General features: G+C 48.0%; 5 protein-coding genes and 2 long non-coding RNA genes across 8 annotated transcripts; 4 read left to right on the top strand and 3 right to left on the bottom strand.

The window, feature by feature from the left end:
- Positions 1-27,078: 27,078 nt before the first annotated feature.
- Positions 27,079-35,981, top strand: MMP7 (matrix metallopeptidase 7). The gene is made up of 6 exons (XM_043579178.1): positions 27,079-27,208; positions 29,901-30,127; positions 30,214-30,362; positions 32,024-32,152; positions 33,923-34,084; positions 35,639-35,981. Exons 1-6 carry the CDS (start codon positions 27,101-27,103, stop codon positions 35,665-35,667), a joined length of 804 nt encoding a protein of 267 aa, XP_043435113.1. The 5' UTR covers positions 27,079-27,100; the 3' UTR covers positions 35,668-35,981.
- Positions 35,982-44,634: 8,653 nt separating this feature from the next.
- LOC122482468 lies at positions 44,635-45,979 on the bottom strand. The gene is made up of 3 exons (XR_006297187.1): positions 45,643-45,979; positions 45,103-45,183; positions 44,635-44,818 (listed from the first exon to the last, which is right to left on the bottom strand). It is a non-coding gene; the product is annotated as an uncharacterized LOC122482468 (long non-coding RNA).
- Positions 45,980-67,062: 21,083 nt separating this feature from the next.
- Positions 67,063-124,715, top strand: TMEM123 (transmembrane protein 123). Of its 2 annotated transcripts, XM_043579176.1 has the most exons (6): positions 67,063-67,310; positions 72,346-72,402; positions 119,989-120,249; positions 121,121-121,274; positions 122,789-122,885; positions 122,922-124,715. In XM_043579176.1, exons 1-5 carry the CDS (start codon positions 67,211-67,213, stop codon positions 122,811-122,813), a joined length of 597 nt encoding a protein of 198 aa, XP_043435111.1. In that variant the 5' UTR covers positions 67,063-67,210; the 3' UTR covers positions 122,814-122,885; positions 122,922-124,715. The 2 variants fall into 2 exon arrangements, with proteins under 2 accessions (XP_043435111.1, XP_043435112.1); XM_043579177.1 differs by lacking the exons at positions 67,063-67,310; positions 72,346-72,402 and adding an exon at positions 102,880-102,994.
- A 5,580-nt stretch (positions 124,716-130,295) lies between these two features.
- Positions 130,296-157,112, bottom strand: BIRC2 (baculoviral IAP repeat containing 2). The gene is made up of 9 exons (XM_043579175.1): positions 156,962-157,112; positions 153,331-155,473; positions 153,141-153,240; positions 149,502-149,580; positions 148,857-148,905; positions 133,613-133,855; positions 131,556-131,810; positions 131,241-131,282; positions 130,296-131,131 (listed from the first exon to the last, which is right to left on the bottom strand). The coding sequence occupies exons 2-9, from the start codon at positions 154,226-154,228 to the stop codon at positions 130,938-130,940; spliced, it is 1,860 nt and encodes a 619-aa protein (XP_043435110.1). The 5' UTR covers positions 154,229-155,473; positions 156,962-157,112; the 3' UTR covers positions 130,296-130,937.
- On the top strand, positions 156,115-157,076 carry LOC122482876 (basic proline-rich protein-like). Its single transcript, XM_043579153.1, has 2 exons — positions 156,115-156,121; positions 156,205-157,076. The coding sequence occupies exons 1-2, from the start codon at positions 156,115-156,117 to the stop codon at positions 157,074-157,076; spliced, it is 879 nt and encodes a 292-aa protein (XP_043435088.1).
- Positions 157,113-169,184: 12,072 nt separating the features above from the next.
- Positions 169,185-187,770, bottom strand: LOC122482885 (baculoviral IAP repeat-containing protein 3-like). The gene is made up of 9 exons (XM_043579174.1): positions 187,660-187,770; positions 181,063-184,131; positions 180,854-180,953; positions 179,403-179,481; positions 176,532-176,580; positions 174,272-174,514; positions 170,266-170,520; positions 169,804-169,845; positions 169,185-169,449 (listed from the first exon to the last, which is right to left on the bottom strand). The coding sequence occupies exons 2-9, from the start codon at positions 181,973-181,975 to the stop codon at positions 169,256-169,258; spliced, it is 1,875 nt and encodes a 624-aa protein (XP_043435109.1). The 5' UTR covers positions 181,976-184,131; positions 187,660-187,770; the 3' UTR covers positions 169,185-169,255.
- A 107-nt stretch (positions 187,771-187,877) lies between these two features.
- Positions 187,878-191,828, top strand: LOC122482887. Its single transcript, XR_006297237.1, has 2 exons — positions 187,878-188,134; positions 190,313-191,828. It is a non-coding gene; the product is annotated as an uncharacterized LOC122482887 (long non-coding RNA).
- Positions 191,829-246,470: the final 54,642 nt, after the last annotated feature.

Here is a 246,470-nt window from a genome sequence, read left to right as displayed (position 1 = left end):
GGGTCGTAGACATGTTTACAGCTGCCTTTGCAGAGGATGGAACAGAAGTCCTGCTAGGGCCCGGCCTCCAGAACCCTGGGTGCCCAGTGCTTGCAGGGTGCCCCTTCTCCAAACTCCAGACTTACATCCATGATGTGCTGGAAGTTTCCGCAAGTTGGTAATTTTATCAGCAGTTGCTCTTGAAACATTTCATCTCTTCGCTACACTATTGTGTCATCCCCATAAATACTCACTTCGGCCTGTTCGAGGGACCCAGCTACCCTGCCATCGCCCACCCACCCTCTGTGTTCATGGAGTCCACGCACAAATATTCATGAAGCACGGACCGTACGTTGACATGACCTAGGCTCAGCGGCTTTGCAGTGAAACTCTTGCGCCCGAGGCACACACATTCTGATGGGAGAGACATTCCACACTCAAATGAACAAACAGATGCCGACGTAGTGAAAGACACTGAACATGCTTTGAAGACGGTCAGTAAGGTGGGGGAGAGGCTAATGTGTGTGCCGTGCCGTTTTACAAAAGCATGTTGGGGGAGAGGACTTTCTGAGGTGGGGCCGTTGATGCACAGATGTGAGTAAAGGGAGGGCCAAGGAAGCAGTAAGTGTGAGGCCTTGAGGCGGGAAGATCAGGTGGCTGGAGGCAGGGAGGGAGAGACGAGGAGAAAGACTGAGATGGGAAAGGAAGGATCCCTTAACTGCGGGAGCCTTGCTGGCCACCAAGGAAGGGCAGCTTGGCACTGACGAGACAACAAGGTTCTGAGCAGGTGCATAAGGTGTTCTCAGTTATGTTCTGGAGAAGCACTGTGGCTGCTGGGTGGCCAACGTGTGTAAGAGCAAGGGGAGGGGGGGACACCAGATGGTGGGTTTCTTCCAGGGTAGAGACGGTGACACGCCAACCAAGGAAGCGGCAGTGAAGGCACGAAGGTTGGTCCAATGCAGGGAAATTCTCCAGCAGGAGCCGACGGGAATTGCTCCTACCGTGTGTGTGTGCTGGGATTAAGAAAAGGAGGAGAGTAGAGAATGAGTCCAGGTTTGGGGCGACGCGAGCCAGAGAACGGCGGGAAATCGGGAAGATCCGGTGTTGAACCGCAGCTGCGATAGTAAATTAGTCGGGTTTGTCTGCCCCCTGGACGTGCCAGGGTCGAGGCCCAGCTGGGCAGACGTAGACGCCCGAGTCAAGAAGGAGGTGGGAGCCCCCACACCCACCGACCACCATGGAACTTGGGGCAGAAGTGCCTTCTACAGGAGTAGGAAGGCAGATGAAAATAGTCTCAAGTGTTTTTTAATCACATCCAGTGCCCAGTCTACAAAGCCACGCTCCCTCCCTTCTTCGGGAACATGGTTTAATTCTCAACCAGAGGCTTGGGTTTTCTTTTTTCTTCGTTTTTATGTTTCCTGGTATAAATATCCAAGCACAAATCACAAAAAGAAAACACAAAACCTTGAGGATTGCTCTCCCGGGAGCAAGCTGTTGGTCGCCTAAGAACCTGAACTGAACAGAGTAAAAGAACGTTCAAGATTTTTTTTTTTTTAATCCATCTTGTTCTTACAGTGAAAACACCTGTGTAATCTCACCGAGCCTTAGAAGGGGACGGGCAAGGTCTCCACCACATGCTCCCGTGTTTGCCTGAAAACCACAGTCTCTGTGTCTTTACCACATTTCCCGGTCCCGAAATCACTGTTTGATTCCATTTTTCCCCGAACTTTGGTCCAGCCATCCAGGGGGCGTGTACGGAAAGGGCCAGTCTGGCTCGCAAGTGGGCCAGTGCACTGAGGTCCAGGGCAAATCCCAGACTCGAATCCCTTTCACCCCTTGGCTGGTGCCAGAATTACATTCAACACTATAGTTTTTCAAGCATCTCTGCATACCTAATCTGCTTTGAGACCCACAGTAACCCTGACAGTTGTGACTTCGTGGTCACACAGGTAAGACTAGAAATGGCCGTGAGCAGGTACAGAGAGGAAAATCCATGCCAACTGCCGGGTGAGTGGCACGGACCAAACGCGCTACAGGAACCGTAATAAATGAAAGGTGGCAAGAGGGAAGGAAAGAGAAAAGGTGGCTTGCATTTTCCTCCCTCCAAAGGAACTGGAAGGTCAATTCTGTTGTTTTCAGAACAATACTCCAGTGGTTAGGCTTTGCTGACAGGACTTTGACCTTTTCAGAAGAGCTACAGCCACGTTATCAAGCTCTCTCCATCTCTCTGTCTCTCTCCTCCTTTTTCTTTCTTCGTTAATCGCAAGTTAGTCACAGAAATATCTGGGTAAGTCGCCACCAGCTCAGATTTGTTTCGAGAGCTTAAAACCCACGTAGGTTATGTGCGTACTAAGGAATGGAAGTTTCACCCACTGAGAGCAGGTTGAGGACTTGTCGTCCATCATCAGGAGCAGGTGTGGAATTTTGTTGAATGACTGTCTACATATTGAAATGGCGAAATAGGTTTCTTTGGTTTTCGTTTTTTATCGTAAGTAAAGTGATTTTTCAAATCTTCAACTGACCTTGCTCTATTTCTGGAATAAGCCCCCCTTAGTCATGACGTGTTATCCTCTTTCTATACTGAGGGATTGGATTTGCTGACACTTGTTTAAAATCCTTGCATCTGCGGACGTGAAGGATATCAGCCTCAGATTTTCTTCTCTTGTGTTTGTTTGGTTTTGATATTTGGTTTACGCCGTCTCACGAAATGAGTTGGCAAGTATATCTTCTCCACTGTTACACGAAAGAGTTTGTCTGTGGTAAGTATTTTTTTTTCTTCAATGTTTACTAGAATTTATTGGTGAAGCCGCCAAGGCCTGGAGTTTTCTTTGTGGGAGGGTTTTAATTACAAATTCAATTTCTTTAATATATCTAAGGCTATTCAAATTTTCCAGTTTCCCTGTGTCCATTTTAGAAAGTACGTGTTTCAAAGAAACTGTCCAAACAAGCTGCCGTCTGACTTCATACGTGGTCAAATGTGCGTAAACGCTCCCCGTGTGCTCAGATACAGGTTTTCAGGGTGTGAACTGTTCTCGGACACCCTGCTCTCCTCAGATGTGTCACTCGCTTCCTCTGTGAGCTCGCATTTCCGTGGGATTATCAGCTTCCCTGGCTAGGGGAAGGGGGCAGGCCCCCATCTGGGTTTTGGGCTCCTTGTTGGGTTTAGAACCTGGGAAGCAATTGAGGCACCTCGGGGCAGGTGCTCCGTGATGGGAGTCTGGGCTCAACTACACTCGTGTCTCATCCTCGTCAGCCCAGGGTCCCTGAGCGTCATCTCAGAAATCCAGCCTCAGGCTCTGCGGATCTCTCGGGTCTGCTGATCTGCCTGTACTGTGCGTAGGGTCCATTCCAGAGTGGAGGGACAGAGGAGATTTGTCAGGACCTGGCCAGGCCGACCATACATCCTGTCAGTGACTTCTCATCTCTGCCGCCATCCAGCATCAACGACATTTGTCGAGTATCTACGTGACGCAGGATTATGTCCACAAACCAAACGAAAACCGCTATCCTTCGGGAGCCTCCGCCGGACCCGAGGAAGACAGGTGCCCAGTAGACGTAACGAGTGGTTAAACTATGCGGTAGTTAGAAGGTGATGGGAAAAATAATTGAGGAGCGGGGTTAGTCGATTGTGACTGTGGGCTGGGGGCATAGTTCGCAATTTTGAGTCTGGGAAGCAGGAGAGCCCCCCTGAGAAGGTACAAATTAACTAGTATTTTCATGAGAAAACAAACGAATGTCTTATTTAAAAAATGCATAAAGTCTATTATACTTAACGGTGAAAAATCAGAGAAAAAACAGCTTTTTTCTTAAAACCAACATGATTAAGCCATTCTGACTGGTCCAAGACTTACAGTTATGATTTGAACATAAATTCTTAAGACGTTTCTGAGTAAACAGCCTCTGTTAAAAAAGGGTTTTTTACAAATTAGTGCATTTACCACATTAAAACTTCACTTTTCTTATTTTCTGTGAATTACAGGAATCTGACAATTACATAAGGGCGTATCTACCGCTACAAAAAAGAAAAAAATCCAAACAGAGCCTCTTTAATTTAAAAGACATTATAATCCGACTCCTTAATGCCCTCCAGTGTTAACAGCTTCCAGAAGTTGTGCAGAACTTCCCACTCGCACAACTGAAGGTGCAGCCCCTTTTAGTTCAGACACGAACACGCACAGATCAGAACACACAGGGCTTGTGGCTTCCCTCTCACACTTCAGCCAGGGGTCAAGGAGGAACACAGAGACACAAAAACGCCTGGTTTAGATCTCAGGCTCTGCTCCTTCCCCACGGGCACAACATTCTGAACTGATTCAAGCTCACAAGCTGATGAACGGACAGCCGAAAAAGACTCATCCACCGGAGTCTATGTTGTTTCTCACCCAACGGAGAATTTGCCTCCACCGTCCCGTTCACCACGTGGTTATGCTATAACCCAAATTCCCGGTCACCGGTGCAACCAACTGAAAATAAATTCTTGACCTGGGGCAAATCAGAAAGAAAAACAAAACACAAGACCAGGAGGGAGGGAGAGAGAGGAAAAAACCAGAGAATAAGAGAGTAAGCAAAGCTAAGAGCTCTATTGTCACTAGAACTCTCGCTGGAAGCCAGACAGGGTGTGGCCAGTTCAGCCACCGGGACCCAAGGACTCAGGACAGCATCCTTCCCCTTCTCGGTGGAGCCGCCAATATTGCTAAAGTAGGATTTCCTGAAATTAGGTTAAAAACCATGGCTCTCAAACAGACATGAAATGAAGATGTGTCAAAGAATTTGGAGATTTGGGAGAATGTGTGTATATACGCAATTAGTGCTGATGGGATTGTGCTAATAAATGCCAAACTGGTTAATATCCTATAGCTCAGTAAAATATGAATGTTGCATCTTAGCGTTTTTTCTCTGTGGTACAATATGCCTCTGCCTTCCTGTGGACAGGATTGTTTGTGTTACCGGGGTGCCTTGTGGCTCAGTCAGTTAAGCGTCCGACTTCGGCTCAGGTCATGATCTCGCGGTCGATGGGTTCAAGCCCCACGTCGGGCTCTGTGCTGACAGCTCAGAGCCTGGAGCCTGCTTCGGATTCTGTGTCTCCCTCTGTCTCTGCCCCTCCCCTGCTTATTCACTCCCTGTCTCTCTCTCTCAAAAATAAGCATTAAAATTTTTTTTCAAAGGGTAAGTGTTTAAAAAAAGATTGTTTGTGTTACCGTGAACAGGAAAAGCTTGCATGGTTACTAGCATTCTGCAAGTGAGTGTTCATCCCTGCTGAGCTGTAAAGCAGCCTGGTTGGTCGGAGACAGTGAAATAATGAAACAGAACCGAATCGTCCTGGAGAATCAGCAAGACCACACTCAGGACAACTTCGCTGGAAGAACTCTCAGTACTCTCTCTTTTTCACCCACTTCAAAGTCTGATAACGGTTCCTAAAACGTACAATAAATAACAAAAATGAGATTTCCCACATTAGTTTACTCAGTCCTGTGTAATTAGTTCTTTGTCCGGCAGGATCTTGGGCCAGCGGTCTGCTTCCCTAGGCCCATCTGGGCTGAGAAAAATCAGCACTAGTCTGTTATAAGCAAAGTTAATTCTAATATTCATTCTTAATATTATGGTGGACCTTTGTATTTTATTTTTATTTCTTTTTCTTTTAGTTTCTTAAATGTTTATTCTTGAGAGAGCGAGAGCATGAGCAGGGGAGGGGCAGAGAGAGAGGGAGAGACAGAATCTGAAGCCGGCTCCAGGCTCTGAGCTGTCAGCACAGAGCCTGACGTGGGGCTTGAACCCAGGAACTACAAGATCACGATCTGAGCTGAAGTCGGACTCTCAACCAGCTGAACCACCCAGGCGCCCCATTTTTATTTCTTTCTGAAGTTATTTTTCCAAGTAAAACCAACATATTTAAAGTGAAAATTAATTAAACAGCAGTTTCTTCTCCCATTGTTCCAGGCACAGTTCTTCGGAGGGTTGATCGGAGGGCAAGCTGCTGGAAGGTAGGACCCTGTCTGCCCCGGGGTCACAGAGGACGGCGGACGAGGTCACGAGGGCCATCTGAACACCTGACCCGGGGAAACGCAACAGGCCCACAGCCTCCAGGGAAGGACCAGCATTGACCCAGCTTTCAACCCCACACCTTACAGGTGAATGGAGAGAAGTCTGCACTGAGGCAGCTCGGTACCAAATAACAGGGTAAGTGAAAACTTTTCCATCAAGTATTTTTAGGTACAGCCAGTTTTGTCAAAAGGATAAGAAGCCCCACCGCGCCCCCACCTCCCCACCCCCGCATTTGAGGTTTTCACCGTCAAGGTTTCAGTTCTTTACAAGCACAGAATGTCCCAGGACTCGGGGTTGCCGTTTTGTTAAAGCACTTGCCTCCCAGGGGTGGTGGGTGCAAAGGAACCCATGGGCCGCGGGTCCTGCTGGCCCCCGGACACCTGCACTGCAGCACGGCTGGCCAACACCTGTCACCGCTATTCAAACCACCTACCACGTGCCCCATGCTGCCGGGAGCAGAAAACACAAACATCATGGGGGAAATCTTCCTCGCCGTCAAAGAACATTCATTTTCGTTAGAGAGAGAGCTCGCACAAATCAGATGACCGACAACAGCAGAGACACCATAGCCTGGAGCAGGAGGAAAAGCTAAGGGCCCATGAATAATTATGGAAGAGGGGTCGTTTGAATCCCATCCTGAAAGAAATACAGGATTGGGGCGAGGGGAAAGCCCACAATGGTTGAAACTATGTTACCATTATGTTACCAAAAAAAGGAAGAAAAATAACACCAGAACTAGAGTAGACAAGGAAGGAAAGAAAAGGACTCGTGCAGAATGTGCACAACGTGGAACGTGGCAAGGAACATCCCTTTGGTGGCCGGACCGGATTGAATGAAAAGCAAAAGCTTTCATAGGAGAAAACAGCAGAGTAACACTGAGTGTGTTGTACGTCATGCCGGGCGTTTTTGCCCCATTATGCCACACAATCTTTGAAGAAAAACAAGCCTTTGTGAGGAAAAGGTCACTATCATCCCATTTCACAGACAAGGACACAGTGAGACTCCAGAAGTAAAGCGAGATTTGCACCCAAATCTTCCGACTCTGCCGACAGCAGTTGTGCAGGGGACATGGGGACAGAGATGGACTACCAGGAACACGGAGGCAGGGACAGACCGCGGAGGACACAGGGACAGGGACGGACCACAGGGGACACGGGGACAGGGACAAGCCAGAAGGGACATGGGGGCAGGGAGAGACCACTGGGGACATGGGGACAGGGATGGACCACAGGGGACACAGGGACAGGGACAGGCCACAGGGGATATGGGGGCAGGGACAGGCCACCGGGGACACGGGGACAGGGACAAGCCACAGGGGATATAGGGGCAGGGACAGACCACCGGGGACACGGGGACAGGGATGGACCATAGGGGACACGGAGACAGGGACAGGCCACAGGGGATATGGGGACAGGGACAGACCACAGGGGACACGGGGACAGGGACAAGCCACAGGGGACATGGGGACAGGGACAGGCCACAGGGGACATGGGGGCAGGGATGGACCACTGGGGACACGGGGACAGGGATGGACCACAGGGGACATGGGGGCAGGGACAGACCACCAGGGACACGGGGACAGGGATGGACCACAGGGGACACGGGGACAGGGATAGGCCACAGGGGATATGGGGGCAAGGACATACCACTGGGGACACGGGGACAGGGACAAACCATAGGGGACATGGGGGCAGGGACAGACCACAGGGGAGACGGGTACAGGGATGGACCACAGGGGACACGGGGGCAGGGACAGACCACAGGCAGAGGCAGCCGCCCCAGACCTGCAGGCTGCGGTTCACAAGGACACTCACTGACAGGCTTGTCCTGGGTGCTGCACGGCCGGCCTGTGCGCACCTGCTGGCAGGATCTTGGGCTCAGTCCTGTGTCCTATACAGGTGGTCTCAGCTCCACGCGCTCAAGGCTCTGGGCTTGCACATGGCTCAGCAGGGGGGATGGCGGGATGGACCCCTCCGGGTGGGGCAGGGGTGAGGAGCCTCAGAGTGCCCGGGAAGAGCCTGGGGGTCACTGGGGGTCACGTCCTCTCCATGACCCTTCCCACAATGGTTTAAACTATGTTACCATTGCCTTAACAGAGAGCAACAATAATGCCAGCTTCTGGTGTGGAAACAGCTGGCTTCTGCATCTAGAGGAGGAGGGAGGGGGGAGGAGGGGAGGGGGAGGAGGGGAGGAGGAGGGGGAGAAGGAGCAGAAGGATGGGGGAGGAGGACAGGGAGGAGGAGGAGAAGAGAAGAGAAGAAGAGGGAGAAGGAGCGGGGAGGAGGAGAAGAAGGAGAGGGAGGAGGAGGGGGGAGGGGGAAGGGGGAGGAAACATGGCAAATCCCTTGCTTCTCTTCAGAAGACATTGTTGCAGATTCAACCGAGCAAACTTACTCTGAGAAGTTGCTTCTGAAAGAGTGTAAACGCCCACCCTCGAGTTCTATAACCGGCGCCAACACGGCCGAGGAGCCCGCAGGGTCCAGCTGGTGCTCCGTGGACCAGAGTTTGGGTAGCCCTGGCCCACGGGACACAGCCGTTCATGCGCACGATGTGCCTCGGGTTCAAACCTGTTACCTGTGAACAGAATCATTCGCCAGGTTTCCGAACTAAAGATTGCGTGACTAATATATAATAGATACACTGTAACGTGTGTGTATATTATACTCACATCTGTGCATTCAGCCCACATACATTTATGTGCATATTTGCACCTATCTTGTTTACCTTCATGTGTTACATACTCATATACAGTGTCTAAAAACAGATGATGGACAAGATCATCTTACACGCACGTGACATATCTAAAAACAGGGGTGATATGAAGAAAGAAGGGGAGGAAGAAGTGACACTGGCCGACAACTTCATAATTACACCAAAAACTATTTCAACAAGGCCTTACTCCTTCAACACTGAAATCACCAGTAAAAAGTCTACCAAGGGGAGAATAAAAGACCGTTGAGTTCAATTTCACCGAAGAGCGGGTTAATTGTGACACAGGTGAAGAATGTCCTTGACGATGCAAAGTGGTAAAGAATTTTAGAGTCGTCCCTGTCATACCCAGAAACCGTGCCTGGTGGCTGGTGCCATGGGACCCGCCCTCGGCCACTCGGGGATCTCAGCCAACTCCCCCCCAAGATTTAATAACCCCTCTAATGGCACAGCCCCCGATTTCAAAACAGGACTGCATGACTAAGCTGACCGCGCTGTGGCAAGGACCATACAGCAGCAAAGCTCTAGAATGTGAGCACCAGACCACAGAATTCTTAAAGTGTGGTACCGACAGCCCCAAGTTACAAGCGGGGTGCGTTGCCAAGCTTGGTCAGCTGGCGCTTCAGAACTCAGAACCTACTTCCCACGGTGGGGACCTCACCAGGTAGCAGCGCCTGGGGTGCTGTGCCCCCACGAGTACAGCTGTGGGGTCAGCGACCGCGCACGCATCCGGCTCGGACCCACCACACGCCGGACCCCGACGGCCGCTGGGCCCCGAGGAGCGTGGGAGGCCGTGAGGGGGTTTGCAAGGAGGGCAGGATGGCACGGCGGGGCAGGTGGGCGGCTCGCCCCTGAGGGCCGGAGCTGGGATTTGGTGGGGGCGAGTTGGCTGGGGTCCTGGCGCCCTGCCCGGGGTGCCGTGGCCCCGGGGCCGCGAGTGCAGGCGCAGATCCACGCAGCCCGGCCTTTCCCTGGGGAGACGACTGGACTCCGCCCGTGGCTCCGTGGCTCCGTGACTCCATCTGTGGTTTCTTCCTCATCCCCTCGCCGCCGGGTGGGGCTCGCTCTCTGCTGCCCAGCCTGCGGCGTGAACCCGGGCAGGGCGCCCCGAGCCTCCCCCAGCCTGCAGGTGGAGGTGTCTGCGGACCTCATCCAGTGCCTCCCGCGGCTCCTGCGTCCCCGGAGGGGCACAGCCTGGGACGCTGCCTGCCTCCTGGAGACCCTGCCCGGCCCCGCTCTCCGTGTGGGCGATCCCCAAGCTGTGACCTAGCCCAGGTGTCTCCAAACTCCCAACCGTGAGGTAACACTGATTTCTAACTCCGAATACAAAAATGCCAGCCCCGTTCTGCATCCCCGTCCCCCCGCACCTGCCCAAACGTGCCACCACTCAGGGCCCTCTCCTACTTGTCCCGGTGTCTCTCCTCCACGCTCCTTCTCCAGCTCCCCAGGGGTGTCCCTGCCCTGTCACCCTCCAGGCCGCCGTCCCATCCAGCAGGGACGCAGCTCTGGGGAATCACGGCCGCAGGGCTGGTGTGAGGGGCACAGGCCCATATGGCAAGGTTAGAGGGAGGATAGGAGCTTGGCCTCACCAAGCCCTTCCACCCCCTCCCATGCCAACATCCTCTCCCGCTGCCTCTCTTCTTGGGCCCCAGCCTCCTGGCTGCCGTGACCTCTCCTGCCCCTTTGTCCACTTCCCCAAGTCCACAGGCCCTTGAACACGTTTGGGGAACCCCCGGGAAAACCAGGAATCTCGGATCACTTCATCACACAGAGCAGTTTAGCCTCCTTTTCCTCTCTTCCCGTTTCCTGGACCTTGACTTGCACCATCAAAATGTCACACATGATATTCTCCCAGGAAAACCATCCACACCAGGCGTCTGTCCTCAGCAGTAGCTCTGATCTCCTAAGTCTCCCGTTCAGGTTTTATTAGTTCCGGGGGAGTCTAGAAGGAGTCTGCGGGCCTGAGGGCGCAATCTGGTCCCCACTCACCCGGTCACCTGTAAGAGCTGCGGGGGGCGGGGTGGGGGGGAGTTCATCCTCTTTCACGGGTCAACATACTCCTCACAGATGCCGTGTCCTGGACAGGAATCATGTCTCCTGCATCAGGCAAGAGCTGGGTTTAAGGACTGGACGTAGCAGAGAATGCAGAAGCTTCCTCTCCCTTCTTCCCCCCAGGAAAAAAAAAGACACCCCTGGTTGATGATGGGGTCAACACAACAGGCAGCAAACACACCGAGTTAAACACAAAAGAATATTCCAGATCTCACACATTTCTAACTTCACGGTGCATGATGTTTACACAAGAGATGTTGGGGTCCTGCCTCCTGTGGTGAAAGAAGAAAGAAGCTGTTTCTTCTCCTCCTCCAGGACTTTACTTCCCCAAATATCAGTCCTAAATACTTTGTTTCCGTGTGTTCTAAACAGACTCCTAGGTTGCAGTTGAATAATGTACCTGCAGGCTTCCAGTTAGCAGGTTGTCATTATCTACCTTTAACGAATACGGTGTCCCGCATCAGAGTGAATTTGGAGATGTTCTAGCTGAACAGTGAGCCCTGGACGAGGGCTCAGCTGCCGTCGAAACTCTTGCCTCGTGCGCACATGGGCGAAACTCGTTTCTCCCATGTCCGTGGTCCTACCCCTGCCTGCGTTTGAACGCAAGATTCAGAGTAAGTAATGGGAAGATGGGATTCTAAAGACAGGAAAACAGGACCTGAGCTCCGTCGTTAGGGTCATGCCCTGTGACCACACGGAGGTTTGATTTGTACATAAATGTTTTTCAACTGTAGACATGTAGGAAAGATGCTCAAATTGATCCCAAAGAAACAGACATAGATAATTTCTGGAATTGTTGTGAAATTGGGATTTTTTTATGGCTCTGACAGATGTATTCGTAAGCTCAAGACTTTTCCTAAGCACGTGTATATTGCTTGTTCCGTGTGAAAGAAATTTCTCAACATTATAATTGGCAAAAAGTGTTCTTCAGTTAACTGAGTGGAGACAGGTTGACAGATGTTCACACGGGTCAAAAACAAAACCTGTAACATTATTCATCACTGATAGGTTATTACAGGGGTTTTTTTTTTCCTTTTTTCAACATTAATATAATTTTCCCTTTTGAACTTGAATTTTTGTTTTTTTAAGATATCTAGAAAATCCCCAAATACTTTATAAAGATTTTATTGTTTTTAAGCAATCTCTACACCCAACGTGGGACCCAAACCCATGACAGGCTCTACTGACTGCCGGACAGGCACTCCCGTGTTTTATTTTTGTATTTGTTTTCCTGGCACGGTTATATATAAACTGTTCAGGAACTGAAACTTTCACTTTCTGCCTTTCTTTTCCAGTCAGTATTCTTACTCGTTTCATTTCCTGATTGGGACTGAAAATGACTTGGTCATATCGAGAAAGACGGTGTTAAAACATGAATCACTCGGTGGACCGAACACGCAAGACTGGCTCCTATCACCGGCCACTAGAGGTGAGGGCCGGGCTGGTTTCTCAGCTGGAAATGGGGGTTCCGGGGCTGAAATCAGACCCCAGGAGGTGTTCTGTCTGAACTGCGTGGTGTTGGGCCACATGACATCGCCGTTCATTCATTCATTCATTCATTCAAGTTAGGTGAGACTTTAAAAATCAGGACTTTCAGTGTAGTGTTAAGTAAACATTTCTGGGATCTCTGGGAAAACCTGAAAATCTGGGAACCGTTGGCGACGGCTGCCCAGAACACGGGTTGGCCTGTGATTCTCCACTGCGGCTGCCAGTTCTTCCTGTCACCGCCCTGGCCCTGAGGCTGGGCTGTGGCTGCAAATTGGCGCTGGTTTGCAATGACCTGCATGTTGAAAGTGCCCTCAACCAGTATAATCTGCAATATATGCTGCCTCTTCACTTGAGGATCAGAGACACCAAGTGACCCCCCGGTTACGGAACAAGGGCATCCGTGTGCTTCTCCTGATCACATTCTGGGCCATATGCCCCGTCTCCTTTCCTCAGCCACGCTTTACGTCTGTAGCTGCACTCACTGAGCACCTGTGATTTACCAGGCACTGCCCGCTCACTATTATTCATCCCCCCAGATCTCTGCACTCAAACTGTCTCAACCCCATGGTGCCCAAACTTCACGCCGACACACCTCAAGGCGCACAAGTGAACTCACGAGATGGAAATACAATTCTAGACACTTGTTGGACACTGCACAAGTCGGCAGCTCAAGGTTGTCCATGTTTTCAATACCAGATTCCTTTAAATGTCGTCAAACTGCAAAACTGGATTTTCCACTGTTGCTATAATGAAAAGCAAATACTGTATGGAAACCAATGTAGGTTGATCTTATTCCAAGAATCAGATCCCGTTAGTAAGAAATTGTGGTTGAGAATGAAATACAAATAATTTTTCCTTCATTTACATATATTCTTTGTTCGAATAGTTTCTAAGTTTTTAGAACAAAAATAATTTTTTAATGTTTATTTATTTTTGGGACAGAGAGAGACAGAGCATGAACGGGGGAGGGGCAGAGAGAGAGGGAGACACAGAATCGGAAACAGGCTCCAGGCTCTGAGCCATCAGCCCAGAGCCTGACGCGGGGCTCGAACTCACGAACCGTGAGATCGTGACCTGAGCTGAAGTCGGACGCTCAACCAACTGAGCCACCCAGGCGCCCCCAAAAATAATTTTTAAGTTGATTTGGACCTACTTCATAAACAGGACTCTTGGACATTTCTTTTGGCCTAAAGGCACTTCAAAAAAAAAAAAAAATCGCTAAGATCCAGGAAACCAGAAACAAGAAAGTTTTAAAACTTTTATATTAACCCATTTTAGAGATGAGAAAACAGGCCCAGAGAAGTTGAGTAACCTAAGAGGATAAAACTGAGATTTGAATCAATGAGTGTCTGACTCCAAAGTCCATGTTCCTTTTACAGACCAGCTCTGTCCACCCAAATGAACCCAGGATCAGACGTGGCCTCTGCCTCAGTGGACTCAGAACCGTAACCATTCTGTGGTGAGTGCTTTACCAACCCTTCCAGCATTGCGTTACGCACCCCCGGTATTTATAACTTTCCAGGAACTTCCATTCTGTTTCCCAGCTGATAGTCTCTGTCTGGCTCACAGCATACACCAAACTCAGGTCCCTAGGGGAAGGGATGATTTCCCCTTGTATCCAGTAACCCTGCTCGTAACATATGGAGACATGATGTCAACTAGGGCCGGTCTGTGACCACACGTGGGATGTGGGAAATGCAGAACGAGAGGGCCCCGTGAATCTGAATTTGAAGCCCACGGTCGGGTTACCCAGTAACCGAGGGAATCTTTCTGGTTTGGGAGATTCTCAGACTGGAACGACCAGCATAAAGCACGACGTTAGAAGTACTTCCAAGGAAGATGGTAAACATCAGACAAGTCTTTCCTTCACCACAAATGAATGCAACATCTTCAAAACAAACACAGAGCCAGAAGAAAATCCTGACAACAAAAACAGTGAACATATTACCAAATGCCACACACACACACACAAGTAGTGCTATGGTGTATGATTTAATCAAGATGTACATGGCCAAAAATAATGAAATGCAAATTATCAAAAAACACCAGCTTTTCACCTTGAGGGAAGATTGGGGACTTTCACACGCCTTGCTGTATTGCCCAAGGCTTTCTCGTCTGTAGGTGCTTAACAACTGTGAGTGGGTTGCATTGAATCAAATTATTGGACACTAAGAGTGAATCTGAGAAATCTGAGAATTCTACCATGAGGTAAAACAAAACTCTCTAAAACTCTTCTTTAAAAAAAAAAGGGGGGGATGCCTGGGTGGTTCAGTCGGTTAAGCGTCCAACTTCAGCTCAGGTCGTGATCTCACGGTTTGTGAGTTTGAGCCCTACGTCAGGCTCTATGCTAACAGCTCAGAGCCTGGAGCCTGCTTCAGATTCTGTGTCTCCATCTCTCTCTGCCCCTCCCCTGTTCGTGCTCTGTCTCTCTCTGTCTCAAAAATAAATAAACATTAAAAAAAATTAAAAAAAAAAAAAAGACCACAATTGACCGGTAAATTTTATGGTATGGAAATTATAGCTCAATAAAGCTGTTTAAAAAACAACAATACTCTATCTACAAGGCTTTCTTAAGAATCACACAGATGATAGTTAAAATTTCTCCATCATGTAGAAAATAACTTACTTTCCATTCACATTTCTTATGACAGTTTTAAGTTTCTCCAAGACTTGTGAGTGACGTGTTCATTCGAAAGCAGGCTCGCAAAACCCTCAATAATGCAGGAGAAGTGAGAAGACACAGCTCTGGTGTCAGGCTGGGTCTAAAACTTGGCCCTATCACTTACTCACGACTCACATACAACCTTTGGGCCTCACTTTCCTCATCTGTAAAATGGAATGGTGAGGACCCTAACAATAAGAGCGGTTCCATCAGGGTCAAGGGCTGTTCTAATGAGCCATGTGAGGGCAGGGGAGGCGTTGTCCCTTGTCCGCAGGGGAGGCGTTCTGAGACCCCCAGTGCCTGCCTGAGACCACAGACGGTACCGAACCCTACGTGTACCGAGTTTCTCTGTGCATACTTGCCCTCAATAACATTTACTCTGTAAGTTAGGCGCATGAGATTAACAACAATAAGTAATAATAAAATAGGGTGACGATAACACTGACTGAGGCCACTGTTGACTCTCTGCCCACATGGCGGGGGAAGGTCACCCACTTCTGGACTGCGGTTGACCACACATGACAAGCCACGGAGAGCTTAGCCACAGTTAAGGGGACCACTGTGTATCTCATTTAACTCTTGCAAAAACCCCACTACTTAGGACCGCTTTTATTTACATTTCGCAGATGAGGAAACTGAGGCACAGAGGATTTAAGTAACGAGTTTTACAGTGACAGTCACACAGCCGGCCCGTTTGTCAGCTGAGGTACATGGTTTGAACTCTGGAATCTCAAAGCTTTAGAACAGGGCTTGAAACAGGCAATCAGTGTGAGCTTTTATTAATTATTATGAGGCAAAGGGTGAAAATCTCCCTTTATCTGTATCCCACTGCCCTCCCCTCCCTGAAAGAAACCACCATTACACACATATTTTATATTTGAACATGTATTTGTTTGTGTAAATGGAACGTCTGTAAATACCAACCATACTGTTCAGCCACTTGCTTTTAACTTGCATATTTGGAGACATTTATATGACAGGGCATAAAGACGATTTAATTTAGGGTAAGATGATGGTCTGATTCAGTGGGAGAGGGGAGTTACTTAATTAAAGGTGTTAGTACAACAGATTATCTTTTCTACCCTATGGTTCTGTTCACTGTAGGTTGGGTGCGGTGTCCTGGGCCACACAAAATACCCTCTCGGGTGATGGACAAGCTGCTGAGTCTTCTGCCCCCGATACTAAGACGTAAGAACAACAATCTTTACGTTTTTGAGATAGCAGGTACCGTTCTGACCTATTTATTGGAAGGATAACAATGTTACCAGATTTAAATAGGGCCAGATTTAAATAGAGGGATGATTTCATTACAGGTTCGAGCTGTGAGACCCAACAAGCCCCCAGAAAGACAGTCACAGTGCAGAGCCCGGGATCTGGGGGCAAGAGTAGCAGATACCTGTTCCCTGCGGGGAAAACGCGTTGTGACGGCCCAGCCTGGCCTGGGACACGGACAGACGGCCAGAACTCCCACAGCCCGTGCAGCCTTTAAACCAACGCCTTTCCCCAGCTCGTACTCCTAACCTTGTGGGCTTCTCTGTGAGAACCGCAGAGGCAGAAAGAAATCTTCCTGTGTCCTCTGGGTTCTGCCGCCGGGGGCCTGTAAATTAGACTAACAAAAGACAGATTAATGAGAAAAAAACAGAAGTTTATTGACATGTGCATGAAGCATACACATGGACACCCCGACTGATGAGTCAGGAGTGGTTAGAACTTGGGCTAACCTGACACCCTAACAAAAACATACCTTTTCAGAGAAGGAACAGGAGAAGGAAAAGAAATCTGAGTGTGCGGGGGCAGCACATTGTGGGGAAGTAAGGATACACAGGAACCCGTGGAGGACAGGATCTAGTTAGTAGAGTTTAGTCCTCTGGTGCCGCTCTGGGTAGGCGAGGGTCTAGATTTGTCCCGGTGTCTCCCTCTCCCTTTGCCCCTCTCCCACTCGCACTCCGTCTCTGTCTCTCTCTCTCTCTCAAAATAAACGTTAAAAAAAGAAAGAAAAATATATCCACAAAGAAAGAGTTACCACAACGTTTTAGGAAGCAAGCCTAGCTGGTTTGGGAAAAGCCCCCTCCCTGTTGCCCCTTGCCCTCACCTATATTCACCTAGTCTGTGCAACACTCCTTTTGAAAGCAAATCATGGAAGCTGTGGCCCCAGGTCAACGAGAGCAGGTGCATTCCGTTGGCAAAGCAATGGTCTAGACCAGGTGCAGTGACCCGGCAACGCTGGACCATGCTGTAATTCTGGGCGCGGTTCTGCATCCCTGCCAAGTCACCACATCCTGGGAGCAGCAAAACGATAGTTCGACTGAAACAGCATCCAAAATAAGGAAGCAAATAGCAAAACACTGAGGACATGTTTGAGGAGAACTTAATGACTTCAGAAGAAAGAAAAAATGAAGGAAACCTGCTGAGCCAGAAAAGGGGGCGCGTGACCCCACTCCCACGGCGGCGGGGGGGAGGCGTTCATCTTGTGAACGTCTAGAAGAGAAATAGCGGTGGTCAGCGGGACACTTTCACCCTTCCCGTCTTCCACAGAACCTCACGGCTCAGACATGCCCAATTAATTACAAGGAAATCCTTGGTCAGATACGTTGGGGAAATACAAAAAAGGAATCTAAAATCACAGATGCAGATACAGATTTGCATGTTGGAGTCGCCAGGGAACCCTCCAGTAAGCAAAACGCCGATGTCTTCTTTCCCAGAGTGCCTTTGCCACACTGTGTTTCCTGGTCACATCAGTGCGAGTCCTGCACTTTTCTGTTCTTGGAAAAACCGCTAAATACAGTTCCTACGTCTGCGTAGACTATGGAGGCTCGGGGAGCGTGTAACCAAACCATTGGGTATGAAAGGAAACGTAAAGCTTCAGAGAAACGGCCCTTCCTGTGGGCCACTTCAGACTGCCCCCTGAGAGCCCCCCGGGGAACTTGAACAGAGAGGTTTGGGAAGCACAGGTGGAGGCAGTAAGGAGCTAGTTACAAACCTCTTCTCAGGTGACAGAGGCCCAGAAGCAAGGAGGCACCAGTGAAGGAGGCAGGACCGGCGGGCAGGGCCCCTCGCTATCCACTCACGTCCGTGGTTTCTCCAACAGGGAATGACCCTCCTCAGTGAGAGACCAGGACTGAAACGCAAGTAACCCAGGGCACCCGGGGGGCTCAGTCGATTTAGCGTCAGCTCTTGATTTTGGTTCAGGTCACGATCTCGCCCTTCATGAGTTCAAGCCCCATGTCGGGCTCTGTGCTGACAGTGTGGAGCCTGCTTGGGATTCATTCTCTCTCTCTCTCTCTCTCTCTCTCTCTCCCTCTCTCTCTCTCTCTCTCTCTCCCTCTGTCTCTCTGTCCCTCCCCTGCTCTCTTTCCCTCTCCCAAAATAAATAAATAAAAACTTAAAAAAGAATGAAAAGAAAATGCAAGTAACCTGAGGCCATGAATGGAGGTGAAAATGGCACTGATGGCCCCGGGAACCCCCTGAGAGCTAGTGAAGAGGGAGGGGCAGCAGAGGCGGGAAGACCCAAAGGCAGGAACAGTCGGCTGCAGGGAAGGGAGAGACATGGCCGTGGCCCGTCGTGGAAGCGGCTCCAATCTGGATTTTTTTTTTTTAATTTTTTATTTTTTTTATTTTTTATTTTTTTTTCAACGTTTATTTATTTTTGGGACAGAGAGAGACAGAGCATGAACGGGGGAGGGGCAGAGAGAGAGGGAGACACAGAATCCGAAACAGGCTCCAGGCTCTGAGCTGTCAGCACAGAGCCCGACGCGGGGCTCAAACTCAGAAGACCACGAGTCATGACCTGAGCCGAAGTTGGACGCTCAACCAAGTGAGCCACTCAGGTGCCCCTGTTTTTTATTTTTTTATTTTATTTATTTATTTATTTTTTTTTCAACGTTTATTTATTTTTGGGACAGAGAGAGAGCATGAACGGGCGAGAGGCAGAGAGAGAGGGAGACACAGAATCGGAAACAGGCTCCAGGCTCTGAGCCATCAGCCCAGAGCCTGATGCGGGGCTCGAACTCACGGACCGCAAGATCATGACCTGGCTGAAGTCGGACGCTTAACCGACTGCACCACCCAGGCGCCCCTCCAATCTGGATTTAAACCAGCCAGTTCCCTCAGCCGCAACCACAGAAGAGGCCGAGTGAAGACGCCCCTAGCGAACCCAGGCTCAGTGTCCACTCGGGCAGGGGCACAGCCCAGCAGGTGCGGCCCAGCCAGGAGCTACCCTGGGGCCGGCCCCCCAACACAGGCAGGTCAGGGGGCACAGCCCCAGCCGGGACACTCGGCTTCTCCGGAAACTAGTGCTAGTGTTAGTTGTACAGACACGTCAAGGTCCAGACGTGAAATGACCCAGGAGGAAGTCCCAGTTGCCGTTCGGGCTCTAAAACTCCATCTAATGGATTTTCCAGGTCGACCCGAACATGCAGAAGAGGGACGGAGGAGAGCATATACTCCCAGAGGAACTGACTGAAGCCAGAAGGAACCCCCCGCCCCCTGCCCACAACATCCAGGGCCATTCTAGGCACAGCCTGGGGTAAGTCACTTGCTACTATTTCTGAAAGTCACAGAAGCAACAGAAGTGCAGGCAGGGTCTCCCCACGGACACACAGACACTCTCAGGTGGCTCCCATCACCTGCTGAGGCCGGGGGGCAGCTGGACACGAGTAACTGTGCTCAGAGAAACACCGCGACGAGCAAGTCCCTGAGGGGAGAGAGGCCCCAAGCCCTTGATGGACCTAAGACAGCGTGGATGTTACTAGAAGGTGCCTAATTTGGAACACAGAATAAGGTAAAACCCCAGTTCGGGTCGGATGCCAGGAGACTCAGCAGCAGGACAGGAGGCAGAAGGCGTGGCTGGTGAGGGTTTCTGTAAGAACAAGAAGGTCAGCGCTGAGTTCTGCGTGACCTGCAGGGCCACGCTGGGCGCTGCCCGTCCTCCCATCGCTGTGCAGACCCGGGGCCCTCGAGGAGGTCAGGTGCATGGCTCCGTCCTCCCGCAGGGCTGGAATGGATGAGGACAAGTGTCACTTGTGAAGATGGGCCCTGATGGGGACCGCCTTGCACAAGCAGGGAGCCGGGCTTGGTTAGGCCAGGTCCCCATCTCTGCGGGCTCCGGTCTGAGATGAAGGGGTAGAGAGGAAAGGCAGAGGCTGCAGTCACTCAGCACCTCCTGCCTCTCCTGTTTCCCAGTTCTAGAACTTTCTGTCAGCCGATGCGTGGGCTTCCGGGCCCGGTGACCTCACAGAGAGGCGGTGCTCCCACAGCAGCACACATGGCACTCAGAACAGGCTTGCATGTCCCCTTGTGCGGTCACTTGTCACCCAGGCACAGCAGGAGCCCCACGTCCGCAGCTGCACCCACTAAGGTGCCACAGTGCCTTCCTGCTCTGCAGAACCCCACCACGCCCTGCACACGAGTGTTTCCTGAATCTGAAATTAAACTTGTGTCCCTTGTCCTGGCATCTGATTTACTCTCTATCTCTGTGACTGTTTCTTCTGGATGTTTTGTTGTTCAGACCGTGCACCTAGAGATTTCATTGACAAATAACACAAATGCTTTCCTTATTTAAAGTCAATACCATCTATGATAAGACAATGTCTTTTGTTTTGAATGTTTATTTCTGAGAGAGAGAGAGAGACAGAGAGAGACAGAGCAAAAGCAGGGTAAGGGCAGACAGAGAGGGAGACACAGAATCTGAAGCCGGCTCCAGGCTCTGAGCTGTCAGCACAAAGTCCAATGTGGGGCTAGAATTCATGAACTGTGAGATCATGACCTGAGCTGAAATTAGACGCTTAACCTACTGAGCCACCCAGGCGCCCCGAGACAATTTCATTAGTTGGTTATTATAACTCGCCACACTGTAATATTTAAAATAGTTACTTTCTTGTGTCTCAGAAAACATTGGCATTTTCAGCATCAAATTTTTTAACAAAACCACTTAAACCTTCTATTTCTTTTTTAAACCTAATTATCTGATGATCCTGCTGAGTTCATAGAGGTGGAGGAAAAAGGGTGTAACAGGACATAAAAACTCCCCGTAGGTAAGGACGGTGACAATGATCCTACCTAGCAGTTATAAAGCTCTTCCCACGCTCATACACTTAATCCCCTCACTCTGTCCCCACTACAACCACTTGAGGAAGCCACCATCCCTGCTTTTTAGGTAACAAGTCTGAGGCACAGACGGATTACTCCATTGTCACAGACACGAGGAAACTGACCAGGACTGAATGACCACCTGTAATCTGAGAAGTCAGTCTGGTCGGAGCATCAAAGCAGAAAATCACACCACAGCAGGAGGACAGCAGGGGTGTGAAAAGGAAAGCCCACGCACACCGGTCAGGGTCAGAACGGCTAAAATCAACCACTCAGGAAACAATGGATGTTGGCAAGGATGCGGAGAAAGGGGAACCCTCATGCACTGCTGGTGGGAATGCAAACTGGTGCAGCCACTCTGGAAAACAGGATGGAGGCTCCTCAAAAAATTAAAAACAGAACTACCCTACGACCCAGCAATTGCACTACTAGGTATTTACCCAAAGGATACAAAAATACTGATTTAAAGGGGTACCTGCACCCCTCTATTTGTCCAGGATAAATCTGGATCCACAATCCAAGGTCTGGAAGCCGCCCAAATGTCCATCAATAGATAAACAGATAAAGAAGATGTGGGATATATACACAATGGAGTATTACTCAGCCACCCAAAGAATGAGATCTTGGCATTTGCAACAACTTAGATGAAGCTAGATAAGCTAGAAAGTAAGTGAAATGAGTCAGTCAGAGAAAGACAAATACCATAGGCTTTCACTCATAGGTAGAACTTAAGGAACAAAACAGATGAACATAGTGGGGGGAAAAGAAAGAGACAAACCAAGAAACAGACTTTTTTTTAAGTAGGCTCCACCCCCTTCCTGGAGCCTAATGAGGGGCTTGAACTCACAAACCTGAAATCAAGACCCGAGCTGAGATCAGGAGTCCAACACCTAACCGACTGAGCCAACCAGGTGCCTCTTAAATAGACTCTGAACTACAGAGAACACACTGATGGTCACCAGACTGGTGGGTGGGGAGATGGGTGAAACAGATGATGGGGATTAAGGGAGTACTCCCTGTGAGGAACATGGGGTGATGTGTGGAAGGGTTGAATCCCTACATTGAACACCAGAAACAAATATGGTAATTATATGCATGTTAACTAACTAGAATTAAAATAAAAACTTAAAAAAAAATTTTTTTAATTCATTTATTATCGACAGAGAAGCAGACCATGAGCAGGGGAGGGGCAGAGAGAGGGAGACACACAGAATCCGAAGCAGGCTCCAGGCTCCGAGCTGTCAGCACAGAGCCCAATGTGGGGCTCGAACTCACAAACCACAAGATCGTGACCTGAGCCGAAGTCGGACACTTAACCAACTGAGCCACCCAGGCACCCCTAAAATAAAAACTTTAAGAAAAGAAAAAAATTGTAAAGCATGTGGATCAATGACCTACATATTAGAGATAAAACCATAAAACTCTTAAAACATAGGCAAGAGTCTTCACAACTTTGGACGTGGTGGTGGATTTTTGGATACAAGGGCATCAAAGGACAATATGAAGAATGTGAAAAGACAACCTACAGAGAGGAGGAAAATATTTGCAAATCACACATCTAATAATGGCGTAACATCCACAATATATAAAGAACTCCTACAGCTGAACAACAAAAAGACAAACAACCCAATTAAAAATCTGGTCAAAAAGCTTGAATAGATAACCATCTAAGGAAGACTTACAAATGGACCGCAAGCACATAAAAAGATGCTCCACATCATTCATCAGTCATTAGAAGTACAAATCAAAACCATAACGAGATACCAGTTTGTGGCTTTCAAAAAGACAAGTTTGTAAACCCAGAAAATAACAAATGCTGGTGAGGATGTGGAGAGCTTGGAATGCAAAATGTACCGTCTCTGTAGAAAACAGTTCGGTGTTGGCTCCGCGGTCCCTCTCACAGGGACATGCCTGAACTGATTGAAAGCAGGGATTCAAACAGATACGTATATGCTGAAGATCATTGCACAATTGTTTATAACAGCCAAGCAGGAAGCAACCCAAGATGTTGACAGATACATTGATAAATAAAATGTGATACATTCACAGGATGGGATATTATTCAGCCATGAAAAGGAAGCTCTGACACCAGCTACAACGTGGATGAACCTAGAAGACATTGTGCTGAAGGAAATAATGCAAATGCAAGTGGACAACCGCGACTCAGCGGGCAGAGCATCTGACTCTTGATTTCGGCTCAGGCCATGATCCCAGGGTCGTGGGATTGAGCCCTGTGTTGGGCTCCACGCTGAGCATGGAGCCTGATTGGGATTCTCTCTCTCTCTTTCTCCCTCTCTCTCTTGTTCATGCTCTCTTTCTATATATATATAAAATAAAAAATAAATTTAAAAAATAGGACCACCATGAGATGAACACACTTGTACGAGTTGCCTGGAATAGTCATATTCAGAGATCACCAGGGGCTAGGAAGATGGGGAAGCAGAGACTTATCATATGAATGGTATAGAATTTCTGCTTGGGATGACGAAGGGATTCTGGAAGTAGATATTGGTGATGATCGTAAAATATAGTGAATGGACTTAGTGCAGTGAACTGCACCCTTAAAATGGTTAGGATGGCCAATCAGCAAAACTGAAAGGCAACCGACAGAATGGGAGAAGAGATTTGCAAGTGCCATATCAGATAAAGGGTAAGTATCCAAAATCTATAAAGAACTTATCAAAGTCAACACCCAAAAAACAAATAATCCAGTGAAGAAATGGGCCAAAGACATGAATAGACACTTCTCCAAAGAAGACATCCAGATGGCCAACCGACACATGAAAAAATGCTCAACATCACTCATCATCAGGGAAATACAAATCAAAACCACAAGGAGATACCACCTCATACCTGTCAGAATGGCTAACGTTAACAACTCAGGCAACAACAGACATTGGCGAGGATGCAGAGAAAGAGGATCTCTTGTGCATTGTTGTTGGGAATGCAAGCTGCTGCAGCCACTCTGGAAAACAGTATGGAGGTTTCTCAAAAAACTAAAAATAGAATTATCCTACGACCCAGCAATTGCACTAGTAGGCATTTATCCACAGGATACAGGAGTGCTGTTTCGAAGGGACACAGGCACCCCCGTGTTTATAGCAGCACTGTCAACAATAGCCAAAGTATAGAAAAAGCCCAAATGTCCATCGATGGATGAATGGATAAAGAAGATGTGGTATATAAACAATGGAGTATTACCCGGCAATCAAAAAGAATGAAATCTTGCCATTTGCAACTACATGGATGGAACTGGAGGGTATTAATGCAAGCGAAATTAGTCAGAAAAAGACAAATATCATATGACTTCACTCATATGAGGACTTTAAGAGACAAAACAGATGAACATAAGGGAAGGGAAGCAAAAAGAATATAAAAACAGGGAGGGGGGCAAAACACAAGAGACTCAGAAATATGGAGAACAAACTGAGGGTTACTGGAGGGGTTGTGGGAGGGGGGATGGGCTAAATGGGGAAGGGGCATTAAGGAATCTACTCCTGAAATCATTGCTGCACTATATGCTAACTAATTTAGATGTAAATTTTTAAAAATAAAGAATAAAATTTTTAAAAATGGTTAAGATGGCAAATTTTGTATTACGCAAATTTTACTACACTAAAAAGTGCATGGTTTTCCTTTTTTTGAAATAAGTCACTCACAACCTATATCTGCAGACCAGATCACCCCCATGAGCTCCAGATGTGATGTTCCCACTGAAGACACCCAAACTCAATATCCAAAATTGATGTCATTGCTTAACCACAACCAAGTCCCTGCTTCCCTTGAAAAATTTACTTCTTGTTCTTTCTCCCGAAAGCCTTGTCCTGTAATGACAGCACTGCCCTCCACTAAATCCATCAGTCTTTAATTCTCTCTTCCTCACTCCTGCCACCAGTCAGCAACTCGGCTTTTGATTGGCTTTCTCTTCATCGGTCCCACCTTCCAGATGGATCTGGAACCGCCTTTCCTTCTCCTCCCAGCAGTCGGTCCTGGTTCAGGACTTCTTCTTTCCTCTCTCACCTGGATTATTGGATAATTTTTTCTTGACCTTTCCGCCTCTCTAATATCCCTCTACGGAGAATCATCTGTCGTCCCCGGCCCATCCTCAGAACCACCACCAACATTTGCTTGCAACATCACAAATCTGAGAATGCCACTTTCTTCCTCTGAAATGTTCCTTGACACCATTTAGGAAAAAGTCAGAAGCCCCTAGCATGCAAGGCTGGCCCTTCACAACTGGACCCCCCTCCCTTCCCAGCCACTCACCTTCCAGCAACACTGACGGCTTGCTCTTCGTGCTGTCTTCTTCCTTCGATGTGCTCTTCCTATAATGGCTACCCTCCCAAATCCAGCTCAAATGCATGGATTGATCCTCAGTCCCCATGGGAAGGATTAGCTGCTCCCTCTGGCTGGTAGCATTGCCTACTGCAAGCGTTTGTCCCACTGTTTTAAGAGTACTTCCCTCCCTACACCCCTACCCTAGAGCATAAACTCTGGGCAGGGACTGGGACTTGATCCCACTTGTTCATTTTTTCACAAATTATAATTCAAAGGAACAAGAGAAGAAAAGACGTCTTTCTTGCAACCCAAAAGTGAGTATTCAAGGGAGTTACTAAAATTTGTTTAAAATATTTGTAACCTCAAATGCTCTTTGAATTACTAAAAATAAACAGAAATAGAAAATATAATATATAGGGAATGCTTTGAACTTTAATTCCAAGCAAAGATCACAGAAAACCTCATATCCCCATACTAGCTGATCCAAATCCACACGCAAATATTTATCTTTATAACCACATATTATGCACCCATTACATGCCACACACTGACTAAAGACATCAGGTTCTCAAGTATAGTTGAACTGTGATGACACAGAATTAACCCATCTACATAAAGAGAGCGTATTTAATTTATTTTTTTTTTAAGTAGGCTTCGTGCCCAGTGCAGAGCCCAGCATGGGGCTTGAACTCACGACCCTGAGATCAAGACCTGAGCTGAGATCGAGAGTCAGACCCTTAGCCAACTGAGCCACCCAGGTGCCCTGAAAACTTAATTTATTCATCTGGAAAGTTTCCTTTTGCTGACTCACCACACCCAACCTCCAGATGATTTGGGGGATGTTTGAAGAATTAAAATTTTTCAGCTCCAGCATATCTGAGGGGTTTTCCATGATGTATTCTAGTCAAAAGCCATGGGGCTCTCCCAAGAAATGTCGACTATAATGACAAAATGAGCCGATGGGTGGTGTGATAGAAACAGCTCTGGGCTGGCCGTCAGGACCACTAGCAAGTAACCCTGTGACCTTGGGGAAGTAGTTAATCTGTCATTTTGGCTTCCATTTCATCTTTGATAAAAATAAAGAAGTTAGACTCCAACCTTGACTTTGGTGTTTATTAAAGAACGTTTGCGGGGCGCCTGGGTGGCGCAGTCGGTTAAGCGTCCGACTTCAGCCAGGTCACGATCTCGCGGTCCGGGAGTTCGAGCCCCGCTTCGGGCTCTGGGCTGATGGCTTGGAGCCTGGAGCCTGTTTCCTATTCTGTGTCTCCCTCTCTCTCTGCCCCTCCCCCGTTCATGCTCTGTTTCTCTCTGTCCCAAAAATAAATAAACGTTGAAAAAAAAAATTAAAAAAAAAAAAAGAACGTTTGCTTAATAATTAGTTGATTAGTTGTATGTTTTTTGGTAATTTTCCTTGCATTTCACACTCTTAAAAAATTCTTTTAAGATGCATCCTGCTACGGTAAGTCCTAAATGATGCTCCCCAACATTTTAAGTTGAAAAGACGAGTCTAAGTAGCAATTTCCTTTTGGCAAATAAAGTATGTTTTCTCATGGTTAAATTTATACACCAAAGGCGGCGGGGGGGGGGGGGGGGATCCTTTGAAAAAAGGCAAATACATTGTGGGCTTCCTGCCAATAAGGACATAAAACTTCCTTGTGGCCATTAATGAAAACTCACACACGCTTCCAAAGTTCTGTAGACACCGAAAAGAAAGAAAACACTCAAATGAGTCACCAGTTTCCACATGCAGGGCTGACAACTATATAAATCTCTGCGGCGGCCGGCAGAGAATGCGGAGCAACCATGCGGCTGGCGGTGCTGTGTGTCCTGTGTCTGCTGCCCCAAAGCCCAGCCCTGCCGCTCCCCCGGGAGGCGGGCGGCCACAGTGAGTCACAGTGGAAGCAGGCTCAGGTATGTCCCTGCCGCTCGGAAGCGCGTTTTTCAGTTGGGGTAATTTTTCTGATTATGTACAATATGGGTTTCGATCGGGGAGCACTGCCCAAACTGGGCTCCCGCTCCCGCCCCTCCTCCCTCACCACACAGACGACATGAGAAGGTTAGTGCCCTTCTGTGAGCTCTGGTATTCCCCGTGCAAACCGGGGACAACGGTGCAGTCGACCCACAGGGGTGCCCCTCAACAAATTGAAGTTGTTGATATTACTTCTTGTGGCTGGAGATTCTTTCCATAGAGAGCTGAGTGTCACTCTTAAGGACTCCTGGTGGTGGCTTGAAATCAGAAAACAAGGGTAGAGTTGGCAGCTGTCCGCTTACAAGCCCACGGGGCCGGCGGGCGGGCACGCACTGGTGACTTCGCCCAAGGGGGACACAGATACTCGGCTCATGGGATTGTTGTAGTGAAGAAGTGAGTGATAACAATGCCAACTATCGTGCAGGCCATTTCTGATCATACGGGCTGCACTGTGCTGTGTGTCAAGGAACCTGCAGCTCTATCCCAGGACACGGACGGAAAGTCACGCGGATTCCCGTACTTGGTCATGGTAGCGACAGGAGTCAAGGGCAAGTCTTGCTGGTTCAAAAACCATGGTCTTTCCAATATACTACTTCACAAGCAAACTAATAAGTATAAGTAGTTAATTTTCGGTATTGTTTCCTCCCGAGTACTGTTCATAAACTTAAGCCTTAAGCATAAGAAAAGTCTACCTGTGTCTCACGTTAACTCTGACTTTGAGAAACTCCCTGTACCGTGCGAAATTCCTAACATTTGACTGTTTTTTACCTGCAAAGCAGCGATTTCACAAGGTTGATATAACTGGTTCCCCCGAAGCAGTACATTTGTAAGAACACTGAGCCCCTGTACTTAGTGTGCCGGTTGCTAATAAACCAGAGAAAGCAGGAAAATTCCTATCAAGGATGCAAAAGATTTCTTCCAAAAGAGTGTCTTTGTAAAGCCTGTAGTTCAGGAAGGGATAAAAGGACTTCTTTGCGGAGCACCTGGGGGGCTTAGTCAGTTAAGTGTCCGACTTCGGCTCAGGTTATGATCTCAGGGTTTATGGGTTCGAGCCCCATGTCGGGCTGTCTGCTGTCAGCACGGAGCCTGCTTCAGATCCTCTGTCCCCCGCCCCTCCCCTGCTCACTCCCTCTCTCTCTCTCTCTCTCCCCATCAAAATAAATAAATGCACTTTAAAAAAAGAAAAAGAAAAAAGAAAACAAAATGTGCCTCCTTCGGTTCCTCATGGGGTGACCCTGTGCTGATTTCCTTCTCTGAGCCATGACTCATCACGACAAAGCCGTCCCTACTTCCCAGGGTGGCTCGAGTTTAAATGTATGTGAGGACCCTTGTCTTGTCCCTGCCAGTGATAGGTGCTCAGTACAAGCTCTCATGAAGCCGCTGGCACTATTGCATTCACTGTTTACTTTTTCCTACTCAGGCTGCTGGACTGCCATGCTCCTATCCAGACACTCGGGTCCCTTAAGAAAGTGCCAAGGCCCCAACTCTACATGGAATACACCTGGCAGACCTGCCCTGTCCTGCAGCCTCGAGGTGTGGGCTCTGCTGGAGCTTTAGCAATGAAAAGAACCCAGCACAGGCAGTGAGGGGACAGGGCCAGTTCCGGTACTAATGTAATAGGTGACCCCGAGCACATCATTCAGCTGTTAGGAGCTTTGTTATCTTCCCCCAGAGAATATGCACGTTCAACAAAATACTTTCACAATATCCTTCCCAGGACTAAAACTTAAAGACGCTTTAACCTCCGCGAGGGCCAGACCTCTCGAGAATCTCAGGCGTGGCTGCTGACTTCGGACCTCCCCACAGCGTCTCTGCTGTGCCCCGCGGGGACACACGGGGTGCTCTTCCTGATGGGCCAGTACAAGCCAGCCTGTGGTTTCTAAAGGGCACAGTGGGGGGCGCCTGGGTGGCTCAGTCGGTTAAGCGTCCAACTTCGGCTCAGGTCATGATCTCGAGGTCTGTTGAGTTCAAGCCCCTCATCGGGATCTGTGCTGACAGCTCAGAGCCTGGAGCCTGTTTCAGATTCTGTGTTTTCCTCTCTCTCTGCCCCTCCCCTGCTCATGCTCTGTCTCTCTCTGTCTCAAAAATAAATAAACGTTAAAAAAAAAAAATTTTTTAAGGGCACAGTGGGTCTCTCCTCAAAACATCTAATGGGGTGGGGCGCCTGGGTGGCGCAGTCGGTTAAGCGTCCGACTTCAGCCAGGTCACGATCTCGCGGTCCGGGAGTTCGAGCCCCGCGTCGGGCTCTGGGCTGATGGCTCGGAGCCTGGAGCCTGTTTCCGATTCTGTGTCTCCCTCTCTCTCTGCCCCTCCCCCATTCATGCTCGGTCTCTCTCTGTCCCAAAAATAAATAAAGAAAAACGAAGAAAAAAAAAATTAAAAAAAAAAATCTAATGGGGTAAAAGGAAAAGGACGGACTCTTTTGCTCACGAAATGGAATGACTGTGTCATTATCGATACTAAATTTTTATCTCATTAATGCACACTTATTTCACTTAATGACCGTGTAAGGACTCTGTCTTCAAACCACCGTTGGAGTCCACAGGAGCCAGAGGCAAAGATGATGGATAGACCTCGGAGACCTAAGAAAAAGACAGTAAATACGATGAGAGAACAATTTCTTCTTTCCGACAGGAGTATCTCAAGAGATTTTACCCATCCGACGCCAAATCGAGGGATGCCGACAGCTTCGGAGCCCAGCTCAAGGAAATGCAGAAGTTCTTCCGCCTGCCCGTGACTGGAATGCTGGACTCCCGCGTGATAGTGGTAATGCAACAGCCCAGATGCGGACTTCCGGACACCGGAGAAGACTTGCCATCCAGAAACAGGCCAAAGTGGATTTCCAAAGTGGTCACCTACAGGTTAGTTTTCCTTCGGTTCATTCGGGCAGAGACCAGTAAAACCCTCTTCCTAGGAGGTCAAACGTTGTCTTCTTTTTTGCTACCAGGATCATATCATACACTCGAGACTTACCACGTGTCACAGTGGATCATTTAGTGTCAAAGGCCTTGAATATGTGGAGCAAAGAGATCCCACTATCCTTCAGGAGAGTTATGCTGGGAATTCCCGATATCGTGATTGGCTTTGCAAGAGGAGGTAAGGAAGGTTCCCGCAGGCTAGTCCTGGGTGCTGTTTTGCTTGTTATTTATAGCAGCACCTTCCTCTTTTCAGGATTTAAGATCTTTTATATACATAACGATCTTTCAATATGATATACGTATGACATATATAAGAGATAATGATCTATATATAGACATATATAATGATGTATATATGTCACTATACTTTTTCTAGTTTGTTAATGTAGAGCCACTATTTTTTTTTTATTTTATTTTTTATTTTTTTAAAAAAATTTTTTTCAACGTTTATTTATTTTTGGGACAGAGAGAGACAGAGCATGAACGGGGGAGGGGCAGAGAGAGAGGGAGACACAGAATCGGAAACAGGCTCCAGGCTCCGAGCCATCAGCCCAGAGCCCGACGCGGGGCTCGAACTCACGGACCGCGAGATGGTGACCTGGCTGAAGTCGGACGCTTAACCGACTGCGCCACCCAGGCGCCCCGAGCCACTATTTTTTAATAAGTTTAATAAGTTTATTTTGAGAGAGAGAATGAGTGGGGGAGGGGGGGCCAGAGAGAGAAGGAGAGAGAATCCCAAGCAGGCTCAGAACTGTCAGCACAGAGCCCCACACAGAGCTCAATCCCATGAACCCTGAGATCATGACCTGAGATGAAATCACGAGTTGGATGCTTAACAGATTAAACCACCCAGGTGCCTCTAGAGCCACCAGAGGGGTGCCAAAGCATCGCCCATGAGCTGAACCTAGCCTGCCATCCATTTTTGTAAATACATTTTTATCCTTTTTTCTCTGTTGGGCAGTTCCAGGATTTTATAAATAAATATTTATTAGAACACAGTGACGGTCAGGGCACCTGGGTGGCTCAGCTGGTTAAGCGTCTGGCTTGCTCAGGTCATAATCTCACAGTTCACGGGTTCAAGCCCCACATAGGGCTCTGTGCTGACAGCTCAGAGCCTGGAGCCTGCTTCAGATTCTGGGTCTCCCTCTCTCTCTGCCCCTCCCCACTTGCAAGCTCTCTCTCTCTCTCTCTCTCTCAAAAATATACACAAACGGCTGTTAATGGCTACTGTTTTATGATGCCAATTTAGAGAAAAATACTGTTCTTTCCAGTCTGTCCTAATGTTGAGCTGCCCGGGAGCTGTGACTGTGGCTGAAATTTGAATTCCGGCACAGTACTGACAACGTCAAAGAGAACACTGCAGAAAGAAATCATTGCTCATGGTGCTCCCGGGCTTTCAGGAAACGGATAAACTGGATACAGCCTTATACCAATTCAAAAACAAACATCCCTACATCACAAATAAAAGCGCTGGCAAAATTCATTTTGACACTTGGTGCACGGTTCTCCTAGAGACCATCTGTTCTGCCCACAGAGAACTAGCTAGGCTTTCAAGGAAAAGGTACTAAATGGTACACACGTAAGTTCCCAAACATAATACCCCACCCATTCTCCATCCTGCCCAGGACCAAATGTGACACCCACATGCCAAGCTTTCAGTCTCGGATGGTTATCGGGGCTGAGCAGTGGTTTTCTGAAACAGAATGCTCCTGAGACCCATAAACACGCACACCGCCCTGCTGGTGACCCCACGTGGACTTTGTGGACGGGGCCGAGCTTCATAGCTGCTGTCACTGTATCAACCACAGTCACTAAAGGCAACCGCCCTCTTTGTTTCAGCTCACGGGGACTTCTACCCATTTGACGGACCAGGAGGCACACTGGCCCACGCCTACGAACCTGGGCCGGGCCTGGGAGGAGACGCCCACTTCGATGAGGACGAGCGCTGGGCCGACGGCAGGGGTCTAGGTCAGCACCTCATCACTCTTCCCCTGCACGTACTTGCAAACGTCTGAACTTGATCACTGCTCTAAGCAGTAATAAGTATTGACCCATCGTTAGCTGCCGATGACTGTACCCTGTGCTCTAAATGCATTATTTCATTTCACGTGCTTATAATGCTGTGTGGATGGGAGCTGGAAGGGAGTGCAAACCACACCTGGTTCACCCTGCTGGGCCTCTACCAGCCACTCCCTGTGTGTCTCTAGCCAAGTTATTTGACTTCTCTGAGTCTCAGTTTCCACCTATGAAATGGTACTATAAATAATTCCCACCTCACGGGATTGTTGTTTAAATTAAATGAGATAATGTTTATACAGCACTTAGCATAGTGTTTGGGATACCTTAATAATTTGATAAATTAGAGTTCTTTATATTTCCCAAAAGTAAGGTGTTTTTCAGGGTTTTTATTTATTTATTTATTTATTTTGAGAGACAGAGAGAGAGACAGAGTGGGGAGGGGCAGAGAGAGAGACAGAGACAGAGAATCCGAAGCAGGTTCTGTGCAGTCAGTGCAGAGCCTGATGCAGAGGCTCAAACTCATGAACCATGAGATCATGACCTGAGCCAAAGTCAAGAGTCTGACGCCCCACGAAAAGAAAGCATTTAAAAGGACTCTGAGTCCCTCTCTCTTTTTTTCAGTTTTATTTATTTATTTTGAGAGAAAGAGAAGGAGAGAGAGAGAATCTGTAGCAGGCTCCGTGCTGTCAGCACAAAGCCCTATGTGGGGCTTGATCCCACGAACCATGAACCCATGACCTGAGCTAAAATCAAGAGATATACACTCAGCTGCCTGAGCCTCCCAGGCACTGCAGTAAGTTTGTTTTCCTGGAGGAGAAAGGGAAGCAGAGACTATGATACTTGGGAGTTGTAGACCATTCTGAGATCGTTCACTGTTCACTATGATACTTGGGAGTGGTAGACCATTCGAAGATCATTCACTGTCCAAGAGGAGCCCACGCCATGGCCCAGCCCGTCATGGGAGACCACAGACCCCCCCAGGACACTAATGGAGAAAATCTCTGGGGTAAATAATATGAAGTGGAGATGATTCCATAAGTAAATATGTTACACGAAATCATACGGCTGCCAAGCGTCCTGGAGAGGGAGGTCGGGCCTGTGCGAAGGGAGGTCACAGCATGGAGGTGCCTGCTGCGGGGACACTGGCCGCTGCGTCCCCTTTGCGAACGACCCACGGCCGCCCCTCTGTGAATGTGAGGAAGGAAGGACAGACGGGAGGACAAGGAAGTCAATGGAACACAGCTGATGCCGCCTGGATATGCTGCCCTTAGTGTGGGCGTCCTCATAGCAGCCTCCCTCTCCTGACACTCCGCACCCCCGTCTGTGAGCAACTAGCCCCTGTCCCCAGGTACCGGGGGGTTCACACCCGTGATAGCCCCACACAGCAGAAGCAATTGCCTCTGAGCAGCAGGGGAGGAACTGACATGTCTGTCCATCTGTCTGCGTCTCCGGGGGGCTCAAGCCCGCATCCACGTGCCTCTGCGTTCCCTCCAGAAAACTGCCAAGTGACCTAGGGTGGGGGGCCACAGGGACAGAACAACTGTCATTTCTCCAGTGGCAGCAAGGGGGTGACACTGAAGCTCCTGTGACTGTCCTTCTCAGCCATCCCCACCTGCGAGTCCTCCCCAGATGGTGTTTTCTGTTTTCTGTTACAAATCTTTTATGTCTCTATATACATGGCTGCTTCTGTCATTACCATGTGCCGCTCTTCTGTCGTAGGAATTAACTTCCTGGCTGTTGCAACCCATGAACTTGGCCATTCTCTGGGCCTGAGACATTCATCTGATCCCGACTCTGTCATGTACCCCACCTACGGAGCCAGGGACTCTGAGAATTTCAAGCTCTCGCCGGGCGATATCAGAGAAATCCAGGAATTGTATGGTAATATTTATGATCTCCCATAAGGGGGCTTTCACATTGGCTGCTCGGGGAGGACTTGAACAGGAAACCCTGGGAAACAGAAAAACACCCTGCACCTCACATCTCAAGCCTACTGAGGAAAGAAATTGGAGAACTTAGACACTCTGAGGGTAACCAGGCTATTTCATACGATGAGATCATTGATTTCAAGTTTTCAGTAACATGGTATCGTTTAGTAAAATCCTGAAAATGACACTACTAAGGTGTTTCCCCCCCCCAAGCTGCCACTCGCTATTCTTTCTAGCTCAGTTCAGATACTTTCATAGAGTGTCCTCCTGAGGGGACACCCTGAGGAATAGAGCATCTTCCTCCCTAGCTGCCTAAGGGTCTGAAAGATCAGAGAAGCCATAAAAATGCTTCCATCAGATGGGGTGATGTCCTCAGGAGAAAATTATCCCTAGAATAAAGTGCATTTAAGCTCTCAGTGGCACCTACAACGTACTATCAATCGGCATTTCCTAAACTGTGTTCCCAGAACACTGAGTAGTCCTACAAGACAATTCCCTATGGAAAAACCAGTTCAGGAAACACAACCTACTGTATTTCAGGTGCACAGGATATTCAGGAGTCCCTCCCGTGCTTGTTAAACTCAGCACTTCCTAAGGGAGAATCCTTTTAACGCAATGCTCGAGTGAGCCCTCACAGAACAGTGCTGCAGAGAGCACATTTTGGAAAATACCATGTAACTGTACCTTAAAGTCCTGGCTCACATTGCTGCTGCTGTCAGAAAAATTCATAAACCACTGACAACTGTCGATAAAGTTATCACCAACAAAACAGAAAATGGTGCCTCCCCTTATACACCTGTGAGATTCATGGAGCACTCAATGGCATGGGTTATTGTGTTAGAACCTTAAGAAAAGTAGAAAGGGAACAAAAAAGGGACAGATTAGATTTCAGAAGAAGACAGACCAAGGCATTAAGTTCTTACATGTTAGACACTGAGGTGCCCCTGAGTCAAAATTGGAAAGAGGTCACTTTTGGACAAATGAAAGCAAGACTTAATTATACAGGTTTTAAATGGAGTGAGTTCATTAATCCAAGAAGTCATACGCACAGAAAATATACATTCAAAAGAATATGATTAACCTCATGGATGTGAAATTCTCAATGTTCTTTTCAGAATAATAAAAATAAATCTAGCATTTAGCATACCCAGCATTTCACGAGCATTAGTTCATTTGAGGCAACAATCCGATGAGCGGCTAGGGTCCTCCTTGTGCACTTGATCTAGCACTGAGAGAGATTAAGTGGAATCTTATCCAAGACCACATGGTGGTGACACCAGCAGAGACAGGGAGGGGACACATCGGCTCCCAAGGCCTGCCCCTCAGCCCAGCACCACCTTCTTAGCCTTCTGAGATTGTTCTTCAGAACCTTTGTTGCAGACACAGAAAACCAGCCACATGAATGATACGCTATACTTTCTGCAACACATCTTCTGTTCTTAGGGTCCTAGGATGGGTTTTATGTGTTTTATACCAGGTGAGATGTTCCTATTTTCTCTCTGAACAGGAAAGAGAAGTAAATCAAGAAAGAAGTAGGAACTTCGGGGAGAGCACACGTTCATTCATGGGATTCCTTGTAGCTCTTCTCCAACCAGAACTAATGCACACAGTCCTTGAATGTCTCTGAGCACTGACTTGGCTCTTGCCTGTATCATGGTTGGTTTTCACGTGTCTGTATCGTGGTTGGTTTTCACGTGTCTCTCTCTCTCCCTCTCTCTCCTTCTGGGGATAAGCCCCCTCGTGGCCTGAGTGTCTCATTCATTGATGACTTTCCTCGAGCAACTTGCACTTGGTAGGTATTAATAAATGTTAAATACACAGATAAATAAAGTTTGTATTCCATGGTAAAAGATTTCTCCCAGGAAGTACTCTGTACAGCGAGATCAAAGACTGAAACAAGCAAACAGACCAACAGGAATCCCACCACATCACTCTGGGTCTTCAGCTGCACTCACCCCATCACTGTGTGGGCAAGGAGGGAGGTCCAGCCCCTCTCATTCGCTCGTGTGGCCCAGAAGGCACACTGAGTTTCCCTTATTGTCTTGGCCTACTCTCACTCTGAGTCTTCTGGTGAGCCCAGGTCTTCCCGCAAGATGTGTGAATTCCCAAGGATTTCCACTCCCATAGTCACTTGTGGCTGAGTTCCTACCCCCAACCCAATTTCCCTGCATCTCTCCTGATACAACTGCTCCTCAGGGCCCACCCGACATCAGTCCCATCCTCTTCTCTTAACCTGACTCCCAGCAGCACCTCCGTGAGTCTCCAGAGATGCTGAAGATGCATCAACAGTGGGGTTCACTCCCCACCAGGACCGCGACATCAAACACACCCAAAATTGGACATGATCCCCCTCCCTCAATCCTTCACCTGCCCCAGCATCAGTAGCTTCTCACCGGCCGCCCACCTCCCCAGACCCCAACTTCTTATCCGCAGGTCTATACCCCATTCCTTCTGACTTCTCCCAGAAACTCATTTTCCCAATGTCCACACAGCTCACTCTGCAGCACAGAGACCACGAAACAGTCTCACGCAGAAATGTGTTTCTGTGGGAGAAGCACTCTCCGAGAAGAAAGGATCAGTAAACTTGGTAATAGGGCAATGGAAATGATCAAATCTGAGGAAGAAAAGGAAAAAGGGTCAAAGAAAAGTGAGAGTAGCTTAACATATCCATGGGGCACCATTGAGTCCCCACGATGGGGTTGCTGATAACAGGGTTGCTCTCTGCATGTGAGAGAAGGGGGGTGGAGAGAAGGTGTGGAAAATGGCCATACCTTCCACTTGATTTTGGTGTGAACTTAAAACTGTCCTAAAAAATAAATTCTTCAGTTTAGAAAAACAATTATAGATTAAAATTTAATCTTATAGATTAAAAATTAAATTACAATCTGGATTTTTTTTTTAATCAACAAAATTCACAAACTTTTACCTGGATAGACTGAGGAAAAAAAGAGAGAAGGCTCAAATTACTAAACATCGGCTATGAACATGGGGACATTGCTACTGATTTTACAGAAATAAAATTTAAAAATAAGAAAACACTGTAAGCAATTAGATGCCAAGAAATTGGATAACGTAGACTAAATGGACAAATTCTTACAAACACAAAACCTACCAAGATTAAATCATGAAGAAATAGAAAATCTAAATAGACCTATAATTAGTAAGGAGATTAAATCAGTAATCAAAAGTCTCCTGACAAAGGAAAGCCCAGGACTGAAGGCTTCACCAGTGAATCCAACAAACATTTAAAGGAGAACTGAAGTCACCTCTTCTCAAACTTTTCCAAAAGTTTAAAGAGAAAGGAACACTCCTTTACTCATTCTATAAAGCCAACATTACCCTTGTATCAAAGCTAGACAAAAACAGGACAAGAAAACTACAGACCAATAGTCCTTATGAAATGGATGCAGAAATTCTCAACCAAATTCAACCAAATTAGCAAACCAAATTTGGCAGCATAGGAAAAAGATTATACGCCAAGCAGGTAGGACTTATTCCTGGGATGCAAACATGATACAATGATATGCAAATCGATCAGTGTCATACACCACATTAACAGAACAAGGGGGAAAAGCCCATAACCGTCTCAATTGATGTGGACAGGCATTTGACAAAACTCCAACCCTTTTATCTTAAAAACACTCAACACACTAGGAATCGAAGGAAGCGCCTACAACATGATAAAAATATGAAAAACCCACAATAAACATCATACTCGGCGGTGAAAGACTTAAGTCTTTCCCCCTAAGATCAGGAACATGACAGGGATGCCTTCTTTTGCCGCTGCTACCCAACATTGCCCCGGAAGTCCTAAGCACAGCAGGTAGACAGCAGAAAGAAATAGAAGACAACCAGAATGAAAAGAAAGAAGTAAAACTATCTCTGTTCACAGATGATAAGATCTTACACGTAAAAAACCCTAAAGATTACACGTGTGCACGTGCACACACACACACACTCGATAATTAATAATAATAAACTAATAAATCCAGCAAGGTAGCAGGATACAAAGTCAACAAGCAAAAGTCGGTTGCATTTCAGCACATGAACAATAAGCAACCTGAAAAGGAAATTAAGACAACAATTCCGTTAACAATTCGATCAAAAAGAAAAACATACTTGGGAATTAACAAAGGAAGCGAAAGACTTGTACGATAAAAACCATAAAACATTTCTGAAAGACGTCAAAGAAGACAAATTAGTGGGGAGATCCCATGTTCATGGACTGGAGGACTTCAGATTGTCCACCCAAAGTGATCTACAGATTTAATGCAGAAAGAGGAAAGCGTATGCTAAAATTCATATGGAATTTCAAGGGACCCTGAATAGCCAAAACAATCCTGAGAAAGAAGAACAGAGCTGGAAGATTCACACTTCCTGATTTCAAAATCACTACAAAGCTACAGTAATCAAAACCGGATGCTACTGGCATAAGGAGAGACATAGAGACTACTGGAATAGAAGAGAGAGTCCAGAATGAGCCCTCAGATACATAGTCAAAGGATTATGACTACATAATCCTTTCTGTGACTACACCAAAAACATACTTTGATCAGTAGTCTCAGTTAGCCATTCAACAAACATTCACTGAGTCAGGAACTTAGGGATGAAGAAGCCTACAAAGGTGAAAGACACACACACATACCGTCCAGAATCTCCACGTCTGGTGAACACAGCAGACATTCAGGAAATTATTATAACATACCATGTTAAGTGCCATCATAAAGGGCCGTGTGATGTGTAATGTGTTTCTGAGCTACATCTACAAACTCTAGCGTACCACAACTCACATGCAAGTCCAAAACTCCAGTGTGACTGTAAAATAGTCTGGACAAGTAGGACGTCTCTAACAGGCTTGGGAGTCCCCACCAGCCCGGTAAAGACTGTCTCACAATGATGATGTAACCAAGACTTCACAGACTCCAGACCCGCATCCTGGTCTGAAGGCTCCCCACCTCCTCCACCCCCACCACTCTGCTGTGTTCCCTTTATCCCTCCTAGATGCAGGAAGGATACCCAGCGATAAATCTTGCATGTTTAATGTCGTCTTGGCATCTGCTCTTTGGAGGACCTCAACTAACACAAGGGGTGTCTCAGTAACCTATCACTGCACTAAAACACTACCCTAAACAGTCACTTTATTACATTTCATGATCTTGTGGATCAGGAATTTGGGTGAGTCTCCACAGGGTAATTCTTTGGTTTCATGGGGCAGATGGGCTGTTTGTGAGGGTCCGAGAGGCTCACATGTCTGCCACCTTGTTGCAGGTGGCTGGAGATCACGGCTCAGCAGAAATGGTCAGCCCTATTGCATACACGTGGTCTCTCCACCATGAGATGGGAAGGTGACAGGACTTCACACACTGTGGTTCAGGGCTCGAAGGGCAGGTGTTCCCACAAGCAAGGAGCTGGATAGCCTCAGAAGTCACGGGTGCTGGAGTCCGCTGGTCAAAGCAACCACAAGCCCGCCCAGAGTAAAGACAGGGGACACGCATGCCACCTTGATACACCAAGCACCAAAAAAAATTGAGGTTATGCTTTAAAACTGCCACATGGGGTCATCCTTCCTCTTATGAAACCATCTACCACTCACACTGGAGATTTCTTCATTCTAACACAAGTGCGCTTGCTGCAATTAAATGTTGTAAGGATCGGCAAAGGTAAGTCCTAGTTTGTACCCTTTTTGCCACCACAGCCCAGTCATCAATGCCCCAACCAACAAACACCTCTCTTTCAGTGTTGGTGCTTTACTGTTCTGGAGACAGATGAATCTATAGACTGTGGTGACCATGGCTGTGTCTTTGGGGACAGATGTTATATCTTCTTCAGGTATGGAAGGCTGTCGTGCAACATGACCCTGGACACTTATTCACTGATCTTTCTACGTGTGTGAAAGAGTAACTCTGAATACCAGCACGCGGGAAGAGGACGGTGAACCGCACTTTGGCCCGAGCTCCAGCTAAGGGACAGCTGTGATCTGTGGCAATGTCAGTGGGTGAGGAGAAACACGGTGTCATGATTACCAAAGGGTGATAGGTCCAAGTTGAGGGAACAGCACAGGGTTTTATCCCTGCTGTCTTTTGCTGAGGCATTTTCCTGAGGATTCTAGACTTTGGAACCCAGGACCAGAGACTGCCCCTGATTACAAAGTAATGGTGGACTTGCTGTCTCTGACTTGGATGATGATGACTGTTGAGTTTGTTCTGTATGCAGGTGTATGGGTTACACATTCGCCTGGAAGAGACCTTGAGAACAACCTAAGCTTATTCAGATGCATTTGACAGGCTTCTTTCTCTTGCCTCTCAGATTAGCAAACTTGCCTAGCCCCGAATAAAAACAAGCAACTCTATAGAAAAGTTGAGAACCTTACATAATGGGTTGAAGTTCTGTTTGAACTTAACACCTACTCTACTTCCTCAGTTTACCTGTAACTAGATCACACACAGGGAAGAATCCACCTCAAAGTACCTAGACCACAACTTCTTAACCTATGGAATTATTCTAGTACAGACACCATGCTCAATCTAATACTTCTTTAAGCTTCTGTGACATTGGTAGGAACGGTGGAGTTCTGGGCAGAAAAGACAGTGTCTATGTCTGAACTGTTCAGAATTAGGAACTTAGTGATTAGCATTATCACTGGCACATAGAAGTCATCTAATAAATATTTGTCGAATGGTTGAATGCATTAATGAATATTTATTTGAGTTAACTTGCTCAATTAAAATTTTCATTTTAGATATCTTTCAGGAGATGATGATATAAATTGAGAATGATAGGCAGAATACAGAGTACTTTAAATTTGAAATAGCTAAATGGTTTCCATTCAGCTTAAGTATTAACACTTAGAAAGATATTCATTATAATTTACTAGGATAAATTTCCTTTGAACGCCATTTCTTACATATCCAGATCAGACAAATATAGCCTTTTTAGCTAAACCCTATTATTCTGATTATCTAAATAACTGTCACATCGCCAACAAAGACTAAAGGGTATCGTGTTAATTACTTTCAGACAGGGAATTTATCTGTTTTGTTCAGTATCTAAAAGAGCATATGACATAGAGTAGGCACCCATTTATCATTTGTTGAAAGAAGAAATTAATTAACTGATATATAAATGAGTGGTCTGGAAACGCATTGAATAGAAATAGACTTTTTCCTGAATGATACCCCTTTTCCTGGGCTCACTGGCAAAATTGCCACCATGTGAAAGCTTGGAATAATGATTTGGGATATTCCATATTCCAAGCACTCTGGTGCTTAATTTTCCTCTTGGTTGTCCATGGCTATCTAGCGAATAAACCCCAAACCTAATGTCTTGAAACTACTACAACCATTTATTCTCACTCGTAAATCTGTGGATGGACTCGATGGTCCTGGGGGCCTTGATCAGGGTCTCTTCAGGAATTGGCTGGGCTCGAATGTCCAAGATTGCTTCATTCACAGGTCTGGTGCCTTGGCACAGGTGGCTGGAGGGATGGTACCTCTTTCTCTCTCCAAATGGCCTCTTTACACCGTGGCCGATGCCCAAACCTACGGATTCCAAGAAGCAGGGTGCAGAAGCATCACTTCTGCCCTGTCGCATCATGCCAGGCAGCCCGGATTCAATGTGAGGCAAAACAAAGTCCACTTCTCAACAGGAGGGCGTGACAAAGACTGTGTAACCATCTCTGTCCACCTTACCTGCTTAGGTTCCAGGAATCACGGCAACCCTGAAATGAGGGTAGTATTTCACCCATTTCATAGAAGAGGGAACCCTCATAGCTTCTCTGTGATGACACTTGGGGTTGAAGCCATGGCTGTGTGTTTCCAGTCTTTGTTATTGCCTCTCCAGTAAGATAACGGTAAGGATCTACCTTCTGTCTTGCTTGTCCCTTTCTTGGGCCTGAAAGCCATATTATTTATAGAATTATCAGAGCCTTGGATTGCTTTTGGTTCCAAATACTGTCCCTTCAGGGTTGGCCATCATTGTTGTCCACACAAAAAGCACCCATTCCTTATGCAGCCTGGCCTTCCTTTCTTTCCACAGCCCAGTGAATGGTTTACCTCCTGTGTTCTGGTCTTTGAATAAGGCTGTGCTCACCTGAGTTAACCCCACGGATTTCAGCTCAAGGTTAACTTGCCCTAATAAAACAACCACTTTCTCTGCTGATGTGTCCGCTGAGAATGCAAAAAAGTTTAATAGTGGCCTAGCAATCATAATCCTCCTGTACCCCGAAGTCCTGAAGATATTTCATATTTTCTTCTAGCAATTTTATTCTACTGTATTTAGCTTATTTTTATTTATGTACATGTGTATGTATGTATGTATGTACATACTTATTTATTTTATTTTATTTTATTTTATTTTATTTTGAGAGAGAGGGAGCATGAACCGGAGAGGGGCAAAGAGGGAGAAAGAACCCCAAGCAGGCTCTGTGCTGTCAGTGCTGAGGCTGACACAGGGTTCGGTCCCACAAACTGTGAGATCATGACCTGAGCTAAAATCAAGAGTCAGACACAACCGACTGAGCCACCCAGGCGCCCTGCTTTGTACCTACATTTTGAGCTTATTTTTATATTTTTCCTGAAGTAGGGACCTAATTTATCTTTTTCCATATAGTGAACCAATTTTTCCTACAAAATGTTTAAGTAACCCAAACTCTCATAGGCCTGTTTCTGGGTTCTGTTCTGTTCCATGAGCTGTTTGTATGTTTCCATACTGTTACCGCATTATTTTTCCTATGGCTGGGTGATGTGTCTGACTGGTTAGTAGGGTGAGTCTGTCTCCTCTTTTCTTTTTCAGGACTTTTTTATTTTTTTAATTTATTTTTATTAAAAAATTTTTTTAACAATTTATTCATTTTTGAGAGACAGAGCACAAGTGGGAGAGGGCAGAGAGAGAAGGAGACACGGAATCCAAAGCAGGCTCCAGGCTCTGACCTGTCAGCACAGAGCCCAACGTGGGGTTCAAACCCATGAACCTTGAGATCATGACCTGAGTTGAAGTTGGATGCTTAACCAACTGAGCCACCCAGGTACCTCTTTATGACTGTCTTAATCAGATATCAGGGAACTACAGCCCCTGGGCCAAACTCTGCCCACCAACTATTTGTCATTAAAGTTTTATTGGAACACAACCATGCCCATTTGCTTACATACTGCCAATGGCTCCTTTTGAGCCCCGTGACAGTAGAGTTGAGTAGTTGCATCCAGCCACCAAAGCTTGAAATGGTTAGTATTTGTTACAGAAAAAGTTTGCCAACTCCTGGTCTTAGTTATTCACAGACTTGAATTCTTCCACATGAAGATCAGAAATATTTTGGCAAGGTTCCCAGCTCCAGGTTCTTGATTACAAGCAACAGAAGCTGGTTCTATCTGATGTAATGTAGAAATGAATTTACTGCAGAAGACATCGGAGTTAACTGGAGATCTTGGGAAAAAGCCCAGAGAAACAGGCTCAAAATCTGGGCGTGAACCAAGGAAGAGCAGGTGGCAGCAGGACAGACAGACAGAAGGGAGCACCTGCTGGGATGCCAACATGGAGGCTGCCACAGTGAAAAGTCCTCTGAACCCTCCCCGCATCATTGCACCACTCAGGATTCAGAACCCTGAGAAAGAGAATTTCATGTCTGAGCTCGGATCACGTACTCATATGCTAGTTTCCAAAGAGCAAGAAGGGGTGTCTCTGTCCCTTCTTCCACTTCCACAGAGGGGTTCCTGCCTTCTACCAAGACTCACTCAGTGGAGGACTCATTCCAAATATGAGCAGGGCAGGATCTCCCCAAAGGTGACCGTGACTTTGCTTGAAACTGCATTAAATTAGGGAAAAATTGTTACCTTTAAATATTGAAGACGATTCATCTCACTATTAATTCAACTCTTTCTTTATACCCTTTGCTGGAGTTTTAAATTTTCTTCTGTAATGACCCTGTGAATTTTTGTCTCTTAAGTCCTTGATATTTTGCAGTTTGGTTGTTGTTGTTTTGGTATTTTATTGTCTACTATCTTCTTGACTTTATTATGGCTGATATTGAGGGGTGCTACTGATTTTTGTGCATTGGCCTTATAATATTGACCTTTCTTATTATTTCCAAAAGTCTGTTGGTTTTTAGTCTTCGTGTAAATGATCACAATACTTACGATTGTGATGATCTCATCTCTTTCCATCCAATCCTTGTATTTCTTAGTATTCTTTCCTGTCTTATTACATTGGCCTGAACCTCCAGTGTTATGTAGAACATTATGATAGCATGAGTCTTGCATTGTTCCAGATCTTAAAGGGAATGCTTTTCAAGTGTTTCCAGGTAAAAAGATAAATACTTTTCTATCCCATTGAGGAAGTTTCTTTTTGTTTCTAGTTTTCTACTAACTTACATAGTAAATAAGATGCTTTTTGTGCATCTGTTGAAATGTTCCTAAGTATTTCCTTCTTTAGCTTGTTAGTATATGAAATTACATTAATAGTTTTTTTCTAACGTAGTATTTTTCTCCTTACATTCCTAAACGTTAACCATAATTTATCACAATATAGTATATTCTTTTAATCATTGAATTCAGTGAGCTAGTACACATTAGGATGTTTGCATCGGTATTCACCAGTGAGACTGGACTGTAATCTACTTTTAGTGTACTGTTTTCCATCAAGTTTTCATACGAGAGTTAAATTGGCTTCATGAAAGGAAATGGCACTCTTATCCTTCCTAAAGAAAAGAAATAATAAAACTAAGGTTACAAATCAGTAAGATGGAGAATTTTCAAAAGTGAAAACAATTACCCAAATTACAATTTGTTCTTTTAAAAAGAGACAGATAACCAGTTGCCCACACTCCCCAGTCTGCCCCGGAGACCTCCACGTGACACCCGCTCTCCTGGTAGTTAGTAACAGCAGCCCCTGTCGCCCACAATACCTTACCCACGGGGTGAACCTGCCACGACGGACGTGGGTTTGAGGCTGTGCATGAGCCGAATCACAGGGTAAACTCACCTGGTCTGTCTGGGTTGTAGGCTTCTCACTGGCAGTGTAGGAATTGTAACATTCACCTCACTGGGAAGCTGGAAGTGCACCCTAAATAAAGCAAGTAAACTGTCAACATCTACACAAAAGTAAGTTGACTCCAGCACCAGTGACTGCCGTCCCTGCGACCCACCAAGTGGAGCCAGGATCCCAGCGCCCAGACTCAACAGAAGAATCCCAGAGCCATCTTGACCAGAGGCAGGGGACTCCGTGTGAGGCCACACCACCACGAAGTGACAGAAAAGATACGTGTTGGTCTCCTCCCCCAATTCCTGGCACAGGCCTCCTGATACCCTGGTAATGTCCTGGCTGATCGGAGTGTCTTTTACTTGTATGAGGTGACCCCAGGGGGTGTCCTTTCACCACAAAGACCAAGCCAGGATTAGGAGCTTGAAATTTCAGCACCCTCACCCTCCATTCTCTCGGGAAGGGAGAGCGGCTGAAAATGGACTGATCATGCCTAAAGCAAGGGGCTCAGAAGCTCCTGTTCTGGGGCCTCCCAGAACTCACCCCACGCGACTCTTCGTCTGGCTGTTCATCTGCACCTTTGTCGTGTCCTTTAATAAGCGGGTAAACGTGTTTCCCTGAGTTCTGAGAGCTGCCCTAGCAAATGCTTTACTCTGACGAGGGCGAGCGTGCGATCGCGCGATCGCGAGATGTCCAGCCAAGGTGGACAGAAGTCGCGAGGACCCTGGGGACGCACCCCTCACGACCCACAACTGAAATGGGGGTTGAGGAACAGAGTCCCGGGACTGAGCCCTGACCGGGTGGGATCTGAGGCCTCCTCAGGGACACAGCGTGGGGCTGAGCGAAAACGTGGGATACGCAGCTGAACGTTGGGGAGAACCGGTGTCAGAAACGCGTGTGCGCATGCGCACCGGCGGGCGGGAGCTGACGGCGGCAGGCGGGCGGGGAGAGGTGCGCATGCGCACGGGCCGGGCAGGCGGGACCCAGGACGCTGCAGGCCTCCAGACGCAACGCGAGGGGTTCCCCCGGGAGCACCTCCTTCGGCGCCGGGGTTTCAGAGCTTGGGCCAATATTCCAGCGTCCTAAATGTGTCCGGGAAACTTCCAGAAGCGGCGGAGCCAACAGCACGGTGCCGACGAGGACCACAGGCAGGTGAGGCCACGTGGGCCCGAGCGGCCCCAGGGCGTGACTGGAGGGGGTGCGAGCTGCTGGGGCGGCGGACGCTGGCCCTCTTCGGCCCGAGGTGCCGGCAGCTTGGAGGCCACGTGACGCTGCCCCACGGGTGAGGGCCACGAAGAGAGGTCATGATTCTCGCGTCCCCAGGTTTCCGGTCTTAGCTGCAAACCTGCAGCGGATCCCGGCTCGGGGCTCAAGCTTGTATCTGCGGGTCTCTCGGTGGCCCTTCCGCACCGGTGTTCCCCGCCCTTCCACCTGCCGCGGGCCCCGACCCCGCACCGCTCACCGGTGACCGGGCCGGCCGGGAGGTGCCTTCTCTCCCATCTCGTCTTGATGCGCTTTATCTCGGGAAGGAGACCCGTGCGGGACGGAAGGGAGTCCCCTCTTCCGTCTTACTCTCCAGGGGTGCCGGTGGGACAGGGACGGCATTGCTCACGCGTGTGCGAGGACCGCCGGCTCGCTGGGGACAGGTCTGGTATTCCCCGCCCCCCCCCCCGGACAGGCTGACCCCGCCGCCTCCCTCCGGGATTCGCCCTCCTTCAGTCCTTCCTCCACCTCAAGGCTCAACCCCAAGGTCAGCTCCGCTGTGAACTTTGCCTCCGCTCTCCCCTGTCATCTCCCATCTTCCCTCCTCACTTAGTATCTGTGGTTGCCAGTCTCAACGTCCTTATCCAAATGTCTGTCACAACACCCGTGACACTTTATTCTCTCTAGCCGATTGTGGCTGTGTCCCTCCAATGGACTGGAGCCTCCTTGAGGACAAGGACTTGGTCAAAGTTCTTCTGTAACCCAGTCAACATAATAAAGTAGCCAGCGCATAATAGGTCACACTTGGTTCCTTTTATCCCCTCTGCAGCCAAATGTAGAGGAAAGTCAAAACCTTTATTCAGAACAATTAGAGATCCCGCCGTTTCCACCCTATTTACCACTTCCTCTCTTCACCAGATGTCTCAGGAAAGAATAAACAAAGTCAGGCAGAAACTCAATTTTTTGGGTACAGACATGTATATGTTTCAAAAGGATAAGCAATTACATCTTCCTTACAAAAGGAATTGTGTCTTAAGGCCACAGAATAAAATAGGTAAAAAGGGGACTGTGAGAGTTACTTTGCATTTCGTTCAACATCTACTTGTGAATAAGTCAGTTTGCAGATAATCCAGTTGAATTGCTGGTTTTCAAACCCATTTTCCTAAAATGGATCTGCTTCTTTGTAACTGGGATCTTCCTGGAATGTGGACCATAAACACATAACTTATTTTCACGTTAATGACAAACTTATTTGTCAACCATCTGCACCCATTACTTTGGACAGAATCTTCCTTTGTGAACATGCCCCTCAGAGAGTGGTGATTTAAACCAGGAACAGGCGCAGTGCAGCCCAGGGTCAGAACCACACCAGAGTATTTCCAGAAAGCTCTAGACTTTATCCTGGGAACACGGCTAACTACAGTAGGTCTTTCCTTCCTGTAAACATCCCCACCTTTGATAACCTTCACCAGCCTCACCGGTTTTCTGAGTATGGCCTGGCCCTGGCATCATCAGCAATGCCTGGGCCTGGTGACTGGTTAGAAATGCAGACTCTTGAGTTCCAGTCCAGGCCTGCGGGGGCACAAACCCTGCATGTGAGCGACTCCCCACATCCGGTTCCTTTACCTTCAAATGTGTTTAACCTTTTACAGCCCACGTGTCCCCTCACAGCCGTGGGAAAGAGAAAGTCACCCTGCCTCTGGGCCTGGCCCTCACCACACCCTGCCTCTGGCCCGGCCCTCACCACTAGTGAGTGCACAAACAGTTTCGCAGAACATCCTGAGACCGGGCGGCTCCGTGAGCTTGTCTGAACACAGACAAAAACAGGAACACGTCCAAGCCACAAAAATAACCAAAATGTTTTCCATCCTAGCGGAAATGACTGGCCATTGTCTCTGGGCCAGTGAAAGCTTTGGATTCTGTTTATCCCTGTCCTCGTCCTGTACCCACTCATAGAATTGCCCCTGCTTGAGGACAGCATCCAACCATGTCTCAGTATGACCTAACAGAAGCCAAAATCCTCCCCCAAAAAGTCCTTTTCAGTCACTTCTTGCTAACGTGTTGCAGGGTGCGCTGTCTCCCTGGATACACTGAGCAACAACCCTGCTTGCTCAGGAGCAGGTGCGTGCCTGGTGGTCTTTGACGGTGCCGACACGGGCGTTATTGCACAACCTTGCTGCGAGTTCCCCTCCCTGAAAAGGTGATTCCCAGTCCAACCCAAGGCAAGGAAGAAACGGAGATACTCTTTAGAAACATTTACAGTAATGTGAGAGAGTGATTTTACTGAATCTAAAAGTAAGGCATCGGGCTGTGTTTTGTATACCAGTTACTCAAATTTTATTTTCCTGCTCCTCACTTGAAGTCACAACCCCAAGATTAAGAGTCGCATGCTTCACCGATTGAGCCAGCCAGGCGCCCCCCGCCCCTGGCCAGGAAAGAATTTTAAATAAGTATCAGCATCCTTTTCCAAAACCTAGTTCCCAATGTTTTTATGGGTGAATTTTTTTTTTAAACATCAAGGAACATATATGTCGAATGTTATTTAGACAAGAATAAAGCAGGACAGGCTTCCTAATTAATTTTTTAGAGCCTATCTAGTAGAACAAAGCTCATCAATACAGCATTTGAATATTAGAAGATGGTGCCATTAGTATTGTCGTAAAGGTGCTGTGCCAGACCCTTATTGGGATTGCTGCTTCTTTTTTGGCTGATGTCATCAGGTACCTACTGAGTGTTGGCACTGTTCTCAGCATGCAGCGGCCGCATTGGGGCCACCACCCCTTCTTTCCATTATAAGCATTGTCATCCTTGGCTACAGAAGTAGGGGGACACAGGTAGAGGCGATCAGAACTCCTCACCCCTCTGGTGTCAAGGGCGGCTCCAGAGGTGTGCTTATGGTACACGTAGAATAAATCCACTTTCCCCAGAATTGTTCTAACTGTAGGTAGCAGGGAAGTAGCCTTTTTTCCTTTGTCGTGAGTCATTAGGATGCGGGACAGACTGCCGGCAAGCTGCACCCCCCCCCCCCACCTCCCCGTGCCTGGAGAGAATCTGTCTGACATAGTAGGTAACAGGTCAGTCCAGACTATGGGGATGCAAAAGATACAAGAGCAAGGGAGAGACTCTCAACACTGTCCGTAGGATTCCCTGAGGCCGGATCTCCCCTGGCGCCCGCACCCTCCCTTCCCCTTCCTAGGGCTTGGTTTCATTCCTAATTCCCAAATTCCTGTTTTAGTTTAAGGTAGTTCGATTTCCTTTTCTGTCATTTTCCACCCAAAAGCCTTTGCTAACACAGATCCTCAGTGAGCGGCAGGTGTGGTAGAAGGAGCGAGGGCCAGAGAAGGGACAGGTGCAGCCTTAATCCTGTGACCACTCTTCCCTTGGCCTCTCCGAGCTTCACGCGCTTTGTTTGCAAGCTGGGGTTAGGAACAGCCCACTCCTGAGAGTTCCACTCAAGCTCTGGAAGGGCAGGGAATACGTCTCACTCCCCTTCTTATGTCCCCAGCACTTAACCAATTGTCACAGACTGGGCCCTTCATAAATATTTATTGAATGAAACAACAAATGAAAGCTTAAATTGGGAGGTAAATGCCAGAGCGCTAACGCTCCTACAACGGATGGCGAGCGCATGGGAGGCTAACCTTTCTCTTCCATGGGAAGACAGAAAAGAATCTGTCTCTACTCAGATCTGCTTGTCACTCGTCCCTAGTAGAAACTTCTGACTCACCATTTCCCCCCCCAGGCACAGTGCCTGGGAAAGGGCAGCTGGGAGAGTCGAGGCTGCAGAGCCAGCTAGAGGGAGGGAGGCCCCAGGCCTCCAGGAGACTCCTGCGACTACACTTCCTACCCACTGAGGAACAGGCATGGCTGAAGGAGGAGGGCCAGGAATGATGACTGGTATGTGACCAGCTTCCAGAAGGAAAGAGAGAGGAAGAAAACTAAGAGGACACTGGAATCTCCAGGCCTTTGCTCTTTGCTCTCCCAGGCCCTGGCCCCTGTGTCCCTCAAGGGCTCCTGCAGGGGAGGAAAAAAGTTTTCCACCCCTCTCAGGGTCCCTGGTTGGATCCGGAAAGTAAACCAACAAGGACAGATTAATAGGAGCAAATAGTACAAATTCATTTAATAGAAGTTTTACGTGACCTGAGAACTTTCATAGGGAAATGACCAGCGTTTTTACACCAGGTTTGATGGTGAGGAGACAGGATGGACAAGTGGGATAGGACAAAGGGGATGAGGGGGTGAGCTGGAGGAGGCCTAGCCAGGCCTGCCTGTTGGGATTCTTCTCCCTCACCCCAGAGGTGAGGCTGCTCCTTCTCTCCTCGTATAGGGAGGACCCCTCTCACTGGAGGGTCTCATGACCTGCATCGGGGAGAAGGGTCAGGGGAGGCCAGAGAGACCGCCCGCTTCTGCCCTCTTCTAACGCTGTCCCTCATCTTTCAGGGTAGTGTGTCCTGAACCCCGTCACTTGAAAACCAGAGGTTGGTTTAGCAAAGGTCCTCATGGAGAAAGCCAGCTCTTTGGCCTGTTTGTATTTTTGCTTTTCTCACTTCCCGTTTAGCCTTTGAAGATTCCTAACTTCATCAATTTGTTGAAGTCTAGTTTTCTAAATGTCCCTTTATCCTTTATCCAGCATTTGTATGCGTTTTCACTGTGAAAGTCAACTGAGGTGTCTAGGATGTTGTATTGCCAGTGACACTGGTAATTCTACTTGACCATTCTCACAGAGTTTCACTGATTTCATTTCAAAAAGGTTCCCTTTATTTAGTGTTTTCTCTCTTTATTATCACGGAAAATCTTAATATTTTAGTCTACCTGGTCTTTCCTCTCATATTTCATCATTAAGCCTAGGGTTTCCCAGACTTCTTAAAACTTTCTGATGTTTAAAGCAAATACGTGCTCAGGAGTGTATACAGTTTTTATAAAACAGTCAGCAAAGTAGGGGCGCTGGCGTGGCTCAGTCAGTCGAGCACCCAACTTCAGCTCAGGTCACCAAGTCACGGTTAGCGAATTTGAGCCTCACGTCAGGCTCACTGCTGTCAGCACAGAGCCCGCTTCAGATCTTCTGTCCTCCCTCTCTCTCTGCCCCTCCCCGATTCACGTGTGCACTGTTTCTCTTTCTCTCAAAAATAAATAAACATTAAAAAAAATGATAATTTTAAAAATAAAATAATCAGTCAAACAAAGTAGTTAAGAGCGTGAGTTCTGGACGCAAACGTCCTGGCTTTAAATACCCTTTGCCACTTAGCTGTGTGGCCTGTCCCTTGGACTTCCTCGTGTATAAAAAGGGGATGATAATAATAGTGCCCCTCCTTGTTGGGGACTGAGTTAGTTAATGTATGTAACGTTCTTAGAACATGGCCTGCCGCTCATAAGAGCTGTATTGTGTTGATTTCATTCAAATTATAATTCTGACCAAATTATTAAAATTATTACTGCTATCCAGCACCTGTCAGTGACAATATTTATAAATCAGTAACATTTTTGCATAATCCTAGAGGCTTGAGCCTCACTGGCTGGAGAAACCGTATGAAACCATAGGAAAGCATAGGGAAACCTAGGAAGCATAGGGAAGCTAGACCTAAGTATTTTAGACGAAGACAGAAGTAACACTGACCACTTGCTGAGCCAGATGCAACAGTAGGGGTTTTCTATGAATTGTCTCATGTCTTCTTTCTAACATCACTTTGACAGAGGTGCTCTTATTATTCTCATATCCCAGCTGAAGAAATGGAAGTTCTGAGAAACTAAGGGGCTTCCCTGATGCTTGCAGATGAGGCAAGGACGGATGGAGAATCGGGCTTTAGATGCCACAGTGAGTATGTTTAGCGGGGCAGATGCCCAGCCTCACATCTCTGGAGTCAGCACACACTCGTGTCCCCTGAATTCATGGTTACAGTTCCACATTGCTGTTGGATGGGACATAAGACACTCCTTTGTCAAATAAGTCCTCCTGGGGCGCCTGCATGGCTCAGTCGATTAAGTGTCTGACTCTTGATTTTGGCTCAGGTGATGATCTCACGGTTCGTGAGTTTGAGCCCCACGTCAGACCTCGTGCTGACAGTGCAGAGCCTGCTTGGTATTCTCTCTCTCCCTCCCTGTCTGCCCTTCCCCTCCTCGTTCTCTCTCAAAATAAATAACTAAACTTAAAAAAAATAAGCTGTTTCCAAAACGTGTGTGTGTATGTATGTGTGTGTGTGTGTGTGTGTATATACATGTGTATATACATGTGTGTGTATATACATGTGTATATACATACACACACACACACACACACACACACACACACACATATTTATCAGTACTCCTCATTCTCATTTCACCAAAGAGGAAACTAGATCTATACGTCTGTGGCTTGGGCTCCACAATTAGAAGTGGCAGAAATGAGGCCAGAAGTCCGGTCTTCTAACACTTAACGGCAGTGTCATTCACTATGCCTGTCTTAACCCTGAAGTCAGGCTTTTTTCATTGGTGTTTTATAAATACAGTATCTGATTTATTTGATATGGGGAAAATACAAATTGTTTTGTTAATACAGAAACCCAGGGAGTTGAAAATTAGATACTTTATTATTGTTAAACTTATGGTTTACAACAAGCAACAAGACAATTCAAAACCAGACAATCTGAACATAAGTACCTTCAAAGAAGTAACCGGTGTCTAACTATGTTAGATTATAATGCCACTGTCCTTACAGCCATAGCACCTTTCTAATATGCTAGAGGGTCACCTAAACCATCTGGTTAATAAGAAATACTATTTTAGGGGCGCCTGGGTGGCGCAGTCGGTTAAGCGTCCGACTTCAGCCAGGTCACGATCTCGCGGTCCGTGGGTTCGAGTCCTGCGTCAGGCTCTGGGCTGATGGCTCAGAGCCTGGAGCCTGTTTCGGATTCTGTGTCTCCCTCTCTCTCTGCCCCTCCCCCGTTCATGCTCTATCTCTCTCTGTCCCAAAAATAAATAAAAGTTGAAAAAAAAAATTTTTTTTTAAATAAAAAAAAAAAAATACTATTTTAAGCCTCAGTACAACTTCCTTCTTCCACTGAGGCCTACTCACCTGTGAACAGATAGAATACACAATACAGTATAAATTAAGACCAAGGCCACCCTGAATGAGACTGTGGGTCACCACCTCCTCAGGAGCTCACATCACCAGTCCCTGAGCTCCAGGCACCCAGCGAGGCCAGCACTCGGTAACAAGAGTGCACAAGACCCGGAGGCCCTCAAGCAACTCAGATTCCGACGTGTTATCTCTGACACCTGGAGACTGGAGTGTCGCAGCTAGCTGAGCAGCTAAGCCTTCCCTCCCCCCAGCCTGTGGGGGTCCTCGTGTTCCACAAGGAAGGGAACTTGACGTTCTCATCTTCGTGTCCCCAGGACCGGGCACAGAGTCCTAATGCAGAGTGGGCGGGGATACCTGTCTTTGGAATGTTGTAACAGATGAACGGAGGAATCAGTGAGTTCACAGATGTTGCTGTGACCGTGTGACTGTGTCAGGGACGGGATGGTTCAGACGTGGCATCTTCCTCCTGTGGTCACAGACAAGGTCCATGTGCAAACACCAGAAGATTTCTGTTCACCTCAAACTCAATATAAACCAGTCATATGAGTTGTGGCTGATAAAAAATTACGAAATAACTTGCAATTGAGTTAACTGGAGTATGGTGCTCAAAAGGGAGAAAGTTAATAGGGCATTCTTCCCTCTACAGTCACTTCCAAATGTTCCAAATGCCATGCTCAATTCAAAGGGGAGTGATCTTTCTTTCCCAGATAGACACTCTCCCCGTTGTTCTGTCTTCTTTTCTTCCACTGGCTTGAAGTTTTGTTTGGTCCTCTCTTTCTAGCTCCTTTAGGTGTAAGGCTATGGTGTTCATTTGAGACTTTTCTTATTTCTTGAGCAGGCCTGCATTATTATAAACTTCCCTCCTGGAACCACTCTTGCTGCATTTCAGAGATTTTGGACAGTTGTATTTTCATTTTCATTTGTTTACATGTATTTTTTAATTTCTTCTTTGATTTCTTGGTTGACCCATTCATTCTTAGTAGTATGCTGTTTGCTCTGCCTGTATTTGTGTATTTCCAGAGTTTTTCTTGTGGTTGACTTCAAATTTCATAGCGTTGTGGTCAGAAAAGGTGCATGGTATGACTTCAGTCTTTTTGAATTATTGAGACTTCTTTTGTAGCCTAAAATGCAATCTCTTCTGGAGAATGTCCCATGTGCACTTGAAAAAAATGTGCATTCTGTTGTTTGGGGATGGGCATGTTCTGGATATATCTGTTAGGTCCATCTGGCCCAGTGTGTCATTCAAAGCCACTATTTCCACACTGATTTTCTGTCTGGATGATGTATCTATTGATGTAAGTGGGGCATGAAAGGATCCTACTATTACTGTATTACTGTCAATTTCTTCCTTTATGTCTGTTAATATTTGCTTTATGTATTTAGATGCTTTCATGTTGGGTGCATACGTATTTACTATCGCTACATCCTCTTGTTGGATTGTTCCCTTTATCATCATGTAGTGACTTTCTTTGTTTCTTGTTACGGTCTTTGTTTTAAGGTCTATTTTGACCAACATAAGTATTGCTAACCCAATTTTTTTTAAAAAGTATAATATAACCTCAAGATTGAGTTAACGGTAGCATGGTGCTCAAAGGAAGAAACGTTGGTAGAGGATTCTTCACTGTTGTGGCCACTTCCCAGACATTCCAAATGCGATGCTCAATTCAGACGGCAATGATCTTTCTTTCCCAGATAGACCCTCACCCTCTTGTTCTGTCTCTTCTACCCACAAAAATCCTTCTCATCCTATCTTCCATCTCTCCATTGTCCTCAGAATTCTCTCCTGTTCCACAATACCACTCCCCACAGCACCAATTTATTTCTCTTTCCCCTAAAGCCCTGTTATGTTACAGTGCTTATCTTTTTTACCTAATTTTTTCATTATTTATTTACATCTTATTTATCAAAAGAACACAAACTGCAAAGCACTGATCAAAGGCAATTGATTTTTATTATTTTTGTTGTACTTGCTCCCATGTGCATTTCATAGCATTCGATGACGATCTTCTAAAGGCCAGTGAGAGACCTTTGTCATTTCTTTCTTTTTAAATTACACACCACACCAAGCTAGTTGTTCTGGGAGAAGAACAGAAGTTACTTATCTTACCGTTGATTCAGACATCTACAAGCCACGACAAGAGGAAGCTGATACACTGGCCAGGAACAAGAGCAAACATTCTCACCGAGCCAGGAGCTGGGTTTTGCAACATCTCTTAGTTTATAGATCTGTAGATATATTTTCATGTACATAAATAAGAGTTAAGCAACTAAGGATGTAAACACGTTGTTCCCAGAAGAGGAAATACAAATGCCTAATAAAATAACCAAAGGCGTGCTGTCTCAGTTAATAAAAAGAGAAATGCAAATTGAACAAAATGAGACTCCATCACTTGCCTATCACGTTGGCAAAAGACAAAGAGGTAATGTTCAATATCAACAAGAGTGGGAATATAAATTTGAAAGTACATTTCACAATGCTGATCAGAATTTTTAAAACACACATGCTTTGACTGAATAATCTCCTTGCTAAGAATACACTCCTCAAAATCACTTTTTCCGTGTCGCCAGGATATTGGCTGAGGGATGCGTGCAGTGCCGTAAATTTAAATTAGGAGAAATCAGAGATAATCTAAATATCTGTCAAAATAATTAATTTTAAATAAACTATACCCATGCACTGATGCCATGCTGTCATCGCAAAGGAGGAAGCATATCTCTTTGTGTAGCTATGGAAACATGATCACAATACATTGTCCAATTAAAAAAGCAAGTTGTGAAACAATAACTACAGTGTAATTCTTTTTTGTGGAAAAAAAAGACCTGTTGTATGTTTCCATGTTCATATAATTGCACGTACAAATCTCTGCATAACTATATGTGCAAAAACACACATACAAACAAAAACAGAGGTCTGGAGAGAAAAAACCTAACACCTGTGGTTACCCCTAGGGAGGTCAAACAGGAAGGACTTTTTTTCTTACAGACTTCTGTGTATTGTTTAAATTGTCTTTCAACTTTCATGTGATACTTATGACTCCTTTTGAAATAGAAAATAAACCTAGTAAAAGTAGAGGCTTTTAAACGTTGTTATAAAATGTTTGAATACTCAAGGAAGCAGTGATCAAACTTCAGAGACTTCATGCATGAAAAATCTCTTTATTTTTAGCATTCTTTAGAACTCTGTGCTCACAAAATTATTCACATATATTTGTGTCAGTTACAGAAAACTGAAACCCTGTGTGGCAGCCCAGAACAGTCCATTCCGTGTGGTAGATGAGGTGAAAGGAACTAAATTAAGAAAAAGAAATTTCTCTGACACTTTGCTTTTAAAGCATTGACAACCCAAGTGTAGGGCTCTCAGAAACAATTCACCCAATCATTGGTTGATGCAAGGGGCCCCAAATTCAAATGCCACAGGACAGGCAAGTCAGGTAGCAACATCAGTGAGGCCAGCTGGGAGTAAGTAAAGAGGGAGGGATGTTTGGGGCGAGCACTGTCTCTAGCTAGTTGGGACTGCATCTTTCAATATTTTAAGAGGAATTAGACATGAGAATTTTTTATCGCAATACCCCTGGGTTTTACATTTAACAACAAATTATTTAAAATCTTAAGTGCTATGTTGGTAAACTGCAAAAGCCAAACAAAACACCTCTCCCCCCTGGACTTGGCCCGCAGTCTCCCACTTGCCATCCTTGGGCTCCACTGTCCTCGCGGGGTCTAGGGGACTAGTTACAACACATCCGTCATGGCCCACACAGGCTTGCTCTTCTTTCATGAGCCCTTCGGCCATGGTGTTCTAGAACATGAGTTCAAAGATAGTTTAGATATTTCTAAATCACTAACTGGAATCACATAGTATTTGTCTTCTACATCTGGCATATTTCACTTAGCATGTTTCCAGAGCCCATCCACGTTTCAGAACTTTGTTCCCTTTTGCGGCTGAAGAATATTCCATGGTATGGTGTATAGTGGGATTGTTTTTTGAAGCAGGCTCCACGCCCAACCCAAAATCAAGAGCACACGCTCTACGGACTGAGCCAGCCAGGCGCCCCGTCTTTTATAAGAAAAGCATACTGGTGCTCATTTCCCTTTCCAGCAGGACAGCATCTAAAGAAAACTCGTGGAATTTCCGAAGTCTGAGAAAGTTCAAGGTGTCTTTTGTTATGTTAATGAGGTGGTTTTTGGAAAGCCCCTCAGTCACTAGAGCAAGATAACTCGTTGCCAGGGGGACCAGCCAGGTGACTCACAGAACGGGAGACTGCAGTCCCAGCCCCTGACCTCCAGGGAGGGGAGAGGGGCTGTAGGTAAAAACTCGGCCCACAGGTGATGGTTACATCACCGTACCTATGTAATGAAGCCTCCATTAATACTCAGAAAGGACAGGGTTCAGAGAGCATCCCGGTTGGTAAACACTGTGGAGATCTGGGGGCCAGTGGCTCCCTGGAACAGGCAAAGCCCCGTGCCCTATCCCCATTCCTTGCTCTGTCCTTTTATAGTAAGCCTGTCTGGTGGTTCCTGAGTTCTGTCCTTTTATAGTAAGCCAGTATTCCAGTGACTAAAGGGGTTTCCTGAGTTCAGTGAGCCACTCTAGTAAATCGAACCCAAGGACAGGCCCTTGGAACCTCTGATTTATAGCCAGTCGGTCAGAAGCACGACTAACAACCGGGGTGACTGGCAGCTGGCCACCGAAGTGTGTGTGTATTGGGCGTGGGAGAATTGAACCCTTCACCTGTGCCATCTGAAGCTCTCTCCAGGTAGGTAGTGTCAGAGGTGAATTAAACTGTAGCGCATACAGCTGGTGCCTGAGCATTGCTTGTTGGTGTAGGGAACTGAGTGTCGAACATTTTCCATGCGTTTACCGCATTCGGTTTATCTGTTCCTTTGCTGATGGACGCTTGTTTCCCTTTGTCAGTATTGTGAAAAATGCTGTAAATACTGGATTTACAATATCTGAGTCCATTTTTCATTCCTTTGAGTATATACCTGGGAGTAAAATTGTTGGGTAATAGGATGATTCTGTATTGGACTCTGGGGAACTGCCAATCTGTTTTCCACGCCATCTGCAGCATTTTACATTACCACCAGCAACGCATGTAAATCCCTTATTTTTACGATGAAGAAGTCAAGAGTAAAAATGGTTAGATAGCTTGACCTCATACACGGTAAGTCAGCTGCAGGGCTGAGATCAGAAACAAATACTGAGGTCCCAGGACAATCTTCTTTCCGAGGTTAACCTCACCAAGATACGAGTCATATGATCAGGCAAATGGCAGCGATGTCTGCACAAAGACTGGACCATTGGAAAGAGTCTCCTTAATATATCTGGGGGAAAGAATTTGAATAAGTTCTGGATTTTGCTCTCCATCATAGAATTTTGTTTTAGTCTTTTCTTCCTCGGGTCTAAACTCAAGAGAAGATTAAATCATGCTTATCTTTCATCTAGTGCCCAACCAGGTGCCCAACACATTTTTTATCATTATTACACATACAGTTCTAAAATTAAGGCTTAAAAGTATTACGTTATATGTAAAAATTTTAACTTTAGAAAAATGGGAAAATTAACAAAAGTGGGAAGGAGAAAAAAAAAAGATTACCTGGAGAACTATCACCCCTGAGTGCTTTTTCCCCCATGTTTTTTTTTTTTTTTTTTCTAAGAATGGTGTTTTTTGTTTGGTATATATGGTGGAATTGTAGAATCTTCAAGTTTAAGAAAATTATTACAGTTTGGGAGAGGCAAACTTAAAAAATAGAACAGGAAAAATAGCTATTTATACCCAGCAAACCACAGCCAAACCCTCCTACCAACTCAGCAGCCCTCATAGTCTTATGACATCCCTTTTGGTGGTATGTTATTACTTATGTGTCCTATGGAAAACTTTCATTTATCCAAATATAAGAGCCTCAAGAGTTTGGCCACAGCTTATACCATTCTGTTCCTTCCTCCATGATGTCATTACAGTAGGTGCCCCTCAAAGAACTTGTGGATGATTTCTACTGACTTCACATCACCTTCGGGGTTAATACTCTCCTGAGTCTTGGATAAGGGGTGACCCAACCCAGTCCCTGAAGGGCTTCCCGTTCTGTGTAAGAAATTAGTTCAGTAATCACAGGCCGTTTAAACGTCATGCGAATCTTTGCCTAACTTGAAGAATACTGAGTGTAATTCCACATGTGACGTAATAGTGCTTCATCCGCTTGGCCCCATCCATCTCTCTGGGAGTCTTCAGCCCTCAGGTGACTCAAAGCCCTGGTCTCAAAAGCATCACCAAAAACTCCCTCTAAATGTCATCCCTGTGTTTCTTTGTTTTGCTTTTCTTTCCCCTTCCTTGGATTTCTTTTGCTTCTTCCGACCAATAAATTATAGCCCTTTGCATCATCTTGGCGTCCGTTCTTGCTTCTTTGGCTCAGCCCCTCTCTCCTGGGCCACTGATTCTGCTTAACGAAGGTTCAGGATGGGGCTGGCACACTCCCCCCTCTCCTGGAAGGGGACTTAGGAGTTAGGACTGGGGGGGAAGGCCTGGGAGAAATCACAAATGCCTATAATGTATTACCTTGCTTTTATTACATGATGAAATTCTCATATATCATGTATTATTTATTTGGGGTGGGCTACATGAAAGGTCTTGGGAAAAATTACATGGCCACTTGAAAAGGTACAGTGATGAGTTTTCTTTGACGATGGAGGCCACTGCCTCCCTACCGTCCCCTCTTCAGGATGTCACCTTGAGGACACAGCAGACCTGGTAAAAGTGGTCTGAGCTTGTGATCTCACAAAGCAAAGTCTTGGACCTCCTGACCCTGAAAGTGTAAACACTTACTGAGTCAGCTCACAGTCTCCCTCGGGTATGATGAGACCATCAGAGGGTCTATCCTCTCGTCTCTCCTGCCTCTCCCCCACTTTCTCTATAAATTTACGTGAAAATCTCTCCAGACTCTGTAGTCACTTGTAGCTTACACCCATGCTATCGCTGATCATGCTTACCCAGCATTGAAATCATGTTCTCTTTCTCTTCTATGTTGTTACAGAGGGGGCTTTTGTTGGAATCTTTCTGTTCTATTTCCCCAGCATTGCAATGATCCTCCAACAACCAGTTTCGTCTCTTCAGCTATAGTTCTTACTTCCCGTCTGCTGTCACTGCAGGTGATACCCCACGTGCACCTCTCCTGGGTGACCGTGGACTTCAGTAACGCCCAGCGCTGCCCAGACGGAGCACCGCTGACCACGGAGACACCAACACACGATCATCGAAACTTGGTTCTACCGTGGCTCGCTCTGCCCACGTTCTGGAGAGAGGCTGTCTTGTGGGACTCAGAGATGACAGAGGGACATTGAGGCCAAGTTCTGAGAGTGGCCGGTTCCAAGGAATGGGACGTGGAACTATCGTCCACCCAGGTGCTCAAGCCACAAACCGAGGGGTCAGCCTTAATCTCTCTTTCTGTCACCCGCCACGTGCAACCAACTCCACACCCAGTCCACATCCCAAACCCATCTGCGGCTTCCGTTGTCGCCACTTCTATGGTGGTTGGAGACGCCACGCAGTAGGCCTCAGACAAGATTCCCCGTTTCTACTCTTGTTCCTTTAGAGAGCTGGTGTAGTCTTTTTTATTTTTGTATTTTTTAAATTTTTAAACATGTTTATTTATTTTTGCAAGAAAGAGAGCCAGGGAGGGGCAGAGAGAGAGGGAGACACAGAATCTGAAGCAGGCTCCAGGCCCTCAGCTGTCAGCCCAGAGCCTGACACGGGACTCGAACTCCTCGCCGGTGAGATCATGACCTGTGCTGAAGTAGGCAATTAACCAACTGAGCCACCCGGGAGCCCCTGGCATAGTCTGTTTTAAAAATATAAATCATAACATATCACTTTGCCAATTCTCGAATGGCTTTCCATCATATGTAAATTAAAATCCACACTTCTCGCCTGAATAACCCCAACCCTCATCTTGTGCCTCTCTGCCCTTACTCACCAAGCTCCGGCCACAGTGGCTTCCTCTCTGCTCTCCCAACACCCCAGGCTTGGTTGAAATGTACTTCCCCTGGTTTTTTCACAGGCCTCCTTTTAAGGACTCAGCTTGACAGTTACCTTCTTAGAGAAAACTCCCCTGAGTACCTGTCCTGAAGTAACCACCCAGTTCCATCACACTGCTGTTTCCTCAGCACAGCGCTTACTTCTGGCGGGTCCTTGTGTGTATGTGTGTGCCTTCAGTCTCAAACTTTGGTGGAGTGGATGAAAGCTAAGGCCTATTCCTCCATCTCCCCGGTGGGAGACAGGAACTACTGAGCAGGGGTCAAGACTGTCAGAACTTTGTGGGGTGCACGGTGGCTCAGTCGGTGAGGCATCTGACTCCGGATTTTGGCTCAGGTCATGATCTCATGGTTGTGGGCTCTGGCCCCACATTGTGCCCTGTGCTGACAGCTCGGAGTCTGCTTGGGATTCTCTCTCTCCCCGTCTCCCTCTCTCTCGCTCCCTCCCTCTCTCCCTCCCTCTCTCTCTCAAAATAAATAAACATTAAATAAAAAACTGTAATAACTTTATTTCAGATTTTTTTTAACTTCCTCATCATAGCTATTTTATCTTTTGTCAATTTCTTCATCATGATTAGCCCTGAAACTCTGGCCATAGAAAGTGCTTATGATCCGTGCAGCTGGCAGCGGTGGCCTGGGGACTCGTGACCATGTCCATATGCAGGCTCAAGGAAGGAAGGGCACCGAAGAGCCGGGGTGGTCAGCTGTGACTTGAACGAGGAAAGGAAAGTGAGCCGAATCCCTGTGGCATCCTCCAGAGAAGGTCTGACAAACAAGCAGGGACTAACCGTGAAAGAGCTCAGGGGGCTTCCCCGCGTCCACCGCCAGAAACCTCGATCTCGGATCTCCTCTTCCTCCCATCCTCAGGACATGATCCTGCCCAGATCGCACACCGAAAACTCCCACCCCTTCCTCTCCCCCAGACAAGTGCTGTGGTTTCAGACACAGCTCCCCCCTCCCTTTTGGAGAAGTCATTCCTTCTAAACTGTCGTCTGCCCGGAACTTTCTTCTCTGACCTCCTGGTTTGGAGAGCAAAACCCAGTTGTGTAGGAGTGTATGGTCTCTGCCATTGGATCTTCACCTTTACTTGGTTTTTGCTTCTTGTGTTCTTTCTTTTGCTCTTAATGCACGAATCCTGCAGAGCATTGAATACAAAATAGACACCCAGTAGATCCTTTTGAATTAATTGTACTCTGGGGGAAGAAGCATGAAGGAAGAACGAAAAGCAGAGGGAGGAAGAAGGTGTGAGTAGAGCAGGGGCTCCAGAACACAGGGGAAGGCAGCAGAGTACAGGAGAGGGAGGAGGCCCAGAGAATCAGCACGCCCTGTGAAGACTTAATCACAGTGGATGCTCACGTGCTGTCGATCTGCTAACATGGAAGTTGACAGGAAATTGGCAGCGGCAGGGAGATGGCCACAGACAAACCCACACTCTTTTGTTCAGTCCTCCCACTGCCTTGTCTTATTAGCTGCTCCCTCACGGTCTCAAAGTCGGGGAAACTTGGGCTCGTTCCTCATGCAAATACTGATTTATCAACAGATTAGCTTATATGCAGTTAGAAGGTAATTACCTGTGCACACCTAAACGGACGAGCCTTCCTTTATTACCTCTTTTTCTTTGAATGAATAAAAATTGACCGTGGGATGTAAGGAATTGCAGTGATGGAACATGAAATCTCCGTGTCTTTTGTGCAGACTTAACAAGCAGCTTCTGTCATTCCTATCTGGAGACCATTGCCCTTTCCAGCCACTCACTGGGGTCTGTCATTTTAGGAGGCAGGTAGATCTGTGCTATTTGCTGCTGTTTCCCAGCACTCAGCACCGCGCTCGGTATATGACATGAGTTCAGTAAATTTTTGCATATTGACTGATTGAATGAATGAATGAACGAACAATGGTCCCAGTCTCTACTTCATCCTCAGGTGACCTTAAGTCTAAGACACAGATGTATGGGAAATACAGAATGGGTGGGGGAAAACATGACTGAGGGAGAAAAGTACCGTAGTTTGCTCTCTTTATGTCCAGCCCACGTTCGTTGTACAAATACACACACACTGAATGCCTTCTCTATGACGGAAAGTGTGTTACACTCCCAGGCACAAATGCCAAGACACAGACCCTCATTCCAGTGTGTGCTGGTCCAGTATCACATCGTGGCATCCACCACCCTCTGTGTCAGTGACTAGACTCTGCCCATGCGTCTGTCCTCCCACGAGACTGCCAAGTCCATCAGGACAGTGTCCATCATACTGTAAGCACGCAGCATTGACAAAGCATCTAATGGAGATTATAGCCATCTGGGGGTGGGGGGAAAGGCGTGTACAACTGGATAGAGCCAGCGTTCTTAGACGGGAGAAGGAAAGCTGCCCCTTGCTGACCTGGCAGGAAAGGAGGACATTGAAGATGCTGGGTGGCTCTCAGGATTGGTGGATGGTGTAGAGAATCATGACGGAGGCTAAGCCTCCAGGAATAATGCCCCGAACCCTGCAGAACTGGTCCTGTGAGAAACTGTTTCCCCTGCAGCTCCCCACCAGTACCACATCTGCATCAGACACTGGGTCTTATGTCCCCGTCCCCAGGGGAAGGGATGTTGCTGTGAGTGCTGGCCTCACAGCCCCCTGCGTCCGCTGCTGTTGGAATCCGCAGAGCTGGGCGCTCCAGGCCGGCCTGGTGCCTCTGCCTGCTCACACCGGGACTGAAGCTTCACGTGCACGAGTCGGATTGGCACAGCCTCTGACACATTCTGGAGCCCAGCTGCAAAGGAGGCTGAGGATTTGAGATAGAAAAGCAGACAAGCTATTCAAAAGATGATGAGTGGCCATAAGTACGACCAGTGTCCACTGTGTTACAGCAATACGGGATAGGAGCCGAACCAGAAACCTGCATCCAGAGACACTCTTCGGTTCTCATGGGACCTGCGTCCCTGGAGGAGAGACAAACACTGAGCATATACATGAGCGTAACGATGGAAACTGGTAGGTGCCACCAAGACACATAAAACTGTGAGGTGCAGTCTCCAAGAAAAGCTTTTCTGAGCTGAGCAGAGAGCTAAATGACATGAGGGGGTGGTACGCAGAAAGGCTCTGGGGTGGGAACTGATGTGGCATTTCTAAAAAACTAAAAGGAGGCTGGGGCTGAGTAAGTGAAGGGGGAGAGGGCAGGAAATGGGGCTCGAAGAGCAGCCAAGGACCATGTTGCGCAGGGCCACGATTTTGGACTCTGGAAAGTGGCAGGCAGGGGAATAGCATCATCTGACTTACATTCTAGAAGGATCACTCTGGCTGCGGTGGGAAGAGGGTAGAAGTAGGCTGACCAAGCTGGTCAGAGTATGAGCGGGGAGATGTGAGCACCAAAACCTGCCTGGGTGACTGGGGAGAAGAAGAGGTAGGAAGGGAATCTCGAAAGGTGACTGAAAACTGACCAGGAGAGGACGTCAGAAGGCATCCTGGCAAAAGGAAGAGCAAGAGCAAACACGCAAGGGCACAGAAGGCCCCGGAACATTTGGAGAACTTCGAGGAGTCCAGTGAGGTTGCAGAGAGGGATCCAGACATGAGGCTGGGAAGGTGGGGGACAGCTGGATCGCCCAGGGCTCCTGTGCTGTTTGAACTTTTCACATCAGCAGGGTCTAATGGTGCAGTGGTGGAAGCAGAAGCAGATCTCCCCGGGGAGGGCAGACCTTCCCTAGGACTTTGCAGGAGGACAGGAAGGACATGGTCCCTTCATTCCCCAGCCCCCTCACACTGGAGGAAACTGTGGGCCCACCCACAGTTCTGTGCCGTGACTACCAAAGCAAAGCTGGTGGTGCGGAAATCAGACAACAGGATGGAGGTCATTCAGGTCAAGGTCAGTTCCAGAAGAAACTGTCATGTTCACATTTTGTCTTCCAGACTTTCTCATTTCTCTTCTGGGGGCATCTTCCATTCCACCCCAGATTCCCAGGTACATGTACACCAAGCCTGAAAGGAAGACTCACATGTAGGATGGTCGAGAGAACAGAGGGGGGCATTTCAGAAGGAGAAAACAATGTGTCCCAATGCCAAGGAACTGGACACCCCCCGTGTCCGTGGGTGGCCAAACCGAGGCTGGAGAGGCACGTTGAACCTGGGCTGTGAAATGCTTGGTCAGTGGGCTAAGCAGTTGCCAGAACAATTTATTCCTAACCCAGACTCCCCAGTGGAGCTTGCTGCAGGGTGGAGGCCAGGGAGTGCTTGCTGGGATAGATTGCCCTCTTCAGTCTCTATGATCAGTCAAGTCCATATTGATGGACTTTGTGAGATCAGTAAGTATATCCCTCCTAACATAGTTTTGGGAACTTAACATTTCAAGGCAACGATGTGGCCTTTATGACATGAAATCTGGGTCAGAGATCAAAGATCTGCAGCGGGTAGAGAGTGGTAGCTCGGGGATTCATAGGGATTTTAAGTGTCCTGGATCCTGCTGTTTTCCATCTCAGCTGAGGGGTCCCACTCAATCTTTGTCGTTGTCCTGCATCAGCTACCAGTGCCTACAGGTCCCTTCAGGGCTCTTAGCAGGAACAAAAAGCTGACTTTAGAGTCACTGCAAGTCAAGACAAGTGAGTGGAATCGGCTCCGTCAGCTTAAGAGGGACTTGGCCCCAAACTATTCCGAACAGGTTATTCCATGAGAACTGGGCAGCAGCCCCAAGGGAAAGAAGGGAGGAGCAGGGCCTGGGTGGCTCCACTCCCCGGCTATTGCTTGGTTCCCCTCTCCACTGGGCTCTGCAGGCACAGAGCTGGAGGGCAGGGGCGGCCAAGGATGAGGTACAGCGTGGGGTACAGGACCCCCATGGAAAGTGCATCGTTCCTACAAGACCGAAATGCCGAAATGGTGTCAGGGAAGAGCGGCCCAGAACGTAATGGCTTCTGTCCTAAAAGCAAGCTCCTCCTGGGATTTGTTACAACGGGTACTGATGCAGATCCTTCCCGAAAGCCCAGTGGCGTAAAGGGGGGTGCACCTGTCCAGAGATCGTGGCTGTTTTATGTGTGGATTTAAACTAGGAATTTGTAGAGCCCCCACCACAGCTGAGGCTGGGTCCCCCGAAGAGAAAGTCCAGCGGGTCACGACCCCAACAAGAGGCCTCCCCCGGGGCGCGCAGCTCAGCCAGTCTGCAGCTTCCCCGGTGCCGCTGGGCCACGTGGCCCGGGCCCCACCGACCACCACCCGACAACTCCTTCCGGGCCCGGGAGGCCCAGCGCCCGCTCCGGCCCCCGACAACAACACCGCCACTTCCGAGAAGAAAGGAAACCGCTGAAGCTTCTGGGGCTCGCCCGCGAGGCAGGGGGGCCCGGCGCCTCAGCGTCCGGGTGTCCGGGCCGCGCCCCCGACAAGCCCCGCCCCAGCAGAGCTCCACCTCCTATTCGGCCTGGGCCCGCTCCTCCGCCTCCGCCAGGTCCCGCCCCCGCGCTCTGCTTTGCCTCGCAGGCCCCGCCCTCGACCCCGCCCCGCCCCGCCCCTGCGCGCCCGGCTGGGCCCGCTGCCCGAGCCAAGCCCCGCCCCCGCGCCCCGGCCCCTTCCCGCCTCCCCTCCCGGCCCCGCCCCACCTCGAGCCCCAGCCCCTCTCCCGCGCGCCGGCCCTGCCCCGCCCCTCCCCCAAACCCCGCCCTCGCCGACCATCGCCCCGCCTCCCCACCAGGCCCTGCCCCTCCCTCCGCCAAGCCCCGCCCCTGCGCGCCCGTCCCGCCCCCAGCCGGCTCCCGCGCCCTATTTGGGCATCTGGGGGGCCGGCGCCCGTGCGCAGCGGGGCGGCTGTGCGGCTCAGCGGACGCTCGGTCGGGAGCCGCGGGGCCGGCGCGTCCCGCCCTCGGAACAATGGGAGCGGGCGCGCGCGGCGGCTGGGCCGCGCTGGTCCTCTGCGCGCTGCTGGTGCTGGCGCTGCTGAAGGCCGCCGTGGACAGCGCGGGCCTGGACGGTAGGTGGCGGCGCGGGCTCCCCGGGAAGGTTGTGCGCGCGGGGGGCCCCCCCGGACGTGGCCGGGGAAACTGAGGCTCGGGCCGGCCGCCGTAGCAGGCCCGGAGGGGCGCGTAACCTGTTGAGTGAACCAGGCGCGGGCTCGCGGTTTTCTGTCCCCCTCCCGCGCCCCGAAGTTGGTGTGTCCCGGGGGGGGGGATAAGTGCCCCCGGGCCCCCCCCCTGGAAGCTGGGTCGGGTTCCTGCGCACACGTGCCCGGCGGGTGTGGGGAGTCCTTTAGCGCGGGGCTGCGCGGCCGCGGACTGAGGCCCCCAGACGCGAGAGGGGACGTGGCGGGGGGGGCGCGCTGCCCCCCGGGCGCCCCCGCGGATGCGCCCCGCCCGGCGCGGTGGGCACCTGCCCCGGCGCGCACCTGCCGCGCAGCCCTCGTGCCACCGCCAGCTGTGCGCGCCCCCGGCGCAGGGCCCTCGTCGTTCTCGGGGTGGGGGTGGTGAGGGGGTCCTTTTGGGGAAGGGCCGGGAAGCTGGGGTTCGCCGCGTGCTTTCCGTGTTCCCTTTGTCAGCCACTGTCGCGGTCCGGTCACCGGGCAGTGGTCGGGAAGCTAGGGTAAGTTCTTTTCAGTGACCCAAGTCCTCCGTAGTTTTAAATTCTGTCCACCTGCTGTGTGTTTAGCGAGGGATGAAGGCTGCAGTTCAGGCGCAACACCTGCTTTGGCTAGAATTATGTGGGTGAAGTTAAGACAATAATACTTTCTGTTTGTTTGGCTGGTGGTTTTGTTGGTTTGTTGTGCTGAATTGTGCATGTCCCGAGCCGGCTTTGCAGCCCTGAGTTTGATGATCAGTAAATCACGTCCATCCTATTTTCCATATTAATGAGATGTTTCACTGTAAGGTGAACAATCTGGAATGAAACAGTCTGTTTTGGTGCTAATTTTATACCAATATCAGTAAGGGCAGATCTCCATTTTTTTTATTTGTTATTTTGTGAAAGTAAACTTTATTGTTTCTGCGGTGAATTTCTGGTCAGAGAAACTGGTTAGAGTGTCCTTGCTTTCTTTTTTTTTTCTTTTTTCTTTTTTTTTGCCCTAATAACAGATTGCCTTGTTTTATTTTTTTTTTAATTTTTTTGTTTAACGTTTATTTATTTTTGAGACAGAGAGAGAGCATGAACGGGGGAGGGGCAGAGAGAGAGGGAGACACAGAACTGGAAGCAGGCTCCAGGCTCTGAGCCATCAGCCCAGAGCCCGACGCGGAGCTCGAACTCACGGAGTGTGAGATCGTGACCTGAGCTGAAGTCAGACGGTTAACCGACTGAGCCACCCAGGCGCCCCAGATTGCCTTGTTTTAATATTCACTGTTGGACTGTTCTGTTTGTTACTTAACGTCTCACTAGAGGTGAGCGCTGTTTGGAAATCTGGGAATGAATCTCTGCTGCAGGAGAGCCTTCATTTCATGAACCAGTACAGCAAACAGGAGCTGGAATCCACGTCTACAGAGGCTAATGTCACTGTGAAATTAGACTAAAAGACGGTTCTCTAGAGAACTTCTCAAAACAAGGAAATGTTTCCTGGCCTTCCTGTGGAGTGTGTAATGTGTATGAAGTATCCTTGTGAAGTACGGTAATTTTTAACAATCATACTAGGGCACGGGGTGCCTGGGTGGCTTAGTCAGTTAGGTGTCTGACTTTGGCCCGGGTCACACAGTTCGTGAGTTCAAGCCCCACGTCGAGCTCTGTGCTGACAGCTCGGAGCCTGGAGCCTGCTTCGGATTCTGTCTCCCTCTCCCTTTGCCCTCCCCCAGCTCATGCTTGCACTCTGTCTCTGTCAAAAATAAATAAACTTAAAAAAACAAAAAACAATCATACTAGGGCTTTTACAGTGTTTTCAGTAGGCAGTTTCCTGTGTACGTCCTATTATGCTAATAGGATAATCCTCATCCTGATGAATCTTCACAGTATTCTTCCCATTTTATAGATGAAAAAAACGGAGGCTTAGGCCTTAATATATTCAAAGTAAAACAGCTCAAACATGTTTGATTTCAGAGATTAAAATCCAAACTCTTAGCCAACCATTTTGCCATTAGGTCACTTTAGGTGGTGTTGGCTGTGCTGGTAAATAATGCTTCAGTCTCCAATGTGCTATTACCTGGAATATTGCAGGAGAAGATCAAAACATTGAAATTCTTGTTTAAAATCTCCTTCAGTCTGCCGTGTAGTTTCGTAAATATCTTCATTTGGAGGTATGGGGAAGGCTGTGAACATGTTAGTGAAGAGGCAAGCAGGATAGCTGGGGGCGGCGTCCATCAGGACCCTTCGTGGTAAGTCACAGAAACCCATTTTGAACAGCCTTAGTGCAAAGAAGGGACTTTGTTGAGTCTTGGACAGAAAAGTCCAAGAACACAGGTGGCTCCAGAAATGCGGGAGTCAAGAGTTCAAACGGGTTGCCCGGAGATGGCCACTTGCGGCTCTCTTGATGACATGTGTCCACTCTCAGGAAAGCCATAGTTCACTTGTTCTCAGCCCGGGCGAGTCTCAGGGAGGGACTCCTAGTAACTGGGACTTTCTAAAGTGAGTCCCAGGCACCAAACACCACCCTACTGGGCAGCCAGTTAGGGGATTAAATTAATCCCCAGTGAGTCTGAACCACTTGATGAATGTAACTTTCTACCATTCAGCACATTATTGTATGTTAATGTTTGGTTTCCGTCACAGAAAGCATCAGCCTCTTTGTAGTTAGGTGCTCGGTATCTTTGTCTCCTAGGATACAAAACCTGCCTGCCTACCCACGGCACCTGCTTCATAAGTAATTGACTGCAAAAAGGAGGCAGGTCCTCGAGCTGCAAAGATCATCTGCTTTTGTCTCTTTTTCAAGCAAAAAAGGTTGCCAGGAAGTGATGCCTCGTAAGAGTGACAATGGCAGGGACACAGAAACAGTAGCCTAGGAGAAAGACAGTGGCGTGTTGGGAGTGTAGACAGTGCGTGTGTTGCTTATCTGTTTGGGGGTGGAACTGAAACGCCTTGCTAACAGAGGACTGGGTGAGGGAGTGGGGAAGAGGAGTCGTCCAGGCGTGACCTCTTGGTCTGGGTTTGAACAACTGGAAACACAACAGCCGAGAAGCCTGGGAAGGAAGCAGGTTTATAGCAGAAAATCAACCGTTGGTTTTCGGCGCTCCCACGCAGGGGCTTTGCCGTCCAGCAGCCTGGTCCCCGTCCACGCTCTGCCCCTTTCTAGCGGGGTGGCCTTCTCTGGACCTCCCTTCCTGGCCCTGACGACGGTATTCCTGTCTAGGACCTGTCGGCTAGGGCTGGGTGAGCCAGTGCCAGTCACGTGCTCCCCCGCAGTCCTGGCATGCAGAACGTTCTTCCCAATATCGGCCAGCATTCGATACCAGCTGCCGGATACGTGAGGACGGTACAGTGAGGCGAACACGCGCCGCTGGGACACTGCCTCCTTTTCACCAGGAGTCACTCGTCCATGAATGCTAGCGCCCCCCTCAAGGCTGCTCTTAGCAGACACGGTCTGCAGGCCTTGATCATCCGATTTACCTTCACACCAAATGGGATAGTTCATTAAGAGAAAGAAATGTGCGCACACAGTGACAATAGATCCTTCAGACTCATTACTGCGTACCTTGTGCTGTGAGGGGTGTTTGGGTCGGGGAGGGCTATCTTCGTGGGTAATATACTTGCTCTCTTCCTACGTTATGTACGTATTTTATACTCCATGATACCAAGAGCCAGGTTGAATAAACCCCTCTGAAAAGTTGCTTAACTGGGGCATAGAATTCTTCTAAACTTTTTCCAAATCTTAGAGTACTAGTTAGAAATTAAAAGAATCATACTTCTGTGAGAAGGCTTGCAATTAAAAATAAAAATCCTAAGGGGCTAATATCCAAAATAGATGAAGACCTTAAGTTAACTCAACACCAAAACAATACAATTAAAAAACGGGCAGAGGACCTGAATATATATTTCCCCAAAGAAGACATCCAGGTGGCCAGCAGACACACGAAAAGATGCTCAACGTCACTCCTGAGATGCAAATCAAAACCACAAGGAAAAACCACATCACACCTGTCAGCATGGCTAGAAACAGGCAAAAAAGCACAGGTGCTGGTGAGGATGTGGAGAGAAAGGAACCCTCATGCACTGTTGTTGGGAATGCAAACTGGTACAGCCACTGTGGAAAACAGTATGGCGGTTCCTCAAAAAGTTAAAAATAGAACTACCCCATGGCCAGCAATTCCACTTTTGAATGTCTATCAGAAGAAAATGACACTTACTTGAAAAGGTGCATGCACCCCTATGTTTACTGCAGCATTATTTGCAGTAGCCCAAATACGGAAGCAGCCCAAGTGTCCCTCGGCAGGTGACAGAGATGTGCGCACGCGTGTGTGATGGAATGTTCCTCAGCCGTAAAAAAGAGCGAAATCTTGGCTTTGGCAACCACGTGGATGGGGCTAGAGAGTATGACGTTAAGTGAAGTAAGTTAGAAAAGTATATGATTTCACTCACGTGTGGAGTTTAAGAAACCAATGAACAAAGCAAAAAACGACAAAGTCTAAAACACAGAGAACAGACTGCTGTTTGCCAGAGGTGAGATGGGGGGGAAAAAAGGAAAATCCTACCCAGGTCGTCCGCTCTCTGCTGTCCAAAGTCGGGGGTCTTGGTGGTGCAGGACCTCCCGGGCGGTCCACGGCGCTCGGCCGAGCAGAAGGGTCAGTAGCAAAGATTGGTTTCTGTCTCGCGCCTTGCCATGTCCGCGGGCAGGTGGACAGACTTTTCGGTACCGGCTCATAGCAAGTACCGTGTGAGTGTTGGTTACGTAAGCTGCGTGTTTTCTGTCTTGAAGGACTCCAGTCACACAGCCCCGCATTTACTGACACTTACTTGAAAGGTACGCTTCAGAGCAACAGTGGCAAAAGTGGACCCTGCTGTGGACATCCGCCTTCCCGCCCACAGCACCACCACCCGATGCCAGGGGCCTCAGATAAATATCAGATGTTTTTTCATCACAGGACATGTTTTTATTTTTACAGGACCTCCAGACACAAGGAAGTTGGTGTCTCCAGGAAATGACAGTGCTGACTCAACAGGTGAGTTTAGACAGGTTGGAAAGCATTGGTTTTCATCTGTCTCGGCGACGGAAAGTGAGATCGGCAGGGGAGCACGAGGAGCTGGGACGGTGACCTGTTTGGGCCACAAGTCCCTGATTCATAGGTCCCCGCACCCTCCTTCCAGGGCTGTGCTTAGTGGGCAGCAATAACGGAGAGCCTGCCAGGTCATATTCTTTCTTGGGCCGGCAAGGACCTGAATGAATGCTGACACTTTGTGTCTTACTGGGATTTCGTACTGAGCTTCGAAGCCCGTTTTTAGACGTGAAGGTCTGGCATCGTGCTGTGGACGGGAAACCTGAGTACTTGAGTCGCCGGTGCGACGAGCCGCTCCGGTCCCGTCCGCCGTGGGTGACTCCAGGGAGACCCTGCTTACGTTTCCAACGTCGGTCAGGTCGCAGCCCCCCGACTTGCTTCCCGTTGACACACGGGTGTCTTGGTTGGAACTGAGAGCCCACCGGCGTGGAGGGATCTGGGAACCACGCTGATGTCCTGGGCGTCAGCAGTAAACGGTCACAGCACATTGCTTGCACTGAGGTCGAAACCAGAACAGGTACGAAGGTCCCCTCACCAGACCCGTGGTCTCCACTTTTCATCCACCGAGTATTTACAGAGGGTCTGGAATGTGCGGAGGCGTTCTGGGTGCCCAGGACACAAGGCTGTCCAAGCCCTGACTTCTTGGAGTTCTTGTGGTTGTTTTATTTTATCTCGTTGTGGAAAAATACACATCATGTGAAACCCGGAATGTCAACCATTTCTAAGTGAACGGTTGAGCAGCTTTACGTACGTTCGCATTGTTGCGTGGCTTTGTGGAGTGCCGACTGCCGTCAGCGTCTCCGTGCTGTGCGTATGTCGTGTTCTCAGTTACCTCTGTGCTTCTCATCGTGTCTCCTCCCCGATTGGCCTCTGGCTGAATAGAGAGCACTCTTCTATGTTAGCTTTAGTAATTCTGTAGGCAATTCTTCGTCTGGGGAAAAAGACTAGATAGATTACCCCCAGATGTCATAACGATTATTGCCAGACAGTTATATGAGGGTTTTTAAAAAAATATCTGAACTAGATTATTAGGTGACTTTTCCTGTTGGCCTTTACTGAATCTAATTGAGTACCGCTGAGCATCAACTTTGCACAAACCCAGGAGGTAGAGGAAAGGTAGCAGTAACAACCGTGTTAATTGCCAGCATTTACAGGATGCCTGCAATGCCTAAGAAACTTGTCACACGTTTGCTGATGTAAGTGCAGACGAGGGGTGTGGTTCTCTGTCACACAGGAGGAAACTGAGTCCCAGGGTGGTTGAGAAGCTTGCCCGAGGTCCCATGGCACAGCCCAGATTTGAAACTCACTTCCTGGGATTCGAAACCTGGGCGCCCTCGCGGCATTTCCTGAAACCGTGGTGTGGTCTTACCTTTAAAAACCCTGTTCAGTGAAGAAATACCACTGCTGACACTTGTGGACAAGTTGGTAAAGATCAATGCCTCTAGTCAGTGGGATGATTTCACACGCCCTCAACTCTGACACCAGGAAATTTGTGGAGTGAAAAAGAGGCATGGCCTCAAAAGGTTTTTCTTAAGACATCGGATAATACAGCTGCTATAAAAATTTTTTGGTTGTTCAGTGTGTAACGCTTTCCGTAACTGTTAACTTGTTCTTATTACAGCCTCTTTGGATCTTGAAACACATAACGTGTTGCAGTTGTGTGTTTTTATAGGACGTCATGCTTACTATTTTGTCTTCTGTAGTAAGGCAAACCCTTCTATATTGAAAACATTGTTTTTAAACATCACCAATTTACTTGATGCTGTTTGTCCAGCATGGTTTATTTGGCATCGATTCCAAAAGGAAAAGAACACTTTTCTTTAGCACACTGCTGTCTTTTGTGAACTGCAGGATGGTGTTCTTGGGAAAAGTGCAAAGTGCCAGCAGCACTCCTGGAGACATTGGTGCCTGTCCGTTTTTGAGGACTCCACACATTAGATTCAGCAAATCTTTTTTCTCTGTTTGGTTTGTTTTTAGTCTCCATCTAAGTTCGTTGAGAGTGGTGTCTATGACTTAATCATCCCAGCTCTGTGCCCGGTGCGTAGGAGGTAACACGTGGGTTGAACTGAATTGTGGAACCAAATATGTGTTTTGTCACTGCTGGCTGACCTCATCAAAGAACCACTGTATGTGTTTTGCAGACGTGACTGGTCCGTGCTCCAGTGTTCTCCATTATTATAGCTGCTTTGTTGTTGTTCGTAGAATAATGTCAATGCCTGAGGTCAGAGAATCAGAAGTTGAGGTCCCTTTGGGGTTGTGCCACTCAATTATATGTAAGGGTTGTATTTTCATACGCCCCCATTGTCTTCTGATGAGTATTAGCTATATTTTTGACACTCTTTTCTAGAGGGTCTTACTTCGTTTTAGTGATTCTACAGAAATTTTTAATTGGAGGGGGAAAGATACATTACCTAAAATGTAATAATGATTATTGTTGGGCAATTAGCGCTTTTTTTTTTTTTAACGCTTATTTATTTTTGAGACAGAGACAAGAGCATGAATAGGGGAGGGGCAGAGAGTGAGGGAGACACAGAATCTGAAACAGGCTCCAGGCTCTGAGCTGTCAGCACAGAGCCCGACGTGGGGCTCCAACTCATGGACTGTGAGATCATGACCTGAGCTGAAGTCGGATGCTTAACCGACGGAGCCACCCAGGCGCCCCGAGAGCGCTTTTTAAAAAAAAGTATTTTATCAGATCTTGGGACACGTTTTCAGCCTGTAGAGAAAACCGTTCTTCTCATTTTACATACAGTCAGAGGGCTTCTATTTTAGAGTCTGGATGAATTTATTGTTGACGGTGCAAGGATGCCACATGCCCAGGTTACCTGTCAGCAACAGGTTTGGGCAGAGATACAAGGGAGCTGGACATGGTTCAGAAGGGACAGCATTTCTCACTGGTGACCCCTTATCACTGATGCTTCCCCAGGACAGGGGATTACCATCCAGGCTGAAGCTCTTTCCTTGGGCCTCATTTGCTCCGAGTTCGTCTCCCTTCACGTGCGGTGCACACAGACTTGCCTGGGGCCTGGTGACACATCCCGGGTCCGGCCCTTCCCACGTCTGTAGTTGGCGTGGTTTTGTCCACAGATGTGGCAGGACCAGAGCGATTCCGAGCACACGGACCTGGCTCGGGCTCCGATTTCTGCACACGAGGGCGGCAGAGTTTCCCAAACTGCCCCGAGGAGCTCGCTTGCTCTTACAGAACTGCGTCCATTTCTGAGGCTTTTTGTCGTGTTCGACTCCTGTTTTCAAGATTGCATTTCAAAACCGATGGTGATTTTTAACATCATCAGATGCTGTCTTCGGGAATGTAGGGCGGGAACGTCACGTGTACTGTGTCCACTCGTGCTCAGTGAACGGGTGTTCGTCTCGTGTGCCAGCTGCCTGTGGCCGGCTCCGGCATGGGGTTGTCAACAGGACAGCCCTGCCCACACGAAGGATCTCACAGCGGGTGTAGACGCCATGGAGATAAAAGGCTGAGGAAGGTGTTTTCGGGTGGTGATTTAAAGAGTAAACAGGATGGAATGAACATACACAGAAGTGAACCAGGAAATGAGGTGGGGGAGCCCCGGAAGGGCTGCTTCAGATTAGGCGGTCAGGGAGGACTTCCCAGCGGTGGTGTGGTCTGGGAGACCTGCCTGTCGGAGGGGGGCAGCCCCGTAAGTCTGGGGGAGGGGCGCTCTGGCCAGAGGGACTTGTTGGCACAGGGGCCTGGAACGGGACTGAGCCTCTTATGTGGCAGGGGCACAGGCGGGTCCTGGCTGGCACGGTGAGGCAACGACACTGCAATCACATCGTTGCATGTAGGAGATCAGGGCATGGAAATAGTATTTAAGAAGTGAGATTTTAGGGGCGCCTGGGCGGCTCGGTCGGTTAAGCGTCCGACTTCGGCTCAGGTCACGACCTCACGGTCCGTGAGTTCGAGCCCCGCGTCAGGCTCTGTGCTGACCGCTCAGAGCCTGGAGCCTGTTTCCGATTCTGTGTCTCCCTCTCTCTCTGCCCCTCCCCCGTTCATGCTCTGTCTCTCTCTGCCTCAAAAATAAATAAACGTTAAAAAAAATTTAACAAAGAAGTGAGATTTTACTTGGAGACCTCAAAAATACAGTAGAGCAGGCTTGTAAGAAGAGACCAGAAATGTGGATTGAGGCAACTGTGCTGACTTCTCTGGGCCTTTCCTGGGCGGGGGAAGTCAGCCGTCCAGGGGTTTCGAGCCGCGGCGTTTGTGAGCTGCTGTGGGCCCCGCGATGGCAGGCGTCACGGTGGAACTGGTTGGTGTTCTGTTTCCCGAAGCGCCTGCTGGAAGCGTGCATCCGGCTGGAGTCAGGGCCTCAGTTCACGGAGCGAGCTGGTGCCACAGACGTTGTCCTTGAGCCACGGGGAGGTGGCCGCAGCCTCAGGCCTCTGCCACCGTTTCCAGGCTCGCGGCTGCAGGGCTGGGGGACCCACCAGTCCGCAAGGTGGGGGAGAACCCGGGAGCAGTGCCTGTCGGCTGCGGTTCCGGGGGCCGGGCGGGGGGCTCGGCGGGAGAAACCGCGTGAAGGACATGGACGAAGAAGGCGTGCAGGGATCCAGCAGTGCTGACAAGAACTCCACAGGAAAGGAAATGAGAAAAGTCCAAGTGGGGGAGTTGTTACACACTCTTGCCTTTCAGAGGCAGGCAGAACCAAACACGGTGGGGGTGAAATTGGGCACCAGGGGAAGACCCGGGGCAGAAGAGCCAGCACCCAGACCTCTGGGTGGGGTTGGGCGATGCATGCCAAGGGCTGGGGTCCGGCACACACGGGGTGCAGGAGCGTGCGCCCCCCCCCCCCCGAGTCTGAAGGCCAGTGCGAGGAATCGGAGCTGGGACTCAGCTGGGACCAAATCCACAGCACTTCTTGCTTTATCTGTTGTTTGGTAAATACTCCTTTTCCATAGAAAGCTGGCGGGCTTGCTCTGGACTCATGACCCACCCCAGTGTGCAGCAGTGCATGCTACAGTGGCCAGAGTTGCGCACTGATGGGCTTCAGGCGCTCAGGGTTGGGGTCCTCTGTATCTCTTTTTTCTTACTGTGTAACTTATTTACAACTAATTTCAAAACACAAGGCACGTGCACGATAAGAAATTTCAGCAGTGCTTGGAAAGATGCCGAACGTGGCTCCCGTCTTCTTCCTGCACCGAGCCCCGCCACGTCCTTTCCCAAATGGACTGTACCAGCTCAGAGCTAGACTCCTTGCCCACCCAGACATCTTCTCCTGGTGTATCCCAGTTAGGGAGTAGCCGTTCATGTAGGGTCTGGAGCCGGAAAGGTCTACATTTCCGCAGGTATCCTTGCAAAAAATCGCGTACGCGTGATCTGTCTATGGTGTACACGTTTGCCATTAACATGAGTGGGTGACGCCAGGCACACTGTTGGCTGCCCAGCTGGTCTCACTTAAACCTCGTCCTTCCTCATGGGCACGTGCTGGCCCACAGGACAGACGCAGCCCAGCTCACTCATGCACCCCCTGGTGATGCACACGTAGGTCATCTGCAGTTCGGTTTTAAGCAGGGCTGTGGCGAGCACCTCTCCTGGCCTATCTTGGCGCACACCCATGCGAGGGCAGCCGTGGGCTCTTTCCTGCCAGCGGAGCTGCTGAGGCAAATGGTGTATTACTTTAATTGGTGACTTTTGCTAAATTTTCTTCCAAGAAGGTCACATTTGTTTCCTCCCACTGGCAGTAAAAGGGGCCTGTTTCCTACAGACTCCAGGTAATAGACCTTCTACTGTTTGCTAATCTGAGGTGTGATTCATAAAGTCTGTTAGGAGCTAAATTCCTTTAACTGAGTGGGGAGTATTTTCATACTGGTTTTGGGGGCTTTTTATGGTTCTTTTTTATCTTTATTTTTATTTATTTTTTTTTTTTTTAACGTTTATTTACTTTTGAGATGAGAGAGACAGAGCATGAACAGGGGAGGGGCAGAGAGAGAGGGAGACACAGAATCGAAACAGGCTCCAGGCTCTGAGCTGTCAGCACAGAGCCTGATGCGGGGCTCGTACTCACGGACGGAGAGATCGTGACCTGAGCCGAAGTCAGACGCTTAACCGACTGAGCCACCCAGGCGCCCTGATTTATGATTCTTTTTTAAAAACCGCTCTCTTGACGTAAATTTCGCATGCCATACAGTGAAGTGGTTCTCCGTGTACTCACGGGTACGTACAACCATCCCCGCGGTCCGTTTTAGACCATTTTCATCATCTCAGAAAAAAAAACACTTTGCCTTTGAGCTGTTACCCACTGTGTCCATCCTGCCCACCTGCCCCCAGCCCCAGGCAGGCACTGATGTACTTTGTCTCTGTGGATGTCCTTCCAGACTTTGATAGGAGTGGAGTCGTGAAGTACGTGCTCTCTGGAGACTGGCGTCTTGGCGTTAGCAGTGTTTCTAGGTTCATGCAAGTGGTGGTGTGGCCAGCGGTTCGTTCCCTTTTATGGCTGAGAACTGTTCCCCTGGATGCATAGACGACAGTCTGCTCCTCCGTCCATTTGTTGATGGACGCTTAGGCCGTTTCTACCTTTTGGCTGTTGGGAATCACGCGGCTATGAACACTCGCTTACACATTTTTGTGTGGCTCTGTGTGCTTGGCTGTACTACCGAGGAGAATCTCTGGGTCCTGTGGAAACGCCGTGCTCAGTGACCTGCCAGCCTGCTTCCCACATCATCTGCACCCTTTACATTCCGACGGGCGGTACATGAGGATGCTGTCACGTTCGGATTCTACCTGTCCCCAGGGGCACGTGCGGTCCTGAGATTTGTTAAGAAATACATACGGGTCATTCGGATTACCCAAGTATATTCCTCATGTGCTTTCCGTCTTCCTCCATGGTTCGGGCTCACAGCTAAACTCTAGGAATTTCCCGAGTGTTACGAGTGCTAAAGGTGTCTTTTGTTACCGTAATGAGGTGACTCTGAGACCCCACCCAGAGGTGGGGCCAGACCTACCCTGTGGTTGGTTGGTTGGTTAGAGCTTTCAGTCTTCAACTCTGGGAGGGGAGGTTGGGAGCAGGAGGCTCAGTTGGCCTAGGCCAATGACTTAGGCGTGACCAAGTATGAAGCCTCCTGGGAAACCCAGAAGAGGGCGTTTCTAGTAGAGCTTCCTGGTGGTGAACAGGGAGAGATACTGGGAGAGTGTCACCTGGCAAGGGCATCAGAGCTCCGTGCCTCTTGCCAGACCTCGTCCCCTGTCTCTATGCGTCTGGATGCTGCCTTGTGTCCTTTATTCCCCAGGTTCTGTGAGCCGCTCTGGCAAATTAAAAGAGGCTAAGGGGTCATTGGAACCTCCAGACCGTAGCGGGTGGTTAGAAGCACAGCCAGCGGCCTGGGGGTGGTCTTGTGGGACCCAGCCCTCACTTGCAGGATCCCATGCTGTGTCCGGGTGGGTAAGTCAGAACTCAGTTTCCGGATACCCTGCTAGGGTCCCAAGAACTGCGTGGTGGTCCAGGGGGGTGGGGGGAATCCCTCTCACATTGAAATGGGGTTAGGGAGCCCCAGTCTAGCATGAGACAGTGTCTCATTTCTTTGTTGACTCATGAAGGCATGAATCTGTTCTGTGTTTATTGGCCATTGGTTCATGTTGGAGAAATGTCTCAAGTCCTTTGCCCATTTGTTGATTAGGTTGTCATTGTATTAGCTTGTCTCTGCCTTATTTTTTTTTCTACCTATAAAAATAGTATGATTCCTGTGGGAATTTGGGAAAAGTTTTTTTTTTTTTAACCATTATTCAAATAACTTCCACTAAGTATTTTTAGTTCTTTTCAACTTGAACTTAACTACATGGGCACCGATTCTTAAAAAGGGAATTAATCGTCTCCTGCAAAACATTTCACTGTGGTTACAGTCTTACAACATGAAAACACCTAGTTGGAAAGTGATGGTTTTAGTCTCTCAACTGACTGTAGTGAGAACTGGCTTGACTACTTTCACTCCACAGTGAATTTGATTCACAAGTTTTTCATGTCTCCCCCCTCCCCCAGTCAGTATGCATGCCCTTGTTTCAGGGAAGATAAAAAAGAAGAAATAATTTCTTTGCTTTGAAGTGAGCTTGGGTTAGTTAGGTACTGTCCTGGTGCCTCAGTGCTTTCTGTCAAGTTCAGGTGCAGTCATGGGCTAGATGAGGTAACATGTGAATCAGCTGCCTTTAAAATGGCACCTGGCACAAATGAAAAACTAAATGTGTTCCTGCTTGCTATTTGGCCACAGTGACCCTTTTTTGGTCCCTCCTGTGTTCGCCTTCTCTGCCACAGTGCCTTTGCATGTACTGTTCTCACTCCCTGAAGAACTCTTCCCTCCTGCCTTTGCCTGGTTAACACCCATTCAGCTTTCCAATCTCAGCTGAAACTTCCCTTCCTCAGGGAACAGTCTCTGACCGACTGCATCTGGTTGAGGGTTTAAGTCAGCCTCCCCAGCCCACAAGTCCGTTCTGTCACTCACCACCTCCTCCTCAGTGCTCAGCACAACACCTCATGTACGTTTCCGTTGAAACAGGAGAAGCCGGTTTTAATGCTTGCTACCCCAGTCTTACTTGTGAGATGAGCTGGGAGCTCCTTTGTCAACGCGAACCCTTCCCTGCCCAGCATTCCTTGAACTGGATACAGGGCCTTTCACTTTATGGTTGTGAAGAGCGGCCTTAAATGTTAGCGGGAGGGTTGGGGGTCGTGTTGTGGGGGGGGGGGGGGCAGGGCTGTGTGTGTTCTTAGGTTCAGGTGAAGTTTCCAAGGAGGGCGGGGATTCGAGCATCCAGGAGGTCAGTGGGGATGTGCCCCGGCTCACCAGGGTTGTGCCCCAGGCCGTCTTCCTGCTGAGTCAGGTGCCCACATCCCCCCCAACAGCGGTCAGGCCAGTGACCTTGTGGCCTGGCAGGAACATCTGAGCTCTGCCCTGATCTGCAGGAGCTTCCTGCAGGTGAAGGCGGGGCTGGGAGGAGAGGGGCGGGGTCGCCGAAGCCCCTCAGGGAGTTCGGATTTGCCGGCCATGAGGTGGGAGGCATGCAGGATTTTAAACAAATCAGCCCAAACGGATACCCTGCCTGGATGGCCGTGGTGGAGCTGGAGACAGGTGGTGCTGGATCGTGGCGAGGGGACGGCCAGCCGCGGGCTCAGGGTGTGAGCTCAGGGGGCTTATTGGCCCGGTCCGGTCCCCACAGCTGGGCCCACGGATCTCGGGGGTTGTCACCGGTCACGGTGAACAAGTTGTCACGGGTCACGGCTGAGAACAGCTGCGGGCTGGCGGGCGGAGGGGCGGGTCCCAGGAGGGGCTGCCTCGGCCCCCCGCGGGCCGGGAAGGGGTCAGGACCAGGCGCTGCCGGGAGATGCTGTGGGGGGTGAAGCGGCCCCTGGTCTTGGAGAAAGATGGGGGGGGGGGGCTGTGTGGGAAGTACGCAGTGTGAACTGGGTGGGTGACCTCAGATTGAAGCGGTTTCTTGCGGGGTAAACCTCAGAGACGTCCTCTGTGGTTATGTTATCCCCTCGGCATGTCAAAAACCTGCAAGCCTTAGAGCAAGGCTCCTCGCGTGTCAGCACATTAGAATTGCCTGGAACGTTACAAATACTGGTCTGGGGGCACCCGCGAGCCGTGAGACCTGAGTGGCGAGCGGAGCACGTGGCCAGGGCTGCGGCGCGGAGTGAGGGTGACGGTCAGGATGGGACGTGGGCAGGTGGGCGCCAGCCTTTCCAGGGAGCCCCTGCTGATTCGGCGTTGTTAGCCACGGGGGTGCCCTTTTAAAACTGACTGCCTTGGGAAAGAACGATAAGGTCTTATGAGGGGAGAAAGGCAGGCAATCCAGGGGTCCTCCTCTTGGGCTCACCCCCATGAGGTCGGGGAGGGGGACACGGGGGACACGGGGTGCTCTTAGTACTACTGTGATTTTGTTATTTTTTTGTCCAGTTTACTTACTTTGAGAGAGCAAGAGAGCGCGGGGGAGGTGCAGAGAGAATCCCAAGCAGGCTCCTCACCGTCTGCGCAGAGCCCGATGCAGGGCTTGAACTCACGACTGTGAGGTCGTGACCTGAGCTGAAACCAAGAGTCGGACGTTCAACTGACTGAGCCACCCAGGCGCCCCTGATTTCGTTATTTTTATTCCCATTGTTTTTTTTTTTTTTTAATTTTTTTTTTTAACGTTTATTTATTTTTGAGACAGAGAGAGACAGAGCATGAATGGGAGAGGGTCAGAGAGAGGGAGACACAGAATCTGAAACAGGCTCCAGGATCTGAGCTGTCAGCACAGAGCCCGATGCGGGGCTCAAACTCACGGACCGCGAGATCATGACCTGAGCCGAAGTCGGCCGCCCAACCGACTGAGCCACTCAGGTGCCCCTCCCATTGTTTTGATTGCATAGGAGCCCAGTAGTTATCAAGGAAGGGTAGGGACAAATGCCTTGAGAGAAGTCTCATAACCGAAAGACTTATTTACCTGAAAAGCTGCACAGAATAGTTGCAGCCCATTCATAAGACTTTTTTGTTTGTCACCCTTAACACACCTGTTCTTCACAATCGTGCCTGCTGAAAATTCCCGAAGGTGTTAAAGCAAACTGTCCTCCTGAGTTACTTAATCCCGTCAAGTCTGTTTAGTGTGATGAGAAAACAGAAGGAGCAAATAGCAGTTAACTTTACAGATAATGAAAACATGAATCATTTGTGATTTTCTCCACAGGAAACTGGCTGAAAACCCCCTAAGGAGTAGTTTGGCTTTTATCATGAAGGTGTGTGTATTGAGATGGCTTGTTTCTCCTATAAACAAGAGGACACTCTTTTTTTAAACCTTCGTAACGCCACCGTTAGACTTAACATTTTTTACGGTTTCGATGAGAATAGTTGACATACAGCATTGTATAAGTTTAAGGTATAACTAATGATTTGATTTAGATTGTGAAGACCATAGTAAGTTAACATCCATCATCTCATAGGTAGAAAAACCCAGAAAACAAAACAAACAAAAAAAGGGTTTTTTGGTTCTTGTGATGTATGTGGCCTTTGAGGATTTACTCCCAGTTTTCCTGTATATCATACTGCAGTGTTAACCGTGGTGCTGTTACACATCACAGCCCTAGTACTTATCCTAGAGCTGGAAACTTGTTCCTTTTGACCACCTTCATTTGCTTCCCCTCCCCAACCCCTGCCTCCGGTGACCACACCTCTGATTTCTTTTCCTGTGAGCTTGGTTTGTTTCTTTATTTTAAATCCCGGAGGTAAGTGAGATCATGGAGTATTTGCCTGTGTCTGATTTACTTTGCTTAACGCGATGCCCTCGGGGGTCACTCATGGTGTTGAAAGTGGTGGGATTTCGTCCTTTTTTGTAGTTGAATAATATCCGTTGTGTGTGTATCACGTATCAGAACTTCCTAACCCACCCGTCCCCTCATGGACCCATAGGTTTCCATGCTTGTCTGGCTGTTGTAGATAAGCTGCTGTTAACGTGGGGGTGCAGGGATCTCTTCGACACAGTGTTCTTGTTTCCTTTGGGCAAATGCCCAGAAGTAGAGTTGTTGGATCATAGGGTATTGCTGTTGATTTTCGGAGGGACCTCCATGCTGGTGTCTCCAGTGGCTCTGCCACTTGACGGTTCTACCAACGGCCCTCAAGGTTTCCCTTTCATCCACATCCTCGCCAGCATTTATCAGTGGTCTTGATCTTACCCGTGCTAACAAGCATGAGATGATGCGTCAGCACAGCTTTGGTTTGCATTTTACTGGTACCGAGCGATAGTGAGCATCTTTTAATGTACTCGTTGACCACTTGCATATCTTCTCTGGAAAAATGTCTGTTGAGGTCCTTTGCCCATATTAATTGGATTAGTGATGTGTTGCCGTGGAGTTGGAGGAGTCCTTTTCGTTGTCTTTTTGGAACTGTAGTGGACATACAGGCTTAGTTTCGGCTGTACGACGTTGTGATTCAACATGTGCGTACATTACAAATTGCTCAGCACAGTAAGTCTAGCCACCATCTGTCATCAGAGGTATTACAGAACGGACTATACTCCCCATGTTGTACTTTAAATCCCTGTGACTCGTTTCTAACTGGAAATTGGTGTCTTTAATCCCCTTTTCCTGTTTTACCCATCTTCCCATCCTCCGCCCTGCTCACAGCCACGAGTTTGTTCTTGTATTTGAGTCTCTTTGTGTTTGTTCATTTGTTTTCTTTAGATTTCACGTGTGAGCGAGATCATGTGGTACTTCATTTCTCTTTCCTTGCATTTCATTTAGCATAATACCACCAAGTCCGTCTGTGATGTTGCAAATGGCAAGATCTCATTCTTTACGGTGAAGTCATATTCCGTTGTACGATGCACACACATTATGTGTCCTTTATCCATTGATCTATTCATGGGCACTAGGGTTCCTTCCATATCTTGGCTGTTGTAAAACTGTGGTAAAATAGAGATGTGTGTGTTTGTTTGTTTTTTAATTAGTGTTTGCATTTTCTTCAGTTAAGTACCTGTGAGTGGAATTGCCGGATCATATGGTAGTTTAATTTTAATTTTTTTTAATTTTTTAAATGTTTATTTACTTTTTGAGAAAGAGAACGTGGTCCAGTTTGATTTTTCTGCATGGAGCTGTCCATTTTCCCCAGGACCATTTACTGAAGAGATGTCTTTTCTCCATTGTATACTTTTACCTGCTTTATCTTAGATTAATTGACCATTTGAACATGGGTTTTTTTTCTGGGCTCTCTTTTGGGTTCCACTGATCCATATATATGTCTACTTTTGTATAGGGCCATACTATTTTGATTACTATAGCTTTGTAGTATAGATTGATACCTGAATGTGCTACCTCTAGATTTGCTCTTCTTAGGATTGCTTTCACTTTTCTGTGTCTTTTGTGGTTCCCTATGAGTTGTCGGATTGTTCTAGTTCTGTGGAAAATGCTACTGGCATTTGATAGGGATTGCATTGAATCTGCTCCAGGTAGTACGGATGCCCTAACAATGCAGGCACACATCAAAAAAATAACAGGCTTGGTTCCAGACCACTGCAATAAAGTGAGTCAAATGACTCTCATGGGTTCCCAGTGCATGTGAAGTTATGTTTACACTATAGTCTGCTAAGTGTGCAATAGGATTATGTCACTAAAAATGTATATACCTGAACTTAAGAATACTTTATTACAAAAAAATGCTAACCATTATCTGAGCTTTCAGGAATTTTAATCACTGATCGCAGCTCACTGTAACAAATAAAATGAGAGTATTTTAACTACCTTGAGAATAACCAAAATGTGACAGACACGAGGTGAGCAAATGCTGTTGGAAAAATGGCACCAGTGAAATTGCTTAATGTAGTACTGCTACAACCTTGACTCTGTAAAAAAAAAAAAAAAAAAAAAAACCACACACACAAAACAAATACCTCATTATCTGTGAAGCACAGTAAAGCAAAGTACAACAAAACGAGGTCAGCCTGTATAAATTCCATGAACATGGCGTCTCTTTCCATGTATTTGTGTCCTCTTCAGTTTCTTTCATCATTGCCTTACTGTTTTCAGAGTATAGTGACTTGGTTAAAGTGATGTTTTATCCTTTTTTATAAATAAGATTGTTTTATTTGCTTTTGTGTTTGTTACTCATGGATGGAAATGCAACCAGTTGATGAATATAAATTTTGTGTCCTGAAACTTTGTTGAATTCATTTATTCTACTAGTTCTTGGGTAGATTGTTGAGGATTTTGTATATACAGTTGGCTATAGGACCAACTTGTGTTGACTGTACTGTGTTGAATAAATGTGGTGAGAGTGGATGTCTTTATCTTTTTCCAGATCTTCAGCTTTCTACCATTGAGTATGATGTTAACTGTGGATTTGTCATATATGGCCAATATTATGTTGAGGTATGTTCCCACGTGGCACTTCGTTGAGAGTTTTTATCGTGAGTGGATGTTGATTTTTCTCCATTGCTTTTCCTGCGTCTATGGAGATGATATTTTTATTCATCATTTTGTTAACATTGTGTAGCACGTTGATTTGTAGATAGGAAAACACTCTTGTATCCCTGGAATATGTCCCATTTTGTTGTGGTGAATGATCCTTTTAATGTAGTGTTGAATGCAGTCTGCTAATATCTTGTTGAGGATTGTTGCATCCTTGTTCATCAGAGATATCGGTCTATAATTTTCTTTTTAGTGTCTCTGTCTGGTTTTGGTTTCAGGGTAATGCTGGCCTCATGGAATGAATTTACAAACATTCCTTCCTCTTCAGTTTTTGGAATAGTTTGACTAGGATAGGTATTAACTCTTTTTCAAATGTTTGGGGGAATTTATGAATCCATCTGGTCCTGGACTTTTGTTAGGAGTGTTTTCATTACCAGTTCAGCTTCTTTTCTAGTAATTGGTCTGTTCAAATTTTTCATTTTTTTGGAAGGTCGTATGTTTCTAGGAATTCATTTCTTCCAGGTTGTCCAGATTGTTGGTGTAATTATGCATAGCAGTTACTCTTACCCCTTGTGTTTTTGTGCTGTTGGTTGTAATTTGTCCTGAGTTTCTGATTCCGACTTCTCCCTTTTCCTTGATGAATCTGGCTAAGGGTTTATCAATTTTATGTCTTTAAAGAATCAGCTCTTGGTTTTATTGATTTTTTTTTTATTAGTCTGTTTCATTTTTCAGTTTCTTTAGGTATCAGTGTTGATGGGCAATTTTCTTATTTCTTGAGGTAGGCCTGTATCACTATAAGCTTCCCTCTTAGAATGGTTTTTGCTGTGCCACAGATGGGGGGAACTCAGGAATCGTGAGATCATGACCTCAGCCGAAGTGGGACATTTAACAGACTGATCCATCCAGGTGTCCCAAGGCATTTTTTCATTGCCTCTTGGTTGTCTTCCTTGACCCACTGGTTGTAGTAACATATTGCTGAACATCCACCTGTGTCTGTTCCAGTTTGTTTCTTGTAATTGACTTTTGGTTCAATACTTGTGGTTGGAAAAGATGCTTGATATGATTTCAGTCTTAAATTTTTTAGACTCGTTTTATGGCCCATCATGTCCTCTTTTCTGCACAGTGTCCTGTGTACACCCAAAAGAGGATGTGTATCCTGGTTTTGGATGGAATGTTGTATATGTATCTCTTAGGTCCATCTGGTCTAATGTGTCGTTTAAAGCCACTATTTCCTTACGGTGATCTGTCTGGATGATTAATATAAATGAGGTTTGAACGTCCCCTGTTGAAGCATAGATGCTTTCAACTTTCTTACACCATACACAAAAATAAATTCAAAATGGATGAAAGACCTAAGTGGGAGACACGAAACCATCAAAATCCTAGAGGAGAACACAGGCAGTAACCTCTTGGATCTTGGCCAGAGCAACTTCTTACCAGAGACATTGCCGGAGGCAAGGGAAACAGAAGCAAAAATGAACTATTGGGACCTCATCAAGATAAGAAGTTTCTGCACAGAGAAGGAAACAGTCAACAAACCTAAAAGGCAGGGTAGGATGGGAGAAGATATTTGCAAATGACTTAACTGATAAAGAGTTAGTATCCAAAATCTATAAACAACGTATCAAACTCAACACCCAAAAAAATGAACAACCCAGTTAAGAAATTGGCAGAAGACATGAATAGACACTTTTTCAAAGAGGACATCCAGGTAGCCAACAGACACGTGAAAAGATGTTCAACATCACCCATCATCAGGGAACTATCAGTCCAAACCACAATGGGATATAACATCACAGCTGTCAGAATGGCTAAAATTAACAACACAAGAAACACCAGGTGTCAGCGACGATGTAGAGAGTGGGGAACCCTCTTGCACTGTTGGTAGGAATACAAACTGACACAGCCCCTTTGGGTAACAGCATGGAGGTTCCTCAAGAAACTAAAAATAGAACTACCCTACAGTCCAGCAATTGCACTATTAGGTATTTACCCAAAGGATACAAAAATATAGATTCAAAGGGGTACGTGCACCCTGATGTTTATAGCAGCATTATCAACAATAGCCAAACTATGGAGAGAACCCTAGTGTCTATTGACTGATAACATGAATAAAGAAGATATGGTGTATATATACAATGGGTTGTTACTCAGCTGTCAAAAAGAATGAAATCTTGCCATTTGCAGCGACATGGATAGAGCTTGAATGTATTATGCTGATAGAAGTCAGAAAAGACAAATACCAGATGATTTCACTCATATGTAGAATTTAAGAAACACAATACAAGAACATATGGGAAGGTGGAGGCAGGGGGAGAAGAGAGGGAAACAAACCACCGGAGACTGTTAAATACGGAGAACAAACTGAGGGTTGATGGAGGGAGGAGGGTGGGGGGATGAGCTAGATGTGGGATGGGCATTAAGGAACGTCCTTGTTGGGATGAGCGCTGGGTGTTGTATGTACGTGATGAATCACTGGGCTCTACTCCTGAAACCAAGAGTGTACTGTGTGTTAACTAGAATTTAAATTAAAAAAAAAAAAGTCCCTGACTGTTACTACCATTTTCTCCTATATTTGGGTGCTCCTATCTCAGGTACATAGCCATTAGAATTGTGGTGTCCCCTTGTTGAACAGCTGCCTTTATCATTATATAACACCTTTCTCTTGTTACATTTATCTTGCACAGTCTATTTTGTCTGGTGTGAGTATTGCTTCCCCAGGTTTCTTTTGATTTGATTTCCAATGCAGGGAATGTCTGTTTCCGTCTCCTTTGACTCTGTGTGTCTTTAAACCTGAATGAGGCTCTTAAATGCAGCCTGTGGATGGGTCTCTTTAAAAAATTTTTTTTTAATGTTTATTCATTTTTGAGAGACAGAGACAGAGCATGAGCGAGGAAGGGGCAGAGAGAGAGGGAGATGCAGAATCCGAAGCAGGTTCCGAGCTGTCAGCACAGAGCCCGATGCGGGGCTCGAACTCACCAACTGTGAGATCATGACCTGCGCCGAAGTCGGGCGCTCAACTGACTGAGCCACCCAGGTGCCTCTGGGTCTCTTTTAATCCCTTTAATCCCTGTCTTGGAATTACAGCATTTACATTTAACATAATTATTAATACATTTGCACTTATTGCTATTGTGTTGATTCCTGGTTTTGTAGTTCTTTGTTTCTTCTCTTGTTCTTCACTTGTGATGTGATAAAAATTTCTTCAGTGTTTGGATTTCTTTTTCTTTAGTTTTTGTGCACAGGCACACCTTGAAGATACAGTGGTTTCAGTTCCAGACCACCACAGTAAAGAGAGTTAAATGAATGTTTTGGTTTCCCACTGCATTTAAAACTTAGGTTCACACTATAGCCTATTAAATGTGCAATAGCATTCTATCTAAAAAAGTACATATCTTAATTTTAAAAAGTTTATTGCTTACAAAATGCTCGTCGTCACCTCAGCTTGAAGTGAGTCCTAATATTTCTCCTGGTGGAAGGTCTTGCCTCTGTTGTTGGCTGTTGACTGATCAGGGTGTGGTTGCTGAAGGCTGTGGATTTATTAAAATAAGAAGACAAATCTTGCCACATTGTGTGATCTTTTTTTCCCATGAACGATTCCTTCTGTGTCACGCGATGCCATTAGATAACATTTTACCGAGAGTAGAACTTCTTTCAAAACTGGAGTCCATCGTCTGAAACCCTCTGCTGCTTTATGAACTAAGTTCGTGTCCTGTTCTGAATCCTGTGTTGTCATCCCAACAGTCTTCGCAGCATCTCCACCAGGAGTAGATTCAATCTCAAGAAACCCCTTCCTTTGCTCATCCGTAAGAACCAGCTCTTCATCCGTGTACGTTTGATCACGAGATTGTAGATGGATCAGGTCTGTCTTCAGGCTCCACTTCTGACTTGAGCCCTCTGGCTGTTTCCTCCACTTTGCTTTTGAACCCCCCACAGTCCTCCCTGAGGGCTGGAATCAACTGTTGTGAAGCCCTGCCCCCCCCCCTTTTTTTTTTAACATTTATTTATATTTGAGAGAAAGAGAGCATGAGCAGGGCAGGGACAGAGAAAGGGGGAGACAGAGGATTGGAAGCAGGCTCCAGGCTTCTAGCTGTCAGCACAGAGTTGGACGCGAGGCTCGAACTCAGGAACCCCGAGATCGTGACCTGAGCCGAGGTCAGATGCTTAACTGACTGAGTCACTCTGGCACCCCCAGCCCCACCGTGAAACCCTTTTTAATGTTGATGTTTTGACCACTTCCCATGAATTGCTCATGTTCTTAATGGCATCTCAAATGGGGAATCCTTTCCACAAGGTTTTTCATTGACTCTGCTCAGCTACAGCCTTAGGAAATATATTTCTTTCCTTTTTTAATTCCACTGTAGTTACTGCACGGTGTTATATTAGTTTCAGGTGTACAACATAGTGATTCAGCACGTCCATATATGACTCAGTGCGCAACATGAGCGTACTCTTGATCCCCTTGACGTAATGAAAGGTATTGCTTAAATAACAACACTTGAATGTAGAAATTACTCCTTGGTGTGTGGGTTGCAGGGTGGGTATAGTGTTGGCAGACATGAGAACATTGACCTCCTTGGACATGTGCATCACAGCTCTCAGATGACCAGATATCTTGTCAGTGAGCCCTGATGTTTTTATTTTTTTTTTTTTAAGATGCCATTTTTAAGTAGTCTTTATACCCAGCGTGGGGCTTGAACTCACAACCCTAAGTTCAACAACCCCAAGTTTAAGAGTCACACGCCCTACCCACTGAGCCAGTCAGGTGCCCTAGCACTGATATTTTTAAAGGAAACTATTCTTCTGAGCACAAGCTCTCAACCTCGGGCTTAAAATAATACAGCGTGGCCTTTGGGCCAGTAATTCACCAAAATGACCAACACAGAGGGAAAGAAGAGAGGCGCCCACTGCGTGTTCTCTGGCCTCCTAGAAAACGTGGCCGTGTCCCTGTAGCCACATATCTGTGAACCCAGGGGACGCTGTGGACGTGGAGGGAACGGGCTCCGGTGAAAGGAGCGCCCCCTGCAGGTGCCGCGGTGGCCACACCGGAAGTGTCTGCAGAGGCTCCCAGCATGCTCTTGGTACGGTGGCGAGCAGGCCGGTGATGGGCAGGATTCGGCCGAGAACTAGGGCACGTGGCGAGCCGCCGGCTTCCCGAAGCGCGGGAAGGAACGTGACTGGGAAGGAAGGAAGCCACGCGGCGAGGTGCTGGGGCTCAGCGGGGGCGCCGGCCTGGCCGGGGACCCCGTGGGAGGGCCTGAGCTGCTGGGGCCCGGGCCCTGGGAGTCCCCGCGCGGGCGGTGTGAAAAAACCAAAAACCTCTGGACTGTTAAAATATTAAAAATGAAAAGCTCGAGGGCTGCCGTAAATAACAGTGCGGTCATCGGGCTTTGTTGTTCCAACCGGGGCCCGGGTGGGGTAGCCGGGGTGGCACCTGCAGAGTGGCCCCTGGGCCCCGGGCCCCCGCGCGGTCGTCGCCGCCCTGGCCCTAGAGGGAGGGTCAGCCTGTCCTGGGAAGCCGGGCGCTGACCCGTCTCCGGCTAGGACATCCTGGGCGGGCCCTTCAGCGGGGGCCGTCTTGTCCACGCTGAAAATCTGTCGTTTAGTGTAGCTCCCTCAGGTGGGCCATCCAAGTGAGTCGGCGGCCTCTCTACCGGGTGGCTGCGCTGGGGCGTTGTGGAGACGGCCTCTGTCCCGAGGCCTCACGCACCCACCTGGCCAGTCTCGAGCTCTGCGGCTTCCTCACAAGTGCCCTGGGTGACACTTTGGCATAAGGGAGCGTCGTGGCTGGTCTGATCCTGTATTGGGACCTTTAGATCGTTGTCCACACTGGCAGTAAGGCCGCCTCACTCACTCTCTTACTCGTGTGCTCACCGGAGCCGCGCCTTCCACGTCTGTGTGGAACTTCTCTGCTCACAGCTCGCCGTTAGGCCGCAAGTGAGGCTTTCCTCACTAGGCCCAGTCACTTGTAGCGTTCGAGGCGAGTGGAGGCCTGAGACCCTTCTTTGCACTTCACCGCTTAGCGGCTGTCACGAGCAAGAATATCCTGTCCCCTTGAGGTCGTTCCAGCCGGACTGAGACTCAAGTGGACATGAGACGTGAGCAGAAGATCACATTTAATAACGTATGTATGAGGAAGCCACACAAACATACAGACTCCAGCAACACACACAGTGAGGTGTGCCCGTCATCCTGAACCAAGGGGGTGGGGGTCTGAGTCTTGAAGGAATGAGTCCTCGGGAAGAAGGAGGCGTTTGCCGGGCCACTCACACGATGGGCCTTGCTAGGCTCCTCCCTGTCCTCCATCCCTCATTCGTACTGGCGGCTCTCTGTGGTGACCGCTGGCTTCCTGGGGCAGGCCCGGCCCCTCATGGAGGTTGTTTGAGGTAGTTGAGGGCTGGTGGGGGTGGAAGAGCCTCTGCTAAATCTGCTGGTTCCTGATGGCTTTTAGCTCAAAATGGTCTTCATGCCGAAGTGGCCCCCCGTGGTGCAGCCTGCCCTGGGCCTATGCAAGGCTGTCGGTCTGCTTCCCATACCGTTGTGTCTCCGGGAAGAGGGAGAGACCAGAACGGCGGGTCAGGGCGGCAGTCAGAACACACACGCAGGTGTGGTTTGTGGCGCCCCAAAAGAATTAAAATAGGAACACCAAAGATAACTGGTGGCCATAACAAGTGTAATAACGCAAAAGCAGGACACGTTGCCACAATCACCAAAATGTGGCACAGACACGAAGTGAGCAAATGGTGTGGGGGAAACGGTGCTCGTTCGATGCAGGATTGCCATAAACCTTGAATTTGTTCTAAAAAAAATAATAAAGCGGTTGTAAGGTACAATAAAGGGAAGCACAAGAAGAGGTCAGCCTGCATCTCTTACAGGTTTTGGGAGTTCGTATAGAACACCATGTATCTTAACAGTCTCTTCAGTTGGTGGTCCCTGAGGTTAGAACACATCCTAAAAGCACTACGTTTTCACTCTCCCGTCCACGTTTTATATATTTGACATCATATTGTATGTCTTTTTATTTCGTATGCCTTCTAACTATTACAGATACGGTTTATTTTTACCCCTTTTGTTTTTTAACTTTCATGCCAGCTTTATTTTTTTTTTAATATTTATTTATTTTTTAGAGACAGAGCGTGAGTGGGGGAGGGCAGAGAGAGGGGGACACAGACTCCAAGGCAGGCTCCAGGCTCCGAGCTGTCAGCATGGAGCCTGACGCGGGCCTCGAACCCACGGACCGTGAGACCATGACCTGAGCCGAAGTGGGATGCTTAACCGACGGAGCCACCCAGGCGCCCCTCATGCCAGCTGTAGAAGTGGGTCATTCGCTGCCTTTATTATATGTGTGCTTTTGCCAGTGAGGTTTTTTTTCTTAATTTTCCTCTAGTTATGGCCTTTTCATTTCTCCTTTAAAAGGTCCCTTTAACAGAGGGACCTTTAACTCCTTTAAGTTTTCCTTGTATGGGAACTCCTTATCTTCCCTCAGTGCTAAGCGATAATATTGCTGGGTAGAGTGTTCTTGGTTGTAGGTTTTGTCTTTTTACTTTTTTTTTTATATTAGCCTTTTTTTAAAGCTACTTATTTTTGACAGAGAAAGAGAGAAAGAGTGCACAAGCAGGGGAGGGGCAGAGAGACAGGGAGATAGAGATCCAGAGCAGGCTCTGCACTGAGAGTGGAGAGCCCTGTGCGGGGCTCGAACTCACGAACTGCAAGATCATGGCCTAAGACAAAGTCAGACACTTAACTACTGAGCCACCCAGATGCTCCTGTAGGTTTTTTTTTTTCTTTTTTTCAACGTTTATTTATTTTTGGGACAGAGAGAGACAGAGCATGAACGGGGGAGGGGCAGAGAGAGAGGGAGACACAGAATCGGAAACAGGCTCCAGGCTCTGAGCCATCAGCCCAGAGCCTGACGCGGGGCTCGAACTCCCGGCCCGCAAGATCGTGACCTGGCTTAAGTCAGACGCTTAACTGACTGCGCCACCCAGGCGCCCCAGGTTTTTTTTTTTCTTAAGGCACTTTGAGTAGATGCCTCTCCCTTGTGACCTGAAAAGGTTGTGCTGAAAAATCAGCTGGTGGTCTTTGAAGGCTTCCCTTTTATGTGACTGGTTGCTTTACTGTTGCTACTTTGCAGCTCTTTCTGTCTTTGTGGACCTCTTTGGGTTTTTCTTGTTTGGGACTCTCTGTGCTTCCTGGGCCTGGACATCTCTGTCCTTCCCCAGGATAGAAAACATTATCCCTTCACGTACCTTTTCAGCCCTTCCTCTCTTCTCCTCCTGGTTCCCCTGTAATGTGAATGTTGGTATGCTTCGTGTCATTACAGATACCACGTCAACTTTCTGTATTTTAAAAATTCCTTTCTGTCGGGGCACCTGGGGGCTCAGTCGGTTAAGCGTCCTAAGTGTCCGCCTTCAGCTCAGGTCATGATCTCACGGCTCATGGGTTTGAGCCCCGCATCAGGCTCTGTGCTGACAGCTCAGCACCTGGAGCCTGCTTTCAATTGTGTTTCCCTCTCTCTCTGCCCCTCTCCCGCTCATTCTCTCTTTCTCTTTCTCCCTCTCAAAAATAAATAATAAACATTGAAAAAAATTTTAATTCCTTTTTGCTACAAATTAGATAAAATTCCTTTCTGCTGCTGAGCTTGGGTGATTCCCACCACTCAGTTTTCCAGATCTCGGATCATTTCTCTGCCTCCTCTGCTTTGCTGTTGATTCCTCTAGTGTGTTTCTCGTTTCAGTTATTGTAGTTTTTAGTTCTGATTGGTTCTTATAGTTTCTAATTCTTTGAAGTTCTCCATATGTTCATCCATTCTCCTAATTTGGGGGATTACCTTTTGACTCTCACTTTGAACCCTTTCTCAAATTGTTCATCTGTTTCATTTAGTTATTTTTCTTGAGGCTTTGTCTCATTCTTTTGCTTAGAACGTATTCCTGTGTGTCCTAATTTTGCCTTTGCATTCATCTCTTCTGTTAGGTAGATCAGGTATGTCTCCTGATCTCGAGGGAGTGGTCTTCTACAGAAGGCGTCCTGCAGGGCTCTGAGGCACAGTCTCCCCGGGCCACCACAACTGGGCACTCCAGGGATGTCCCCTGTGGGCCTCATGCACTGCCCCTCTTGTGGCTGAGTCATGACTGCTGCTGGTGAACTGGTGGGGCGGGACTTCCCCATCCCCCCGGCCGGAGCTGCTTTGGAGGGGGACAGGGGCTGGTCCTGTCTGAGGCGGCCCACTGAGTATGGCAGGGAGGTGCTTCGGAGGGGCCCCGGTCCCAGCTGAAGCTGCACCCCGGGAGTGGTGTGGGTGCCTGCCAGGGTGGGCAGTTTGGGCAAGGGGGCTCTGCGGGAACACTGGGATTACAGGAGTGACGCTCACACGGTGGGTGGGGGGTGTCGCAAGTGTCAGCAACTGGTGTTGGGTCAGCTAGGCAGAAGGAGAGCAAGAAAAGGTCCTCTGCTGGCCCTTCTGTTCCCAGCGACACTCCCACGAAGATGCCCGTGCTTGGACTTGGTACGACTTGTCTTGCGGCCTGTGGAACATACGGTCTATGCTAGAACACGTTCTCCGTGCTCTTGAGAAGAATGTGTATTTTGTTGTCAGACTGATTTGCATATGTCTCTTGGGTCCATCTGCTGTGGGACATTCAAACCTGCTACCTTAGTAATTACTGTTTCTCCTTTTGCCCCTTAGTTTTTTGCGTTACATATTCTGCAGCGTTTGGGTACATAAATAATTATAATCGTTGCTGCTTTTGAGAGAGCAAGAGCAGAGGAGAGGCGCAGAAGGAGAGAGAGAGAATCCCACGCAGGCTCCATGCTCTCAGCAAGTAGCTCGACTTGGGGCTCGATCCCATGGCCTGAGCCGAAATCAAGAGTCAGACGCTGAACTGACTGAGCCACCCGGGCACCCCAACGATTGTGACATCTTTTTGAGGGATTGGCTCCTTTATGATTACATCATGGCCTTGTCTGTGTATTCTTGGCACTTTCAGTTTAAAGTGTATTTTTGTGTCACTTAAGTGTAGCTACTACGAATTCTTCTGTTTACCATTGGCTTGAAATCTCTCCCATTCGTTCACTTCCAGTCGGTGTGTGTCTTCAGGGCTATAGTGAGTCTCTTGTAGGCGGCATGTCCTAGATCTTGTTTTTTTTGTGTGTTTGTTTTTAATCTATTCAGCCATTCTATGTCTTCTGATTGGAGAGTTTAGTGCATTTATATCAAAAGTAATTGTTCGTACGTAAGGATTTACTTTCGCGTTTTTGTTGATTTTTGGCTGTTTTGTAGATCCGTTGTTACTTTTTTCATATCCTGCTTTTCTGTGTTTGATGTTTTTTGGTGTTTGAATGCTTTGACTTCTAAATCATGTTCTTTTGTGTAATTAACTGTAGATTTTATCTCGTGGTTATTATGAAGCTTACATAAAATATTTTAAAATTTAACACCCTGTTTTAAGCTGATAACAACTTCAATAGAATTCCTAAGGTTGACACTTCTGCCTCTGGTCCCCCTTACACTTTAGATAATTAATGGTAGTTTATGGTTTTTTTATGTCGTGTAACTTGTAACACATCTTTGAACGTATGGGTATTTTCTTATCGAACTTGTAGAGTTCTAAATGAATTCTGTACCACCATTACCACAACAGTATCAGTGAGTTTTACACTACCTTTGTATGCTTTTGTGATAACTTTTGTTTTTATTTTTTTAAAACGTTTATTTTTGAGAGAGAAAGAGAGGATGAGCAGGGGAGGGGCAGAGAGAGAGGGAGACGGGGGATCCAAAGCAGACTCTGCATGACAGCAGAACGTACCGTGGGGCTTGAACTCACAAACCACGAGATCATGACCTGAGCCCGTCAGATGCTCAACCGGCTGAGCCACCCAGGTGCCCCAACAGCTTTTTTCCTCATCAATATTTGAGTGTATCCTCCCCTTCCTTCCCTGCCTGGAATACCCTTGTTGAGAAGCCTGCCTGTAACCCCATGGGCATTCCCTCATATCTGATTTTCTTTTCTCTTACTGCTTTAATGACATCGTTTTGTTTTGCTTTGTTTTTTAAGAAAAATCGTTCTTTGTCTTAGACTTTGACAACTTAGTCATAGGGTGTCTTGGCACAGCCCTATTCGTGTTTGACCTTTCGGGGCTCCTTGTGGCCTCACGAACCTGGACGTCTGTCTCCTGGGGTTTGGGAAGTTGGAAGCTAGTAATTTGTTCCTTTGGTGTGACGCTCACTCAGTTGTTCATGAGTCTGCGTGTGTAAGCAAGCAGTTGTCTTCTAGAGAGTCAGGTCTTCACCCGATGTGTCCGTTTGGGTTTGTGGACGCAGGCAGGTGGGCTTGCTCTTGGGGTCTGTGCGGTCGGCCGCAGAGAGATGGGCGGGACTGGTGGCTGGGTTCCCTGCCTGGGCGAGGCGGCATGGTGGGCACTGTGGCTGCCTGGACTGGGGTGGGGCTGGCCGTCCGGGCTGCCCACACTGTCTGGGCCATCCACGCTGTCTGCACCGTCTACACTGTCGGGGCCATCCGCACCAGCTCCTGAGCAGCCGGGGGCTGGGCTCTGAGCCAGTGTCTCTGCCGTGGGGGGCCGCCAGCTTTTCTGCAGGTCCGTTGACCCACCCGCCGTGCGCCGTGAGCAGCCCTGAGGACGGCCCGTGATGCGTGCTATGTGCGGTTTGTCTCCACGGCTGCACGGGCTGCAGGGGGAACAGCGCTGGAAGGGGTTGCGAGGGCGCGTGAGCAGAACGAGCTCCGGGGCCCACAGGGCTCGTGTCTGGATTCGGGGTGACTCTCTGGCTGAAGCGGGCCACCGGCTCTGTCCTGCGGGCTGACCCCCGTGTGCGCTGCTCTGCAGGCTCCAAGCGTTTTGCGGGCCTCCCTGGTGGGGCGGGGCGGGGCTGTGGCTCTGCTTTCCCACCGGGACAGGGCCGGGGCGAGCTTCCCGGCAGGCTGTCTGGGCAGGAAGGGGCCCGAGGCTGCACCCCACGGTGGACCGGCCTGGGCGGGGGCAGGCTGGGCTGCAAGGCCAGCAAGTGTCTTCATTTGAGGACCCGCAGAAGGCAGGGCTGCGGGGCACACGCTCCCTCGGCTCACCCCTGCCTGGGCGCTGCAGATGAGCAGGGTGGCTGCTGGGCCGGCCGGCTGGGCCCTGCGAGGGGGACGTATGTTTGCTAAGATCCCCGTTGGGCACAACCTGAGTGGGGGCTCCCGAAGAGGCACCTGCAGGATGGGGGAGCTGGATATGTGTCCCGGGTCCTCTCCCGCCTGGAGGGACCACGGGTACGGGGGCATCTGCCCGGTGCAGCGCTGGCCTGGAGGAGGGGCACTGCGATCACCCGTGGCCGCCTCCTACCTCCTGATGTGCTCTGTCTTCGGCCTCTGCCTCACGGTCTGGGACTCTGTCGCCACTGTCTCGGGTGTGAGTAGTTGTTGAGCGTGTGAATAGTGGTGGTTCTCGGGGTGGGGGGCACAGAAGCGTCCTGTGTCGCTGTCCAGCGCCCTCACTCTCGAGGACTTCTTACCCAATGCCGACGTGCAGTCCCTGCTGTTGGAATTTTTCCTCATCAACATGTACTGCTACGTAGTTTAGGAAAAGGAGTCGTACAAGTATTTTTTGAGTAAAAGTGTGGATTTCTAATGTGTTTAAAATGTGGACCTTGTTGACCTAGCTCCTTTTATTGACGAGAATCTCCTTTTTCACTGAGTAAAAGAACACGCGACTCCTGTGTCCAAGGAATCGGATGGGCTCGTGATACAGCTGCCAGACAGGATCCTTGACCTTTCCACAGTCATACCCTATGGTCATGAGAAACTCAGGAAGGACTGGCCAGTACCATGTGATGTGTGGTCTCCAGGGTCAGTGAGACCCCAGAATAAGGCACTACCTTTGCCAGACCGGAACAGCCCCTCCAGCCGATGACGCAGGGCGGGGTGGAAACTAAAGAACACTGTGGAATCTGCACCCTCAACCCCCGGGAAAGTAAACACTTACACCCTGCTACTTAGAGACAGATGGTATAGACTTAATCTGGATAGTGCCCATCAAGTGTCCTAACAGGCAAATGCAAGGGACTCCTCGGGGTATCGTTCTGGGGAGACCACAAGATTTAGGAAAAGATGTCGGCAGGAAACGTCACTTTGCCTTACTCGTAGGATTTATCTTTCCATGTGTTAAGCCCTGTCCTGATGCTCAGCTGTGTGATAGTCACTGTGTAAGCTCACGAGCACCCTACAGCTCTTGCCTGAACCCTCAGACTGAACGAGGAGAAAGTGTTGAGTGGTGCTTGTTGGCAGTTAAATGGACGATTCTAGGCATTCGCTTTCCTTGGAAGTGTCGCTGTGTGATCCAAATTTGGCGTGACTTCGTCCTTTCCGTCCACAGAGCTCCTGTTTCAGGGTCGAACAGTCTGGAGTGATTCTGTACCCAGGACACTGTGTAAGCGTCATCATGTTGGTGAGACTTGGCACCACACATACGGTCCGTGTGTCACTGTCTCTGCAAAGAGCGTAGCCTCCCTTCCTGCTGGGTCTCCTGGGGTTGCTGCTCCTAATCGAGGCTCCAGGTTCAACTTCTTAGACTAAGTGCTTCAGGTGCTAAATCCCTGTGAATTCAGGGAGTCTGGCCGCGTCGGAAACCTATGCCGGCTTGCCACCGAAACGTGCTGTGTGTAAGATGTAAAACTTGTGCTTAGTGCAGTGCTCTGATGGCAGCAGTCAGCTTGGCTTAAGTATGGTGACATGTGGCAGACAGGACAGGAGTTTCTGTTTCTGTGTTGGTTCGTTTTAGGAAATGTTTTTCTCAAGGCTGGAGTGGAAGATTCAGAGAGGGGTGCTGAAGATCATCTCCAAGAGAAAAGTCTAATTGTAGAAGCTTCCACTTGATTCTCCAGAACTTACCGTGTAACAGAACACTTCCTATGACTGTCCCGCAGGCACAAGCTGAAAAGTGCATTCTGGGGGTGCCCGGGCCGGTTAAGGGTCCAGCTTTGGCTCAGGTCATGATCTCATGGTTCATGGGTTTGAGCCCCACATGGGGCTCTGTGCTGACAGCTCAGAACCTGTTTGGGATTCTCTCTCTTTTCTCTCTCTCTCTTTCTCTCTCCCCCTCCCCCTCCCCCTCCCCCCCTCAGACTCTCTGTCAAAAATCAACATTTAAAAAAGTGCATTCTTGTAGAAAGACAATTTTTGAAAAGGATAAACCATAAACACTATTATGAAGAACCAGAATAAAACCAAGAAGGAAGTGGCCTCACCTGAGTTATTACTACTTTAGGGCTGGAATGAACAGAAGATCTCTTACAGTGTTGCCACCAGGGTGTCTGTGTGGATTGTGTTCCATCCGGGGAGAGGGACAGGCTGGTCTGGTCACTTGTCCGTCCGCCGTCCCTCAGCCCCACAGGGGGAGCCGGTGGCCCCTGTCATGGATGGTCGTGGATGGTGGTGGCCTTCGGTCCCTCCAGGACCCTCCATCGGCTCTGTGCTCACCCGTGAGCTGCGGCAAATGCGCTGTGTCCCCTGGAGTCGGTGAGTGGTCACGCCCGTGACCCACAGGGTGTTGGTCCTGCTCAGCAGGAGCATCTCCAGGGGGTCAGTTACCCTGGAGAGGCTTCCCCGTGAGCTCTTCCTGCGGCTTCTTGCAGGTGCAGCTGTGCGCCTTCTCCAGTCTTCACAGATAGGACGTCGCGTCCTGTTCCCGTCCTTTCGGCAGGATGTTTCCTGAAAACTGATGCCCTCCCTGCCCCTCCCCTGCGGCAGCCACCCTGTCCCCTCGCTCCCGGGCCATGGGGGCCTGGGCCCGCCTGACGCTCGCCCTAATCGGCAGAGGCCAGGGAACAACAGCTGAAGTGTGTGCAGTGAGCACGGCCACACTGGACACCAGACGTTGTCCTGCCCCGCACCGCCCACGGGCACGGTGACCAAGAAAGTGGGGGAGCGGACATGCCTACTCTGTCACCGGCGTCCCCAAGCACAGGACGGTCCCAGAGGTGCACGCCATGCATGCCCCAGAGAGCCGCCAAGGTCTCCAGGGACAAGTGTGCACCCAAGTTCACCGGGAAGAAGTGGGAACACACATCCTGCCCCGAGGAAGAGGGGGAGCGGGCAGCGAGCTGCGCAGGGAGAGCAGGGAGCCATGTCATCGGTGGAGAGGATGGAAGGATGCCCCTGTGTTCCCACCGCAGCCCGGAGGCCTCAAGGGGACCAGGACACAACCTTTTCTGGGGCTCCCTCCCCTGCGCACGGGCTGGTGTGGCATCAGACCGCAGATGCACGGCCCCTGACACACGCCTGCTGGTCCATAGTTGGCTACTCCCGTGGTGACAACCCGATGTCCTGGCCCAGGCTTGAGCCACCTGCCACCGCGTGATGGACAGGGTGTCCCCAGACCGATAGAAGTTTTCTCCCCGTGTCCGTCTTCACGGGTGAAGGATGCCCATCAAGACATGGGGATCAAACGGCCTGTGACACACGATGCCGCAAGCTCATTGGGTCTCATTTCTCACGCTGCAGGAAATTGGCCCTTGCTGTTACACAGCAGTGATGGAAGGGATCCCAGATCGTGGTGTGCATTATTGGTTGTGAACCTGCTGCTTTTTTCCATTTCTATGAAGTTAAAGACCATCTCAGTAACTTCCTGGAGACAGCTAAGACTCCTGAAGTCACCCCTTCAGGGAAAAAGTGGAAAGAACTTGATCCTGGGGAAACTTGCACCCAAGACGATGGTTTTACTTAGATAGGTTTTCCTGTTTGTAAAAAATCTGACTATTTGCCCTTTGTTAATGTGGTTCCCTGCAGAGCAGCTGACGGCAGGCGGGCAACCAACCAACTCGGCAGATCGGTGGGAATAGATTATAGCTGGTAGAAACTTGTGCCTTGGTGGGGGGGAGGGCATAAGTGTTAGTAGCCCTTAAGATAAGAATGGGGGAATGGGAAATAAAACAGGCATCTGATTTTAACCTGCAGGGGTTCTGTGAAAATTGACGGAGGCAAACTGTCAAGAGTGTAGCGATGCTTGGGAAACTCTTAGTTCACGAATGCATTTTTACTTAATTTTTTAAATGTTTAACCATTTTTTGAGAGAGAGAGCACAAGTGGGGGAGGGGCAGAGAGCTAGGGGGACAGAGGGTCCCAGGCAGGCTCGATGCCATCATTAGAGCCCGATGCAGAGCCGAAACTCGCCAACTGTGAGATCGTGACCTGAGCCAAAATCAGAGCTTCACCCCCAGGCGCCCCCACAATAGCATTTTTGAACTGTTGGCTCTGTTGACTGGTCCATCGGCCTTGCTTTTTCTTACCTTAGTTCAAAGCAGAAGAACTACGATGTGACCTGACGCATCTGTGTGCCTCAGTTTCCCTCTACTTAATGGGGTTGTAGTGCGGATTACGTGGGTGACTGTTCGTGTAAGTGCTGGCTCTTGTTCTGGCACACACACGGCGGTCGGGGGGCCGGGGTGGGGGTGGGGGGGGCGGGTCTGAGCTCTCAGAGGTCACCACAGACCCTCAGACTCTGCCTCCGGAACCCGGCTGGTCTTGGATCCAAGCCACCCGACGGTTCTGTGGCCCCTGATAGGCCCATGACGTTCCCTCGCCGCGTCCTCCGTGTGCCGGGCAGGGTGCCAGATACCGCGGGAGCCTGGGACCTGATGCAGGCAGTGCCCTTACCCTGCTGGAAACGTAAGTGAAAAGGCAGGAAAGAAATCGCCCTACCGAAAGGTGAGTGGGCGAAGTGCGGCCCCACAGGGAGCGCTCGGAACAGGAGAGGTGGCTTCCAGGTAGAGGGTCTGGAAGGTGGTCGCCCCTGAACTGGCGAGCGGACGTGCCTGTCAGAGACGCCTCCCGTGGGAAGAGGTGAGCACGGCGGTCGGGAGGAAGCGGGTCTGTGCCGCGGCCGTGTCTGTGCGCGCGTCCCCAGTGCGGATGGAGGCTGTAACCATGGCAACCACTGGGCTCTCAGGCCGGGCTTGTTACAGGTATCTCCCCTGTCCCCGAATTCCGCACGGTAACCGGGTGCGATGAGGAGCGTGGCCCTGCTTTAGAGGCGGGGTACGCGGGTTGGAAAGTGTGTGGCCGTTTGAGCGCCGGAGGCGTTAAGCGCACGAGCCTGTGACGCTCGGCTGCCTCTGCAGCGTCTCGAGTGCTCGATGGACAGAGGGTCAGACGCGTCACTATTGTCCTTCTTTCCATGGCTGCGTTTCCAACACGCAGGTTCTCTGCCACCTCCGGCGTTTGCCGGAAGCCCGTTCTGAGACGTGCCTGCCCGTGAAGGTGAACGCGGGTCGGAGCAGAGCTGCACGGTCAGGAGGGAGCCCTGCGAGCGGCCCCCTCGCCCTTTTCTGTATCACATCGGGGACCCGGGTGACCCAGTCAGCGTCGTTAGCGTGGGATTCAGGGTGCTGTGGGTCCCGGCTCCACTCCCTGGTGTCTCCCCGTCTGTGAGATGGCGGGAACAAATACTTAGGGAATACATAATAAACCGCTCACTGTTTTTGTAGTCACGTCCTCAGGGCTTCTAGATACACGGGGTCTTTGTTCGTGCCCTCGAGTGGTTCACATGCCTGTTTCAGCCTCTGCCTTGTGCGGAGACCCGACCGTCAGCCTTGCCTTGGTGTCGGCCGCCTTCCTGGGGCCCACGCGCCTCTCGGTCTGTGGCTTTGAATCAGCAGTCGGCCAGAAAAGCACATAACAGAAACTTGTTAGCAGAGTCTAAAATTAAAGCAGTTTTCTTTTCTTTTATAGGGACTGAGAGTTTTTTTTAATTTCAATTGATGCAAGTTTTTTTGTTTTTATCTTGTCACTACGGGCTTTGAAAAAACCGTTCAAGTTAATGTGGGTGCGCTTACTTAGATAGACCATCTAAAAGAGGATCTGCCCCCCCCATCTTCCCCTCCCAGTAATTCCCTAGAAATATTACTGGTGTGAATGCACCAAATGGGTATATACGTGCTGTTCTGCAGCTTGCTGGGAAACACTGATGTTTCTGCGTCGGCACAGTGTTGGATCTGCTGTGTGACCGAGCCCTGGAACGCGGTGACGGGAGGCTCGTCTCCGGGCTCCGTGGGTCAGGAGCTGGGCACTAGCACAGCCGGTGCTGACGAGTTAGCTTCAGGAGGCCGGGCTCAAGGGCCCACTTCCCAGGTGACTCCTCCGCTGGCCTCCAGCCCTCCGTTTCTCCTGGTGTAGCTCCAGCACCCTCACAAGAGGGGGTGCCTGCTTCCCCTGAAGCGAGCAGTCCCAGCGGTCGCTAAATCCTGGAGCACCAGGCAGGAGCTATCCTTCCTAAGACCTAGCCCGAGAAGTCACAGAGCGCCGCTCACTCTGCCCTCTGCTTGCTTAGAAGGAGGTCAGTGTCAGGCCTCCATTGGGGGAGGATGGGTTAGGGTTCACCTTGCAAAGGGATCAGAGAACCCACAGATGTGCATTAATCACATCAGTGTGTGTGGCTCCGTCCCCTCCTTGGTTACGTTTCACGGAATGGACGCACTGCGATTTTCTTAGCCCTTCCCTCATGGGTGCGTATCGTCTTGTAACAAGTGCCGCGCACACACACCCCTTTCCCCCGTGTGCCTTTCCTGGACGTGGGATGTTGGTCGGTGCTGGCTTCCCCGCGAAGGCCCGGGAGGATGGATCTCCTAACACTCAAGGGCTGGAACGCGTACGAACACATTTCACCTGTGAGCCTTGGAGTGAGCCGTTACATGTCATCACAGCATGGAAGCAGCACCGTGAAACGGCTCTCACGATAACGTAGTTAAATGTTGTGAGAAGGGAGGTGGAGGGGCAGATGGCAGCGTGACGAAATTGATGAACATAATGTTAAATACAGAAAACAGGAACGGAAAACAACTCCTGTGCCGAGTTACTCGCATAAAATTTGAGCGTGTAATACTACTGTATCACTTAGAAGTAAAATTACAAAGAAATCTGGGGCAAATTCAGGATTGTGCTTACTCTGGGGACCACAGCTTCCAGGAGTTTCTTAATCAGCAAATTTTTATTAATCAGGATAGTGAGAACACAGTGGTCTTATAATTCTTTGTACCTTTTTGTACATCTTTCAGTTTTAGTTACTTAGCTTTTTTTTTTTTTTGGCTTAAAAAATTAAGAGTTTCAATATTTACATTTTTTTAAATCTATGATCTTTTTTTTTTTAGATGTATTTATTTTGAGATAGAACAACTAGGGGGGAGGGACAAAGAGAAAGGGGAGAGAGTGAATTCCAATCAGGCTCCGAGCTGTTAGCACAGAACCCGACACGGGGCTCGAACCCACGAACCTGAGATCATGACCTGAGCCAAAGTGAAGAGTTGGCCACTTAACCAGCTGAGCCCCCCAGGCACTCCGGCGATCCTCTTGTTTTAGCTACAACTTTTGGTGTTAACTACCAATATTTGTTTTGTTTTGTTTTGTTTGAGAGAGAGACAGAGACAGGGCAAGCAGGAAAGGGGCAGAGAGAGAGGGAGACACAGAATCCAAAGCAGGCCCCAGGCTCCCAGCAGCCAGCACCGAGCCTGACACAGGCTCTGACCCACAAACTCTGAGATCACGACCTGAGCCAAAGTTGGACGCTAAACCGACCGAGCCACCCAGGCACCCCCAAGTATTTGTTCATTGATAGTGGTTTAGTGCAGTGAAGGTGGTGAGTGATAAAACAACTAAAGTATATACAGCGAACCTTCATCAGGAGACAGCAAGCAAACACGTGAAAAGGTCACCAGGCTTGGAGTCTGGTGACGCGGTGAGATTTGCTCACCGCCTCCTGCAGTGACGTGGGGCATTTCTCTGGCGTTGGGGTCCGTGTTCTCGCCTGTGGGTGGCAGGGGACAGCCCTGACTTTGAGAGGCACCTATGCACAGCGACTGGCGTGGGCTCCCACGGGCACCTGCCCCCCTGGTTCCGATACCACTCCCAGCACTTAAACAGATACGGGTCTTTCGTAACTGCAAAGTTGATGTTTTTCTTTAGTCTTAGGAGAAAAAAAACGCTCAGTATCAAATACCTTCTAACGCCTTCATACAGTGAAATACCGTTTGCTAACGGATACTGGACTATATGGTTGTCATCTCTGAAGATTTCTTTTTGCTGACATTTGAGCAGATAGTTTTTTTTGCTGAGTGACCATCTCTCTGTGGTGACGCTCCGAGCGAGTGTCTTTGGTGGCGCTCTGAGCTCTTTAATGACCGAATTCTCCTGTGGTAGCTGCTCCTCACACTTGCTTCTTGTCCGTGTTTAGACCAACAATCTTCGTAACTGAACGACAGCACCACCTGCGCAGGCTTTTGACATTGCAAATAACAGCCCTAATCGGACACCTAGTCGTGGTGTTGCAGAACAGTCGGGACGTGTTTCCTCACACGTTTTAGCCCTGCTGGGACAACGAGACAATACAAGGGCGTGAGCGTTTGGGACTGTCGTGTGTGTATTTCTCAACAGAGACGCGCTGGTGTGTGTCCTGCGTGTAGGCTCGTAGGACGTGTGGGAGAGCAGGACTGTTTGGTACACACCCAGCTCAGGTTTATTAGACACGCAGAGCAGTTCCGAGAGCGCTGTTGTCTCTGTCTAGAATCTGGTGACTGGCACCTTCTCAGCCAGCTGCTTGTCGAAGGCAGCAGTGAGGCGACGACGCAGTCACTGTCCCTGAACGAAGCTTCGCCACTTGCTTATACTACTTTTCGTGACTGGCGGCCAAACACAGTGCCTGAGAACGGGGTCTTGAGTCGCCTGCCCAAGTTCAAACCCTGGCTTCTCTTACTAGTTAGAGCTCACGTTGAACCCCTGCCTGCCTCAGTTGTACCTGCAAAGTGGGGATGACCATAGGATCTGCCTCCAGGGGTGGTTATGAAAATTTCTGGTGTTGATGGAACATTTTGAACAGGGTCTAGCTTGCAGTGAATACCGTTTACTTATCCAGTATGTGTGTGAGGGGTGGACAGATCTCTGTAGAGCCTGTCCACTGAGCTCATTCCGGGTCGGGTCCATCCCGACCATCCCCCGGTAGTAAAGGCCATGTCCTTCCGCTCGTGTGAGTCGCACAGGCTAATAACAGTAAGGAGGACTAACACTTATTGGCAAATGGTACTTGCTTCCCTCGGACCAGACCGGAGCCACGGAGCAAGGGGCCTCAGTGCAGCTCCCAAGAGTCCCTGTCAGGGCAGAGAGCAGGCAGGACAGGGTGGGGAGGGGTTTGCAGGGACACACAGGTGCTAAGCCAGTGTCTTTGTGCACATTTACGTACGGTGCACGTGTAATACGTATTCGTGCGCCTATTTCTACACCCAAATTATCCTTTTCCATTCTCTTCCAATACGTTTTCTAAGTTACTACAGAGGACGGTGTAGTTTCAGCATTTAATTGGGAGGAAAGATAGAAATGATCAAAGCCACTTAAAATGTACTTCCAGCATCAGTCTTTCTGGACTTAAAACAAGGGAGAAACCATTGATGTTCTAGCTAATCCAGAAAAGCTACTCCAGGCCCGGGAGGAGCAGACAGAGCCAATGGCGGAGGTGAGAACCCTACTTCTGAAGTGGGAGTACCAGCAAAGCGGCCTGTCTTTATACCAAATGCTTCTACTCTGTGCTGCTAACTTCTGTTCGTAAATAAGTGGAATTCTGTTTTTGGATGAACGGCTCTACTCCTGAATCTGTCCCCTCCTCTACTAATGGAGCCCCGTCGAGCCCCTCTGTTGACGTGCGGGGATGGAATGGACAGAAAGGGGAGGTGAGCGGCCACTCTCTGGGGACTGGACACAACGGTCGTCAGGGGAGGGGGAGGAGGGTCGAGGCTGCGATGGTGGATGGCACTGGACAGCCCCAGCCCCGTGTCCAGCCCCAGCCCCACCCCAGCCTCCGGCGGGGGCTGTCGTGCTTACACCCTTGCATTAATCCCGTGCCCAAGCGCACGAGGGGCGGGGTCTCCTGGTTTCAGGCTAAGCTGCTGGCAGCCAGTAAGTGGTTGCTCGCGACGTGAGGAAGCACGCTCTTCCTCCGTTGCAGGCCTTCTGGAAGACGTCTAGTGCCCAGCGTGGGTGGGGGCTCCGTCGGCCTGACCGCTGTGCGCTGGGAGAGTCTGTGGATGCCGCGCCGTGTCGCCTCCTACAGCCGGGATGTCGTTCCGCCAGACTGACAAATCGAGATCGCCTTTCTCGGAACCCTGTGGTGGGCACAGTTGTAGATGATCCCCAGGGCCGCTCACACCGTGTAATTCCTTCTCTTCGGGGACGGTGAGCCCTCATTCCCGTGGAAAAAAGGATCTTGCAGATGCGATTAGAGTTACCAATCCGTTGACCTTTCGGCCCCTGGTCAGGTGGGCCTGACCTAAAGCCACCAGGTCTCTGTGGCCGGCGGCAGGGGAAATAAAGCCACCAGGTGTCTGTGGCCGGCGGCAGGGGGGTGGGGAGATGGCAGGCGCCTGGCGGACATGCTGATGCTGGCTTTGAAGGCAGAGGGGCTGCAGGAACGTGGGCTGCCCCTGGAGCGAGAGGGGGCTCGGAGCCACAGGCTCGGGGACCTGGCTTCCTCCGGCAGCCTGCGGAGAAGAGCTCGGCTCGGAAGCCTGGCTGAGCCCTTCCGCTGGAACTTGCTGGAACATCCACAGCCAGGGGCTAACCCAGGGTGGTGTGGACGCTTCTGAACACGTGGACGTGTTCACCCGGCAGCGCAGGACGGTCGTGTCTGGGTCCCAGGCTCTTTCATGAGGCGCTGGATGTCAAACCTCGTCTTCGTAGGGAAGTCCTGTGTGTGTCCCTCTCACAACTGCGGAGGGGGGCGCGGCTGCCTTGTCTCTTGGTGGGTGTGGCTGGTCTTGGATCACTGTGCACCCCGGCTTTTAAAAGAGCAACACTTCTCTAAATTATAGACCTTTACTTTCACGAAGTAGAGTCCATCTAAAGTGTGTGCCCGTGTCGGGGCGCCTGCGTGGCTCAGTCAAGAATCCGCCTTCGGCTCAGCTCATGGTCTCACGGTTTGTGAGCCCCACGTCGGACTCTGTGCTGACAGCTCAGCCTGGAGCCTGAGTCAAAGCCTGTGTCTCTCTGTCTGGCCCTCCGCCCCAAAATAAACAAACATTTAAAAAGATGGCGATAAAATGCGGGCCCGTTTCTTAGAGGCCTTTCCCACGAAGGTTTTCGCCCACGAGGAGACAGACCTCAAGCACTGTTCCTCCTCGACCGTGGTCATCACCCGTGGCGGGAACCGTGCGGACCGCTGACAGATCGTATGACGTCGGCGAGGAGGGACGCTCCGGGCTGAGCCACCCGAGGTGCTGGCTTAGTCTCCGCACTAACACGGGAGGCAGACTCGGAGGCCGTCTCCTGGCTCCCACCAGAGCGTGCCGTTGAGGCAAACAGGCCTGCCTCTTGCCCGTCCCCACCTCTGGTCTCCGTTTAACTTGTTTCTTCCTCATCTGGGCTCGTGGGAGGACTGGGGGCGCCCTTCCTGTTACGGTAAGCAGGTGAGGGCGCCTCGTAGGCGGCCGGCGTCCTTCTGTCCTTCCGCGGCGGTTCTGCCCCGGTGAGCACCTGCCCGTGAGCCGTCGTGAGAGCAGAGCCATCTCTCTCTCTGCGTGCGCCCCGTGTACCAGCTGATGTGCCCGCGTCTCCCGGGCTCCTCCCCGGGCAGCTGGGCCCGGGGGGACCCCCGGCCGGACGTACAGCCCCTGCCGCGCACCAAGTCTCCACGTCGAGGGGCCCAGACGTACAGCGTGCGAGCAGCTCGTCCCGGGCGGTTCTGGGGTCCCGCTCCCGTAAGCCGTGTGCGCCTGGTGCCTGAGGGACAGCGTGGTGACCCTGAACTCCTCTGTGAGCCTTTACAGACTAACACCCGACAGAGTTTCTGTCACGAAGAGCCACGTGGCCTCTCTCCCAGCCCCGCTCCGCCCCCACATGGCAGCGGCGTGGACCGCAGGGAGGCAAGTGGCCACGTTCCAAAACAACTTGACTCACGAAGGCCCGCGAGTCGGGCCTTGCCGATCCTTGCGCCTGGGGTCTTTGACGGCGAAATCGCGGCGAGCGAAATCGCGGCGAGCGAAATCGCGGCGAGCGAAATCGCGGCGAGCGAAATCGCGGCGAGCGAAATCGCGGCGAGCGAAATCGCGGCGAGCGAAATCGCGGCGAGCGAAATCGCGGCAGGGCACCACGTCGGGGAGCGCTGGCGGCCGGGGGGGGGGGGGCTGCAGCCACTCACTCCTCCCCAGCCCTCGTCGCCCAGCCCCTCACTCCAGGCGTCGGCACTGCCTCGCGTAGCTCAGGTCCCTGCGGTGGGTCCTGGCCTCCCGCTCCTCCTGGCCTGTGTGCCCCCCCCCCCCGCCCAGTCCCCCTGCAAGCTGGAAGGGGGGGGCGCAGGAAGAGCTCGTCGCAGAGGCACGTGTGCTACCTCTGGGGAGTCCTCGTGAGTCCACGCGCACCCGCTGTCTTCTCACGCCGCCCCGCACGCGGGTGACCCTGTGGCGCGTCGCCCCCCGGCGGCACCCCGCCTCGCCACGCTCCTCCTGCCTTCGCGCTTGAGCTTCCTTCCGTCCTCACCGCGTCCGCCCTCTGTGGCATGAGTCGCCCGTGCCACACTTGAACTCTAGGCCGTGCACGTCCCCTGCGCCACAGCAGCTTGGATGCCCTTGGAGTGCTTTCTCCTCACATCATTGGTAACAGCGCGTCGTCTGTAAACGGGCAGCAAGTGTGTGTATTTACTCCAGGATAAGTTACGCCAGATTTGTAGACTCAAATAATTGGTGGGTTTAAGTGAATTCGGCCTCACCCAGCACTTTGCTCATCCGTGTTTAGGGCTCGCCGTGCAAGGCTGATCTGTCGCCGCTTTCCTCCCCCTAGACGGGTACTTGAGGGCTGGGAGGTGTACTCGGTACTGTATCTCAGAGCCTGGCACACAGGGTGCTCGATGTTGAGTGAATCCGGGGATGGTTCAAATCATGTAGCAACGAATGGATGATCAGTGGGTTTTTTTAAGAAAGTGAGATGTGTACTTTAATTTTTAAGAACGGTGAGCGTCAACGCTGAAGAAGTCCCAGAATGCATGAACTTAGAATGGAACCCGTACATGGAAGAGCCACCTCGAGATGCCGGTTTCAGCAGAGCTGGGGCCAAGCTGGGTGCTCCTGGGTTCGCTCTCCATGTGCACAAGCTGTCCCTTGAAGGGAGCCTCTGAAAGTAGAGTTTGGGACGCCTGGGTGGCTCAGTCGGTTGAGCGTCCGACTTCGCTCAGGTCGTGATCTCGAGGTCTGTGAGTTCGAGCCCCGCGTCGGACTCTGTGCTGACAGCTCGGAGCCTGGAGCCTGCTTCGGATTCTGTGTCTCCCTCTCTCTCTGCCCCTCCCCTGCTTACGCTCTGACTCTGTCTTTCAATAATAAATAAACGTTAAAAAAAAAATTAAAAAAAAAAAAAAGAAAGTAGACTTTGGACTCTGGCCTTCAGGAGTTCTTTACCTTTCCTCCCAGGGAAACCTCTGTCTGCATCCCAGGAAGGGGTGGTGTGTGTTTGCCAGGCTGACCATGTCAGAAGTCTGTGCGAACCTAGATTCCTTTCTGGTAGATGGATTTAAGCGGCACATTCCTCTCTCTCTCTCTCTTTTTTTTTTTTTTTAGTTTTTTTTTAATGTTTTTATTTTTTGAGACGGAGACAGAGCATGAGCAGGGGAGGGGCACAGAGAGAGGGAGACACAGAATCGGAAGGATGCTCCAGGCTCTGACCTGTCAGCACAGAGCCCGACGCGGGGCTCGAACTCACAGACTGTAAGATCATGACCTGAGCCGAGGTTGGATGCTCAACTGACTGAGCCACCCAAGGCGCCCCTCTCTCTCTCTTTTTAAATGTTTATTTGTTTTGAGAGAGAGACAGCGTGAGCAGGGGAGGGGCAGAGAGAAAATCCCGGGCAGGCTCCACACTCAGTAAAAAGCCCAGCATGAGCTCGAACCCACAAACCACAAGATCATGACCTGAGCCGAAGTCGAGAGCCGAACACTTAACCAGCTGAGCCACCCAGGCCCCCTGTGAAATGTCCTTTCTTAAAACGTTTCTGGTTATGACTTTTGTCTTAAACACTGTTGCATATGATTATTTATAGTTTCAGCACTGTTTTTTGAGTATAATTGGTGAACATTTAATTACAGATGTACAACATATAATGACTCGATATTTGCATGGCGAAATGATCGCAAGTGAGTCTGGTTAACCTTTGCCACCATACATAGTTAGAAGTTGGCATCATAAGAAGAAACTTTCTTAAGATGTACTCTTAGCATGTTTCAAGTATGCAATTTGGTATTATTAAGTATGGTCACCCTGCTGTGCTTCACATTCCCTTGACTGACTTTATAACTGGAAGTTTGTACCTTTGACCCTCTAGATTCATTTTGCTCCCCTTCCCTCCCCAACCCCACCCCAGGTCTTAGAACCACCAATGTATCGTGTCTATGAGCTTAATTTTTTTAATTCCATATATAAGTGAAAATCATACAGTATTTGTCTTTCTCTGAATTATTTCATATAGCAAAGTACCCTTAAGGCCCATCCACATCGTCCCAAATGGCAAGATTTTTTTTTTAATCACTGAATAGTATTCCATTGTATACGTACACCACGTCATATTTATCTTTTTACTTGTCAACACTTAGGTTGCCTCCATATCCTGACTATTGTAGGTAATGCTGCAATAAATATGGGAGTGTATATACATTTTTACATTAGTGTTTTTGTTATCTTAGGGTAATCAGAAATGGAATTTCTGGATCATATAGTATTTCTATTTTTTATTTTTTTTATGTTTGTTGATTTTTGAGAGAGAGGGAGAGGGAGAGAGGATCCGAAGCGGGCTCTGCGCTCTCAGCAGAGAACCTGATGTGGGGCTCAAACTCGTGAACCGTGTGATCGTGACCTGAGCCAAAGTCGGATGCTCAACTGACTGAGCCACCCAGGTGCCCCTGGTATTTCTATTTTTAATATTTGGAGGAACCTCCATATTGTTTTCCAGAACAACTACACCAGTTTGCATTCCCACGAATGGTTTAAGACGGTTCCCCTTCAGCCACACCCTCGCTAACACCTGTTGTTTATGTTGTTAATGTGAGCCATTCTGACAGGGGTGAGGGGGTATCTCATTTGGGTTTTGATTTGTATTTCCCTGACGATGAGTGACGTTGAGCATTTTTTTCATGTCTGGTGGCCATCTTCATGTCTGTGGGAAAATTTCTCTTCAGATCCTCTACCTGTTTTTTTTTTAATTGGATTGTTTTTCTTTTGCTGTTGAGTTGAATGACTTCTTTATGTATTTTGAATATTAACCCCTTATGCAGTGATTTGCAAATATCTTCTCTCATTCCATAGGTTGCCTTTTCATTTTGTTGACGGTTTGCTTTGCTGTGCAGAATCTTTTTAGTTCCGTGTCCCATTTGTTTATTTTTTGCTTTTTTGTTGCCTTTGCTTTTGGTACCCGATCAAAAAAAACAATAGCTATGGCTGACGTCAAGGAGTGTACTGCCTATGTTTTCTGCTAGGAGTTTGTGGCTTAAGTCTTAACATTTAAGTCCTTAATCCATTTCACGTTAATTTGTATGTGTGGTGTAAGCCGGTGTTTCTGCTCACCCAGCGTCATTTGGGGAAGACGCTGTTTTCCCCATGGTATATTTTTTGATCTTTTGTTAGAAATTGACCACAGGTGTATGGGTTTATTGGGGCTCTTCTGTTCTCTTGATCTAGATGTCTGTTTTTATGCCAATACATGCTGCCTGGATCAGTACAGATTTGTAGTACAGTTTGAAATTGATGTCTCCAGCTTTGTTCTTTTTTGTCCAGATTACTTGGGCTACTTGAGGTCTTTTGTTGATTCCATATAAACTTACGGATTTCCTCTTTGTGTGAAACATGGCATTGGAATTTTGATTGGGACTGCGTTGGGTTATAGACAGCTTTGGGCAGAATGGATTTTTAATAATGATGCCTGACATTTCTTCAGGCACCTTTTTTTTTTTTTAATTTTTTTTTTCAACGTTTATTTATTTTTGGGACAGAGAGAGAGAGAGAGAGAGAGAGGGAGACACAGGATCCGAAGCAGGCTCCAGGCTCTGAGCCATCAGCCCAGAGCCCGACGCGGGGCTCAAACTCACGGACCGCGAGATCGTGACCTGGCTGAAGTCGGACGCCTAACCGACTGCGCCACCCAGGCGCCCCGGGCAGAATGGATTTTGTAGCGATAGTAATTCTTCCAATACATGAGCATGGAATAGTTTTCCCATTTATTGGCGTCACCTTCAGTTTCTTTTATCAGTGTTTTACAGTTTACTGTCATTCACCTTCCTGGTTACATTTATTCCTGGGTATTTTATTTTCTTGATGCAGTTGTAACTACAATTGTTTTTTTAACTTGCCTTTTTGCAGGTTCTTGGTCAGTGTTTAGAAATGCTGCCGATTTTGCACAGTGATGTCTGTATCCTGCAACTTAACTGAATTTGTTTATTAGTTCCAACACTTGTTTTGGTGGTGTCTTTAGGGTTTTCTGTATGTAATATGCCATCTGTAGATGGCGACAGTTTTACTTTTCCTTTGCCAATTTGCCTTTTATTTTTCTGCCTAATGGCTCTGGCTAGTTGAATAAAAGTGGCAAGAGGGGCATCCTTGTCTTGTTCCTGAGCTTATAGAAGTTTTCATAGAGTATGAAGTTTGCTCTGGGTTTGTTGCATATGGACTTTATTGTGTTATGTTCCCTCTGTACCCACTTTTTTGAGAGTTTTTATCATTAACAAATTTCTAACCTTTATTTTGTTCATGTGGTGTATAATTGATTCAGAGATGCTGAAGCATCCCTTGCATCCTTGGGAAAAATCCCACTTGATCATGGTGTAGGATCCTTTTAATATATTGATGAATATGGGTCGCTAATACTTTGTTGGAGATCTTTGCATTTATTTTCATCAGAGATAATGGTATTACATTTCTTTGCTTGTGGCATCCTGATCTGGTCTGGGGATCTGGGTAATGCCGGCCTGGTAAAACGTGTTGAGAAGTATCCCCTTCTCTTATATTTCCGAAAGTGTTTGAGAAGGAGTGTTGTTATTTCTTTGAATGTTGAGCAGAACTCAGCCTGTGAAGCCGTCTGGCCCTGGACTGTGGTTTGTTAGGAGGTTTTCTTTACTGATTGGATCTCCTTAGTAGTGATAGGTCTGGTCTGGTCTGTTCGGATTCTCTTATCTTCTCATGCTTTCGTCTTAGAAAGTTGTGTGTTTTTAGGAACTTATCCGTTTATTGTAGGTTGACCGATTTTTTTTGGCAGATAATTGCTCCTGGCAGTCTCTTACGGTTCTTGCTGATTTTGTGGTATCCGTGTATCTCTTTGATTTCTGATTTTATTTCAGTCCTTTCTGTCTAGGTGATTGTAGCTAAAAGTTTGTTAATTGTGTTCATCCTTTCAAAGAATCAGTTCTTTGTTTCACTGGGCTTTTCATTCTCTCCCATTTTTATTTCCGCTGTGATCTTCGTTGCTTCCTTTCTTCACCTTGAGCTATAATGGTAGGTTGTTGCTTTTGGAACTTTGTCTCTTGAGTAGACGTTCATCTCTGTAAATTTTCCTTGTAGAGCCCTTGTTGCTGTATCCCATTCGTTTTGGTGTGTCGTACTTGCATCTTCATTTGTCTTCAGGTATACTTTGATTTCCCTTTTGATTTCTTCTTTGAAGCGTTGTTGAGTAGCATGTCGCTTAAACTTCACGTAGTCGTGAATTTTCAAGTTTTCTCCTAATTGATTTCTAGTTGCATACTGTTGTGGCTGATATGCTTGGTATGTTTTGTTGTGGGTTTTTTTTTTTTTTTTTAAATAAGACTTGTTTTGTGGCCTAACATAGTATCTATTCTGGGGAACGTCCCACGTGCACTTGAGAAGAATGTGTCTATCTGTGAAGTCCACCTGGTCTAACATTGTTTAAGGTCAATATTTTTCTTATTTCCCTGCCTAGTTGATCTGACTATAGGGTTGCTCTCATTGGTTTTCTTACTACCTTTTGGTCTGTTAATGGCCGCTTTATACATTTCACTCCTCTATGTTGGGTACATTAAATACACACAAATATCTTATTCTCTTGTTGAATTGACATCTTTATTCAGTGCCCTTTTTTGTCTTATTACATTGTTTGTTTTAAAGTCCATTTTGGGGGCACCCAAGTGGCTTAGTGTGTAGGGCATGTGACTCTTAATCTCAGAGTTGTAAGTTCAAGCCCCACATTGGATATGGAGGCTACTTAAAATGAAAAAATAATAATAATAAAGTCTGTTTTATCTGATTTAAGTGTGGTTACCCCAGCTTTCTTCTAGTTTCCATTTGCACGGAATACCTTTTCCCATCCCTTCACTTTCAGTCCTTGTCTTTGGGTGAGCTCCACTCAGAGACACGAAGTGAAAAGGCACTAGTGTCCCATTTAAAACTAAATGTGATTGTAAAGTCTTCATGTGTATTTTCCACTGCACTTTAAGTGTGTATTTGATGCCCTGATGAAAACACATGGTCACCCTCAACCTTGAAATTGTTAGGTTAAAGGGAAAACATGGTACCTAGCTATACCCTTGGACCCAAGGCTGCAGGAGTGAGGGAAGTGGCTTGAGCAGAGCCGTAAGGAGACAGCCAAGTAAATCCAGACGGTGGACGCGGTGTCCCTGTTGTCAGTGGTCCTGGACACTGGCCTGGTTTCACATTATTGTCCTGGGTAATTGTCTCGATGAACTGAAGAACCCCGGCACCCTCTTTGATATGATGATGTTCAGATGGCGTTGGTGGTGACCATGGGGACAGGGGATGTGACGGTGCAGCTCAGTGCAGGAAATACATACAGCTCATGAAGCTCATGCTCAAAAAAGGGTAAAAATTGGTGCAACTGGGGGAGGGGGAGCTCAGTCAAGTGTCTGATTCTTGATTTCGGCTCAGGTCATGATCTAGTTGTGAGTTCAAGCCCCGTGTGGAACTTTGTGCTGTCAGCGAGGAGCCTGCTTGGGATTCTCTGTTTTCCTCTCCCTCTGCCCCTCCCTCCCCTGCTCTCTCTCTCTCTCTCTCTCTCTCTCTCTCAAAATGAAAATAAAAGGAATAATGACTCACTGATGTTCCCTCTGTAACAGGCACTGTGCTGCTTGCTCAACCTAAATTATCTCTGTTGCCTCTCGTAGAGCCTTGTGTGGCACCGTGTTTTCTAGAGGCAAGAGGGTGAATCTCCTTTTATGAGATCCCTCCCAGTGACCTCATTGTGACTCGATCCCACGTAAGGATCCTGTGTGCCAGTGTGTGGGACATCCTGCGGTCCTGGGGTGAGGGTGTCCCTTTGAGTTGGGCCCGCCCCACGGAGCAGCAGCTGGCATGAGTCGAACACGCCCTTCCCCCACAGCTGTATCCATTGAGCGCTGACTTGGACCTCGGGTGCCTCTGCCTTCCAGAATAATCCTAAGATGATGAAGCCGTGGTCATCCGAACCTAGGGCTTAACCCCCTCTGCCAGGCTGGGCCACGGCAGCATCGGGGCTGGCGGTGGGGAGGGGACATAGACGGCTGCTGTGCTCTGGTCGTCCTCACATCGCAGGACTGGACGCTGGTGGGCTAGGAGGCCGGGATGCCTGCTTCCGGCCGAGGTGGACTCCTGGGCCTCCCCCGGCTGGGGCCCGACTCCTCCCGACTCGGACTCCACACACCCGTGGCCCAGGTCCTGTGTCCTCCCTGCTGGTCACCCTCCTCCCTCTGCGGAGTGTTGCCACAAGGCAGTCGAGTGGGGCAGGTGCAGCCGGGTGGGGGGTGGGGGGAGCAAGCTGTGTATACTGTGCAGGGCCTGGGGGCTGCATGGGGCAGGGGTGCGGGCCAGACCGGGGTCGTGGGAAATACCGCCTTTGCTGTCAGTGTGAACAGTCTACACCCAGCTCCGCTTTCTAAGCTTCACCGCCGGGACCGGGCCCTCGTCAGGCCAGAGTCACTCAGTCTCTGTGTCCCCACAAGTCCAGGGGCTGCTCCCCCGAAGGCTCTCCTGCTTGGTCTGAAGCTGGGGTGGCGTTCTCGTCTGCTCCTTCCTGAGCAGAGGGACGAGCGGACGGACACACGCACCCTCCCGTGACGACCGTTTGTGCCTCGACGGCGTCTTGTCTCGGCGCTTTTATTGAGATCCGGTCCCGGCTGTGCGCCAGCAGCTGTGCGTTTTTGCAGAGCCATCCCCACAGGAAGTCCGAGCTTTAGGCGCCGAGCGCAGTCACGGGGTTTTGCCTTGTGATGACGACCTCGAAGATTTGTTTTCGGCAACTTGGAAACGCAGTAAGAGTGCGTGCTCCGTGCAGTGTGCTGCGTCCCGGGACTTGCTCCGTGCCCGGAGCCCTGGACCTTGCGAGCCCCTGTCCTGCCCCGGGTGCCACCCACACCCGCACAGCTTCTGTCCCTCGGGGGCCGGAAGACCCGCGAGTGCACATGGGCGCACGAGGGCATAGTGTCACTGGACGGGAGCGCCTCGCCGGCCTCCTGGGATCACGGTGACGCTCGTGGGCATCAGGACAGTTAAAAAGCCTAGGGTAGCCTGTCGTGTCCATTTGTAGAAATGTTCAGCTGCTCGTTTCTTGAACACGGTTGGGTTTTCTCGCTTGGAAAGACTAAGCCGTCGCGGCTCCGTCTTTACTCGGGTGACCTGGCGCAGCGAGGGGCCAGGTCTCGGGGCAGGGGCGGGGCAGGAGCGCGGGTCGCACCGCGCGTCCTGGTGGACTGCGCACAGATCGTGCTGGGCTGAAAATGCGATAGAAACGCGAGCTCTTCCCCGTGTCGAATCCACCGCGATAGCACGCACCGGTTTAGAACAAAAGGGAGCGTGTCCGTCCTGAAGCGTGTCGTCTGAGCAGAGCACCCATAGTAGCTCAGGTTCTTGCCACTTGTGTCCTCCGCTCGGAATCATGAGAATTTACTGGTTCACCGGTCTACATAGCACAGCAGTGTTCCTTGGGCCTTGTTAAAAAAAAAATGGGGTCACACGGCGCGGACGAGAGCGCACAGTAGGGACCCGCGCCCGGGGGAGGTACCGGGAAGCCGGTAGACACGCGAGCCTGGCGTGTCCGGAAGTCTTCGAAGAAAAAGTCCAGCGGACTGGAGGCAAGGGTGTTCCTGTCGGCGGCAGTCCCCTCCGGCAGTGACGGAGCGCGACACCCCGGGCCTGAGTCGCTCTCCCCGGGGAGGAGCGTGCGAGTGCCGGCCGAGAGGAGGAGACAGGCCCCGTGGGACGGCAGCGCCGCGGGTGAGCCCGCGGACAGGGAACAGGCGGAGATGGGCACAGCCGTGCGAAGGGGCGGAGAGAGGACGGAATGTCTCTGTCCCCGGCAGCGTGCGCGTGGGGTGAGCTGGCGCTGCCGTCGCCGGGGCGGGGACCCGGGGCACGTGCTCGGTGCGCACGGGTCCGAATCGTCCCCGTGAAGGCCTCCGCCCCAGGCGCGAACGGGGGTCTCCGGGATTGAGGGGTGTCTGGAGCCTCCAGCCGTGGGAGGTCGTCCCGAGGGCCACGCCCGCGCGGGGGGGGGGGGGGGGGGCAGGGGCGTCACGCCTGACAGGCTCACCGGCTGGCCAGGTGGCATGGGGTGCACATTCCCAGCCACCCACCACCCGCGCCGTCTCCGTCCTCCCGTCAACTCCCTTCCCAGAGATGAGGGCCCTGTGTCATGTTCATGTGTCTCATTCTCGCAGGCAACGCCACCACGGTGACCTCCAGCCACACGGGTGCGCCCCCCAACACGACGAAAGCCCTCACGTCCGCCCTGTCCCAAGTCCTCAGGACACACGCTGTCAGCACCTCGACGCCCACAGCAGCACGCGGATTCACAACACAGGGGGCCTCCCCGAATACGACCTCCGCCACCCACGTCTCCCACAGCGCATCCCAGACGCCGTCCACCGCGAGCACGGCCCACAACCGTTCGGCCACCTCTGTGCCTTCACCCGTGACAAGTACGTATGGGAGCTGAGCCCCTTCCGTGCTCAAAGCCGGTGTCAGATGCCGCACTCGCGGGGCTCCGTTCTGGCGGGAGTGCGGATGACCGTATCGTGTACAGAAATCACCGGTGCGGGTGCCGCCAACCTTGTCCCCGTAGGAAGCGGGTTTCCCCTGAACCAGGCCATGTGACTGGAGGAGGAAGTCCTACCCGGATGGTCCTTCGCGTGGTTGTCTGGGCCCCTCATGCGCGCCTGGGTGGGGCCTCCACCCCCACAGCGTGCTCACGGTGGTGTTGGCTCCTGGGTGTCACGGGCGCGGCCACACACATGGTGTCCGCCAGCACGCTTCGTGCTTGGACTTAAGATGGAATGTGAAACCACGAGCTCAGAACCTTGGCATCGTCCCTTCAAGGTTTTCCAAGTTCAGGTCCGCTTGAAGGCCAGCACAAACGGCAGGCTTCGTCGCGTCTGCCGCAGATTTCTGTATTTTCTACCCTAAAGCCTTATTCCTGCAGTTTGTGTTCTGAAATCCGCTGTAATGTCACCAGGGTCCTCGATGTGATACAACAGTCTATTTATCGAACGGAGAACTTCCGTTAGACGCCCTCGTTCAGACGGGCGGTCCAGAGATTCTTCCCGGGACAAGGGAATAAGGAAACAGTCCCAGAGGGTGCTGCCTGAGGCTGTGGTCCCCAGCACAAACACCCTCCGGTGGGGGAGGGGCAGGGGGAAGCGCTGCCACTGCTGGAGGGGCCCCGGGGCCACCAGGCAGGAGGCCGGCTGGGGAGCTCCTCCCCGGGCTCTGCTTCTTTGGATAGAAATTCGAGTGGCAGCTTTTTGTAATGTTTTTTAAAAACCACTAAAGCCTACTTTTCTTTTTTCCTAGTCACAGCAACTATCAATTCTAAAGAAAACCCAGGATCGAAATTTGATATTGGCAGCTTCCTCGGTGGCATCGTATTAACCCTGGGAGTTCTGTCGATTCTGTACTTCGGATGCAAAACGTACTATTCACGAAGAGGCATTCGGTACAGAACCATGTGAGTTTTGATAGGATTTCTGTATTTCTTTCACGATCGTGACAAAATACCGAAAGGGGGCCACAGATTTATGAATTGTACTTGCAAACAAAAAATGGATGCACGTGCCGGTACAAATGTCCCGCTTCCTGACGGTCTCCCTCTTCCCTCACCCCTGTGACCGTACCAGGAGGGTGTGGCTGGTGTTCGTCAGTAGCACTAAGGGAACATCCTTGGTAGAAACCTGGTTTTAAAGAAATTCTTCACGGTCTCATTTTCTAAGTCATTGCATCAAGTGAGTTGAGAGCTCTTACCACATTCACCCTTTCCATAACTGTGTGGGTCTTACATTGTTTGGAGGGTTTAAGTCCCTTTTGGGGTTTTTTCGCTCTTACTAGAATACAAGAGCCAATTTGTTCCTTTGATTCTTAATGTACTGTAAATACCACCGAAGGGCTACTTTTCCCGATTTTTTAACTCGTCATACACGTGTGTCCCACACCGACTTTCACGTCGGGAGCTGATTTAACCAGCTCAAACTGGTTTAGCAAACTTGCTTTCAGAGCATCGAGGTGTTTTGCCAGATTCTGTGTTTCTAGAAATATTTATCATGTGTGCTTGATAAATTTCACCAGTTAAACAGAAGGTACGTCTTGATCATAGGACGTGAAATGCCACTCAGCATCAGTGTTTATTGATGTAAATGAGGCTACAAGTAGTGAAGCAAACCGTGTTTTCGTTTTAAATTGCCTTAAGCACACAGCATGTGGCTGTAGCTAGTAGGAGCCAGTCTTTACATACACAGCCGTGCACCGCTGCCTGGGAGGGGCTGTGCCTGGAGTCTGTTGACAGAGCCCCAGAGAAAGTACCTCACGGACTCAAGTGAAAGTCCGCGCTGCTTTCGTTTTGTTCCCCCTCTACGGCACATCTCCGAAGTTAGGGTGCACCTTACCGTCCACGGACCACAGCGCCTTTTTCTTAGTGCTACGTGACGGCACATTTAGAAGCCAAGAGCTGCTCTGAAGTTTGAGTTCTTCCAGAACGCTGGATTTGTCTGTCCCGCTCAAAACTGGAGACGTTCCCCACGTAGCAGTTGTAGCAGTGAGCATGAAAAGGCTACCCGCGGTGACAGAAGCGTGCAGGGGTGGGGTTTGGTGCAGGAGCGGCACTTCTGGGCACCTTCCCACGTGCTTGCTTGGCTTCAGGTCCTCTGCAAAAACGAATAAAGGAAGTCAGTCCGTAAATAGGGTTTCCGGGAGCATGAAAATGAGGTATGTGACACCCGACACACAGGGGATGGTCAAGGAAGGAGGGTGCCTGTTTTAGATTTCTGTGGCTATCGGCCGAGAAGCCACAAGGGGCAGAGCAGACATTCGAGGGTCACTATGGGAACCCTTATGCCCCAGGGTACACTGGACACTTGAACAAATTTCACGTAAATGACAATTTTCATTCTGCAGCTTTGAAGTTATGTAAAAATAGGAACCGAAACAGCTTTGGCACGAATACAAAACAATTTTACCTTTTGATTACAGCGATGAACACGATGCCATCATTTAAGGGACTCCAGGCACCAATGGGAAGATCAGTACAGCCCTATCGATGAATTTGGATGATTCTCCTTGGAAACAGTATACGCAGATCATGTTTATATAGTACATTGTACGTTATACGCATGTAAAGATTCCTCAGGATTACTGAAGATAGAGTTTGGTTTCGGTTTTTAAATGAGCATTTGCAGTGGTTACAGTCACTTCTAAAAACACACAGACCAGTGCCGTTCTCCTTCTTGTGGTCTTGGTCACGCCGGGGGAGTAACTCACTGTGCCGGCACGTACTGACGACGACACAGACCTTCACTGCTCCCCAGAGCCGGCTCTGCTCTAAAGCCACACCGCAGAAATTCCGAGTAAATCAGGTCTCCGACATAACTTCAGTTTTAAAGCTTCATGCTTGGGTGAGAAACAAAATGCACCACCCTGCCCCCAGCACGAGAACGTGTGGCTGAGCCCTGTTAGAGCTTGTGTCATCATTACAGCTTCTGTGGCACTTAGTCTTTTCCCTCTCTCATCTCTGCACGTCGTAGCAGCGTGTTCACGATCTCGTCCGCTTACCTTCCTACTGTGAGTGTTGCCACTGCTGGAAACTGCGCTGTTTCATACGCACCAGTTAACTGTAGGTTGAGTTGTAGGATGGTTTAATGTAGTGTAAACATACTAACATAAGCCCCTGTGGGATTTCTCTAGAGTTCTGGAAGGCTGTGTGGATCGATCCAGGGATAGGAGGGCACCCCTCAGGCTACTGACCTACAGGAAGAAGATGCTGTATTTTTGTGCACTGTTGATTTTATCTGATTTGGGGATATACTAAAAAACCTTTATTCCAAATACAAATCCTTAAGCAATTTTTAAGACCAGAAACTTTTCTTATTCTTTAGGCCCCTCCTCTCCTGTAGAGGGGCACTTTAGGCTGTATTAGGTTAACAGAAAAAGCACAGTATTGTCGGGACACCAGTATCAGTCAACTTATGTTTGGGTGTTCAGTTTTCGAGTTTACGTTACAGCAGTCCAAACTCACGGTCAAGTTTTGACAAGAAAAAAAGCTGTTTCAGTCATACTAAATGACTACGCAAAGTAAAGTACCACCACTTTCTGCCAACAAGCTAAGCTGTCCTGATGACAGTGCATCTACACTGAAGAGGATGGCCCTTCAGGGACCAGCTTTTGGCCTTCAGAGAATGTCAAGAATTTTGATACAGGACAATCCTTCCTAGTCACTGTGCAGCCAGCTGAGGTGGTGACCATGGGTAGTGTGGTGAGGACAGAGAGGTGGGCTGATTGTGTAACTTGCCTACCTGGTCTTTAAACCACTTTGATGGATACAGTGATGGGGGCCTTTTACCTTTTCCTCCTTTTGTCTTTCTTCTGCATTCTTCAGAGTTCAGTACTTGAGGTCGAACCTTGTCTTCCCTGATACTTGCTTCTCTAGCACTTTGAAGATGTGAAACCACTTTTTTTAAGTACTACAGGTCATTATATGCCTTTAACTATAGAAATAATGTAATGTTTTCTCTCTGCTACCTTCAAATACCAGTACTTGGGTGCAGTCACTTTTTTTGGTTATCTGCAAAAATAGAGGGAAGTGGTAACATGAACCACTGTTTCCCTAAGCATAAATTTATATCCCAATTATGTTTAAATATTTCATTGCATTCTCGGAGAATGTATTTACTTGAACATACATTAGAATCCAATCTGTGACTTTAAATGTCTTTGGATAAAGTTAACTTGCATACAGATAAATGAGAGTTTGCAATATAGTACAGTGAGAATTTTGTATTTTTGAGGAGGAAAATTTAAAGCAAATTTTTTACCTCTTTTTTCTTTTTCTTGTAATGACAAGCTTTTGGTATTTCATTGTTACTGAGATCTATTTTTAGAATAAAATTTTGTCTTCATCTAAGAGGTTTGTGTGTGTGGTTTTCTTTCATTTCCACAAACTCAAGAGAAATGAAAGCCCCAAATAAAGACACTATTTAAGTGTGTTTGGCTGAGAAAGCTGTTAGAAGCGCAAATTCTTACCCACACCCAGACATCCTGATTCAATCAATGTGTTAACGATCCCACCTGGGAAATTCGTAGGACCACCAACCTCTGAGAAGGACTGCTCCGGATTCTCCTTTCATGCCCCTGCTTTATGCAGTTGGGTAGAATTATAAAAACAGGTACATTTGTGTTAGAAATAAAAAAATGACTGCCCCCAGTATACAGTCCAGCAATACACTGAGGGGTCTCCCTGCACCTACGAGACCCCCATTGTGGTCTCGACCACTTGGAACCTGTCACAGGACAGCTTGGGGGGGCCTGCGTGGTTCAGTCACTTGAGCATCCGACTCTCGATTTTCAGTTTGGGTCACGATCTCACGGTTTGTGAGATTGAGCCCCGTGTTGGGCTCTTGGTGCAGAGCCTGCTTGGGATTCTCTCTCAAAAATAAACACTAAAGAAAAAAAGAAGGGAGGTCTTGTGGCAGGTAGCACTTCGGTCTGTAGAGGTCGGACGGTGTCCTACCTGCAATGCCCAAGTTCACAGGCATCCCTGCTCGCGTGCAGAAGCAGCAGACTGGTACAGTTCTGCCCGACTCGCATCCTCAACAGAAAACCGTCAGCAGTCCAGGAAGCCTGGTCTGTCCCTGCCCAGACAGAGGAGCTGAGCTCTAAAAGCAAGAAAAACATAAGAAACATACATCCTACCAAGACTGAATCACCAGGCAAAAATCTCCCCATGAACAACAGCTGGGACCAGGTGGCTTCACTGGTAAATTTTACCAAAGAAGAAATAATGCTAATCCTTCCCAAACTCTTCCAAAAAAATAGAGGAGGGAACACTCACAAACTCTTTTTTTTTTTAATTTTTTTTTTACCTTTATTTTTGAGAAAGCATGCAAGGGGGAGGGGCAGAGAGAGAGGGAAACAGAATCCCAAGTAGGCTCCAGGCTCTGATCTGTCAGCACAGAGCCCGACACGGGGCTCGAACCCACAAACCGTGAGATCATGACCTGAGCCGAAGTCGGATGCTTCACCGACTGAGCCACCCAGGCCCCCACAAACTCATTTTTTAAAGTAATCTCCTGGGGCACCTGGGTGGCACAGTCGGTTAAGCATCCAACTTCAGCCAGGTCACGATCTTGCGGTCCGTGAGTTCGAGCCCCGCGTCGGGCTCTGGGCTGATGGCTCAGAACCTGGAGCCTGTTTCCGATTCTGTGTCTCCCTCTCTCTCTGCCCTTCCCCCGTTCATGCTCTCTGTCCCAAAAATAAACGTTGAAAAACAAAATTAAAAAAAAAAAATCTCCATGCCCAACATGGGGCGTGAACTCACAACCCCGAGATCGAGTCACCTGTTCTGCCTGAGCAAGCCGGGTGCCCCCCACAAACACATTTTAAAAAGCCAGCATTGGGGCACCTGGGTGGCGCAGTCGGTTAAGCGTCTGACTTCAGACAGGTCACGATCTCGCGGTCCGTGAGTTCGAGCCCCGCGTCAGGCTCTGGGCTGATGGCTCGGAGCCTGGAGCCTGTTTCTGATGCTGTGTCTCCCTCTCTCTCTGCCCCTCCCCCGTTCATGCTCTGTTTCTGTCCCAAAAATAAATAAAAAACGTTGAAAAAAAATTAAAAAAAAAAAGCCAGCATTACCCTGATCCCAAAGGCAGAGTCCCTGAAGAATATAGATGCAATAATCTTTAAAACTAGCAAAGAGAATTCGGCCCATTTAAAGGATCATTTGCCGGGACACCTGTGATTTATCCCTGGGATGCAAGGCTTTTCTGACACATGCACGTAACCAACGTGATACACCACAATGATGGACTGCGATCATACAGGTTTGGTTTTCTTAGACAAAAGCATCTGACAAAATTCAACATCTGTTCACGATGAAATCTTAAATTAGATCTGGAGGAATGTCCTTCCGCTATCGTACGTGGACAGCGTACAGGCTATCCTCAGGGTCACAAGGAAGACGGGGGTGGGGCACCTGGGCGGCTTAGCCAGTTAAGCGTCCGACTTCAGCTCAGGTCATGATCTCGAGGTTCATGAGGTCGAGCCCCCATGTCAGACTCTGTGCTGACAGCTCAGAGCCTGGAGCCTGTTTCAGAATCTGTGTCTCCCTCTCTCCCTGCCCTTTCCCTGCTCACCCTCTCTCTCAAAAATAAGTAAACAAAAAAGAAAAAGACGACGGGGTAATCACTATTTGCACACAAGATGAGAAGTTCGAGCCAGAGCAGTTAAAAAGCAAGAAAAGGCATCAGAATTGCAAAAGAGTAAGTACAATAGTCTTTATTTGCACACATGTTCTCATAAACAGAAAACCCTAAAGATCCACCAAAACCGGTTAGAGCTAATGGACACAGTCAAGTTGCGAGATAAGAAACCAATGCTCAAAAAGCAGTACTTCTACATACTGACAACAAAGCGTCTGAAAAATAAAGATGATCCCATATTTATAACACCAAAAACAAAGTACCTGCGATTAAATTTAATCAAAAACCACAAAGATTTCTACACTGAAGACGACAAGACACTGGGGAAAGACACTGAAAACATAAACAGAAAGGTATCCTGTGTTCATGGATTGGCAGAATTAATGCTGGCAAAACCCATAATCTGTAGTCCTCTTAAACCTGGTACCCATCCTGCCCGTCCAGCCTTGTTTCTCGTCTCAGTATTCACTTTCTTTTTCCAAAAATGCCTCATCCATTTTTGTCTTTCTTCATATTTCTCCCTCTGCCTGGAAAATACCTCTGTTCTCCAATTCAGCATACTCTAATCCTACTTAATCCTTGATAGCCAACAGTAGACAAAAATCAATGACATTGACAGACTACAAAACCCAGAAACGGACCCACACCTATATGGTCAGCTCATCTTCGGCAAAGCAGAAAAGAATACACAATGGAAAAAAGTCTCTTCAACAAAAAGTGACGGGAAAACTGGATGGTTGACATGCAGGAGAATGAAACTGTACCACCTCTTTTTTTTTAATGTTTGTTTCTGAGAGAGACAGAACGTGAGTGGGGGAGGGGCAGAGAGAGGAAGACACAGAATTCGAAGCAGGCTCCAGGCTGGAACCAACGAGCTGTGAGAACATGACATTAACCAAAGGCGGACACTTAAATGAGCCACCCAGGCACCCCCTGTACCACTTCCTTACACCATATACAAAAATAAATTCAAAATGGTTGAAAAGCCTAAATGTGAGACAAGAAACCACCAAAATCCTAGAGAACACAGGCAACTTCTTACTAGACGAGTCTCCAAAGGCAGGGAAACAAAAGCAAACATGAACTATTGGGACCTCATCAAGACAAAGACCTTCTGCCCAGTGAAGGAAACAATCAACAAAACTAAAAGACGACCTACTAAATGTTAGAAGATGTTTGCAAAAGACAGATAGTATCCAATAAAGGGATAGTATCCAAACTATAAAGAACTAATCAAACGGGCAGAAGACATGAATAGACCTTTTTCCAAAGATATCCAGATGGCTAACAGATGTCACACATCTCAAAAAAAGTGTCCTATATATACTTACATATTTTATATATATACACTTACATATATTTATATATACTTATATACACACACACACACACACACACACATATATATATATATATATATATATATATATATTTTTTTTTTTTTTTTTTTTTTTTTAAGTGTATTTATCTTGAGGGAGACAGAGAATCCCAAACAGGAGCCACGCTGTCAGCACAGATCCTGACATGTGGGGCTCGAGTCCATGAACTGTGAGATCATGACCTGAGATGAAATCAAGAGTCCGACGCTCAACCAACAACCTCCCAGGCACCCCTCAAGTGACATACTTTAAAAATCTGCATAGGGGCCCCTGGGTGGCTCACGTGCTTAAGCATCAGACTTCGGCTCAGGTCATGATTTCAGTTAGTTCATGAGTTAGAGCCCAGCATCAGGCTCTGTGCTGACAGCCTGGAGCCTGCTTCAGATTCTGTGTCTCCCTCTCTCTCTGCCCCTCCCCAACTCGCGTGCAAACATCAACATAAGAAAAAAAAAAAATCCACATATACTGGTCTCACACAGCATATGTGTGCTGTTCAAGGCTTATCCGTACCATGTGTAGACCGCCACCCCGGCCTCCAACAATCTACACTTCACTGAGCCTAAATTTGCACCGTTTACAAGTCTCCTAGGGTTTTAAGCATTAAATAAAGCAATTAACAAAGCATCTGACATTTGCCTCTTGGTTCAAGTACACCTGTTATGATTATCATCGTTAGGAGAGCAAAAAGGAAGCGACTAAAACCGACTCACCCTGATCTAGGCAGACAGGACTCAGCAAGTAGATAAAATGTGAATCACGTTACCACTTCCTTACACTTCATGCAATATTTTTACCGAACGCAAGAAAGACGTTCTTACACATTAAAATGGACTAGCTTAACAAAGCCAAGACAGATAAACTTTCAAATACACAGAATTCAAATTTAAACACTTGGTTCTTATGCTGGATCACAGTCCGTGCAATTTTTAAAAATATTAACGCAACTTACTAGAATAATTTGTCCAAAAAGCACAGGCTAAGGAGCCAGGCAGACCCATGTTCAAATTTTCCTATATGGCTGTTGACAGGAATCAGGCTAATGTGCTTCTCGCACATTGCTTTGTCTTCGAGGGCCACCGTTAACAGAGCGCCAGACTGAGTGACTTGAAGGATGGGGAGCATAACAGCCCGGGACCGCATCCTAACTGTTTAAAGAATACAGCACTGGGCCTGGCACACAGTGGATCCTCAACATATACAGCAGCGATCAAGCAAAACAAACAGAACAGTTTCTAAAATGATTTAATGTGCTCTCAACTCCTTCTGGAAGGGCAGGGACCGACTTACCTGCAGACACACGCACACGGACCTACCAACTCCATCAGCACCTCCTGCTGGAAACAAAGGTGGGAAGAGACTGGAGGATGGAGAAATCTGGACTCTTCCCAGTCTCTAAGGGATCTAAGGAGTTATAGGGTAAGAAGAAACACGGAGCATCTAAAGTATCTGAGCTTTCCATGGGACCTCAGCCATCGACCAGATCTGGGACAGTAAGCCGGGCCCAAGGAGGAGTCCCCCACCACTGCCTGCATTCCACCTTCCTCAGCTCACCAACGCCCACGCAGCAAAGCCATCACAGTCGTTTTTAAATCCCAATGCAGATTTCTATAATATAAGGTCACCTGGGTGGCTCAGGTGGTTAAGCGTCCAACTTTGGCTCAGGTCATGATCTCACAGTTTGTGGGTTCAAGCCCCGCGTCGGGCTCTGTGCTGACAGCTTGGAGCCTGGAGCCTGCTTTGAATTCTGTGCCTCCCTCTCCCTCTGCCCCTCCCCTGCTTACACTCTCTCTCTCTCTCCCCCTCTCAAAAATAAACATTAAAAGAAAAAAATAGTAGTATCTATAATATAAAAGCAACTAGATACTGTCATCTAAAAGAATTTCATAGATCACATTAAACACTTCTTAGTAATCTGTTTTATGAATTCAATTTTTTATTTAACAGCTAACATCTGAGTGCTTACAGGGTGACAGACACTACAGTTATGTACATTATTAACTCATTTAAATCTCATAAGGTATATAGAAAATAATTTTTAAGAGAAAAAAATGATGGTGCAATCTTTTTAAAGAACTTTATTAAGATGTTTCTCACAAATTAAGAAAAAGCTTATGTACCAGTAAGAAAAACACACTTATTTCAAAACACAAATGAAAAAACACCAGAGAGAATTTGGCACCAGGATTTGGGGAAAGTCCAGAGCTCCTGGTGTCCATTTCTTTTCCACTACATGCTAATGCAGCACTCAAAGCCTCCAGAAAGAATTCCAACACTAGGCACTGCTGCAGTGACTCCCCAGCGCTGAGGCTACGCCTGTGCTCACACACGTACGGCACTAGGGCCCGCCAAACGGAAACTTCCCCTTTTGTAGCAATAAAGACTAGCATTAAATAGGATAAATGATACTATTTTTTGAAACAAGACCACTAGTACCAAAGCAGATTACAAGTGTCATAATTAAAGAACAATCATTCTTTCTATACTCCGGATGGCTTCAAATGTTCAACAATGTTTTCGACACTTTTCTACATAAGCAAACATACGGTTTTTCTTTTATGAGAGAAAGGTCCGGACGGTGCCCTTGATTATACCCCTGCAAATGGGGCATTTTCTGAGGGAAGGGGCGCAGTCTTGGCACACCACCAGGTGGCCGCAGGGAATGAACACTATGGACACTTCTCGGTCCAGGCACACTTTGCAGGTTCTTTCCTCCTGCAGCCTCCTCAGCTGCTCTTCCAGCGACAGACCTGAGACGAATAGAACACTTGAGTGAAATTCAGTTCCTACTTAATTCCCGTTAGAAATTTTAACCATGGTAATATTTCAGGTTGGTCTTGGGTCTGAATTTTGTTTTACCTGAAACATCTTCTGTTGGAATATACTTCATGTTCTTGTCCACTAAGGAAAGAAAAGCAACAAAAAGCATTATTCCACCAAACAGAAGGTGGCTTCACCTGCTCGTTCTTCCCCACCCGCTGTCTAGTGAACACAGGTTCTACCTACAGACTGTCAGGAAGCACGTAGCCCTACTACGTCCGTGACGAAATCTTCCTTTTCTTAGAGCGAGTTACATTTATCGACCACAGTTTGTGAATTACATTTATCTTTTTGTCAAACTTAAAAGTGAACATCATCTGAAAGGTTTCTAAAATAATTTTACCAAAAACTCACCAAATAAGTTCTTATATAATGTAGGGTCAATTTCTTTTAAGCAGCTTTTGAAGATGTTGGCAGCAGCATTTCCCTTGACCAAAACGGTGTCAATCAGTTCTCTTGCTTGCAAAGGTATCTGTGTTTTTTGCTTAATAATATCATGTTCCTGTTTATTAATGACATTGGCCTTTAAAAGATTATCCAGGATAGGAAGCACACACGTCAACTGTTGAAAAAGAGCCATTCTGTTCCTCCGAATTAATGACAGATCATCTTCATTTAAAAAAGAAAAAAGGAAAAAAATCCGTTAGATTTTAAAACGTTCCAACCATGTGCACACACACAGTCACTAACAACCAAGCCTACAAACAGTTCAGGCAGTAAATACATAGGAGCTTGAAAAAGAAGCACAAAATTACCTGTTTGCAATTTAATGCCTATCATCTAGAAAACTTCTGGAAGATACAGCTAGGGCATATTGTGTAGTGCACACAACACACAGTGTCTGTTCCTGTCACTTCTAAAAGTCTACATACTTACATGTCTCATAACCCTGCTACCTAAGAGAATTTTAAAGGACAGTAGAAACTTCCCACCTCTACTTCTCCACCCCCCAGCAAAACTGATAACACTGACTTAAGTTTTTTTAACGTTTATTTTTGAGAGATCACACACACGCAAGTGGAGGAAGGGCACAGAGGGAGAGAGACACAGAATCCGAAGCAAGTTCCAAGCTCCGAGCTGTCAGCACACAGCCTGAAGTGAGACTCAAACCCAAGAACTGTGGGACCATGACCTGAGCTGAAGTCGGACACTTTACCGACTGAGCCACGCAGGCACCCCTAATAATACTGACTTCTATTTCCATTATATCACTTTAATTTCATTAGCACTTTCATATCAACTTCCTTATTTGATAAAAAGATCCCGTCAGGTAAACAAGGCAGGTATGACGGTTCTCACTTTCAAATACGGACACCACCGCCTCAGCAACGACTGACGTCCCTGCGGTCAGAGAAAGCACCGGCAGCAGAGCCAGCATCCCAGCAGAGTGCTCCTCCCTCCGAGTCCATGGCTACCGCGGAGCCTCCCCGCCCAGGCCAGGCCCCCTGGCTGCCTGCCCTGAGCGCGACCCCTTCCGGGTCAATCGAGTGAACATGAGGCGTCTTCAGGTGCTTGCAGCTTCTCCCTTCATCCTAGAGCGACCCACACAGCGTGTGCCACTGTCCTCTCCACTCCACAGGGGACACGGCCGACGTCTGGTTACGGAAACTGCAGCGTGCTGACAGAGCCCGGATTTAAACACAAATCTGTACCAACTGAGAAACCACACCTGAAATACTTTCCTACGTGAGAGTAAGGTCCTCAACTCCTCCTGTGGTTCCTCGCAAGCTCCAGCCCAAACCCCAGTAGACACTACAGACACCACCTCCCTCCCCTCTGCCGGCTCAACTCGGGGCCTCCCCTAGACCCCACACCGAGTCTGGGAGCCCCGAGCAAGCACCACAGTCGGCACAGTACTTGACACAGGTGCTCGCGCTCAGTTAACACTGCAGAAGGAGCGATCACTCGGGGGGCTTAGCCTGACCTGGACGGACACCAAGATAGTGCCCTTGCGCCAGGGCTGCTCACCAAGTCCTAGGACTTCACCACTACTCTATTTTCTGTATAAGGACCACTCAGCAAGGATCAGGGGGTTAAAATACTGCTTTAAGAGTACGATTTGAAGAAGGTGATCTTAAAAAAAAAACAAAAACACAACCTGCACTCAACTTTAAAATCTTCCTTTCTCAAAACAATTTAAAATTGTTCTATATCAAGAAGAAAAGCAATAAGGCTCAAGAAAAGTGATGCTGAGATCCTCTGATTAGCATAAGTCTCAGGTGTTACTGAAAGATAAATGTATTTTAGAAAGCCTAGAAAGCCACGGTCAAATGATCATCAGCACCGCCCACAGGGCAGAAGGAAACGACGCACGGCCGCCAGCAGTGAGCAGAGGCGGGTAGACCTGCATCGGGTCACCCAGTCCCAGGATCCTCATGGCAATAAGGCAGGTGACTAACACTCCCCAATACCTGATGCCAGCTCTTCAGTTTGTCTTTCCTTCTCTTCTTCTCTGGTCTCATCTTCAGCATCAAGAAGTGCCAACACAATATCGCTGACTGTTTTGTAATTCTCCCCGCTCGTCAGGATCTTGCTCTGAACGGTCTGCTTCACCAGGTTTCTACTGAAGCCCATCTCCAAGGCCGCTTTCACCACGGGTGTGTTCATCATGACGGCATCTTCGGAGGAATTTTCTCCAGGCCCAAAATGAACAACTATTTGAAAAGACAGGTTACCAATGGTAAGTTCCACAAACATAAAAATACAGAGAAAAACAGTATGTCCCTTACCAGGCATATATCCTGGTAAGGGACATGAGCTATATGCACCGATTACCTATAATTCCAACAAAAGTATCAACTCAAGAAGGTTCAAGTGAGACTGTAATAACAAGTGAGACTATAACAAGTGTAATACACTTTTCCAAAATATCACTTCCTGGGCTGTGTCCTGGAACCTACTTGATGAGAGACTCGCTAAGGACAGCACTTAGGAATTCATGTCTTTTTTAAATCCCCGAAATGATTCTGAGGCACGGCCATTTTGGGGAACCAATACACTATACAAACGTAGGTATAGTCCAGGAAAGCGGGGGGGAATCAACAAAGACTTCATTAAAGATGGCATCAGAGTTTGGACTTGAAGGATAAACAGCATCTACAGAGGTGAACAGACGAATCAGAACAATATGGGAAGGAGAGTGACATGGGAGACCAGTTTGTGCAAAATGTCTCAAGATGTAAAATGTGGGTAAAGAAGTAATGTGGTATCAGACAGTGACAGGTGTGGAAAACAAGAAAATGAGTAAGATAAACTAGGAGGCAGGTAGACAATGGAAATGATGGGGGGGGGGGTGGTGGCCAGGAAAGCATTACCAGGGAACAGGGACACGTGTGAAAATTACAAAGAAACCTGACTGCCACCTACTGGAGAACTGGCATAATAACAACTCCCTTGTTCAAACATCTGGGGAAAAGCTGTCTGAAGGTAACAAACACCAAAACACACATGGGAACCAGAAGAAGGAGCTCCAGGAGTATTGGAAAAAAATCTCTAGGCAAACAGAAAAGCAACCGTAAAAGCCCTAAACAAGACAAAAATCATCTCAATGTATACAAGAAGTGTATAAGTGACAAGTAGTCAAGAGATACAATGATCCCCAGATCATGTAGAGCCTTGCACATTTGTATTTTACTATGTGCTAGAATGTTATGCAAACACTTTAAGCAATAGATGAAATTTGATTTGTTTTTCCCAAAGGTGACTCTGGCAGCTCTGTGATCAACTCTCATGAGGTAGGATGGGATGAGGAGACCAATCAGGACACTATGACAGACAATGATGACAGGTCTCCATCAGGTGGACGGGGGCACTGAGATCTGGGGCACAGGCAATGAAGGCATGTGGACGGTCGTGCTGGGCAGGGGCGCCGAGATCTGGGGCACAGTATGAAGGCAGGAGATGGAAAGACCTCCACGGATTAAATATACAAACTAAAGAGAAAAACTGGGATGATGCCTACCCAGAGTCAACTTTTTGACCTTAACAGGTGGGGGCCGTTAGCAGAGCTAGGGAAGACCAGACAAGGAACAAATCCAAGGGATGACAGACAAGAGAAAAGATTTACTTTGGTCATATTAACCCTGAAATACCCACTATAGTCAAGTAGAGATTCAAACACGTAGGTGGACATGCCAGCCTGAAGCTCATAAAATGAAGAAATAAATTTGGGCCAAGTGTTGAGGGATCCTCTATCATTTGTGGTTTGAAAAAGGAGCCACAAAGGAGGCTGTTCATGATTAAGCAGAGAAATAGCGGAAAACCAAGAATGTGGTGTCCAGGAAGCCAAGCAGAGAAGATGTCTCAAGAAGGATGCAGAACAATCATGTCAGCAAGACTTCTGAGTAAGACGTCCCCCCACATGTTTCTTGACTCAACAGCAACTTGGAATCCACCTGTCAACAACAGCGCTTCTGAGCAAGCTTTGAGATGCAGGCAGATTTTGAAACCCCAGTGGAGTACAAAACCAAGAACTGTTTTAACAAGACGGGCGGGCACCCACAGGGCTGACAGTCCTGGCTACAGACCCACGCACAACTCCATACCCTTCAGGACGTGGATACAGGCCATCTGGCTTGGTCCTGCACCAGCACCCCCCACGTCTTGGTCCTGCACCAGCACCCCACACGGCCTGACCCTGAACCAGCATCCCACATGACCTGACCCTGCACCAGCACCCCCCACGTCTTGGTCCTACACCAGCACCCCTCACGTCTTGGTCCTGCACCAGCACCCCCCCTACATCTTGGTCCTACACCAGCACCCCACACAACCTGACCCTGCACCAGCATCCCACACGGCCTGACCCTGCATCAGCACCCCCCACGTCTTGGTCCTGCACCAGCACCCCACACAACCTGACCCTGCACCAGCATCCCACACGGCCTGACCCTGCACCAGCACCCCCCACGTCTTGGTCCTGCACCAGCACCCCACACAGCCTGACCCTGCACCAGCATCCCACCACACACAGAATGAGGAGGAGCTAGGCCTACCCACGCTTTGGCATAGAAACAGGTCTGTAGACACTGAAACTGCCTGTGAACTGGATCTGGCATAGTCTGGGAGCCACGAGAGATAAACACACCAAATTCAGTCAAAATGCAGACTATGAAAGGACCTCGTAAAGAGGCTCCAACCTATCCCAGCTGCAATCTGCAGACAGGCCTGCTAGCCCCGGGACCCAGCAAGAGACATCCCCAGTACACACCTAGAGTGCCTGAGGGACCCCTGTACTTGGCTCCAGCTCCCCTAGTCTCGGTCCACAGCAATACAACTGGCATAGGACACTCCTGTCTCCACCTCAGCAGACCTTGAAACGGCTCCAGCCTCCAAATGCCATCAGGAAACAGTCCTGCCCCCCCCCAAGCCATCTCGCAGGAGACAAGGCCACCTGTGTCTCCAGAGCCAGGTCTACAGACCTCAATCTTGGCTGTAGGACCTGAAACAGCCCTGGGACTCAGTTCCAACCCCTCTCAGCCATTGTCCAGGGCCAGTCCCGCCAACACAGGAACCCATCAGTGACCCAACAGGAGCCCTCCCGAGGACCCAGAGGGAGCCACACCCATCTGTGTATATGGTAACAGTCGTGCTGTCTGAGGACCCAACTGTGGACACTGAAGCAGACCCTTATCCCAACATCCTACAGAAGAATGTACTGGCACTGGAGGCAGTACCGCCCAACAAGGGATGGACCAGACAGGATCCATGCCAACCCCAGCTGCTGGAAACAAGACCAACCACGGATTCCACCACACACCTAGCAACAGCTTTAAAACTGGCTCCAACCAAGCATCGACCAAGGGAAAAGACAGGAAAAGGTCTTTATCTGCCAAAAACCAGTGTAAAGACCAGAAAAGATGGTTCTTCCTTCAAATGCGGACACCACCGAAATGCTACTCAGATCATGCAAAACAGGCAAAAGGACAACACCAAAGAAAACCAATAAAGGTCCAGGAATTTACCCCAAAGAAATGAAAAGAGATCTACAATTTGTTATCATCTTACACTTAATGAAATTTAAGAGAACAAAGGAAGGCAACTAAATGAAATAATACGTGAACAAAATTAGAAATTTAATAAACAGAAACCACAAAAAAAAAAAAATCCTAGGGCTGAAAAATACACTGAAAAATTCAGCACAGGTCTTTAGTAACTGCGTTGACCACAGAGAAGAAAGAATCTGAGAGTGAAGGGAGATTATCTGAAATTAGCCGGTTATAGGAACAAAAAAGTGAAGAAAGCCTATGTGAATTACAGGACACCACCGAACAAGTGAATATCCCATCACAGGGGTTCCAGAAGAGAAAAAGCAGGAGAGAACTTATTTAAAGAAATAATAACTAAAAAGTCCCAAATCAGGAGACAGATATGGATACCCAGCAACAGTAAAATCCGAGAACCCTAAACATGATCAACCCAAACATTCCTCTAGATAGGCAATAATCAAAATGTTAAGAGTCAAAGAGGGAACTTTGAAAACTGAGGGAAAAAAAGATTCCTTGTATACAAGGGGCACCCTCAGGCTACCTGCAGACTCTGGAGAAACCCTGCAGGCCAGGTGAGACTGACAGGATACACTAAAGAGTGAAAAGACAAGAACCACACTAAGAATAACTGCAAAACTGTCCTTCAGAAAATAAGAAAAGGTAAAAACATTCCAGACAAAAGTTGAAGGAGTTATTCACCCTAGACCTGCCCCACAAGTAATGCTAAAGGGAGTGGGGCAAACTGAAGGGACACTCAGTAACATGAAAACATATACAAGCACACAATTTACCGGTGAAGGTAGACAATCAGTCAAATTCAGGATTCCCTACCATGTAACCATTCCTCTGGTATAAAAGCTAAAGGATGGGGCGCCTGGGTGGCGCAGTCGGTTAAGCGTCCGACTTCAGCCAGGTCACGATCTCGCGGTCCGGGAGTTCGAGCCCCACGTCAGGCTCTGGGCTGATGGCTCGGAGCCTGGAGCCTGTTTCCGATTCTGTGTCTCCCTCTCTCTCTGCCCCTCCCCCACTCATGCTCTGTCTCTCTCTGTCTCAAAAATAAATAAACGTTGAGAAAAAAAAAACTTTAAAAAAAAAAAAAAAAAAAAAAAAAAAGCTAAAGGACAGTACAGCTAGGAGCACCTGAGTGGCTCAGTCGGTTAAGCACCCGACTCTTGACCTCAGCTCTGGTCTTAATCTCAGGGTTGTGAGTTCAAGTTCCATGATGAGTGTGGAGCCTACTTAAAAAATAACTAAGTAAATAATACCTATAGCTAAAATAACTTGAATGGATACAAAATAGGAAAAGATATAAAGTACGGCATCAACAGTGTAAAATGTACGGTAAAGATAATAAAAGTGTAAGTTGTTACCAGCTTAAAACAGACTTACATCTATACTTTGTTTTAGGTTAAACCTCATGTGAACACAAAGAAAAAACCTAGAATAGATACACAAAATGTAAAGAAAAATTAATTAAAAGCATACCACTACAAAAAATAAATTAAAAAGAACTGCAGCCAGAGAGGAAGAAATGAACAAAGGAATTCAAATGTCTTTACATTACCAGTAATGACTTTAAAACGTAAATGAACTAGGTTCTCTAATTAAAAGACACAGAACAGTTGAATATTTTTTAAAAAACAAAAAACAAAAAAGAATGCAAAAAAAGAATGAACTAAGCCATGGTGGGCAGAAAGAAGACAATATTAAAGATTAGAGCAGAAGTAAGTGACACAGAAACTGTAAAGACCATAGGAAAAAACAGTGACACTAACAGTTGGGTTTTTTTGAAAAGATATACAAAAACATGACAAACCTCTAGCAAGACTAACCTAGAAAAAAAGACTCATACAAAATTATAAATGAAAGAGAACACATTAAAACACATCCAAAAATGCAGAAGATCCTAAGAGACTACTGTGAACATTACAAACTAAACAATCTATATGAAATGGATAAATCCCTAAAAACCTACAACTTAACCACGACTGAAATCAGGAAAACATAAAATATCTGAACCGACCAATAACAACTAAGATGACTGAAGCAGTAATAAAAACCTCACAACAAAGAAAAGTCAAATATTAGATGACTGAATTCATGAATTCTACCAAATATTTTAAAAAGGATTAACACCAATCCTTCTCAAACTCTTTCAAAAAGATGAAGAGAGGGAACAATCCTAGACTCATTTCATGAGGCAGCAAGACACTAAAGACAGATAAAGACACTACATGAATAGGAACCACAGGCCAATATCCTGAATGAACACGGACACTAAAATTCTTGGGGACGGTGAGGGCTAAAATGGCAGTGGAGGAGGAGGACCCCAGGCTCATCTCATCCCTCCAACACAACTGGGTAACTATCAAATTATACTCCATATCCAGAAATCAACCTGAAGACTAACAGAACAAACTCCACAACTCAAGGGAGAGAAGAAATCACCACTGAGGAAGGTAACAAGTGTACAGACGTGGTTTGGGGGGGAAATGGATCACAGGTGCTGTGGATTGGGGGGGGGGGGGGGTTGGGCATGGTCGCAGAGAAGGGAGAGAGAGAGAGGAACACACAGGTGAATGCACAAGGAGAATGTTTCCCCAAAGCCACTGGCTTGGAAAATGAGAGGGGCTGATTTTCATGAATTCTTACCACCAGGAGGGCTTAAAGCCTGTAGTTTCAAAGGTCAGAGGGCTTGACTGAGATGGAGCCCCTAAGAGTTACCTGGGGAAAAGGCAGGCAAACAACCCGGAGGCAGACAGCATGGAAACAGGATCTGAAAAATGCCTGGGGCACAAGTGGCTTCCCTGTGAGGCAGCATTCTGGGAGACAGGGAAAAAGCAGCCAGCTCCCTCCCAGGGGAAAAAGAAGCCAGCTGCTGCCATTTCCCTCCCCTGCCTCTCTCTCAGCATCAACAGAGAGCCACCTGCAGTAAACAGCACAGCGCCCACACTGGCTGCCTAACCTGCTTACACCAGATCCCACACCCCTGCGCTCTACCAGTACTACCCTTCTCAGTCAGGTTTGCCTCAATCCCAGTGTGGGCGACTCCTTCCTCAGAAGACAGACAGAAACACCCGCCCACACCACATCTCCGAACCAGAGAGCTCTGCAGAGCTTTAGTTCCAATGGAGGTGGTGACAGGTCTCACTTCAAGCAGACCAGAGTAAACATCGTTAAAACTCGCTACACTCAGGCCAGGGACCAACCACTGCCCACAGCCCTGCAAGAAATATTAAAGGGGACTCTGAGTGGAAAGGAGAGACCACAAGTGACAAAGATAACAAAGGAACAGAGAAAACCTCCAGAAACAAAGTAATAAAAAAGCACTGAATTCCTATTTATTGACAATTATTCTGAATGTAAATGTACTAAAGTCTCCAGTAAAAAAAATAAAAATAAAAATAAGGTATCAGAATGGATTAAAAAACAACAACAACAACAACACTCAAGATTTATCTATATGCTGACTATCAGACTTTTGGACCTAAAGACACCTGCAGATTCAAAGCAGGATAGAGGGGCGACTAGGTGGCTCAGTTGGTTACTTGGCTGAGATCATGATCTCATGGTTCATGAGTTCAAGTCCCACGTCAGGCTGTGCTGACAGCTCGGAGCCTGGCGCCTGCTTTGGACTGTGTGTCTCCCCCTCTCTCTGCCCCTCTCCTACTTGTGCTCGCTCTCACTCTCGTTGACTCTCAAAAATAAATAAAAAAACATTTAAAAAATTTTTTTAAAAAGTGGGGATAGAGAAACATTTATCATGCAAATGGCGTCTAAAGAAAACAGTCTAAACGTCTAAAGAAATGGTAGCACTACTTATATAAAACTAGATTTTAAACAGAAGACTGTAACGACAGATGAAGAAAGGCATTATATCACAACAAAGGAGACAATCAACAAGATAACAACTATATATTTATGTCCCCAACACGGGAGCACCCAAATATATAAAACTATTAATAACAGAAAGGGACTCATTGATTATAGTTCTATAATAGTAGAGGACTTTAACACCCCACTTACATCAATGGACACATCACCTAAACAGAATTATATGCTAAATATTATTTAATGTCAAACTGGTTTCTATACAACACCCAGACCTCATCCCAACAGGTGCCCTCCTCAATGCCCATCACCACTTTCCCCTCTTCCCCACCCCCCATCAACCCCCAGTTTGTTCTCAGTATTTAAGAGTCTCTTAAAACACACATACTTTTCAAGTGCACATGGGACATTCTCCAGAAGAGATCAGATATTAGGTCACAAATCAACAAGCACAAAAAAGTGAGATCATCATGCATGTGTTCTGACAACACTGCTATGAAATTAGAAGTCAACCGCAAGAAAAAACTAAAAGACCACAGATACATGGAGGTTAAAGAACATGCTACCAGGGGTACCTGGGTGGGCTCAGTTAAGCACCCAACTTTGATTTCAGCTCAGGTCATGAGCTCACAATTCTTGAGATGGAGGCCTGTGCCTGCTTGGGATTCTCAGTCTCCCCTGTCTCTGCCCCTCCCCCCTGCTCATGCTCGTGCACTCTTCCTCTCTCTAAAATTAAATAAACGTTAAAAAAAAAAAAAAAGAACATGCTCAAGAAGCAAGAAAAATCTCCAATACACAACCAAACATTACACCTAAAGGAGCTAGAAAAAGAACAACAAAGTCTAAAGGCAGCACAAAAAGGGAAACAATAAAGATAAGAGCAGAAACAAATGATATAGAAACTAAAAAAATTGAACAGATCAATGAAACCAGGAGCTGGTTCTTTGAAAAACTTAGTTAAAAGTGATAACCCCCCAGCCAGACTTATCAAAAAGAAAAGAAAGAAAAAGGACCTAAAAATAAATAAAATCACAAATGAGAGAGGAAAAAGAACCAACACCACAGAAATACAAACAAGTATAACAGAATATGATGAACAACTATATGCAACAAATTGAACAACCCTGAAAGAAATGGATAAATTCCTAGGAACATATAAACTACCTAAACTGAAACACGAAGAATAGAATACTTGAAGAGACCAAAAACCAGCAAAGGAATTCAATCAGTAATCAGAAAACTCCCCACAGACTCAAGTCCAGGGCCGGATGGCTTCCCAGGTGAGTTCTTACCAACATTTGAAGATGAGTGAATACTATTCTTCTCAAACTATTCCAAAAAATAAAAGGGGAAGGAAAATTTCCAAATTCCTTTTATTAGTCCAGCTTTACCCTGATACCAAAATCAGACTAAAACTCCACTAAAGACAATTACAAGCCAATACGCCTGATGAACATGGTTGCAAAATTCCCCACAAAATATGAGCAAATCAAATCCAACAATACATTAAAACAATCATTCACCATGATCAAGTGAGATTTATTCCTGGGTTGCAACGATAGTTCAATATTCACAAATCACTCAATTTGATACACCACATTAATAAAAAGTAAGAACAATATGATCTTTTCAACAGACAGAAAAAGCATCTGACAAAATATAACATCCATTCATGAAAAAAGCCTCAATAAAGTAGGTTTGGAAGCAATACAACTCAACATCATCAAGGCCATATATGAAAATCCCACAGCTACTATCATAATCAAGGAAGAAAAACTGAGAGCTTTCCCTCTATTGTCAGGAAGACAGGGATGTCCACTCTCACCATTGTTATTTAATACAGTACTAGAAGTCCTAGCCACAGCAATTAATCAACAAAAATAAATAAGTCATCCAGATCAGCAATGAAGAGGTCAAACTTTCACTATGTGCAGATACCATGACACTCTAGATAGAAAACCCAAAAGATTCCAGCAAACAACTGCTAGAACTGATACACAAGTTCAGTGAAGTCACAGGATACAAAATCAATGTACAGAAATCTGTTGCATTTCTATACATCAATAATTAAAAAGAAAGAAAAATTCAGGAATCAATCCCATTTAAAATTGCATCAAGAATAAGATACCTAGGAATAAACCTAACCAAAGAGATGAAATATCTGTACTCTGAAAACTATAAAATACTGATGAAACAAACCGAAGATGAGACAAAAGAAATGGGAAAACATTCCATACTCAAGGATCATAAAAACAAATTATTGTGAAAACGTCAATACCACCCAAAGCAATCTAAACATTTGCAATCTCTAACCACAAGAGACCCCCAATAGCAAAAGCAACCTTGGAAAACAAAACAAACAAACAAACAAACAAAAAACCACAAAAAAACAATGCTGGAAACATCACAATTCCGGACTTCAAGTTCTATAACACAGCTGTAGTAATGGAAACACTATGGAACTGGCACAAAAGTAGACACATCGCACAATGAAACAAATAGAAAACCCAGAAATGGACCCACCACGATATGGTCAATTAATCTGTGTCAAAGCAGGAAAGAATATCCAATGGGAAGAAGAATGTCCCTTCAACAAATGGTGTTGGGAAAACTGGATGACAACATGCAAAAGAATGAAACTGGACCACTTTTCAGCCAAACTAAATTCAAAATGGATGAAAGACTAAAGTGAGACAGGAAACCATGAAAATTCTAGAGAACACATGCAACAACCTCTGACATCTGCCATACCAACTGTTAGATATGTCTCCTGAGGCAAGGAAAATAAAAGCAAAAATAATCTATGGGGACATCATCAAAAGGCTTCTGCAAAGGAAGCAATCAAAAAAACTAATAAGCAACCTAAAGAGAAAATATTTGCAAATGACGCTTTCTAATAAAGCTTTAGTGTCCAAAACATATAAAAAAAAAAACTTGTAAAAAAAAAAAAGAAAAAAAAGGCAGAAGACACCTGGGTGGCTCAGTTGGTGAAGCGTCCGACTTTGGCTCGGGTCATGATCTGGTGGCTTGGGGGTTCGAGCCCCAAATCAGGCTCTGTGCTGATAGCTCAGAGCCTGGAGCCTGCTTCGGGTTTTGTGTCTCCCTCTCTCTCTGTCCCTCCCCTGCTCACACTCTGTCTCTCAAAAATAAACATTAAAAAAAATTTTTTTTAATGGGCAGAAGACATGACATTTCTCCAAAGAAGACATCCAGATGGCTAACAGACACATGAAAAGACATTTCTCCAAAGAAGACATCCAGATGGCTAACAGACACATGAAAAGATGCTCAACAGCACTCATCATCACAGAAATACAAATCAAAACCACAATGAGGTATCATCTCACACTGGTCAGAATGGCTAAAATTAACACAGAAAACAACAGATGTTGCACTGATGATGGTGCAAAAGCAAACTGGTGCAGCCACTCTGGAAAACAGTATGGAGGTCCCTCAAAAAGTTATAAGTAGAACTATTCTACCATCCAGCAATTGTGCTACTAGGTATTTACCCAAAGGATACAGATACACTAATTCCAAGGGATAGATGCACCCCAATGTTTACAGCAGCACTATCAACAGGTGAATTATGGAAACAGCCCAAGTGTCCACCAACTGATGAATGAAGAAATAAGATGTGGTATGTATACGTAACAGAGTATTACTCAGCCATCAAAAAGAATGAGATCTTGCCATGTGCAACAACATGGATAGACCTAGAGTGTATTATGCTAAGCAAAGTAAGTCAGAAGGACAAATATCGTATGGTTTTACTCATGTGAAATTTAAGAAACCAACAAGAAAATGGAAGAAAATACACAGCCAACCAAGAAATAGACTCTTAACTACAGAGAACAGACTGATGGTCACCAGAGTAAGGGTGGGTGGGGGGATGGGGAAAACAGGTAATGGGGATAAGCGGTGGGACACTTGCTATGATGAGCACCGGGTGATGTGTGGAAGTGTCGAATCACTATACTGTACACCTGAAACTAGTGTATGATAATACACTATACATATGTTAATGGGAATTTAAATAAAAACTTAAAAAAAATTATCAACAAAATACTACCAAACTGAATTCAACAGCCTATTAAAAAGATCACATAGGGGCGCCTGGGTGGCTCAGTCGGTTGGGCGTCCGACTTCGGCTCAGGTCACGACCTCGCGGTCCGTGAGTTCGAGCCCCGCATCGGGCTCTGTGCTGACCGCTCAGAGCCTGGAGCCTGTTTCAGATTCTGTGTCTCCCTCTCTCTCTGACCCTCCCCCATTCATGCTCTCTGTCTCTGTCTCAAAAATAAATAAACATTAAAAAAAAATTTTTTTTTAAAAAAAGATCACATATATGATGAAGTGGGATTCATCCCAGGGATGCAAGGATAGTTCAACATATGCAAATCAGTAAGCACGACAAACAACATTAATAGAAAAAAGGATAAAAAGTGCATGATCCTTTCAATACTCAATAGATGCAAAATTTGAGAAATCTGCATGTGAAAGGCAACACCCTTTCACAACAAAAGTTCTCAACAAGTTGCATATAGAAAGGACAAACATGGACATGGAAGGACACAACATGAAAGCCATATATAACAAACCTGCAGCTAACATGCTAAATGGTGAAAAGCTAGAAGCTTTTCCTCTAAAATCAGGAATAAAACAAGGGTATCCACTCTCCCCACTTTTATTAGTACTGGAAGTCCTAGCCATAGCAATTAGACAAGAAGAGAAATAAAAATGAAGTTTTAATTGTGTATGTTTGAAGATGACATGATATTATATATTCAAAATCCTAAAGACTCCAACAAAAAAGTTACAATAAACAAATTCACAAAGCTGCAGAACTAAAAAGTCACATTTCTATACACTAACAACATAGTAACTGAAAGAAAAAAATCCCATTTATAATAGCATTAAAGCAACTGTATCTCAATAAAATAAAATACTTAAGAAAAATATTTAGCCTGGGGGGTTAAAGATCTGTACACTGACACGGATTTAAAAAAACAAAAAACTGGAAGACAAAAATAAGTGGAAAGATATGCCATGTTCACGAACTGGAAAAATACTGTTAAAATATCCATACTACCCAAAGCCATCTATAGAGTCCATGCAATCCCTATCAAAATCCCAATGTTACTTTTTCACAGAAATAGAAAAGAAAAATTCTCAAATTCATCCCAAACAGCCAAAGCAATCATCACAGAGGAAAAAAACAAAAACAAAAACAAAAAACAACCAAGCCTGGAGGCATCACACTTCCCGATTTCAAACTTAATCAAAAAGCTACAGGAATCAGAACAGTATGGTACTGGATGAAAGAGAGACATATAAGGCCCATAGAACAGAACAGAGAGCTCAGAAAAAAAATAAATTCGTGCATATAGTTAACTAATATTTCACAAGGGAGCCAAAAACATTCAACAGGGAAAAGCGAGTCTTTTCAACAAAGTGCTGGGAAAACGAGAGACTCATATGTAAAAGAATGAAATTGGACCCAAACCTTCTACCACCACAAAAATTAACTCAAAATGGATTAAAGAGTTAAATATAAGCTCTGACACCATACAAGTCCTAGGAGGAAATACAGATAAAAAGTTCCCAGACACTGGCTCTGACCAGAATTTTTTGGATAGGACGCTAAAAAGCCCAAGAAACAAAAGCAAAAACCAGTCAAGGGCACTGTATCAAAAAGTATCTGCAAGAAAGTATCTGGAAGTATGTGAAAGAAAGTATCTGCAAACATGTATGAGAGAAGTGGTTAATATCAAAAAGTATATGAACTCCCAGAACTCCAAGGGAAAAAAAAAAATTTAAACATGGGCAGAGGAGCTGAAGGTATTTTTCCAAAGACATACAGATGGCCAAGAGACGTATGAAAAGATGCTCGACATCACCAATCAATGGGAAATGCAAATCAAAACCACAATGAGGTATCACCTCACACCTGTTGAAATGTCTAGAATCAAAAAGACAAGAAATAACAAGTGCTAGTAAGAATGCAGAAAAGGGAACCCTGGTGCACTGCTGGTGGACATGTAAATTGATGCAGCCACTGTGGATAACATCATGGAAGATTCCTGAAAACATTACAAACAGAACTTCCCAATGATCCAGCAATCCCACTTCGGCATATGTATCCGAAGGAAATGGAATCACTCTCTCAAACATTTATCTGCACTCCCGTGTGTACTGCAGCAGGATTCACAATAGCCAATTCATGACGACCTCTAAGTGTCCATCAACAGATATGAATACAGAAAATGGAGGCACGCGCACACAGCAGAGTATTATTAACCCATGAAAAAGGAAACCCTACCATTTGTAACACGGATGGACTTTATCAGAGGAGTATGCTGTGAGGATCTGATGTACGGTGTATTGGCGACAGCTGACAACACTGTATTACACACTCTGAAGTCACTAAAAAAGTAACCCTTAAATGCTCTTATCTCACAAAAAAACTAAAATTACGTGAGGAGACCAATGTGTTCATCTTAATGTGGCTCAACTGTGCACTTCACACCCTAGACTTACATGGTGCTGCATGTCAATTACATCCCAATAAAGCTGGGACGAAAGGGATGAAGCACTGAACTGTTTCTAAGGTTGAGGACAGATCTGTACATTTACTGAGCTGGTGGTTCTTGGTGACCATGACAAGAACAGCCTACAGTCGAGTAAGCTGAAGAAAAAATGACAAAGAAGAGCGTAAGCTCAGATTAAATTCTTCCTTTGTTGTAAAAGGAAGCCAAGAAGTGAGACAACAGCTAGAAGACAACACAGGTGCAAGAAAAGGTCCTGTTAGGGTGGCGATGGCACAGGAAGTTTGCACGATGAAGTAAGTAACTTGGAGACAGAAAGGGAAGGTCACTGCCCCAGCCAAGATCTTAACACTGGCAGCAGGTCTGAGATACGAGGACAAAGGCCAAGTGCAAGAGCTGGCCTCAGTTCTTTCAAGAGGGAATGGACAGGAGACGTTAGGATGGCCTGCGGACGCTGACTCTGCTAGGGGAGACGGAGCAGTTCTCTCTGCACCCGTGAAGCAAGGCTATGAGCTGCGAGGAAGTCAGGGAAGAGGGTGTCGAAACTTAGGGAGAGAGGCAATGTCATTTTCTGAGGGAATCACGGCAGGGCGGCCCAAGACCACTCGGCCCCGGTAGCTTTTCCAGTTCTAACATACAGGAAGGAGTTATGTCAAACACCAATTCCAAATCCTCAACAACCCTCCCATGTCATGGTTCCCAAGACCCATATGCATCATGGTCACCTTGTTCTGGTCCTGCTGCAATTCTGACAATATTCCTTTCAGTGGCGTGCCACCAACAGAACACCCCTTTCTCAGTGCAGGGCAGAAACCATGGACTGTCACCTTCACTATTTTGGACACACTAACGTATGTAACTTACATATGTTAACTAAATGCCTATCCTTGCACTAGAATACTACATACCTCATAACTAACTAACATGTAGCGTAAGTCTTCCATCATGTCAACTGACCCTTTTCAAAAACACCAGCTCGTGGCAAGCTTCCCCTCTACGAGGGGCGTATTGCTCACACCTCTAATCTGGTACCTGTGAGCTACCTGTGATGCTCAGGTCTCTTCTGCAGGCATCTGGTCTCCCCAGTTGCAACGTCAGTACTTTAAGAACAAAGATTAGTATACCTGCCAGAATCCTCTAAAAGGGTCATGAATCTTAGTACATACGTCATATTTGTTAACTTCCCTACACTTTTTCCTATGTCCTCATAAATCAAATTCTCTTTACATCCTTTCATGTTTAACATTCTTATAAAAATGTCCATTCTATATTTGGAATATTTTCATACGTACTTGGTGGATCAGTATTTTCATCTCCAGGAGTATCTGAAGTTGACAAAAGCTATGAAACAAAAGAAAAATTAATAGGTAAAATCGGAACTCTCAAACAACCTTGAACAGCGCACCATTAAGATCAGTGTACCTTAAGTAATGTACATAATCATCCGACAACTAGATAATTTATAAACTTACTTTGCTTTGTTTCACCTTAACCACCATAAAAATCCCCATAAACTTCACCTACTTCCAAATTAAAGTTCAAGTATTTCTGTAGCTTCAGGAAAGGAGGAACAAATATGAATGGCTTCTCATTCCACTGAAAAGGTGTATTTCAGCTAGGTCACTGTCAGTGATTCCAAACTCCTAACAAGTTGGTTGGTTTGTTTTCTTGAAAAGATAGAGGAAACACTACAGATCCTCCTCCAATTGCACCACAAATCTGTACAGGAGCAGAATGATTTCTCAAAAGACTAAAAGCAAAAAACCTTTTCTAAAAAGCCTTGAACAACGTAGTTACAAAAAGTAAAACTACAGATCTCACTAATTGGACATAAATTAACCATAATCTACAGGAAAACAGATGTAAATATTATTCATAATAATTTTTGGTTATTATTATTTAAGAAAAGTCAGTGTTGCCAAATATAACTTACTCACCTGCTCAAGAAGGTGAGGGTATCGAGCTTGAATCTCATCAACAAAATCCTGCCCCTTCATGCGAATCAAGAACTCACACCTAAAAAAAAGGAGAAAAATTACTTTTAACAAGTATTATATACCAAAAATATAACCTGATCATTCTAGAAAAGTGGCTTTCAAACTGTGTCCCCGAGTATAAATATTTTACATCACAACACAAATATGTATGCATTTGTACATATCAAACAGAAAAAAAAAACCTCGTATAACACTACTAACTCTTACTACGTATTGATGCATTCTGGTATTTTCTATTTAACCACATTAACACACAACAACAATGAAAGGGTTTGAAACTCAAAGGGAGCACAAGGTAAACCTTGAAAAATGCTGTTCTGGTCAGTTTACTTTTGGGGTTTCACATAGTCTCAGAAACTGTAATTTGGTATTTCTAAGATATAGTCTTTCACAACAAAGTAACTAACGATCTTTCTCCAGGGTCCACTCTTCCATTATATGTGATTACATGTGAAGCACAAACCCTCCCTCCAAAAAATATGCAAGTATTTCTATCTACATACAGTGTCTCCCAAATTCTTGCTTACAAACCACAACTTGTTAAAGAAGTTACCAGTAACCTGCATTCCATTCCTTTTGTTTTTCAATAAATTGGTTCTAAACAACTCAATACCCATTTGCAAAAAAAAAAAAAAAAACAAAAACCTCCACCTTTGTTTGCCATACTACAGGCAAAAGTCAACTAACAAAGAAACACAGAACTAAGCTTTAACCCTAAGGCAATGTAACTTCTAGAAGAAAAACAGTAGAAAATTCTCTTGTCCCTAGGTCAATTAAGACTTCTTAGCAAAGAGATCAAAAGCATAATCCAAATAAAACTGAAAAACTACCATCCTTAAAACCCACTGTTAAAACAATGAAAAGACCAGCCACAAGCCGAAAGCTGGCAAAACACTCTTGATAAAGAACGTGTACCCAGAATTTAAGAACTTTTCAAAGCTTAACAATTAAAACTAAAATGGGCAAAAAGATTTGGACATTTCACCAAAAAACATATGTAGATGACAAATAAGAAGCTCACCATCATTAACCATTAAGGAAATGCTCGCTGAAATCGCAGCGAAATACCACGACATACCTCCGAGAACGGCTAAAATAAAACCACCTGCTGATCCCAATCGCAGAGAAGAACATGAGCTCCTGGGGATCTCCCACACCGCGGGCGGGCTTCCGAAAACAATAGAGGGGTTCTCAGGAATTTAAAACTTGCCATACAACTCACCAATCTCACGCCCAACTATCCACCCAAGCAAAAGGAAAACGTCCGTTCCCAAGTGTTTACAGTGGCTTTATTCAGTATCACTCCACGGTGAGAAAAACCCAAATGCCCTTCACCTGGTGACTGGGTAAAATCAACAGACACCATCCAGGCTTGCTCAAAACTTAAGTTTATTGTCAATGAGATAAAACAGCTGGTTGTCACTATGTTCTCGATCTTCACACGGTTTTAATTTATTTTTATTCTGGGACCAATCAATTTATATTCCTGATGATTACAGCAGGAAGTAAAATGAACCCTGGTTAATATATCTCCCCTCCTCTAATAAATCTGATAAAGACAGATTTGTCTTAGTCACTGCTATGTCTCCGGTATCTACAATAGCATCCAGCAGGCACTCAAATATTTGACGAATGAACTGTTACAATACAGTGATTAGCAATTAATAAAGGTATCCCCAATTGAAATTTGCTGTTTTCAGACGGTTTACTAAAAGCACCCTGTCTTTTCCCTTATTTAGCCATCTAAAAACACAAATGACAGAAATAAACCAAGGTTTGGTTTGGTTTTACTTTATAAAGGACAAAATGCAGTAATTCAAACACTGGAACAGGAAAGCTGTTTTTGTTTTTTTCATACAGTATTAAATTTCAAATTACATGTACACAACCCCCTGGAGCTAGGCATAATCAAATCATTTAAAATTCTGACAATATGCTTTTTCCTACATACGTAACTTAACCAAGATATAGGTCACTTTGAGAGTAAAAAAGTCAAATGTTCTATTATGAATTTAAAGATAAAATTTTAAAACACAACTTTTAACAATGTACTGATCCATAATAAAATATTTCTTACTTCAGGTTTCTTTTTTACTGTATCACACAAAAATGACAAAAGGATGTTTCAATTTCTTCAAGGGGTTCAAGAGACGACTCATTACTGTGAAAGGCACTCACAGGTCACAACACTGTGCTGTGCAATCCCACCTACATGAGGTAACTAGCTCAGTCAGATTCAGAGACAGGAAGGAGAGTCCTGGTGGGAGCAATGGGTACAGGTGACAGCTTGGGAAGGTGAGAAAATCTGGAAATGGAGGGTGGTAATGACGAAGAACGATGTGAATGCACTTAATGCCACAGAACTACAGACTTAAAAATGGTAAAAATGGTAAAAGTGATAAATTTTGTTATGTGTTCTTAACCACAATGTAAAAAAATTGTCTAATCCAACGCCCCCATTATAGAGATGAGGACAGAGTTTCAAATAGGTCACACGACGTCCATCCAAGTTCACACAGCTCCTCAAAAACGAAATATTTCTAGTTCTATTTCCACTAACAACAGGGCCTCTCAATTCTTTGTAGGCGACAGCATAAAACAAGAGACACCACTAGAGACACCGTGACTAACAGGAGATGAGCAACAGATCACAGATAACCCGTAAAGGGGGCACCCGGGGGGCTCAGTCAGTAAAGCATCCAATGTCAGTTCAGGTCATGCTCCCACGGTTCCGGAGTTCGAGGTCCCACACTGGGCTCTCTGCTGTCAGCACAAAGCCTGCTTCAGATCCTCTATCCCCATCCCTCTCTGCCCCTGACCAGCATATTCTCTCTCTCAAAATAAATAAATACAGTTAAAAAAAAAAAAAAAAAAAAGAAGATGGGGCGCCTGGGTGGCGCAGTCGGTTAAGCATCCGACTTCAGCCAGGTCACAATCTCGCGGTGCGTGAGTTCGAGCCCCGCGTCGGGCTCTGGGCTGATGGCTCAGAGCCTGGAGCCTGTTTCCCATTCTGTGTCTCCCTGTCTCTCTGCCCCTCGCCTGTTCATGTTCTGTCTCTCTCTGTCCCAAAAATAAAAAAAAAATTTTTTTTTAAATAAAAATAAAAAAAATAATAAAAAAAAAAGAAGATAAACCGTAGAGAAAAAAATAATTTACAATCATAACCAAACCTAATCAGCTTTTATTCTATGTATTTTTAGGTCTTCTCTAAATCATTTTATGTCCCTTCTTATTTTTTCCTTTTTTCCTATGTATGTTCTTTCGTGCTATTTTACATATCCTTGTAATCCTTAAGATTTCTTTAAAGCAAAATGGGAACCTCATAAATAAAACGCAGGGCCAAAATGGTAAACCAATCATCAAGTTAAACTACATCCTGAATACATGGCTTACAAAAGAAGAGAACATTCTGAAACACTTTTCATCAAAATAATTAACGCTAACACTTGGGGTTTTAAAATGTTCCCCAATGGCATAAAAGCAGCTTTGATATACTGAAACGTAAACATAAACCACTCAAGGACGTCTACCCCTTGTAAGCCCAGGGTTTGGTGCAGAAATACCTTTCAGAAGAATTACCTTGGAAACCACTTGGCGTGCTCCACCCACGGGTCGTCTCCAGATTCCCAACACCTTAAGCCACCATCACAACAAAAGCATTTGACGTCATCATTGCGACCTAAAGAAAACAGACCCAAGTTCAACATGCAGTTGTAATACATAAACAGAAGTGAACGGGAGAAAACACACAGCTGTGCTAGGCTCTCACCCACGTAATAGAAGCCGGCACTGGCGAGCTGCTCGGGTTGGACCGGGACGCTCGACGGCCAGCACACGAACGTTCTCAGCCGAGCTGCGTGCGTCTGCATGCTCAGGTTTGAAATGCTAAACCTCAGCGTCTCCAGAGAATTTTCCAGAAACGGGCAGTTGGGAAAATGTCTCCGATGCTCTGACAGAGCGTCATCCTTCGGCTCCCAGTTACTGAGAGTGCCACCGCAAGCAAAGCAGGCCACCTTGTCCCCAGGCCCTATGTAATAGAAGCCGGCTCTCGCCAACTCTGAGGGTGACAAGAAGGTTAATGGCCACATGTGGTAAGTCAGAAATCGAGCTTCCTCAGTACTCATCGCGTAACTGTAGGGGTTAGTCCTCAACGGGGAGAAGTCTTCGAGTGCTCTAGAATTCACAGGGTTTGGTGAAAGGTTGGAATGAGAACCACTGAATGTGCCACCGTGTTCCGAAGTGGGAGACAGCAAATGTGGAAAACTGTTTCTCACTGGAGAAGCATTCTTAGAGGTGGATTCCAGACTAGTAAGAGAAACCAGACTGTGAATAAAACTACAGCTGGGATACAGCTGTTTATGCTTTTCAATAGGACTGTCTCCATGCTTCCAGTTGTCCAGCATCAGGCCACAGCAGAAGCATCTAACCTTGTCCTTCACACCAGTGTAGTAAAACCCAGCACGCGCGAGACTCCTTTCTGAGACAGGAACACCGGCGGGAAACGTCGAATACGTGGACATCCTATACAGTTCACATGAAAGGTCATACTGTATTCTTTGTTTGCTGCCGACTGTCCGATTTGCGAAGATCGTGCTATCTTCCATCGTACTCTTAATTCTCTGACAAGAAGAACCTGGCACGAGTCTCTGGGAAGTAGTTTTGTGCATGAGTGATTTCACTTTTTGATGGCTAAAAACCTTCACATGAAATTTCTCAACTCTTCGCCCTATTAGTTTTTTTTTTTTGGTTTTTTTGTTGTTTTTTTTTTTACCATAAAAAAGAATCAAGTAAGGTCCTACTTATGTGAAGTTCACCACACCCTCTTTACAGGATTTATACCTGAGTTTACACTCAGGTGGGATGAATATCTTTCCTTAAGTATCAAGGTACTATTTAGTACTGTTTAAGATTATAACATAATTTGGTGTTATACTAACATAAAGGCCTCAAAGAAGCTGATACACGAATGAAAGTTATGTTAAAACTGCTGGATTCTGCAAGGAGGCTGATATTCCCAAAATTCTAAATTAACAACGTACCTTAATTATGCCTTTAATTTACTGTTAGTTATAAGGTACAAAGCCTGTTTATCAAGACAATTACTGATTATGCCTTGAGGGAAAACCTATACTCAGATTTCTTTCAAGCACTTTAACATTTTTTTTTAACAACTTGTTTTATTCTAATAAACAAGAATTAAAGTCTTCATAGTCATATTATCTAAAAGCTAATTTCACAAAGGTTATCACAATATTCACTTAAGTGGGTTACATTAACTTCAGTACCTATTTCTGGGGATATCAACACCCACAAGCTTTACCGAACCTATAGCCTGTTTAGTGTGTATGATATCAAACGAAACGAAATCTCCCTAAAGCGAACTCTTCCACCTTGGTTAAATATTGTCTATATCTGTTTCTATTTCCTGCAGCATCTTATGTTGTCTTTCTTCCTAACTCTGCCTACCAATTTATTATACTTGACCAGTCGAAGGTATTTTCTTCATCAACTACTGAACCATAAAATTCCCACGAGAGAAACTTCTACACTGCATTTAAAAAGCCAATAAACTATCTTTCATTTAGAAATCATGTATATATTCATTTTGTAGAGATAAATCAACTTACGAAGATAACAGCTTATTGTTTCTAGTGTTACCACAAATGCTTAACAAAACATCAAAAACGGAATTACTATTTGTGCACATGTACCAGTAACTGACCCTACTAGGCTTCTTTCTGGAAACGCTTAATGTTTTAAAACTGTAATTCACACACAAAATTACACTCTATAGAATTCAAACTATATCCCTTTATAAAGTTCCTCCGTAATGGGACTCTCCATAACGGGATTACTGCAGGGGAAAGAAATGGGGGGCGGGGGGGGGGAGTCGACTCTTCAAGGCTGAAAATCTGGAAAGAAGAAAAAAGCTATTTTAGAAAACTGTACTTTCATGGTAAACAACTAATAGACTGTTCAGGGTATTCACTAAGTCTAAAAACGATTTACACTTCAGGTAACTCCAGAAACAGTCACCAAAATTTTCCAACTAGAAAAACTCTTAATTAAAATAAATGCAACATACCCCATGAGCACTGATTATACCTTTTTTAAAAATAATTTTAGTATTTATTTCTCTGTTCCTTTTTTAAAAATGTTTATTTTGAGAGGGAGACAAAGACGAGCAGGGGAGGGGCGGAGAAAAGGCCAGAATCTCCAGCAGGCTCCACCCCAGCAGAGCCCCAGGCAGGGCTGGATCCCACGACCCCGGGAGCACCACCTGAGCGGAAATCAAGAGTCCCGCGCCTAACCGACGGAGCCACCCAGGCGCCCCAGCACTAAGGTGATTTGTAAAACACAAACAGTGCTGAGGACAGACATTAGCACCTAGAAAGCTACGCTGCTGTTGGTCCCCCCACTTCTGGTGACCACTTCTAACAGCTTCAGGACACGTCTGGCAGTTTGCTGGACGCAAAAGACGGCAGCGGAGGAGGGAGCCTGCGGTCGCTAAGAGGCACACGAACAGCAGTAACCTGACAGTCACGCTGTGCTAATGCCGAGTCTCTGCAGGGCCGGGCGACTAGCAGTTAAGAAGAGAGGCAGCGAGAGCTCGCCCCTCTCAACACCTCACCCGCGCGCACAGAGCAGCCAGAAAACCCGCACACACCGCGGCCCGCGCGAGGCTTCCCTCACCTCGGACCCCGCCCTCCCGAGGCCGCGGGCGAAGGACCCCCCCCCCCGCGCCGCCCTCCGGAGGCCGCGGCCGAGGGACCCCGCGCGCCCCAGACCCCGGCCTCCCGAGGCCGCAGCCGAGAGACGCCCTGCGGCCCGCCCCCGCCCTCCCGAGGCCGCGACCGAGGGACCCCGCACGCCCCCGACCCCGCTCTCCTGAGGCCGCAGCCGAGGGACCCCGCCCTCCGCAGGCCGCAGCCGAGGGACCCGGCGGCCCGCCCCCAGCGCCCCGGACCCCGCCCTCCCGAGGACGCAGCCGAGGGACCCGGCGGCCCGGCCCCCCGCACCCCAGACCCCGCGACCCGGACCCCGCCCTCCGGAGACCGCAACCGAAGGACCCCGCACCTCAGGTCTCGCGCCCGGAACCCCGCCCTCCAGAGGCTGCAGCCGACCAGCCCCCGCGGGGACGCTGAGCGCGCGGCTCCGCCGGAGTCCGACCGACGATGCGGGGGCGGCGGCCGGAGCGCACCTCCCGGCAGCTCGGCTCTGACTCCCCCCGCCCGCGAGCCTCGGGGCCGGGCTCTCGAGCCGCACGGGAGCGTCGGCGACCGAGAGCACAGAGCCCAGGCGCCTGGCCGAGGGACCCGCGGCCTTCCCCTCCCCCCACCCAGCCTGCGCGCCCCGACCGCCCCGAACCCGCCCCGCACCCGGACTGGGGCCGCCCTCACCGCGGACACGGCGCGCCGGCCTCCAGAGGGCCCGAGCGGCGGCGTCCACCGGAGATGCGGCCGGCCGGCACCGCTCCGGCGTCCCGAGCCCCCGCCCAGGCGGGGCACGCGCTGACGCACGCTGACGTCAGCGCGACGCCGGGGTTCGCGTGAGAAGGCGGGGCCTCACGCCAGCTGGCGCCCCGGACTCACTTCCTCCCGAGGGGCGGGGCACGCCCCGCGGAATTCCTCCGGAGCTGCGTCGGCGCCTGCGTCTGCGCCTGCGCCTGCGCTTGCGCTTGCGCTGTGGGCGCCCGCGCCTTAGGATGGTCGCGGGCTGCGGGGACTTTCGCTCGGCCGGGCTGGGCGGACGGGACAGTCCCAGCGGTACGCGGACGAGTGTCAGGCCACTAATCTTGCAGTCGGGACTTTGTACTCTCTCGGGAATCCCGTCTATTCATAATCGCTCAGTGTGTCCTTTTGTTCTTAAACTGTTGGTGTTGCGGTCTGGGAGCACGTATGTCAGGACAGCGTCCTCGTCCCGACAGCGCTCAACCCTGCCGTGAGCGCAGTACGGGGCCGGGCTTGGCGGCCGGTCCGCTGTGGACGGGGGACCGGGGCCTGCGTGCACGGCGGGCAGATAGGACGCCCAGGGCGTCCCCGCACGGTGATGAGCCGCGAGTGACTGCGTTTCATACGCAGTCTGTCTTCTCGCGGGGACCCTGGGGGCGACCTTTCCAGACTCCCAGCTTGCGAGCCACGTGGTCAGGCGGCCGGGGAATTCCAGGACCTGAGCGGTCTCCGTTTCCTGCCCCTGTCCCTTCTGCCGGGTCACCGAACAGGACACAGGGCTCCCGGTGACTAAACACTTCCAAATACGCGCACATGCCTCCCTACTGTGTCGGAGTGCAGCTCAGTCCCTGTTTCTCGGAAAGTTGCAGAACCTTCCAAATATAGGTGGGAAAATACATGTAGCAACACTGTGCGTTCTCAAGTCAAGATTATTTCTCTTTTTCAGTTCTTGTCCTGACCAAAAAAAGTAAGATAATGAATATACTTCCGTCTAGGGAACATTTCACATTTGAAGCACTCAAAAGCCTTAAATACTCTTCCCAAAAAGTATGTAATAACATTCAGGTATAATAAATACTGCTTTTTAACCTTAATCTTGTAGAACTTGGTGGTTTACTGTTAAATTTACTCAGTTACCCACTTCTTCATATTTCCAGTGTGGAGTTGGTGGTAATTTTTAAAAATAGGATATATATTTTTGCTGAGGTTGCCATTCTAACACTTTTCACATTCATGTAGGAAAAACACAGAATCTGAGACAATTTTGCGAAAAAATAGGACTGAAGGGACTTGTCCTCCAGACACCAAGTTATATGATGAAGCTGTAGTAATTGAAAGGGTATGGTATTAGCACATGGGTGGACAAATACAGGAACAAGATTAGCCCAGAAAAAAAGACGTACTCATATTATGTATATATGAATTCGATGTGATGTTGGTATTACACATTAGGGAGAAAAGGATTAACTGGCCAATAAGTAGGGCCAAACGAATGGTTATTCCAGAGGAAAATGAAATTAGAACGTGACCTAAGCTATTCAATTCCTTGTGGATAAAAACCCTGAAAGTGAACCGCTATCCTTATGAATCCGGGGATTAAAGCTATTTCCTGACTTGTACTCCATTCAGTTCTTGTCATTATTGATGGGCGGGGGAGATAACTTTTTCCTCCATCCTTCTAGGTTCTTGGCTGAGACGCCCCTGTGGCACAAAGATGAACAAGAGAAAAACAAACACAAGTTTAATAACATGTATACCTCCTGTATACCATGGGAGAGACGGGAAAACAAAAACTCCGTGAAATGGGGGAAGTCATCACCTTAAACACCACCTTCAGCTGAAGACCAGACGTTGGGGTGGAGAGTCAGTTAAGGGAAGTTACAAGAAAAGCACAGTTGACAAGGGTAAAAGCTTCTATGCAGATATAAGTCCTTGCCTTCTCCATTGATAAGAATTTCTAGAGATGTGATCATCCCCCTCTTCCTGGTAATGCCAAGAAGACACCCTTACAAATGGGGATTTCCCTTGTACACAGAAACATCTCTTACAAAGGGCAACTTCTACTTGGTTTTCAGAGTTTATCCTGCGTCTGCTGTTTCTTAAAAATAACCAGCTCAAAAAAATTCTTATGTCAAACACATTTTGGGATGGCAAAATTCTACTCCGCCTCAGGGCTCAGGTTTTATCTTATTCACCTTGGTTCCTGAGTCCTTTTTAACCTGGCCCTAGTAGTCTTTGCTCCCTGGGCTGGTTTTCTACATTTCTTTTTTTTTTTTAATTTTTTTCAACGTTTATTTATTTTTGGGACAGAGAGAGACAGAGCATGAACGGGGGAGGGGCAGAGAGAGAGGGAGACACAGAATCGGAAACAGGCTCCAGGCTCTGAGCCATCAGCCCAGAGCCCGACACGGGGCTCGAACTCCCAGACCGCGAGATCGTGACCTGGCTGAAGTCAGACGCTTAACCGACTGCGCCACCCAGGCGCCCCGGTTTTCTACATTTCTTATCCATACCTGTAATAAGCATTTATTCAAAGTGTCCCGGTTCATTGAGTGGTAGTTTTCAAGTATCATAAATCTGAATGTTTGTGGTGCTGATTCTTCTTGAGTTGTATTGTTTTTATAACCTGTTTCATGAAGAGAGCCAGGTAATATGGTCTTGTGTTTTGGGGGGGGGGGTTGGGGGTGCATATTTTTATAATAAAATGCATCATGAATCTTACTTTGAATTCCAGTTCGTTGATCGTACATCCTTCCCTTCCTTCACGCTGAAAAATCCTGTCTCCATTCTACTCCCTTCCTAACCCATAGGTAATGATTTAAACATTTTTTATGGTTCATTTTTTTTCAAGTTGTAGTTAATCATATATTTATCCATATCTCCCCTTTTCTTAGATAGATGGCAGCATACATTCTTCTCCCTTTTTTCACTTAATAATACATTCTGGAGATCACTCAATACGGGTGTATATGTAGAGAGAGATTCCCCACTTCTGCACAGTAGTCCGTTGTATAGATGTACCATAATATATTCAACTAGTATCATAATTATTCAAATACTTCCCTCTTGATGAACATCTTGGTGGTTTCCAATGTTTTGCTTTTACAAATAGTACTATAATGAATAATCACAAACATACACCTTATTTTAAGATATATTCCCAGAAGTTGGACTTAAGGTCAAATGGTAAATTCATATGTAATTTTGCTAGACATGGCCAAACACCCCTCCTCTTCCATAGGAGTGCTAGTGTTTTACAATCCAGCCAGCAATATATGTGAGTTCCTTTCTCTGCACAGCTTCAGCGGGGGAGTACATTGTCAAACCTGCAGATTTTTGCCAGTCTGTTAGATTAATAGTATTTTGGTATAGTTTTAATTTAATTGCTCTATTTTGAATGAGATTGAACATCTTTTCGTGTGTACCAATTGCATATGTAGCATTTTATGTATTTTTAAAAAGTATAAAAAAATGTTAGGATTGATTATGTGGTACTGCTAAAGAAAACCTTATTCCGACACTTGTTGAAATGTCAACAGGTGAGAACAGGTAAGGGAGACTTTATTCAGGACGGTTGCAATAAGAGCATTGCAACAGGGAGACACAGCATGCTCGAGTCTGAATCCCACCAAGGCAGCTAAGGATTTACAGCCAACCAGCAGAATGAGGGGGTTCGTGGAGTCATCAAGGGCAGGGGGATTCTGGTTGAAGACAGGCTAAGGGCTTATACATCAAAGGTAGAGGGTAAGAAATTTGTTCAGATATCAAGGGTGGGGACATTCTCACTAAGCAGAAGTAGCGGGATTCTTGCTAAGACTGGGAAAAGGGAAGGCAGACAGAAGATGCGGGGCTTGACCTGCGGAGAAGGCACAGACTTAAATCTGCAGGACAAACCTCACACTTCTTTCCTGAACTTTTCCTGCTAGCCTCCCAGAACCGGCCTCCTTGTACCTTTATTTTCTTTGGTCTTTAGCTGAAGAAGGTATTTAAGCCTGTACTTAGGCCAATTCAAGGAGTTACTAATTTTTCCCATGTATGTGTAAGGTGTACATGTTGAACTGCTGTTTCTTCTTCTCTTGTTAATCTCATAGTCATGAACTCAGAAGGGTAGAGGGAAAATTATTTAAAAAGAATTTACCTTTATTTTGAGAGAGTGAGAGCACAAGCAGGAGAGGGGCAGAGAGAGACAGGGAGAGAGAGAGAGAGAGAGAGAGAGAGAGAGATTCCCCCGCAGGCTCTGCACTGTCAGCCCAGAGCCCAACATGGGGCTCGAACTCACGAACCATGAGATCATGACCTAGGCCGAAACCAAGAGCCGAATGCTTAACTGACTGAGCCACCCCAGACACACTGAGAAAATTATTTTATAGTACATAGTCATATACTGCAGGGAAGGTTCTCCAGCTGGGGTCCTGTAAACTAGACTGGACCAAGATATAGTAACAAGAGAAAAACAGTTTACTAAAATGTGCATCACACATGTACATATGAGAACCCTCAGTAATGAGTAACCCGAAGAGGTAGTTAGAACTCGGGTTTAAACACCAACAAAGGAAAAGAGGTTTGGGGATTCTGGGTGAGAGAGGAAAGTCATAGGAAAAAGACCAGGAAAAATATGGTAAGAGTTTCTTAGTAAGATGTGTTTTGGCGGATTTAAGACCATGCCCTCCGCATTGGTAAGAGTCAAGAGTCCTTCTCTTCCTGATACTTCAGAGGGAGACATGTCTACAAATGGAAATTTACTTTGTAAATATAAATTTCTGTTTGGGAAAGGAAAACTTGTGCCGTTTTTAGAGTTTTTCCGGCATGTGATGGTTCTCAATGGCCTTCAGCTCAAAAGAATCCACATAGCAAAGAGACACATTTTGGGGTGGCATTTTCTGGTACCACTGAGTACACAGATGAAATGTATACTTTCCTGAATTTTTGAAATACTTCAGTAAAAGGAATGAACAGAACCCAGAACATTAAGCACTGGAACATTTCGGCCCCATCGCGGTTCTTTGGTCCAACTTTTAGTTACAAGCATTCCAAGCACTACATTTCCACCTGTTTTTTTTTAAATCGCTTTATATTTCTGTCTTAAGACTTTGTTTTGTGTTTTCAATATATAAAACCTTTTCATTAGGGTTTTGAGGGGAACTAGAAAGAATCTGAACTCACTTGCTTTAATCAGCATATTTTGCATACGAAGACTTGACCAAGATGACTGCAGAAAAGTTTGTAGAGCTCTCTCCTGGAGAAGCTGAATGTTCACGGCAGCTTTAAAACTGTGTTGTCTATCAAAGTCAAATTTTCTACATTTCAGAAATATTTAAAAGCTTAATAAGTAAACTTTGATCATTTAATATGAATTAAAATCTCAGCAGCTCTAATTTAAAAAAAAATCAATGAATTAAAAGTTAGGATGATAAGGGTGTTGTACATATGGGTTAAATGTGGTCCCTATATACGGGCCTCATACTATTTACTTCTCTCTTTTTTTTTTTTAAATGTTTATTTATTTATTTTGTGAGAGAGAGAGAAGCAGCCGGGGAGGGGCAGAGAGAGAGGGAGAGAGAAAATCCCAAGCAGTCTCCATACTGTCAGTGCAGAGCTCATCTCCTGGCTCGATCTCACGAACCATGAGATTATGACCTGAGCTGAGATCAAGAGTCGGACACTTAACCCAGTGAGTCACCTGGTGCCCCTCAGACCATTTACTTCTTCACAGCAGGCTGGGATCAGTCGCTCAAAAGCTTGCCTGCGCCAAACTCAAACTTTCACACATCTCATTGCTTTAAAATAACGCTGTTTTGCCTGCCTGCTCTGCCTGCCTAGCTAAAGACAAGCCCTCAGGCTACCAAAGCCCCCAGGCCACCGCTTCCCTCTTGGCCTCCTGACTCCGAGCTTCCCCGTCCAGCTGTTGTGCAACTTCACCTGTGAGCCTCCCTGCTAGCGGTGGCCCCACCTCTTGGTTTCTGGAAGGTCTGCTGTGAGGGTCTTCTGCTTGCACACTGTCAAGGCACCACCAAAACAGGGCTCACGTTATACACTGCTGCCACCTGTTGCCGTGTCTTTAATCAGCCTCCGCATCCTCCCTGAAGTTATCACAAAAGGAATCACAATCCCAAGGAAAAGCCTTACGAGTGCAGAAAAATAGTCACAGGAAGTCATGCGGGCAAATACAAGGCAGAGGGGAGCTGGTTCTTTCTGTATGTCCTGACAAAGGAGGCAAAGATAAAAGATTTCTAGGACCCACAAAGCTGATGCAGGTCTGGGGTTTCCCAGACAGCAATCATGCGGGTGACTCTGGACAGCTGAGGCCATAGTTAGTATTATTAGAAAGCCTTGAAAAAGTGCAATAAATAAATATACAGAACTGTTAGGTGACTTAGAAAGTCGCATTCTCCCCATGCCCATTTATGTAAACGAGGTTACATAAATATGGAAAACATATTTTTAAAAATGACAGCATGAAATGATTCTCATCTTTGCAATATATCCAACACGTCACAATGTATTAAACTTAAGCATGAAAATGAAACAGCCTTTACTTTAATCTCTGCTGCTTTTCCTTGGGTTATACGGCCTTGAGCAAATTATTTAACTCTCATTCTTTTAAGAAGTATTTATGGAGTGTATACCTTGGACATAAGTTCTAAAATTGCCATGCCTAGGAGCTCACAGGTGACACAGAGTAGCTTCCTAGAGAGAATAATATTTTATAGTGCACATTACCTTTGTATACACTCTGATGAGTCTCTAATGTCTTGGAAGTGAGAAAATTAAGAGCAACTCTATTTATCAAGACCTGGCTGTCCAATAGAAATGTAATGTCATCGGGGCGCCTGGTTGGCGCAGTCGGTTAAGCGTCCGACTTCAGCCAGGTCACGATCTCGCGGTCCGGGAGTTCAAGCCCCACGTCAGGCTCTGGGCTGATGGCTCGGAGCCTGGAGCCTGTTTCCGATTCTGTGTTTCCCTCTCTCTCTGCCCCTCCCCCGTTCATGCTCTGTCTCTCTCTGTCCCAAAAATAAATAAACATTGAAAAAAAAAATTAAAAAAAAAAAGAAATGTAATGTCATCTACATAAGTAATTTTAAATTTCTAGTAACCATATTAAGTAAAAAGGAACAAGTGAGTTTATTTGTAATAATATATTTATATAACCCAATGTATCTGAAATATGAGTCAACATGTAATAAATACAAATTATTGAAATATTTTCTATTCTTCTGTACTAGAACTTTGAAATTCATTGCACATTTTAAACTTACCACGCATCTCAATTTAGACTAAGGTACCTTTTAAGTGCTCAGTAGCCTGGCTAAGGACCTACCGTGTCAGAGCACACAAATCTATTTTCCACCAATATTTTCAACTTTGAAGACCTCCTTCTCAAAATATTTTGAGAATAACCACATTACAGTTCGACACTTTTAATATCCACTGATTGATAAATCATTGAAAACGTTCTTATGAATAAATTTAACATTGCTTTTCCGTGTGAATTATTTTGCATGTGTCTACTGTTAAGAAACAAAATTGGGGGGGCGCCTGGGTGGCGCAGTCGGTTAAGCGTCCGACTTCAGCCAGGTCATGATCTCGCGGTCCGTGAGTTCAAGCTCCGCATCAGGCTCGGGGCTGATGGCTCGGAGCCTGGAGCCTGTTTCCGGTTCTGTGTCTCCCTCTCTCTCTGCCCCTCCCCCGTTCATGCTCTGTCTCTCTCTGTCCCAAAAATAAATAAACGTTGAAAAAAAAATTAAAAAAAAAAAGAAACAAAATTGGGGATGCCTGAGTGGCTCAGTCGGTTAAGTGTCCGACTCTCGATTTCAGCTCAGGTCACAATCTCACGGTTCATGGGACTGAGCGCCAAGTCGGGCTCTGTGCTGACAGCGGAGCCTGCTTGGGATCCTCTCTCTCTCTCTCTCTTTCTCTCTCTCTGCTCCTCCCCCCACTTGCGTTAAGCACTCCCTCCCTTTCTCTCAAAATAAACTTAAAAAGTCAACCGAATGAAGATGTGCTGGGATGGGTGAAATGGGCACCGTCCCTTCTTGCTCGTGGAGGGGAGTTCCGAGGGTTGACTAGCTGGAGGAAATGAAAGGTTTTATAGGAAGGAGGATGGGGCAAGAAAGTTGTTAGCAAGAGGATTGTTCCCAGGAGAGGGAAGTGGGGGGTCTTACGCAGATGACCTCATCTTCCCCCGGGGATGGAGAGGCTTCCGTGGCTGACTCACTGTTGCTAATAGAAAATTCCTGAATGGGGCGCCTGGGTGGCGCAGTCGGTTAAGCGTCCGACTTCAGCCAGGTCACGATCTCGCGGTCCGTGAGTTCGAGCCCCGAGTCAGGCTCTGGGCTGATGGCTCGGAGCCTGGAGCCTGTTTCCCATTCTGTGTCTCCCTCTCTCTCTGCCCCTCCCCCGTTCATGCTCTGTCTCTCTCTGTCCCAAAAATAAATAAACGTTGAAAAAAAAAATTTTGAAAAAAAAAAAAAAAAAAAAAAAAAAAAAAGAAAATTCCTGAATGACCGGTGAAGACTATTTCCTGGGGAGCTTGAAACCACAATTCCATTAGGTATTAAGCCCTGGTTTGGGGACACCATTTTGGGGCCTGTGGCCTTCTTTCTAACACCATGTATGTTTGGAAAATAGTACAACAGGGCATGGTATTATATCACATTAGAACACGCTATGGATGCTAAGCTACTCTGAACCGAATTTTGCTCTGACAAAGTACGTGGATGGCTCTTTCTAGGCATGACCTAAGTTGTACCGTAAGCACACCTATCCAGTAAGATGATTTGAGCTGACCTGATGACCCCTTTGTGACAGGCTCTTTACAGAGGTGACTCATACATCCTGCCGGCAGAATGACCAGCAAACTAAAGGATTCCTACAATCCCCCAATTTTTGGCAGCAAGTAACCCTATTCTCCTCCCCGGCCTTCATGCACCTGCCTGGAGACCCCAGGTGATGACTGGGTTGTTTGCATGTTTAAAGAACAGGAGCAGTTTCTAATTAAGAACATTTGTGATGCGTTCTAGGCACCCTCTTAAGCGTGTGAACTCATGAAATCCTCACCACAATTCCTTGAGATGCCGCTGTAGGATCCCCATTCCACACAGGTTCATCCAAAGGTACAGATGTTCGATAATTAGCCCAAGGGGACCCAGCTGTGACTTGACCCCCAAAGCCTGTATGGCTCATCCCTGTGCTATGCTGCCTTTCTTTTCTTTAAAAAAAATTTTTTTGTGGGGGGGGCACCTGGGTGGCTCAGTCAGTTGAGCGTCCGACTTCGGCTCAGGTCACGGTCTCGCGGTCCGTGAGTTCGAGCCCCGAGTCGGGCTCTGGGCTGATGGCTCAGAGCCTGGAGCCTGTTTCCGATTCTGTGTCTCCCTCTCTCTCTGCCCCTCCCCCGTTCATGCTCGGTCTCTCTCTGTCCCAAAAATAAATAAACGTTAAAAAAATAAATAAATAAATAAATAAAGGAGTGCAGAATTTGGCCCCTGGTTCTCGGTCGGTGATGATGCCATAACACTTTATCGATGGCAGGAACTCAGCAAGAAGAAACCCCACCCCCACTCACAGAAAGTAGCTCACTCACTCATTTGTTCAGTGAGGGCCTTTTCCAGGCCAGTCTGTGTGCTGGCCACATGCTGGTGAACAAAACACATGGCCCCCGTTCCCATGGAAATGTTCACGATGGAGTATGACATTAAACAAATAAATCTATAACTACAAACTGCGTTGCACAGTAAGCATTGTAAGGAAAAAGTATAACAGTCTGCGAGATAGAAGTCAGGCGGGGGAAGTCAGAGAACACCTCTCTGAGGAGGTAACATACAGGGACAAGTAAGACCTGAAGTATGAATAGGATTTGTCAGGTAAACGGTGAATGAAAGAACATTCCAGGCAAAGACTTGAAGCGAAAGAGCGTGTCGCATTTAGAAAGCGCAGAAAGGCCACGTAGCTGGGATGCGGTGAGCCTAAGGGGAGAGGGGCCAAAAGTGAGGCAGAAACCTAGGCAGGCAGTGTGGGAATCTGATAAGGAGCAGGTAGATTGTGCAATGTGAAAAAAATCCCTATTATTTGCACAGTACAAACTGAAAATTCGCGTAGCTCCTCTTGACCACATGAGTGGGGGTGGGCACAGTCTTAAAAAGAACACTAGTGTCTTTCAAGGATATCAGTGTTGTTTCTAAAACAGTGAGTCTCTTAAGGGTTCCATCTGATAGTTTGGCCTGGAATATACTCAGTCAACACCATGAGGCCCACTGTGGTGTGTAAGGTGTCAGGGGGTGTGAAGATGGTTAAGTGACGGTGACCAAAAAGGGACCTAATGGCTCACAGCATCAGGTACACATGGGGAAGTGGGAGAGGTTAAACTCAGGGCAAAGGTCTGAATTACAACGCTTTTTATATGTTGTATACTGAGCCCTGTTTCCAGGACTGGAGGCCAGGTTGGACAGGGGCACAGGGGTCAAGGCGGGGGACAATCAAGTAAATTAATGTGCATCCAGGGCTCCCAAACGGGGCCTGACATATTGTCAGCACACCAAGCTGCCCTTACTATCCATAGTGATTTATTTTTTCCAAAACACAATTTCACATTAAGTAACACATAGGGCGATAACAAAACATTTGAATGAATAAGTTGGCTATGTTAGCAACGTATTACCAAAATGAGCAATGAACAGGTGTCTCCCAGTGAAGATGGCAAATTTAAAATATTGTGTGTAGTATGCGGTAAGAACCAGATTAAAAAAAAAAAAAAGGGAACCACACTCTGTAAACATTTATCCTGTAACAATGTTAGGTTACAAACGACCTAAGCAAGAAGGCAATGTTACAATTAATTTGGCTGAGTGACTCCGGAGGATGCTGTTAGTATGTGGCCAGACAACTGAGCCTTTTTACAGAGAGGAGAAATCAGCTGCACCTGAGGATTCCCTGCGTGGAGACACCCCCTCCTCCCTGCTGGGTTCCAGACCTTTCCAGGTTGCTGGGTTTCCAGACACCTAGAGCTGCTTTCGATGGTTGTCCCTTGTTTGTCCCCCGCAGTATTCCCATTTCTGTGTCACTTCTGGTTTTGAAGCCCTAATAAGTCTACAGGAAATGAAGGATAGAGAATTATGAATCGGGTGTGCTGAACACCAAAAAGTAACGCCAACGAGGAAACTGTGCTGCCCCGAGAGTACAGAATAAATTTATTCAGAGAACCGGGCGCTGGTTCCAAAGGCTGCTAATCCGTATACTTCCTAAGTCCCAGATTTCATACCATAGTGGTAAGACCCAAACGAGGGACTTCTCCCCGTGGGCAGGCAGGCCTGAGACTTCCCGAATGAACAAGCAAGCTCGGTGAGAAGGCTGTCCGATCTCCGCTCCCACCGCCCTCAGGACCCTGCAGGTGCAGCCCTGCAGGTGCGAGCCAGGCTGGGCGAGCCCGGTGCCCTCCCGGTGTAAACGCAGAAGCATCTTACAGAAGGGGGTCTCAGTACAGCTCAACACTCAAGAGGTCTTCAGGAGGATGAAGGCAGCCACGGAGGGGCCAAACCATACACAAAGATTTTCGGAACACGTGGAATGTTGGTGACTTTATTAAAACGTTCCTCACAGCATTCTTTACAAAACCACCAAGGCCCTAAAAAAATCGCTCAACAAATATCAAGACCTTCTACATACAGGACACTGGTCCAAAGTGCTCCCGATTCTTTTTTTTTTTAATTTAATTTTTTTTTTTATTAACGTTTATTTTTGAGACAGAGAGAAACAGAGCATGAACGGGGGAGGGTCAGAGAGAGGGAGACACAGAATCTGAAAGGCTCCAGGCTCTGAGCTGTCAGCACGGAGCCTGATGTGGGGCTTGAACTCATGAACTGTAAGATTATGACCTGAGCCAAAGTCGGACGCCCAACCGCCTGAGCCACCCAGGCGCCCCCAAAGCGCTCCCGATTCTTCATACAACTCCAACGTGTTTAAAATTCTGAAAGCTTATTTCAAAATTTTAAGTTTTACTTCACTTACGATTTTCAATAAGTATTGAGCGTGGAGTGCGCTCTCTACGCCTGTTCACAGGAACGAAAGCCCACCGTTCTCCTGCTAATATACGTATGGTTCATATGTGTTAGGTGTATGTTTATATAGAACGGTTTTCAGCTGCAAACAGATAAAAAAAAAAAATCCTCAGGAAACCAAATCAGTATAGAAGTAAAAAAGAGAATACGTTTAATCCGTTAGTTATAAAGTTTAAACAGTTTTGGATCCTCTTCACGACAGAAAGGTCCGGACGGTGCCCTTGATTGGGCCCCTGCAAATGGGGCATTTTCTGAGGGGAGGGGCGCAGTCTTGGCACACCACCAGGTGGCCGCAGGGAATGAACACTATGGACACTTCTCGGTCCAGGCACACTTTGCAGGTTCTTTCCTCCTGCAGCCTCCTCAGCTGCTCTTCCACTGGCAGACCTAACAAGAGAAAAGGATTTTCTTAATGTTTTTTAATTTTATTTTTTGTGAGAGCAAGAGCATACGCATGCGTGGGGAGGGGCAGTGGGGGGGGGGGGGAGAGAGAGAGAGAGAGAGGGAGGGAGGGAGAAAGAGAATGCCAAGCAGGCAGGCCCCTGTTGGGGGGGCTTGATCCCACAAACCGTGAGCCCGTGACCTGAACCGAAATCAAGAGTCCGATGCTTAACCACCTGAGCCCCCCAGGCGCCCCGAGAAAAGAATTTTTAATGACAGGAAACTTGCTGCTTCTGCTCCCATGAAAAGCCAAGAAAATAAAACCAATGTTTTCTATTGGTTAAATTAATACTATTTTACCTGAAACATCTTCTGTGGGAACATACTTTAGGTCCTGTTGCACTAAGGGAGAAAAGCAAAAAGCAGTAAAGAAAATGGCACTATAACAAACAACGTTAACATTTATTCACGGAAAACACATTTTTAAACTAAGAGCTTAGACTCTGGCCAAATGCTATACATAACCGTCGTAACATCAAGGCAATAAAAATCTTTTATCTTTTTGTGCAATTAATAGTTTATAAATTAGACTGAATTATTTTCAATGATCCCAAAGTATTAAGATGAAAGCATATTTTCTTTTTTAAAAACCTGAATTGAATTGAATTTTAGATTCCAGTGCGTTAACAATGCAATATTCGTTTTGGGCGTACGATATAGCGACTCAACACTGATTGATGTACGACACCCAGTGCTTGTCACACGAGGAGCGTATTTTCAATTGGCTTAGAAAGATCCCCCAAATAACTGTGCAGCACTCACCGAAGAAACGCTTGTATAACACAGGGTCCATTTCTAGGAGACAGTTTTTAAATATGGTGACTGCAAAACTTCCCTTCACTAACACAGCATCAATCAGCAATCTTGCTTGCAGAGATGTTTGTGCTTTCTGTGTAATAACACTGTGTTCTTGCTCAGTAATCACTCTGGCAGTTCGGAGACCATCCAGGATGGGGAGTACGGAAGTCAGATGTTGAAAGAGCGCCATTCTGTTCTTCCGGATTAATGACACATCATCTTTGTAAAAAAGAAAACAAACATGTTCCCACTGCGCTCACACACTTCCTTCCACGCCTACACGTAACTGCATGAAAAAGCAACATAATTCGTGATTGGTCAGGCAGCGCAGGTGGCTGGGGTCGGGCCACCTGCTGCCTGGGCCATCTTGACGATCACTGTGTTAAGCACTTTGCATCACATATTAATTCCTTCCACCTCCATAACAGCTGTCCCAGGGAGGCGCCCTGCCCCCACTCAGCAGACGAGGAACCGGAGGCACCGGGAGGCGAACAAACTGTAAACGACACACAACTCGCGAAAGTCAAGCACAGGCGGAGGCAGTCTGGAGCCGTGATCTGTGTTCCTGGACATTCTGAACAACTGCTGAGCCTTTAATCAAGTAACATTTAGAACCTGATAAAACTGAAATTCCAATTCAGTCTAGTCAACTTGGGGAAAGATAAAACCAGGAGATGAAAACAACAGAACGTTTATTTCTCAAATGATCATTCACCCGTAAAATTCCTTCAAAATTCCATTTTAAGATGAAATTTTAATTATTTCCCCAAATTAGACACGATGTTGCCGTTACTCAAATCTTTTTTAGGAAGTGGGGAAAGGCATTAACAGCGTGTTAAAAATTAAATCCTACTGGTCAGGGATACTCTCCTGTCTACAGGATCACCATATTCCCCTTGAAGATCTAGGTTTTGTACCTCTTGGCAAAATACTTTGCATTTCAAGATTCTGCAATTTTATTATCTCCTGGCAATAAGTTTAATCGTTATTTTGCCATGACCCATAAGGCTCTTTCTATAAAATAACTAATGACAGAAGTGGGGCTATCTAAAAAACTTATGTGGGGGAAATGACTGTTGGATTTTAGAAACGCTGACTCTGCCAAGTAACAGGACACAAAAATAGAATCATTTAATAAACGATAAAAAATAGTGCTTAGTCAAAAAGTCAAGGCCAGAGATACCCTATTTGAAGAGAGCTAGAGCTCTGGGAAAAAACTGGGAAATGGCCAGGACCGAGATTAGTGTGGGGCACAAAGAGAAGGCTCCACAAGTATGCGTTGAACAGAGGCGCAGGCAAGCCTTCGTATGTAAAGAGCAGAAGGAACAAAGAAGTAATGGCCAGAGGGCTATGACTTTGCACCTAATGCACTGGGGTAAATCCTCTGGTAGAGAAGTAGTGATATAATTTGCACCTGGTGTTGAAGTATGTTAGTTTTTCCATCTAACATTTATGTTTCTAATTACATTTTACTTAGACAAATGTAACAAGTTCTCTGAAATTCTCAAGGCTTCTAAAATTGGATTGCTAGTGGTTGAGGAGAAAAAGACTCATCTGAAACTCACAGACTGCATTCTGGCACGTAAGAGGGAAAGACTTGAATAGACCTTTGAAGCATGTTATTCTTGGTTCTGGAAAAATTATCCTAAGTTTATTTACACACCTGTCAAGAAATTACTTACCTACTGCTCTTGGAAAACTATAAAATCATCAGTAACCTGAACGGAGATATTTTTGTTCACTCATTCAAACAGTATTTCTGGGGCACAAACTATGTGCACAGTGTGCTTGCCAGTGTGGACATTAGGGTGTGTGGAGACACTAAGACATCTTTCTGACGATGTCAATTACTGTATATTGTTGACTGGGGTCATCTATGCAGACTGTGGATTTTCTTTGAAAGAAACGTAAGTGCTTTATAGCTGGATGCCCTCAGACTTTGAGAAGTGCTCGCTGGTGACTAGCAGCTGAATCGGAGCAGACCAGCACCAGGTCAAGCAGCCGTGTCTCTACTTCACGGTGAAACAGGAACCCTGACGAGGCCAGGCAAAGATGAGCTTGGGCTCTGTCACTGCCGTCCCAGGGGTCTGCAGACTGAATAATGCCTGCTTTGGTAAAGCTAGGATGCCGTCCTGCTAGGATTGGGTACGTCCGTCTAGGTTGGCCCTGAAGACAAAGCCACCGGAGCGGTAGGCTTGTCCAAGCACAGAGCGGACTATCTTACAGTCAATCATCCTGGGAGGAAACAGATCCCTGTGGCACTACACAAGACAAGGGGTGAACTTTTCTCATTCTGGGCTTTGGGGATACCAGGGGACCTGGGCTTTCGCAAGGGACGTTCCTACTCACGTGTGTAAAACGGCCACAACTTTGGAGAGATGAACCAGAACAGAAGCTAAGCAGATAGACGCAGGAAGAAGGCCTCAGAGGCACCGAGAGGCCCAGACAGTTACAGCCGTCAATGGCCATCTGTGACACAATGCTCTTCTGTTATCCCTACATCTCCAGGAAGAGCTTGTTAAAAGTTGCAGTCTGTTTTCAACCGTGTTGAAAACACTTACGGATCTGGTCCATCCTTAGCAAAGGGTGGCAACGGAGAGATTTCTCTTGGTCTAGGCCAGAGGGATGGCAGGGTCCAGAGTCGCCAGATGGGAATGCACATGCTTGGGGGAGGAGAGTTTTGCAAAGGAAGGCTGAGCAGAGATGATACAGTGGCAGACAAGGCTGGCAAGATAACCTGTCCCGGGAGAATGGAAACAGCATCCTAGACCTCCCCTAAACAAAAGACATCCCAAAGGGGAACTAGGTTCCTGTGTGGGCAGGTAGGAAACTTAATCATAACCCATACATTAATGTATGTTATTAATGTTATCATAATGTCATTAGGCTGAGACACACTGTGATGGTAATTTTAAAATACATACTTGCCCCTGATTCTACCCTAATTTATAGCAAAGGGGAATGAACCTAGGATCAAAAACAAGCCACGTATGATTACATACACAGTCAACGACCCAGAGTAAAAATATAAGTTAAGAAAATCCTTATCACTCAGGGCGCCTGGGAGGCTCAGTCAGTTAAGTGTCCGACTCTGGATTTCAGCTCAGGTCATGATCTCAAAGATGATGGTCAAAGATGAGCTTGGGCTCTGTTGCTGCCAGCCTGGGGGTGTGCAGGCCTGAATAATTCATGCTGAGCACTGAGGTAGAACCTGCTTCAGATTCTTTGTCTCTCCCTCTCTCTGCCCCTCCCCTGCTTGCATGCACACACACTCTGTCTCAAAATAAATAAACATTCAGGGGCGCCTGGGTGGCGCAGTCAGTTAAGCGTCCGACTTCAGCCAGGTCACGATCTCGCGGTCCGTGAGTTCGAGCCCCGCGTCAGGCTCTGGGCTGATGGCTCAGAGCCTGGAGCCTGTTTCCGATTCTGTGTCTCCTTCTCTCTCTGCCCCTCCCCCGTTCATGCTCTGTCTCTCTCTGTCCCAAAAATAAATAAACATTGAAAAAAAAAAATAAATAAATAAACATTCAAAAAGAAAAGAAAATGCTTTCATTCAATATATACATTTTCAATTTACTAATGAGCAATTCAAAAATATTAAAAAAAATTTTTTTAAATGTGTATTTATCTTTGAGAGAAAGAGAGAGAGAGCGAGCGAGCATGAGCAGGGGAGAGGCTGAGACAAAGGAAGACACAGAATCCCAAGCAGGCTCCAGGCTCCGAGCTGTCAGCACAGAGCCCGACACGGGGCCCGAACTCATGAACCACAAGATCATGACCTGAGTCGAAGTCGGATGCTCAGCTGAGTGAGCCATCCAGGCACCTCTCAAATATATTTTAATGTAAAAATTTCCAGAATTCAAATTCAGAACATTGAACATAAAATCTGATTGGACTATGAGCATACTTTCAGTAACTCAGAGACATCAACTCCATACAGAAAGAGACACTGATTACTAAATGCATGTACCTGATTCTTTCTCCTCAGTGGCTCTTTCTTTCTCCTCTTCCCTGATTTCATCTTCTGCATTAAGTAAATCTGATACAATATCGCTGACTGTTTTGTAATTCTCCCCGCTCGTCAGGATCTTGCTCTGAACGGTCTGCTTCACCAGGTTTCTACCGAAGCCCATCTCCAAGGCCGCTTTCACCACGGGTGTGTTCATCATGACGGCATCTTCGGAGGAACTTTCTCCAGGCCCAAAACGAACAACTACATAAAGTCGAGAATTTGGCACGTGTTGGGATAGTCTATATATTTTTGGAATTGAAAGTTACTAGTTTCAAAAACATAAAGTCCAGTAAAATGTAGAGCCATTATTTTGTCTTAACTTTGTTAAACTTAATGATATACGCGTTCAGTCACGAAGATAAGAATATGGAATATCGTATTCCGATACAAAATATGCATTCCCCAGCATAACTGTGAGTGGGAGAAAGAAACAGAATGTCGAGGATCACCGGCCACCAAACATTCTTTTCTCCCCGTGATGAAGGAACAAAGGAGCTTTCTAAATCCAGTATGTTTCATGTATTTTTCAAAGAGGCACTGTCCTCGCTCACTCCGTCGCCGCAGGGCCTCCTACTGAACCTCTCCTGTCTACTTCCTTCCCGGCCCTGCAACCAGAGTGACTGTCACACACAGATCCGACTGTGTCGTACTCCTTCTGAAACTCCATCAACAACTGCTTCGTTCTCACAGACACTCAACTGGGGCTTACAAGACGGCACCCAATCTGCGCCCCGCTCACCTCGTGAGCCTCATCTCTTGCCACTTTCTCATTCACTCTCTACACTCAAGACCAGAAGTCACAGACTGGCGGCTCTTGGGTCCAAGCCCGCCCGCAGTGCTGACCACTCTTAGCGCTGGCCGGCTTCCTTCGTGTAACTGTTCGCGATCCTACTTTTTTCTGGCCATACAGAATTTTGCTCATTTCTTCAAATGTGCCTGCTCTTTTGTGGGGCTTAAGACTTTCATGTGTTCTCTCTGCCTAGAATATTCTTGTGCTCCCTTGGCCATCTGGTTAACTCCTACCCTTGCCTTCAGTTCTGTAAGACAAGTACTTCCTCTGGAAAGCCTTTTCTGATCTTGCCAGTTTGGGTGACCCGCCCCTCGTGCACCCCCCAGAGCCCAGCACGCTTCACTTTTCCCGTCATATCCCTTCCCCTGTGTCCTTGTCTGTATCTCTTGCACTATTAGCTCACGAGAATAGGACGTATGTTTACCCTGTTCTCTATTTTTTCCTCAGAATAGCAGAATCACAATAAATATTTACTGAAGTGAATTAAACACTAGATGACAGAGTAGAACAGCTTGTTCAAATAGTGACTCTATCATCTTTTAGGTTTCACCTGTCTGAGCCTCAGGTCCCTACAGAAGAACGGGAATAATAATTTCTACCCTCTTCATGTCACAGGAAGAATATGTGAGCAAGCTAATGTCGTGGTGCCCGCGCTCCCACAAGGTCTGAGAACAAGGGTGAGGCTGGATGTAAGCAGTGTGTTAAAACTATAGATAGTCAAGTCCCACCCTTAGATACCATGACTCAATACAGTAGGTTTAATGTGGAGACCAGAAATCTGCAATATTTTTAAAAAAAATTTTTAGTGTTTCTTTCCTTTGAGAGAAAGAGACAGAGCACAAGTGGGGGAGGGGCAGAGAGCTAGAGACAGAGACCCAGAATCTGAAGCAGACTCCAGGCTCTGAGCTATCAGCACAGACCCCGAAGCGGGGCTTGAACTGACGAGCGGAGAGATCATGACCTGAGGCAAAGTCACATGCTCAACGGACCGAGCCACCCAGGTGCTCCATAATCTGCAGTATTTTTTAATGTTCTTCAGGCAAATATGATACACTGAAGTATGACAAATACCGACTTAATGAATTTGAGAATGCATTGCACAGTCCAGAGCATCATACAATGTACATTATTACTATTATCACATTTCAATCACCATAGTACCAAAAGGTTCTATTTAAATGCAGTAATTAGGGGCACCTGGGTGGCTCAGTCAGTGAAGCGTTTGACTTTGGCTCAGGTCACAATCTCATGGTTTGTGGGTTTGAGCCCCACGTTGGGCTCTGTGCTGACAGCTCAGAACCTGGAGCCTGCTTTGGATTCTGAGTTTCCCTTTCTCTCTGTCCCTCCCCTGCTCAAACTCTGTCTCTCAAAAATAAATAAACATTAAAAAAATAATTTAAGTGCAGTAATTATCATCACTATACATACTTGGTGACTCAGCATTTTCATCTTCTGTGTTGTCTGAAGTAGATAACAACTGCAGGGGAAAAAAGTATATAAATTAGGATAGATATAAGTCTTACCCTGTCCATTATAATATAAATGAGTCAAGAGATCTATTTTATTCAATTTATTGGAAACTGACTAGCTTATAGGCAAATGATTTTTTACCTCAAAAGCAATATTGCATCTACATTCAAAAGTAACTCTCTATGCCATAAACTATTCTTGATGAAGCCGATACTCATTCATGAAGGCAAGAAAAGGGCTGCACCTTCTCAGTGATAGGAGACAATCATTGTTTGCCTTTCATCCCAAACACCTGACATTTCCTGGGTCATCCTTTGGGATAAGTTGGACCCTAGATCAGTTCTACTGACTGTGGCTACAAAGTAACCCTCAAACTATTATATACATTCTTATCTGCTTTTCTAGGAAGATTATTTTCCTCCAGCACTTTGAATATTTCTTGCCATTCCCTCTGGCCTGCCAAGTTTTTGCTGAAAAATCCCCTGCTAGCCTTATGGGGTTTCCCTTTATATGCAAATATCTTTTTTTTTTTAATTGCTTTTAAGATTCTCTTTATCACCACTTTTTAATTACTATGTGTCTTGGTGTAGACCTCCTTGGGTTGATTTTATTGGTGGCTCCCTGTGCCTCCTACATCTGGATTTCTGTTTTTCCTCCCCAGAGCAGGGATGTTGTCAGCTGTTATTGCCTCACATAAATCTTCTGCCCCCTTTCCTCTCTCTTCTTCTTCGGGGATCCGTATAATACAAATATTGTTATGCTTGATGGAGTCTATTCTCATTTTGCATAATTTTTTTCTCTTTCCTGCTCAGCTTGATAACTTTCCATTCCTCTGCCTTCTAGGTCACTAATTCATTCCTCTGCTTCTTCCGTCCTGCTGTTCATTCCATCACCCAGGTTTTTTTATTTCATTTAGTGAGACTTTATCTCTGCTATGTTATTCCTTATCTCTATGTAAGGATCTCACTCATATTTTCCACTATTTTCTCAAGTCCAGTGAGTATCCTTATGATAATTGCTTTAAATTCTCCATCAGACTTATTACTTATCTTTGTTTTGCTTGGGTCTCATACTGTGATTTTTCTCCTGCTCTTCCATTTAGAACATATTCCTCTGTCTCCTCATTTTGTCTAACTGTGTGTTTGTTTCTGTGTGTTAATAAAGTCAGCTCCATCTCCTGCTCTTGAAAGTGTGTCCTTATGAAGGAGAGAACCTTCCATGTCCTGCCGTGCTGTCCCCTGTTCCCCAGAACCTGGCCCTTCAGGGGCATGTCCTGTATGTGATGTGCGCCCTCCTGTGGTGGCTGAGCCCCCTCTGCCTTAAGTCCAGTCGTCCGCACAGGGTGTCTTTGCCTGTTGTGGGCAGGGTTTTGTCCCTGGGCTGTTTGTGGGCCAGTCTGGGGCCACCTTGGGTTTGAGTTGAGTCAGAGCAGGGGTTCGCCAGAGATGCAGTAGCACCGGCCTTGTGCTTGTTGCTCCCTGAGAAGTTTGTTGGTGAGCAGGGCCTGCCGTCAGACCAGATGTCTGCCCCCTCCACCCCCACCCACTACCGCAGCCAGTTGGGACCGGTATCTGTGGTTGTCTTCCCCTCCCCCTGGGGCGGGACTCATCTTGGAGTGGCACTGGCCCTCGTCGGGGCTGCTTGCGCCCCGCCAGGCTTGCAGCCCCGGTTTGGATGAGCTCCGGCCAAGAGCATGTTGGATGAGATGGATCCACAAAGCGCAAAACGTGGTGTTAGCAAGGTTCATGCTAATCTTCTGGTTGCAGGGGACCCACAGCACGGGGACTGGGGTGGGCCCAGCAGAGGGGGTGGTGTGATTTAAGCAAGTCAGGTAGCAAGTGTAGGCGCTGCCCTGGTTCCCACAGGTGGCCACGTGCTTATGCTGAGGGACAGAGTAAGGAAATGGTGCCTGCCAGCTCCTTGGTTCCTAGAGAAGTCCCTCAGTGAAGTCTGAAAGGAGTAAACACTTCTGCCTCCCACAGGCCCCAAACTGCTGCTTAGTACTCTCTATCTCCGCGGGCTGTTTGTTGTGCTGTCGAATGGTGGGGACTCAGTTTCCTCTTACCTATTGGCCGTTCCAGAGCTGAGCGTGCCAATTTTTAAAATTCCAGGTTTTTAGTCCTGATGGTTGTAAGAACTCACAAAATTCAGCCCTTCTGGTTTTCAAAGCCAGATGTCACGGGGATTCTCTTGCCCACGTGGGATCCCTGCTGTGAGGGTCTGTTTCTCTCCCCCTTCTCTGCACCTGTGGCTCCCTCTCTCCCGCAGATGGCCTGTAGTCCACTGAGCTGCCCACTGCGTCCCTGCCCTTCCTGCCATCTTCCATGTGGCCTTTTCTCCATATTTAGTTGTAGAGTCTGTGTGGCCAGTCTTCAGGCCACTTTCTGGGTTATTTACTGATGTGGCTGTTCTCTAGCTGTATCCGGCGTGGACGAGGTGAGCTGAGGGTCCTCCTGCTCTGCCCTCTTCCCAGCAATCTCATTCCAGGAAGAGGAGAAGGACCAGTACAATTCTCATTCTCACATCTTTTCAAGAAAAAACTGTATAGTAAAACTATTACATGCCAATTTTTTCCCTCAAATAATTTAACTTACTGAAACCTTGTTACAGAAATACTCAGAGCCATACCTTAAATATTATTTTTCTGTAGGTCTCTAAATCGCCATCTGTATGCAAAGACTAGCTTTAAGATCATGTTGGGTATTATAAAAAAAAAATGAAACGTATTTTTAAAGCAACTCTTTGTCTGTTCGCTAAGTACTCCTCTCTGTGATTAGCAGAAGATAATTTATCTGTTGTTGACCAATGATTTGTAAAAGCCACCCATACCTGTTCAAGGAGACAGGGGTGACTGGCTTGAATCTGACTGATGAACTCGTGTCCTTTGATTCGTATCAAATACTCACACCTGAAATACGAACAAAGTTAAGTCTGGGGGGTTGTTTTAACCCCATTATTTGTAGGCAGCTAAGTATTTCCAGTGAACATAAACGTACATATCAGCACTTAACATTCATTTCACACACGGGAAGAGGCAAGATGCCGTGAGAGACTGCACACAGTGCCTCACCGACGCTGAAGCTACAAGGCTCATGGGGCTCTCAGTCTCCACTGGGAGCTCCCGGCTGTGCTCTTCAAAATTTCACAGATTGCCAAATACACTCTGAACACTGAGAACAGAGTCAAGAGACAGGGAGAAAGTTCTCTAATAAATAATGCTGCTCTCTCATAAACCCTGCATGTTTAAAAGTTAAAAATACACGAAGCAGAACAAGAGAGGAATAATGAGGAAGGTGAACACATTTTCTAACAAGACAGATGGTCCCAAGTCAGCGGTTCCTAGATCACACACACCCACTGTCACCCAAGTATAAAAGGAACCCAGATTCATCCTTGTCTTTATATATTCTCAAAGTTCCCGCAATGGAAAGCTAGGAGTACTTCTTAGAAACACTAGAAGTTTTGACCGTGAACAATACCATCGGAAGCCTCTTGACTTCAATTTCAAAGCAAGAGCACAAATAAGCATGCAATAATCAAAAGTAAGTGTAGGAACTGACAAGGAAATGTTCTGTAGTGATCAAAGAAGGAGAGATGTGTCTATATTGACCCGGATCACCCTATTTAATACTCCAACCTGCTTGGTGCTTCTGATTTTTCTCACCATCCTGTTTTCTCTCGTTGTCTGTAGCACTTACTATCTTCCGACATGCTACATAATTTATTAAGTTTTTATGAAGTGTCTGCTTCTCTGGCTATTAAGTTAATGTGTGAGACCAAGGATCTTGGGTTTGTTCAACTGAGTATTTTAACCCCCTGGAACACTGCCTGGCAACAGATGATCAATTAACATGAAATGCTGAATAAATGGAAATATGTCCAAGACATGAGGCTAACTGAAAAAAGGTTTCAAAACGGTATATATAATATCTAATTCACTTAATACTGTATACGTTCATCTACCAATGTACGTATGTTTCAAGAGGTGTCTGGAGGGATATTCACTAAAATGCTCACTATGGTCCTCTTTAGATAATGAGGTTGCTGGACTTTTACATTTTCTTCTCTGTACTTCTCTACGAGGTGTGTACACAGGAAACCATAAACCTGTATCTTCCGTCAAAACGGTTAAGTTATTTTTCTAAGCAATTCATCCTAAATTTATTCACGAGTGCATTTTTGAAAGAAAGACTAAAGCAACAGCCGACTGTCAGGTAAACACAAATAACCCGTCCCATAACGATGACAAACGTTCGCACGGAGGGTTTCAAAACAATCACCTTGGAAACCACTTGGCGTGCTCCACCCACGGGTCGTCTCCTGATTCCCAGCAGCGCAGTCCACCGTCGCAGCAAAAGCATTTGACGTCATCACTGTGCCCTGAAACGAATTTTGGACCAAGACTCGTGAATACACACAAGGTGCCCACTACAAGGAGCTAAGGCACAACACGCGGGCCGTTCTCCCGCGACCGCACGAGGCCCCTCACCCATGTAGTAGAAGCCAGCCAGGGCCAGCTGCTCGGGGAGAACAGGCACGCTGGGGGGCCAGCTGCAGAAGCTTCGGGAGCGGGCCGCGTGCGTCTGCATGCTCCGGTTGGACACGGCGCACCGCAAGGTGTCCTGAAGCCGGCTTTCTGCGAACGGGCAGAAGGGGAAGTGTCTCAGGTGCTCTGACAGGGCGTCGTCGTCCGGCTCCCAGTTACTCAGTCTCCCGCCGCAGGCGAAGCAGGCCACCTTGTCCCCAGGGCCCAGGTAGTAAAATCCAGCTCTGGCCAGCTGCTCCGGCAGCGGGAAGGTCAAGGGCCAGCTCTTGAACGAGTGCAATCTGGCTTCCTCGGCCTCCATCGCACGGTGGTGGGGACTCGTCCTCCGGGGACAGAGACCTTGGTTTGCTCTGAAGGTCCCAGGGTTCTGCGGGAAGGTGGCGCAGGAGCGGCTAGGACAGCCCCCGTTTTCCACGCCGGGAGGCGGCAAGAGCCTGGAGCTCGTCCCTGAGGAAGGACAGGTGGGCTGAGAGGGGGCCCCGGAAGTGCTCACCGGATTTAGACTCTGGATGAAGCTGCAGCTGGGGTACAGCCTCCGATGCTTCTCCAGGGGACTGTCCCCCTGCTTCCAGTTGTCCAGCGTCAGGCCGCAGCAGAAGCACCGGACCCTGTCCTTCCGGCCCGTGTAGTAGAACCCGGCCCGGGCCAGGCTCCGCTCCGAGACGGGGGCGCCGGCGGGGAAGGCCGAGAACGTGGACATTCGGTACAGCTCACACGAGTGGTCGTATTTCAGCCCTGACACGGTGCCGCCTTTCAGCAGCTTTGATGACAATGTGCTGTTTGCTCCGACGTTCATGACGAAACGGACGGGGTGGCAAAGGGACCAGCCTTTCTCTGGGGAGGTAGCTTTGTGCATGGCTCTGGACGGTGGTTACTTTTATCACTAGGCGGACACCCAGAACAGGAAGTCTCTTGTCCTTCTTTCCCTCTGTGTATTCAGGGCTTCCGCACGGTGAGATTCTAAGCTCGACGCTGACCCGCGGTAGGGGGAGAGTGTGTGCAACTGCACTTTTCCATAATCTCTACACACACAGCGCGAGCACGATGGCACACGGCACCTCGTCGTGGAAATCAAACCCCTGCGCACAAGCGGGGAGCGCTTCAGGTCACCAAGATGCCACTCGGCGTCGGGCACCCCTGCAGGCAGGGCAGTGCCTCGGCGGGGGGGGGGCTTCACGGTGCCCGGCTGGCCTGAAGACCAGGCGTGGGGCTCACACTGCCAGCCTGTTTTCGGGGAGGAAACCTATGCCCTGTACGTGCTCCACAGAAAAAAATCCAAGCTATGTTTATTTTGCTTTTTTTTAATTATGAAATTTGGTAGTCAGAAGAAAAGAAAAGCGTAAGACCTGCCTGAACAGAAGAAACGAGTACATGGGGGTCATTTCACTGATTGTAGGATGTATCTTTTTAACACCTCTGTTACCAAGAGGTATCTTTCAGCTAACAAATACCGTATTTTAATTAGCAGGGCTTTTATTTCTTGGAACTACATAAAATAATGGTGTGTTTTCCAATTAGTGACATCTTAGATGCGATGGAATACAATCTATCCCAAATCGTGCTCAAATTAAGTAATTTTTCTTCCTAGACTATTTGTAATAGGAAAAACAAAACGATCTAGAATTTTCCTACAAATGAAGAGCTGAAGTGGGAGCAGAATTGGCTGATGCATCTTAAGTCCTGTTTCAAAATTACCTGAACGACAATTACTTCCCATAGTCAGCAGCTTGGTTACTTAGTCCTAGTGATTCCAGGAGAACTTAGCAAACTGAATACTGTATTTCAAATAAATCCTCAGAGAAGAACGTGTTTGTTCAACTGGTCTTTTTAGGCTCAGCTTCACGCTGTTGAAAGACACTACCAAATCTATTCTGACAATGGATTTGTTTCTTAAAACAGTCAAAAGTCAGAGGGCTGAGTCTGTACGCTAAGATGAATAATCGAAGTGTAAAAATGTGGCTTTGGTCAGAAATCCCAAAGACAGCGCACCTTGAGCCAGAATTCATCGCAACAAGAAAATAATGAATTTACGTTGTCACAGTCGCCTCCTTTTGCCGAACAGAGACCTTGTGAAAGTTCAGAGTTTCTCAATTACGACCAGCTATCAGTAAAAAGTTTCTGTGTCAGTAACATGAACAACAACCTGCAAACGGGTCTTCGTGGCTTCTCTAGCCGTGATTTCTGCGCAGTTTCCTGGGTCCCACAGGTGTTGGGGTTTCCCCTGCGACTTTGGCTCTTTACTTCCAGGTGGTATGAGAAACGTAGCTCTGTTCCAGGGATCAGTTATTGCGTCTAATGTCAGCAGGGGACAAAAATTTTACACATTACTGCAGAAACCCTTCCGGGGCTAGTCACTGTGTCTGTGTACATCTGTTCTTTTCCCAAAATGGACCATCCAGCCATAATTCTCACTGTCATCCTTCTCAGAGATAACAGCCCATTCAAACAAGCCGAACTTGAGACTTTTAACACATGCACATTCAGATAAGTGCTTAGATCATTCCTTTACCAATCGTCCATGCTAGTGTGCCATACTCGACACTTGGGGCACCGCAAAGTCTTGTTCTGGACATTTCTTTGTCACCATGGAAGTCTCTTGACCTGTCAGAGGCCTCACCTGTGTGCTTCTCTAACTTAGTAGAGGGGTGAATATTGTTCTAGATAACTGTCGCTCATTTTCAGATCTGTACCAAACACAAGTTCCTTCTCTCTGTTCTGTTCTGGCTACAATCACTTCCCTTTATATCCACCAGTCAAGTTCAAAGACGAGATCATCATGACTTTGTAGTTACACCTCATGCCACTAGACTGTATTGCTTAAAATTAACATCCTTTGGGATAATAAAAACTCCAGTTCACACTTAATTTGTTTCTTCATGCACAAAACTACCTCCCAGAGATCAGACTAAGTCCCTTTTAAGGGTATTAGGCCTCCATTTTGAGATGTTTTGATGTATGGGGAAAAAAACAGAAAAAATCTAGAGGTAGAACACTTTGCCTCTTTTGTAAAACCTGTTTAAAACGAGAAAAAGACAGTTTAAAAATTTTTTTTTTCAACGTTTATTTATTTTTGGGACAGAGAGAGACAGAGCATGAACGGGGGAGAGGCAGAGAGAGAGGGAGACACAGAATCGGAAACACGCTCCAGGCTCTGAGCCATCAGCCCAGAGCCTGACGCAGGGCTCGAACCCACGGACCACGAGATCGTGACCTGGCTGAAGTCGGACGCTTAACCGACTGCGCCACCCAGGCGCCCTGAAAAAGACAGTTTTAAAAGTCAAATACCTCACAGATACAACACAACGATCTCCCTGTAAACATGTTCTTCAAGCCAGAGCACTAGTGTTTGCTGATTGGCGACCTTGCCCAACACACGGTGCTGTGTGATGCACTGCAGAGGCCACGAGATCCCAAGTGAAAACCAGAGGGCTCCAGCGGGTGGCCAGCAAGGGTATTATTATGTTCGGCTTTCACAGAATTGGGTCTCGGTATTTTACTCATTTTTTTCACTTTGGATTTTGAAATGAATTCATACATACAGAAAAGTTACAGAAACGGGAGGGTTCCCACATACCCTACGCTCAACTTCTCCAAAGCTACTATCTTACATGATCGTGGGACAACTGTAGAGGCCAGGAAATTAACACGGATACAGTGCTGTTACTTAATGTACTTGCCCTGCTTCATTACTAACACTGTTAAAAGTAAGAGATTTCCCATGACCCTAGATCCCAGGTCCTTGTGAAAACCAGACTGCCAACAGTGGGTGACAAGCGGCCGGCGGGCACACAGCGGCTTCATCTTTCACACAGGGCACACGCCCCGGCCCTCTGATACGGATACATTTGTCCCTGAACTGGAACTGTGGTTTTTCTCACAGGACGGTCAGCAAGGGAGTGAGACTGCTCTAATACCTGTGTCTGTCAAAAGTACCAAAAATGCAAGGTGGACAAAGAGAGACAAGTTTGGAGAAAAATGAGAGTCCTCTATTTGTGGAGAAGAAGAATATTCCTACATGTCAAATGCATAAATAGAGTGGGGTTTTGCTTAAAAGAGACACCCCCAGATCTGTTCGCTCTGTCACCTGCCTGGCCTCTATACATCCGAGACTGTGAACTGCTCACACAGGCCTTACGCTGAAGGAGCCTGGGGGTGAGCACAAGGCACATGCATGCCTGCGGAAATACAGGCAACAGTTGTATGATAAAGTACAAAAAAATGCCCACCCCAGATGGATTCAAACTCTCTTACCCTCTTCCAGCACGCAGACCCCCAAATATGCTGGGGACCCCTGAGGCCTCCCTGCAAGCTTGAGGACCTCCACAGCCCTCCTCCCAGACCGGGGATCCCAATGGCCTCTTCCCAGGCTGGGGACCCTCACGCCTCATGCCCCAGGCTGGGGGCCCACAGTCTCCTCCCAGACTGGGGATCCCAATGGCCTCCTCCCAGGCTGGGGACCCTCACGCCTCCTGCCCCAGGCTGGGGACCCACAGTCTCCTCCCAGGCTGGGGACCCCAGTGGCCCTCCCCCCAGGATGGGGCCCTCCCCTGCGGCCCTCCCCCCAGGCTGGGGACCCTCATGCCTCCCGCCCTAGGCTGGGGACTAGCACAGCCACAGCTCTGGTGAGCTAGGCAGCTCCTTGGCCCCTGCAAGTCTGCAAACCTGCAGGGCCCTCCTCAAATTTCTCCTCCACTGGCCCGCATCCTGTTTGCTAGACTGCTGTGCCTTCTGTCAGAGACCTTCACTTCCACAAACCCATGCCTTTCTGCCTCACAACCTAACCGCTGCCTCAGAAATCCTGCTCTCCGCCCCAGTCCCTCACCCCTTCCTCTCTGCGGACCCTTCCCTCGATGTAGCAAGCAAGCTTAAGCCTGTCTCAGTTTCAAAATGAAAACACCAACAAAAATCCTCTCTCGACCCCACTTTCCATTCTGGCGACTGCCGCAGACCCCTGGACAATGCAAGGTCAGGGGCACCCGCCCCTCTCCCCAGGCTGTTGAAAATCTGAACATAACTGCTGACTCCCGAAGACCTTAGTAACACACTACAGTTGACAGGAGTCTTACCGATGACACTCGACTAATGCATATTTGCATGTTATATGTACTATGCACTGTATTTTTACAACAAAGCCAGCTAGAGAAAAGAAAATGTTAAGAAAACCAAAGGAAAATACATTTACAACGCTGTGCTGTACTCAGGGGAACCACAGGCACATAAGGGGACCTGTGCGGTTCAAACCCTGCTGTCAAGGCCCAGGTGGTGCCTGCGTCTCACCTTGTCTTCACCGCCAAGGGCCTCGGGGGAGACCCCCTGTTCAATTACATTCAGCCAGCACCACTTAAAAGTGCTGTCGATATTGTTAACGCCAACGCCTTCTTCCCCACAACCAGTGGAAATTACATTTGGCCCTGGCGCCTCTTAGATATGTCCCAGGCCCCTGGCTACTGTCATGCCACCCTCTGGGGACTCCTGTCTCCTTTCTAGCGGTTCCTTCACAGAATCAGCCTCTTCTTACCCTTAGCGTGACGTGGGCAACCTTCCTGATCCCAGGGCTGGTGGCCGTCTCTACCGACTTGGGCGCTTGACAAATGCACAGCTGTGACCCTGGCCCCTTTCTGCCTCCCCGGACTGTGAGCTCCTCCGGCTCAGAACCAGGTTTCAGCCCTGGATGGCCCACCCACTGCCGGCATCCACCGGGCACCGTGCGGAAGGCAGACACGAAGTTCAGAGTGAATGTTAGCAAAGTTGACTGAGCGCCGGGTGATGACAACGCCCTCACGGTCACCGGCACAGCATTAAGAACATCAATTTTACAGTAATGACTCCCAAGTCTGCTCCCCGACGGTTTCATACGAGGGTCTGAAGTCAGGCTTCCTACGTTTCCACTCAGGTAACCGAGACCGGAGGGGTGGCCTTGGGCAAGAAAACGTCCCTGAGCCTGAGTTCCCTCATTGTCCACGGAGATAATAACGGTACCCCTTTCTGGAGACCGTGAGATTGGAACCCAAAACCACTCACTCAAGGTGTCTACAGGGTCCCGGCACCGACCACCGGGGAAACGACCAGAAATCTAACTCTCTGTGCCACCACGTGCGAACATTCCAACAGTCGTTCCCCCGCGGGTTTGAGCAGGACTCGACTGGGGCCTCCCTACCAAGCTGTGGGGCGCCCTGTCCCGCAGCTCACTGGGCATCCACCGAGGCGCGGGGACACCTCCTGGCCCTGGGGTCACCCCGGCCGCGAGGGCCTCCCACCGCACTGGCCCTCCACTGGCTGGCGCGGGGGTGCACACGGCAGGGGCTGGGGGGGGGCATCGACCCTCGCGCTCCACCGCACGCCCCGTGAACCCCCCGCCCGCGCGAGGGGAGGTCCGCGCACCGCACACCCGCTGCCCCGTGGGCCCCTCGCCCGAGGAGAGGCCCGCGCGCGCGCGCACGCACGCACGCGCGCGCCCGGCGACCCGTTACCTCCTGCCGCCCCGGGGGAGGTCCGCGCCCGCGCACACACGCCCCCGCGCCCTCGCGGCCCGTCGCGCACCTGCCGCCCCGAGGCCCCGCGCGTGCCGGCCGCGTCGTCGGTGGCCGCCGTCGCCCGGCTCCGGTGCGCGCCGCAGGGCGTCGCCGCCTTTTAGCGCCTGGCGCCGACCCCTCCCCGCCCCCCGCCCGTCCGTGCGCCCGCGTCCGGCGCAGCGGCCGGTGCTTTCCTCGCGGGACGAGGGGGAACTCCGGGGCGGTAACCACACGCACTTCCCCCGACCGCGGCCTGGCCAGCCCTCCCCGCCCCCACCCCGGGGGATTTCCGCGACCCCGGGCACCCCGCCCCGGGCGGCCTTTCAGAGGGCCGGCGCCGCGCGCTCGCGCCCGGGCAGCGGCCGCGTGCTCGGGGTCGGCCCGGTCGCGCGTCCCCGCCGGCGGTCGCAGGAGCGAGGGCGCGGGCGGAAGCGCGGGTTCCCCGTGGGCCTAGCTGCAGTGCCTGGGACGGCGGCGTGGCCTTCTTCGTTTCCGGTAGCGAGGTGTGTGTGTGCGTGTTTGTTTTCGCCTGGTTGGTTGTTTTTGTAACTAGGGTGGGCCTGGCTATAAAAAAAAAAAAAAAAAAAAAGTCCCTTCCTTTAGGCTCTTGTCCCGCACCGGACAGCTCTCAGTGACCGCGGTCCTCTCCTGGACACCGGGGTCTGTGCACCTGCCCTCCCTCCAGCTGCCCGGCGCACGCGGGGGGACCGCCTGCCGGGTAGCGGATGGATGGGGGCGCTCAACCGACTGCCCCGCCTTCCAGCACAGCTAAGATGGTCAGGAGCCAAAGGAAATCCTGTAACGTTATTCGGGAATTCTTCCTCCCGTGGAAACAAAACGGACGCCCGTTCCATTCGGCACCGTCAGCACGGGCTGGGGCGTCTTCAGGATGCGGTGGCTCCGGCCGCCCAGGGCAGTCGGGGCTCCAGCTGGAAGGGGCCAACGTGACTGAGTTCATGTCACGGGGAAATCGCAGTCCACTTCCCACCCTGCCCGGTTCAAAACCTGGCAAGACGTTTTCGACTCACCTTGGAGGTGACTGAAAACCTTTTTTGTGGGCGTTACATGCTTTTGATCTTGTAGCCACCAAGAGGATTTTTGAAACACGAAACTCCTCTGGACATTTTTAACTTTAAAGCATACAAGTTGTCACGGTTGCGAAGCACCTGCAGAATGCAGGCATAGGTATTTTGGAACACAGTGGATCCCGCCCTCTTTTCAACCGATTGGTCGAATACAAATACCACAGCCAGCCATTCGATACCCACCATCGTCCATTAAACATCAGCTCGGCTTCAATAACTGTAAATATTATAGCGTTGCGTTTTGTCCTTGAACATTTTACTGCCCCCACAGATTTTTATTTAATTTTATTTGTTATTCCAATATAGGTAACATACAGTGTTATATTAGTTTCTGGTGCCTCCACAGTATTTCCACATATGTTTGCAAGGGGCAGCTTTATGATCACTCTGGCACATATTTCTGAAACAAAATGTGTATAAATTGAAATTCGTTTTTTTCCAAGCAAGGCACCTGGGGGGCTCAGTTGGTTAAGTGTCTGACTTTTGGTTTCGGCTCAGGTTATGATCTCATAGTTCATGGGTTCCAACCCCCGGCCTCCGGCTCTGTGTTGACAGCACAGAGCCTGCTTGGGATCCTCTCTCTCTCTCTCTCTCTCTCTCTCTCTCTCTCTCTCTCTCTCAATAAATAAATAACACTTGAAATTATTTTTTCCTGTGATCAAAAGGCTGTAAGTGTTAATTTCTCTTTGACTGCATTACTGATACTAGTTTCAATACTTATTATACAGTTGGTCAAAACAATACGGATCAGGGGCATCTGGGTGGCTCAGTCAGTTCAGCGAATGACCCTTGATTTCAGCTCAGGTCATAATCTTCGTGGTTTGTGGGATTGAGCCCTGCATCGGGCTCTGCACTGACAGCACAGAGCCTGCTTGGGATTTTCTCTCTCCCTCTCTCTCTGCCCCTCACCTGCGCGCTCTCTCTCTCTCAATAAACAAACTTTAAAATAGTTTTAAAGATTTAAAAATTAAAAAATGTAGATCACAAATGTTGATAATTACTAAATATAAAAAGTAAAACACTATTATAAATGCAATCTCACTGGTGGTGTCAGCTTATATTTGAACAATGTTCAACTGTGTGTTCATCAGTATTACCTATTACTAACTAAAATAGGGCTCAGCATAGATTCTGCTCCTTTTATTGCTAAAGATTGTAAGTGTTGAAAACCTTCTTTACATAAGTAAGTATAGATAGGACCAGAAAAATGTCATTTGTCAATTTTTCACAATATTTTGACCTCCTGTTTTATACCTCCAAAATCCTTTAATGATCTTTAATTAAAAATAGTAATTAGTTACTAGCAGACAGCTCAATTTTGTTGAAATCAGTGACTTGGAAACCACAGGCCCTTTGTTCCCAGAGAGAGTTGCCAGAGTTAGCAAATGAAAATACAGGACACCTCATTAAATTTAAATCTGAGATAAAACAACAAATAATTTGGTGGTATAAGTTTGTCTCATACAATACATATTCATTGATTATCTTACATTCAAATTGAACTGGCTGTCCTAGATTTCATCTGGCAGCTCTATACCCAGATTTGAGAGTCATTCATGTTCTCAGCACTAATGCCAATTATCTCCAATCGTTCAGGAAGACTTTACACCTGGGGTGAGACGCTATTTTGCAAGCCAAGATGGGTGAGCACGAAGCCTTCTCTTCAAGAAGAGAGCCCCACGGTGAACAGGTTGGTGACAAGGCGGGACAGCCTGGCCCCCTTCGCAGCTCTTGTTTTCAGGCTGATCGGGTTTAGGAAGAGCCCCATGTGGACTTGAAGCACCAGGCTGTCAGTTCCTTTAACACGGAGTTCCCACTTGCCTGGGGCTAATCTTTGTGAAGACGTGGTGAGCCTGCCCAAGGGAGTACCTGTCCCAACTGAACGGCCAACATCCTGAGGAATCCCGGTGGGACTGGCTTTCCCAGGTGCTTCGGGCACAATGAGAGTGGAGAGGAGACCTACCTGCCAGGCCCGGGAGTGCATAGCCACGTCTCCTCCGCAACATTTCACGCAACTTTAACGATGGATTTTTAAAAAATGTTTACTTATTTATTTTAGGAGAGACAGCAAGAGAGAGAAAATGGGCAGGGGAGGGGCAGAGAGAGAGAGGAAGAGAGAGAGAATCCCAAACAGGCTCCGCACTGTCAGCACGGATGTGGGGCTTGAGCCCACAAACCATGAGATCATGACCTGAGCTGAAAGAAAGAATCAGATGCTTAACTGCCTGAGCCACCCAGGCTCCCCAGTGATTGATGTGTTAAAAATAATTGTTTTCCTATAATAATGCTAAGGTGCACAGGAGCAAGGCTGCATGTATTTTGTTCAGCACACTATTCTAGTACAAGCAGGGTACCTGTCAATAGGGAGTGCTCAATAAATCTCTGTTGACTGAATGACAAAAACGGACTCAGTGTATCCACTCGGACCCTCTCTCTCCTAAACCTGCACCCATTTTTTAAATAGTGAAACATAACTTACCTTTTCCCTCCCAACTCTGTGAATATCCTGACTATTTTATATAAAAACTCCACTGTTCCTTGCAGCACCCAAACATCACCTAAATATGTTTTGTCTCCAATACTCTTGTACACACAGAAGGAAGCGAGGAAATGCTTCAGGACAATGACAAGATACACACACGAGGCCATTAGTATCTGGTTTACAACAGCTTTCTTCTGCTGTCCCTGTCTAAGCAGGGTATGAGAAGCGTGTTCACCCCATTCCTGGTTTGGAACTTCTAGGACTCTCAACTGTGGTGTGTTCTCATTATCCTATTCTATTTAAATCAAGTTTAAAATATCTGTTTCCCTTGGGGGCGATCATGATGAAAAAAATACTCCCTCTCTGGAAGGAATTTCACGTGGTCGTAAGTGCTCTAACAACTTCAGCGCCAGTCCAAGGGTGTTTCACTCTAAGTTAGTACATTTTTAGTTAAGGAGATACATAGAAATTCTGCCCCGGAGTCTAGAACTGAAAGTAAAAGTGAAATCTAACAGAGGGGACATGGTGTTCCTGATTCCAAAGCAAATACGAGAGTCACTGTGAACGTTGGGGATTTCCTGGTCTGTTGGCAACTTGGTAACTTGCAAATAAAACACAGATCAGCCTTGATCAAGTGCTAATGAAGAAGTTGCCTGGAAGTGTCTGTTCGTGTAGACAAAGTGATGACGCTGGGCCTCCTACATGGTGGCTTACTTTTGATTTCTTTGTCCTGACAGCACTTTGCCCGTATAATTTACATTACACAGTCAAAGTGCACACATCTTACGTGCACAGCTCATGAATCTTAACAAATGTGTATACTTGGGGGACCACCAACCAGACCGATACCAAGAACACTTTCCCACCACCGCAGGAAATTCCTTCATGCCTGTTTTCGGTCAATACTTATCTGTATAGCCCGGCCCTCCGCCTCAGGCACTGTTCTGGTATCTTCTACCTCAGCTTTGGTTTGTCTGTGCTCACCCTTCACACAAGTGGAATTGTGTGGTGTGCACTCATAAAGGCTTCTTTCACTAACTATTTGTAGTTTCATCCACACTGTACCACATCTTAGCAGTTTGCTCATTTTACTGACAAATGGTATCTATTACCACGATTTGTGTATTCATTCTCCTGCTCATGGACGTTTGGGTTATTTCCTGGTTTGACCCCTTATGCAGAGTGAAGTCACGAACATCTTGGTCTGAGTCTTTGTGCGACTCTACGGATTCGTTTCTGTTTTGTAAACGCCCGGACACGGAATCGCGTGGGGTAGGTGCGTGTTTGTTTTCACAAGGGACTGGCAAAAGCTTTTACAAAACGTTTGCAGCACGTTACACCCTGCCAGCAATGTGTAACAACCCTACGCGCTGAACATCCCTCCTAGGCTTAGAATTGTTACCTTTCTAAATCTGACCTCTTCCTGGGAGTGTGTCCTGGTATCTCATTATGCTTCTAATTTTTATTTCCCTGGTAATGGATGATGAATATATTTTCATATGCGCCTTCATGACTTCGATCCCATCTTCTGTGAAGCGACTGTTCAAATCTTCTATTTTTAAACTAAATCAGTGGGGCGCCTGGGTGGCTCAGTTGGTTGAGCGTCCAACTTCGGCTCAGACTGTGATCTCACGGTTCATGAGTTCAAACCCCGCATCGGGCTCTGTGCTGACAGTTCAGAGCCTGGAGCCTGCTTTGGATTCTGTCTCTCTCTCTCTCTCTCTCTCTCTCTCTCTCTCTGCCCCTACCCGGCTCACACACTGTTTCTCTTTCTCAAAAATAAGTAAACATTAAAAAACATTTTAAACTAAATCGATTGACTTTTTAATATTGACTGAAGGGAATTCTTTACATATTCTGCATATGAGTCCTCTGTTGTGTGCATTGTGAATATTTTCTACAAGTTGGTGGCTTGCCTCTTGCCTTTACTAACAGTTTCTTTTAATAAGTAGAATATTTTAATTCTGATGGAGCCTAAGTTAATGTTTTCTTTTATGTAGAGTACAATTTATATCCCATTTAAGAAGTCATTACCTACCTCAAGATCATAAAGATTTTCTTCTATGTTTTTTTTCCAGAAGCTGTGATATTAACCCTTACACTTAGGACTATGATTCATCTCAGATTAATTTTTGCACATGGTGTGAGTTGAGGGCCTAGGTTCATTTTATTTATATATGTGTGTGTGTGTGTGTGTGTGTGTGTGTGTGTATGTGCTATAGATAGATATGTAGATATGTAGGTTTCACACCCAGCATAGACCCCAACACAGGGCTTGAACTCGTGGCCATGACACCAAGACCTGAGCTGAGATCAAGAGTTGGACACTTAACCAACTGAGCCACCCAGGTGTCCCTCTTTTTTTTTTTTTTTTCTAAATATTGTTCCAACACTGTTTATTGAAAAGACTCTTTTCCTCATTGAATTGCTTTGGTGTCTTTGTCAAAAATCGATTGAACTTACATGTGGAGGGGTTTTTTTTGGACACTGTATTGTGTTCTGTTTCTCTATTTGTCTATCTTTATGGCAAAAGCATACTGTATAAATCACTGTATGTTTAAAATAAGCAGTGATACCAAATACCATTAGTCAAACTTTGGTTTTTTTTCAAAATTATCTTGGTTGAGTCCTTTCAATTTTTGTATAATTCTTAGAATTGTGAATATCTTTTTAATTTTTTTTCTTAATTTTTAAAATTTATTTTTGAGACAGAGAGAGACAGAGCATGAGCAGGGAAGGGGCAGAGAGAGAGGGAGACACAGAATCGGAAGCAGGCTCCAGACTCTGAGCTGTCAGCACAGAGCCCAACGCAGGGCTCGAACTCACAGACTGTGAGATCATGAGCTGAGCCGAAGTCGGATGCTCAACCGACTGAGCCACCCAGGAGCCCGTGAATATCTTTTTAAAAGTTACCAGGAATTTGATTAGCATTACGTTCAATCTATAGGTCAATTTTAGAAGTACTGATGTCAACGTTATTGAGTCTTCTTTTTTTAATGTTTATTATTTTGAGAGAGAGAGTGGGGAGGAGGGGCAGAGAGAGAAAAGAGCAAGAATCTCAAGCAGGCTCCATGCTGTCAGTGCAGAGCTTGGTGCAGGGCTTGAACGCATGAACCATAAGATCATGACCTGAACTGAAACCGAGGGTTAGATGCTTACCTGACTGAGCCACCCAGGTGCCCTGTTACTGAGTCTTCTAATCCATGAACACGGTATGTCCCTCCATCCACTGCCTTATTTAATTTCCTTGTGTTCAGTACAAAGATCTTACCTTTTGTTACATTTATTCCTAAATATATTTTTATGCTATAGTATTTTTTTAAATTTAGATTTCCAGTTGGTAATAATTTTTTTTAATTTTTTTCAATGTTTATTTATTTTTGAGAGACACAGAGAGACAGAGTGTGAGTAGGGAAAGGCAGCGAGAGAGGGAGACACAGAATTCAAAGCAGGCTCCAGGCTCTGAGCTGTCAGCACAGAGCCTGATGTGGGGCTCGAACCCACGCACTGTGAGATCATGACCTGAGCCGAAGTTGGACGCCCAACCGACTGAACCACCCAGGCGCCCTGGTAATATTATTTTTAAACTGAGTGTTCAGTTATTTGTTGTTAGAAAGTGGAAATAAAATCAATTTTAGTATAAGGATCTTTTGTCCTGCTACCTTGCTAAATTCACTTATTGTAGCCAATCCTTAGATTCTTCCGGATTTTTTTTAGCAAACTACCATGTCATCAATATATAAAAACAGGGGCATCTGGGTGGCTCAGTCAGTTAAGCATCCAACTCTTGGTTTTGGCTCAAGTCTTAATCTCACAGTTTATGGGTCTGAACCCCTGTTGGGCTCTGCACTAACAACACGGAGTCTGCTTGGGATTTTTCTCCCTCTATCCATTCTCTCTCTGCACCTCCCCCACTTGCACTTTCTATCTCAAAATAAATAAATAAAGTTACAAAAAAAACCCAAAAAGAATTTCCAGGGGTGCCTGAGTGGCTCAGTCAGTTAAGCATCTGACTTCAGCTCACATAATGATCTCAGGGTTCATAAGTTTGAGACCCACATCAGGTTCTGTGCTGTCATCTGGAGCCTGCTTTGTATCCTCTGCCCCTCCCCCGCCCCTCCCTCTTTCACACTCTCTCTCTTTCAAAAATAAAAATAAACATGTTTAAAAAAATGTCCAAATATTTTTTTAAAATAGATAAAAACAATTGTATTTCTTTCTTTCATTTATTTTTTCTTGCTTGATTGCACAAGTCAGGACCTCTAATATAATGGTGATGAGACTTGATTAGGGTCAACATCCTTGCCTTATTCCTCACTCAGGGAAAAAGTGATGTTAACCGTAGATTTCTCATAGATATTCTTTATCTGATTGAGGAGGTTTCTTTTTTCTGTTTATTCTGTGAATATGGAGAATTGCTTTGATTTATTTATGAGTATTAAACCAACCCTGCATTTCTAGGATAAACTCCACTTGCTCAGGATCTCCTAGCCTTATTATGTATTGCTGGATTTCATTTCCTAATATTATGTTCAGGATTTTTTAGTTGAGGGTAGAAAAGGAGAGAAACAAGAGGAAAATGGAAGTGGAATAATTAAGATACCAGGAACATAGAGCACTGCTAGCACAAACTATTTAAATTCGGTAGAGGAGGTAAGAGCCGATTAAAAGTCAACAGTTTATATTAAACACACTTGCTGTGTCGGTGACCGGAGAGAAGGATGTGATGAAATACACTTACCCTGTTCGATCCCACGAAGTCAGTGTCACTGGCAGAATTTCACAGCCAGGAGGCCTCGGGCAGTGGCCGCAGACTCGCATCAGCCACGGACAATTCCTGAAGTGGGTCGGGGCGGAAGCAGTTAGTGGCTCTCACGGATTTGGGTTCCGGTGCAAAGGGAGATAAAAAGCAGGCGGAGTCACAACAGAAGGCAAAAGAACACTAGGCGTGTGCCCCCGGACTGGACCGATTCTTACAGGGGCCAAACCAGCCGAACACGTGATCCATTTGCGGGAGAGGATGCTGGGAATGACAGTCTCCTCTGCTGGCTAGGAGATAACGCTCTCGGACCCGGGGAAGCTTGTTTAGGGCAGAGGAACTGGGCGAAGAAGACTGGATGACGCTGTGGGAGAGAGAGTGCATCCAAACAGTGTGTGTGTGCGTGTGGGAGCGCGCTGGGCGGACTGGTCTCCCCACTGGCAAAGCTCCCCAGGCTCCCTGAATCCGTGCCTAGGAAGGTTTGAGGACGTGTCTAAGGGGCGGCAAGTTTAAAAGCTGAAGCGATCCATTCCGGAGGCCTGCCTCCCTCCTCCTACCATTTTCTCTGGTGATGAGGTGGAGGAAGGGGAGCCTCCGGAAATACCAGGATCCTCAGGGCCACGCCTGCTCTGCTGTCCAAAGAGAGGGGGTCGAATCACAGCCCCTCTCTCAGGGGTACTGGGAGGGCAAGAGAGACACGTGCGGTACAAAAGCCCAGGAGGCCCTGGCCGGCCGGGTCGCGCACCTTGGTCCTGGCCTCGGGCAGATGCAAAGTGTGCCCTGAGGCGCCTTCCCAGATCGGGAGCAGGAGAACCAAGCTTTGTTGTTGAAACGGTCCTGCAACCTCTGAACTGAGGGGCGTAAAATCTTCTCCAAACGAAACAACCTAAACCGTCTAGGGAGCCGGAGGCCTACTTGGCTTGGCGAGTCCGGGGCTTGAGGCACGCGGAGGGAGCCGTGGCAGAGGCGACGGCAGGCCCCGGAGGGACAGCAGTGCAAGTCTGCAGCTGGCTGTCCGGCTTTGGACTCCGCTCTCCCCTCCGTGGCCACGCGGCACCACGTGATGCAGACGTCACCGGCGCCCAGCCCCGATCCCCTCCACCACCCTGTGCACCTGAATCCCAGAGGCACCAAAGCTGCTAACGGGGGACAGCTGTGACCCACCTGGAGCGTTACCCTCGGTCGGCATGAGTCTGTGACCACGACCACAGCTGCTGCCACTGCCTCCCCGCTCTTCCCCTGTGGACCCGGGGAGGCCTGACCCTGTCTTTGTTCGGCTCACTCTCCCTGCTGGATCCTCTCCCCTCCCTTGCTACAGGCTTCCCTGAAGAGCAGGACACCTGACAGATCCCGTGGCCCTGAACCCCCGTGCCAGCCTCTGTTGCTAGAGAGCCTAACGGAGTGGTGCCTGGAGTGAGTCACCCGCCAGGCGCCCACCTGCCCTCAGCTACGGGGCCACACAACCCTCCAGAGTCTTGTCAGGAAAAAATGGGCTGATGTTGTGAGGCACTTAGAAGAGTGTCTGGCCCACAGAAAGGGCTCGGCCACTTTAGCTCTCATTACGAGAGGTTGGTGCCGTCGGATATAAAGATAGGGTGGTTCTTCATGATGACTTTCAGAATGCCCGATCAGTACAGTTGTTTTAGGACGGATGCTTCTCAGGCCAAGTTCGTGTCTGACTTTTACCATGAGTCACAAGGAACACGGTACGTGGCCTCTGTGGTTCAGAACCCACCACCCCACCTGCGAAAAACAAGCCCAACGTGCATCCGTACTAAGAAGAGGAAAATACACAGCACGTGTATGTCCTTCCCCCAAGTCTGTCAGTAGAGCAGTAATTAAATAAATGATGTTTGGACCATGGAACATCGTACGACTGTAGAAAAAAAGTAAGTTGCCTCACAGAAGCAAACTGAAGTTCTTTCTGGAGGAATGCATCCTCAGAATGGGTCTCTAAAACCCACTGATAGAGCCGCAGTGAATATGAGCTTCCATGTAAGGGTCGTAAGACGTCCAGAGTCATCAGATGCAAAAAAAAAGTACACCCAATATGTTTATAGAAATACCAGAGGGGGGCCACTGAGTGCTCCGTTGGTTAAGCGTCCGACTCTTGGTTTCGGCTCAGGTCATGAGTTCGAGTCCTGCATCAGGCTCTGTGCTGATAGTGCAGAGGCCTGCTTAGGATTCTCTCTCTCCCTCTCTCTCTGCCCCTCCCCTGCTCGCTCAGTCTCTTTCTCTCAAAATAAATAAATTAATTAAATAAATATTTTTATTTTTATTTATTTATTTTTTTTATGTTTATTTTTGAGACAGAGAGAGACAGAGCATGAATGGGGGAGGGGCAGAGAGAGAGGGAGACACAGAATCGGAAACAGGCTCCAGGCTCTGAGCCATCAGCCCAGAGCCCGACGCGGGGCTCAAACTCACGGACCGCGAGATCGTGACCTGAGCTGAAGTCGGACGCTTAACCGACTGAGCCACCCAGGCGCCCCTAAATAAATATTTTTAAAAAAGAAATGAAAGAGGGAATTGAAAACATGGGTAAGGAGCAGCAGATTATAAAAAATAAACAGGCAGATTGGTAAAAGGACAGGACAGCACCTCCAGAAACTGAAAAATAATCACTGCATTGAAAACCATAATGAAATCATTAAACTGCTGACAAAGAGATAATGAACGAACTTGATACACAACCTGTGGAGACTGCAGCACAGAGAGACGAAGACACCAAAGGTTTGCCTAATTCCAGAAAGAGAGAGAGAGCGAAGAGACAGGGAAAATCCAGGATAAAGATGCAGTGGCCGAGACTTCCCCAGAAATTTTCAAAGACTCATAGCCCCAGATTCAGTGATTTAAGGTGGCAATTGCTTCATTAAGCCACAGCCAAACAGAAACTACCAGTGAGTATTCAGGAACGGAGGACTTCCAGACATATTTGAAAAGTCCTTTCCAAATGCCAATAAGAACCTTGGTTTTTTAGGAATGTTCTCAGAGAGAACTTCTGGACTTACCCTGTTGGTCCATGTTATCTCTTTTAAGGCAGAGGTGATGTAACAGACTCCTTATAATCAACGCGAAAGAACGGGCTGATGAAGTAAAACACAAAAGGATGTTGAGAGAAAAGAGCAATGTTCTTGTTTTAAAAAAAATTTTTTAATGTTTATTTATTCTTTTTTTTTTTTAATTTTTTTTCAACGTTTTTTTTTTATTTATTTTTGGGACAGAGAGAGACAGAGCATGAACGGGGGAGGGGCAGAGAGAGAGGGAGACACAGAATCAGAAACAGGCTCCAGGCTCTGAGCCATCAGCCCAGAGCCTGACGTGGGGCTCGAACTCACGGACCACGAGATCATGACCTGGCTGAAGTCGGACGCTCAACTGACTGCGCCACCCAGGCGCCCCTATTTATTCTTGAGAGAGAGAGAGAGAGAGAGAGAGACAGAGCATGAGCGGGGGAGGGGCAGAGAGGGAGACAGAGAATCTGAATTGTGCTGACAGCTCAGAGCCCGACATGGGGCTTGAACCCACAAACTGTGAGATCATGACCTGAGCCAAAGGTGGATGCTTAACCGACTGAGCCACCCAGGTGCCCTTTGATTTTTTTTTTTTTAAGTAGACTTCACACCCAGTGCAGAGCCCAACGTGGGGCTTGAACTCACGACCCTGAGATCAAGACCTGAGTTGAGATCAAGAGTTGGTCACTTAACCCACTGAGCCACCTTGACTCCCCTATTTTTTTTTAATATAGCTATTGTAGATTGCATTCTTTGGCAAGGAGACCTTCAAGTGGAGACCGTGTGCAGGTGGGTTATGGGATGTCACCCTCAGAGATGACACCTTTCAGCTCCTCACTGTCCCCTCAGAGGTCTTCCCCTGAGCACTGCCAGCAGGTGGCACCCCCAGAGCTGGGGCAGTGAGGGACTCAGCGCTGGAGGCAGATCTGGACACCACAACACATTCACCACGATGGCCAAGGAGGAGAAGGCTTGCTGTAGTCACACATCTCCCCTCGACTTGAGGAACGTACATTCCAGAAAGGTTAAAGGTTCGAGAAAAAACTAACTACAGGAGATGGGTAGCCAGCAGAGCATGCATTCGTTTGACAAATATTTAAACTAGACCTGCGGTTGTTGAACTTTGTGCAACAGACCGCAGAAGCAATGAATGGTGATGGATGGTCCTGACCCGTGTGTTGAAGCCAGGGGCTGCCTGCTGGTGAGGGCCGGTCATAAGCACCTCTTCCCAACTCCCAGTGATGTCCAGTTGGTAGCAGGAAATGGACCACAGTGGAAGAGAGCCAACTGTTAAACACGTACCAGCAGGATAACGCGCCTCACTTCTGAGCTGATCATTCGACAGAATGTAAGGGTTTAAAACTGTCCGCTCTGCCGCTTGGGGTGCCTGGGTGGCTCCGTTGGTTCAACATCCAGCTTCAGTTCAGGATGTGAGCTCATGGTTTGTGAGTTCAAGCCCCACATCAGTGCAGAGCCCGCTTCTGATCCTCTGTCCCCCTCTCTCTCTGCTCCTCCCCCGCTCACGCTCGCTCTCTCTCTCTCTCTCAAAAATAAATAAAACTTTACCAAAAAATAAATAAAATTGTCCACTCTGCCTCTGGTTGCACACACCACGTACGTATAAAAGGTAGGTTATCAACCAGAGCCTTAGACTCACGCTGTCCAGTGGAAATATGTGAGCCACATACATAATTTAAAATTTTCTACTAACCATATTTTTTAAACAGTAAAAAGAGTGAAATTGTCATTATATATTTTATTTAACTCAATATATCCAGACTGTCATCGCAACATGTAATCAATACAAAAATATTTCATATTACCATGTATTTTATAGTACATTTTCAAGATCTATATGCTTACAGCACATCTTAATTCAGATGCTAAATTTAGGAGTTGGGAAGAGGGTGGAGTAGAAGTACCCTAGGCTCACCTTGAGAAGAAAAGCGAGTAAAAGCAAGATAAAAGGGGCCAGCCAGATGTACAAGGCTGGACACTCCCCTTGCAGACTTTCGGCTTCTGCAATCTTGCTTACCTCCTGTGCCCACCGACTACCTGGGTAGCACCACTGATAAGGGCCCCCTGCCCTCTTTCTTTGTCTCTCAACCCCCTACCATCCCAGCCATAAGAGGAGGCCGACGCCAAGGTTCGGGGCTCAGCCTTTGGTGCGCAATAAACAATCTTTTCTGATTCCCTGAGTGTGTGTGGCTTGTCTCTTCCTGGGCGCCGAGTATTTGCTATAACAGCCTTGCCCCAGGAACACAACTAGGTAACTATCAAATCATCCTAAATATCCCAGATCTCAACCTGAAGACCAACAAAACAAACTCCACAACTAAAGGGAGAGAAGAGCCCACAGTGGAGGAGGTAAGAAGCACAAAGACGTGGGTTGGGGAGAAACATCATAGGAGCTGCTGAGGGGAGGGAGCCGTGGTGGAGAAGGGTGAGAGACAGAGGAACACACGGGAGAGTGTACGGGGAAAACAGATCCCCAGAGCAACTGGCTTGGAAAGTAAGAGGGGCTGAACTTCATGAGTTCTTGCCCCCAGTGGGGCTTAAAGCCTGGAGTTCTAAAGTCAACAGGCTTGACGGGAATGGAGCCCGGCATGCACTGTGCTGCTCCTGGAGAGAAGGCAGAATAAAGGGCCCACAGACATAACGAATGGAAACAGCCCCCTGAAGAATGCCTGGGGCCCACAGCAGCGAGGTTACTTGCTCATCTCAGAGCACGTCCCACAGAGGCAGCTCCACAGAGAGACCCCTCCAGCAACAAAGGAACTGACCAGCACCATTTCCCTCCCCCACCCCTTAGCATAAGCACAGGCCACCGGCAGGAACCAGTGCAGCCACACCAGCTACCTAACTTGCATATACCAAGCCCCTCCCCACCCACCCTCTGGTGGAACTGACCTTCCCAGTCACACCTGCCTCAGTCGCAGGCCCCCTCCCCCAGAAGACTGGTCCAAACCCTGCCCACACCACGTCTCCGAACCCAGGACTTTTGCAGGGATTCTGTTCCAGAGGCAGTGGTGACAGGTCTCATTTTACAAGCAGACCAGCAATCGCTAGTTAAAATGCATCACACTCGGGCCAGGGACTAAACACTGCCCAGAGCAGGCAATGAGAGCCTCTGCAGACAACTGGCCTGAAGGATAAAACGGCCAGGACACAACAGCAGAGCACATGCAGCACACACTGGAGGGCACTACAGGACCTCCTCTTCATAAGGTCATTACCCTCAAGTGTAAAAGACGAGGGTGACTTTCTTAACACACAGAAATAGAGAGAGGCAGACAAAATGAGGAAACAGAGAAAATTATGAAATGAAAGAACAGGACAAAATCATAGCAAGAGACCCAAGCAAAACAGACATAAGTAACCAGCCTGAGAGAGAATTTAGTGTAATGATCATAGGGGTACCTGGGTGGCTCAGTAGGTTAAGCGTCTAACTTTGGCTCAGGTCATGATCTCGCAGTTCATGAGTTTGAGCCCCACGTTGTGCTCTGTGCTGATGGCTCGGAGCCTGGGGCCTGCTTCAGATTCTGTGTCTCTGTCTCTCCCTGCCCCTACCCTGCTTGTGCTCTGTCTCTCTCTGTCTCAAAAATAAGTAAACATTAAAAAACAAGAATAACTAAAGTAACGATCATAAAGATACTTGTTGGGCTGAGAAAAGAGTGGAAAACACGTGAGAACACAAAGGTAAGGAATAACAGCAGACATAAAGGGCTCAATAAAAAAAATGAGGAACACGCTCGATGGAATGAACAGCAGGCTGGAAGAAGCAGAGAATTAAATTCATGATTGAGAAGAAAGAGTAATGGAAAGTTATCAAGCTGAACAAAAGAGAGAAAAAAGGGGGCACCTGGGTGGCGCAGTCGGTTAAGCGTCCGACTTCAGCCAGGTCATGATCTCGCGGTCCGTGAGTTCGAGCCCCGCATCGGGCTCTCTGCTGACAGCTCAGAGCCTGGAGCCTGTTTCTGATTCTGTGTCTCCCTCTCTCTCTGCCCCTCCCCCGTTCATGCTCTGTCTCTCTCTGTCCCAAAAATAAATAAACGTTGAAAAAAAAATTTAAAAAAAAAAGAGAGAAAAAAGAATTATGCAAAATGAGAATAGAGTTAGGGAGCTCAGTGACTCCATCAAACATGATAACATTCATATTACAGGAGTCCCAGAAGAAAAGAAAAGAAGGCAGAAAATTTAATTGAAGAAATAATGGCTAAAATTTTCCCTAATATGGGGAATGAAACAGAAATCCAGATCCAGGAGGGACAGAGAATGCACCCCTCCACCAAATCAACAAAGGCAGATCCACACAAAGACATACTGTAATTAAAATGGAAAAAGTAATGATACAGAAAAAAAATTTTTAAAGCAACGAAAGAAGACAGTTACACACATGGGAAACCCCATAAGGCTAGTAGGGGATTTTTCAGCAGAAACTTGGCAGGCCACAGGGAGTGGCAGGATATGTTCAACGTGCTGAATGGGAAAAACCTGCATCCAAGAGTGCTCTCTCCAGAAAGGCTGTTACTCAGAACAGAAGGAGAGATAGAGAGTTTCCCAGATGCTAAATTTACATCAAAATACTTGAATTGTATTAGATTTCAAAAAATTCATGGTTGAAAAAGATTCACATACCCAAGTTGTTGCATACATACTTAAAATTTTCAAATAACTAAACCAAATACATTTATTTTCTTTTAATATTTGTATTCACATTGACAAAACCATTCATCTTTTCTAAAAATTGATTTGACTTTGAAGCAAAAGCATATCGAGTGGCCACAATGCTTTGTAGTTCAGTCTGGGAGGGTATAGGGCCAACACCAAACAAGGAATTGTATTCTTCCCAATCATGGACCCTATAAGATTTGGATATGTCTTTCATGTTTGACTGAATCTACACAGGGTTCTACAATATGCTACAGTTTTTAGGATTATATAAGAAAACTAGCAAATTGATATTTCTTAGGTTGGCTAATCTGAGAAAAGCCACATTGCCACATAAGCTAAAAGATGGCAGACTTGCGGGGCACCTGGGTGGCTCAGTCAGTTGAGCATCTGACTTCAGCTCAAGTCATGATCTCACGGTATTGGAGTTCAAGCCCAACATCAGGGTCTGCACTGTCCAAGTGGAGCCTGCTTGGGATGTTGCTCTATCTTTCCCTCTCTATCTCTCCAAATAAATAAATAAACTTCAAAAAAGTAAGCTTTTCTTTTGCTTGGTGTTTCAAGGTTTGCTTGCCCATATGCAGTGTGATCTGAGTGAGAACACACAAATCATGCTGCCTGGTTCTGTCTTTGATTATTGACAACTCAGCAAACATCCATGGGAATAAAAGGCACAATATAGGAAATAGTCAGTGGTATTGTAATAGCATAGTATGGCAGCCACACGTGTGAGTACAGCATGAACTATAAACTTGTCCAATCACTATGCTGTACACCTGAAAGTAATGCAACATTGTGTGCCAACTATACTAAAATAAAAAAATATATTAAAAAAATAAAATCTTGAATTGGAATTAACAACAATGTAAATCTTTGTAAAATTCCTTTACAAGTCAACCAATGAGCATCGGTAAACAACACAAGACCATCAGATTCAGTTTCTTCTACTTCCCGCAACAGTCCCATCGAGTGGTGCTGAATCACAGCATTTGCATGTATAGATTGAACAATTGTAATAACTGTATCCTTGACACTTCCCATGAGTCTGATTCAGAAAACTAAGCAAAAATATTTTCACTATGTATCACATGGTAAAACAAAGCAATGAGGGAAACATCAGTCCCTTGTTTTAAAATCCCAATAAATCTGCCTTTTTTTTTTATGTCATAGCTAGAGCTGTTAGAAGAAACTAATATTTTTCCCTATTTATCTGAAATTCCTTGATAGTCAGAAAAGGTTCAAATATATCTATGTCAGAGTTTGACGTTTTTGTCTACGAGTTAACGATACTTCTTCACAGATTTGGAAGTCCTTCAAGATGAAATGTATCCAGAATACTAACTGCACATGATTCATCTAAAACTTAAAAAAAAGTACTTGCAATCTTTCAAATTTTGAATCAACTGATTTTTGAAATTCTTTTTTTAAATTAGTGCTTATTATTTTTTTTTTGAGAGAGAGAGAAAGAGAGAGAACAAGCAGGACAGGTGCAGACAGAGAGAGGGACAGAGGTTCCAAAGCAGGCTCTGCACTGAGGCAGAGAGGCCAACACAGAGCTCAAATCATGAATCGCAAGATCATGACCTGAGCAGAAGCCAGACACTTAACCAACTGAGCCACCCAGGCACCCCTTGAAATTCTTTAAAAAGGCTTGTGTTTTATGGATGATTGTTTGGTGACTCCACCAAAAATACTTTACTTTGTATAAAATATGACTTTTACTCTTCTAATAATTTATAACAATGTTTCCATAACTGTAATGATTTCTTTTACCATGTCACTATCTAAAAATTATTTTCTTGGGGCACCTGGCTGGCTCAGTCAGAAGGGCATGAGACTCTTGAATTTGGTCAGGGTCATGAGTTCAAGCCCCACATTGGGTGTACAGATTACCTAAATAAATAAAGTTTAAAAATGCTTTTCTTTTCTGTGCAAGAATCTAAGCCATTTAATATCCGGCTACATTGCAAGCTCAGATCCTGTTAAACATGATTTTTAGGGGCGCCTGGGTGGCTCAGTCGGTTGAGCGTCCGACTTCGGTTCAGGTCATGATCTCACAGTTGGTGGGTTCAAGCCCTGCATCAGGCTCTGGGCTGACTGCTTGCTCAGAGCCTGGAGACTGCTTCAGATTCTGTGTCTCCTACTCTCTCTGCCCCTCCCCCGTTCACGCTTTGTCTCACTCTGTTTCTCAAAAATAAATGTAAAAAAAAAAAAATTAAAAAAACTTGATTTTTAAATATTTCATTGGATATTTATTTCTGATTTCAGGGAAGTAATTTATTCTTTTCAAACCTTTTGTGACCGTTAAGTACAAACATCAAATTCACTACATATTTGCAGAAAAGGTCCCTACTATTGTCTACTTTATTAGAGAAAATTGTACACCAACCAAAGAGCTTTTTCATTTTGCTCTGGCACAACAGACTACAATTGTCATCCACTGTGAAATTGGAGGCATCTCTTCTTCCAGTCTTTTTTTTTTTATTTTTTTAATGTTTTTATTTATTTTTGAGACAGGGAGAGACAGAGCATGAATGGGGGAGGGTCAGAGAGAGAGGAAGACACAGAATCCGAAGCAGGCTCCAGGCTCTGAGCTGTCGGCACAAAGCCTGACACGGGGCTCGAACTCACAGACTATGAGATCATGACCTGAGCCGAAGTCGGACGCTCAACCGACTGAGCCACCCAGGCGCGCCTCTCCCCGCTTTTTGTTTTTCTGCTCCGGTTGTGGGACTGACTTCTGCACTTCAGTTTGATTCTGCATCATTAGGATGCCTAGTTTTAAACTTAAATTTTTGCCCATACTTAAATGTAAGATTAGAACAATAACATAATTATAATTAAACACTGAGTATATCCATCTAATTACCAAGTACAGCTTGTATAGGTATCACTATCCCTTGCGCCATCTGCATAAGCATTCAGATAATCACCTTATGATGTTACATTGGTGCATAGGAAACAACACTTAGATCATTTCGTTGACACCCGCTGGATTGGAGACGTGTGCATGTGTAATCCTAGAAAAGACACCTGCACACAAGGTGTACTACCACATCAAGTAACATTCGCCACGACTCATCACTTACAGTGAAATGCAGTCCTATCAAACAGTAGGATTCTATTTAATAGAAAAAACTGTTTTACATTGGTTCAATTTGAAATTTTCAACATATTGGGGCATCTGGGTGGCTCAGTCAGTTAAGCATTTGACTACCGATTTCAGATCAGGTCATAATCTCATGGTTCGTAAGATTGAGCCCTGAAATGGGCTCTGTGCTGACAGTGTGGAGCCTGCTTGGGATTCTGTCTCACCCTCTCTCTCTGCCCCTCTCCTGCTCACACACTCTCTCTCAAAATAAATAAATCAACTTAAAAAAAAAAAAACCCACACAGCACAGGGATGCCTGGGTGGCTCAGTTGGTTAAGCATCTGACTCTTGATTTTGGCTCAGGTGATGATCTCACAGTTTGTGAGTTGGAGCCCCATGTCGGCCTCTTTGTTGTCAGCACGGAGTCAGCTTGAGATTCTCTCTCTCCCTCTCTCTGCCCCTCCCCTGGTGTGCTTTCTCTCTCAAAGTGAATAAATAAACGTTAAAATTTTCAATGTAAATTAATTGAAAATTCAGTTCCTCAGCATGCTAGCCACATGTCAAGTGCTCAGGAGCCCACGCATCCAGGGGCCACCAAATCTGACACCACGGCCTTATGCCACGCTTGCCGGTCCTGACTTGCTTTCCAGCCCCCATTTTCTCCTGTTTGTTATGCATTCAATTCTTTACGCCTCCGGTGGACACTAGCTTGGACCCATCTCGCGTCCCTCTCTGCTTGCAACTAAGACTATGAAACTTGGCCCCTCCTCCAGCAGCAGCTACTTGGCTAGCGCGTCTCCAGTCCAGCCTGGCCCCTGCCGGGTCTTGATGGGAACAGAATGGGGCAAACGTTAGTAAGAAGAAAACAGAGGTGAAGATACAAAAGGAGGCTGGAAAAAGCAAGTACCAACTCTAAAAGAGTTTTATTCCTTGTCTTGAACAGATGACTTAGAAAAAAACATGCAGAAGATATTTCGTCGACAAAATTATTTTTAAAAAATCACGCAAACTAAGAGAACTGAAAATAAGCCATCATTCTCATGTTTAAAAAACGAAAGAAAGGAAATTCTGCAGACAATTCAGAGTAAATCACCCTCTGAAGCAAGAGTCTATGATGAATTAGCAGAGGGCAGGACGCACGCTTTCAGAAAAGGAAGAAGAGGTCAGCAGTCCTAACGAACCGTCTAGGCCTGACCCACCCACTTCCTGTTATGCTAACTTTGGTAACGCTGTCAGCTTGGTGAGGCCGCCCAAGTCTGAATCTCATCGAAGCACCTGGCGATGCCTCACGACGTCTTTGTGGCCAAATGGACAGAAACCGGCTGCGTGTTGGCCTAAGAGGCAGTGATTCTTTTTGTAAGTAAAGTCTCCTCTGCCTCCAACATGGGGCTCACACAACCTGAGATCGAGAACCACATGCTCCATCACCTGAGCTGGCCGGGAGCCCCGACGGGCGCTGGTTTTTAACTGATGTGCAATCCAACCTAATGTTTGACGAAGAGATTCTTTTCTCCCTGCAGCTTTTAATGACGCCTCTAGAGACGTCTTAGCTACTAGCAGCCTACCGTTGACCGGGAGCCATGACATACATGGTCGATTGATTCCTATTTCTTGTGTGTGTTATGTACTGGACTCTTACAGTAAAAGTCGGCTAGAGAAAGAAAATGTGACTCAGAACATCGTTAAGAGGAAATATGTTTACAGCACTTACTGCACTGCAGTGAGAAAAACCCACGTAGAGGGGGACTCATACAGTTCACACCCGTGTTGTTGGAGGGTCTGCTGTATCTGCCTTGCCAGTGTCCCCACATCGTCCCCCTGTTAACACCAGTGCCTGAGGGGTCTAGCCCTTGCCACTCCCGCTCATCGGTAAAGACAGTCAGGAGCTGAGAGCTCGCTAACTTGGGTCTCCCGCCCATACAGGGGATACTTAGTATTGCCAGGATTCTACCCGGCACAGATTACATCTTTCATTCCCCTGGTCTCTGCGCTGCAAGGTAAATCTGATCCAAGTGAGGACCTCCTACCCCCAGAGCCTGGGACACAGCAGACACTTAAGAAATACTTGTTAGGTGAATGCACGAAAATTTTGGTTCAATCAAAGAACTTCCTAACCACACAAGTTTTCAAAACTGGAAAGGACTTCCCCCTAAGGCACCACGTTTCCTGTGAGTGGGGATATCTGCTTACCAGGGGCATTGGGCAGTGCACTCAACCGCTAATGGGAAGCAGGGAGGGAACTGGAGAGACTTTACATTTGCAGGAAGTGTGACTACTCCAGCTTCGGGTAAGCGGCCTGAGGCAATCTCTGAACGTGGGTCACGATTTACTTGACCCAGCAAAGCCTACAAAATCATGCAAACCAAGAGGTTCAGATCTTGGTGTTCACTTTAAGAACACACGTGAAACTGTCCAGACCATCAGGGTGCGCGCACCCAAAAAACCAGCAAGACTCCGAAGGATGTGACTTTGCGGAAGCTGCACGTGCATTCCGGTGCCACGATGGTGGAGTTGGGGGTGCGCCCAGGCCACACAGTGGGGCCGGCCACAGCGTCGGGGGCCCAAAAAGAGTGCACAAGTTTTACTGCACGTGTTTACAAACGCAGAGAGTGATGCTGGCCTTGAGGGTTGGGACGTAGGCTCTCTGGTCACTGAGTACATCAGGGTGAACAAAGCCCCCAGGTGCGGGGCAGAACTTACGGGGCTCACGATCAGATTAACCCACCCAGGAGCTCTCCCTGCCCCACGGAGATGTTCCTGATGGGAGAAGAGCAGACCGTTCCTAAACCAGAAGAGGAAGTTGCACAGAAGAAAAGATATCCCACAGGAAACGGAAGAAACAAAGACTTATGACCCAGGAGTCAATTCTGCATAAAATAAATGCACATAAAAGTAAAAAAATAGGGGCACCTGGTTGGCGCAGTCGGTTAAGCGTCCAACTTCAGCCAGGTCACGATCTCGCGGTCCGTGAGTTCGAGCCCCGCGTCGGGCTCTGGGCTGATGGCTCAGAGCCTGGAGCCTGTTTCCAATTCTGTGTCTCCCTCTCTCTCTGCCCCTCCCCCGTTCATGCTCTGTCTCTCTCTGTCCCAAAAATAAATAAACGTTGAAAAAAAAATTAAAAAAAAAAAAGTAAAAAAATAAAGTGACCATTAATAACGTGAAAAGATAAAGATATAAATGTGGTTGGATTTTTCATGAGCACAACTGATTTCTCTCTCCACTCCCCAGTTCTCTTCACACATGTGTGTTTGTCCCTCTCGCGCCCCGTCTTTATGTAATCTGGGTGTGGCTAGCCGGGGCACCCCACCTCGGCCCTGTCCCTTGAGATCTGGGTCATGCTGAGCTTACGTTTCACGGCCTGGGGGCGTCCAAGATGTCTATGAATTTCTGGAAAGGTGTGTGGTCCTTCATCTCCATACCTGCATCTCAACGTGCTATCTCTGTTCAACCAGCAGCCACAAAACGTGAAATCCAGCCTTTTCATCATCTTCCGCCAACCTGAGCACACAGACCTCACCGAATTGCGGGGTCCATCCAATCACATACCGCCCACAGTGACAGGGACACCTCCCTGCCGACCTGTGTGGACTCCACTCCTTTCCCCTGTAGAGCACTGACCCCGAGTACGCCCAGGCTCCGGTGCCCACCACACACCCAAACACTGACATGGCTGAGGGTCTCTATTCCAAACAAAAGTAATGGCTTTCCCACGCAGGGCGTGGCGCAAAGCTCCCTATGATTTTAATTGCCTCTTTTTACTCCTACAACGTATTTTGAGCTCGTACTATATGACACGCCTTAACTGCATGTCGTTTTTACCCTTTAGCCTGAATTGACACTAACGAACCTAATGCTGGAAAGAATCCATATGTGGTAACTGATTTCTTCGTTTAGAATAGACAGAAAATAAGACACTGAAAGAAAGGTATGACCACTTCGCTTTCTGGGTAAATAAGAATTGACTTACTATTTTTATAGATGGTAACAACTCCTCCCCGGTGAGCTATCTAAAACACAACAACAACAGTTTATTATCTTTTCTGATAATACACACATACACACTCATGAAATCAGAAAATACAGACAATTTGGATAATGTAGGACAGCGAATACTTTTTTTTAAAATTTTTTTAATGTTTATTTATTTTTGACAGAGAGAGAGAGAGAGAGAGAGAGAGAGAGAGAGAGAGAGAATGAGCGGGGGAGGGGCAGAGAGAGAGGGAGACACAGAATCTGAAACAGGCTCCGGGCTCTGAGTTGTCAGCACAGAGCCCGACGCGGGGCTCAAACTCACGGACCGCTAGATCATGACCTGAGCCGAAGTCGGACGCTTAACCGACTAAGCCACCCAGGCACCCCGACAGCGAATACTTTTTGAGTACTTGTTATGTGCCGGGCACTGTTCTAAGTGCTTCACCTGTTGTTATGAAGTGTCCCTGCCTCCACTAGCTGTTGTGGAAACTGAGAGGTACAGAGAGGTCACATTTCTTTCTCAAGACCACACAACCAGAAAATAATGATAACACATAATGACCTTATCTAGAGACCAACTTCATTTGGGTGAGTATTTACCATGATAAAGTCTTACACGGTATTTTAAATGACACCGAGGCAAACACATTATCCATTCATTTTTTGCTCACTTGTGGGATATTTTACCTCGGTATACATTTTAAGAAGCATTGTCACTGAGTTCAAGAATGTGCCTCAGGGGCGCCTGGGTGGATCAGTCGGTTAAGCGTCCGACTCTTGATTTTGGCTCAGGTCACGATCTCAGGGTTCATGGGTTCGAGCCCCCATCCGGGCTCTGTGCTGACAGCGTGGAGCCTACTTGAGATTCTCCCTCTCTCAACCTCTCTCAAAATAAATAAATAAACTTAAAAAAAAAAAAAAAGGAAAAATGCGCCTTAGGTTATTTTAATACATTTGAGAGACTAAGAGATCATTTTTAAGGTGTATTCCTTCTTTGCGTTACTGTTCTGGATTGAACATCAATAACAAAATTTATGACTAGGTGTCGTCCCATTAGAGCAAAAACAGACTTGTACATGTTGTCTTTTCAAATCAAACTACTATCCATCGATTTTCCAAAAATAAACATATAAATGTATTTCCCCGCGGGCGCCTGGGCTTCGTCATATGGTTTGTCACATTTGAAACTACATTAAACGGTGAGCTTTCATTTCACAGGGCTGTTGGCACCTTCTAGTGGTAAGAAAGCAAAACCTGCCCGTGATGGTTCAGGTTTCTTGGGTTTTTTGTTTGTTTCTTTTGCTTTTTTTTTTTTTTTAAGTAAAAAGACAAACATAATCTACAGCTTCCTGGCATTTTTACTTTTCTTTCCTTTTGTTAACAAAGCCACAAAGGCCATGAAATTCCAAAAAAGAGACTAAAATATTTTGAAGTCAATTCAGCGCACCATTCCATCGTAAATGTGAAACTACGTAACGTATTGGTTATAAAAGGTCAAGACAGTTCAGGGAATTTTAGGTGTTTTTGGGTTTTTTGAATGGTGACTTTTGTCAACGCCTCTGATTGCTAACCAGTACTGGATCTGTCATTGCATTTGTTTGTGGTTAATGGTTTCACAGCCTCTAGCTCAGCATTACACGGACGGGCGTTTGGACAGACGGGCTGTTGGGAGAGTCTTGGGTAAAGCAGAAGAGAAGATGTGCCAGTGCTCACTTAGTCCCAAAAGGAAGGAGACATGGCCCCACCGAGTCGGGCGAGCGCCGAAGAAGGGACCACCCTCCTATTTCTTCCAAAACCATCTCCTATACCTGCGTTATGCTGAGACACTTTCACTTCTTGTTGAAGTTTGTTTCTTCTTCTTTTTTTAATTCATTTAAGTCATCTCCACACCCCAGGTGGAGCTCGAACTCACACCCCCGAGGTCAAGAGTGGCCTGCTCCACCGACCGAGCCAGCCAGGCCGCCCAGTAAGACCCTTTAGAACGCCATTTTGAAGGTTTTCTTTTTGACATTGTTCCAAACTCTGGACATAGTTTCCCTCGTGTGGGAAGTCTTGGTACGTTTTTTTTGGTTGCTGAGGGCAGTAAACATTTGGTGAGAGGGCTTCATTGTTCTGAGAGGTGGATCTAAGTCTGTGGTCGGGGCCACGAGCACTAGCTACGTCCTTTCCATGCCCAGGGGCTCTCTCTCACTGCTCCTGACATCACGCTCGTCTGTGAAGAACGAGGGACGGTGCAGGGAGGCGGTGGGAGGCACCGTGGGACACGTGGGAGGTTCCCCGAAGGCCGCTTGGAACACACTTTGGGCCGCAGAGAACACGGGAGCCGTGCTTACGGGAGGAGACTTGTCTTCTGGAAGGCCCAGCACAGCTGTTGCCGTGCCCAGACTGTCATCGCTGGTATCGTGTCCCAGGATGCAGCTCTTCCCCCATTCACTCTAGTCCAGGGACAGGGGTGCAGCCATGAATGAGAGAAGTCCGGCCTTCGGGGAGCTGACCTCGTAGTCGGGGGGCCGAGGCAGACACACAGACAGCGGGCATGCTCAGGAGGAAGAGGAGAGGCAGGCGCAGAGGGCAGGGACTCTTCTGGACGCAGGGTCAGGGAAGCCCCTCTGAGGCCTGGGCACCGGGCAGCGAGTGGCGAGGCCCGGAGGGGGAGCCCAGTGCCCAGGGCAGCCGGGGCTGAGTCAGCGAGCCCGAGCCGGGAGGAGGAGGGTGAGTGGGAGCGAGAAAGGTCACCGAAAGATGGTAACATTTACAGCTGACGCTTGAGCGGAGCAGGGTTAGAGGCGCCAACCCCCGGGGCGGTCCAAACTCGACAGCTGACGCCCCCAAACTTAACCACTGACAGCCTCCTGTTGACCAGAAGCCTTACCAGTAACAAAAACAGCTGACTGACCACATTTCTGTTGTGCGTATTGTACGCTCCATTCTTAGGACAGAGTCAACCAGAGAGAAGAAAATGCTGCTAAGAAAATCACGAGGAAAGCAGCTTTTCCTGCCCATGGGTCCTGTCCCCATGCTGTAATAAAATGACCTTTTTGCACCAAAAAAAAAAAAAAAAAGAAAAGAAAAAAGAAAAAGAAAAGAAAACCACGAGGAAGATGACTACATCCGCGGCACGTACTGTAGTTACTTAACAAAACCCTCAGGTAAGTGGACCCACGCGCTTAACACCTGTGTTGTTCAAGGGCCAACCGTATCTTACGTCACTTATGATGCACCTTTTAAAATGAGATATTCTACGTGGTAAAACAAATATTATAAGACAGCCTCAAAGAAGCACTGATGACTAAACATTTGGGCATCAATAATGAACTAAATGACAAATGTCACACTGTCCCTGAACTATGATTACATTCGTCCTCTGAACGCGTCTGGGATTTAGCCCCTCCAAACCAAGGCATCTCCTGGATAAGGTCATTAATGTGCTCAACGAGACGTCTGAGCGCACACAGAATGCTGGGCACTTTGCCAGTTGATGGGAAGATAGTGTTTGGAGTTCCCAGTACGGGGAGGGGGAAAGACAGTCAACAAATAAAGCTGGACTTACATACTGTGGCGAGCACCCTGGTAGAGACGTGGCGGGGACAGAGGCCGGAGGGAGGCAGACAAGCCGCCGGAGGGGGGCCGTGAGCATGTCTGGCGCGAGCGCAGACGCGTGGCCAGAGTGTGGCGGAGGAGGGCGGGGCAGCCCTAGAAGGGGCGGGGCAGGGGCAGGGGCAGGGCTTCCCACTCTGTGCTGGGGGCCGGCTTGGGCCCAGGGGGTGTTCAGTCGCCTCCCCGGCCTCCACCTAGCGGACACCAGCAACACTCTCCCTGTCACCCCAGCTGGGACAAACGCACAGTGTCTCCAGGCTGTGCCAGATGTCCCCAGGTGACAAGCACTGTGCTAGAGGCCCCGGCAGGGCCTGCACTGTGGCCTGAGTCAGTGGGAAGCCGTCCACACGGCCGCTGTCACCACCGCTTTGACTAGAGCCTGCCGGTTGCAAGTGTCTTCCCGGCGTGGGCTCCTCAGCATCCACGCGTCTGCCGAGGCCGGCTCCCTGGGGTCCCTTCTGGGGCTCAGACAGCAGCCCCCGCCCGCACGGCTCTGAGCAGGGCAGCTTGGGAGAGCGGGGTGGAAACATACTTTGCTCAGCTGCAAGGTGGGCATGTCGTCCATCTCCGAGGGCCGCCAAGCCTGGCGCGGGGCCTGGGCAGAGGAGCACTCACCCTGCGAGTCTGGGAGGAAGCAGAGCAAAACGCGTCTTGTGACGGCTACAGACATGTGCTTCCCTTCGGACCTGCCCTTCAGAATGGTTCTGCCGCCCCTTGGCCACACTGGCTGCTAGTGCCGGCCTCCGGTGGCCACGCCGCCCGGATCTGCGCAGTCCTCCCTGGAGGGGGTCACCGGGGCCCGGGGGTCTCCAGGCCAGCCCGTCTCACCCGCAACCCCGGAGTCAGCGCCTCTGTCCAGCAAGCGGAGACCTGTCCCCTGTGCAAGGAGGTCCGAGGCTCCGCGGCCAGCAATGCTTCCTGCTCCCTTCTGTTTTTCATTGACATGACTTCCCGGCAAGCCCCCTGGACTCCTAACTCTGCCTCAGCATCTGCTCCCAGAGGCCCCGAAGGGCACACTTCCCACGTATGTGGTCTGCACTCTGCTTGGAACTAACTTATAGTCAGCTGCTCCTACCTCCGTGTCCCCACGACACTTGGCTTGTACCCCTATTCCAGAGACGGGAATGGGAGCTGGTATTTACTGAGCACCTGCTGTGTGCTGGGAACTGTACTAAATCACAGATGTAGATACAGATACAGATCCTGATATATAGAGAGATATAGATACAGATAGATATATAGATACAGATATAGATTATATTAGATATTAGATATAGATATTAGATATTAGATATTAGATATAGATAGATACAGATACAGATATAGATATATCTCCACCCTGAATTTCATACTACCTGAGGACGGAGGCATCAACATTCCTATTTTGTAGACAAAGGCTCAGTGCTACAGCGATCTGTATTTCAGAATAATTTTTCAATTTTTTCTGACCAAAAATCCTGCGATTTAGTTTCACTATACTGTACTACAATACGTTTCATGTGTTTTATTGATTTCTTGTACTTGATGTGATTGCATTTCAAATATTTGAGGGTTAGAAATACCCTATCTTTATAGACAACTAAGAAGCCTGGTGCTATGCAATAAACACAGAGTAAATCCTTAAGGAACAAATGAACAAATGAATGGATGAATGATGGCTACCGTCCACTTAGTCCACTTCTACGCGAAAAGGTGCTTTTTCAGTAATTGCTAAAATGCACGGGCGTGTAACCAACACGGGCCTGGATACAGCAGAGCTGAGAAGGCCTCCAGGACTGTTCAAGGCTAGGATTGCATCAACTAGAAACGTCTGGGTTCCACAGAGGCCTCTGTAATGGGATTTGCAGCTGGGCCTTTCAGATTAAAAAATACTGCCACTTACAGTAAGAAGAAAAGCCAGGTAAACCGGGCCTGAGGCCAAGAGGAGAAAGAAATCAAAATGGCAGACCTATGGATTTGCAGAAAACTCCTCCAGGAGTGAAGAGTAAATGCACCTGCAGGACGGGCTTGCCAGGTCAGCAGTGCAGTCTGGGAAATGGGTGAGTGCAGTGGGGCACATGTGAAATCTCTGCTAGGGGAAATCGTTGTTTTTTTTTTTTAATGAACAAGTAGCTCAGTGTCTTATCTTTATTTTTGGCTCCCAAGTTTGAGACATCTGAACTAAATCAGCTGCTGAGGACTGAGCCACCACTGTGGGGCTTAAGGTTTGGCAGCCCCCCACTTAGTTGGATTGAAAAATTTGGGAATTGGAAGAGAAAAGATAATATCTAAGAGTACTTACAAAGGGAAAATCTCATGATTTGCTAACCCCTAGCATTTTGGAGGGTTGGTGAGCATGAAGGGGCAGACATGAGAGGCTGGATCACAGAGGTTTGGGCATGTGTGGTTGATGTGATCCTCCCTTAGAGCCACCTTGCGAGGACAGTTTTGGGGCTGTAAAGAGGTCATCACAGAACCAAAACATTGCCACCTAGTGGCAACTCATGTGAACTTACCATCTACCCACCCATTATCTCCATCCACCACCCATCCATCCACCCATCCAACAACACATCCATCCGTCTACCTACTCATCCACCCACCCACCATCTCCATGCAGCCACCAAGCAATACATCCATCCACCCATCCATCCACCCATCCATCCACTCACCATCCACCCACTCATCCATCTACCCACCCATCCACCCATCCTTCCACCCATCCATCCCTCCATCCACTCACCATCTATCCATCCATCCATCCATCCATCCATGCATCCATGCATCCATCCACCCATCCACCCACCCATCCATCCACTCACCATCCACCCACCCATCCATCTACCCACCCATCCACCCATCCACCCATCCTTCCATCCATCCATCCATGGATCCATCCACCCACCCATCCATCCACTCACCACCCATCCATCCATCCATCCATCCACCCATCCATTCACTGCCTATCCCTCCACCCATCTATGCACCCACCCATCCTCCAATATTTATGTGTCTTCTATGTGTCAGGTACTGTATAACAGCAAACAGTGAAGGGTTACAGTAGTAGCCCTGGAGAGACTTATATTCTAATGGGGGACAGACAGGCCCCAAACCCCACTGTGGTGGTACAGCCCTCTGCAACTGATTTAGTTCCGAAGTCTCAAACTTGGAAGCCCAAAATAAAGATAATACACTGAGCTACTTGTTCACATTTTTTTAAGTAAAAATTGGGGGCGTCTGGTTGGCCCAGTTGGAAGAGCATGTGACTGACTCTTGATCTCGGGGTTGTGGGTTTGAGCCCCACATGTGGAATAGATATTACTTAAATAAATAAAACTTTAAAAGAAAACAGAGGAGTGAAAATTATCTTTTAATGGAGAAAAAATGGACACATTATATGCGTGTAAAGCAGCTTCTGAATGAACCAGCTTGACCTTTTCCCAGGTATTTTTTAGCTACTTAGTACTACATCAATCACCTGCAGGGGAAGGGCAGAGAGTGAGAGCGACACAGAATCCGAAGCAGGTTCTAGGCTCTGAGCTGTCAGCACAGAGCCCGACGTGGGACTTGAACCCACGAACCATGAGATCATGACCTGAGCCGAAGTCAGACGCTTAACAACTGAGCCACCTGGGTGCCCCCAGAATAAGCCTTTTCACACCCTCTCCATGTGGACATGCCATCGCCTGTCTATGGAACCAAGTGTGGGGGAGGGAAGGGTCCATCCGACCTCCCACCTCTGTGTAGTGGCCACGACAATTCTATTTTTTGAAACAAATAAGAAAATGTGTTATACATGGTTACAATTAAATACTAATCTGAGTATGATTACCCATTCCATTTTTTTAAGCTTATTTATTTTTTTTGAGAGGCAGTGCGGGAGGTACAGAGAGAGAATCCTAAGCAGGCTCCGTGCTGTCCGTGGAGAACCCAACTGGGGACTTGAAGTCACAAATCATGAGATCGTGATCTGAGCTGAAACCAAGAGTTGGATACTTAACTGACTGAGACACCCAGGAGCCCCCCAAAAACTTTTTTAATGTATATTTATTTTGAGAGAGAGATTGCAAATGGGGGAGAAGTAGAGGGAAGGAAAGACAGAGAGTCTCGAGCAGGCTCTGCACTGTCAACAAAGAATCCAACACCAGGGGCTCGAACCCATGAACCATGAGATCATGACCTGAACTGAAATCAAAAGTCGGACGCTCAACCAACTGACCCCCCAGGCACCCCTGGATTCTATTTTTCAATCCGTATAAATACACTCACTGGTGTTCAGGTAGGAAGACACAATGCTTAGAAAGGTTGGACAATGCTTGTGACACAATTGCACCTTTAGACTCAGCGCGTAGAGAACATTTAAGAAACATAAACACGGGGGGCGGGGGGCGCCTGGGTGGCTCAGTGTGTTGAGCGTTCGACTTCGGCTCAGGTCATGATCTCACAGTCCGTGCGTTCGAGCCCTGCGTCCTGTGCTGACAGCTCGGAGCCTGGAGCCTGTTTCAGATTCTGTGTCCCCCTCTCTGCTCCTCCCCCACTCATGCTCTGTCTCTCTCTCTGTGTCAAAAATAAATAAAAACATTAAAAAAAAAAAGAAGAAGAAGAAACATAAACATAGGCCTGGGAAGAAAACACTATTCAACAGACCAGGCAGCTGTGACCACCACAAAAAGCTGAGAAGTGTCCCCCAGTACAAGCACCCTCAGGGACGCCAGCGAGGTAAGATAAACCCCGTTCCACATCCCCCCTTCCCCAGGACTTTCTCGGCCTCTCACAAGCTCCCCTCCTCAGTTTCACAGATGCAGGGAGGAAATACATCACCAAAGCAAAGATGGCCCTGTTTTCTATTTTACTAAAAATACCACCCACAAACACCATTACATTCAGTGACTAAAATAGGTCAAAACACAGCAACAAATAGATTTAATTAACATGTCAGGAAAGAAAATAGTTGTGAGGAGGGCACACGCTATGATGCGCACCGGCTGTCATACGGAATGGGAACCATTACGTCCTACACCTGAAGCCACTGGGATTTAAATAGAAAGTAAAAAAAGAGGGAAAAAAAAAAACCAACGAAAAAATAAAATGCCCGTGTGGCTTTTCTTCTATGATTTCACGGTTCCAAATACAGAAAGTGTGAAATCTTTGGTGTGGATTTTCACTGAAAACTCTGGTCTCTGTTGCATCCACTCTGTTCTTGTCTTTCTTAGGTTTAGGGCCACAGATTTCCAAGGCACGTAACAGAAAGTAGTAAGAGGAACATGCAGAATCGCGTAGAAATGCCAGCATTTCGTCTGCACCTGCCCTGGGCCCTTAGCTCCGCCCTCCCAGAGCTGAGAGCCAAAGTCCGGGTTCTCACAGTGGGTCCACTGGCACTTTTGGTTTTTTAATGTTTATTTATTTTTGAGACAGAGAGAGACAGAGCATCAACAGGGGAGGGTCAGAGAGAGAGGGACACACAGAACCCGAAGCAGCTCCAGGCTCTGAGCTGTCAGCACAGAGCCCGACGCGGGGCTCGAACCCACAGACTGCGAGATCACGAGTCGGACCCTTAGACTGAGCTACCCAGGCGCCCCGGGTCCACCGGCACATTTTACCATGCTAAGGTTTACCCATAAAACGCAGACTGCTTTAAAATCAGTTTTGTGTTCCTCGTCAATGATTTCAGGATCAGAAAGCTTCAGGAGATGTGGTCATGTCAGTGGGCGGCGTGTGAGAGGAGATGTGATCTGTAACGAGCACGCTGCCCTCCGTCGGGTTTAATCTGCAAAGACTGCAGCATCGTGCCAGGCTCCTCGGGCTGCGGAAAGTGAGCTGCGTTGGCGCAGGTGAACGAGAGGATGTGGGTTTGCCCTGGGAGCCGGCGGGAAACAGCACCAGAGGCATGAACACGGCTCAGCCCCACCCACAAGCCCCTCTCGGCATCGGGGGTTCAAAATTCCACATTTCTTAAACGGCATCAACAGCGGGACGGGTCGGTCCTCCGAGCAGCACGGCCCCGGTGCGAGGGCTTCTGGAAAGGGCAGGATGGTTCTGAGTGGAGCAGCATCCTGCCCAGAAGGCCCTGCCTGCTGCACGCCCCTCCACAGGTTTCCTGCCTTTCTGTCACGGGACACAGAGGGAGGACGGCTGTCGCGTCCGACAGCTCCCTTCCCGTCCCGAGGACGAGCGTGTGCGTGCCTCTGCGTGTAATCGAGCTGCTCCCTGTTCACACCGTACCCCCAGCAGGAGTCTGATGACGCGCCTGGAGTCTCACGCTCACCTCTCAGCGGAAAGTTCCAGTTTCCAGACGGGACAGGCCAGCACCTGCGCCCACAGGACTCAGCAGTCCTGGTGATTCTGCATCCAGCACTGAAACCACCCCCCCGCCACCCCAGAAAAGTCGTGTCCAGCTGGAGCCTCGGAACGTGGCCGCCTTTGCAGATGTCACTGAGGTGGGGACTGAAATGCCATCGCCCTGGGCTGGCGTGGGCCAGGCATCCACTCACAGTGTCATTACCAGACACAGAGTGAGGACACGTCCCGAAGCATGGAGAACAGGAGGCCGATAGGGGCATCGGGCCTACAAGCGGGGGGTCGCCTGCGGCCAGGGACACATCTACCTGAGGCGCCTAATTACTTGAAGGAGGCTGAGCAAACAGCATAAGCAGGACAGTCACCAGGACCCTTGTCCCCTGAAGCAGATCACAACACCGCCCCCCCCCCCCCACCGTGAGAGGCGCCCACACACCCCTGTCTCCGTTCACAAAGAGACGGCAAGAATCCAAACCCACAGGCTGTGCCAGCGTCCCCCCGGACGACACGGCCCGTGTCACTTCCCCCTTTGTCACACCCACGGGACACACTCAAGACAGCATTTCCTCACGGAGGCTCGTGTGTCACATGACGCACGCTTGACAGGTCTGCCGGCCTGTCCCCGATTAGTCGGCTTTGCGTTCGGATCCAGCCCGGGCCACGCGGGCAGGGGAAACTCTGTGGGCCCTGTAGCAGCCACGCGTGGACACCAGGACGGAGGCCCCGGCACACTTTCTCCCCCCCTCCGGAGCCCCCAGGAGAGGAGCCCGCCCCGCTGACCCCCCATTTCGGACTGGCGGCCTCCTGGAGGCCGGAGAATACACTCGTGTGGTTCTGAGCCACTCGCTCGGGGACACTTCCCTGTGACAAGGCTGGGGAGTCGGTGTCCACAAGTGGCTTGTCCAGAGTTCCTCAGCTGCTCTTTCGGACGCTGCGGGTCACCCAGCTGGAAGGCGGGCTCCCTTTGCCAACAGAGAACAGGCGTCTTTGGGCGGGCGACACGCCCATCCTCAATCCTACGTTTCCCAGCCAGGGATGGACGCGGACAGAGGGGCGGAGGGCACCGAGAAGGCTCTGTAGGGGAGGATGGATCGCGTCCCCCACCGCGGCCAGCGGCACAGGTGTCACGACTTGGGGACCTGGGGCTGGGACCCAAGCTCCAGGGAGGTGGAGTAAGGGGGAGCGAGGGGCCCCGGTGGCTGCAGAGTGGCCATACCAGCCCCGGACCCCGAACACAATAGAGGAATAACAACCAACCAACACTTCGTCTCCACCACTGGGCTCCAGGGAAAGCCTGGTCCCCACCCAACCTCTGCTGAGAACCAGGAGCAGGACCTGAATGGAAACGCACACGACGCTACGATCTGACATTCACTCTATGACCTCATGGCCGGGAGCGCAGGTGTGGGCACCAGCCCGGCTCTGCCTCAGACACTGTGTGCCGTGAACACTGTGCACGACCCGTGTAACGTTCCAGGCGCCGTGACAAACGCCACACACAAAAGTCCCTGGGAGCAGAGTGTCCCAGTGAGGGGGCATACGGTGTTTAAAAAATATATGGGCGCAGAGCACATGAGCCGGTGTTGAGTGCTGTGGACAGAAATAGCCCAGCAAAGGCGGCCCAGAGTGCCGGCGAGGAAGGCTCGAGCCTCTGTTGGGGGTCAGGGTAGGCACCCCCCCACCCAGGAAGGTGACATTCGGGCCACCGCCTGCAGGAGGCAAAAGCAGACCGAAGGACAACCAGAGGCAGCGCCTTCCAACCCCAGCCCCCAACCTGCGGCACGAGATGACCTGACAGGATAGTCTGGAACATTCCTCAGACATGTAATGAGTGCTGCACATGTCTGGTCCAAGGACTGGCTGGAACCTTGCTTGAAAACACCCCCCATCCACGAGGAGGTCCCAAATGGAAGCTTCTATGCTAGAGTTTCTCTGAGTCAGATGGCTGTTCATGGGGGGAATGGACGTGGAGACTGTTCCCAGGTCAAGTAAGCTTGGGAAACTGGCTTAAAAAAGTGAAATAGGATTTACTCACTGCAGGACTTCTCAGGTCCTTTAAAATGCCAGTGTAGACGATTGTCCAAAAGCAACTCGTGGCCCGCTGACTCAGACACACTTATCCAACCGCGGGAGCCGTTTCACACGCAGGGTACCAGACTACTCCATGGAACACGCTTTGGGAACAAACGCCGTACTCGAGAGTCTGGCAAACACCTTCTGTAAGGGACAAAACAATCAACATTTTAGGCTCCGGGGGCCCAATGTTCTGTTGCAGCCAGTTGACTTGCCATTGCAGCCTGAAAGCTGTCACGGACGGCACGCGGATGCAAACGAATGGCTAAGATCCTACAATTTCGCCTCAGTAGAACTCTTGCCTGTTACATTACTCGTTTTGATTTTTTTTAACCATCTAAAAATGTCAACCGTCCTTAACTCGCTGGCCCTACAAGCACAGACTGGACTGCACTGGGCTTGTAGGCCGGATTCTGCCAAGTCGGGCTCTAAACAAACGTGCTTTTATCCTGTGTTCTCCGTAACTGGTACATTTTTTAACGCATCGCTTCAAGTCGCATCAAGTCATCCTGGTCAGCAGAAAACGCGGTTGTAAATCACATTCCCAAGTGTATTTGAGGCAGAAAATGGTTCAGAAGAAAAATCACATGTTTACACATGGATCCTTTATGATTTCTTCTTGATAGAAAAATAGAGTCTAACTCTGCACTTAGATTTTAAGCCTACTCTGATTATTAGGAACTATTGGGAAAAAAATTGGCCTATATTTTTCTAGTATTGATTTTTATTTTCCTCTGCTTAATTTTTGAAAATCTACTTATCGCTCTTTCTCTAGAAGAAATTCCAAATGCTTGTTGAAGGAAAGCATCATGCTTCTGCTGAAAGGAAACGTTCGCATTCAGCCTGGTCTTAGCCAGAAGTGAACTTAACGTTGTCTTCAACTTGCTCACCTGCCTTTTTTCCCTCCATGTGGTACATCTACTTACTTATTGCTGCTTTTAAACCAGCATTTCCCCTTTCCCTCTCTTGCCCAAATCTAAATACCTTCATGCTCTTTCCTCTTCCACGTTTTGTTTAAATCTGTGCTCAGGATAAAGAAGAGCCTGGCTCTCCCTATGGTGCAAATGACTTATACAAGCAAACAGTTCTACTATTCTGCTGGGCATGTTTGCATTTTAGCGGAAGGAATGGAGCTTCATGTCTGGCACTCAGATCCCGATGGAGCTGGCAGGTGAGAGGACCGTGTCTTCCAGGACCTCAGGGAAGTTTCCACTCCTGAAATCACCTCCCTGGCCCTCGAGGGGAGACACTCCCCTTTGAGCAGGTGGTGGAGTCACACGTGGTCCCAGGCCGAGGCCCTAGTCAAGGCTAGCCTCCCGGAGACCGGGCTGACTGGGGCCAACAGAGCCCTCCGAGAGGAGCCAGAGAAGATCTGGTGTCACCCTCCCTGGGAGGACAACAACTAGTTTTCCTTCAACTCCTCTGAACTGGCAGCTGACACCCCCGTAACGAGGGGGAAACACGAAGAGGTCTGCAGACGCGTCCCCCCCACACCCGTGGGCAAACTCCCTGGGGTGACCTGAGCTACCAGTGGAAAGTCCAGCAGCAGCTACAGACAAAGAGAGGTGTGTGGGTGGGGACAGGCCACCGAGAGAGGCCACGAGGCCGGCACAGGGATGGCTCCCTGCAGACGACACCGTCTCACGGCCGGGTCGCCCTCCTCCCGCACGCAGACAAGGGTCCCTCACGAAAGGCCGACTTCTCTGCTTGCAGGACGTCTTCTGCAGCCACTGTCCCCCAAAACGACCAGCGCGGAAACATCCTTCTGCCAAGCAGTGGGACGTGCTGGCCGTGGCACCGACACCCCAGGCCCGAACGGGATGTAGCCGCCGCCCCCCGGCCCCCGCCACCGCGGCGCGAGTCGGTGCTTATTCCTTAAGTTCTTCCCAGCTTCTCGCTGAACTCGGGAGGATGGTTGGGGAGGGGGTCAGGGCTCCCCCGGTGCAGGGACCCCCGGCCGGCAGGACCGCGGTCGGCTCAACCTTTGCTGCCCACCAGCATGAACCCCCCGGCTCTGCCCCACACTTTCCTCAACTAAACCTGGACACCTGCTTAGGACTTTGGGGACAGTCTCCGAGCCGCTGGTGGACTGCCTCCCCGGCATCGGCCTCACTGAAACACGTTCCTTTCCTGGGATTTTGTCCGAACCTGGCCTGTCCAGGGCCCCGAGCCGGGTGCCCCAGCGACAAACCCTGTCAAAAAACATTTCAAACCAGGGGCCTCTCCCCGCTGAGACAGTTAAGCCCCAACACAGAAGGGGGACGGATTGGGGTGCTTGGCCAGCGGGTGACAACGTGGGGCATCAAGGTTTGTGTCACTGACACTTAGTAGGTCTTCCTTGAGTAAGGTGCAGAAAATACACAAATGCGCATTCAGCCCACCGAGAAGCGCTCTCTGCGCGGCCTGTCCCGGGCTTCGGACCGTTGCCCCCATGATTCGGAGCAGAGGGACTCTGGGATGCACCCGGGGATGTGAAGTTCACCCCGGGGACAGTGCAGCTCGGTCCGCGGGTACGACGGAGTTCACGCCACGCACTGCACTTCCTTCCCCCTTCTGTTCAGTCGCTCTCCACCAGGGGATGCGATTTCTGCAAACCCCTGCTCTTTATGCGGACGTTTTGCAGGGAGCCGCAGAGAGTAAGGCTGGAAGAGAAACAGGACCTTCGTGTTCTCACGTTACATTGTACTTTCCAGCCGTTTGAAGTCCGCGTAACCTTCCCCAAGTACTTGGCAAACTTTAAACCCTGCATCTGTGAAGCTGGGTTTTTTTTTTTTCCTTCCCGTCACCTTTCACCTACTTTGAAATAAACCACTCATTGTTCTCAAGAGGGAAAACTCAAACTTGTTTTCTTTCTCTCTTTTTTTTTTTAAGTAACCTACAATGGAGTAAAACATTGCTGGAAGGTTTGCAATTAACTAATTTACTGTGCAATAAATCTGTAAGAAATTGAAGTGAACGACGTCAGGGCCTCTACCTGCTGTTTTTAATTAACAAAGCATAAACTCTCCTTTAAATTAGAAAGGTACATGAACCCCATGCTCCAAATGTTTAAATTACACAGAAACTCATATAATCAAAGGGGAAGAGGACAAGCCCACTTTCTTGTGTATCCTGATTTGCCTTAACATTAAAATAATGACAGCAAATGTATGGAAATGAGAAGTGTGTTTGCAAATTTTATTAGATTTAACTTTTAGTTTTACCTATATTTTCCCAGGTTTTATCACTAAGAGACGATAAAAACTATTTTTTAAATCATCAAGACATTACACACAGGGTGCCACAGAGAAGAATAAGGCAGGACGCAGGGCTCTAGGATAGACGTGTATGGGATGAAAGGGACACCTCCTATTTTGCCTGCTAAGGCCTTTCGTGATCTGACCGCCTGGTTTACGCCGCTCCGTGGACCTGCCTTGCCCTGGAACCACGGGAAGCTGTTTGCAATTCTCCAAACACCCTCACCCCTCTCAGCCTTTATGCCTTTGCAAACACTGGCCGCTAAGCCCTCTCCCCTGGGATCGCTTCGTGAACGTCTAGGAGCCCAGAGAACGTCAGAACGTCCAGGAGTCTAGGAGAACGTCAAGTAGCAGCTCAAACACCATGTGATCTTAGTGACTTCCAGGCCCCCAGTTACTCCTTGGACCCTGCAAGGATAGCGTCCAGACACAGTTACATCCCGTATGATTATCAAGGTGTTTCTGTCCAGAGAGCTTCTTGAGAGGAAGAGTCGGGGGGGGGGGGGTGTCTCATCTTTATGCTCCCAACAATTATCCACCCGGCCCAACGCAGGTGGGCGATAATGCCAGGTGGTGGAAACACCAGGGACCGAGCGACTCTGTCTCTGGCTGCAGGGAGGCAGGCCTGTGCTGAACTGTGGCCACGAGTTCCCCCGCAAACCCAAGGAAACGGCAGGCGCAGAAGCAGGCAGACAAGGCTCGCCGAGTGGTGGTGATGAGCCAGAGACCCCCACCCGACAACTGCCAGGTGTGGGTTGGGGCAGAGGCAATGCGGCCAGACCGGGGGACCACGGCTCTGCAGCGGGGACGAGAAAGACTGTCTGGGGGCAGAACTGATGCTTGACATCCTGGGGGGTGCTGGGGGTCAAGGGAGGGTGTCGAGCCTGAGGCGGACGAGGACAAGGTGCTGGAGAAAGAGCACCGTGTGGGGGCAGGTGGGATCTGGGCACCGCAGGGGCAAAGGCCACGAGGAGCAGAATCCCGGCCGGCCATCAGCCACGTGGCACGTTCAGTGGAGGCTGGGGGCCTGCCCGTCGACTCCGCCTTCAGGTGCTACCTGTTTCCAACGGAAAAATGCTCTGGATCCTAAGGTGAGTTGCAAAGACTTCCTCGGAAGGCAGCCCACACGGGGTTGGGACTGCTGTTCGGAGGCAGTGGGTATGGGCAGCCGGCGGGGCCAGGCCAGGCGAACTGCGCGGTCCGGATGCACCTGCGACGCTGGGCATCTGGAGAAGGTACCACTTTGCTGCATCAAACGTGTGTGCTTCTCTACTGCTAGCAACTGACGCCTGCCAACTCTTACCAAGCTTCCTGGGCCTGGAAGTCCAGGGGTCCGGGGCCGCGCATTCCAGGTGAATAAGGTCAAGTGTGTGGTGACGGGAAGTGACAGCAGCTGTGAAAACGACACTCCGGTAAAATGAGGTTGCAACTTGAAGGCAACGCCTCCCACTGACTTCAGGACAAAAAAGAGTATTTGTCATCACTGCACAAAACAGCATCGTGAGAAGGAACTCTAGCTACAGACGCCATTTACGGCCTGCCCTGCGGGCTCCCGGCTGCCAGCAGTGATTTGTGCTCACGGGGTTTATGCACAAGGCACAGGCTCCGGGATGCTTATTATCCAGCTGCCGGGGACGTGGGCGGCGGGCGGTGCTCCGGATGGGGACAGGGGTGACCGGGTTCCCCCGACGGTTTCTGGAATCCAGAGTTTCTTCTGCACCTTCCAGGCCCTTCCTCTCACAGCTTAGTGGCTGAGGCAGGCAGGGGCCGCCAGGGCATCGGTCTGACGGTTGTGCGCAGGAGTTTCGGAGCTGAGGGCCGGAAAGCACCACACAGACAACGTCTAGAAGGTAAAGTGCAAGTGTCTACCAAAAGGGGGTACGTGTCTACCAAAATGGAGACATGCAGAGAAGGCTGTGTTCAAACCACAGGAGGAGACCTGGACCGTGCACATGGACAGGACCCGGGCAGGTCACAGCTGCTGTCACGATGGGCCCCGGGCAGGTCACAGGTGCTGTCATGATGGCCCCAGGCAGGTCACAGCCGCTGTCATCATGGCCCCAGGCAGGTCACAGCTGATGTCGCGATGGGCCCCGGGCAGGTCACAGGTGCCATCAGGGTGGCCCCAGGCAGGTCACAGCCGCTGTCATCATGGCCCCGGGCAGGTCACAGCTGATGTCGCGATGGGCCCCGGGCAGGTCACAGGTGCCATCAGGGTGGCCCCAGGCAGGTCACAGCCGCTGTCATCATGGCCCCGGGCAGGTCACAGCTGATGTCGCGATGGGCCCCGGGCAGGTCACAGGTGCCATCAGGGTGGCCCCAGGCAGGTCACAGCCGCTGTCATCATGGCCCCAGGCAGGTCACAGCCGCTGTCATCATGGCCCCGGGCAGGTCACAGGTGCCATCAGGGTGGCCCCAGGCAGGTCACAGCTGCTGTCACGATGGGCCCCGGGCAGGTCACAAGTGCCATCAGGGTGGCCCCAGGCAGGTCACAGCTGCTATCATGATGACCCCAGGCAGGTCACAGCTGCTGTCGCGATGGGCCCCGGGCAGGTCACAGCTGCTGTCATCATGGTCCCGGGCAGGTCACAGGTGCCATCATGGTAGCCCAGGCAGGTCATAGCTGATGTCGCGATGGCCCCAGGCAGGTCACAGGTGCCATCATGGTGGCCCCAGGCAGGTCACAGCCGCTGTCATCATGGCCCTGGGCAGGTCACAGCTGATGTCGCGATGGGCCCCAGGCAGGTCACAGGTGCCATCAGGGTGGCCCCAGGCAGGTCACAGCCATGTCACGATGCCCCAGGCAGTCCAGGAGAAACCAGCTGCTAGAGAGGCTCCATCACACCTGAGGGGCCGGGCTGGCAGCTTTCAGGCCTCGGGGCCCTGGGACGTTAAGGCAGAGAAGGCAGATTTACAGGGAGACAGGCACGAACAGCGGCAGAAAAGAGCTCACAGGCACTTCTTGTTCCCCAGTCCCTGGACAAAACCGCGGAAATGCAAACCTGATGACCGTGTGCACCTGATGGAGGGTTCAGTGGCCAGCCGCCGGAGCATTGTGGCCCCACACAGCCTGCCTGAGTGATGAGGGCCATGCCGCCTTCCCAGAGAAGCCACCTCGGTCGCTGACCAGATTGGGCCCTGCGCCCACACCCCTACTCAGGACGATCCCGGAGGCCCACCTGACTTTAGGGACGCTGCTTTGCTGCTCAACGTCTCCCTCAACCCAAACGTCCTTCCTGCCCTCCTCCCCTCCCCTCTATAGGAAGTGACCCCAAGAGCCTGCACCGGTTACCTACTCTGTACTGACCGTCGGCTCAGAGTGGGCGTCCTGGGGACCCCAGCCCACACTGCGTGGTACCCGAAGGACCCACAAAACTGGGATGGGGTAGGGGCTGGGCCGGCCACCACCCACTCAGAAATGGGGACCCCATCCACGGAAGTTGAGGGTACACACACAGTCCAGCACAGGCAGTAAGTGGAACTAGTAAAAACTGGCACCAATAACAAAACGGAATGGGTTTTTTTTAATTTTTTTTTCCAACGTTTATTTATTTTTGGAACAGAGAGAGACAGAGCATGAACGGGGGAGGGGCAGAGAGAGAGGGAGACACAGAATCGGAAACAGGCTCCAGGCTCTGAGCCGTCAGCCCAGAGCCCGACGCGGGGCTCGAACTCACGGACCGGGAGATCGTGACCTGGCTGAAGTCGGCCGCCCAACCGACTGTGCCACCCAGGCGCCCCTGGAATGGGTTTTTATAGATGGATGTGCACTAGGTGTGACATAGCAGGTGTTCAAGAAATACGGGGGAAATAGTCACTTACGGGCAGTTCTTATGAAGCAGAAGTCAGGCTTTGGAAAAAGAAAACAAATGGCCAAGAGTAACCGAATGCTTACTGTGAAAACCAGAGGGCCTCGTTGGCAGCATAGAAAGAGGCTCGCGCTGCCCGCAGGGGGACCGGGGACAGAGCCAAGGACCAGACTAGGACCTAATCACAAGAGGAAAAGGCAAGTGGCAAGATGAGAGGGGAGGCCAGGGAAGCCTGACGCACTGAGAGTTACGGAAAACTCAGAGGTAACAGAACACAGCCTCCTAACGGGCAAAATGGATGCGTAGCCAGAAAGTCTCTATACAGGACAGACTACTCTATCTGTACAGTCAAAAGAAATCAAGGATGGATAAAAAGGAAGTTAAAGCCAGCCGCTCAATAAAAAGTCACAAATTCTTGGCCAATATCTCAATCTGAACCAGTTCTCCAACTTGGAACCCAATGACCAAAAGAGAAGCCCGATCCCCAAGAGGAAGCTCCAGGAAACACCACATCTACATGGTAAAGATCCCCCCAGCCCCAGAGACCAGCGGCCGTGGACTTACCTAGCTGCGTGCTGGGGAAAGGGAATGACCAAATACTTGAAGAATCCTCGAACACTGGGTCTGACATGAATAATGGAGACCTGAGGTGACAGCACAGGTCCCCTTACAGAGGGCCGCAGAGGGCGGAGTACAAGTGGAGGCCAGCTCACAGGGGCCCGCCCGCTCTGCAGGCCACCGCAGCATGCACGTCCCTCATCCCCAAAGGGGGACCTCACAGTGGGGACTTGGCCTGGGGGGTAAGGACCACTTTCGTGGGGAAGTCGGAATATGAGCCCTCTAAGCTCCCTCCCTCCGCTCCCAGCCGAGACACCGAGTCAACGCCAGCACGTCGACCCCAGGAAAGCGGGAGCATGAATCAGGGCAGGAAAGGAGTCAATGGGAAGGTGACCTCGAGCCAAGACTTGAAGGATGTGAGGGTTGGATGGGAAAGAGAGTAACAACTCCAGGTTCTGGTTTGAGCGTCTGGACAGCGTCGTCGTCTATGAAGATGCGGACGCGAGAAAGCGGGTTTGGAGACCAAATGGACCCCTGAGCGTGGGCTTGTGGAGGGTCCCGGGCTGGACACAGACGGCGTGAGGGCTGAGCACTGACAGCAAGAGCCTGAGTGCACTGCACACAAGGGAACCAAACCCCGATCTTTGGGATGGAAGTAAAGCAAGGGAAGAGGGAGAGAGGAGCCCAGGAGGCAGGAGGGAAACCAAGAACCTTGCGGCATCTGGAAACAAAGTCGGGAGAGTCTGTCCACCGTGTGGGGCCGACGACAACCCTCCGGACCCACAGGGCGGGTGTCACTGGGGACCTCCACAGAAGCGCTGCTGAGGTCCAAGGCCTGACTGGGACGGAGTCAGGAAAGAAGGGGAGAAGAGTGTGCAGGACGGGCTGTAACCAGGGGAAGAAGGGGAACTCAGGGTTTACGAAGAAGGGATTTCAGTGGTGCATATGGGGGAGGGAAGACCGCGGAGGGAGGGTGTCGCATCCCCGCGGGGATGGGGAACGGGGACACAGTAGGGGGTGAGGGCAGGAAGGGCGGAGCACATGGGCAACGAGCAGGTGCATGTGTGGTGGGGCAGGAGCTGTGACACTTGTGTGCAGCCACAGAGGAAGACGCGGCCAGTCCAGCTGGTCCACTGGGACGCGAGTATGACACGAAGAGGTACAGAACCAATGATCCAGGGTCTGGATGATGGGAAGAAAATGACATGGTTCAGAGATGCTGCGGGGAGACAGGTACGGTCAGGTTTCCTTAAAGCCCCCCCATTTCCTAACCCGTGTGCATGTTTCTGCAGGGTACATATTGTCACCTGACCGTATAATTTCCTCTTGTTTGTAGATGGTGTACCTGACTGGACAACAAAGAGCGGGAATGATGTCAGGACACAGACTCGGTCTTGTTGTCTGTTCCAGCTCCACCCCTGGTGAGTGCTGCCCGGTACTGATCGCCGGTCCCTGGTCCCGCACCCGCCAGCAGCGGCCGGTACTGATCGCCGGTCCCTGGTCCCGCACCCGCCAGCGGCGGCCGGGACTGATCGCCGGTCCCTGGTCCCGCACCCGCCAGCGGCGGCCGGGACTGATCGCCGGTCCCTGGTCCCGCACCCGCCAGCGGCGGCCGGGACTGATCGCCGGTCCCTGGTCCCGCACCCGCCAGCGGCGGCCGGGACTGATCGCCGGTCCCTGGTCCCGCACCCGCCAGCGGCGGCCGGTAGTGATCGCCTGGCCCAGGTCCCCCACCCGCCAGCGGCGGCCGGTAGTGATCGCCTGGCCCAGGTCCCCCACCTGCCAGCGGCGGCCGGTAGTGATCGCCTGTCCCTGGTCCCGCACCTGCCAGCGGCGGCCGGTAGTGATCGCCTGGCCCAGGTCCCGCACCTGCCAGCGGCGGCCGGGACTGATCGCCGGTCCCTGGTCCCGCACCTGCCAGCGGCGGTCGGGACTGATCGCCGTTCCCTGGTCCCACACCTGCCAGCATGGCCGGGACTGATGGCAGCTGTAATAAACACCAGCTGAACGAAGGAGGGACGTGAGGTACAAGGTACAGGAAAGGGTCTGGGATCAGCTCAGAGCCCGGCCTTGGTGCCTGGGGAAGTGGCGGTGTGCAGACGGTGACAAATTCTGCAAGTCCATTCGACCTTGAAATGAGAAGGAAGTGAACTTGGAGCGGCTGGGAGGCCTCGCAGCTCGGATGCGCACAGCCAGCTTCTATCTGTCTGTGCTGCCTGATCCCCCGGGAACCTGGCCGAACCACAGTGCTGCTTGGGAGATGGCACTCCGCGCCAGCTGAGACGTGACCCGGGGCTGCCGTGCGGAGAACGCTCCCTGTGTCCCAGGCGCGTCTCTCGTTAGTTTACACGTATTACCTCGCTGGATCCCGCAAGGAGAAGGCAGAATGAGACACGACGAATATTTCTGGTGGCTGCTGCTGGGAGGGTGTGGGCAGGTGTGGGCAGCCCGGCCGCTCTTCCTCCAGGGCCCCCTGCGAAGCTCCGAGGCCCCTGCACTCATGTGGTTCCTGTTGGCGCGTCTCCCGTGGCAACGCCACGGTAACGGCTTTCGTGTGTAGGTCATGCGCCCTTGAGGGAAAGGAATACTTTTTGTTTTTCTTTTCATCCTCGATACCGCTGTTGAAAGGGAGAAGCCACCGAACGAAAAGCCGAGCTGACGGCTCGTTAAGCAAGAGAGCGTGCAGTCTCTTCGAAACAAAGCGTAAAGCTCATTTGTTTTCTTTATTGAGGTCTACGTGACAAAAATCATTTCCATACATGAAGGCACACAACTCGGTGTTGTGATATGCGTCTACACTGCAAAATGATCACATCAAGCTAGTCAACACCCCACATGGTTCCTTCCCCCCCTCCAACATACTCTTCTCTAGAAGCTGGGGAAATATGAACTTCAGGGACATGTGCAGGGATTGCCTGACCCCCAGCTGTACAGGTGTGTACGGCAGTGGCTTGCCGGCCTCACAGGTGCGATGCTGTGACCAGCCTCTGGTTTGCAGAGCTCTGGTCCCTGACTGTCATGGATTAGCTGGGGTCAGTCTCACACCGGTCTGGCATTACTTGCGCGACGAGCAGAGAACAGGTGGGCCTGTCCTGGGAGGCTTTTACTCTCAGTGCCTAACACGGCATCTTCTTCAGTTAGTGCTCGTTTAGAATGGGTAATAAAATCACTTTTTTCTCCCACTTCATAATAAACAATACTCCTTAAAAGCCCATAAAATCAGTATCTTGAGCCTGGGTGACTCAGTCGGTTAAGCGTCCAACTTTAACTCAGGTCACCATCTCACGGTTTGTAGGTTTGAGCCCTGCCCGCGTCAGGCTCTGTGCTGACAGCTCGGAGCCTGGAGCCCGCTTCACATTCTGTGTCTCCCTTTCTCTCTGGCCCTCCCCTGCTCACTCTCTCCTTCTCTCTCAAAAATAAATAAACATTAACAAGAAAAATTTTACACAAAATAATATCTTAAAGAGACAGAACCAAAAAAATCCAAGCCATCTAAATGTCTACTAATAACATAAGGAAACTATGATTTTTTCAGCCATGACATTATGAGCCCTCTGACCATATTACAATATGAAAGTATGTTTTTGATAGAATAAGTGAAAGAAAAAGATACAAAATTTTAAAAAGAAGCAAAAGGCATACAAAAAAAAAAAAAAAGAAAATACACCAAGATGATAACATGGATTGTAGTTTAGGGAAGGTGGAATTAATGATTTTTTTAAATGTTTATTTTTGAGAGAGAGAGAAGAGAGAGACAGAGAGAGAGAGATAGAGACAGAGGCAGAGACAGAGAATGAGCTGGGAGGGGCAGAGAGAGAGGGAGACACAGAATCCAAAGTAGGCTCCAGGCTCCGAGCTGTCAGCACATAGCCCGATGCAGGACTCAAGCTCACGAACCACGAGATCATGATCTGAGCCGAAGTCGGATGCTCAACCAACTGGAGCCACCCAGGTGCCCGAGGAAAGGTGGAATTATTAGGTGATTTTCGTTTTATTCTTTCTATGCTCTAAGTGATGTTACAGGTGTCAATATTACTTAAAAATAAAGTAATCTCTACATCCAACGCAGGGCTCGAATGCACAACCCCAAGATCAAGGGTCCCGCACTCCACTGACTGAGCCGGCCAGGGGCCCCTAACTAAACATTTTAAATGGTACTTACTGTCTTCTCACCGTGGCTCCTGGAAACAGAGCAGTGGTGTGAACGATTTCACACTTGGTCTGGCCCTACTAATCAACCTGTCATCATCACCACCATGCACGATACCGCCCAGCTCACTGATGTAAGAAGAGAGAAAGCAGATCTGGACAGAAGAGAAAGATGAAGGAAAACAACTTTGCATAAATTCATACGCTCAGTCTCCCCTGAGAATGTGAAGGGAGACAAAAAATAAGCATTAGTTGTTACTCCTCACCTTCTGTTCCCCATCTATTTAAATATGGCACGTTTCCCAGTGAGCCTGGGGGGCTCATCGGTTGAGTGTCCAGCTTCGGCTCAAGTCATAATCTCGCGGTGAGTTCGAGCCCCGCATCGGGCTCTGTGCTGACAGCTCAGAGCCCGGAGCCTGTTTCAGATTCTGTGTCTCCCTCTCTCTCTGCCCCTACCCCACTCGCACTCTGTCTCTCTCTCAAAAATAATAAACATTAAAAATAAAATAAAATAAAATAAAATAAAATAAAATAAAATAAAGTACAGCATGTTTCCTATAGTCCCTCTTCCCTTCCCTGTTCTCACCAAAACTCTGGCCTGAATGGACTCCCAAACCAGGGAACGTGAATTCAGAATGTGCTCCCTAGACCTGCAAAGACTGAGGCTTATTACTCGGTAGGTCAGTCACTCCTCCTGGAGTCTCCCCCTCCTCACAGCTTGGCTCCCATGTCCTGACCAATCCCTGGATACCACCCATCCCGGAAGCCCTTCCCTTCCCCAGCCTCCATGCCTCTGTGCCCAATGTGGGACTTGCACTCACAACCCTGAGAATAAGAGTCACATGCCCCACAGACTGAGCCCCACACCTCGACTTTTAGCTATGATCATAGCAACTATGTGTAGTGCTAATCAGATGTGAGTATATAAAACTGTTAAATACACACATATTTATATATAAAAAACACATAAAATTGTCACGTCCATGACTGATAGCCGTATATATAACACGTACAAAATTTATACATATAATTTAAATATATAATTTCTAAAATAAATTATATATATACATATATATATATATACACACACACACACACACTGTCTTATTTAATGTGGGAAATTTACCAATTAAAAATGCAAATTAGTAGGCAAAATAGATTTTAAATTTTTTTTTTCAACGTTTTTTTAATTTATTTTTGGGACAGAGAGAGACAGAGCATGAACGGGGGAGGGGCAGAGAGAGAGGGAGACACAGAATCGGAAACAGGCTCCAGGCTCCGAGCCATCAGCCCAGAGCCTGACGCGGGGCTCGACCTCACGGACCGAGAGATCGTGACCTGGCTGAAGTCGGACGCTTAACCGACTGCGCCACCCAGGTGCCCCCAAAATAGATTTTAAAGATGAGGATCATGAGAGAGGTATTAGGAAATGGATCCCTTTGGTGGGAAAGAACTTAAAATATATTGATAGTCAATGAAGAATGTTAGATATCTTATATTCTTTTTGAAATAAGATGGAAAAGGGGCATCTGGGTGGCTCAGTCGGTTAAGCGCCCATCTTTAGCTCAGGTCATGATCTCACAGCTCATGAGTTCGAGCCCCGTGTCAGGCTCTGTGCTGACAGCTCAGAGCCTGGAGCCTGCTTCGGATTCTGTGTCTCCCTCTCTCTCTGCCCCTCCCCTGCTCATGCTTTCTCTCTCTTGTGTGCACAAAAATAAACAAACATTAAAAAATTTTTAAAAATAAAGTAACATGGAAAATTAGCAAATACAGGAGATACTGATATCCAAAAGCAGCCATCTAAAATGAACTCTAACAGGAAACCAAATTTCACAGAAAAATAAGTATTTTTGCATTTTATTTTGAAAAACACAATGAAATAAAAATAAGTACCTTGTCTCTTAGTTTAGAATTCCAAAGAGTCAAGAATTTACTGTATTATTGGCATCACTCTCTGAAAACCTTCATCATATTTGCCCTTCCCAACATCATCACAGAGAGGATCCTTTGTATAAAAACATAAAAAGGCTTCTTGAAATTTTCCCCAAGGTCTGCATGAAATCAGTTGCTAATTAAAGCACTTACCTCATCACCACCCTGGCTGATGTTGCCTTGTTTTCAGGTATTTTCATCCAGCTCAGTTCTCGTTAGTCAAACACTTTGCCATCTCCAACATTACCGTGGTCAACTTGATGTAATCCTGTCAATTTGACAAGATTTAAAATTTCACTTAGAAATCAATTTCCAATGACAAGAAGGCCTGACAGGCAAGTATGTAGATGTAAACAGGTGTTTGAGGAGGAGGGGTCATTGGATTAGTTTCATGCTCTGCCCTCACGTGCAAGGATGTGACAATGACCGCTCCGATGACCCGCACCGCCTAGATCAGGAAGGAAAACTTCCAGCATTTGGTCAAACTCGCATTTTAATTTTTTAATGTTTATTTTTGAGGGGGAGAGAGAGAGAGAGAGAGAGAGAGAGAGCGAGCATGAGCGGGGGAGGAGCAGAGAGAGAGACACAGAATCCAAAGCAGGTTCTGGGATCTGAGCTGTCAGCACAGAGCCTGACCTAGGGCTTGAGCTCATGAACCACAAGATCATGACCTGAGCTGAAGTCAGACGCTCGGCCGACTGAGCCACCCAGGCGCCCCTCAAACTCTCATTTTATAATTCAGCCTTAGGGAACTGAACGAGTAACCCCCAGATCATGCAACAAATGAGGAACAGCTCAGGGTAAATTCCAGATCTTCACTGTGTCCTATGTAATCAACCAGGTGGAAAGAAAATGGATCTGATGTTGACAAGACTCAATCTCTTGCAACACCCTCCCCCAACCTGGAGAAACCAAATAGTTCATCCCCAAACCTGCTCAGTCACCCTCCCCATGCAAGGCCAGGGCTAGGCCCACAGGGCCCAAAGCCTGTGCTGAGCAGCGTGGGATCAAATCACTGTTCACTGGGTCTAAACAAGGGCGACAGCATGGTTATTAGCTAATCCTGAAAACTGCTGTTTCAAAAGCAATATTCAGGGGCGAATCACTGAAATCAAAACAAAACCAACCAACCGACCATCCACGTATCATCTAACAGGAAACAAAGGGAGAGGAGCAACCCGGCTTACTTAGGGCTTCTAACCCACCAAGCCAGGGCTCAAATCCCAGCCCGAAGCCTCAGCCCGGCCCAACCCCACCCTGTTCGGCTTTCTCTCCAGAACATCTTTAGGGAGGGACTGGTCTTATGCAAGGCGGGTAGCACCTTTCATTGCCTCCTGGCCTCTGGAACTCAGCAGTAAGGAGCGTGGAGGAGAGTGAGAAACCAAATTTACACAGAGGCAGTTGAGCAGGTATAAAACTTTTACTTCTTTTCCCGCCTGAGTGATAACAGTTCACGGTGGAACCACGGTTGGTTTGTAGAGGAGATACTATAAACCAGCTCAAACTGGCTTGTAGAGAAAAAACTAACAAATCCTTGCTGTCACTTGTGAACTCAGGATTACAGGGCCTGACCTGAAAAATTCCAAATGGTCTTTTCAACGCTCTGGAAGAATTCTTCATTTGGCCAGGGAAGCCGCTAATGGCGAACCTGGTGTTAAACTGCACTTGCATGGACCTGATCCAGGGACTCTAAGAACCTTCCTAGAGTTCAAATCGGACTCTGCTTTAGACTATTCACTGGTTATTCTTTGAGGGCTTCCTCAATACGGCCTCCAGCCGCACCTTTCCAACGGGTGTGAGCTCCTACCAGCGCCCTGGTCCTCCTGCTCAGCCCGCCTCCGACCCACTGCAAGCCTGCCTCCCTCCACAGCCCTCTCCACTCGTCCATGGCCTTCTGTTTTTTCTTCTTGCGGGGAGCCCTCCTGACACCTTGAACCTGGCCTAGAGGCCTCTCTCAAGTGGCCCGGGAGCAATTCTGCCATCACAGCTCTCCCCGCGGCCACCTACTGGTCCCTCCTCTCTCCTGCACAGGCTTCTTGAGTGTTATTTTACACTGTGTCTCCAGTGCCTGGAAGCTAGTGGACGCTCAGCAGCCGGGGGTTGAATCAGATGGGGTTTGGAAAGAAATTAATGCCAATGAGAACCTACCAGTGCTAGGCACACCAGTAATTTAGATACATCTTTCTTTTAACCCTCAAACAGCCCTAAATTGTAAGGCTCATTCACCCCATTTCGTGGATAATGAAATCGAGTCTCCAGAGTTCACTTTGGCAAAGAACGCACGGAGTAGGATGGAGCGGTCAGCAGCTACAACGCCCTCTTGCGCAGCGGGCCAGCCACTTTGTGCAAGCCCTGGGAGCAGGTGTCAGAGCGCAGGCCCCGCCCACTCTGCCCAGACCCCGCCCACCACCTGGATGTCCCACCCATTCCTGCCCAGGGCCCTGTCATCACCCAGAAGCCCCGCCCACCACCTATGTGCCCCGCCCACTCCTGCCTAGGTGGCCCTCCGCCCCCCAGGTGCCCCGCCCACCCAGCCTGAGGTCCCGTCTTCCCCTGAGTGCCCGCCCACCTTGTCCAGGTCCCACCCACCACCTGGATGCCCCGCCCACTCCTGCCTAGTGCTCTCCCCACTCACCCAGGTGCTCCGCCCACCCGCGGGGCCACCCAGGGCAGTAGTGCTTCCTCCACACCCTGGGCTGCTTCCGTGGGAAAGTGGTCGCGCGCCCTAGGTGTGCGGCCGGGAGACAGTGGGAAAGGTGGTCAGCAAAGAGGGGTCTCCCGCGGCCTGCCCCGGGAACAGACGCGGGCGCGGCTGGCACCGTCCGGGACAGCAGCATCTCCACCTTGTTTGAGGGCGGTCACGCTCTGCCGGCCACATTTCCCCGACAGGGGCCAGCCCTCGACCAGGCGCCCTGGGTGGGGGTAGTGCAGCTGGACACTCTGCCCGGTGCGAGGGTAGTTGGGGATGCCCGGTGCAGGGCTGCGAGCAGCTGGGCGCTGTGCCCTGGCGTTGGAGGGGGAGGGCAGATGAGTGCTGTGCCCTGGAGCGGGGGGAGGGCAGGTGAGCGCTCTGTCCCGGAGGGGGAGGGGAGAGGGGAGCTGGGCGCTGTGCCCGGGGGTTGGGGGTGGGGGGGCCGGCACAGGGCTGTGGGCACAGTCACCCAGTCCCCGGGCGTGGCCTGGTTCGCATATCTGCACTCCTGGGCACCTGCCAGCGGTGCACTCCGATGTCCTTCTCTGAGCCCGAGACACACATCTCTGCACACGTCCCCCTGGGACACGGAGTTTGCGGGCTCAACTCACCTGTGGCGCTGCCTCCCCAGAGACGGGGAGCTCCTTAGGTCAGGGCCTGCTCTGCTGTCCCTGCGTCAGCACGGTCCTGGCACTCAGAGGCAAAGCTGTAGGACGCCCGCGTCTCTCCAACGGTCACCAGGGAAATCTTCCAAGCACGTGAATTGTCCCGTGGCCCATGCAAGGCCCTGTGGGGGACACCAGAGAGGAAGATCAACCTAAAGGAAGAGGCATGGCAAGCCAGCAGGTGAACGTCTCCTTCGTGTGACCGTCTATGCATCCAAGCTACTCAGCTAGATTCTGAGGCAAACAGCTGGAAATTAAAGCATTTTACATCCACCATCCTCTCCTCCCCATTTCTAACCCACGCTGACAGTACGTCTAAATTACTGTGGGAATTCAGAAACGGTCATATCACTTACATTCATGGAAGAGATTTTTATCTCGATCGACCCCATCCTCCTCCACCTGTTCCTATGCAGAAGGAGCCCTGGGCGGTACGGGAACTGGGCGCTATTAGTTTCAATGACCGCAGAGGCCCAGGTATGATTTTTCACTTTTCAAAGGAAGGAATTCGTGCTTAACCTCATCGACAACATTCATTCGGTTACAGATGTTTAAATTTTAACTTAAATATTCAAGTAAGTGCTGCCTTCTTGGGAGGAGGCTATATGTTTATTTAACAATGCTGTCATTTCTCAAAACATTTTCTGACATGTTTAAAGGTCATGAGAAAAGCAGCCTTGTTTCGTTGGGGTGATACCTCAAATACCTGGGATTCCGAGCGCAGGACGAGCAGGCTAGAAACCTTTCTGGTCCCCACTCCCCTCCTAGTTTCTTAAATTCACAGCTAGTGTTCTTGCAACACACACAGACGAAAATGCCTTTTCTGAAGCAAAAAGGAGCATGACTGACTGACCTTATTTCACCGGAGGAAACGCATAGGGTCATGGCTCCAAATCCCTGAGGACACGCGTTCACTTTCCCTACTTTCCTTTTCCTTGACGTTGTTTCGGGGAAGTTGCAGATTCTCCACCCTAACCTGTTGATCTCAGTCAGGAGAGCTGGGTAACTGTGACCTTGGCTGTGTTGGTCTTCATCATTCTAGTTCTCTCCACCCCACCTCCCACCTTGTCCTGTCCCATCCTACCAATATGTGTCCTTCTGTCCCCATGTTGTCCTTCTGTCCCCTGTGTGTCCTTTGCTCTCCTATGAGTGTCCTTCTGCCCTGTGTGTCCTTCTGTCCCCATGTGTGTCCTGCCCCCACATGTCCTTCTGTCTCCTCTGTGTCCTGTCCCCTGTGTGTCCCTCTGTCCCCATGTGTCTTTCTGTCGCCATGTGTCCTTCTGTCCCTTCTGTCCTTCTGTCCCCATGTGTGTCCTTCTGCCCTTAATGAGTGTCCTTCAGTCCCCTATGTATGTTAACAACAAGAGGCTCATCTAAAGCTCACAGTAACTTTTAAAGGGTGCCTCTTTTCTTAGGCGCCCTTGAGGACTAAAACTGTGCCAAACTGTGAAGAATTCTCTTTCTTTTCTTTCTTAAAAATGTGTCTATAAATACCTAAATACTGTGGGTGACGCTCATAGTTTCAGATCATGCTGGCTGTCTCGTATTGGGTGTGCCTTTCCTGACACTGTCAGTTCTCACACAGCCACACTAGTCTGTCCCAGTTAGCACCCCTGCCCTGACGCTGTTTACGCAGCCCTGTGCTCTCTGCAGCACTGCTGGTCACCCCTCCATCTCCTTTCTGAGGACGCCCAGCTGCCTTGCCCTCTTTCCCGTGGAGACAAGAGGTGAGAGCCTGAGCTGATCTCTGCTGCAGACTGCTAGGCAACTGCTGCGTTTCCCCCCTTGGCTAGGGGTGAACACAGCTCACGACACCCCTTCATATCATCGTTAAGCCCTCCTCCTCCAGTTTTTGCACAAAACTTGAGAAAATCTCAAGGGGAAACTTTCTAAAATCTAAAACTAGGACCACGTTCTAAAAATACTTGGAATATGAAGAGAGATGATGGTCTGAAGGGTGGATATAGTTGACCCTTAAATAATGTGGGGGTTGGGAAGGCATCAGCCCCCACCCAGTCGAAAACCCACGTCTAACTCTGGACTCCCCCCAGAACTTAACCACGAATAGCCTACTGCTAACCAGAAGCCTTAACAATAACATATACGATCAATTAACCCATATTTTATATGTTACATGTATCATACACCATATTCTTAATCCAAACTCGACTAGAGAAAAGAAAATGTTATTAAGAATCACAAGGGAAATACATTTATGGTACTGTATGTATCAAAAAATCTGCATGTAACTGGATTAACACAGTGTGAACTGTGTGGCTCAAGGATCAACTCTACTGTTAAAAGCTAACAACCACTCCCACAGCCCCCAACATGAGACCAGGTGGGGCCGGAAGGACTGGTCACGAAACTCTGTATGCTCTATTCTAGGAAATCAAGACCCTAGGGAATCAAAAGGCAGCATCCAGGAAGAGAGCAGATAGGCCCAAGTAGAACCATCTCTGGGCAGATGTATGGTTCCCACGTCCACCGAATACATCGTTTACAAGCAACAGGCAGTCAGGCCGGTGGAAAGTGCAGAGAACGCAGGACTGGGGACCGGACTCTGAGCCTCATCAGTAACAATGGCCCAAGTCACATTTCCTGTCCGAAAGCACAGTAACTTAATGCTGGGCCTTGTAGGCATGCAATGAAGTCATACCAGCACCGGGCAAAAGTTTTAACTTAAACACACGTGATGCATATTAATGGCCTAATGTGACATCAAAGCAGCAGTTTGAGATTATTTTCTTTCTTTTCCCAAATGGGCTTCGATCTGGCTCTTTCTCTCACATCGTCAGGCTTGGTGTGATGTCTAGAGGTTCAGTGTTAGAAACAGACTGTTACTTAAGGACTCGCCATGTGGCTGTGACTGCCACTCGCTAAGTCCAATTTCCTGCGCAGAGATGGGACCACGGTCAGCTCTACCTAAAATAAAACAAAGCAAAATGAACTCAGGAAGGCTTAGGATATTGTACCAACAAATATCAAGAGTAAACCTTTCTTTAAAGAGTCTGTTTCTATCACTTTATTTTATAACTGCTGTTTTTCAAACATTTTAACATATAAGAAATAAAAAACATTTTGAATTAATCTGTGTAAAATCTAATACTTGAAAACAGGATATGTTCTGTAGATCAGTAAAGTACAAAGACAGAATAAAATTTAATAATTTGATATTTAGAATCTTCCTAACCCCTATTGTCGTATTTGGGGAAAATACAGAAAGACAAGCAAAAATGCACTGTAGACCAGTAAATAAAATGGAGACTTTATAAAATGTTTTTAATGTGTATTTATAAGAGAGAGGGCGTGTGAGTGGGGGAGGGGCAGAGAGAGAGAGACGCAGAATCCAAAGCAGGCTGCAGGCTCTGAGCTGTCAGTACAGAGCCCGACATGGGGCTTGAACCCACAAACTGTGAGATCATGACCTGAGCCAAGGTAGGATGCTCAACCTACTGAGCCACCCAGGCGCCCCTAAAGTGGAGACTTTAAGTGCCCTTTTCTTAACATCGAGGAGTTTGAAAGACAAATTTCTTCTTTTTGTAAATGTCAATCGATCTCATAAGCCGAGCTGGACATACACTATTCCTTTCGGCTTTCCAGACTCTGAGCAGCAGGTGCTGTATTCGCAGAAGCCCCGTGTGCACCACGGAAGCTGGAGTGCTGGATATCTGCTTTCCGGGTCTATCGTGTGTCCGGAGAGGAGGCGTGTGGCCAAAGTGTTCCCAGTAGAAGTCCTCCCCAGGACTCTGAGTTGGAAACCAGCGACACACAAAAAAAGAGACCACTCTGACTCCGTTCTGGCACAAGTGGCCACGGAGGTGGCTGCTGTGGCCACTTCACAGGGGCAGCAGTGACAGACACTTTGTGTCCTGGTCCAAGCTGGGTGAGCCATGGAGGTGGCAGTGTGTGCCCAGCACACCCCCTCTAGGGCACATTTGGGCATAATTCCCAGCTCAGCGGCAGCCTCTAACTCTGGTGGTCTGGCTCCTGCAGTCTGTGACCTACTCGATGTATATTTTATATTATATATATATTTTTTATTTAAAAAGTATCTATGTTTTAATCTGTTTTCTGCAGAAAATAGCTTCAATTTGTTTTTGCTGCCGATAACAAGAAACCAAGGACAGGAGCAGCTACAGGCAGCAGGCTTTCAGGAAATCACTCGAATCTGGGAGTCCTCCTTTGGACTCTAGGGACAGCAGGAAACGTCCAACTAGTATAAAGGACAGAACTCTGGGCACACAGTGGCGAGCTATTAACCAGAAACGCGTCTCGAGTGCTCATGAAAGGCAACACTATGGAGAAAGCGGCAGTGACCCACAGAGAACAGTATGAAAGCCACAAGGAATTCATCTATGGGAGTGGGTAGTGGCTGCTGGAGTCCTAAATTGTTGGCCACGGGCCAGCTGAGAACAAGAGCCTTTCTATGATGGCCCTGAAAGGGAAATATGTGTCTTCCAGCGACTGGGCTGAGGTGGATGAAGCCAGACTCGAAGCTGATCTTGCTGGTTGCTGCATTAGTCGAATTCAGATTCCCCAGTTCTAAGAAGTGAAAGAGCTCCGGGCAAGCATGTTGCCAAAGAACTGAAACGTGTCTCCAACGTATCGTGAGCCTCCCTTGCTAGAGGACGTTGCCCGGCCTCCCTTCTCACGAACTATCTCACCTGCTGGCTTGCAGGCCGTACAACCACATCACCTGTGTGACCAGTTCTGCGTGTGCCCTGTCCCTCCACCGCGTGACAAGCCGTGGCCAAACCCAGAGCCCAGCTCGCCCTGCGTGGTCGGCTACGGAGTCAAACCGATGGGAGATGATTTTTGCCAGTTTACGATAGGAAAGAAAGAAGAGCTTAGCGGTGCTCTGATGGCGTAAAGACGGAACCTTTAGGTTAGACTAAGACAGTCAATGCGGGTGAGGTTACCGGAGATCCTGCCATCGCTGGGCTGGATCCGGCAGCTGGGAGCCATTCCAAATGTGCTGTTTTTATAGTAAGCGCTGTGCTGCTGGGCCCGCTCCTGCCCAGGCCTGCTACGGTACAGTTTCTCACAGGCCCAGCAATGCAGAAAGCCATGAAAATAGCAGGAACCATATTATATTTCTGCAGTTGACTAAGAAATTCCTTTTATGGACATAGGTGGACCCTTGAGCGATGACCTGGGCTTTCCTTCTTTCAGCCTAAAGCGATATGAAAGGCAGCTTCCTGGGGTGCCTGGCTGGCTCAGTGGGTGCAGCAACTGACTCTTCATTTCTGCTCCGGTCGTGCTCCCAGGGTTGTGAGTTCGAGCCCCGTGTCGGGCTCTGGGTGTGGAGCCTGCTTGGGATTCTCTCTCTGTCCCTCCCTTGCTCGCCCGCTCACCAAATAAATAAATAAACTTTAAAAAAGAAAAGAAAGGTGTCTACCACGCTTCTATATTCGGACGACTTGACGAATTCGTTGACTGTGTGAACACTGCTGAGGGTACCGAACTTAGGCTTCACCTCTGTGATTAACGGGGAGGGGGGAGGTAGGTTGAGGCGTTTGTCTACGCGCACCAGCTTGTACCCTGAATGAACTGTGTACGTTCTGAAGCAATTGTAAAGTCAAGTCTTAGCCAAGTCTCAGCTGCCAGCCCCGGGGCTGCAAAGACACGGACCTGCCCATGGGGTCCGGCCCAGCTGACCCGGGCTCATTGCCCTTGATATGCTAGTGATTCCCTGGTGTAACGGGAAGGAAACGAGTCAAAGACCTTGGGGGGGGGGGGGGCGCGGGGGGGAGGGCTGGTGAGCTGCTCACTCTTCTCCCGGCTATGTCCCTTGAAGGGCAGGAAGACACCATTCAACAAAACCCTGAGAAGTAGCAGCAAGCCAAGGACCGGAGCCTCGCGTAGGGCCAGAGTGGCTCTCGGGAATGACCGCACTTGAAGCGAGCGCCCTGATTCCCACAGGGAGGACGATCCCAGGGCAGAGGCGAGAAGTGTCAGATGCACAGCAAGTGTCACGACAGAAGTTGGCAGCAGGGTCGGGCTCATCGTCAGAACCGTCCAACCTACAGGAGCAGCCAGGGACTAAGTGAGTTCCCTGCGGCCAAATGAAACGGCAGCCCAGGCAGGTCCTGCCTGATCCACGTAACAACAAACAACAAAACAAAACACCAAATCTCTAGGTCTGGTGAACAGAGGCGTGGCGTGAATCACTCTTCCGGTGAGTTACAGATTCACAGCTGGTAGGACCTGGTGAGGAGGACCCAGACACCTCAGTGAGATGCCTCCGTCCCCAAAGGGTGGGTGAATCCCACATGAGCCCAGGGGCTGACGTGATGTTCCAAAGGGTCTACAGGTCTAGAGCACATTGGCATATTCTCTCCTAAGTAAAGGTTAAGGGATTAATAAATACACCTGTAAAAACAGATATTCACATGTTAACATAGCATCTTATGCAAAGTCAGAAGACTAGTGATAAATGGGGGAAATTTTCTGTGACTTTTGTCAGAGACAGAGGGCTAATTTTCCATAAAGAATTCCTTTGTATTCATGGGGAGAAAAAAAAAACCCAGAGCAAGAAACCACTGACTCAACAGAATGGGAAAACGACCCAGAGGACAATTCAGCGTAAAACAAACACAAATGGGTCTTAAATATCTGGAAGATGCTCAGCCTGATTCATAACAAGTGACATGCAAATTAGGATCACAGAGATACCATTTCTTACCGAACGAGGTGCCGAAATGCCGCGAGGAAGACGTGAGGCTCTGTTGGTAAGGTGGGTGCAAAACCGACACTCTCACCTGTTACTGGCAGG

This window comes from Prionailurus bengalensis, chromosome D1, assembly GCF_016509475.1.
Source record: "Prionailurus bengalensis isolate Pbe53 chromosome D1, Fcat_Pben_1.1_paternal_pri, whole genome shotgun sequence".
Taxonomy (NCBI): Eukaryota; Metazoa; Chordata; class Mammalia; order Carnivora; family Felidae; genus Prionailurus; species Prionailurus bengalensis.
Note: the sequence above shows the minus strand (reverse complement) of the source record. Positions and strands in the feature narration are given on the sequence as shown.

Bases quoted from the DNA above. Each gene is read 5' to 3' on its own strand.
- BIRC2 (XM_043579175.1), bottom strand. From the start codon at position 154,228: ATGCACAAAACTACTTCCCAGAGACTCGTGCCAGGTTCTTCTTGTCAG. The intron at 153,241-153,330 runs GTGAGAGCCTAG...TGTTTTCTTTAG, and splicing joins TGCCGGCTTCTATTACGTGG to GTCGCAATGATGACGTCAAA. The intron at 131,132-131,240 runs GTAAAACAAAAT...TATTCGTCTCAG, and splicing joins TCCAACAGAAGATGTTTCAG to GTCTGTCGCTGGAAGAGCAG.
- MMP7 (XM_043579178.1), top strand. From the start codon at position 27,101: ATGCGGCTGGCGGTGCTGTGTGTCCTGTGTCTGCTGCCCCAAAGCCCA. The intron at 30,128-30,213 runs GTTAGTTTTCCT...TTTTGCTACCAG, and splicing joins TCCAAAGTGGTCACCTACAG to GATCATATCATACACTCGAG. The intron at 30,363-32,023 runs GTAAGGAAGGTT...TCTTTGTTTCAG, and splicing joins GATTGGCTTTGCAAGAGGAG to CTCACGGGGACTTCTACCCA.
- LOC122482885 (XM_043579174.1), bottom strand. From the start codon at position 181,975: ATGCACAAAGCTACCTCCCCAGAGAAAGGCTGGTCCCTTTGCCACCCC. The intron at 180,954-181,062 runs GTGAGGGGCCTC...AATTCGTTTCAG, and splicing joins GGCTGGCTTCTACTACATGG to GGCACAGTGATGACGTCAAA. The intron at 179,482-180,853 runs GTGATTGTTTTG...TTCGTATTTCAG, and splicing joins CACGCCAAGTGGTTTCCAAG to GTGTGAGTATTTGATACGAA.
- TMEM123 (XM_043579176.1), top strand. From the start codon at position 67,211: ATGGGAGCGGGCGCGCGCGGCGGCTGGGCCGCGCTGGTCCTCTGCGCG. The intron at 72,403-119,988 runs GTGAGTTTAGAC...TCATTCTCGCAG, and splicing joins TGACAGTGCTGACTCAACAG to GCAACGCCACCACGGTGACC. The intron at 121,275-122,788 runs GTGAGTTTTGAT...TTTTGATTACAG, and splicing joins GGCATTCGGTACAGAACCAT to CGATGAACACGATGCCATCA.